This window comes from Ahaetulla prasina, chromosome 4 (genome assembly GCF_028640845.1).
Source record: "Ahaetulla prasina isolate Xishuangbanna chromosome 4, ASM2864084v1, whole genome shotgun sequence".
Classification (NCBI taxonomy): domain Eukaryota; kingdom Metazoa; phylum Chordata; class Lepidosauria; order Squamata; family Colubridae; genus Ahaetulla; species Ahaetulla prasina.
The window spans coordinates 58835656-59109008 of NC_080542.1; the positions used below are offsets into that span (position 1 = coordinate 58835656).

The 273353-nt window shown below is 38.9% G+C and overlaps 4 protein-coding genes and 1 long non-coding RNA gene across 9 annotated transcripts in view; 3 read left to right on the top strand and 2 right to left on the bottom strand.

The window, feature by feature from the left end:
• Nucleotides 1-43786, top strand: part of TRIP13 (thyroid hormone receptor interactor 13) — a 44178-nt gene extending 392 nt beyond the window's left edge. The window contains exons 3-15 of the mRNA XM_058180353.1: nucleotides 2556-2658; nucleotides 3598-3763; nucleotides 6945-7074; nucleotides 16526-16581; nucleotides 19887-19977; nucleotides 20327-20399; nucleotides 20906-20969; nucleotides 23711-23797; nucleotides 29720-29826; nucleotides 31542-31695; nucleotides 31961-32073; nucleotides 39780-39849; nucleotides 41216-43786. Of these exons, the coding sequence (XP_058036336.1) occupies nucleotides 2567-2658; nucleotides 3598-3763; nucleotides 6945-7074; nucleotides 16526-16581; nucleotides 19887-19977; nucleotides 20327-20399; nucleotides 20906-20969; nucleotides 23711-23797; nucleotides 29720-29826; nucleotides 31542-31695; nucleotides 31961-32073; nucleotides 39780-39849; nucleotides 41216-41311 (1299 nt within the window). The 5' untranslated portion in view covers nucleotides 2556-2566 and the 3' untranslated portion in view covers nucleotides 41312-43786. The remainder of the gene's footprint in view (nucleotides 1-2555; nucleotides 2659-3597; nucleotides 3764-6944; nucleotides 7075-16525; nucleotides 16582-19886; nucleotides 19978-20326; nucleotides 20400-20905; nucleotides 20970-23710; nucleotides 23798-29719; nucleotides 29827-31541; nucleotides 31696-31960; nucleotides 32074-39779; nucleotides 39850-41215) is intronic.
• A 2921-nt stretch (nucleotides 43787-46707) lies between these two features.
• On the bottom strand, nucleotides 46708-67289 carry TGFBR1 (transforming growth factor beta receptor 1). Its single transcript, XM_058180352.1, has 9 exons — nucleotides 67019-67289; nucleotides 62587-62838; nucleotides 62168-62410; nucleotides 59913-60143; nucleotides 58252-58419; nucleotides 51908-52064; nucleotides 48186-48310; nucleotides 47970-48100; nucleotides 46708-47736 (listed from the first exon to the last, which is right to left on the bottom strand). The coding sequence occupies exons 1-9, from the start codon at nucleotides 67146-67148 to the stop codon at nucleotides 47611-47613; spliced, it is 1563 nt and encodes a 520-aa protein (XP_058036335.1). The 5' UTR covers nucleotides 67149-67289; the 3' UTR covers nucleotides 46708-47610.
• A 19454-nt stretch (nucleotides 67290-86743) lies between these two features.
• RECK (reversion inducing cysteine rich protein with kazal motifs) lies at nucleotides 86744-200741 on the top strand. Of its 5 annotated transcripts, XM_058181138.1 has the most exons (21): nucleotides 86744-86868; nucleotides 94732-94790; nucleotides 99669-99743; nucleotides 102411-102447; nucleotides 109238-109323; nucleotides 114666-114713; nucleotides 124740-124773; nucleotides 125109-125306; nucleotides 132687-132954; nucleotides 135833-136012; nucleotides 148611-148823; nucleotides 150445-150581; nucleotides 158081-158221; nucleotides 160411-160599; nucleotides 162531-162653; nucleotides 164935-165106; nucleotides 183457-183652; nucleotides 187973-188183; nucleotides 189406-189479; nucleotides 197656-197811; nucleotides 198278-200741. In XM_058181138.1, the coding sequence occupies exons 1-21, from the start codon at nucleotides 86769-86771 to the stop codon at nucleotides 198491-198493; spliced, it is 2913 nt and encodes a 970-aa protein (XP_058037121.1). In that variant the 5' UTR covers nucleotides 86744-86768; the 3' UTR covers nucleotides 198494-200741. The 5 variants fall into 5 exon arrangements, with proteins under 5 accessions (XP_058037121.1, XP_058037122.1, XP_058037125.1 ...); XM_058181139.1 differs by lacking the exon at nucleotides 148611-148823 and having other exon boundaries at nucleotides 198278-200740; XM_058181142.1 differs by lacking the exons at nucleotides 86744-86868; nucleotides 102411-102447 and adding an exon at nucleotides 123400-123437 and having other exon boundaries at nucleotides 94731-94790; nucleotides 198278-200734.
• Nucleotides 200742-201560: 819 nt separating this feature from the next.
• LOC131198208 (zona pellucida-binding protein 1-like) lies at nucleotides 201561-241689 on the bottom strand. Its single transcript, XM_058182705.1, has 8 exons — nucleotides 241629-241689; nucleotides 232708-232851; nucleotides 222367-222585; nucleotides 218433-218509; nucleotides 217731-217905; nucleotides 215437-215598; nucleotides 206289-206361; nucleotides 201561-201951 (listed from the first exon to the last, which is right to left on the bottom strand). Exons 1-8 carry the CDS (start codon nucleotides 241687-241689, stop codon nucleotides 201561-201563), a joined length of 1302 nt encoding a protein of 433 aa, XP_058038688.1.
• An 18272-nt stretch (nucleotides 241690-259961) lies between these two features.
• Nucleotides 259962-265401, top strand: LOC131197128 (uncharacterized). The gene is made up of 5 exons (XR_009154878.1): nucleotides 259962-259976; nucleotides 260361-260475; nucleotides 261016-261182; nucleotides 261952-262045; nucleotides 262785-265401. It is a non-coding gene; the product is annotated as an uncharacterized LOC131197128 (long non-coding RNA).
• The last annotated feature ends 7952 nt before the right edge of the window (nucleotides 265402-273353 follow it).

Genomic DNA, 273353 nt, shown 5'->3' on the forward strand with positions numbered 1-273353 from the left:
CTTCCGTTTTCTTGCGTTAAGTGAACCAAGAGATTGTTGGCGAAAATAGTGCTGCGTACAATACATGGAAATGATTTTGTACTTGGAAAACTGGGAAGTGGGCGGGTGAAATCGGCCGTCCATTGGGCTTTTTAAAAAAGGTTTAGTAAAAGTCTTTTTGGCAGAAAGACTTTAGACCTGGAGAAAAAATTAAATTGATACAAAAAGTCAAGTATTCGTTTTGCAATTTTGTCTTAAATTAAGATGCAAGAAATCCTTACAGTTATTTAACATTCATTGATCTAAGATGGGGGAGTTAAGCTCTTCAGTTGCGTGATTGCTAAATGCATACGGAAATAATATTTACTTAAGTCGAATTTGTTTCTGAATATTTGCCACAAAATTGCAGACTCATTTTGAGTGAGTTAGGGGTGAGCAGCTTTGGAGAGCTTGAGGAGTTATTTAGAACTTCTGGGATGAAGGGGAACACTGTTATACAGTGGCTGCTGTGCAGACTTGGCTAATCACAAAATGACAGGCATAAAAGGTAGTTACATCTAGTATTACCAGTAGCCTGAACAGGCAAAGGAGACAACAAAGAATTGGAAAGGAGGTCAAAGGAAGGCAGGAAGGACACAGTAATTGTTTAATTTTCTTGGCATCTGAAACAAAAATTGCAATAAAAACAACAAAATAATGTTCTTAACCAAACATTATTTGGTAATGTAACATTATTATTAACATTATTTGGTTAACATGTAATTAACCAAATTACTGTCAACATTAAATAGCCAAACCACTTTAAATACATTAAATAAATGCATTACCTCCTGCTGTACATAGATGAACTGCAAAATTCCCAGCAATCATTAGATGGAGCAAAGAGATAAGGATTAAAATGAACTCTTTGGTGCCATTTAGTGGTTTCTCGGATTATTGCAGCTCAAATCTTGCCTAATGGGAGATTTAGATGTGTAAAATAAGTAAATTAACTAACTAGCTTTCTTTTCAAGAACATCTTCTATTAATGATTTTCAAAACTGCCCAGTAAGCTTGCCAACAAGACGCTGAAACTGCTCCCTGTGTTGAATATGTCCTGGAAAAGAAAGAATTGAGATTTGCCTACTATTGATTCTTCCATAATTTCCCATGTTTTAATAATGGCAAAAGACAAAGAAGGGAAATCATCTGAATAAATCTGGAGCACAGGTAGTTTTTTACCGATCTAGGAAATGATTTTATCCTAATACCTGTAGTCTTCAACTTATAACAGTTCATTCAGTGACTGTTTGAAGTTACAACAACACTGAAAAAAATGACTCGGGAACTTTTTTCATGTTTACGACCATTACAGCATTCCCATGGTGATGTGATCAAAATTCAGACACTTGGCAACTGATTCAGTTCTCATAATTGCAGTGTCCCAAAGTCATGTAATCATCTTCTGACAATGGCAAGCTTAACAATCATGTTAATTTAATTTAGCGATTGCAATGATTCACATAATTTTGGCAAGCAAGGTTGTAAAGTGAGGCAAAATCCACTTAAATGTCTCACTTAGCAACAGAAATTTTGGGCTCAATTGTGGTTTTGAGTCGAGGACTACTTGTATGTATATGTACAGTAACAGTCACATGGAAACCTGACAGCACAATAATGCAATTGAACTGCATGACTAGAAGCTATCTATACCACTAATTCTAAGAATAGAATAGAATAGAATAGAATTTATTGGCCAAGTGTGATTGGACACACAAGGAATTTGTTTTGGTGCATATGCTCTCAGTGTACATAAAAGAAAAAGCCTTCATCAAAGGTACAACATTTACAACACAAATGATGGTCATAGGTTGCAATTTAACCCTTAACGATAGCAACAAAAAGTTACAGTCATAAGTGGAAAGAGATTGGTGATAGGAACAATGAGAAGCTTAATAGTAGTGCAGATTCAGTAAATAGTTTGACAGTGTTGAGGAATTATTTGTTTAGCAGAGTGATGGCCTTCGGGAAAAAACTGTTCTTGTGTCTAGTTGTTCTGGTGTACAGTGCTCTATAGCGTCATTTTGAGGGTAGGAGTTGAAACAGTTTATGTCCAGGATGTGAGGGATAAAGTGGTATAAATACTATATAAAGTGGTATAAAGTATATAAAGTGGTATAAATATTATATATAGTGGTATAAAGTGGATGTGAGGGATAAAGAGGTATAAATATTATATAAAGTGGTATAAAGAAGGATAAGTGGTATAAAGGCAGTGTTCATACTGCCTTTATATGTTTTTTTTATTCCAGGGCCATTAAAATGCAAACAGACATGGTTTAAATTCGTTTTGAGATCATTATTCAGAAAATTTAATCTCTTTCAGCCAATGACCAGATTGGAGATTCTGGAAAATGACAAGGTTGTGTCCATAAAATAGTTGTCAGAACCATTTTTATTTTAACGTGTCTGATAAACAAATCAGAAATGAAAACACAATAAAAACAAATTGGCTAATAAAAATTTAGAAGATAGGCTTTGAGTGATAAAATAAGTTATTTTTGGCCTTTTTAGATGTATAACTATTTTCTAATTAGGTTTTTATAAAATGGATGAAGCAACAGGTGATTTAAAACTGCCTCTTCAAAATGACTGTGAATCCCTGCAGATACATGTGGAAGTTCATCAGAAATCAAACAGGTTGGTTTTATATTGCAGCTTTTGTTCTCTATTGCAGAAAGTCTCCTACCATTTTTATCAAATGAATAATATGCTGTAGATGGACATTTTACTTATATTTAGAGAAGTAATACCTACAAATCAGGATATAATAGGTACATTAAGCATATGAAACCATCCTCTACAAGGATAAAGGTTATAAGAGTTGAAGATTGTTTTAAGTGTTTGCCAGCCCTTTCTCCGTTTTTTTCACACTATGTTCTATGAACTTTCTGGCTCCATACCTCATGAATGAATGGATTCTGTGTGTACAGACAGTATCTGTCATGATATTGTTGTTCAAAAGTACCATAGAAAGCTTTTTCTCTTGTGAAAAAAATACTAAATAATAAAACCACTATTTTTCAGATTGTTCTGGGATTTTTTAAAATTAATAATTCCATGACCTAAAAAAAGTTTAAATCCGATAAGGGAAATTACAGAGTTTTAGCCTGCAGGGTAATTTTCATTTAGAAGTTTGCCTATGGGCTCTCTGAGCATTCTTTAAAAACTGTTGGATATCAACCAAAAAAAAATAATACAAAAATGATAAACATCCTGAAAAGTTGGGAGATGGAGCAGAGAGTAATGCTGCTTTTTATTTTGGTAATTAGGTACATGAGTACTGACAGAAGATTCTTTGTGCTGTAAGATTTAGTAGTTCAATCATAATTATTTAGATATTTTTTTTGAAGTTCCTTTTAGTATTGGTATTGTTAGAATATTGTCTTCAATTGTTTGAGAGTATTATAATCAGAAGAATGTCATTTATCATTGAAGTATGCTTTGCATACCTTTCTCTGATAACATGAAAGATTATATTTTGTGTCTCAGCTGGTTGAAATAAGTGGCATTCTATCATTTCCTGACTGTAACTGATTATGGGTGAAGCTGATTATTTTTTTCTCTTATTTTAACCAGTACTGCAAAAAAAGAAGATATCAAACTAAGTGTCTTAAAGCTACTAAACCGGCACAATGTTATTTTTGGTGATTACAAATGGATTGAGTTTGATGATTGCTTCCTAACAAATAACGTACAATCAATTGCAGTTGTGGATACAGAGCTAAAGCTGAAAGAAAGACAGGTAATTAATGTTTCTTTCTTTGCTTATTTGCTTCTCTATAATTAGCTGCTATCAAAATGCTGCATATTTTATTTATTATTAAAATTACTGAAAAGTTTTTAAAATATGAATAAAATAGTTACATAGTGTCATGAGTATTCACGAGAGCATGCATCCATATAGCATTATATTATTTGTATTTAACATTGGCTCCATATAAGCTTCCAATTACAATTTAAGTTGCTAAGAGATGACACCAACTTGATGACACATAATCAGTATCAACCTCTTAGTGGCATAGGATGAAGTTATTTGAGGAATCATCTCCAATTATCTGCTTGGCCCTTGAGATCCAACAAAGTGATTATGCTTCAGCTTCTTTCTATGAAATAGTGTCAGGTGATGGACCCAAAAACCTATCTTATCTCTATTTTAATGCCTGGTCTGTGGAACTACATGGTCCTGGTCTTTTTGTTATTCCGTAAGTTCCTGAAAACCTGATTCTTCCCCTGGGCATTGGATCAGAATACACAATGGCCCTATTTAGAAGAGGATGTTGCACAAGATACGCTTAGTTAGTTTCAATGAATTCTTTTATTTTTGTTGTCCTGTTGCTCTTATTCTATTTTAGAAGTTTACTTGTAAGTCACCCCGGAGTTATTTTTGTAATTGGGCATCCAATTACAAAAATCAACACAATATATATTGTTAAAGATTTAATTTCAAATTAAATTCAACCATTAAATTGTTATTTTAATAAATATGATTTTTAACACATTTATGTACAACTAAAATGCTGTTGTAGGAAGAGAGCCATGTAAGTTTGTGGTGGCAAAAATAATTTTTGATAGCACCTTTTCTGACTAACAAAGAACAAGAAATCTTTTAATAAAATTCTTAGAAAAAGGGCTGCAAGACTTTCAATAAAATGTTAACAATTTCTTCCATAGTACAAGTTTGTTGAAGTGAAAATAAAGTCTTAACATAATTATTTTTGCATTAATTATAAAAAAAAGTGATCAAAAGTTTTTTCCTTCTCCCCAATATTTTAGAAGTGCATTACATATGATAATTCCTAGCTGTGACAAATCTATAATTTATGGGCCATGATTTAATGATCATAAAAATGCAAAACTATGATTCTAGAAATGAACAATGCCACTATCTATAATAGATCACAAGTTGAAGTACATCTTAGATGGAAAACTCATTGCAGATTGAGAACAAGTATAACAGGGAATGTGTATGTTGATGTTTCTTCTTAAAACTATGCTAGCTTTATCTGATATTTTTTCTATTTGGAAAATATTTAAACATATTATTTCCTAACTAATTTTTAGATAAATGCATCCTTGTCTTGTGTTCAATAAGACCCATTTAGATTAATTTTTGAAAACCATATTAAATGTTTTTATGAACTGTCAGTATTTTTTCTAACATCTAATCATGAATTTAAGAGATTTCTAAAATAATTGATAAAGGTGATTGTGATTTTCTATAGATAACTATCAAGAAGTACTTGACTATACATTACTGTTATGACCCAGATGGTCAAGGCAAGGCATGCCTCTAGAAAGTCCTTTATTGCTCTCAATAAAGGTTCAAACAAATGGCATTCCAACAACCTGTAAGGCTGCACCCCACACTACCCTGAGGACAGCCATTTTCCTGCAAATAACAGCCCGTATATTACAAAGAAAATCCACAGAATAGGAGCATGCTCACAGGGCAAGGTTCAGGATTCCAAGTCCAGTCCACCCGGCAAGTGAGTCCATGCAATAAACTAGTCCACAAGACAAAATTCAGGCATGAGACAAATGGCAGTTCTCAGGGCAAATACAAGACACAAGGCAAAAGGAAGTTCAAAAGGCAAAGCAAAGCAAAGTGCAAACAGCAGTCCACAAGGAAACGACAAAGTCCAATGCAGAGGGCAGTTCTCATGGCTAGGCAAAGAAAAGGCAAAAAGCAGTCTCATGGCAAAAGGTAGGAGTAAAAGATGGGGGAGTGTAAGACAAAACAATTGTTCCTGGCAAAGACTAACTCCATAGCTTCTCCTTAAATCATTCCGCTCCAGGTGTTCCTTGTGAGGAGGGATGGAGCGACTTTCTCCCAAATAGCTTTGTAGTCCTCAGAGCTTGCCTACACTTAATTCCATACCCTTGAATTAATAGAATAGAATAGAATAGAATAGAATTTTTTATTGGCCAAGTGTGATTGGACACACAAGGAATTTGTCTTGGTGCAGATACTCTTAGTGTATATAAAAGAAAAGATATGTTGATCAAGAATTCTAAAGTATAAAACTTACTGATAGTTATAGGATATGAATAAGCAATCAGGAACCAATCAATATCAATATAAATCATAAGGATACAAGCAACAAAGTTACAGTCATACAGTCATAAGTGGAAGGAAATGGGTGATGGGAATGATGAGAAGATTAATAGTACAGACTTAGTGAATAGTTTGACAGTGTTGAGGGAATTATTTGTTTAGCAGAGTGATAGCGTTCGGGAAGAAACTGTTCTTGTGTCTAGTTGTTCTGGTGTGCAGTGCTCTGTAGCATCATTTTGAGGGTAGGAGTTGAAACAGTTTATGTCCAGGATGTGAGGGGTCTATAAATATTTTCACAGCCCTCTGACTCGTGCAGTATACAGGTCCTCAATGGAAGGCAGGTTAGTAGCAATTGTTTTTTCTGTTCTAATTATCCTCTGAAGTCTGTGTCTGTTTTGTTGGGTTGCAGAACCAAACCAGACAGTTATAGAGATGCAGATGACAGACTCAATAATTCCTCTATAGAACTATATCAGCAGCTCCTTGGGCAGTTTGAGCTTTCTGAGTTGGCACAGAAAGAACATTCTTTGTTGATGACGTTTTTGAAGTTAACTGTCCATTTTAGATCTTGCAATATGGTAGAACCTAGAAATTTGAAGGTCTCTATTGTTGATACTGTGTTGTCTAGTATTGTAAGAGGTGAAAGCATGGAAGTGTTTCTCCTAAAGTCTACCACCATTTCTATGGGATCTGCTGCCTATCAGTTCCACTGCCTGTCAACAGCTGATCCTCCACTCTGTGAAGACTGGCCTCTCCCTGTTGGACCGTCCCAGTTCCAATCCTCCAAACTGGGCTATGATTGGGCCATGACAGTTACACATATTTTATGGATTAATTGCACCTAATTTGTTCTCTTCTTCTTCTTCAGCCTATCAGCTTGAATAAATGCAAACTTTTTATCCATATTTTTCATCTCAATGAGGAAGGGTCTACTACAGAAAATCTGGATGCAGAAGATGAGCATATTGTTGCAGCTAATCATTGGTTATTACCTACAGGTATTTCAAAAGAACCTAAGAATACAATTAGGTTATTTAAATGGAAAAGACTTTGTTTAAATGAGGATTTTAAAAACACTCAAACTGGACATCATTTTCAAATGAAGTATACAACTTCCTGAAATTGGAAAATATTTCTGAGTCAACAAAATGTATTCTAATAGACATAATGATCTTAAAATTTTCAAATTCCAGTGGGAAAATGAAACATGAACTGAAGACTGTTCATGCTAAATTTCGAACCTGAGAAGTTGTTTTTAACAATTGCCTTATACCAGAGTTCCCCAACCTTTTCAGTTTTGCGGACTGGCAGGCGAAAGGGATGGTTCTGCATGTGTGGTGGACAAGCATGTGCACAGCTTCATTTGTGTGTGAATGGTAGGCACATGCCTGCCACTCACAAATGGAGTACATACCCACTGCTTGCATGAATAGGATGCATGTGTAAGTTTGTGAAAGGCTCAAAGCCGGTAGTGGGCCATGGCTCAGTGGTTGGGAATCTTGGCTTATACCTCATGAATGAATGGATTCTGTGTGTACAGACAGTATCTGTCATGATATTGTTGTTCAAAAGTACCATAGAAAGCTTTTTCTCTTGTGAAAAAAATACTAAATAATAAAACCACTATTTTTCAGATCGTTCTGGGATTTTTTAAAATTAATAATTCCATGGCCTAAAAAAAGTTTAAATCCGATAAGGGAAATTACAGAGTTTTAGCCTCCAGGGTAATTTTCATTTAGAAGTTTGCCTATGGGCTCTCTGAGCATTCTTTAAAAACTGTTGGATATCAACCAAAAAAAAATATACAAAAATGATAAACATCCTGAAAAGTTGGGAGATGGAGCAGAGAGTAATGCTGCTTTTTATTTTGGTAAATAGGTACATGAGTACTGACAGAAGATTCTTTGTGCTGTAAGATTTAGTAGTTCAATCATAATTATTTAGATATTTTTTTTGAAGTTCCTTTTAGTATTGGTATTGTTAGAATATTGTCTTCAATTGTTTGAGAGTATTATAATCAGAAGAATGTCATTTATCATTGAAGTATGCTTTGCATACCTTTCTCTGATAACATGAAAGATTATATTTTGTGTCTCAGCTGGTTGAAATAAGTGGCATTCTATCATTTCCTGACTGTAACTGATTATGGGTGAAGCTGATTATTTTTTTCTCTTATTTTAACCAGTACTGCAAAAAAAGAAGATATCAAACTAAGTGTCTTAAAGCTACTAAACCGGCACAATGTTATTTTGGTGATTACAAATGGATTGAGTTTGATGATTGCTTCCTAACAAATAACGTACAATCAATTGCAGTTGTGGATACAGAGCTAAAGCTGAAAGAAAGACAGGTAATTAATGTTTCTTTCTTTGCTTATTTGCTTCTCTATAATTAGCTGCTATCAAAATGCTGCATATTTTATTTATAGACCACCCTTCTCCCGAAGGACTCAGGGCGGTTTACAGGCATTAAAAACACATAGATACATAAATACACTATAAAACAATTAAAAACTTATTCTATAAGCCCGTATTTTAAAATATAAAAATAAAACCCAGTTAAAACCCATAAATTTAAAATCTAGCTCAGTCCTGCACAATTAAATAGGTATGTTTTGAGCCCAGCGGAAGGTCGAAGGTCCAGCTGGCGAAGGCCGGGGTAGTTCGTTCCAGAGGTGGGAGCCCCACAGAGAAGGCCCTTCCTGGGCGTCGCCAGGCGACATTGCCTCGCTGGCGGCACCCTGAGGAGACCCTCTCTGTGAGGCGCGGGTCGGTGAGAGGCATTCGGTAGCAGTAGGCGGTCCCGTAAATAACCCGCCCAATGCCATGGGCGCTTTAAAGGTGGTCACCAAAACCTTGAAGCGCACCGGAAGACAACAGGCAGCCAGTGCAGTCTGCGCAGGATAGGTGTCATCACGGGAGCCACGAGGGCTCCATCTATCACCAGCGCAGCCGCATTCTGGACTAACTGCAGCCTCGGATGCCCTTCAAGGGAGCCCCATGTAGAGCATTGCAGTAATCCAGGCGAGGCGTCACGAGTGCGTGGGTGACCGTGCATAGGGCATCCCGGTCCAGAAAGGCGCAACTGGCGTACCAGGCGAACCTGGTGACGCTCTCCTGGAGCGGCCGTCAAATGATCTTCTAAAGACAGCCGTTCATCCAGGAGGGCGCCTAAGTTGCGAACCCTCTCCATCGGGGCCACTGACTCGCCACCGATGGTCAGCGCGATTCAGCTGACTGTACCGGGATGCGGCATCCACAGCCACTCTGTCTTGGCGGGATTGAGCTTGAGCCTGTTTCTCCCCATCCAGACCCGTCGGCCTCCAGACACCGGGACAGCACTTGATAACCGTTGGGGTGGCCTGGGGTGGAAAAGTACAGCTGGGTGTCATCCGCATACAGCTGGTACTTCACACGAAACCACTGATGATCTCACCCAGCGGCTTCATGTAGATGTTAAACAGTAGGCGAGAGGATCGACCCTGCGGCACCCACAAGTGAGGCGCCTCGGGGCCGACCTCTGCCCCCTGTCAACACCGACTGCGACCGGTCGGAGAGATAGGAGGAGAACCACCGATAAACGGTGCCTCCACTCCCAATCCTCCAACCGGCGCAGCAGGATACCATGGTCGATGGTATCGAAAGCCGCTGAGAGGTCTAATAGGACCAGGGCAGAGGAACAACCCCTATCCCTGGCCCTCAGAGATCATCCTGCGACCAAAGCCGTCTCCGTGCTGTAACCGGGCGGAAACCGGACTGGAGCAGGTCTAGATAGACAGTTTCATCCAGGTGTAAGGAAACTGATATGCCACCATACTCTCTACAACCTTCGCGCAGCGGGTTGGAGACCGGACGATAATTACCTAAAACAGCGGGTCAGGAAGGCTTCTTGAGAGGGCCTCACCACCGCCTCTTTCAAGGCGGCGGAAGGCGCCCTCCACCAAAGAAGCAATCGTAATCGCCTGGAGCCAGCCTCGTGTCACCTCCAGTGGCCAGCACCAGCCAGGAGGCACGGGTCCAGTAAACACGTGGTGGCATTCAGCCTACCCAACAACCTGTCCATGTCCTCGGAGCCACAGGGTCAAACTCATCCCAAACAATATCGCCAAGACCACCCTCGAGCATCTCACCCGTGTCACCGCAATCTTGGTCCAGACCATCCCGAAGCTGAGCGATTTTATCGTATAGATAACCGTTAAACTCCTCAGCACGTCCCTGCAGCGGGTCATCCCGCTCCCCTGGTGTAGGAGGCGGGTCACCGGAACAGGGCGGCTGGGCGGTTATCTGCCGATGCAATGAGGGAGGAGGCAGCTCGCCTCGCTTCCCTCAATGCCACTAGGTAAGTCCTAGTATAGGACTTCACTAGTGTCGATCAGCTTCGAGCAGCTAGACCTCCAGGAACTCTCTAGGCGTCTTCTCCGGCGCTTCATCCTCTCAGCTCCTCGGAGAACCAAGGGCGGTTGGGACCTGCGCCGGGTCAGAGGCCGCAAAGGCACGACACGGTCTAAGGCCCCGCGCGCCCGTTCCCAGGCGCAACAAGTTCCTCAGCCGAGCCGTGAGCCAGACCCTCAGGAAATGGCCCAAGCTCCGTCCGGAACCCATCCGGGTCCATCAGGCGCCTGGGGCGGAACCAGCGTGTCGGCTCCGTCTCCCTGCGGTGGTGAATGGCGGTCAGAAAGTCCAGGCGAAGAAGAGAATGATCTGACCATGACAAAGGTTCAGTGACTATTTCCAATATGGTAGAACCTAGAAATTTGAAGGTCTATTGTTGATACTGTGTTGTCTAGTATTGTAAGAGGTGAAAGCATGGAAGTGTTTCTCCTAAAGTCTACCACCATTTCTATGGGATCTGCCTATCAGTTCCACTGCCTGTCAACAGCTGATCCTCCACTCTGTGAAGACTGGCCTCTCCCTGTTGGACCGTCCCACTCCCAATCCTCCAACCGGCGCAGCAGGATACCATGGTCGATGGTATCGAAAGCCGCTGAGAGGTCTAATAGGACCAGGGCAGAGGAACAACCCCTATCCTGGCCCTCCAGAGATCATCCACCAACGCGACCAAAGCCGTCTCCGTGCTGTAACCGGGCGGAAACCGGACTGGAGCAGGTCTAGATAGACAGTTTCATCCAGGTGTAAGGAAACTGATATGCCACCATACTCTCTACAACCTTCGCCAGCGGGTTGGAGACCGGACGATAATTACCTAAAACAGCGGGTCAGGAAGGCTTCTTGAGGAGGGCCTCACCACCGCCTCTTACAAGGCGGCGGAAGACGCCCTCCACCAAAGAAGCAATCGTAATCGCCTGGAGCCAGCCTCGTGTCACCTCCCGAGTGGCCAGCACCAGCCAGGAGGGGCACGGGTCCAGTAAACACGTGGTGGCATTCAGCCTACCCAACAACCTGTCCATGTCCTCGGGAGCCACAGGGTCAAACTCATCCCAAACAATATCGCCAAGACCACCCTCGAGCATCTCACCCGTGTCACGCAATCTTGGTCCAGACCATCCCGAAGCTGACCGATTTTATCGTATAGATAACGGTTAAACTCCTCAGCACGTCCCTCCAACGGGTCATCCCGCTCCCCCTGGTGTAGGAGGGAGCGAGTCACCCGGAACAGGGCAGCTGGGCGGTTATCTGCCGATGCAATGAGGAGGCGTAGCTCGCCTCGCTTCCCTCAATGCCACTAGGTAAGTCCTAGTATAGGACTTCACTAGTGTCGATCAGCTTCGAGCAGCTAGACCTCCAGGAACTCTCTAGGCGTCTTCTCCGGCGCTTCATCCCTCTCAGCTCCTCGGAGAACCAAGGGGCCGGTTGGGACCTGCGCCGGGTCAGAGGCCGCAAAGGCACGACACGGTCTAAGGCCCCCGCCGCGGCCCGTTCCCAGGCCGCAACAAGTTCCTCAGCCGAGCCGTGAGCCAGACCCTCAGGAAATGGCCCAAGCTCCGTCCGGAACCCATCCGGGTCCATCAGGCGCCTGGGACGGAACCAACGTATCGGCTCCGTCTCCCTGCGGTGGTGAATGGCGGTCAGAAAGTCCAGGCGAAGAAGAGAATGATCTGACCATGACAAAGGTTCAGTGACTATTTCCAATATGGTAGAACCTAGAAATTTGAAGGTCTATTGTTGATACTGTGTTGTCTAGTATTGTAAGAGGTGAAAGCATGGAAGTGTTTCTCCTAAAGTCTACCACCATTTCTATGGGATCTGCTGCCTATCAGTTCCACTGCCTGTCAACAGCTGATCCTCCACTCTGTGAAGACTGGCCTCTCCCTGTTGGACCGTCCCAGTTCCAATCCTCCAAACTGGGCTATGATTGGGCCATGACAGTTACACATATTTTATGGATTAATTGCACCCAATTTGTTCTCTTCTTCTTCTTCAGCCTATCAGCTTGAATAAATGCAAACTTTTTATCCATATTTTTCATCTCAATGAGGAAGGGTCTACTACAGAAAATCTGGATGCAGAAGATGAGCATATTGTTGCAGCTAATCATTGGTTATTACCTACAGGTATTTCAAAAGAACCTAAGAATACAATTAGGTTATTTAAATGGAAAAGACTTTGTTTAAATGAGGATTTTAAAAAAACACTCAAACTGGACATCATTTTCAAATGAAGTATACAACTTCCTGAAATTGGAAATATTTCTGAGTCAACAAAATGTATTCTAATAGACATAATGATCTTAAAAATTTTCAAATTCCAGTGGGAAAATGAAACATGAACTGAAGACTGTTCATGCTAAATTTCTCGGAACCTGAGAAGTTGTTTTTTAACAATTGCCTTATACCAGAGTTCCCCAACCTTTTCAGTTTTGCGGACTGGCAGGCGGGGAAAGGGGATGGTTCTGCATGTGTGGTGGACAAGCATGTGCACAGCTTCATTTGTGTGAATGGTAGGCACATGCACCTGCCACTCACACAAATGGAGTACATGTACCCACTGCTTGCATGAATAGGATGCATGTGTAAGTTTTGTGAAAGGCTCAAAGCCCGGTAGTGGGCCATGGCCTAGTGGTTCGGGAATCTTGGCTTATACCTCATGATTTGTGTAGACTAAGATAATCCTATCAAAAGGATGTTATTTGTTCAAAAATACATGTTCTTAGCTTTAGATTTTAAAGAATAGAATAGAATAGAATAGAATAGAATAGAATAGAATAGAATAGAATAGAATAGAATAGAATAGAATATTTTTATTTATAGACCGCCCTTCTCCCGAAGGACTCAGGGCGGTGTACAGCCAAGAATAAAATACAGGAAAAACAACAATACAAAACTAAGAACAACCCTTAAAAAAACCTATTTGATATGGCTACTTATAGATAAAATATTACCCTCTAAAATTTACAAAAAATTTAAAACCCATAAAATCAATTTGATAATTTAAAATTTAAGCGAGTCCAGCAAGACGAAATAAGTAGGTTTTAAGTTCGCGGCGGAAGGTCCTAAGGTCAGGTATTTGTCGGAGTCCAGGGGGAAGCTCGTTCCATAGGGTAGGAGCCCCCACAGAGAAGGCCCTCCCCCTGGGGGCCGCCAGCCGACATTGCTTGGCTGCCGGCATCCTGAGGAGCCCCTCTCTGTGAGAGTGCACTGATCGTTGGGAGATAGACGTTGGCAGTAGACGGTCCCGTAGGTATTCCAGTCCTAAGCCATGAAGCGCTTTAAAGGTAGTAACTAACACTTTGAAGCGCACCCGGAAGACAACAGGCAGCCAGTGCAGTCTGCGCAGGATAGGTGTTACATGGGAGCTCCGAACCGCTCCCTCAATAACCCACGCAGCCGCATTCTGGACTACCTGGAGTCTCCGGGTGCTCCTCAAAGGGAGCCCTATGTAGAGAGCATTGCAATAGTCCAGGCGAGAGGTAACGAGAGCATGAGTGACCGTGCATAGGGCATCCCGGTCCAGGAATGATCCGCCTGGCGGATCAGGCGAACCTGATAAAAAGCTCTCCTGGAGACAGCTGTCAAATGGTCTTCGAAAGACAACCGCCCATCCAGGAGCACGCCCAAATTGCGCACCTTTTCCATCGGGGCCAATGACTCACCCCCAACAGACAGCCACGGCTGCAGCTGACTGTACCGGGGTGCCGGCATCCACAGCCACTCCGTCTTGGAGGGATTAAGTTTGAGCCTGTTCCTCCCGATCCAGACCCGTACGGCTTCCAGACACCGGGACAGTACTTCGATAGCTTCGTTGGGGTGGCCTGGGGTGGAAAAGTACAGCTGCGTGTCATCAGCGTACAGTTGGTATCTCACTCCAAAACCACTGATGATCTCACCCAGTGGCTTCATGTAGATGTTGAACAGGAGAGGCGAGAGAATCGATCCCTGCAGCACCCCACACATGAGGCGCCTCGGAGTCGATCTCTGCCCCCCTGTCAACACCGTCTGCGTCCGGTCAGAGAGGTAGGAGGAGAACCACCGATAAACGGTGCCTCCCACTCCCAACCCCTCCAACCGGCGCAGCAGGATACCATGGTCGATGGTATCAAAAGCTGCTGAGAGGTCTAATAGGACCAGGGCAGAGGAGTAACCCTTATCCCTGGCCCTCCAGAGATCATCCACCAAAGCCGTCTTCGTACTGTACCCGGGCCGAAAGCCGGACTGGAACGGGTCCAGATAGACAGTTTCATCCAGGTACTGGGGTAGCTGACATGCCACCACAGTCTCTACAACCTTCCCTGTAAAGTGAAGGTTGGAGACCAGACGATAATTTCCTAAAACAGCCAGGTCCAGGGAAGGCTTCTTGAGGAGAGGTCTCACCACCGCCTCTTTTAAGACAGCGGGAAAGACCCCCTCCCGCAAAGAAGCATTTATAATCCCCTGGAGCCAGCCTCGTGTCACCTCCTGCGTGGCCAGAACCAACCAGGAGGGGCACGGGTCCAGTAAACATGTGGTGGCATTTAGTCTTCCCAGCAACCTGTCCATGTCCTCAGGAGTCACAGGGTCAAAACCATCCCAAACACTCTCAACAAGACGAGTCTCAAAACTCTCGTCCGGATCTACCCAATTTTGATCCAATCCGTCCCGAAACTGAACGATTTTATTGTATAGATAACCGTTAAACTCCTCGGCACGCCCTTGTAATGGGTTCCCCCGCCCCTCCTGTTGAAGGAGAGAGCGGGTCACCCGAAATAGGGCGGCCGGGCAGTTATCTGCCGACGCAATGAGGGAGGAAACGTAAGAACGTTTCGCATCCCTCAATGCCACTAGGTAGGTCCTGATAAAGGACCTAACTAGTGTCCGGTCAGACTCAGAACGGCTGGATCTCCAGGCACTCTCTAGGCGTCTTCTCCGGCGTTTCATCTCCCTCAGCTCCTCAGAAAACCAAGGAGCTGGTTGAGACCAACGCTGGGTCAGAGGCCGCAAAGGCTTTGTTCCCAGGCCACAACTAGTTCTTCAGTCGTGCCGTGGGCCAGGTTCTTGGGAAACGGCCCAAGTTCCGTCAGGAACCTCTCAGGGTCCATCAAGCGCCTTGGACGGATCCAACGTATTGGTTCCGTCTCCCTGCGGCAGTGGGTAGCGGTCTGAAAGTCCAGACGAAGGAGAAAATGATCTGACTATGACAAAGGTTCAATAACTAAATCATTTAAAATCAGATCATTCAGCCATTGGCCAGAGATAAAAACCAAGTCTAGGGTGCCACCCCCAATGTGAGTAGGGCCATCAATTAATTGAGTCAGGTCCATGGCTGTCATGGAAGCCATGAACTCCCGAGCGATCGAGGATGCCGTGCCAGTTGATGGCAAGTTGAAATCCCCCATGACCAACAGTCTAGGGGTTTCAACTGCCAACCCAGCCAGCAACTCCAACAGCTCGGGCAGGGCTGTTGTCACGCAGCAAGGAGCCAGGTACGTGATCAACAAGCCCACCTGAGTCCTACGACCCCACTTCACATAGAGGGTTTCACACCCAGCTATCTGAGGCACAGTGGTCTCCCTCAGTTCCAGACTTTCCCTAATAATAACCGCCACCCCTACCTTGGGCCCTCAGCTGATGGAATGCTCGGAAACCTGGTGGGCACATCTCTACTAGGGGAACCCCCCCTTCACTGCCCAACCAGGTTTCCGTAATGCCCATAACGTCCATGGTCCTTTCCTGAATTAGATCTGAAATCAGGGGGGCTTTATCTTGCATTACAAAGGAAGATAATGAATACTCGATAAAGATACATACAATCTCTATTTTTGGTTTTATTTTTACTTTGAAGCCATGTGGTTTTGATTTTTCATTTTCTCAATGGGAATTGAGAAAAGCTAATTGGGAATTTTCAGGTAATTGGGAATTTTCTGACTGGCTAGTATAGCAATATGGGCAAAATACTCCATCTCTCATTATTATAGTCACTACTTCAAAAATTCCAAGATTTCTATTGCCAACTATACTGTTTTTAATAGTTTGCCTTTTTTTCCTTTAAAATAATACACAGTTTTTGTCTTTAACAGTTGAGTTTCATCGTCTATGGGAAAGCCTAATTTATGATGCTGAAATAAAATCAGATGTAAGTTACATTTTTATCAAGTTTCTAAATGGTTGAATATGTTTGAAACAATCTAATTTATAATTTATCAGATTGACAAAGTCAATATGGTTAGGTCTATGGAGAGTTTCAACCATCATTCAGGTCATGGTTGTCCCAAAGATGCTTTTACCAAAAGGCAACGGGACTTTCTTGGGTTTGTTTCTCTTTGAAAATATTTTGATTCTCCTCCAAGAAGCTTCTTCAGTTCTAAGTTCAATTGATCCAGACTGGGTTAATATGTCTATGTCAGATTTTCTTCATTCAAAAAGATGCTTTTTTTGCAATGATTTTATAGGATCAGAATTACATTAATACGGTAATTACAGGAATTTCCCATCCCATGATTGATAACAAGTATTGTTTTAATAACTCTTTACTTAAACTACTTCACTGTGTTTCCTGGCATTTATTTGTGTCATTGAAGAAGTTGGTGCTTCCTGATCTTGGCAAAATCAAATTGGTATTACAGGAGTACTAAAAATAGAATGGAAGTCATGGTAAGGATCAGATAGCTGAAAATAAGGCTCCATGCATTCTGTGAAGTGCAGTCTAGTTTACAAATATATATATATATATATATTACTATACTTAGGTGTCAAAAGCTATTTCCCTTTTATAGGCTAGTCATATTTGAAAGAAGACAGTTTGGAAAACATTTCCTTTTAATTAGGATCTACAACAAGTGAGTGAAAGTGTGAAGTTGAGATTAATTATATATAGTTTTAATATTGTTTTAAAATCACCTTCATTCAGATGTATTGTATGTTCCCCTTCTCTTAACTTCACAGCACAACATTCCTATTTTCAATAAATTTTCCATTCACAATTCATTAAAACCTTAATTAATTTAATAGAATAACAGAGTTGGAAGGGATCTTGGAGGTCTTCTAGTCCAACCACTCAACAGGCAGGAAACCCTATACCATTTCAGACAAATGGCTATCCAATCTCTTCTTAAAAACTTCCAGTATTGGAGCATTTACAACTTCTGGAGGCAAGTTGTTCCACTGATTAATTGTTCTAACTGTCAAGAAATTTCTCCTTAGTTCTAGGTTGCTTCTCTCCTTCATTAGTTTCCACCCATTGCTTCTTATTTATTTATTATTTATTTATTATTTACATTTCTATACCGCCCTTTCTCCAAAGACTCAGGGTGGTTTACAGCCAAGTTAAAAAGACATATACAAAAATTAAAACACAATATTTGAAATTTAAAAATCTTAAACCATAAGGCCGAATATTAAAATAACAAGTAATAAAACCACTCAATTAAAAATTACTCTTAGACCAACCCTGAAGCAAAAAAGTCTTGAGCTCGCGCTTAAAGGCCCGGAGGTCAGGAAGGAGGCGTAGCCCTAGAGGCAGTTCGTTCCATAGGGTAGGTGCCCCCACAGAGAAGGCTCTTCCCCTGGGGGCAGCCAGCCGACATTGTTTAGCTGACGGCACCCCGAGGAGACCCTCCCTGTGGGAGCGCACAGGTCGATGGGAGGCTATTGGCGGCAGTAGGCGGTCCCGTAAGTAACCTGGTCCTATGCCATGGAGCGCTTTAAAGGTGATCACTAACACTTTGAATTGCACGCGGAAGACCACCGGCAACCAGTGCAGCTTGCGTAGGAGAGGTTTTATATGGAAGCTCCGAGACGTTCCCTCTATCCCCCACACAGCATTCTGTACCAGTTGAAGTCTTCCGGTGCTCTTCAAGGGGAGCCCCATGTAGAGAGCATTGCAGTAATCCAGGCGGGAGGTAACGAGGGCATGAGTGACTGTGCATAACGAATCCCAGTCCAGGAAGGGATGCAGTTGGCGGATCAGGCGAACCTGATAAAAAGCTCCCCTGGCAACGGCCGTCAAGTGTTCTTCCAACGACAGCCGTGCATCCAGGAGAACGCCTAAGCTGCGAACCAACTCCCTGGGGGCCAGCGACCCCCCCCCCAGTCAGCGACGGAACTAGCTGACTGTACCGGGACGCCGGCATCCACAGCCACTCTGTCTTGGAGGGGTTGAGTCGAAGTCTGTTCGTCCCATCCAGACCCGAATGGCTTCAAGGCACCGGGACATCACATCGACAGCTTCGTTGGGGTGATCCGGGGGGGAAATGTACAGCTGAGTGTCATCAGCGTACAGCTGGCAACTCACCCCAAAACCACGGATGATCTCCCCCAACGGTTTCAAATAGATGATGAACAGGAGGGGCGAGAGAACCGACCCCTGTGGCACCCCACATGTTTTCTTGTCCTGCCCTCAGGTGCTTTGGAGAATAGCTTGACTCTCTTCTTTGTGGCAGCTCCTAAGATATTGGAACACTGCTAACATGTCATCCCTAGTCCTTCTTTTCATCAGACTTAATACAGAAAGAGAGAGATAGAGAAAAAAAGAATTCTTGGTTGAATTTGTGATATGGCATTAGGGAAAATATTTTTTTCTTTTATTAGCTCATTTCATATATTTTGGGAACGTTTGTACATATATTACTTTCTAATGAGTGAAAAAGATGTTTCTTTTCTGAAGGGAATCCCATGTAACATTTGTACAAATACAGTATTCAGTTTTAAAAAGCTAAATTATCTAATTTAGGATAATGTATTATAAATTCTCCATTCTTGAATTCTGAAGATACAGGCATTTAAAAATGAGGATATTGAGAAATTCTAGGTATTTACAAGAAAGATATAGTTCATAAATGGGAACGTTATTTTATTTCCAAATTCCATCTGCTTTGATATAATTTGATTTATCCCCCAAATCTTAATTTATATGTGTGTAAAATACCATACTTCCATTGCACAAAATGGGAAAGGGGTTTTGGAAAAATAATTATTTACTAAGAAAAGAATCTAATTTCCTATTCTTATTTTTACTTATTCATTGCTTTTAAAATAATACCAGAAAAAGAAAAGGAAAAATCACATAGATAATTATAATATGTGCATACATTCTCAAAGAAAAGACATTGCATAAAAACTGCTTTTAAAAAGTTAAGGTAACTAGAAAAAGGAAAAATAAACAATGAAGTATAATATCAGCAGCTACAATTTTGCCAAAGGCTTTTTCATCATTTGATGATAAAATTATAAGTTGATCTTGTTTTTATTCAAGTCTATTAAATCTACAACAAACTTAATGTATAATAACAATAATAATAACAAACCTAATTATAATGTCATAATAATTCTCTTATGCTTTTATATCATTTGGATTGATTTGCTCTTCACATTGATGGAAAAAATTAACAAAATGTTCAGTTTTGTTCTGATATGCTATTCTTTACTTTACTCTTTAATTAGTTATTAAATTATGTGACCACAACATTACTATTCTCTGACCGAAGTGTTGATAACAACTTGATATCATGGAACAGAGTTATTCTACTACATGGTAACTATCATCTTTTTAATTAAAAAGTATGTAGCTAGAATACTTCAGTGTAATGCTTAACTGGTAGCATTTTGTAAGACTGTAAGACTGAGGAGAAAGTTTCTCCTCAGTGGCTTAAATAATTTGTAGAATAATCCTGTAAGAAAATCTGTATTATTTCTCCTGTACTGTACTACAATGGAAGGTGAAAGATGAAGCAAAATTGCACTGTGTTTTCATATACTTAACTACTTTGTGTGACAGTCACTACTGTGAGACTGCCATAATTCAGAAGCAAATGCTGTCAGCTGATGTGGCAGGAAACATGCTAAATTAAGTTATTTAATAGTATTCTATATTTTGATTGTAGGTCCTCCTGGAACTGGTAAAACTTCCCTTTGTCGAGCAATGGCACAGAAGTTGACTATTAGACTCTCACATAGGTAATAAGTAATGTTTTCTATATTTAAAGTCAAAATAGCTCTAATTTACAAGCTAGTATGTCAACATTAATTTGCAAAGGTTGAATATTATTATATATACAAAGTTCTTCTTTTAATCTGGAGTTTTCTCATTTGGACATCATACTATCCATGTTCTGGAACAGTGTAAATATATTAATGAAAACAAAAGTATTTGTGCATTTCAGACCAATATAAATGAAATATCATGACCCGTAATAACTCTGAAATTGTTAATTCCTTTGAGACTGGTTATTTTTCCTTATTTAATAATAGTTATTTCAAGTTGACAAAGTTGACCCTGTTTTGGCTTCATTTGTTTTAGTTAATTCTCACAATAAAATGATAAATGGTCAGCTTTGCTTTAATCATTACTCTCTACATAACTCTAAGACTCTTGGGAAAAGAATTATCTGGTCTAATGCTTTATAAAGACATGACAGGAATAATAACTTTGTTTTAAGAGTTAATTTTAATTAAACTTTTAGGTACTGCTATGGACAGTTGGTAGAGATAAATAGTCACAGCCTTTTTTCTAAGTGGTTCTCAGAGGTATGTATTTATATATATCTATATATCTATATTGCAGATGTTGAAATCCCATTTGTGATTTTTGTGGTAAGTTCAATTGCTAGGGAATTTATACCCTTATCTTGCTAGATGTTGGTGTAAAAATAAAGTATCATGTCTCATAATGAACCTGTGTAATGAATGGACAAGCCCTATTCATTCCAGAATCTGTCACACATTGGAAAAGTAGGCAAGCTGAATCAGTCCAGAAGGCTACTTAACACTTAATCAAACAAGATTTTCATACTTTTCCTCTCCAAATAGGATATGCCTAATAATAAAAGGAAGGGGCAGGGGGATAATTCATGCCCTTTCTTTGTGCTAAAGAGAACAAAAGCTTAGTTATTTTGGAATCCTAATTTCAAGAGAAGAGGAGCAAGAAAAGTTGTTGTTTTTTTGCTGGAGCAAAACCAAAAAAGCCCCCTGCAGAAATAAAGGAGAAAGAGATTGGGGAGGGGGAGCTGATAAGAGAGAGAAAATGGATTTGAGGGAGATTCTGAGGCAAGAGCTCTCTAAGTGAAACAAATGAAAATTGTTGCGTGATAAATCTTGATGGAAGAGTGGGGAAAGGCTGGAATGGAATTTGATGTAAATTACTCTTTAATTGCAGAAATCTATTTGCTCCAATATGCAGGTTCAACATAAGATTTTAACTTATATTTTATGGGACCTGTGTCTCCTTAATTATTTCTTGTAACTTTTGTAATTAAATGTTATTGTTCTTAAACAAAGCAAAATCATTCTTATCTTTTTCCAACACTTTAATCTTTGATCTCAGGTCCCAGCCACTGAATCTGTAAAATTTATTACAATTTGTAGTACATCAAGTCTTGAATTTTTGTGCCATTTTACATTTTTTAAACCTTAGATCATATCCACACAAATTTACCTGTGTTTTCCCAAAAATAAGACCCTGTCTTATATTTTTTTTGAACCCTGAAATAAGCACTTGGCCTTATTGCCATGTGCTCAAAAGCCCAATTGGGCTTATTATCAGGGGATGTCTTATTTTGGGGGAAATAGGGTATTAGGAAGTGATGCTACAGGGTTTTTTTCCATTTTCCCCTATTCCATTCCATTCCATATATTTGCATGTCATTGCGATGAAAAGCAACTCTTGGCAATCACATAAAAATGTTACATAAAACAACCCCAATATAAAAATTTAAAAATAAAACAACACAGCAAAAATAAAGGATAATAGGAGCAAAATTAACAAACTAAAGGAAAATGTCCTCAATAATACCATAGTCAGCATTCATAGTAATATGCCAGTTTAATTCAAACCTGTTACCACAATTTAGATGGTAAAGTAGGAAAATATTATGAAACCTTTCCCATAGCAGGAGGTGGAGCCAACAATCTCTGGGGAGAAGAAAGCAGACCTGAGACTTCCCATCTTTCACAGTAATCTTAATATATCTGCATAATACAAATGGCCTGTAGAATAGTGAAAAATTAAGTATTTTTCCAAATGGTGGCAAAGTTCATATAAGTAGAATATCTTGTTTTATTTAAATTTTATTCAAATAGTCTTTTTGTTATATTTTATTGTTCTCCCATTTCATACTTGGTTGGATTTGTTCTTTATTGTTCCTCTGAAAACTGAGGCCTTCCAGCATCCATGGAGTTCATAAAAGTGTACTTCAAGGATGTTATCACTAACTTATTACAGGCTGTGACTAAGCCTTGGCCAGACTATTCAATAGAGTTTTAAAAACAACTCCAAGTTTTCTCCAGAATATAAAAGCTTGAGCTGACCAATCAAACATACCCGTCTTCCTTGCAGGGGAATTACTTATGTGTACACAGTAATAATCTTTTTCAATGAATTCCCTTAAAGGGAAACAGGAATTCTAATTAGAGAATTAAAAGGGATTTAGAGTAAAATATTTTTATTTTATGTATTTTTTGCTTCAAAGGGTTTTGGCTATGGGCTAGTAAAAAAAAAGTACTATATGACGAGCCTGAGTAGCTGTTTTGAATATCCTTTCTCATAAATTTCCCAGGGTTTATAACTGATTTCATATATAACACATAGATTCTTATGTGTATTTTGTTTCTTGTTATCTACCATAAAATGAGTAATATTAATCTCAATGCTGGCATTACAAAAAAGCAGACTATTTCCCAAAAAAGAATAAACCAGCAGAACAACACAATTCAGTCTTATTACTTTTTTCTGAAATCAGGGTAAGGTGAAGTAAATATACAATATTTAGAATTGTAATCACAATGCTGTTTATGTGTCAAGAAATAGTAATCGAGGGTGTTGGGAGTAGGCAGGCTCCATTTGTGTCTAGTCCTATGCTGTTCTACAGTTTTGTTTCTCCTTTTGCATGCTATAATTTTGTGATTGATGAAATACAGTATCCTGCATGTTACTTCTACTTTTGAGAGGATTTCTACTTGTCTGTTCTTTGGGGGAACAGTCATAGTTAAGACTGTATATATGAAATCTATTGTTTCAGCCATGCAGAATATGTGTCAGCAAAAAGTATGCAACAATGTTGCATTGGGAAGTAACAATAATCAGTTGAATAATAAGTTAAATTGTAATCCTTAATACCCTATTAGCAGGAGTGTCGAACTTGATCGCATTGAGGGCTGGATTGTGACGTATTGTGACATTTTTTGCCTTTGCGGAGCCAGGGTGGGCACCTGGCCTGCCCTATAGGGATAAAAACTATTTTATCAATTTATATATTATGTTTTTTTTTTAGAGTGGCAAACTTGTTACAAAAATGTTTCAGAAGATTCAAGAATTAATTGATGACAAAGATGCCCTTGTATTTGTACTTATTGATGAGGTATGATTATAGTAGCACTTATTATTACCAGTATGCATATTACAAAATTCTATGTCTTTTTTCTATCGAAATCCAAATAAGGCTGTATGAAGGAAAAGAAATCAGATTTTAATTCGTGCAGGGGCTGTGGGTAATTCAAAATCCACCTGTGCTTTTTATGGGTTACATCTCAGGTTAAAATCTGAATATGCTCATGATTCTGCCTGTGTTTGTTTGCAAATTTAAATATATATACACCTATTCATAAAGATACCACATCAGCTATATTTGCATAATATATATTTTAATCTGAGTTCTAATTTATATTTATAACACAGATTCATAAGCCACCAAACTCAGAATGACTTATGGCAGCTTGCAAGTAAAAATAAATTCAGTTCAATTTAGGCACTGACAGACTGCAAACTAATTTTGAGTGGCTTACAATAGTATAGTATAGCCTTTATTGTCATTGTACATCATGTATAAAATGAAATTAGTTTTAGCCTCACTGGTGTAATCCATGACAAAAAATACAAACAACACAAATAGTATAAAGAATAATCTCTATGCAATTGAGGGTGGGGGGGAGAAAGAAAAAGAAATACATTTCCGCATTTGCGTAGAGTGATTGTGGTTGTGTTTAAGAGTCTGACAACCCAAGGATAGAAACTATTTTTAAATCTTATTTGTTCAGCTGGCTATGCTTCAGTGTCTTTTGCCCGATGATAGACATGGAAAAGACCAGGTTGTGAATCATCTCTGAGTATCTTCCTTAATCTGCTAAAGCAGCGAGACCTGGCGATGTCAGCCAGTGGTGTTAGAGGGCAACCAATGGTATCTTGTGCCGAATTGATCACTAGTCTAGTGCCTTCCTGTACGCAGCAATTAAACCAGCATACTTTACTGTAATGCACTATGTGAGAATATTATTTCTATTGTGGACCGATAGAATAAAATAGAATAAAAAATAAATACAATAAAATACAATAAAAAGACCCACAATTATGATAAAAAAAGATGTCAACTGTGGTCAACAACATCCATGCATACAAATATATTCAATATCCCCTCTACAACCTCTCTAGCCCAAGGCCTGGGAGAAGAGCCAGGTTTTTAAAGCTTTTCAGAAAGCCAACACGATGAATCACACAGGTCCCTCCATCCCACAAAGAAGGGGCCTAGGGAGTAAAATCTATCCCATAGCCCAACAATGATTGTGTTCCAAAAGAAAAGAAGAGACTCCCTGGAGCCAATTCAAAAGAATATTGTATAGCAAAAGCCACAGAGAGATCAAGGGACACAAGAATTGATTCACTAGCTCCTGCCTATCTCCACATGTCTCCCCTTTTTGCTGCCCTGTGCAACATGGCCAAGATGGTTACTGAATTCTGTTGTTGCTCCCATCACTAACTTCAGTGATTTTCACCTCCCTCCCTCCCCTTGTCTGCCCAGGCCAACCCTAGCCCAGTCTGGAGACACAATTTCTCCTATGGCCAAGCCATCATTGCCTCTCCCGCTTTACCATGGAGACTATGAGTAGTAGTGGTGCTTTCCCCTGGGCAGATCCAGATTATATAGTGCTTTCATAGGCAGGAATTCCACAAACAGAACACATACACCTTCCAGGACCAGAGCAGAGAGCAGCATATTACAAAGATGGAACTGTAGCTAAGGCTACCCTAAAGGTATCTATGTGCCTGAAGCTAGCTTTTTATTGCTTGCTCACATCTTGTCACTGCAGCAACAGTCAAAAGTGTTGTAAGGACCAATTGTAAGTCCATTCTTTCAGCATCATCCTAATTTTGAACTGACCCTGAACAAGAGCTTCCATTCATCACCATCCACTCAGAGCTGAAGAAGCTTCTTGGATGAGAAGCAAAGAAAAATAAGAAACTCCAGTTGCCTCTTGAAAAAGCACCTTTGGGACAACCCTGACCTGAATGACTGAGAATCCCCATATACATCTGACACTGAACAAATAAACACTGTAGAAATGTAAGTCCATAGTCTGAGGGTTGGCTTCCAAAAGAAAAGAGCTAAAGGCTGTTCTCAGATAACCCTGCGCAACTTGGGCGTCCTCCTGGATGGACAGCTGTCTTTCGAAGACCATTTGACGGCCGTCTCCAGGAGAGCTTTTCACCAGGTTCGCCAGTTGCGCCCCTTTCTAGACCGGGATGCCCTATGCACAGTCACATGCTCTCGTGACATCTCGTCTGGATTACTGCAATGCTCTCTACATGGGGCTCCCCTTGAGGAGCACCCGGAGACTCCAGGTAGTTCAGAATGCGGCTGCGCGGGTGATAGAGGGAGCCCCTCTCGTGGCTCCCACGTAACACCTCTCCTGCGCAGACTGCACTGGCTGCCTGTGGCCTTCCGGGTGCGCTTCAAGGTTTTGGTAATGATCTTCAAAGCGCTCCATGGCATAGGGCCGGGCTACTTACGGGACCGTCTGCTGCCACCGAATGCCTCTCACTGACCCGTGCGCTCTCACAGAGAGGGACTCCTCAGGGTGCCGTTGGACAGGCAGTGCCGACTGGCGACACCCAGGGGAAGGGCCTTTTCTGTGGGGGGCCCCACCCTCTGGAACGAGCTTCCCCCAGGTCTTCACCAACTTCCTGACCTTCGAACCTCCCGCTGCGAGCTTAAGACACATCTATTTATCTGCGCAGGACTGGACTAGAATTTTAAATTTTTAAATGTTTAAATTTTAAATCTGGTTTTAAATGGGTTTTATTATTTATATCTCTATTTTAAATATTCGGCCTATGTAATAAGTTTTTTAAATTAATGTTTACCCTGTATATATATATATGTTTTTATATGGCTGTAAACCGCCCTGAGTCCCTAGGGAGATAGGGCGGTATAAAAGTGTGAATAATAAATAAATAAATAAATAAACCCCAGTTGCTGATGTAGGTTAATTAGGTGTGTGGCTGTTGTCTCCTCTGGAGAATACATGCTGGTCACATTTGTTTAATCTGACAAACTGGTAGTTAGCTACAAATGATTCTAGCACTAGGCAGCCTGCCAGAATCTGCTCCCACATTTGAATCCAGACTCATATTTTCAAACTTGGAAGTTGCCACAAATGCCTGATTGTTCTGCTGGCTGTTCAGGCTAATTACGTCCTCAGCCACTGGCTCAGAGAATTCACTAAGATCATAATATCAGAATTCTTTGACTACTGCTAGTTTTTGGGTGAGCTATGTAATTAACCTAAATGGTATACCATCCTGTCAACCTACTTACACTTAATTATCTTTTTTAATCAAAAAGTCATGGGGTACTTTGTTGAATGCTTGGCTGACATAAAAATCAAGAAAAATTATCCATGTAGCATTCTTAGAATCTGAAGAAATTGTCTTATCAATAACTACTGTAAGGTTGACTTGGCAAGATTTATTCTTGAATGACTTTAATCTGGTGATTTAAATTCGAAGTAAAATGTCACTTTAGTCTCTACTTTTAGTACTGCCTTTTGTCAGTCCTGCCAAATATAAGTTAAGTACTTCCTTCCTTGGTAAATCATCTTTATAATCTTCTGAGGAGATCATATTATTTTTTCATTCTCTGAAGATACATATATAACTATTAACTTGATAATTATTTTTATTATAGTTTTTATACAAAAATATTGCAAATATATTATCTAATTTTCAACTTTTGTTCAGATTCTGTGGTTTCAATTACAATTCTAATAAAACCTGCGCTAGACATTGTTAGAGGCTATAGAATTAGAATAGACTAGAGCTGAAGGGACCTTCTAGTCTAGCCCCCTGCTCAAGCAGGAGAACCTATAGCCGTGATGGCAAACCTATGGAACACGTGCCACAGGTGGCACACGTAGCCATATCATTGGGCACGCTGGCTCAGCTCCAGCACACATACGCACGCCAGCCAGCTGATTTTCAGACCTTCTGGGCCCACCAGAAGTAGAGAAACAAGCTGTTTCTTGCCTCCGCAGGACCTGAGGAAGGCCCGTTTTTCTTTCTCACCTGGCTCCAGATCCTCTCTATGCATCTAGGGAGGGCAAAAGCAGCCTTCCCGAGGCCCACTGGAGGCCCAAAACAGCCCGTTTCCCAATTTCCCAGAGACTCCTAGAGTGGCTCTGGAGGCTGGGGACAGCAAAAAACATCACTTCCTGTCCAACCGGAAGTTGGCAAACGGGCCGTTTCAGGCCTATGGAGGGCCTTCGAAGGGGTGGGGAAGGCTGTTTTCGCCCTCCCCAGATGCATAGAGAGGACCTGGAGCCAGGTGAGAAAGAAAAATGGACCTACTGGGCCATCACGTGCTAGAAGCAGGGGGAGGGGGGTTGCGTGTGCAGGGCAGGGTGCATAGAATTATGGGTGTGGGCATGCACATGTGCGAATCTTCCACACACACACACACCCTTTTTGCCTGGCACGTGATGGCAAAAAGGTTAGCCATCACTGATCTATACCATTTCAGACAAGTGACTGTCCAGTTTCTTCTTAAAAACCTCCAAGGACTGCCCAGAAATCATGGGCAGTCCATCCCTCCAATTGTGGGATGGACTGCCCACGATTTCTGAAGGCAAGCTGTTCCACTGGTTAATTGTCCTTACTGTTAGGAAGTTTGTCCTTAATTCCAGGTTGCTTCTCTCTTTGATCAGTTTCCAACCATTATTTCTTGTCCTGCCCTCTGGTGGACTGGAGAATAATTTGACCCCCCTCTTCTTTGTGGCAGCCTCTCAAATATTGGAATACTGCTATCATGTCACCCCTAATTCTTCTTTTCTTTAGACTAGCCATATACTATACTTTTCTTATATCTAGAAGCTTAGAAAATATAATCATGCTCTTATATTTTATATCCCTACATATTGAGTCTTGCCACCTTAGTACTAATGAAAATTTACTCTTCACACTCCAAATGCTTTCTAAACTAATTTGTTTTTACTAATTTCTAGAAGGTCAGTAATTGAGGGAGATATCCTGCACTTAGCTACAGCTATTTGTAAGCCTTTATCTTTCATGAAATTGTATTGTAACAAAAAATTTTGTTAAAAGAATGTACACTCCAGAAAGATCCTATAAGTCACTCAACACAGAGAAAGTAATCTGAAGTGCCTTGGACGCAAGCCATATATTGTGGAATTTTATAAGTTAGAGACCTATTTCCAAAGGCCTATTGGCAATCTGTGCTGTTCATGGATACACACTGCTAGTCTTCTGTCTGTCTTACATAATGGCTGTTAAAGTCCTTACATTGTATGAGTTCTGAAGCACCTACATATGAGTCTCCACTAGACTGATTCTTCTACTAATAACTGAAATTTCCCACTTACAAATTCCTAAAACACAAAGCTTCCACTCTCAGTGTCAGCTGGTGCTCCAGGAGGATATCATGGTTAAGGCTATCATGCTATGGGATGTGACAGGATTAGAAGGAATGTACTCTCTCCATCCAGTTCCTGTTTAAGAACATGTCAAGAATGTTGTCAATTGACAATACTCTTTTCATCCCATGCATAGATTTGAGTCTAGACTAAAAGGAGTCTAGATAATATCACTGCATCTTTAAGGCACTCTGTTGCTGACTTAGAAAGAAAAGTTAGTTGTCTAAAATTTGAATTTTCAGGCAGCAAAGGTTTTTTTTTTTAAAAAAAAGCTCTGTTTTAGATGTTCACTGTCTTTTTAACTATAGTAATATATAATATTGCTAATGTTTTTTCTTATTCTGAGGCAGAAAGAATAGAAATGGCACATTTGACAGGGCTGTCAAGCTCCAGGCCCATGGGCTGGATGCATCATGCGCTGGCCATGCCCACAGCGGGTTTAGCAAGGGGGGAAAATCCCGATACATTATGTAATGCTGTCCTGACAACATGAATTTGACACCTCTGATTTAAAAGTTTAGGCAGAACTCTTTTTATAAAATTACTATCCTAAAAAGATAGCAATTTTTTTTCTTTTGCAGGTGGAAAGTCTCACTGCTGCTCGTAATGCTTTTCAAGCAGGTACTGAGCCTTCTGATGCCATCCGTGTTGTAAATGCAGTACTTACACAAATTGATCAGATCAAAAGGTAATCATTAATCATTACCATTTATTACAAAAGATTAAAACTAAAATAGGACTATCTGGAGGCAAGAAAATATTCCTTCTTTCAGAGAAACTTTTGGGGGAAAAAATCAATTAAGTATATTTTAGAGAATATATATAATTATTACTTAACTCTGAAAATTAGTATATTTTCAGTATATTTGATAATTATATCAAAGAAAAGTATATTTTCTTTGATATAATTATCCTATCCATTATGTTTAATTCTAATTAGTATCAAACAAAATAATTAGTATTCTAATTCTAAGAATTAGTATTCTAATTAGTATCAAACAAAAGCACTAATTTTCAGAGTTGATTTAAAGTTGTCAAACTTCATTTGCTCCATAACTGAGCAGTAATTTATTGTGTAGAAATAGTGAGAAGCCTCATATACTCAAAAAATACTTTCTTGAGGAATGAAAATTTGTCTCGTGTTAAAAAATTCTGTCTTCAGAATGGCTGCAAAAGTTGGTAAGAGTTAGCAGAGATGGCAAAATTGGCTGCTCAAATCCACCCTGCTTTTATATAATAATATATACTAGCCATTTCTATAACAACAAATCTATCTAATTAGCAAAACCCAAAATCAGAGTTTTATTCAAAGTCCAAAAGCAGTGTCCATGTAGAAACAAAATTGTATTCCCTTCTTTAAGTAGAGCAGTCAATTTAAATCATGATTTAAATCACTAGTAAAAAGGCTTGATTTAAATCATAATTTTAAAAGAGCAACTGTCATCTTTGTCCCGCAGCGGCTCCTCTCACCCTCTGTTGACTCACCAAGAGTCCCATTTACTCTAATGGGATGGCTGGTGATGCGGCAGTGACACAACAAGGTGAGGGATGTGGCAGGCAACAGGTGAGTTGATGCATTAACAGACACTGCCATGATGGATCTGAAATGACAGGTGCTCTTTAATATTATATTTATAAGCTGCTTAGAAGGCTTCACTTTATTTTTACTACTTGCCCTTCCTCCTCACACTTAAGAGCCTGGTGGTACAGATGCATTTCTCTTCAAACAATCATAAAGTTTATAGTGTACATAGATACAATGGGATAAAGGATTATTCCTGAACTTTGTTTTATGATTTATCTCATAGTTACTGTGAAATTGTGTGAATGCATCAATGCAGTACATGGTATCTCAGCTTGCAGAGCTTGGATTCATTACATTAGATTACCAAAAATGTAAATATTGCAGAATATACAGCCTCATGCTACATAACTAAGCTCCATCTCATGCTGAATAAACTAAATTATTGTATCTTAAATAGAAGATTATCTTCAGATAGATTTTTACTCCAAAAGAATTTTATTAAAATATATTTGATAAAAATAAAAAAAAATCTGATTTTTAAAAAATCCAATTTATTTTTTTTAATCTGATTTTTTAGGTTTTTTTTAAAAAAATCAATTTTTATCCACCCTGTATAAAAGTAAAAAGTTGAGGTTTTATGTTAGTCCCTTATTCTACTGCATCAAAAGGACTCAGAAATCAGTATGTTTCTTTTTCTTTTCCCTCTTACCCTACACTTTTTTCTTGTCCCCTTTTCCTCCCTTATTTTCCCCTTATTTTTATTTTTCTTTGTACTTCTGTATTTTATATTTTGATAAACTAATAAAATATTTGAATCAGAAAAATTTCTGTATTCCTTAAGTATATGAAGTTACATTCTTTCAATTTTGATTTTAAAGGTATCCTAATGTGGTTTTACTGACGACTTCAAATATCACAGAGAAAATTGATATTGCTTTTGTAGATAGAGCTGATATTAAGCAATATATTGGGCCACCTTCTCCTGCAGCTATATTCAAAATCTATCATTCTTGCATAGAAGAACTAATGAAGGTAATTTAAGTATTCTTAAAATTCTTAAGGTATAATTTTTATCCTTAAAGAGATTGTATTTAAATAAATTTTATTTTTATTCTTGCTTATGTATTTTTTCTGTGTATTTAATTTGCACAAGTAAGCAATGCCTATTCCTTTTTAATAACTACTTTGCTTTGAATATTGTCTTTATATTTATTAAATTGGTGGTTAGCACTTTTTAAATAACTGATTTTTAGCTTTATATGCATTTTTTGTAAATAAAAAACTTTTTTTCCCAAAGTGCCAAATAATATATCCCCGTCAGCAACTGTTAACACTCCATGAGTTAGAGGTGATTGGTTACTTAGAAAACGACGTGTCAAAATTAAGTCTCCTGTTAAAAGATATTTCAAGGTATATATCAGTGCTTAGTTTTGCTGACTTTTTGTTTTGTTTTATGCTTCTTTGTGATTGTTGTTTCATAAGTTCAAACACTCTTTTCAGAATCAAACAGCCAAGACCTCACATTCTAGATAATGGCAACTATGTCTTTGCTACATAGATAGAGGGAGTTGGTAAATGTAAGTCAGAGAAGCCCAAGTCAGAGGGTGTACCAGCATCTGATACTGGCAGGGAATTGTCTGAAACATAACACCTCTGTTTGGCTAGATTGAGCTTCATTTCATTCAGACCATAAGAGCTCCCAAGCACTGGATCAACTCTTCCACTGTGTCTCCAGCATGATTGGAGTAGAGATGGAAAGCTGTATTTCAGCGTCTACCTATAGGTCTGGAGCCAGAGAGTACCTGGGAAGAATGTTTTTCAAAAACTGAGAACACTCAGGAGAGTTTTTCCTCTGTGCTAAACAAATGGGTCTTTGTTTGTGATAATGTCAGTAAAAGTACCCTTCCTACAGGTATTAATAACAAATTCATGAGACAGACGATCTTCCCTCAGCGATTAAAAAAACAATTTAAAAACTGACACATTTTGCAATATTTAGCCATTTATATTCTAGGGGAGAGGGATGCCTTTGAATCTGTCTGTGATTCCTGGCAACTGTCTGGACTGGTTTCTGCGGGGTGGTGGTTATGACATTTTTCAGAAGTGGTTTGATATTGCCACCTTCTTAGGGCTGAGAGAGAGTGACTGACCCATAGTCACCTAGCTGGCTTTGTGCCTAAGGTAGGGCTAGGACTCATAGTCTCCTGATTTCTAGCCTGATACTTTAACATTATACTGACTTCTGATAATTCTTTCTTTCTTATAATTCTTTCTCATTAAATAATTAAAGTACAGCATAGTATCAATGAATCCTAGTTAACACACCTGATTTTTCAGAATATAACTTTTCTAGACCAGGTTGAATGAGCAATACAACAGCACATTCAGATTTTCAGGATTTATCTCAGGTTGCCCATCTCATCTAGATTATAATCAAATTTGGACAAGATTCTTAGGCATCAATGTTTTCATTTGTCTTAATGAGAAGGAGCAATAGAATTGAATGTTTGTAGTACTGTACTTAATTTTAATACTTTAAATGAACATTTTCATAAATTTCATGTAGATATTAAATAACAAAATGAGATGGAACCTTAGGTTTTGCTAAGACGCAAAGGCTTTGCTAACAAGCAATCTTCATCAGATACTACCTCCCAAAGAAAATCTACTAGTACCCCAAAGTACAGTGCCCTCTACACCCAATCCCACAAAGTCTCAAGAAGTCTGTTTTGGAACGAAACTACAAATAGTTTCAATTTTTTACTTTAGGGGATAAAATTTAATGCTTTATACCTTTTTTCTCTAGTTATATAAAATTATTTGAGGGATACTCTGTTCCGGCTGCCTTTTTCCATTCTGTAAAGAATGCTTTGATTGTTGTTATTAACAGCAGAAAAATACTGTTATCATCTCTGGCTGTTGCTTGAAACCTCTTCCTAATGTACATTGCATAAGTGTACTTCTGCATTTTCCAGTCAATTTCCCAGCAAAATTTAGAAAGAATACCCAAAAGTAATACATTTAGGTATATTCAGTACTCTGAAAGCAAAAAATTGAATGCATGCTGACAGTTCATTTTTGTTCAAAAAGAAAAAGCAATATTTCTGCAACAGGAAGAAACATCAAGTATTTCTGAAGGAAATACTGAAACATAAAGTATTTCTGAAGGACAGATTTAATTCCTGGAGCATATATTTACAACCTCCACTGGTTTGAACTCCTACTTAAATTTTAGGAGTTTACAACCTAGAACTATTTATTTTAAAAGCTACGAAATTGAAGAAGATATTTAAAATAAGTTATTTTAAAAGGTGAGAAGTTGAAGAGCTAGTTTATAAGTGATTATACTGGAACTATTGCTTGACATAGTGTAAGCCGCCCTGAGTCTTCGGAGAAGGGCGGGATATAAATGCAAATAAAAAAAAATTGAAACAGGATATTTCAAAATTAAGAATGCTTTGGAAAGGTCTGAAATATTTTGTATATCCTTAACAGAACAAAGCTAGATTACATGTTAGGAAAGCAAAATCATTACTATTGTATAGTTTAAACAGTATTTTTGCTGGCCCTAATAGGTTTCTTGCTATTTTTTGTTTTGGCCTGCAACTTACTTGATGAATTTTTAAAGAATTTTTTTTAAAAAAACAAGGAAGTGCAAGTTAAAGAAACAATAATCCAAACCTGGGGCACTTAAAATAATACAAAGAAAACAGAAAACATTTCTATAAATCACAAAATATATCAACTTTTCTTTTGAATTTGGAACCTTTATTCCTAGCTCAAGAAGTGAGATTAATTAATTTCCACAACTTTTAATTATTTGTCTTGAGTAATATTATGAAGGTATATACTTAAATAATGTGTAATCTGATAGAAAGTGAATTCAGTCAGATGAGATCCCACTTCCAATATATAATATCTTTTAATATCTATATCTTTTAAACGCGAACTCAAGACCTTTTTATTTCACCGTGCGGGGCTAGCCTGACGAAATTTTTAAGTGGGGGATTTTATGATGGTTTTGTCTTAGTTTTATTTTATTTATTTATTTATTTATTTATTTTATTTTATTTTTATACCGCCCTTCTCCCGAAGGACTCAGGGCGGTGTACAGGCATAATAAAACCGACAATACAATATACAAGTTTAAAATACGATTTAAAAAACTTATTTTAAATTAGCCCAATAATTAAAATTTACCATACTAAGAAAACCCCGTTTAAAATTAATAAATTTAAACATTAAAATCCCAATTTAAGCCAGCCCTGCGCGGATAAAAAGATGAGTCTTGAGTTCGTGACGAAATGTCCGAAGGTCGGGTATTTGGCGTAAACCCGGGGGAAGTTCGTTCCAGAGTGTGGGAGCCCCCACAGAGAAGGCCCTTCCCCTGGGGGCCGCCAGCCGACATTGTTTGGCGGACGGCACCCTGAGAAGTCCCTCTCTATGGGAGCGTACGGGTCGGTGGGAGGCGTGTGGTAACAGCAGGCGGTCCCGTAAGTACCCAGGTCCTAAGCCATGGAGCGATTTAAAGGTCATAACCAACACCTTAAAGTGCACCCAGAAGGCCACAGGCAGCCAGTGCAGTCTGCGCAGGAGCGGTGTTACATGGGAGCTACGCGTAGCTCCCTCTATAACCCGCGCAGCTGCATTCTGGACTAACTGAAGCCTCCGAGCGCACTTCAAGGGGAGCCCCATGTAGAGAGCATTACAGTAATCCAAGCGAGAGGTAACGAGCGCATGAGTGACTGTGCATAAGGCATCCCGATCAAGGAAGGGGCGCAACTGCCGAACCAGGCGAACCTGGTGGAAGGCCCTCCTGGAGACGGCCGTCAAATGGTCTTCAAACGACAGCCGATCATCCAGGAGGACACCCAAGTTGCGCACCCTATCCTTTGGGGCCAGTAACTCGCCTCCAACAGCCAGCCGCGGCTGCAGCTGACTGAATCGGGGTGCCGGCATCCACAGCCACTCCGTCTTGGAGGGATTAAGCTTGAGCCTGTTTCTCCCCATCCAGACCCGTACAGCTTCCAAACACCGGGACAGCACTTCGACAACTTCATTGGGGTGGTCTGGGGTGGAAAAGTACAGCTGAGTGTCGTCAGCGTACTGCTGGTATCTCACCCCGAAACCACTGATGATCTCACCCAACGGCTTCATGTAGATGTTGAACAGCAGGGGCGAGAGAATCGACCCCTGTGGGACCCCACAAGTGAGGCCCCTCGCGGTCGACCTCTGCCCCCCTGTCAACACCGTCTGCGACCGGTCAGAGAGATAGGAGGAGAACCACCGATATACGGTGCCTCCCACTCCCAATCTCCAACCGCGCAGCAGGATACCATGATCGATGGTATCGAACGCCGCTGAGAGGTCTAATAGGACCAGGGCAGAGGAATATCCCCTGTCCCTGGCCCTCCAGAGATCATCCACCAATGCGACCAAAGCTGTCTCCGTGCTGTATCCGGGTCGGAAGCCGGACTGGACCGGGTCTAGATAGACATCTCCATCCAGGTGTTGGGGCAGCTGTCGCGCCACGGCACTCTCTACAACCTTCGCAACAAAGCGAAGGTTGGAGACTGGACGATAATTACCCAAAATAGCTGGGTCCAAAGAGGGCTTCTTAAGGAGGGTCTCACCACCGCCTCTTTCAAGGCGGCAGGAAAACCCCATCCAACAAAGCGTTGATAATCCTCTGGAGCCAGCCTCGTGTCACCGCCTGAGTGGCCAGTACCAGCCAGGAAGGACACGGGTCCAGTAAACATGTCGTGCCGTGAAGCCTCCCCAACAGCCTGTCCACGTCCTCGGAGCCACAGGGTCAAACTCATCCCAAATGTGCTCAACAAGGCGTGCCTCCTCTCCCTCGCTTGGATCATCCCAAATTCGGTCCAGACCGTCCCTCAGCTGAGCGATTTTATCGTATAGATAACCACTAAACTCCTCGGCTCGTCCTGCAAGGGTCATCCCGCACCTCCTGATGTAGGAGAGAGCGGGTCACCCAAACAGGGCGGCCGGGCGGTTATCTGCCGACGCAATGAGGGTGGGCGTGGGCGCCTCGCTTCCCTCATTGCCACTAGGTAGGTCCTAGAATAGGTCCTAACTAGTGTCCGATCAACCGGGCGACTGGACCTCCAGGTGCTCTCTAGGCGTCTTCTCCGGCGTTTCATCTCCCTCAGCCCCTCGGAGAACCAAGGGCCGGACGAGATCTACGCCGGGTCAGAGGCCGCAAAGGCGCGACACGGTCCAGGGCCCCGGCCCGCTCCCAGGCCACGACCAGTTCCTCAGTCGTGCCGTGGGCCAGATCCTCAGGGAATGGCCCAAGCTCCGTCTGGAACCTCTCAGGGTCCATCAGGCGCCTGGGACGGAACCACCGTATAGGTTCCGTCTCCCTGCGGTGGTGAATGGCGGTTCGGAAGTCTAGGCGAAGGAAAATGATCCGACCATGACATTGGTTCTGTTACTAAATCGTCTAATACCAGATCATTTAACCACTGTCCAGAGATATAAATCAGATCCAGCATGCCTCCCCCCATGTGCGTTTACCCGAATCAGGTCCAAGGCCGTCATGGAAGCCTGGAACTCCCGAGCTGCCGTCGATGCCAAGCCAACTGATGGCAAGTTGAAATCCCCCATGACTATAAGTCTGGGGGTCTCAACCGCCACAGCAGCCAGTACCTCCAACAGCTCGGGCAGGGCTGTGGTCACGCAGCAAGGAGCCAGGTACGCGATCAACAAGCCCAACTGATTCCTATGGCCCCACCTCACATAGAGGGATTCACAGCCGGCAATCTGAGGAACAGTGGCCTCCTCGGCTCTAGATCTTCCTTAATAACAACCGCCACCCCCCCACCCCTACCTTGGGCCCTCGGCTGATGAAATGCTCGGAAACCTGGAGGGCACAACTCAACAAGGGGCACCCCCCCCTCCGGGCCCAACCAGGTCTCCGTAATGCCCATAAGGTCCGCGGACTCCCCCTGAATAAGATCACAGATCAGGGGAGCTTTATTAGCCACGGACCGGGCATTACATAACATCAGCCGAAGATCCAAGCTCTGAGGATCATGGCCTCCTGAGGAACGGGTAGGAACTGAGGGGCCGGAGCACGTGATCGCCTTCAGACATCGAACACGTGCTCCCAGGTCTCGATACGGCCCCCCCCCTCCGCCATATCTGCCTCTCCCACTAACCACACAGATGGAACCACAATTGTCACCTGGAACATCACCCTCCCCCGGAACCTTCGGACCTATTAACACTCCGCCGCAAACATGCGCAGTGACTGGCCCCACCTCGACGGGCTACCCCAACTCCCGCCTTTCCCTCCCCTTAAAATTTCCCTTAAAATCCCCAATAAAAAGCGACTAAAGAGTTCATTAAAATCCCTAAGCCTCCTAGATTTGCATGCCATCTCTCGGGGTTCCAAAACCCGTCCTCAAGATGTGCCCTCGATAATGTGGAGGCCAGACCTCGAGAGGGAGTCTCGAGGGCAAGAAGGTCCGCGTTGAAAATCTTCGCATAGGTAAATAAAAATACAAATACAAAGCGGTCAGCAGTCCATCCAGGCGGTGAAAATGTCAAGGTGTTATTGTAGCGGTTATTATAGCAAGGTTAGGCTCCTGGCTGGCGAGATGAACCGTGGACTTCCAGGGCTCCATGGGGCCGTTATTCTGTCCCCAAACCCAAACGGTCTCACTTGCCCCAGGTACAGATGACTAGCCATCCTCCATCAAGTCAATCAATTGGTGTTAAAGTCAATATAGGCCTTGATGTCAGGGACTCCATACCCAGTTGCTCCGACACTCCAGGCCAGATTGAACAGTCCTAGGCCGAGCTGCCGAGGGTCTAAAGAGGCCAGCCACACCTCCGAGTCCTCCTCCGAGGGGCGAAACCTCCAGATGGCTACATCTGACCCTCCGCCACTACCACTCAGCGATCGATCTTCTCGCCTCCTCCTTCCTGGCATTGATGGAAAGACCGTTCTCAGGCATTGATCGAAAACCCTCAGTCCCCGGGAGTGGGGGGGCCACCTGCCGCCGCTGCCATAGCCGCCGATACCCGGAAGCCAAGCGCGGTCGCCGTGGCCATCACCCCAGCCAGAGGCCCAGCAGGCCCCGACAGAGGTCCAAGGATAAGCCGAGGAAAACGCCAGGCTCCAAGGGAGAAAAGTCCGCCAAGTCCCATCCAGCACTGTTGGAAAACCCTAGCCCTGGGGCCGCCGCCACCGCCGCCAGACCCAAAGGCCCGCAGCGCCCGCCATGGCCACGGCCACCACCCCAAGGAAGGTGGGGAGACGCCGAGGGAGCTGCCGGGCCGCCGAGGGGGCCACTGAGCCACCGCAAGGCCGCCGGACCGCAGAGCCGCAGAGCCGCCATTGGGCCGTCACTGGGCCGCCGATCTTCCCGCAGGCCCAGGCAGACCGTAGCCAACACCGGGGTTGAACCGCCATAGAGCCGGGGCAGAGCCGCCGAGTCAGGGCAGGGCAGGGGCAGGGCAGGGCAAAGCCGCCACCGAGAAACGTCCAAAGAGCCACCAGGGGAGCCGCCAAGCCGCCGGGCCTACCGCCAAACAGCCACCGCCCCGGGGAGACGCTGAGGAAAACCGCCGAGCCCGCCGCCGCGCCTATCAGCTGTTCTGAGGCTCGCGGCTCGGCGGGCCTCAGCCCAACGCCTCTGTTGTGACTCTGATGTTCCGCCGGAAGGGTCTGGGACCGGAGGGCTAAAAAAGACCCCCTCTCGGTCCCAGACCCCCTGGAAAAGCCGCGGACCGCACCGCGAAGATCGTCACCGCGCCATCTTGACGCATGCGCAGGAAGGTTTTAACTTTATTAGGCCATTTTATAATCAGTTTTTTAATATGTTTTTAATTTTTGTGTATGTTTATGTTGTTTTATTTGGCTGTAAACCGCCCTGAGTCCTTCGGGAGAAGGGCGGTATAAAAATCGAATAAATAATAATAAATAATAATAATAATATAATACAATCCAAAAATATTACCATTGAGCAAACAAGGTTCAATAGCAGGTTGGTTCAATATGTATTATGTTGTGAAATTTATTCTAATTTTTTAATATGTTCATACTGACAAAAAATTAAACCTAATGCATAACATATTTCTGCTTATAGGAAAAGCGAAGGACTTAGCGGCCGTATCCTAAGAAAGCTTCCTTTTCTAGCCCATGCACTGTATATTCAGGTAAGATGATGTTCTTTTATAAAGATCATAAAATACATAAATAGCCCTATATGTGAGCTTGATTTTTACTCAGTGATAACTATAATTTTTCCCATTTTTAATTTTGGGACATTACAAAGAATAAGCATAAACAAAGCATTTGTGTGCAATAGCAAATAAAAAAATTAATTCAGTTAGATTAATAACAGAATCATAGGGCTGGAAGAGACTTTGGAGTCTAATATAATCCCCTGCCCTGGGCAGAAGTCCTTATTCTATCATCGACAAATGGTTGCCCTATCTTTTCTTGAGAATCTCCAACAATAGACATCCACAATTCTGGGAGGTAAACTGTTCCCAATTAATTGTTCTTGTTGTCAGAAAATTTCTTCTTAATTCCAATAGGATTTCTCTGTAACAAGTTTCCACCAATTGGTTCTTTCCTGCCTTCAAGTGCTTTGAAGACTAAATCAACCCCCCTCTTCTTTGTGACACTCTTCAAGTATTGGAAGACAGCTATCATGTCACTCTTAAGCCTTCTCTTTGTTAGGCTAAACCAGCAGTCCCCAACCTTTTGAGCTTGGTGGTGGCCCAGGGGATGGGGAGATGGGATGGTTCTGTGTGAGTGGCAGGCATGTGAACACGCCCAACTCCATTTGCATATGTGGCAGGCACATACATCCATTGCTTGCACAAGTGGAGCTTTCTGAGCACAAGTGCCTACCATGAGTACAAGTGGATTGACATGGGTGCATTTGTCCACTTCTTGCACGGCCCAGTTCCAAGCAGACCGCAGCCTAGTAATGGGCCAGGGATTGGAACTCCTGGGCTAAATATATCTAGTTTCCTTAGCCATTATTGAAGAGCACTGGGCCCAAGGCAGAACTCTGAAGTACCCGACTGCTTGCTTCATTATGCTGCAGAAATGCCATTGGAAGTTTCTATTTCCATGGAATTTGTACATTTATGTAATGCTTGTAATATTATATATAGTGCCATGATGGTGACTCTATGGCACGTATGCCAGACGTTGCATGCAGAGCCCTCTCTGGGCATGCATGCTGTCGCCAGCTGCTCTTCTGGTTTCCGGCAAGTTGGTCTTCAAGGGCGCCAGAGCACCAGAAAATGGCCTGAAAACAGCCTGGAAAATGCCCCGGAAAATGGTCTCAAAATGGTCCAAAAACAGGCATGTGCGTGCCAGCCAATTGGTCTTAGGGTTTCTGGTCCTCCAGTGCACACACTTACACATACATTCTGGTTTGGGCATTCGGTCCCGAAAAGGTTCGCCATCACAAATCTAGTGTGTTAAATAACTCTTCAATTCTTTTTATATAGTGAATTTACTAGCTTTTATTCTGGCACTTAACATTTTTATCTTTCTTTCTAGTCTCCTAGTGTTATAATGACAACTTTCCTCCAAGCTTTATCACTTGCAGTGGACAAGCAATTTGAAGAACGAGCAAAGCTTTCAAACTGTGTTTGATATTCTGATTCTTATTCTATGTTTTGTGGTAATTTTTTTTAATATTTTGTTTTTTTATCTACCTACTGAGATTGCTAATTAAGAACCATATGTTTTTAACCTGAAGATCAGTCCAGACTTTCTTTTTTCAACTATTGCACATATAATAAATTACTTCTATATGTTCAAAGGCTTGGTTTTGTTTGGGTCAAGATGCCATGTACTGTTAGGAAAAGTCATTTAAAAGCAATTCCAAGAAGTTATTATTCCCAATAATTTTGACACATTCTTGGAGTTGGAATGTCTATGATTTATATCATTTTGTATTGTTTCTCTGAACTAGATGACTACCTTTTATATCTCTTGTAAAAAATGATAAATAAGAATAATTTTTGTGTGTTTGTTTTGCTTCTCATCTAAGAAGTTGAACTGTCTTGAACTGAAGAAACTTCTTGGATGAGAAATGAAAAGTTTTAAAGAAAAAAACCAAAGAAGTTCAATTGCCTTTTGAAAAAAGGATCTTTGGGATATGCTAATTAAGGTTACTGTCTGATTAAAAACATATAGAAAACTACATGTTAATAGAGTAAGTGGAAGATATGTTTTTGGTATAATATATGTATGGGTCCAAGCCAGACCAATCCTAAAAAGAAACAATCTCACAGAATACCTGTTTGCCTTTTTCAACCTACAATTTAATATGTATTTATTTAATTCAGTTCTAATAAGCAAAAACAGTTTAATCTAATACATTAAACGAGTATCACTGGCAATGCCTTAAAATCGAACAAATTAATACGAATTAGAGGCTGAAGCACTTCTGAGCTGACGTTTCAAGTAGATTGTATGAATGATAAAGCTTTAAAGATATGTATTAGCAACTACAATTAAAAATGCTATTGGGGTTCTTTGCTTTTTATTTTAGGAGGATTGAAGAGTTTTTAGTTCAGGATAGAACACTGAAGGAACAATACATCATAGAATACCTCTACCTTTATACCTCTAATACCGTTGCTATTTCCCTACAATATCTCAAATGTTGTTTCTATTATGTTTCTCTTGATTCATATTTATGTTTTAGCATCTTGGACTTCTGTTTCTTTAGTTTTTTATAAAATTTCTGAAAGCACATTTCTACACCTTTTAATATTATAGCCCAGCCTGAATTCTGATTGTAAAAGGGAAGATTGGAGATTGAACAGAAATTATCTAAAACTACTGTGTCCAAGAATGGCCTCTTGAAGATAGAGCATACCATGGCCTCTTTCAAGGCAAGCAGAGCTATCTTCTCCCACTAAGGGGCATTAATTAGAACTTGGACTCAGCTGCATTTATCTTCCTAAGAGGCTTTGACCAGTCACAGCAATACGGACATTGTCCAAATTCAAGCAACTTTGTCCAAGTATGCCTAAAATGATTCCCACAATAATCTTGCAAAGGCTCACCTTGAAACAGAACTGTTAACCAGATACCTACAGACTCAGTAAGAGTAGAGAAGTAAACACATTGTGCAACTCTTATTTACCACAAAAGCCTAATAAACACTCTTACCTATGCCAAGTCAGTTTCATCCTTTGATCCTGTCTTTCTTCAATAGTACTCTGAGCCTCTCTTATATTTCTGCATCTCATGGAGCTCCTCTGTGAACCAGGAGGTTCTATTCATGACTACATAGACACAAACCCACCTGTCATATGTTCATTTCAACCCATGACTAAGTTTTGTCTAAGCCATGTGCTGGAAACTCAGGAATAACCCTAAGCTCCCTTTGAAATCTACTGGGTCCATCAATCTCTTCTGGAGGATTGACTGAATAGGCCCAGCTTCTCTGCAGTTCAGAGGATATTGATGTTCGTTGACTTCAGAAAATTAACTGAAAACCTTAAAAAAGGCACTAGAGATTTTGTTTTCTCAATTCAAATGATTCCTGAGAAGTTAAACAGACAAGATATTCTACACCTAGAACTTTCTAAAATAGAATTTAAATAGAAATAGCAATGTGTACATAACTGTTACAGCATTTTTCATATTTCTGAACCACCCAGTTTATATTTACAGTAGTTTGTATTTAGTAATACAGAAAAAGTGTTTTGTAAACCATTTTAAAAAGCCAAATGCCACTACTGTTGGAAGAGAAAGTTGAAGAAAAGATTGATACAGAATTAGCTACAGACCAGCAGAAATGAAACTAACTGATGTCTCTAGGTTTGATATGCTTAATACCCTTTCCCAAAAAAAGTTGTAGTTGCATTGTCATTCATCAAATCTTATAAATCTACAAGAAATCCCTGTGATAAGATCAATGATTATCTCCAAATATGTATATATAGGATTACCATATTAAATTCTGGAAGGAATTTAAGAGATTGCTTGAAGTTTATACAAAAGGATAGGAAAGAAACTGTATTTTTGGTGAGAAAACAATGGAAAAACACTAGCAAAAGGACAAATAGAGAAGATAGATGGCAATTTATACTGTGAGCTTAATCTAAAGAACCTAAAGAGGTCTAATCCTCTTTTATGTTTCAAGCTTTCTTTTGCTTTTCCTAAAATGGAAGCTTTTTGCAAAAGTTAAGAAAAATTCTGCATGAAATAGAATAATTAAATCTTACATAAATGAGAGAAATTGTCATCAGAATTGATTGATATCTAAATTTATTTCAAAATATTTCAGCATTGGTTACACTGAAAATTCATATAATAGAGTGTTTTATAAGTCTTAAAAGTAATACCAAGATGCAAAAAATGCTGCAGACGTGCAAAGCTGACTGATCAAGAAAGAACAGGATTGTGCTCAAAATATTTTCTTTCCACATAAATCTATTAAATTTAAACTTGAATCTAGATTTTGCAGAAAAATTCATGTAAAATATAACTGAAATTGGAATGACATCTAGTTCAGCTATACTTTATTTTATAGTGTAAAAGCAAGTGGTGTCCTTGGTACATTATGTCCATTGCAAGTTTCCTTTTAAAAAAGCACAACGTAATATTTAAAATACTTTAAACCATAAAATTGCTTCGAAAACTTTAGGTAATTGCAAAATTCTTCAACTAACTATTCAATATTTTGTCCTCATTTTTCAGAACCAGAAAATGTAATGGGACAATGTACAATATTAATTCATTTACTAATATTTAAACAATAGTTTTTTCAAACAAAACTGTCTAAAATGAAGGACGGAAAAAGAAAAATGTCACTGCTTTGTTATTTTCTACTTAATGTTAGCACTTAATAATCAACAATTTACTGTACATTTCCCAATTGTATACTCTTTAAATACATAATCAAGAATATATAGAGAAATGAAGACTTAAAATTGACATTTATACAGATTCTCAAAATGCATCAATCTGTTAAGAATGTCTTTACCTTGAAATGTTCTTGAAAGGTAAAACAAATATATTTATCAAAACTATCAAAAAATAAAAAATGAGCAATTTGGACAAAAAAAGCCATCAAACAGCTAATCTATTGTCTGCTTAATTATGCAGATGCTACTCTCTGCGTATGCCCATTAAAATTTGCATTAGGCCATTATGTGGATCCTTCTATCCAGAATATATTAGGTGGCCTTCCAATAGGAAACTCAACAAAAAAACCTATTTTAGCAAGAATTCCAAGTAGCAAAGTGATCTGAATTTAGCTAAATATCAGCAATGTTGCAGATTGATCAGAATACCATATTTTAAGATGCATTAAGAGAAACAAAATACTCAAGCTTCATATTTTGAGAAACATTAAATATATTTAGAGGTAAATGTATATTTTGTCATGAGGTAATTTAAGATTAAAGCAGTATTTTAAAAATATAAAGATATTTCTGAATCTGTTTTAATAGTACAATACAAATAGGCTAAATGTGAATTCATGGAGCTTGGTTTGCAATTCATTTTTTAGAACAACCATTTTTATATAGGTTTGTAAAAAATTAAAAGATGGGCAGCAATTTAAGTGTTTAGTAAAATTCTTAATTTTTAAATATTTGATTATTCCTCCACATCATGTAAATAAAAATTCAATCATCCAGGCCAAAAGTATCTTAAACACTGGATCAACGCTTGAGATGTTTGTTACTATCCATGTAACTTTAGTGAAAATGAGAATTTGGATAGGCAGAGTGTTAGGGAGTCGTTGGAAAGAAATTGAATAAATTAAAGAATAAGGAGTTGAACTTAATCCAAGTGAGCCTAAACCTAACGTTAAGGTTTTTTTTGAATTATGCGGTTTTTGTTTCTTAAAATCATTTTATAGGTAATCTGATATGATCAATATCTCTATAATTTTAAATATTACTCAACAGCAAAATTACAACCTTAACTAATATCTACTGTGTAAACCATTTAGGCTAGCAATGCAACAACAGTAGGAGTCAAAGGAGTATTTTATATCTCTGAGTATATAAATGAAATAAATGATAAAGATCCAATACTTGTGGTGTATTACTAGGGGTATGGGATCCTTAAAATCTCTTTGAAATTAACTATTTTGTAAATTTTCCACTATTTTTAACTTAATTAATCAGGAGAATTTGAAAAGATGACCAAATCTGCATATTATCCTCCAATTACTATGATGAGAAAACTATTTCAGTATTATCTTTCCTATATAAAATAGTTGAATGCTGGATTACCTTGGTCTATTAAACAAGAGTACCATCTTTGAAAAGAATCTTATCAAGCTAATTGTTTAGAGAATTTTATTAGAAAAGATGTTTCTCTAAACTGAAGTTAAACAGCTTCTAGGACTCTTAAAATATTGATGAAAAGGAGCACACTTTTAAGAACTTTCACTGCTGCCATCTGCTTTTTAATTTTGATCAGGGTGGGGACAGAAAAGGTTCTTCCATCTTCTGTTCAACCCAGAGTATTATGTATTTCTTTTCCAATAAACAGACTTCCTTAGGGTAGATATTTTCTCCTTGCCAAGGTGGAGTAGCCATCTCCAATGTGGTACTCCCCCATTGGGTCCTCAGGCCAACTTTTAGACCCAGGTCTTAACACTCTTATGGAATAATAGGAGGCTGAGGGCAGATCTTACCCCAAGAGGCAGAATGTTCCAAAGGGATATAATAGAGTCAGCTGGAGTTCTTTGACCAATGGGATATGCAGTAGGCCTCTGCTGGCATGAGTGGGGTAGGCATGGTAGGAAGAGAATACTCAGCTTCTTCATTTCTCCAAAGTTCATTATCAGTCAATGAAAGTCAACATTAAGAATTATGTAGTGACCAAATCTACACAAACAACTCTAGATACTAGGAAATTCCTATTTGGCGCATGCAGAATGAATCAAGTAAGACTATTAACAGACCACATTTTTTCTATATGGATCACCCTCAGAAAAGCATTTAGCAATGATTAAATTTTAGCAAAGCAGTTTTCATTGCACAGAAAGAACAATGATTTTTTTTCTGACAGAATATTTAAGATGGTTTATTTTAAGAGTTCATACTGAATGTAAAAAAAACATCGAAGTATTTCTTACAGGTAAAGCTCTTTTTCAGAATTCTATATTCAATACCTCTGTTCACTGTAATATATAAAGCATAGGAATAGCACAGAATTAATCTGCATACTTCCAATTCCTATGCTCTAGAGAAAAAACATTCCATAAAAGGAAATTCATTCATGTGTGAGAAATCATCCTGTAGCCAATCAATCTGGTACCATCCTGTAAGTAAGGATTCCCAATTAGCAGGAACTTGGCAAGGCTGCCTTGGAAATCCAAAAATTTGGTAATATCAAAGTATGTAGAAGCCAGCAGATTAAACACAGATTTACTGTCATTTCACAAGGACCAAGACTTTGTATATCCTAATGAACTGCATCAAGATAATTTAAAAATGGCACTTATACACTACAATGGTTTAAAAGGCAAGTTATGATATGATGTAAACGATAGACATAATACAAAGTATTGCATAAATTGCATGTGTTTTCCAGATGAAATAAGGTCATGTGAGTAAGTTTCAATGAAAGGCATTCAATAATAGCATCTTAAAACAAATAGAACAAAACAATATGACAATATACAGCGTACCATCATGATTATATCTTTCCTACTGTCCTTGAGCACCATACATGTTCCACTCTCAAGCTTATTTTTTGTGTTTTAAACATAAGATACCAATGTGACTTTCAAAAAAATAATTAAGATTCTATACAACAGTTTACTGCATCTAGAGAAATCCTGGACTAATAACTGATTATCTTAGTGTATAAAAGGCAGCAATAATCTTCTGTTCCCTCAGTGAGGTAGAACAATGTTTAATGTACAAGCCAGGTGCACATATTGGTTTCTTGAACACTTATTTCCTAAATCACATTTTTATTCCTTCTTGCTGACTGAGTTGTGACAGAGTTTTCTTTATGCGTAAAGCTGTTAGTCTAGCTGCACCATTGGCATACCAGCATTCTCGCATAATCTTGGCCATTACTCGTAATGCCTGCAAATAAATAAAACAAAATATTTTGTGAGCCATTTGATAACACAGCAAAAATATTTTAAGTACATTTATCCATAAATACAAATACAAAATGAGTCCATAATCTTAAACACAATTGTCCTGACATTCATATTTCTTTTAATTCAAATTCTAACATCAAAATATTGATTTTTTTAAAAAATATTGGTTTATTTTAAAAGTATTCTAAAATTTATCTAAAGAAAAGAATCTACCTCACAACTTTGCCATCTATTTGGAGTATTGGGTCGTAGCTTCTGTTCACAAACAATTCTCCTCATTTCCTCAACCGAAGGATCAGAAGGGACAAGGTCGTAATATGGTAACTGATAATCTTCATGGATTCCTGAGATATATAAATCAATATATAATTTAAGGTTCATTTCTGATACTGATTGAAGTTAATTTGTTGGGTTTTTTTTTTAACCTACCACCAATTGAACATCGACGAGCTATTTCCCAAAACACTAGTCCCATTGCATAAATATCTGCTCTTTTGAAAGATTCAAAATGCTTCATGTTTATCGAATCATCAAGTACCTCAGGAGCCATGTACCTATGAATATAAAGATCAATATATATTACTTATAAAGCAATGTTGCTTGAACATTATTTAATTTTATTTTTTAAAGCCATTATAAGCAGCTGTAAGCACTTTTTCAATTCTACAAAGTAACTTGATACTGTATATTATTGATTACTGGCTATTCTAATGAAACAGGGACACGGTGGCTCAGGGGCTAGGACATTGAGCTTGTCAATTAAAAGGTCGGCAGCTCAGCAGTTCGAATCCCTAGTGCTGCCGTGTAACGGGGTGAGCTCCCGTTACTTGTCCCAGCTTCTGCCAACCTAGCAGTTTTGAAAGCATGTAAAAATGCAAGTAGAAAAAATAGAGACCACCTTTGGTGGGAAGATAACAGCGTTCTGTGCGCCTTTGGCGTTGAGTCATGCCGGCCACATGACCACGGAGACGTCTTCGGACAGCGCTGGCTCTTCGGCTTTGAAACGGAGATGAGCACCGCCCCCTAGAGTCGGCAACGACTAGCACGTATGTGTGAGGGGAACCTTTACCTTTACCTTATTCTAATGAAATCCACAGTTTTCCTTTTAAAAAAAACTTTAAATTGGAAAACTAAACCAGTTACTGCAAGGTAAGTTAAGCACAAAAGTTCACAATAATATATCACTGATTTTGAAGTCATAATTACTACTAAGTCCACATCACAACTTTTGAAAACTTTGATTTATAAAATCTACTGACTAAATAGTATATGGCTATTCCCAAATAGCTAAGAAATCACAAACAAAGCAGCATTTCTGGTTTGGGGATGTACATTCACTGCTGGTTTGGGATCTGGGATCAAACATTCACTTTCCTTTCTTATAGAGAGAGAAATGTACTTTGGCTATGAAAGGATTATAATCTGCCTTTCTCTAGCTGGGCTAAAAGTTTCAAACTGCCTCTTTCCTGTTCAACTCAAGAATGACCCTAATATTTTATAGCTCCACCTCAGGTGACCCAAGTGATACTGCAGCTGCCCACTTGCAGTGCCTGGAGACTGTGGGGGTTTGGATGGGGGATCACAGGCTTCAGTTGAAAGGAGCCAAGATGGGTTCAAAGGGCCTTGGGACCTGGGAGTTTATCATCTTTAATTATGAATTGGGTTTTGCTAACTCAGATAGATTTTAGGCACAATCTCTGGGTTCTTCTCGACTTACATCTCCTGTTCAAAGAGTAGATGGCAATGAAGTCTGGAATTGCCTTTGTTCAACTTCATGTTGTGCCCTAATTGCACCCTTTCCTGGATCATGAGATCCTGTGCAGAGTCACTTATGCTCTGGTCATTTCTCAGTTGGATTACCTAATGCAACGTAGCGATATTCCTGAAGAGTATTTAGAAGCTACTAGTATAGAATGCAACAGCGCGAATATTTCTAGAGGCCCCTTGGGTGGCATATATAACAATGCTATTGTGTGAGCTGCACTCGATAACAGTCTGTTTCTGAGTCCAATTTGAGTTGTTTAATACCTCTAAAGCCCTTTAGGCAATGAATCCAAGGTTACCTGAGGAGATGCATTGGCCTGTCCCACTTGCTATAGTGGAAGATGTCTACTTCAGATTCCATCTACCAAAGAATTTTGGCTGGCGGGGTCCAAGAAAAGTGGCCTGTTATCTTGGTTTTTAGTCTTTATTTAATCTTTCATAATTTTGTTTTATATTATAATCATTCTGTAGGCTACTCAGTCACTGTGACAATGAGATGGGCAGCACATTAATTAATTAATTAAATATTAGCTTAGAATTGTTGGCTATTTATAAGATATTGCAATTAATTCCTACCCCATCCATGAAGGGGACAGATGCCTCTACATCATTTTGAACAATAGCTATTTGAGTTGAGAAAAGCTAAAGACCAGTCAGGTTTGGCTATCTGCTGCCACCTAGCAGGGCTTCTTCATATATAATATTATGTTTTAATTATTTCTGTGACTGAATAGAATCTGCTGTAAGATTTCTAGAAAAATAAAGCACTGAGCGAGATAAATAACTAATAGATTAGAGAAAATAATTGATTTTCACACTATCAGGCTGCAGATGAAGGTCTTTTTCTGACATAAAACTCTTCCATACAGAAAATTCATTTGTCAGAGAAAACTACACTGGAATTGTATTATTGCACATACGACTTCATCTGGAAACTAAAGTAATACAGTATATTTCAGATAAAAGTTTATCCGTCATTGGTTAAAACAAGGCTCATACATTTAAATAGAAACTTGATTCCTCATTAATATTTACACAAATTTCCAAAATTAAAAGATTACATATTAATAGGTTACCAAGAATGATAGAAAAATAATAGTCCAAAGATATATCTTTCTTCTCCATTTTATTTATTGCTCTGTGGAGAAGAGGGTCACCTTTAATCACTTATACCTTCACTCTTAGAGAGAAGGCACTACACTCAGCAGTTCTGGGACACTTGCTGGAGAAGAATAAAGGAAAGAATAAGGCAAAGTATATTATTTCCTCTCATTTGTAAGCATGCAGCAATGTGTTTATCTTTTTAATGACTTATATTCAATAAGTTAGGATGTTAAGCAGTAAATTCAAATGAGTTCATACTTATTTGTGTGAAATTCCAAATCCACGTTTAATATGAGGACAATTTATTATACTGGTTTTCATAATGTAGTAGTAAGAGAAAGTTTGTGAAATATACAACCGGAATCTTTTTATCTTCTAAAAGGTCAGAAGTTCTGATCATACTATAGGTCAGGGGTCACCAATCTTTCGGACCTCAGGGACCACTAAATTCATAATTTTAAATTCACGGACCACTAATATGAGCTGCCTAATGACCGGCTGGCTGGGCGTGGCTAGATGGTTATGTGACTGGGTGGGCGTGGTAAACTCAATGTCACTCATGTCGAGGGATGCCTCGCCAGCCTCTACTCACCCCTCCCCTCCCAGCCCCTCCTCGCCTGCCCGCCCAGGCTCCTTAAGGCCCCAACAGGAAGCAGCTGTTGGAGCTAAGCAGCCGCCACAAGAAAGAGTTGGCAAAACAGCTCAGTTCAAATTGGATCTGAAGGAGAAGGAAGCTCAGCAGAAACACCTCACTGAGGTCTAGGAGCATAGGCTTTCCAAGCAGAGAGCAGACCTGCAGGAGTGCAAGGCCAGGTACCGGCGCCTGGAGACTCAGCAGGCTGAGACGGTCAGCCAGTTCCAGGCCATGATGCAGCCCCACTGCAATGAGGCCCTCCAGCTCTTCACCTCCAGCCACTGCCCAAAGCCCCGCACCATGAGACTGAAGCAGACCCAAGCTGGAATTTTTTTCTCCCTCCGACCCACACAAAAAGGCCCCAAAGGGGGAGACTCTCTGCAGCAACACAATCTGTCCCAGGGGCCGTAGTTTGAGAACCCGTGATTTAGTGCAATATAGAAAACTCAAATAATTTTTCTGCAGACCACCAAAATTTTCTCACGGACCACCAGTTGGTGACCGCTGCTATAGGTCACATTACTGCAAGATTCTAATAAGTTCAACAGACTTTCTTCTATTGCTATACAAATAACTGTCTAACATCTACTGTTTAGCTTATCTTCAGTTTGGATTATGAAAAAAAACAATAAAAAAAACACCAGTTTACCTCTTTGTTCCCACTCTGTGATTTGGTGCAATATCTATTGTATCTGTAGCTGAATCGTGTCTTACTGCCAGACCTAAATCTGCAATGCAACAGGTTCCATTTTTCTTTACTAATATGTTTTTTGATTTCAAGTCTCTATGAGCTATAGCTGGTTTACCTGAAATTAAAACACACAGAACCACTATTAATATCATCAACTAAATAAACCTGAATTATAACTCAAGGCACAAAAGATGACGTTCATAGAGTAACAGGGCTAGAAGGGACCCTAGAGATCTTCTGCCTGTGGTCCTTACTCCATCCCAGATAAATGATTGTCCAATCTTTTCTTGATAATCTTCAGCAACAAATTATTATTTCTATTGATGGAGCTCAAATTATTCCACTCTGAACACACACTACATAAAAACCTAATTATCCACATAAAACTCTAATGCTGGGAAAGACTGAAGGAAAAGAGAAGAGGACAATCAAAAATAAGATAGAAGAACATTATGGTGCCCCACTGGTAGGCCTAAAAGACCATGCTAGAGACAGATTACAATGGAGAAAAATCTATCTAAATCTTCAATAAAAGTTGATAAAGACTTGATGGCAATTAAACTAAAATAAATTCCTAATTATATATTAAAATTCAAATTTGTTAAATTCTGACAAAATTACTAAATAAAGATGAACAAGCTTTAAAACAAGGTTTCCAAACTATAATGTGTACCTCCCTTGAGATGCAGATGGAGTCCAGGAGAGATATAAGAATATTTTAATTACATTGTTAGAATAAATCTATGTTCTCCAAAGTTTCATTAATATTTCATTGTTCATTTTGGTGTTTGGGTTTTTAGGCAAGATTACATTGAAAGAAGGTTGATTACAGGAATTTAGGAAATCCTGCTTTAAAAGAATTACAATTTAATCAGAATGTTAGTATCTTAAAAAAGATAGAGCTTCTGCATATTTAAGCACTACAAAAAAGAAGAAATTTATTTAGGCAATAAATTCATTACCCAGTGGTTCTAACAAAATTACCCAGTGGTTCTAACAAAAAGTCTAAATTTTATGGGATAAAATATAGATGGTCACCTGAAATGAACAACTATTTTTTAATCTAATTCAAATAAAACAGTATTTTATAACATAAAATTCACAAATAATGGTTCCTACACGTAGCTATAATTTCTTAAAATACAGTATATCGCTACATAAAAGTGACCTGAGTGATACTGTGGCTGCTCTCTTGCGATGCCTGAAGGTAGTAGGGCTCTGGATGGAGGAGCAACAAATTTGAATAATAAATAAATAATAAATAATTCCAAAATGCCGTCTTACATTTAGAAACATGTAAGACAACAAGCATGGTCTTGTTGTATGCTAGAGCATGGTTTCTTTTAATTACCGTATATACTCGAGTATAAGCCGAGTTTTTCAGCACGTTTTTTGTGCTGAAAAGCGCCCCCTCGGCTTATACTCGAGTCTACGTCTTGATGTACTTCGGGAACCCCGCACAGGAGACGCCAAAGAGGCGGCGAGATCGTCCGGCGGGATTTGCCCAAGGCTGAGCAGTTCGCCGCGCGGACCTGAGCCAAGCGGTCGCAGTCAGCGAGCGGTGAAAGCGACATGCGGCGCGCTCGCTTTCACCGTTCGGCTGGACTGGGACCGCTTGGCTCGGGTCCGCAGTAACTCCGCCAGGCTGTGCGCGAAGAAACCATTTAAAAGCCCGCCAGGGCTTTCTCTTCTCCTCCGTGCTTCAGAAGTTGGGCTTTTAAATGGTTTCTTCGGCACAGCCTGGCGGGAGTTACTGCGGACCCGAGCCAAGCGGTCGCAGTCCAGCGAGCGGTGGCGACATGCCGGCGCCGCTCCGCTTTCACCGTTCGGCTGGACTGCGACCGCTTGGCTCGGGTCCGCAGTAACTCCGCCAGGCTGTGCGCGAAGAAACCATTTAAAAGCCCCGCCAGGGCTTTCTCTTCTCCTCCGTGCTTCAGAAGTTGGGCTTTTAAATGGTTTCTTGGCGGCACAGCCTGGCGGGAGTTACTGCGGACCCGAGCCAAGCCGGTCGCAGTCCAGCCGAACGGTGAAAGCGGAGTGGCGCCGGCATGTCGCTTTCACCGTTCGGCTGGACTGCGACCGCTTGGCTCGGGTCCGCAGTAACTCCGCCAGGCTGTGCCGAAGAAACCATTTAAAAGCCCCGCCAGGGCTTTCTCTTCTCCTCCGTGCTTCAGAAGTTGGGCTTTTAAATGGTTTCTTCGCGGCACAGCCTGGCGGGAGTTACTGCGGACCCGAGCCAAGCCGGTCGCAGTCAGCGAGCGGTGAAAGCGGAGTGGCGCCGGCATGTCGCTTTCACCGTTCGGCTGGACTGCGACCGCTTGGCTCGGGTCCGCAGTAACTCCGCCAGGCTGTGCGCGAAGAAACCATTTAAAAGCCCAACTTCTGAAGCACGGAGGGAGAAGAAAGAAAGCCCTGGCGGGCTTTTAAATGGTTTCTTGGCGGCACAGCCTGGCGGAGTTACTGCGGACCCGAGCCAAGCGGTCGCAGTCCAGCCGAACGGTGAAAGCGGAGTGGCGCCGGCATGTCGCTTTCACCGCTCGGCTGGACTGCGACCGCTTGGCTCGGGTCCCGCGGCGGGCGGGGAGCCGACTTTGGCCCTTTAGCAAGGAGGAAGGTGGGAGGAAGCGGAGCTGCCGGCTGTGGCGCTCCGCTCGGAGCCGCCGCCGCCGCCGCCTGGAAGAGGAGGAGGTGACCTTCACGCGGAGAGGGTGGGGATGGGGGTTGAGGCGTGCAAGAGGAGGCGGCGTGGAGGAAGAGGAGGCGGCGGCCCGCGGGACAGCGCTTCTAAGATCAGCCCACGCTCCGAAGAGGAAAGGGAGCGAGTGGGTGGGTGGCTGGGACGAGACCCCCACCACAAACACACACAGCCGGTCGGACGGCGCGGTTCCTTTCTCTACTCTCTCTCACTCTGCGTCAAGGCGCTGGAAGGGGGCGGAGAGCGCGAAACAGCAGCAGGAGCAGCCGGCGCTCGCCTTCCTCCTCCTCCTCCTCCTTTCGTGGCGGGCTGCTTCCAAGTCTGGAAATCTGTTTTGGGAAGTGGTGGTGCAGCGCGGCAGTTCAGCCCTGTCGGCCGGGGGAAGGAGGCGGTGGATCGGATTCTCGCGCCACACCGAAGTCGGCTGGGAAGCTTGCTGCTTCTTCTTTTTTGCTTCTCTCCCCCACCCCTCTTTCCGCCTCTCTTGCAACGTTGCTGCAGCCCCTCGGCTCCTTTTCCCGGCGCCCCAGAAGGCTCGAGCCTCTGCTGCCGATTGAATACTAAAATAAAATAAAAGCGGAGAAGAACGGGGCGCCGCTTTTGGTGTCCGCGTCCCTGTCGCCGCCCGGCAGGACGCGTTTAAAAAAAAGGGGCGGGGGAGTTGAAAAGAGGCTGCCTCTTCGGGTTACCTCAACATCCATTCCAGAGCCGCTAAAAGAGCGGCTGCTTGGCCCGCCCTGGTTGGGGAACGGGCACAAAAAAAGGGTCCCTGGTGACCCAGAATTCATCCTAGCCCCATTGACTGGCCCCTTTGACTCGATAGGATTTAGCTGACGGATTGTTAAACAGCGCCGACCTTTCTTCTGGGGAGAGAAGTCACTCTAATAAATATTGGGAGGTGTTTTCAAGGAAACATAGGGGTCCACCTTCTGCCCACAAGAAATGTAGGAAATGCCACCATTCCCAGCCTTCTGAGCACATCAGCTTATCCTGGCAGAGGATGAGGAAAGTCGCATTTCAAAGCCTTTGGAAATCACCAGCTTGGGAAAAGCTAAATTATGTAGGGCTATTCAGCTACAACTTCGTGTTTAGGTTTTGTCTTTTGAGCGAGATAATGATAGCTAGCTAGCTAGCTAATTAGATAGATAGATAGATAGATAGATAGATAGATAGATAGATAGATAGATAGATAGATAGATAGATAGATAGATAGATAGATTAGAAAGAAAACAGAACAAAAAAACAGAATAATAGAGTTGGAAGGGACCTTGGAGGTCTTCTAGTCTAACCCCTGCTTACGCAGGAAACCTTATACCACTTCAAATGCTTATCCAATATCTTCTTAAAATCTTCCAGTGTTAGAGCATTCACAACTTCTGGAGGCAAGTTGTTCCACTGGTTAATTGTTCTAACTGTCAGGAAATTTCTCCTTAGTTCTAGGTTGCTTCTCTCCTTGATTAGTTTCCACCCATGCTTCTTGTCCTGCCCTCAGGTGCTTTGGAGAATAGTTTGATTCCCCCTTCTTTGTGGCAGCCCCTGAGATATTGGAATGTTCCTATCATGTCACCCCTAAACTAGACATACCCAGTTCACATGCCCCGTGAGGCGTCTTGCTTGCATGTCACACACACGCACCGCTCGCTGGGAAAAAAAAAAAGGATGGAAGGAAGGAAGGAAGGAAGGATGGATTGATGGATGGAGGCGACCGCTTTGAAGCGCAACCCTTCTCCCGCAACTAAGGGGGGGGGGTCAATGTTTTCCCCAATCCTAGGGTGTGGGGAAACAGTCATTCTTTCTTCCCCCCTAGTCTCTCCCGAGATCGCACTGCAGCGCCCATCATCCCCAGCCGGCAATCTGAGCTCGTGCCATCGATGTGGTCCTTGAACTTCCCCCTCCTTGTTTCTAACCCAGCCTAGGATGGCCGGCGTGGAGGGTATGGTGGTGGTAAAACGACCAGGAGAAAGCTTTCGCTCTTTTCGAGAGGTCCTCTTGGAAGGCTGCCTTGGAAAGGGAAAGTGGGGAGGGGGCAGAGATTTCTCCCTCAAAGGTCCCCTTGGAAGGCTGGGTTGGAAAGGGAAAGTGGGAGGGGGCAGAGATTTCTTCCTCTCGGGTCCCCTTGGAAGGCTGGGTTGGAAAGGGAAAGTGGGGAGGGGGCAGAGATTTCTTCCTCGGGTCCTTCTAGAGTCCTTGAGAAACTGATATCATACAAGGTTAATAAATTATACTCCTCCTCCTCATTGATGAGTTTTTCATCCTGAAATTGATTGAAACATTGTACCATCATATGCTGCCATAGTATAGTGTTAACAACATCTGTAAAGATGATATATGAGCATGACACTAAGTTTTTTCTATATTTCCCCCTTTATTGAAAAACTTCCATCATGCTTCTTTCTGAAAACAAAGGTCATTATAATATACCTCATTATATATTTGATTTGATGATATTTCAGTTAATAAATACCATTTAAGGTGTTAAGCTTCCTTTCTTTTTCAGCAGCAAAGTGAATTACAACTTTAAAGAACTTTATTACTTTATATTCATTTATTTTAAGTATAGATTTTAGATTTTTAAACAAATATGTTTAGAGCTTTTATATCTTTCAAGTTATTCAAATTATCCCCTCAGCAGGTATATAATGGCATCCAATTCCAATATCATGTTGGGGCTTTTGAGCAAGGGAGGAGGAACGCGAGCACCACCTTTCGCGCTGGCATTCCGGGATTTCCCTTTGTTTAGAGCTGGGAATCCTCCTTCCCCCTTTTGCACTTTTATTGTTTTTCGTTCAAATAAATATTCATGTTATTTTACTTGGCTCTATCTTTATTTTTTACATTGACCAGTAGCTGCCTCATTTCCCACCCTCGGCTTATACTCGAGTCAATAGTTTTTCCCAGTTTTTTGTGGTAAAATTAGGTGCCTCGGCTTATATTCGGGTCGGCTTATACTCGAGTATATACGGTATCTTTTGACTCGTGTTAATTCTATTTCCTATAGGTTTGGCCCATTAGTATGTCCCAAATTAATGGTTCCAAAAATGTTAAATTTTTTAAAAAAGAGTAAATTTATTTAGCAGCCATAAGGAATCTGAGAGATTACCTTAGTTTGGAAAATCTTAATTTTAGCTAAAATAAATATACTAGACTACAGTAGATTTACTATTCTTTTACTAGATTTATTAGATTTTTAAAAAAATCTGATTTGCCTCTAACTATTTTTACTAAGTGTCTCCAGTAAAACATGATAGCTCACCTGGTAAAAGTATATAGAAAAACTTATTTTAGAATAGATGATTAAAAGAAAAATTAGAAAAAAGAATAAGAACTTTAAGGAGGAATATTCATTAAAGCGGTGCTCCTATGGGTTCAGGAAGAAAAACTATAGTAAGAGGGAAATAGTGGAGGGGTGTTTCCCACTAAAAACTTTAATTAGTAGATATTCCAAAAGTACGATTCATGCAATCATTTTTTAAAATCTAAACATAAATCAAATAAATTTAATGTTAAACCAAATTAAACTGTAATGGAGATGATTAAAATGATTTCAAAATGTATACTGAGAGAAAATGTACATTAACAACTGAAACAAACAATGGAATTAAGTTACCTTGTGTGCCAACAATCTCCATGTGAAGATGTGCAAGTCCACTGGCAGTTGACAATGCTAGCTTTATCATTCCCTCTACAGTAACAGTGTACCTGTTCAAATAATCAAAAAGAGAACCATGCTCATGATAATCTGACACTAGCCAGAGTTGTGTCCATGTACCATTATCTGCAAATCAAAACAGAAAAGGAACAATTAAAATTAAGGGACAAAATAAACAAAACATTGGAAAAATGACTATGTATCTAGAGATCTCTCTGTTAAAAGTATTAAAGTTTGCAAATGATAAAACAGTCATTGGTCTCATAAAAGTTGGTGATGAGTCTGCCAAAAGACAGGAGGTTAAAAAAACTGGCCCTGTGGTGCATCTGTAACAATCTAGAGCTGAACACACTTAAAACTGTAGAGATGAGAGTGGATTTTAGGAGGAGCCCTTCTACTCTACCATCTCTTACTATATTTGATAGCACAGTATCAAAAGTAGATCCTTCAAGTTTTTAAGATGATGAAGTCATGGAAATTTAAGTAACCCACATCTCACTGTATTGAATTTGTAATAAATATGCTTTTTAAAAAATCCAAGATGAAAAACACATCTACAATCCAGATTAAAATATTTGTTAAATCATTGCAATATAAACCAAAGTCCTCACTGCAAACAATTTGTTTTAGTTCTTTTAATATCAATCTATAAAATTATTCACACTTGAAAGGTAAAGTTTCTTCAAATTAAGGTTAGCTTCTTGTAACTTGATGGACATAGCCTTTGGAAACAATCTGGAAATAACTTGCTATGCCTTCCAGGACTTTTTTTTAAATTTCCCTGTCTAGTTTATATTCTCAGTATCTCCTTGTGGTCATTAGTACTCAGATACTTGATTAGCAAGTGCTATTATTCTGTTGGCCTTGCAAATAAATCTAGGACAATTTATTCCAGATAAAGATTTCTCAGCCTTGGCAATTGTCATTGACCATGGGTTTCTTAAAATCTTCTACAATGGCCTTGCTTGGCTGAGGAATTCTGAGTGTTAAATTTGACATAAAAGGAGAACACCCAATTTGGCAGAGTAAGAGATACTTAATATAAGCATTTAAGACAGATTTGAACAAACACAAAGCCATTACAATTTTGTTTTTCAATTAAAAACTTTTTTCAAAAAATATAATTTTCCTGATTTTTTGAGTACGTTTAGGTATTATGTCATTAATATTTCTCATTGAGAAATGAGAAATCCTCAGCTTATAACTTTATTTAGTGAACGTTCAGTTATAATGGCAGCAAAAAAATGATTTATGTCCCACTCTTCACTTATGACCAATGCAGTATTCTCATGGTCACATGATCAAAATTAAGGTGCTTGGCAAATGGCATGTATTTATCATCCTGAGGGTATGTGTCACCTTTTAGGACCCTCCCACCTGGCTTCTGACATGAAAAGTCAATGAGGAAACCAGATTCGCTTAACGAATACAATTTAACAACTGAAATTATTTGCTTAACAACTACGGCAAAAAGATCATAAAAATGGGGCACAGCTCACTTAACAACTGACTTGCTTAGGAACCAAAATGTTGGGCTCAATTGTGGTTGTAATTTGAGGACTACCTGTATATAACAAGTTACTGTATATAATAAGCAAAATATTCTGGATTGTGACAACCTTTATTGTCTGCAGCTATAAATCCTAGAATATTCTCATGACGGAGCATAACTGTTTGATAGATTTCAGCTTCACGAAACCATGAGCGTTCTTCTCTTGAAGAGAATATTTTTACTGCAACTTCTTCTCCTCTCCATTTTCCTCGCCAGACCTCTCCAAAGCGACCTTTTCCAATACTTTCTTGTAGTACAATTGTTCTTGCAATTGTTCTCTGAACAAGTAATGGCAAACCTAAAAAAAAGTTTTCTGATCAGTTGATAAAGGGCCAATTAATCAATCCAGGTTTTGATCTTTTCCTCCTATCAAAAGAATATCAAAGCCTCTGGCTATTACTAATTTTAATTGGCCATGCTTTTCCTTTGGTAATAAATAAAGGAGACCAATCGTGCTTTGTTAAAAAAAAGGCAACTTCAAATAATAGTTTAATTTCCAGGAACAATAATAAATTCTTTTGGGCAGCTCTTTGGCTGCATTAATCTCCAATATTATGCTATTGCATTTGCTATAAATACACAAATACTTCCACCATTTTTTAATCACTGCAACTTTCTACTCCCATATCTAAGAAGACATTATCTCTAAAAAATCTTACCACATTTCCACTAATATTGGTAATCTAAATCAATTAAGTGGGTCACGAAATCTGTTTAAAGCTGAAATAATTTTCCAATTGGGCTCTAACCAAATCTGGTTTGTACATACCTGTTTGTCCTTTGAAATAGACCAGGCCAGGAAATATGTTCCACAAGTCTGGGTAGAACTACATTTTATTGATATTATAGTTTGATGGTTAAGGGTTGATGGTTTTTTTCACTCCTCTCCTCCTGTATTCTATAGATTCTCAGATTTCAACAGCTGTTGGTACTGGGAATGCTGTCACATGTATTTGTAGAGTGAAATGTGGAATCACTTACTAACAGCAATTCTGACAGTCGTGATTACTATCATAATTCTAGGACCACACAGATCATTAAGCAGGGAGAGATGAGAGTCCCAGGGAAGGAGTGTGGAGAGGATGCAGGAAGGGGACTGTGCTTGGCTCAATGAGGGCCACAGGTGGATGCTATAGATACAGGTGGGACAGCAGAAGCTATGGGTAAGTGCTATGGATGAAGATAGGCTGGTGGAAGCCATGGAAAGGCCAGCGGAGGCCACAAGTGAGGAAATGTGTTGCTGCTGGCAGGCTATATGACAGAATCAGGGTGAGCTACAGAGTACAGTATCTTGTATTCCACAGCAAGCTCCTAGGAAGGCAAAATGGTGGGAGAAACTTGTGACCTTTTCTAACAGTTTCTCCAGTGATTTTTCTTGTGGGAAGCTGCAAATGACAATCTTGTGACTGGTTAGTTGCAACATGGCAATCGCAAGATAGACACCCTCACCATGATAATTGTAGGGATGTAATGATGACTGGATTTTCTAGGTCCAGTTATAAATCCATTGTAAGTGCCACTGTAACATTGAATGGTTGCTGAATGGGTGGATAGAAAACCAGGGAACACATGTAGTGAATTATGTCAGCTTAGCTCTTTTGTATGCTTTCACTGTCTCTTTTGAGTATGTTTTTGCAACTATTATCTACATCCTGACTCACCCAATAGCAGCCACCTTTAGATCAAATAAGCTTGCGCACTCTACTGCAGACATGTATACTCTCCCTCATCTGGAAGCAACCATTTACCTTTCTGCTGGCCTGCTTATGAGCTACCTGGGACTTCCTGCCATCTTCTCAAATGAAATCAGCAGCAAATTGGTCCTTGTAAATGATCCATGCTTTCTGCTGAATGACAGCAATGACAGGGACTGCCTGTATTGTGGTAAGTAGTGTGATCACATAACTTTGTGCTTTACAACCACACTGCTTAGCAACAGAATTGCAGTCCCAATTATTGTTGTTAAGTGGGGATTACCCATGTTTTATCAATCTGAAGGATAAAATATATTAGGTTAGAGTTTTATCTACAACAGGGCATTAAACTTGGAAATACCATAAAACTTAAGCTTCAAATATTTTTTTTATTCTGATATGAAAGTTAATTAAGAAAGGGATTTTCTTTTCCATTTGACAATATAAAATGCAGAAGTCTCTATGAACAAAATAAAATTTTCTTATTGGCATAACAAATGAAAATCTCAACCCCCCAAAAAAGTCTACAGCTAAATTTTTAAATATTTCCGCTCATAATATGTGTCCAAAGCACTATTAACAGTATAAGTTTTTAAAAATCATTTACTAAAATATGAGAACCAATTACCTGATCCTGATCCCGAAGTGGTCATATCATAAATTAAATCTTTTAAAGTAGTTCCCTCAGATATAAATGGTCGCTCCATTGAAGGATCTTCTTCACTTGGAACTCGATGGTGTATGAATGTACGATTATGGCAGACATAAAGAATCAACATAAGTGAAATACAAAGAAAACAAACTGGCCCAGCAATAGCAGCAGCTAATTCCACTGGTCCTAGGGTAGAAGAAAACTTCCCTGTTACAGGACCTAAGAATGTAAAAAGGGAGCACAAAAGATAAAACAAGGAACTCATTAGTTAAATAGTATATTGATAACGTGGTACTGTGTGAAATAAAAGACAATAAAATTGTGCTTTATAGATAAGTTTGATTATAGCAAATTCTCTCAACTATCCATTTTCTACTAATAAGACAAATGTTTACCTGGTGTTGGAATTGGGAGATCTATTTTATTGCAGAAGTCTTTATCACAGCAATGAGGCACTGTAATTCCTCCTTCACTTGTTGAAATAGCACAAACAAATGGCCTGTCTCTGGGAAATAAATCATATTCTGCAAGACACATACTATTGCGTTGAATTTTGTTTCTATTCCGTGTCACTGAAGTAAGACACAGCCCATCTGTTGTACATGTGAAGTTCTCTTTTGTACAGTGAAGACAAAAACATTGCAAGGCTGTTTAAAAGAAAAATGTTTAATATTAGTGATATTTTAAATAGTTAAATAGTATCAAATTAAATAATGGCATTAAACTCCAAAAAGGCACTAAACACAAATTTACTTTGTAAATAGCTGTATTCTATTCAAAGTCTCTGGACTCAGAGACAAAATGTCTCAAGGTGTTTTCACATGAAAACTCTTTCTATCACAGTTCTGCTCATTTAATAGGAAAAAAATTAATTTAATAGGGAAAAAAAACATTCCACACCCGTGATGAAATCTGAACTGGTTTTCTACCGGTTCGCTGGCCGTGCGTGCACATGCACTGCATACGCAGTACACACCAAAAGGATACTTGGGAAGGTAAGTGGGGGAGAAGGTAAGTGGGGGAGAAATCAGCTGCGGCATGCAAAGCTAAAATGCGCTGCACAGTTGATCCCTCTCCTTGCTGTTCTACTTACCTTCCCAAGCCTCCTTTTAGTGCATGCTGTGTGCACGCACATGCACAGTACGCGCCAAAAGGAGGCTTAGGAAGGTAATTAGAACATTGGGGGGGGAATCAGCTGTGCCGCGCAATTTAGCTTTGCTAGAAAGCAGGATTTCCTGCTTTCTAACAAAGCTAAACCCCACTGCACAGCTGATCATCAGAAATATCAGTTCTTTTTTTAACTACCGGTTCACCTGAACCAGTAGCTTATTTTTACTACCAGTTTGCCTGAACCAGTAGTTTTTATCACTACCAGTTCGCCCGAACCAGAGCGAACCAGTAGCATTTTACCAATGTTCCACACAGTTTTCTTTAGTATAAATTACATTACTATTCACATTCAAAGAATGGTAAATTGAGATCTATAGATTTGGGAATAGATTCCTATACCTATATGTGTACATATACATGTGTCTCTTTGTATGTGTGTGTGTGAGAGAGAGAGAGTGTGAGAGTGAGTAAACAATCTTATCCAAGCATTTTCCTTATTTTGGTGTTTATTAATAGCTTTACAAACTTCTGCTGAAGTGTAATTCTCAAAAAGCTAATTTTCTAATAGCACATGCAGAATTTGAATTTGTGGGGAACAAAATCAAATCAAATCAAATCTTTATTACAGTCAAAGACTATATTAAATGAACTATATTTTTTATTTATCAAACTGGGGGTATCCACGTAGATTTATGATGTTAATTGTAAAAGTTAGTTTTCATACTATAGACTACTGAAATTGATTTGATGATGCATTATATATATGTATAGGAACAGTGATTTTATATTAGGTTTGTGTAGTTATTGTGTAGTCACGGTAGTGCAGTGGTTAGAGTGCAGCACTGCAGGCTACTTCTGTTGCCTGCCAGCTGCCTGCAATTTGGCAATTCAAATCTCAACAGGCTCAAGGTTGACTCAGCCTTCCATCCTTCCGAAGTAGGTAAAATGAAGACCCAAATTGTTGGGGGCAATATGCTAACTCTGTAAATCACTTAAAGAGGGCTGTAAAGCACTGTAAAGTGGCATATAAGTCTAAGTGCTATCATAAAAGACAAAAACTGAACACCAGTATCAGCAAATCCAATATTTAGACAAGTACTCATCCTCCTTCAAATAATGTATAAAAAGATTGAAAAAGAACTATCTTTAGTAATGATGCTTAGTATTCTTTTAGAAAATTCCATATAATTAGAATGCAGAATAATTAGAATAATTAGTCTTAATATCAGGATAATGACAATAGCTGCAGATGGACATGAAATCAACAAGGAGGAAATTGAATTAATTCGAGAATTTATCTTCGTTGGATCCAAAATTGTTCACAATCGCAGTTCTATTCCTGAAATCAAATGCAGCATAATTTTAGGTCACACTACAATGGTTAACATGAATAAAATCTGGAAAAACAGAGATATTGATATAAACACAAAAAATCATGCTAATTACAGGATTAGTCTTCCCTATAATGATGTATGGGTATGAGAACTGGAGACTAATAAAGGGCTGATCAAAAAATAAGTGACACTTTTGAACTGTGGTGGTGATCATAAATTATCATGCCTACCATAGAAAGCCCAAATAATCACTAGAAGTGTAAATTGTAAGACTACATCATTTACTTTGGCCACGTCATGCCTGCAAATTCATTGGAGAAGGCAATGATGCTAGGAATGATTAGTGGAACAAGTGGAAAATCTGATTCAAAGTTGACCATCCAACAATTGAAAGAAACTGTTTGACAAGATAGCATGGAAAGCACGTGCCTATAAAGTCACCAAGAGTCAGACCTGACTGAATGGTTAAAACAACATTCATTTAGACAAGGGATAGATGGGGAACTCATCAAATTTGCAGATGATACCAAGCTGGCAGGAATAGCCAACACTCCAGAAGATAGGCTTAAGATACAAAAGGATTTTGACAGACTTGAACATTGGGTTTCATCTAACAAAATGAAACTCAATGTTGAAAAAGTAAGGTTCTATATTTAAGCAAGAAAAACAAAATGCACAGTACAGTATATGTGGTACCTTGCTCAATAGTAGTAACTGTGAGAGGGATCTTGGAGTCCTGGTGGACCACCATTTAAATATGAACCAGCAGTATAAAGCAGCTGCTAAAAAAGCCAAAACAGTTCAAGGCTGCATAAACAGAGGGATAGAATCAAGATCACGTGAAGTGTTAATACCACTTTATAATGCCTTGGTAAGGCCACACTTGGAATACTGCATTCAGTTTTGGTCACCACAATGTAAAAAAGATTTTGAGACTCTAGAAAGACTGCAGAGAAGAACAACAAAGATGATTAGGGGACTGGAAGCTAAAACATATAAAGAACTGTTGCATGAACTAGGTATGTCTAGCTTAATGAAAAGAAGTGGTAGGGGAGACATGATAGCAGTGTTCCAGTATCTCAGGGGTGCCACAAAGAAGAGGGAGTCAAGCCATTTCCAAAGCATCTGATGTTTGGACAAGAAGCAATGGGCAGAAACTAATCAAGAAGAGAAGCAACTTAGAACTAAGGAAAAATTTCCTGACAGAACAATTAATCAGTGGAACAACTTGCCTCCAGAAGTTGTGAATCTCCAACACTGGAAGTTTTTAAGAAGATGTTGGATAACCATTTGTCTGAAGTGGTGTAGGGTTTCCTGACTAAGCAGGGGGTTGGACTAGAAGACCTCCAAAGTCCCTTCCAACTCTGTTATTCTATGCTATGCTTATGCTAGGCTATTTAATCTAAAAACTAAACTTAACTAAACTATAAATTTACCAATGTCTAATAAAATAACATACTAAGTGTTATCTTGAAAGCTTTCTGCATTAACAACAATATATGAACAAGTTGTAAATTGTTAAAACTGCCAAATATCAAAACTTTGGGGGAATTAATATAAATATTGAAATCAGTCTTAGCAGTGAGGTGGGTGGTGTATGAATTCAATAAACAATTAAAATGACATACAGATTATAAGCACCACTAATGTTTGTAATACTTTGAGGAAACGTTGTAAGGAGAAGCTGAAGGCAACGTTTGACGCCAGATATCTAACAACTTGGACAGTGAATTGATAAGGAAATCAAACTCAGACTCTGTAATTCTCACGGTCGATCCTTAGATAAGAAGTACCTCTATATTAATAAACAAATACCATCTGTCCTATCCTGCAAGACTAAGAGAAGAAGATGATACAGGGAGGAATTCGGGGCTCTCCTTCCCTACGCAAGATTTATTCCAGATGGTACCGTTTCTACGAATATAACAGCAATGTTCCGTGCTGAATTGCGCAAACACGAAACATTGATATGATGCACTGCGTCCATACTCTAGAAAAGGAGCATTCTAAATTTTCATTTTATGGGATTCATTTTCTAAGAAAACGGAGAGGCGAGTTCTTGTCGATGACCTTTTGTTTGCCCGCCTGCTTCGGGCAGAGAATGGGATGATAGAACGAAAAGACTGTATAACTCCATCCGCTACTATTACGCTTAAAGAAAGCCGTTAAATTGCTTTGAGCAGCTATTGTCCAGTCTGCCGCCGTAGCGATTCCTTGTCGATGAAACGCGCACTCCCCCTCCATCGACCATCTCCTAACACTCTGTTCCCCGACGCTCTTAGTTCTGGGCGGCTGCAGAAGCGCCATGTTCCTTAAAGGGAACAGACTGGACCGGCCCAATTGCTCCCAATCTGGCTCATTTTAACTATCATATGCGACTCACCCGTTGCTGCTTCAGGGAGAAGGAAAAGAAGCAATCCAGTTGCAGTTGTCATCGTCAAAACAACTGAACAGCAAAAACTTGCAAGGAAGGCCTGCAACAACCTCCGAAAAGAGACTGCTAGCGCCGCCATTGTCCCGTCCAAATACCACAACCTTCTCTTCCTCTCGCAAGCAGCTCGTAGAAACAAATGCAACCCTCTGGCGCCGCATCCAAAACCCTCCCACTTTTTCAGAACCTCCCTCCTGCGCGACAGACAGGATAGCAACCCTTCTTTCTTGCCAGACACTGACTAATACAAAATAATTTAGCTAGAAAGCAAGGTCATTTCATGATTGGGCAATTCCGTCACGAGGCTCCGACCGCATTCCTCCCACCTTCTCCTTTTCTTGCTTGTAGCAGAAAAAAAGTACAGAACAAACAGCGAGTTCGACGTCAGAAAAGAAAGCCTAAATGAAATACTTAATTGAAGTGTGGGCGTTCTTGCCTGGAAAAGAGAACATTGCATTAAGGAAAGTTTGTGAAGTGCTCTATAGTAGCTCTCTTCTCCTGGTTTTCGTTATTCCATTAAAGTCATAAGCAATTTACAACAATAACAATTTTATTACGTGATCAGAGACCCATTGAAATACGAGGCCAAATACCTCCTGGTTTTCAACAAAAATATTCAACAAAAACAAAAAAATATTGTTAAAGCTATACAAAAATTATAGGATTAGTATAAAGGTAATTAAATAAAAATATCCAAAACGTATAATCTAGGGAATAAACAGGAAAAGAATCTAGTGTAACAATTTTTGTATTCTAAGCTGCCAAGAGTCATTGATTGAGATGGGTGGCTATAGAAATTAAATAAAATCAACTTAAGGAAAACAGGAATAAAAGAGCAACGCTGTATAAAACAGCAATAAAAGTTAAGAATGTAGGTATTGTATATCTAAAGCAAGTTAACCGAATCACCAGTTTATAAATCCATATAAATGCCATAAACAATTTAGTGACTGTTTAGTGGTTAAGGTATCAGTGTAGAAACTGAAAATTCTTGCCAAAAGGAGGCAATAGGACTTGATTGTATGGAACAAGAAAAAGGTTTTATATCCTGTTTATGTGTTCCAATCATGGGTTCTATCCCATCAAGGTTCAAAATAGCTACAATATCATACTTTCCCTCAGGTATTAAGATTTCAAGCTCTCCCTGTTTGTTCCCCCATGCTATGAGCATTGTTGTATAGACAATTATGATTGACTCGTTTTGCTTTCCTTATCTCCTGATTTGTAATTGCACCTTCTTCACCACTCCCTTTCTCATTATGATTTGTTGTGCTGAGCTTTATGCTTTGTGATTAGTCCTATAAATTGGTATCTTCCCTCCTCCAGTTTTAGTTTAAATCCTTTCAGATAAGCTAAGTGAGTTGTTTCCCAAACACAATCTTGCCAGTCTTCACGAGGTTTTAGTAACCTTTCATGTGCGTAGTGTAATCCATGATCCTTGTGGTACCCCACTGCTTATTTCTCTCTATATAGATATAGTACCATTAAGGACTATCGCTGACTTTGGTTTTTCAGCCAGTTAAAATCCATCTGGTGGTGATGCTGTCTATCCTACATTATTTTAGCTTACAAAGAAGTAAGTTCTGGTCTGCTTTGTCAAATACCTTACAGAGGTCTAACTATACTATGTCAATAATATTTTGCTGATCTATTAATTTAGGCACTTTGTCAAAGAATGAAATAAGATTGATTGGCATGATCTGTTTTTAACAAACTAATGCTGGCTTTTAGTTATAACTTTATTTGTTTCTAGATGTTCACAAATCTGTTTTTTGACTATCTTTTCCAGTATTGAAATTAGGCTGATTGGTTTGTAATGGGTCTGATTCAGGGGTGAAATCTAAACATTTTCCCTACCGGTTCTGTGTGCGTGGCTTAATTGGTGTGCGTGGCTTGGTAGTCAGGTGACTGAATGGGCATGGCCAATAATAATAAATAATAAAAATAATAAAGTATACAAAACTTGGGAGGCACCGGTCTACCTTCTTTAAAAAAAGAGGCACTGGTCTACTAGCTGCCTACAGTGCTGATCAGCTGTAGTGCGGCCCTTTGAAGTGCTGCAGCAGTCATTTAAGACCGTTTGCAGCTATATCACCACCGAGAGCTTCAGGGACAGAGAAGAGGAACAACGAGGCGTGGGCAGTGGTGGGGGCAGGGATTTTTGCTACCGATTCTCCAAACTACCTGCCCCCATCGCTACCGGATCGCCCGATGGCAATTGATCTCCAGGCAATTGATCTTCAATTGAGCAACTTTGGGATAGGGGTTTTCTAGTCTTCCGAGATACTCTCTTCTCACTTGGACAAAGAGGAAAAATTGGTGATTTTGGTGGTCCAAACCGGGAGCATTTCACCCCTGGTCTGATTGGTTTTCCTTGGTCTGTTTTTCTTTTTTCGAAGATGGGAACCACATTGGCTCTTTTCTAATCCTCAGGTAATGCCCCAGTATTCCAGGATTTTTTAAAGATATGATACAATGGTTCTGAGACAACCTCTGCCAGCTCCTTCAGAACTCTGGGATGTAATCCATCAAAGAATGCAAAGAATGATTTTCCTATATTTTCCTGTGGGTATGGCTATGTGGGGGAGGTCATGTGACTGAGTGGGCGTGGGTATGAGTGACATCAAGTTGGCCAGGCCCACTCAGCCACATGCCCCCCCATCTAGCTATGCCCACCGAACTGGTAGCAAAAAATTTTTAAACCCACCACTGACTGGGTTCTTATTGTCCAAGTTTCCCTGAAATGGTTTGATGAGTAGTGAGTCACCAGTCACCAAACCATGCCTTTTTTTCTTTGAGAAATTTGAGCTTCTTTATTTCTTACCATTGGAACACTTAATAAAGTCTTTTGTTCAGATGTCTGCATGTTTCCTTCCTGTGTGAGGATATTAAATCAATAGATTAGTTCTGGAAAAGTCAGGGTTGCCTTTTTGCTCCTTGTTAGACATGCTGCCATTCGTCCTGTCCTTCCTCTTCATTTTCCTTGTGCTTTATTTGGATAGAGATTTCTGATTTTAGTCCTTTTGCTCTGTTATCCTGTCTAAGATCTCTATTTAACAGTTCCAACACTAGAATAAATAATAAAAGAGATAAAGGACCCTCCCCTCTTCTTCCCTTGGAAGAAGGGAACCCTCCCCGTGGATTTCACATGGGTTTGTAAAGTCTCCATTCACCATGGAGCTTTCTGGAGATGGACTTCAGGCCCTGTATAAAGCCCAATCCAAAATCCATCTTTTCCACTACTTTAAACATAAAGGCCCAGTTCAAGTTGTCAAAAGCCTTTTCTGCATCCAGAAAGATTAATGCAGCCTGTTTGTTGCTACACTTTTGTAAATATTCAGTTGTATTCTTACACTGTCTTTTAGTTGTCTTTTAGATAAGAAACTATACTGGCCTTCATATATATAATCCTGTAAATTTTTTAAAGTATTTTAGCTAAAATAGATGTAAAGAGTTTGTAGTCATTATTAAGGAGAGAAATTGGCCTGTAGTTCTTCACAGATTAAATCCAGTCCATCTTTGGGTATTAAAGAAATGTAGGTATCTTTCCAAGAATCTGGTATAGGATTCCCTTGTAAAATAGAATTCATTAAATCCTTTATTGGAAGAAGTAGTTGATCTTATTCTTGTCTTGAAACTTGATTATCATCTTCTTTTCTGTCTGTTTTCTTAGTTTGTGTGCCAACCTGCTCTCTGGTTTATTTGCATGTTCCAAAAAGTGTTGTTTCATACATTTAATTTTCTTTTCAATATCTGGAACAGTCAACAAAGAAATTTGCTGCAATAAGTTTAGTTGATTGTATGTTAGACTCTTCTAATGAATTCTGGAATTCCCGGTCCTTCAGGTTAATTTCTTGTAACATGTTTTGGATTTTTTTAATCTATCTTCCTCTTAATTGCTATATTGTATTGTATTGTATAAAATGTTCTCATATCACAGCCTTACAAGCATCCCAAATTATTGTCAAATTGGTTCCCTTACCTAAATTATTAAAATAGTCTTGAAGTACCTATTTATATTCCTTAACAATCTGTGGTCTCATTTAATCTCCATTTAAAAAACTGGGGACCAAAGTTAAGGTGTAAGGACACTGGATAATGGTCAGAATTTTTTTTGAAAGAAAAAAAGTTGCTTTGTGAAGCAGATTTTTTGTAATCCAAATCATATCAATTCTAGAAAAGGATTTGTGTCTCTTTGCAAAGAAGCTAAAGTCTTTTGTTAGTCCATTTTTACACCTCCAAACATTGATCCAATCTAAAGTATCAGTCAGACAAAAAATGGCTTGGGGCATTTCCCTTAAGTTTCTTTAATTCCTTTATCAGCTGATAAATTAAAGTGCATAATTACAAAATTATGTGCATTTACCGATATTTGGTATTGATTATGGAAGACCTGCTAGAGAACATTGAACAATTATGAGGAAGATTAAAATGTTTGGGGGAAAGGCAAGTTTAAGAATAAATAAATCAAAGACGACCATCCTGACTAAGAACATAAACATAAGAAAAAATTGGAATTTAAAACTGGTTTTAAAGTTGTGAAAAAGTACAATTCTTGGGGGTGACTCGTACTGAGGAAAATTCTAAGCTTTACAAAAACAATTATGGTAAAATATGGAATGAAATATAATTGGATTTAAATAGATGGCAAAAATAGGATTTGCATTAATGAGAAGAACTTCAGTAATTAAAATGAATGTACTACCTAGATTGTTATTTTTATTTCAGATTATACAGAGTTTGCCAGATCTTAAATTATATTATGATGCTTGTTGTTTGGTATGGTGAAAAAGATTGGATAACTTTAAAAAATTCAAGAGTGTTAGACCTCAAAGGTTTTGATTTGAGATTTGGGTGGCATGCCTATCAGTGGCATGACAAAATAAAAATTAAACCTGGTTTTAAGACTCATGCTATTAGGCAATCAATTGCATGTGTATGGTGAGTGTATAAATGAAGATTAGCTGATAAAGTGCCACTTTGGCTATCACCTCATGAAGTACTACATAGAACAGATATGATTTTGGAATGTAAATGGATGACAGATTAAGACTTACTGATGTTTGTGCTGCATCCAGACTACACTCCGGTCTGACACTGATGCAGAAGCCGCTGAGCCCTTATTGGCTCAGCCGAAGCTGACATGAATATGTAATGAGCTAACCGAGCAGCCTCGCTAGCTGCCAAAACTAGCGATCGTGTTAAGCATTTACTGTTTAACAATAAACCCTTGTTAGCCTTGTTAAAACATCTCGCCTCACTCTGTAAGCCCTTGCCAAGGCCATAACAGCTGGTGATGAAGGTAGGATAATCATTCTGACCTGAGGCAGAGACCCAGCTGACAACAAGTCACCGAGCTGAGCACAACTACGACAGCTAAAGTGCTATCAGTGACAAAAAGTTGCCCAACAATTCTTAAACAAAGCACTGAGTCCCCCATCTGTAGAGAATGACAGCCTTGCTCGTTTTTGCCGCTTTTGATCCTGCAGAATCATGGGATACCTATCTAGAAAAATTCATATATTTTCTAATGGCAAATGAATACGTCAACATTTCAAATGATAGGAAAAAAGCCTATTTCCTATCTTATTGCAGAAATGAGGTGTTCAAGACAGCAAATAATTTCCTGGTCCCTCAGAAACTGCACACTGCACACTGTGCCTTGTGCCTTATTTTAGAAAGCCTAAGAAACTACTATTCTCCAGCTCCATCTATGATAGCCAGAAGGCATGCATTCTATCATAGAGATCAAAGAGAGGGAGAAAATATTAATCAGTACATTTCTGCCCTCAGGTCTGCTGCTCTTTATTATGAATTCGAACACCTGGAAAATGCTTGGAGGAATAGGCTGGTATGTGGCATAAGAGACTTAAGGTTGCAATGCCATTTACTGACTAAAACTGTATTTTCCCTCCAATTGGCTCTTGATGAAGCTAGACCAGCTGAATTATCAAATAAATCCTCCTCAGAAATACAAATGACCAATACCTCAAAATTTTCCGCCAAAATAGAGGCTGTTTATTTGGAAACAGCAGACATATTGGGGACCCAGCAGAAGAAAAAGGAGATGAGGTACACCGTCTCAAGATACCCAATAGCAGGAGAGACAATAAAGAGAAGCCGACAACCCAGAATACGTGCCTGATCTGTGGAGGACAGCACCTGAGATCTGCCTGCAATTTCTGAAATGCTGACTGCTTAAGGTGTGGGCAAAGGGGCCATCTGTCTAGAGTGTGCAGGGCCCCTCAGCCAAATTCAAAGCCCATAGATAAAACAACAAATTTTTAAAAATTTCAGTTCAAAAATTCAAACAGGGGAGAAGATTGCTACACAACAACGATAGCTATTCCCGCGAAACAGTAATTGGCAATGCAATTAGTGATAGGAAAAATAAAATGTTTGTTACTATCCAATTAGAAGGGTCTCCATAGAAAATGGAGGTGGACACAGAGTCTTCCATGTCCCTGATGTCCTGACACACCATTAAAAAATTAGTTCCTCAATTTTCAAAAAACAAAATTCAACCTCACTAAATTGAGAGATTACCAAGGCAGGATCATCCCCATTTTGGGTACCTGCTCCTTCCATATTCGGTATGGAAATTTTTCAGGACATCTTCCAGTCATTATAGTGGAAGACTACATCCCAGTCTGCTAGGCTTGGAATGGTTCCATTCACTGACCTTTCCATTTAAGAAATTCATCACATCCAGGAACCCCTTCTAGCTGATCTCATCAAGGAGTTCGACATTGCCTTCACCTCAGACCTGGCTAAGTACAAAGGAAAACCCCTTTCCTTTAACTTAGATCCCCAGGTAGCAGATTAGAATTAAGCCTAGGTGAGTTCCTTTTGCCCTTAGAACAAAAGTAGATGCTGCCTTAGATAAACCAATATCACAAGGCATCCTCGAGGCAATTGATCATTTCAAATGGGAAACACCCATAGTCACCTTTGTAAAGCCAGACAGGTCCATAAGGATATGTGCAGATTACAAACGCATGCTGAATAAGGGCCTCCAAAATTCTGCCTACCCTGTACTGGTAGTATAGCATTTACTTCGTTCCCTAGGCGAAGGCAACATTTTTGCCAAGCTAGACCATACCCAAGGTTATCAGCAAATCCCTATGGACAGTGCCACTACAGAGGCCCAAATGATAGTCACCTACAGAGGTGCTTTTAGATGCCACAGGCTTCAATTTGGAGTCACCGTGGCCCCTGGGATCTTCCAATGTTTAATGGAGAGGCTACTCCAAGGAATCCTAGGGGTTGTACCATACTTTGATGACATCCTTATCTCTGCAGAGAATACCCCCCAATTATGTGAACGCCTGCAAGCAGATTTACTGCAGTTTAAAAAGGCGGGCCTCACTTTAAAACAGGATAAGTGTAAATTGGCTGTTAAAGGAGTCAAATTCCTAGGAGATAAAATTGACTCCTCAGGCCTTAATCCAACCACTGCGAAGGTTAAGGTCATTCAGGAGGCTCCAGCTCCAAAAAACAAAACAAAGTGGCAAGCTTTTTTGGGCCTAATCAACTTTTATAGTTTATTTTTGCCTCACAAGGCATCAGTGGCAGAGCCTTTACATAGGCTTCTCGATTCCAAGAGACCACGGCTGTGGGGATCCCGAGAAGCTGCTGCCTTCAAAGCAGTTAAACAACTTCTCACCTCAGACAGTTTTCTCCTACAATACAATGACTAACTGCCCTTAGTCCTAACCTGTAATGCCTCACCTTATGGTGTAGAGGCAGTCCTAAACCACAAATTACCTAAGGGGTTAGAGGCACCTATAGCTTATTTCTCACATACGATGTCACAAACTGAAAGAAACTATGGACAGATCAATAAGGAAGCATTGACTATAGTAACAGGTGTGAAACGGTTCCACACATACCTATATGGTTGCCATTTCACTTTGGTTACTGACCATAAGCCATTGCTAGGAATCCTTGCAGCAGACAGGTAAACACCTCAAATACTTTCACCAAGAATGACCAGATGGGCAGTATTCCTGTCAGCCTATAATTATCAATTAAAACACAGGCCAGGGAAACACCTGGCCCATGCAGATGCTCTAAGCAGATGCCCCTTACCCATTGTAGTAGAAGACCCAGCACCTGCAATACAGGGTTGCTGATAGAAGATTTGCAAACTCCCTTAACAGCTGCAGATGTGGCCAAACACTCTGCTAAAGACAAAGACATATCAAGGGTTTTGGACTGGGTCAAAAGAGACTGGCCCTCTAGGTCACTGGGACTACAATTTAAACAATATAAGCCAAATGAATTGTCAATTATGAAAAGCTATTTGCTGTGGGGACATAGGGTGATCATCCCTATAACTTTACGAAAGCACATTGTTACAAGCACATCCCTGGGTGGATTGTTCGTATGAAGGCCCTAGCAAGGAGTTACGTTTGGTGGCCAAATTTAGATCAAGATATTGCAGAACAGGTCTTGGGGTGTCAACAATGTCAAGAATCAAGAGCAAATCTATCAAAGGCTTCCCCTATGGAATGAGAGAAACCAAGAGCCCCATGGTCTAGAATACACATACAAGGGCAAATGGTTTTTAATTGGAGTGCATGCGTATTCTAAATGGGTAGAGATAAAATTGATGTCCTCCACCAATACTCATGCCCTCATCAGAGCCCTCCAAGCAATATTTGCAACCCATGGCATACCAGATACAGTGGTATTTGATAATGGTCCCCAGTTAACATCTGGCCCCTTTGAAGTGTACATGGCTGGGCATAAAACACATTCTATCAGCCCCATTTCATCCTGCATCAAATGGCCATGCTGAAAGAGCTGTAAGATCTGTCAAAGAAACTATACAAACTGGGACCAGGGGACTGGCATACTAAGATAGCAAAGTATCTATTAATGCAATATGCCACCCCATGCCCTGACACAAATCAAAGTCCGGCTGAGCTACTGATGGGGAGGAAAATTAAAACCAGTTTGGATAGACTACATCTTTTGTATTCTTCAGATGCTCCAAGGTATTCTAATTCAAAAGTTAGAGTATTTTACCAAAGGGACTCAGTCTATGCCAAGAATTATTCTGGCCACCCCTTATGGCTAGCTGGGACAATAAAAGAAGTTACAGATCCCAGATTATATATAGTAGAGATGGAGGATGTGGCGATATTGATCAATTAAGGTGCCGATGGATACCTAAGAAACATTTAGAATCAACAGAAACAAAAATAGACAATCCAGGAAAAAGTTGTATTACAGGTGGGCCGATCGCAGCAGAACCAGGAGACGAGATGAGTGGTGCAGAAAGAAGCAAAAAAGACTAACCGCAGGAATTGGACTTTGTTCCCGCTTTGCCTGAGGTCACCGGCATTGGAGAGCCACCTGCTATGTTTCCGGAGGCGGCTGCAGTGAATCCCACTCCTCCATTATCTACAAACAGCCTGAGATGATCCGGGAGAACCAGGAGATGGCCTGCATACCTGAAGGACTTTGAATGCACCATCTAGTGATGGAGGAGTGCTGTGTCCAGGCTACACTCCGGTCGAATACTGACGCAAAAGCTGCTGAGCCCTGATTGGCTCAGCCGAAGCTGGCGTGAATATATAAGGAACTGTCAAACATTCTGACAGCTGCTGCTCCTGTTAGCCGAGGAGCCTTGCTAGCTTCCAAAACTAGCGATCATGTTAAGCGTTTACTGTTTAACAATAAATCCTTGTTAGCCTTGTTAAAACATCTTGCCTCACTCTGTAAATCCCTGCCAGTGACATAACAGCTTGAAAAAAGAGGGATTTAAGATAAAGAGAAGAGAACAACTAGGAAGTGAAGGATTCGCTTGTGATTGGTTTAATTATTATATTTTTTTATTAAATTTGATTTTGAAAAGTTATGTTTTCACAGGAACTAAATTGGACGGTAATTTATGTTCTGGAGATGACCACTTGATTTCTAAAGTATATAAAATGTTACTCAAGATGAATCTAGAAGATTACAACCTAGATTATGTATCTGAATGGCCAAACAATTGGCAACTTCAAATCTCTGCTAACAAATGCTCAGTCCTGCACATTGGCAATATAAATCAGAACATCAAATATAAGCTGAGTGGGAATGGTTTAAAAGATGACCCCACTCTGTCAAAGACCTAGGAATACTCATTTCAAAACTTCTAAGCCCCAGAGCTCATTGTAACAACATTGCTAAAAAGGCATTAAGAATTGTCAACCTTATTTTATGAAGTTTTCTCCCTTGTAACATTGTATTTCTAACTAGGGCATACAAAACCTTTGCCAGACCTATCCTTGAATACTGCTCACCTGCCTGGAACCACACTGTATTTCAGACATTAATCCATTAGAGAGGGTCTAGAGGTATTTTACAAGAAGAGTACTCAACTCCTCTGCTCGCAATAAAATTCCTTATACCACCAGGCTTGAAATTTTAGGACTGGATAACCTTGAGCTATGTGTTCTATGTTCCGACCTAAGCTTAGTACACAAGATTATCTAGCATAATGTCCTACCCGGTGGTGAAATCTAAATTTCTTTCCTACCGGTTCTGTGGGCATGGCTTGGTTGGGGGGGGGTGTCATGTGACTGGGTGGGCATGGCTATGTAACCATGTGACTGGGGGATGAAAAGACAGAAACTCACTTACAATGTCCTGCTGGAGCAAGGTTTGACTAGATGACCTCCAGGTCCCTTCCAGACCTGGATTATCCTCTGAAGCTGCGTCTAGTTCCAGGTTTGTAGTCCTTCCTTCCTCTCCTTTTTCCTCCCTCCCTCCCTCTTTCTTTCTTTCTTTCTTTCTTTCTTTCTTTCTTTCTTTCTTTTTCTTTTTCTTTCTTTCTTTCTTTTTTTCTTTCTTTCTTTCTTCTCTCTCTCTCTCTCTCTCTCTTTCTCTCTCAAACGAACCCCCCAACCCCCCATTTTTTGCCTTGCAGGCTTCAGCTTTTTTACCTTTAAAAAATGCTTTTAAAAGTAAAAAAAAAAAAAAAAGCTCTGATGATCGCGTGGCTCAGCTGAGCATGGGTGGGAGCAGGGATTTTTGCCACCAGTTCTCTGAACCACACACTGTCATTGCTACTGGATTGGCCGAACCGGGAGCATTTCACCCCTGGTCCTACCTGTTAAAGATTATTTTAACTCCAACTGCAATAACACAAGGGCTATCAATAGATACAAACTAAATGTAATCCACTCTAATCTTGATTGCAGAAAATACGGCTTCAGCAATAGAGTAGTAAATATCTGGAACACTCTACTTGATCCTGTTGTTAGTTTCTCTAACTCCTATACCTTTCACCTAAAACTGTCTACCGTGGACCTTACACGTTTCTTAAAAGGTCCCTAAAAGGGCGTGCATAAGCGCACCAGCGTGCCTACCATCCCTGTCCTACTGTCCTCATTTATATGTACTTATTGTATGTGTTTATGGCTATGGTTTGCTTATTTATATCCATTTATTTGTGCCATTTTTTCATGTATCTATATTGATACTGTTTCCTTGTACTTGTTGACAAAATAAATAAATAAATAAAGATGAATACTTCAGAATGTATGGTAAAATGTGCAAGAAAATGCACTAACACTAGATAAATGGGAAAATGTATGGATAAATGGACTAAATTTATATTATATAGTTTGAAATATTTTTTAAATAAAATGATACTGTATATTATTGGTACTTGATCCCAGATAGCCTAACAAAAATGTAAAAAGGGGTTTCTAATGTGCTGGAAATGTAGTCAAAATCCAGGATCATTTTATCATATATCATGAAAACATACTGTAAAAACATAATTGACAATGCAAAAAATATTTAAGATACAAATATTAAAGAAACCTGAAGTTTTCTTTTAGGTAAGATGGACAAGCCAATTGAAAAACAATTTAGGATGCTCTTCCTTGCACATGGAGACAGTTTCAAGAACTGTATTTCCCAAACACTGGAAAAAAATAAAAGAAGCCAACTGTTGAATGGATTTTGAAATTGGCTGAATTAGCAGAGATGGTAAAATTAATTGCTGTGATTAGAGATAATGGACTAGACAGCTTTATGAGAGACTAGAATCCATTTGTGAATTTTCTACATGCTAAATATAATAACAGATGGCTAAAAGGGATTTTAGGTAATGTTTATTTCAACCTGTTGACTGCTTTTTCTTCTTTCTTCTTTTATATATAAAAGGGCAGGAGAATTAACTGCTTTTTCTTTTCTTTCAGCACCCAGCCAGGGTGGATCCAATATGTTAAATATTAAATTTAATTAACAATTTTTTTCATTTTTTTCATACAATATTCTTTTCTTTTTCATTGTTGTTACGGTTGAATGTATGTTTTTGTTTTGTTTCATTTTGTTTTTTTGTTTTACTGTTTTGTATTTTATCTGTATTTTATTTTCTATGATAAAACAATAAGAAATAATTAAAAATAATTTTTGGATTTTAATAGGAGTTTATCATATTCATCAAGTTTATGTTCTCAGTCAGATCTTGGCACTTTTTTCCAATGTGGTGCAAAATTTGTCCTCACAGCCATGAGCTTATATCTTAATAAATGATATTTTATTGATACGTTCTAAAAGAATACATAGTAAAAATAATTGTGGTTTTATTTCAAATTTGATTTTTAAGATTCTCAAAGCAGGAGAACCTATACCATTTCAGATAAGTGGCTGTGTTAACACTTCTTAAAAACAACCCGTGATGGAGTCCCACAATTTCTGGAGGCAAGCTGTTTCACTGGTTAATTGTCCTCACTGTTAGGAAGGTTCTCCTTAATTTCAGGTTGCTTCTCTCTTTGATTAATTTCCAGCCATTGTTTCTTGTCCTGCCCTCTGATGCTTTGGAGAATAATTTGACCCTCTCTTCTTTGTGGCAGCCCCTCAAATACTGGAATACTGCTATCATGTCACTCCTAATTCTTTTTTTCTTTAGACTAGCCAAACCCGAATCTTGCAGCCGTTCTTCATATGTTTTAGTCTCCTGGTCTTTGATAATCTTCTCTGAACTTTTTCCGAAGTCTTAACATCTTTTCTGTAATATGGTAACCAAAATTGGTTGAAGGATTTCAGGTGTGGTCTTACTAGGATTTATAAAGTGGTACTAATACTTCACATGATCTTGATTCTATATCTCTGTTTATTCAACCCAAGATTGTATTAGCCTTTTGTCTGGTGCTGCACAATGCTGGCTCATATATAAGTGATCATCCACTAGGACTCCAAAGTTTAATGAATACTTGTTGCCATACTACAACACACAGTAGAAAATACTGTACTATATAATTATGATAATAATATGATATGCATTAAGATGGGAAACTAGAGGAAACTGCATTTCTAATTTCATATAAATTTGGTAATTTCTTGTATGGTGGTATACTTAGAGACTTCGTGATTTATTGATTGATTGACTTATATTTGATGATACCCTAATTTATTAATCCATTCTCCAAGGAACTGAAAAGCATGAAACAGCAGTGCCCCAACTGTTGCAGAAAGAATGATATAACAAATTAGAACAGTGTGTATTTGATTTGTGCCAAATTGGGGGGGAAATCTTATCAAGCTGATGTAGTGCAATTATGGCGTTTGCAGCAATATTTTGGGGGATTGTTGTGACTCTAAGTAGCATAATGTAGCATAAATGAACTAAGCCCATAAATGGAAGGTGGAAGGATCTTAAATTTCCTCTTCCAGAAGCCATCTGTTTCTACACTTAACACCATCTATTTTCCAAATGAGCATTTCTACTTGATCCATGTAGATTTGAAAGATACGGCTCTCTCAGAATTTGTCCTACATTTATGACACTTAAAAGTAAAATAGTAAAACATGGGAAACAGGCCCAGTACTCTTCCATATGTTCATCAATGATTTAGATGAGGGATAGATGGGGAACTCATCAAATTTGCAGATGACAACAAGCTGGCAGGAATAGCCAACACTCCAGAAGATAGGCTTAAAATACAGAAAGATCTTCAACACAGGGCCCTATCTAACAAAATGAAATTCAATGGTGAAAAAAGTAAGGTTCTGCATTTAGATAAGAAAAACCAAATGTGCATGTATGCTATAGGTGGTACCTAGCTCAATAGTAGTACCTGCAAGAGGGACCTTGGAGTCCTAGTGTACAATCATTTAGAATAGAATAGAATAGAATAGAATAGAATAGAATAGAATAGAATAGAATAGAATTTTTATTGGCCAAGTGTGATTGGACACACAAGGAATTTGTCTTGGTGCAGATGTTCTCACTGTACATAAAAGAAGAGAAAAGATACCTTCATCAAGGTACTTAAATATTTAAATCTTAATAAATAAATAAATAAATAATTATTTAATTAATTTAATTAAATAAATTAATTTATTAATTAATAATTAATTTAATATTAATATTAAATATTTAAATATGAGCTAGCAGTGTGCTGCAGCTACCAAAAGAGCAAATACAGTCCTAGGCTGCATTAACAGAGGAACAAAATCAAGATCATGTGATGTGTTAATACTACTTTATAATGCCTTGGTAAGACTACCCTTGGAATAGAATAGAATAGAAATCTTTTTTGGCCAAGAATGATTGGACACACAAGGAATTTGTTTTGATGCATATGCTTTCAGTGTACATAAAAGAAAAGATACATTCATCAAGAATCATAAGGTACAACACTTAATGATAGTCATAGGGTACAAATAAGCAATCAGTTCATATTAGGAAACAATCAATATAAATCGTAAGGATTCAAGCAACAAGGTTACAGTCATAGAGTCATAAGTGGGAGGAGATGGGTGATAGGAATGATGAGAGGATTAATAGTAGTGCAGACTTAGTAAGAAGTTTGACAGTGTTGAGGGACTGCATCCAGTGTTGAAGGATACTGCATCCAGTTTTGATTGCCACAATATAAAAGAGATATTGAGACTTCTGAAAGAGTTCAGAGAAGAACAACAAAGATGATTAGGAAGCTGGCGGGGGGGAAATATACGAAGAATGATTGCAGGAATTGGGTATGTTTAGTTTAACGAAAAGAAGGACTTAGGTTGACATGATAGCAGTGTTCCAATATCTAAGGGATTGCCATAAAGAAGAGGAGGTAAACCTATGTTCCAAAGCACCTGAAGACAAGTCAAGAACAATGGATGGAAACTAATCAAGGAGAGAAGCAACCAAGAATTAAGGAGAAATTTCCTGGCAGCTAGAACAATTACAGGAAGCTGTCGACTTACAACTGTTTATTTAGTGATCATTCAACGTTACACAACACTGAAAAAGTGACTTACGAACAGCTTTCAAATTCAAATGCTTGGTAACCGATCCATATTTATCATGGCTGCAGTGTCCCAGTGTCATGTGGGTCACTTTTGTGACTCTCTGACAAGCAAGTCAATGACAACTGCTGTGATTCGCTTAACAACTGTGGCAAGAAACTCACTTAACAAATATCTCATTTAGCAACAAGAAATTTGGGGCCCAATTATGGTAGTAAGTCAAGGACTGCCTGTTATTACTGAAATGACTTGCCTCCAGAAGTTGTGGGTGCTCCAACACTGGAGTTTTTAAATAAATGTTTAAATTTGTTTGAAATGGTGGGGTTTCCTGCCTGACCAGGGGGTTGGACTTGAAGACCTCGAAGATTCCTTCCAACTCTGTTATTCTGTTATTCCTATAACTATTTTAGTGCTGCATGGTCAGTTCTGTATTCAATTTAATTGCCCCTACGGATACTAATTCCTCAGTCCTGCTTTTTGAGGCATAAATAATGAATATGAATCATTTGTGAAACTCTGAAGCTTGTAGCACAAAAGAATTATTGTGAATGGTTTCAGTTTCTCAAGCTCATCCTAGCATTCCTCAGAACAATCAGTTTGTTCTAACTCTAGCAGCGGTCCTGAAATTTGGCTGTACTTGGACACAAATCTTTGACAGTAACCAGCAAGCACCAGGAATGAATGCTCATATCTTTATTTTGTAAGACAGGACAATTTCTGGACAGACTGCATATTTTTCTCCAGCTTTGATGTAGCTCTGCTGTTTACCGAAATGTACGGCCTGACTTAGATCAATTTTTTTATCTCCTCCAAATTGAATTGCTTGGGATATTAGATCCAAACTGCATCTCTTTTTCATAGGTATATGTTGAGTGTCCAAGCCCATCTGACAAGCAATCTGGAATATCATAAGTGTCACAATGTTTTATATCCACAATAATTATCCAGATTGCCTCAGCTTTAATTCATTTACTGTAAATCAAGTTAATGTCCTATTAGAATAAGTAGGCTCAACATCACTTTAAATAACTCAAGCATCTATTTATGATTTGCTCAATAGTGGAATATCCACAACTTTTTACCTCCTTTTTTAAGATGGATGCCTCTGATGTAGCTATAGGAATGATCTTTTATAACCCTTATATTCCTATGTATATAATTTCCGAAATTAAAATACTGAACGACACGTGCCAATGGATTCTTGAATTATTTTAATAGAGAATCACCCAGGGGATAATAATAATTCCATTGTTCCCTCACTGATTCATTAATAATTAGGGAACTAGTTTATTGTTTTAGATTCTTCACTATAAAAAAGATATGAAGAAGTAGGAGATGATTCAGAAGAATTAGTGAGCTAATAAAGAATATGGGAACAAAGCCTGTCAAAAGCATATGTTTAGAATCATTCAGACAGACATACTTTTTTCTATGTTTGATTTCAGTATAGAAATGCTTTTGCTGGAAGAAAAAATCTCTAGTTCGTTCATTCCATCTAGGACGATAACGATTGGTGCTGATGAACGAAATAAGATTGCTGGAAAGGAGGATTTTATTTTGGAAGTCAGAAAACTGCAGTGACAACAGCGGTGGGTTCCAGGTCAGCTGGCAGACTGGAAAGGTGAGTAGGATGATTTTTATACCCTTCTGAACCTTTATGATAGAGATGCCTGATGGGGCATTTGATTAGTAGTGTAACAATATGTCTTTTGGTATTTTGATTGCCCCTATCTGGCTTTCTGAGATGTGGAAGGGTTTGAGTCCAGCCTTGGGAAAGGGAGGAGAATGTAAATCTAGTGGGGTTTTGTATTTACCTAGCTTAATTCTATCAATTCGCCTTGCCTCAATCTGAAATTCAGAAGACACTTCTTGTTACATTCTTGCAGTTACAGTGTATCCATTTGGCTGAAGCTATTCTGCTTGGCTGAGAGGCAGAGTTCTTTCTTTCTCCCAGCCTTAGCAAATGGCGTTTTTTTTCTCTCTTTTTCCTTTTCCTGGGGTCATGGAATGAGGGGTGGGGGGTTTCTGATGATTCTTTCTACACTTTGGAAGCTGCTCTGGCTATTTCAGCGGTTCTCAACCTGTGGGTTGGGACCCCATTGGGGGTCGAATGAAGATTTGCCGGGAGTCGCCTAAGACCATCGGAAATATGGGAAGTATACTTGCGAGTCGAAGAATTGCGCTCCAATGGTTGACTCCACAAGCCAGCTGCAGGCTCTTCAAATCACTAGCCGAATTCGGCTTCAGGCGTGATGAATTAAAAAAGAGAGAAATCTTTGCTCTGATGTCTCCCTCTCAAGCCAACTGCAATCACTCCCAATCACTAGCCTAATCTGGCTTCAGGCGCGATAAACTTAATAGGGGAGGAGTCTCCGCTTTAATGCCTCCGTCCTCAAGGCAATCGCAAGAAGTTCAGATCGCTAGCCAATACGGCTTCAGCTGCGATAAATTCAAAACGAAAATAATTTTATGGTTGGGGTCGCCACATCATGGGGAATTGTATTAAAGGGGTCGCCACATCATGGGGAATTGTATTAAAGGGGTCGCAGCACTATAAAGGTTGAGAACCACTGGGCTACTTCCTCATGCAAATGCATACATACATGCAGTACTTTGTAAAGCAAAGAATGAAAACACACTGTTTATTGCCACAGGTTGGAATCCATAAACAGAAAAAAATATAAGTTAAAACAGAAAATGAATACAGATAGTCCTTGACTTACCACCACCATTGAGCCTAACGTTTCTGTTAAGTGAAACATTTGTTAAGTGGATTTTGCCCCATTTTACAACGTTTCTTGCTACAGTTGTTAAGTGAATCATTGCAGTTGATAAATTAGTAACATGGTTGTTAAAAGAACGTAGCTTCTCCATTGATTTTGCTTGTCAGAAGGTTGCAGAAAGGAATCACATGACCTTGGGACACAGCAACGGTCATAAGTATGAACCAGTTGCCAAGCATCTGAACTTTGATCACATGATCATGGGATGCTACAAAGGCCGTAAGTGTGAAAAATGGTCATAAGTCACTTTTTCCAGTGCTGTTGTAACTTTGAATGGTCACTAAGTGAACTGTTGTAAATTAAGGTCTACCTGTACTTGCACATTTGTTATATTGTTTCACCAGATTAAAAATTAAAGTAAATGGACAAACAAAGCAATATTGATATTGCTCTCTACTGTCACCTACACCTATAGCAATGGAGAAAACTTGGATAATGTCTTCCAAGAGTCAACAATATATTGTGCTATTTGAAGGTGTACTGATGGAAGGTTTTAATTATCCTAATATTTGTAAGGAGATAAATGCTGTTTTTTTTAAAAAAAAATTAAATGATAGTAAAACTGACCTTAGTTAACCATCTGTTTTGGGCTTCAAAAAAGTAAATTGTAATAAGGACTGAGGAATAATAAGTAGGATCCCATCAAATGGGGGAAAGACACTGTCTAAAGGAGAGGATGTGAAAGCTTGAAACTGAAAAGCTTTTTTCAGAAAAGAAAAAACTTAGAATAAACCAGAGTTAGCAAACATTAAGAAAAACCTTTAGATTTGTTCTATTTAAAAAAGATTGAATTTGTCTTGTTCAAATTAAAAGAGAAAAATAATAGCAATCAGTACACTAGCTGCTCAAGAAAGAAAGCAAATTGCTAACAGGGAGCAAAGAAGGGGTAGAACCATAAAAAGTCTATTTTAGGTTAGTTATTTCCCACAAAAAATTATATCCTCCATCACAAAAGTGTGAAAGGAAGGTTGAAAAAATAGATTTGCAGCCTGAAAAACATGATAAGAGAATACTCAGTTGTACCTTTTGGTTCAAAAGGGGCTAGCTACTAATTGGCTAAAATATAAACAATGCAGAACAATAAACAGAACAATGAAGCTTTGGGGATTTTGAGAAGAGACCACAGAGTCAGGTAGTGTGTTCCAAGCACTAACAACTCTGTTACAGAAGTCATATTTTCTGCAATCAAGACTGAAGCGGTTAACATTAAGTTTTAATCTATTGTTTGCTCTTGTATTGTTGTGATTGAAGCTGAAGTAGTCTTTAACAGGAAGGACATTGCAATAGATGATTCTATGAGTTAAACACAGATCCTGTCGAAGGCGGCGGAGTTCTAAGTTTTCTAAACCCAAGATGGGAATTATAATTTCCTTTCCGGGACAAATAGACAGGAAAAGAAATTATACTCTACTATGCGAATTAATTAAATATATGATATAAAAGACTTTGCAACTTTTATATAAAACTCGCAAAAAAGGAGCCTCGCTAAGAATTTCGCGAAACAGTAAAGAAGGTTCCCCACCCCACCCCCAGATTCTTAAGGGGTCCCTCCCTCATAGACTTCGATCCTCTCTCAGACTGAACAATTGGCCGGGACTAGAGGGGTCCGTCAGCCAATGAAAAGGCTCTCGGGGTGGCTGGCGGATGGGGCGGGAGGGAGAGAACGAGCTATGGCGACTCGAGACTTTCGTCCACAGCGGGAGAATGGACGAAGTCAGACAGTCCTGTTAATCATCCCCGTGTTACTCTTGTTCCTTCCAGGCATGACGGGTAAGTAATGGCTCCGGGAACAATTAAATGGTAGGCTGGGCAGCTATGCATTCAGAACCATCCCAACCAACCCGCTAATTAACCAGGGTGGGGGGTTGCAGAGGGTGGGGGTGGGGGGATTGGCTGAAGTTTGGAGGAATTTGCTAATAATGGCTTTTAAATGATTTTTTAAAAAAAAATCAAGGATGTCGGTCGAATTATATGTGCTACCTCAGATGTCCATTAAAACGGAGTTTTGCATAAAATATTTTTACTTTGGTTTTTTCCCCCCTCGAAGTGCTGTCTATCCATTTATGGTGCATATCGTCGGTGAAATTCTTAAACTAAAAGGACACGGATTGGAGCTGGATTGGAGCTATCTGAAGGCCTACATCAGGGAAAGGGAAATCAGAAATGCTATTAATATAACTGTACTGTACAAATCAAAACAAGCTGCAAATACACACACACACAAAAGAAAACCAAACAGTGGATCCTCCAATAGGAACGGAGTAGGAATATTTTGTTATGCTTTCTCTTATTATTTTAAAACTTAATGTATACCATGGATAATGGTATTCAGATTTTTTTCAGTTTCTTGTTTTGGCTTAATTTAAATATGTTTGTTTTAATATAATTAGAATGTATTCTGTTTATTTTCCTTGGATTAAAAAACAGTCCTGGGCATAGACCACTAAGTAGAAAAGAGAGTACTGGATAGATTAGAATAAAGGCCCAGCTCCAGAGAATAGAATTATTGTCCCTCGGATTAGGATGGCAGGTCTAGAACAAGAGACTTGCATTTTAGAACTGCCCGATATATCACTCATGCTTTGGGGGATCCTAATCACTATTATCATCCTGCGATGGACAAAATTAAATTTGATGTGGAGTGCTATAATTATTTCTAGACTTCTTTTATAATTTCTGCTCCAACAACTTTTCAAAAACCAAGGCAGGGGATTATGTTGGTTCTGTTTTGACGTTTAACCCTATAATATGATGGCAGCAGCTACTGTGGATATGGGATGGTATTGGTGGGTAATAATTTATAGTTTACATTTTATGGCCCAAATATCCATATAAGAAAACTGACAGACTAGGTAAAGACGATCCTCATAAAACTGCCATAATTCAGTGAGAAATTTCAAAAGACTATTTAAATCATTAAATCCAACCTCTTGGAGTCTCCTGTGGTTCCTCTGTAAAACTGTTCTTACTCTTAGGAATTAAAAGATTCAGTCACTATAACTTAAATATGTTCTGCAAAGACATTCATATGGTGCTCTTTCAAGCATTTGAAAAGTGTTATTGTATGCTCTCCCAAGTCTTTTCTTTTCAACGCTAAATTTTCCCAGATACATCAGTATATATAAAACACTATTTCTAGCACCTTGCTCAACTTCTATCTTCTCTGAATTAAAGCCTCAAGGGCAATTTGTATCATGGTTTTTTGTTCTTTTTTTTATCATTAGTAGGGTTGTGCCTTTGAGTCAATTTTGACTCCTGGTGACTGCCTATAGCCTCTGTTAACATTCTGAAATAATACTGTTCTTACTGGATTAGGGCAATCCATGACTTTTCATTTACCTTTGCTGATACTGAATAAAAGAATAACTGAATAACAAGTGTTAGAATGTACCCTGGAGATCTTCTAGTCCAACTCCTGTTCAAGCAGAAGACCCTATACCATTTCAGATAAATGGCTATCCAGTTTCTTTAAAAGCCTCCAGTGATTGATCTTCTGAAGGCAAGCCATTCCACAGGTTTATTGTTTTCAACATCAATAAATTTCTTTTTATTTTTAGGTTGCTTCCCTCCTTGGTTAGTTTCCAACCATTGCTTCCTGCCAGTTACTGCTATTGACCCAATATTCAAATAAACTGTATTTGGTTAGTTTTTCTTGCCTAAGTGTAAAAACCTTCCTTTTTTTCTACATTGAATTTTATTTTTTTAGATAAGGCCCAGTGTTCAAGTCTGTCGAGATCCATCTGGATCTTGCTTCTAGGTGTTTGCAAATCTGTTGTTTGATGATCTTTTCCAGGATCTTCCCAGGTATTTATGTCAAGCTGATTGGTTTGTAGTTTCCTGGATTTGCTATTCCTCCCATTTTTGAAGACGGGAACCACATCAGCTTTTTTCCACTCCTTTGATAGTTCTCTGGTGCTCCAGGATCTTTGAAAGATATGGTTCTGAGATCACATCTGCCAGTTTCTTCAGAATCCTGTCATGTAATCAGAATAGTTAACAGAATAACAGAGGTGGAAGGGACCTTGGAGGTCTTTTTGTCTAACTGCCTGCTCAGGAAGGAAACCCTATACCAGTGATGGTGAACCTTTTTGGCACCAAGTGCCCAAAAGGGAGCATGCGCATGTGCATGCGCTCGTCTGGGCCGCAAGAAGAAATGCTGAAGAGGAGCTGCCCAGGGTGCATGCATACGCCCAAAAATGAACTTTTGGTTTCAGCTAATCAACTTCCAGTTTCATCCAGCTAGTTTTCCGGGTTTCTGGCATGCATGCGTGTGTGAGATCAGCTGGATGGTTTGCATGATAATGCAGGAAAACGGAAGACCAGCTCTTCCAATTTCCGGCACTGCCACATGCACGAAGACCAGCTGATTGTCATGTGCACATGCGCGCCAGAAACCCGGAAGAGGAATGGGCAATGTCGTGCGTGCCAGGCGACATGGCTCCGTATACTACTTTGGGCATGCATGCCATAGGTTCGCCATCATGGCCCTATACCATTTCAGACAAATGGTAATCCAATCTCTTCTTAAAAACTTTCACTTTTGGAAGTTTTGGAGCGTTCACAACTTCTGGAGGCAAATTGTTCCACCGATTAATTATTCTACCTGTCAGGAAATTTCTCCTTAGTTCTAGGTTTTTTCTCTCCTTGATTAGTTTCCATCCATTGCTTCTTGTTCTGCCCTCAGGTGCTTTGCAGAATAGCTTGACTCCTTCTTCGTTGTGGCAACTCTTGAGATATTGGAACATTGCTATGTCACCCCTAGTCCTTCTTTTCATTAAACTAGATATAACCAATTCCAGAAATCATTCTTTATGTGTTTTAGCCTCTTATTCCCTCATCACCTTTGCTGCTCTTCTCTGCACTCTTTCTAGAACGATTCTTCACCAAATCCAATCATATCAGAGGAGCCACTTGACAGGAAAAACTTCATTCCGCCTAGCCTCAACAACGAATTTCTCCTGCTTTCTGTGGGAAAAACATTAAAACAGAGGAAGAAGCTGAAGGGAGGATGCCGTTACTCGGCCCTGTTTGGCCTTCCCCATGGCTAGAGACACACCTTTTCCATTCCATTCAGTGCCAAAACGTAAGATGGAAAGTTCCTCGTCAGGAAACGGCAGTGAAAATATGGCGGACAAGCCCTATCCATCTGGTCCTGATGATTTGAACTCATCTAGAGTGGACAGCATTTTCTTGTCTATTTTAATTGTATTCCTAGTCTGTTTTTTACAGTTCTCTTTTTTGTAGGTTGAACTATTTTTTCTTTTTGCATGAAAACAGATGCAAAGAAAGAATTAGGGAGGTCTTCTTTCTCCCTGCTGCCTTCCTTGCCATCTTCTTCTCATTAGTGGACCGATGGTTTCTTTGACTTTTTTCTTATTTTTTATATGTTGAAATAATTTTTTAAAATTATTTTTGACATTTGTTGCAAGTCTTAGTTCATTCTGAACCTTAGCTTTCCTAACTCCAACTTTGCAGATTTGGGCTATTATGCTGATATTCTGCCTTAGTTAGGTGTCCCTCTTTCCATTTTTTATACTTATTCTTTTTCTCTGTCAATTTATCAGAGAGTTCTTTGTGTAACCATGCTGGGTTTTTCTTGGATTTTTTCTTTTTCAATGGTATTGGGCTGGACTGGGCTTTTGTCATCATATTTTTCAGAGTTTTCTAAGCTTCTTGTGTCATTTTCCCCGTTAAGATTTTCATCCATGGAATGGAAAAAAATCCATGAAATCCATGGAATGGAACAAACTCTTCTTTTTTATACTTGGTACTATACTGTTTTTATTTGAATAAATCTTCCTTTTGCTTACTTTGTAAAGGGAACTTCTTAAAACAATTTTAAAAAATCACAAAAATAGCAGGCAGCAGCACATGAACATGTGAAATGTTTGATTGAATCAAGTGCATATTGAAATAGCAGCATCTAACAGTAACTTGATAATCTCAACTGCATATGAACTAACTTCAGATTAACTGAATTTTGGTTTGCTGTAAATGCAACCTTAGATCACTGTACAATTTATACTAAATTGACTATTACATTATTCCAACTTATATTAATCACAACCTTGCTGTATTTAAAATTATTCAAGAGTAAAATACATTTTGTTCTTTAATGTCCCATGATGAATAATAGTATTAAGTTGCAAAAAGGCAGATTTCAATTAAACAATTAGAAACAAAGAATATGATAAATTGCGGAAAGTGGTTGAATATCTCACTAAATATTTTAAAGTCAAATTTGAGCAGCCATTTGTTAAGAATACTTTAATGTGAATTCTTGTTTTGCTTGGATTTGATGGTTTAAATATCAATTTCAACTTCAAAGCATTATGCAAATTTTTTTTAAAAAAAAATAAAGTAATAATCAAAGCTGATTTTAATATTTTCTGTGGCATAATTTTAACTATTGTAATTTGTTTTCGGTTCATTGTTTGCTGTTTTTGATGCTTATTATCATTGTGTCTGTTTATGAAGACTGGGTACATCTGGTATAATAAATATTCAATTAAATTTTTCATTGCAATTCTCTATTGCCTGAACATTGCCAATTGGTAATATTTTGAGTACAGCATACACATCAGTTGTTCCTGCAAACCACAGAAATAAATTTTTAAAAAGGAAAAAGAGAGAAAGAATTGTAAGATACTTTGCAAATATATTGGTAAGAAATGGAGAATAGGTTAGAAGTATATTTCTTATCCAATATAATGAGTGGATTGTTGGTATTGTCTGAAGTGGGTCATGGGAAATTAGACTTGAATATCATGCTCTGAATCCTTTCCAATTGTTCATGAAATCTGAATGGAAGCTTAAAGGATAAATAACTCTATTACCAGCAGCAAGTTTCTTTTTCTTTTTATTGTTAAAAAAAATTCATCACACAGAAGCTAAGGCTACCTCTTGTCTCTTCCCATATTCTTTCTCTAGGGGGGTGTTTATGCATTGTAAAGCTAATGTTAACAAAACTGCTGTTTAACAATTCTTATTCATACAAATTAACATGGAAGATAATCTGGGCTCTATGGTACCTGAATAAGATTCCATAGAATTTATAATGCTATTAATATTTACTAACTTTATTTTAGTAATCATCATAAAATGGATTAGTTGGGTCCAAATGATTAACATGGGACTTAGAGCAATTTACCACCAACGAACAATAAATTCATGCTCCTTCTGGCATTTCAATGAGGAAGCTGTTGAGTTCCTAATGCAGTTTAATTAAGAAAAGTGTTTGTTCACAATTTATGAACTTCTGTATCATAGAAATATTATAAATATGAAATATTATCAATCAATTTGCCTAGCATCTGTCTACTGTATTAAAGAACAGGTAATCCAAACATCAAAACTAAACTTCAAAACTCTTTGTTAATAATCTATTATTTTTGTTTAACTCATAGAAAGTAGAATTGGAAGGGACCTTAGGGGTCTTCTAGTCTAGCCTCCTGCTCAAGGAGGAGACCCTATACCATTTTAGACAAGTAGCTGTCCACTCTCTTCTTAAAAACCACCAGTGATGAAGCACCCACAACTTCTATGGGGAAGCTATTCCACTGGTTAATTGTTCTTACTGCCAGGAAGTTTCTTCTTAATACCAGCTTGCTTTTCTCCTTCATTAGTTTTCATCCATTGTTTCTTGTCCTGTTATCAGGTGCTTTGAAAAATAATTTAATCCTCTCTTCTTTGTAGCAGCCCCTCAGATACTGGAATAGTGCTACCATGCCATCCCTAGTCCTTTCCTCTACCCTAACCAAAACTAAAGCCTGCAACCGTTCTTCATATGTTTTAGTCTCCACTACTGAACACTCTTGGCTCATATTTAAGTGATCATCCATTAGGACTCCAAGGTCATCCTAAAGGTGCTTTTTCAAGAGGCAACTGGACTTTCTTGTTTTTCGTTGAAGATCTTTTGCTTCTCATCCAAGAAGCTTCTTCAGCTCTGAGTGGATGGTGATGAATGGAAGGATTTATATTCTTTGTAGACAGCTGGCCATTTGCATTCTTCTGAAGAATCGTTGAGGCATCTGGAGGTTTGTCTATTTTCCTCAGAGTCACCTGAGTAGTGCAAATGGATGTGGATTTTGGAACCTTCTTGGAACTGTTAAAAGGACTGCATTGTGGAGCTATGCTTTCTGCAGGATGTTTTCTGCCCCATGTTCCTTCACTGTTGAACACAGGTGTAGGCTGTTGGGAATGAGTATGTTTTGTCTGCATCTCATACTGAATGCAAATGTTTTTTGGAAATCCATTTGTACTTCCACACCATTCAAAGCGTCTTGATCCCAAAGTGCATAGCTAAAATGTCTATCAAGATTCTCAGTCATCCAAACATCCCTCTCACAGTTACGGTTTTTGAGCCAGGTTTTGCCTAAACTGTACTTAGGTTGGCTATTCCTGCCAGTGTAGTGTCATCTGCAAATTTGATGAGTTCCCCTTCTATTCCCTCATCTACATCATTTATGAAGACATTGAAGAGTACTGGGCTTAAGACAGAATCTTGTGGTACCCCAATGCTTATTTCCCTCCAGATGTAGTACCATTAAGGACTACTCATTGAGTACAGTTTGCCAGCCAGTTACAAATCCGTCTGGCGGTGATGGTCTAGCTCACATTTTTCTAGTTTACCAAGAAGTAGATTGTGGTCTACTTTGTCTACAAATGACTTGTAATCTACCAATAACCCACTGCAATCATTGTCTCTGATCTGTCCAGGATCAAATATTGAATGATTATTGATAATAAAACTTTCCCTTATATCTCCACAGCACTTGTAGCTTTCCTACAAATTGAAGCATATCATTTCTTAACAGTTATCCAGTTGCATATAATAAGTCTATTCTGCAATCTACATCATAGGACCTTTCTTATGAAGGTCCATCACATACCACAATATAAAATAGATTTTGAGACTCTGAAACGAGTGCAGAGAACAGAAGCAAATTTGATTAGGGGGCTAGAGGTTAAAACAATGAAGAATGGTTGCGGGAATTGGGTATGTCTAGTCTAGTAAAAAGAAGGACTAGGAATGACATGATAGCAGTGTTCCAGTATTTGAAAGTCTGCCACAAAGAAGAGGGTGGTCAACCTATTTTCTAGCACCAGAAGGCAAGACAAGAAGCAATGGGTGGAAACTAATCAAAGAGAGAAGAAACCTAGAACTAAAGAGAAATTTTCCGACAGTGAGACAGAAACAGATTGTAGTGAGATTGAAATATACTAGAAGATTATGCTAGGTATACACAACCAATAGATAGGAGAGGAGTTCATTAGTAGTTTACCTCATAAAAGACAAGTCAGCCTGGCTGAAAAAAACTTGGGAAGAAAAAAATGAAAATGTTGGAAGAATTTCTAGCTTAATGAATTCAGTAATAAGTAAAGGATGGAAGTCTGTTGTAGGGTTCAATATTTTGTCTTTTACCCCTAATCTTTGAATTAAACATCTGACTGAGTTTATATAATTTTTACTGCTTTGATCATGTGCTGTTGTAAAAGCTTGACTGACTATCATTTCAGTGTTCAGTTTTAAAGTAGAACTTTAGAAAAACAGCAAACATAAAAAAAAAAAGTTCCATTAGCATTACAAAATATAAATATTTTATTGAGGTTAAAAAGTATGTTTTCCTACAGGTGCATCATGCTGTTATCTTGCGAAGAATAACTTAATGTGTCATGATGTTTGTGAACTGGTAAGTTGGTTCTCAATTTATGCTGAATTTTACATTTGAACTGGCATTGTTATATATTGCCATGTGTTTATCACCTTTAATGGTGAAGTTTTAAGCTTGAGATCTTTAGTATCACTCATATATTTTCATGAACATATTTTAATTATGAGTGTATTTTAATATGTAATCATAGTCTTGAGTCTTTCATTCTATGTGGTGGCATAATTTATAAACTGGTTTATATTTTTAATTCTGTTTTGTATTTTTTAATTCTTTGTATATTACCTTCCTCCTTGCTTGTACCCAGAATGGTATACCTGGTTCTCAGTTTCACCAGATTTTTGTAAGTTGAATCGCAGCTGAAAATTTTAAACAGATAACAGTTTATATCTATTGTTACATATAATATGTAAAAATCTTTAGAAACATATTGTTAATAAGAAGCTTGAAACTAATGCATTTGGCAGTTAGACCAATAGGTGACAATGGAATTAAATTAATATGAACAATGGATAAAACAGTTGTAAAAAAATTAAATGAATTCACTGTGTTTATCTTCATAGTTGAATATTGGGGAGATAACAGGCTGATACTTCAGGAAAAAAGGTGTATTAAGGTTATATTTAGCTTCTAATATTGGGCAACCGCTTTCCACCACTTTCAAAATGGTGAACTAAATTTACTGCTTCCTCTTTATCTCCTTCTAACAATTTAACTAGATGGTACATAATAGCTTCAATCTTTGCATCAGCAGAAAGGCATGCGGTTTGCAGCCTTTATACCTGTCATGCTTTCTGTGTGCTTAAGCATTTATATAGCCATCCATCTTATATAGAATGCCAGGCAGCTCCTAATCAACAATTAAAATAACATCCATTAAAAAGTATAATACATGCATCTATAAAAGCCATAATAAGCATTAAAAACCTGGCACCAAAATTAAGCTTCCAATATCCTTCTTAAATCATCCACCTCACCCAATCCCAGCACTTGGGACAAAAGCAGTGTTTTGCTTTTTGGAAGGCTAGTAGGGTAGAGGCTTGCCAATCTTCAAAAGAAAGCATTTTTCACAGGGCAGGAGCTGCCACAGAAAAGGCATACTTCCTAAATCCCATAAAAGGGCAATGTTTAAGGGAAAGAACTGAAAGTGTGTCTAGTTTCCTAGGTATGAAGGATAGCTGTCCTTAGTGAATCTTGCAGATAATCTGGCCCCCGTATTATTCTTTAAAGATAATAACTAGCATCTTGAATTACACATAGAGGGATATTGGGAACCAGCGCAGCCTGTTCAACAGAGGTCATATAGGCAAACTTAGGGGGGACCCATCACTGCATGTGCTGCCACATGCTGGGCTAGTTTTTAGCTTCCAAGTCATCTTCAAGGGTTGCCCATGTAAAGCACATTGCAGTAGTCCAAACTGCAGTGCTAGTTAGATGATGCTCATGACCTCATCTGTGATAGAATTCTCAACAAGCAGTGTCCTCTGCCCCCTAATATGAATATAGTAGGAGAGGATATGTAGGATTTAATTTCTCCTATAGGAATATCTCTTTTATCCTCAAAAATCATAGCACTCTTCTTTACTTATTTCTTATTTTCTTTAAGAGCAAGGAAATTGTTATCTTGGGAGTGGGGTAAAGTTATGGTATCTTGAAAAGTGTAGTTTACATAACTCTTTTCCAAATATCTTCAGTTCAGTCATCTTGTTCTCGAGAAAAAAGATTTCTTCCCTGAGAATCAACAGCATACAGGTAGTCCTTGACTTACGACTTAGTTTTGGAAGATAAAAAATAATCCATCATGACTGAAGTGATATATAAGCCCATTTTCCCCCTTCTATTAATTTGTGTCTAATTCTGAGCGCCTGCTTGGACAAGTATCTGCAGTTTTCTCAGCAAGACTTTTCAGAAGTAATTTACAATTGCCTCATTCCTAGGACTGACATACAGTGGGATGAAAACTTAAGGGATTTAACAGCTGAAGACTTAGAGAAGGCCAGCCATCTGCAAAATCCCCTTTACAAAGAAATTTGAAGATGATTAAAGATGGGGAACTGCCTACTAATTGTGCTAGCTATACATTATCTCAGATAACAAAGTATTCTTTTTTCCATTGCTCAGGAACAGATTCCACTTCTGTCTTCATTGGGATCTAGGACAGTTGATTGCAGCTGCATCACCCCGTACACTTCACAGACCCCCAGTCGATCCACCACATCCCCCATTACTCCTCAGCACCATCATGGCTGCCCATCCACTGCTGTACCATAACAGCCTTCACACCCTGGGCATCACTTCTCCTGTTATGAGGGAGTAAATGGAAGTCCACACTCCCTTCAAGAGCTGACATGAAACACTCCCTTTAGTGTTGAGGTGCAAAACTGAATAGATTTCCCTCCCTCCCATGGCTGACAGAGGGGAAAAAAGTGTTTTTTTCCTCTCGGAGTCAGTCTTGGGAGTGACTAGAAGAAGCAGAAGAACCAATGATAATTCTCTCTTCTGCAGCTCTTCAGTCTCTGGGCAGTCTCTCTTGATTCATCCACTGGAGGAGATAGTTCAGCACAGAGAAAGAAGTGGAGAAAGTGGGAGGAAAATCCATTCAGTCTTGGGAAGTCTGCAGCTCAAAGGAGTGTTTCATATCAGCTCCAGAGGGAAGTGTGGAATTCCATTTGCCCCCGTCATGGTTCTCAGCCATAGTTTCCTTTTCTCTATGTGTGTGTGGTGGTAGACTTGATGCCCTTTTAATTCCCTCAGTGCCCCAGAAGAAGTGCAGGCTGCTGAGACTCTGACAGGGCACTTTGGGAGAAGGAAGGAGGAAACCCCCAGCAGAGCCTGGACCATGTGCAGAATGGTGGGGGTGGGGGAGATGCATTGGAAGTGGCAGCTCCATAGCCAATGCTTGCTGTCTGGGAAATGCTTGGATGCCTACATACACACACACACACACACACACACACACACACACACTTTGGTTTAAGAATAACTGTTGATCGCAATGGCGGAAAATCGGGGGGGAGAATGGCCTCCCTCCTCCCTTTCTTTCTGCATCCTTGTGAAAATCAATTGTTTTATATGTAAAAGTAAAGTTCCTTTCCACCAATTTAAGCCTTTCAAATAATTGGGCATGCATAAACCATTGACAAATAAATGCCTCTTTCTCCAAGTCTTCACATGGTTTTAGTGGATTTTCTTTTAGCAAATGTTTATAGTTTGTAAGTCAGTCAAGTGCCTTTAACTCTCATTTCTCTTCTGAAAAAGGCTTCCCATGGTGACAATCACAGAGAAACTTCCAGAGACAATCTTGCTTTATAGCTCTCTCAAACTCTCAATATTGCAAATCTAACAAAAAGATTCTTAAACTCTGTTAAGCTCCAATAGTCTCTTGTTTTGTAGAATTATCTACTTTTTCATACCCAGCACTATGTCCCAGATTTTACATTGGAATACTAACCTTCCTGAGGGGCGTATGAGTTTTAAAAGAATTGAGTGTTTATTTCAGATATTAGATTCCCATATTGTACGTTCCGTAAAAACAGAGGATCCATTTAATGGTCAGCAAATTTTTTATAGACCTCTATAATTTATAATAAAAAATGGTAAACATATCAACTTTGGAGATTAACGAAAGTTAAATTTTAGATCCTAGTAATTATATCAAGTTATTTTATTAATATATATTGTTTCTGAAACAAATTGCAATCTTTGGACTTCTAGGCCATAACTTTGGGCTGTAGTTATCAAGAACAATTCTTTAAACAATGTGCTGCTTTGTTTCATTGGGGAACAAACCCTATCTTGATTTATTTATTTAGCATAAGACATATCATACATGGACTAGCAATATACATTAACATTTCACCTACATTAGTAAAACAATAAAATGTAAATGTTTTATAAAATATACAATATATGTTAAAAAGATTTGTATTCAGATACAAATATTAAGACCATTTAACCATTGAAACGCAGCATCATTTATATGAAAAAAACCAGGTACTGGGCTGGTATATGCCTTCAGCTCACATCTGGTCACAGTGTAGTTTACAGTTTGATATGGGACCCTGCAGTCGTATTGAGGGGAGGATACTATTCCCCATTCATATAGTGAGTCCCAGCTGATGCCATGTGTGGTGCAAATCCTATTCAGGAGTGTTCATTGCTGGTGTGGTAGTTCAAAGTCTAGCATCTTTTTTGTGGAGTCATTTATATGTCTTCCTATATCTGGGTGTTTAGCATCCTATTTGGCGGTCCATTGGAGATCTGTGTTAAAGTTGTTAGGCAGATGTTGTGCAAATACCAGTGGGGGTTTCCTGGAATTGAGTGTTCTGGCTGATAAATAAGAAAGGTCAGCATGCACCGCTTGGAATGAGTTGTTCATAACTTTTCTGTATTCTGTCACTGGTGCATCTTGCCTTTGTAAAGCTAGTAGTGCTATGCAGTTCAGAACAGGAAGCCAGCAAGCTAGAATGGTTTTGTGTTGATATTAGAGTATCAATGCAATATAACTAAACTACATAAACTACGTAAACTAAACTACATATAACATTGTATAACTAAAACACTATAAAATATGTCTACATATACTTTTGTTTGCATGCAGATTTTATTGAAATTAAGTTGAGGTTCAGCCCTGGTGGGTCAGTGGTTAAAGTGCAGTATTGCTGGCAAACTGCCCACAGCCTGGAGTTCGATCCTTTGGGGCTCAGGATTGACTCAGACATCCATCTTCCCAAAGTCAGTAAATGAGGAGCCAGATTATTGGAGGCAATATGCAAATAATGTTTCTACATTGTAAACCACCCAGAGTGCTGTAAAGCGTTGTAAAGTTGTATATAAGCCTAAAATGCTAAGCTGTGCTATTTTTACCATGCAATATTTTCTTAACTATTCTTTTAATAGATTTTGGCATCTAAAAGCGATTCTCATTTGAAACACCTGTTGCAACGTGCTCCTGAATATTGTCCAGAATCAATGGTAGGTATAATTGTTCTTGGTTAGTATATAATAAAACTTGTACTTGTATATTGTACTTTATTTTAACATACGTGGAATTGAGGTAATGTTGAAATAGAAGATAAGAAGAGTCATTGTTAGTATCATTGCTGCTGGTGTTTTAATATCACATAGAGCTTGTGGTTGTCTCAGCTCTTGGCCCAGATGACTGAACTATTGGGTGCCTTGGGTCCCAGATTACAAAAATTGAAAGCCCATTTTGGATATCAGCTTCCAGTGTTGCACGGTCAACAAATGCAGCTGGTGTGAAATAAGACCACTTGTGTCTAAAACATAGTAAAGGATGAATATATAAAACTGATGTGTATTACTGAAGCCTGGTTTGGAATTAACGAGATGTAGCTCTTTTTTTGAAATCTGCTATTTTAGATCCTGGAGCAGTCTCGGCACTGGGAAGTAAGGTTAGCTATGATAGTATGTGAACGTCTCACACTGACTGGGAGAACTGTCCTGGAAATGGCCTGTGTGGAAATGGGCCAGAGGGGTAAATGGTGTAATAGTTAAACAACTGTTTGCCAGTGGACCTCTGTAAGTTTCTATATTACATCTCAAGGGTAGTTTTGGAGTCCCTAATGCTTATTCTCTGCAGCCGGGGGGGGTGGTAGTTTGTTGCACTTTGCTGATGCTTTTGCTTCGTAGCCTCCATGGCCACCATGGCCTTGTCACAGTTAGGGCCTTGGTTCATATAGATAGGAATATGCTAAATCTAATCTTCACTTACCGTATCTAATGTGGTCTAAGGTTAAGGCAAACTTTATTACAGATTGGCCTTGTATCAGGCAGCAACTGCTGCAAATGGGAGAGGGGACATTGATATTATGAAGATCAGATCTTGAGTACAGGGGATGGAATGCAGGATTGGCAATAAACAGTAAGGTCACCTTCTGGAAGACTGGTTTATCTCTTGTTTTTTTCTCATAAGATCTTTTGTCTATCATTACCCTGACTTATTGCCTTCTCTTTCCCCCACTAGAATATTGCAAAACCCCAGCACATGTCTTCCCTTCTCCAAGTTAAGAAATACTACTTATGCAATCCAATAACTCATTCTTCCAAATAACTAGTAGGTCTGAATCTTCTGCTAGTTCTGCTCAGCATTCAGTACCCTAAGTGCAGTTGAACTAAATAAATTGGCTATTCAGATGATAGACGGATGGGACGGAACTGGACGGAACTGGACGGCAGACAGGCAGGCAGAGAGACAAACAGATGAATAGAATAGAATAGAATAGAATAGAATAGAATAGAATAGAATAGAATAGAATAGAATAGAATTTTTATTGGCCAAGTGTGATTGGACACACAAGGAATTTGTCTTGGTGCATATGCTCTCAGTGTACATAAAAGAAAAGATACGTTCATCAAGATGATAGATAGAACCAGTCTAGCTGCTTCCATCCTATGCATATATTCCTACTCAACCTCTTGCTATTACCCAGCAGAGAAAAGAAATACAAATTGGGACAAAAACCCAGTGCAGCTGCCCCCCTCCCTGATCTCTATTCTGGAGAGGAGTAGGTAGTCTCTACCTTACATCAAACCATCCAAATTATTGACACCTGTGGTTCCCAAATTGTGTGCAGTGGCATCCCAGTGAAATCACAAGTGCTTTGAGGATATTTTAAATTTCCAAAGGAAACACAACTGTTAGATACTTTTTTTCAGCCTACGGGCACTGTGAAAAAATTATAAAAACATTAAGAGTGCTATGAATTGAGAGAATTTGGGAAGTATTGATCTACAGCAGAGCAAGAAAGATGATAAGGGGTCTGGAGGCTAAACTGTGTGATGAATTGTTGCAGGAACTAAGTATGTCTAGTCTAATGAAGAAAAGAAATTTAGGAGTGATATTATAGCTGTCTTCCAGTACTTGAGGGGCTTTTACAGAGAAAGTGGGTTTGGCTGATCTTCAAAACACCTGAGGTCAAGACAAGAGTAATGAGTGGAATTTTAATAAAAAGAGATCCAAGCCAGAATTAAGAAGAAATTTCCTGACAGAGAGAACAGTTAATCAGTGGAATCCAGAAATTGTGGGTGCTCCTTCATTGGACGTTTTCAAGACAAGGTTGTGCAATCATACATGTGGTATAGTATAAGGTATCCTGCTTGACAGCGGGTTGCACCTACAAAGTTGCTTCCAACTCTGTCATTCTGTGTTCTATATTCTATGTATGTACAACCTTCTTAATTAGGTCTCGGCAGTGGTGGAATTTTTTTTACTACCGATTCTGTGGGCGTGGCTTGGTGGGCATGGCTTAGTAGCAGGGGAAGGATACTGCAAAATCTCCATTCCCACCCCACTTGCCAGTTCTCTGAACTACTCAAAATTTCCGCTGCTAGTTCTCCAGAACCTGTCAGAACCTGCTGAATAGCACCCCGTCTCAGGGAGGTTGTAATCAATTCACCCTCTAATTTCTGACATGCTGTATATGGAAAAAAAATTGTACAGCTTTGCCCAAACTAAGTATAAATTTGTGGGACTAACTCATGGTCTCCAAGTTTCTAGCCTGATTCTTTAATCATTACTTTTAAATATATTAATGTTTCCAATACAAATAATTATCTTGTTTCAATATTTCTTTAAATTTCTGCTTTGTTTCTTAGTAATGATAAAATTGTTCTTTACAGAGAGAGGTTTGGGGCTGTATAAATTCCTCTTTGCCAGGTAAGATTATTATTATGTATAAACTTAATAGGGTGCTGAATTCCTCATGTTTTAGTTATCAGGTTTGTACTTTATTGGATTTCTTTTTTTTTTTTACATGAGCAACTTAATTGTGCAGTAGATACTAAGTAATTTTTTTGCATAGAATTTAGGATGTAGATCTCTTGCATGGTACCAATAATCACGACTGTGGCTACAGATATATGCATAGGTAGCCATTAGCCTCTCTTTCATTGCACATATTTTGCCTATGTATATTTCCTTTCTGTTCCATGGAAAAGGTATAAGTAGTTCTTAACTTATGAACATTCATTCAGTGACTGTTTAAAATTACAGCAGTACTAAAAAAGTGGACTTATGATCCGTAGCCAAAGTTACAGCAATTGTAGCACCACCATCGTTACATGATCAACAGTATTTTGATAATCTACCCACATTTACAACTGCAGGGGACTACTACCTCTAACTCCCACCCACTCTATGCTCTTTTGGCTGCCTTGCACAGTGACAACTGGTAACAGTACTAGGGCTGAGGCTAATATAGAGGTCTAGGCCCTATGGCCTAAATGACAGTACTGGGGCTGGGGCTGGGGCTGATTAGAGGTCTAGGGCCTAAGGCCCCCAAATCACTACTGAAGCTTCAGTACTGCTGCTGCCACAAAGAAATGCCCTCTCAAGCCTGTACCACAGCCAGTCATGCCAGCACCATTGCGCAAAGCTCCAATTGCTCCCCCTTAGATTCTGCCACATTTCATGGACCTTTGTTTCTTCACACCATTCTCCAAGATATAGTCTTCATTCTTTCTCCAAGTCGCAAGTCTCATTTCTTTTTTAAGCTATGGATTGTATTCCTTCTGCAACCTGTATGCCCCATTCTTTCTGTAAGAAGAAATTAGTTTAAATAATAATAATTTGCTATTTGGAGAAGGAATGGTAACTTTAGCGAATTAGGCATTATGAGAACAAGGCTCCTGAGAGGGGTGGAGCTTCGCAGCGTTACCAGTCACAGAGAACGGAATTTTCCATTCCTGTGCTGGCTTCTCCCTGTTTGTGGGCTCTGAAAGGAGCCAAAGCCACCTTGTAGGGGTGGTGAAGCTAAGAAGGGGCGCTCTGAGAGATCACAATTCTCCTGCTGAACCGTGGAGCTTTTTTCCCTCTATGCCATGATGAGGAGAAGATGGCTGCCACAAGGCTGGGACAGCTGATGACCATCTAAGCACGTGCAGGAACGGACTTTGGTGAACAGTGTGTGAACTGGGGGAGAAGAATTCTTTTTATTCAAACTGTAGAATATCCAGGAAAAGAGAGGCTCACAACTATTTTTAAAAGTAGCAGCAACCTAGCACTTTGAGAAAACTTTAAGATTGAAATTGAAGGAATAGGAATTAAAGGGAAAAAGACAGAAAAATTGTTAAAATGCAGAAAATTGGATAGGGCACAGACACTTTCAAATTGGATAGGCACTGCTTTGGATAGGCATTTTGAAATGCTGGAATTATCTACTTAAAAAGCAACGCTATTTTTACATTGTGGGAAAATGGAAAAATTGGTTAATATTGAAATCCAATTTAAGCATGCCACCTGCTGATGAAAGGAAGAATAACATAGTCCCAAAATCTTGGAAATATTTGATTACTGGCAATTTAAATGTGACAACAAGAAAGACATTATCATTAAAATGACCCCTGAAGATTACAATGCAAGACTGAATTTATAGAGGGACCTTAGGAGGTTCTGGAAAACTTATGGGACTATCCAGAGGAACAGGTTGATCAACTTTGGGATACAAAGAACTAAGAATATTGATTTTTTTGAGAAGTGACTATAGGTTTGAATATATGGTCTTTGGATTATTGGACAAAAGAGGGATAAAATTTAACAAGATGTTTCATCAAGGAGAAAGTAATGGAATTTGGGAAGATATGGCATTGGCAATTCAAAGTACAAGGGAGACTCTGATAAGACATTTTAAGGGAACTATGAACCGAAGAGAGAGCATGGATGGAATGCCAGGAAATATAACACAAAGGACAATGAGTGATCAAGATGCACAGGAAGAGGAGGAGCCAACTGAAAGAGTAGATGAAAAAGTGGAATAGACAAAACAAATGAAACGATGATAAATCAAAGTGATTAAAAAAGGAACCGGGAAGATTCTTATGGGAGAGAGAGAGGGGCAAGAGTAGATATTTTGGAAACTGGACAACAGAGAAGAGCAGAGAAGGAAGAAATGTTTAAAATGAGTAGCCATGATGTGGAAGCAGACAGAAATAAAGATCCAAGAGAGGAATTCAGGAGGCAAACTAAGAAATGAACAATTAAAGCTTTAAAGCGGGTAAGAGATGATGGTTAGGAAGGGAATATATTTAAATACAGTAATGGCATAATCAAATTTACAATAGGGATGGAAACTAGAGAGAGGGGGGTTAATAGAATACATATTCTTATATAATAAGGAGAAGTAATAATAAGAGGGGAAATTAGAATTTGAATGACGGTATTACTAAGTATACTTAAATAATATGGCGACTGGCATAAAAATAATATATTGAACTATTGATTAAATAAATAATGAAAGATAATTCAATATGAATATGTGTATATTTGCTAAAGGTAACGAATACAATTAAAAATATTTGTATTAAAATGTATGACATGCAGAATATGGTGATTGACATAAAAATAACATATTTGAAATATTGAATAACTAATGAAGGATTATAAATTGAACAAGCTAATAATGGAAGATTTTAATTTAACATAAATGTTTGTATTATTAGAATTATATAAACTTGCTAAAAGTAATAAATATGATTAATAATATTCTATTTGTATTAAAAGGTATGACTTAGAATAGGGTGATTGAAATATCGAATAAATAAATAATGAAAGATTATAATTTAATAAAAATATGTATATTATTACTAGAATTATATAAGCTTATTAAATGAAACAAATATGATTAATACTATTATATTTGTATCAAAATGTATGACACTCAGGTGCCACATTGTTCACGCATTGATATGTTTGTAAAAAACATGATAATGTTTGTAAAAAAAAAAACTTGGGGGGAAAAAAAGAGAATAAGGCTCCTGCCATTTGCAAATAGTGTGCCTGTTCCACATGACCTGGAGAAGATCAGAGGGTTTCTGAAAGTTAGAAGTGAGTGCATACATTAGAGAAGAAATGGGATGCGCTGCTCATAAAAGGAATAAAACAATCTGCTTTCTTCTTTCATTCATATTTCCCTGCTGATTTCTTCCTCCATTAAAAAAATATTTTTGTTAATGCTCTTAACAACAAACAAAATAAACTTTATTACAGTCAGTGTCCAGTGCAAGGAAAAAAATACTGCAAAATATCTATTTCAAAGACATTTTAGGTAAACTTAAGATGGCATAAAAATATAGATACAATCCCTATAAAACCTGTTGAGCTGATCTCATTAATTAAATTTATTAAGTCTACTATATATAGAATAGAATAGAATTCTTTATTGGCCAAGTGTGATTAGACACAAAAGGAATTTGTTTCCGGTGCATAAGCTCTCAATGTACATATAACAATAGTGATAAGCAAAGATGTTATAGTCATAAGAATATAAGGAGATAGGTAATAGGGAAGAAGAAAATAATGATGGTAATTCTGCCTTTTTAGATAGTTTGACAGTGTTGAGGGAATTAGTTATTTAATATAAAACTAATAAACTGTATACAACTAATCTAGTTTACTTGCTAGTTTATTATAATCCTTTGTTGAGTGCATATCAGAATAAGTAAGAAAAATAAGTGATAGCTTTATCGCATACAGTATTAAAGTAGAGAAAACATAGTCCAAGCTGACTTGCTTATTGGAATAGCAAATCCTTCCTGTTTTTCAGTCGTTAACTTTTTATCTTTAATGTCCCGATGTCCTACTGAACTTTTAAACCCACATCTCTCAAAAGTTGTGTTCTCTCCAAAACCAACACTATCTGTGTTTCCCTGAAAATAAGACTGGGTCTTATTCTCTTTTGGGTCCCAAAATAAGCAATAGGGCTTATTTTGGTTTTTTTTTATTTTTTTCCCCATGTAAGTGGGAGGCCCACTTCTTCTACTTGCTTGGGGTGGGCAGGGGGCTGTGCGGCTGCTGCCACGAGGCAGAGGGGGTAGAGCTGCCCCAAGCACCTTGCACTAACTTACCTTAGGCCCCCCGCAACCAGGCTATCCATGCCCTAACACCTGCCTCATAGTGGCAGCATCAGCAGCCATGTGCAGTAGGAACCCATGTGGCTGTTGGCCCATTTCTTCTGCTTACTCGCAGTCGCAATGGAGCAGGGGGCTGAGCAATACGCTGGTCCAGAGGCCACAAGGTGAGGCAGGGGGTGGAGTTGATACACGTATCCCACACCAGTTTACCTCAGAGTCTCCCACAATCCGCACCTCAACACCTGCCTTATCTTGCGGCTGCGGCACCAACATACCATTCAGCCTCCTGCTCTGGTGCAGCTGCAAGCAAGCAGAAGTGGGCTGACAGCCACGTGGGCTCCTACTGCATATGGATGCCGGTGCTGTTGCTGTGAGGCAGGGTGTGGATGGCCTGGTTGGTGGCCCCTGAGGTAAGCTACTACAATCAGCATGATATGCTCATGGCTGTGGCACTGTGAGCAACCACATAGAATGGGTAGCCGGCCAGCTGCGCAGGCTCTTTAAGTGGGGCTTATTTTGGGGGAAGGGCTTATATTAGAGGCACGCTTGAAACAGGCTAGGTCTTATTTTGGGGATAGGTCTTATTTTCAGGGAAACAGGGTATCTCCATTAGTTTCTTACAATCATATACCAGTTGGCATAGATATCTAAGTGAGAAGCCATAGGGAATGTACTTTTGTTCAATTGGCAACGAATTGCCAATTTTTCTTTCTAAGTATAGGAATTAATATTTTTCTCTATCTCATTCTGAAGTTTTTGGAATCTTTTCTTTCTCTTCTAAAATGCCAGCAACTCATAATTTTGTTTCAGTCTCAAATTTGGTAATCATTTTCTTAGTGCCTTTATTTGGCTCATTAAAAATATGCTGAACAAAAAGGGCTTAGAACAGAGCTGTTGTGTCTGGGTCTTTGAGTACTCTTCAATCTGACCTAGAGCTATTTATGGTATTTTCTGGGTGTGGTCATACAGCCAGTTATATTTAGTTCAAATATTAAACTAACAGATCTATATTTTCCAGGTTCCTCCTCCTTCTCTTTTTTAAAGGGGAGGGGTGCGTTTCTTCCAGTCTCATGATATGTAATCGATTTTGTCTTAAAAGATGTTAGTATAAAAAGTATAAACTGTTATAAAATCAATTCTATAAAAAGTAATAGGGTTAACGAAAAATTAAAATATTTCATTAAATTTCAAGCGTTAAACAAAATACTACGAAGGTAACGTACTATGTTAAAAAAATTAAGTTTAGCTACTTAGAGAAGCATTTTGTTCCAGTGGTTAAGAAATCAAAAATTTTCTGTTCTTCCTTTGGCATGAAAGCCGGCTGGGTGACTTTGGATCACTCATTCTTTCTCAGCCCAACAGAGTTGTTGTTGTGAGGAAAATAGGAGTAGGAAGGAGTATGATCACCGTCTTGAGTTACTTATAAAAATAATAATGGTAGGATTAAAAAATGTCTAAAAACATTTAAATCTAAAAATCAAACTGAATAATTGGAAATTACATATCCTAATCCAGCATGAGCCATGTGAAACAGGATTATCTCTACAATATCGTATAAAATGTGTGCGGCTGCATGTTGTATTTATCATAATAAGGTTAGGGTGACAAAATTATAGAAATACAGAATTGTTTTATACAATCCAGTAAATATTGTGAAAATAAAGAATTGCAAATTTCTCTGTACAATGAGGAGAGGAAGCTAGGCTTACAGTTTCAACTTGTGTGGCATTGTACAGCCAAAATTTTTCCTGGAAAGGGATCTGTTTAGTGATTAGTCTATAGTTAGAGGCAGGTGTTAAAAGTGAGTGTTCCCAAGGTAGATTGAGAAATTAGGCACTTCCAAACCCATATACCCATGATGGCGAACCTATGGTACATATGTCACAGGTGGCATGCATAGCCATATCGGTGGGCATGCGAGCTCAGCTCCGGGGTACAAGTGCGCGCCAGCCAGCTGATTTTCGGGCTTTCTGGGCCCAGCAGAAGTAGGGAAACAGGCTGTTTTGTGCCTCCGGAGGGCCTTGGGGGTGGTGGGGAAGGCCTGTTTTTCTCTCTCCCCAGCCTCCAGAGCCTTTCTAGGAGACTGGGGAGGGCAAAAACGGCCTTTCCCACCCACCCCCAGAGGACTGGAAGTTGGCAAACGGGCCATTTTAGGCTTCCAGAGGGCCTCCAGGGGGGTGGGGAAGGCCTTTTCACCCTCTCCAGACTCCTAGAAAGGCTCTGGAGGCTGGGGAGAGCAAAAGCGGGCCTACCATGCCATCACGTGCCAGGAGCGGTGTGTGTGTGTGTGTGTGTGTGTGTGTGTGTGTCGCACACACAAATGCGAGGGCAGGGCTCATAGAATTATGGGTATGGACACATGCGTGCAAGACCCCCCCCCGCTCCTGGCACTTGATGGCAAATAGGTTAGCCATCACTGCCATATACAAAGAATGCCTCCCTGAATTTCGTGCGGTTTGTTTTAGCAGCAATATATTAGATTTCTGGTGCAATAATTTGCAAAGCGTTGTCTTTTCGTTGATTGATAATTATAGGATATACTTTTAAAATATACAATATATAAGAACAATTTCATAATGTATTTTTTTTTTCCTTCAAAGGTGTTTTGAAAAAATCTGATGGCTGGGTTGGCTTAGGGTGCTGTGAATTAGCCATTGCTGTAGAATGTCGACAAGCATGTAAACAGGTAAGTGTTTGTTGGATTCTCTCTTTTGGGGGATGTATATGTGGTGCTAATATAAGAAAAAAAAATAGCAAAATTTAACAGCACAGACCTGCCTTCTGAAACATTTCTATTCTTTGAAGTCTTTTCTCCATGTTTTCTGCTACAAATTCTTTTGAGCATTACAATATGTAAGTGCCTTTCACAAGAAGGCTTTTTCAGTGGATGTGTTCTTACAAAAGCAATAATCTATAAAAAGGGGTTAAGAGGAAGGTGTGTTCCTCCACCTTACGGAATAATATATTATTTATTAATCAGAACTAGAGAATTATCTATGGCTTAACACAGACATGGGGATTGGAGTGGAGGGCCTCCGATGTCTCTTTCAACTCCCAATTCTATTTTGTTGTTCTGTTATTCTTTCTATGATCGGGTGTATCCATCCTATCAAGCCCAAGGAAAGTCTGGAATGATATAGGGTCTCCTACCAGGCAGGGGATTGGTCTAGAACACCTCCAAGGTACCTTCCAACTCTGTCATTCTATGTTCTATGTTCTACGTAATCTGAACTCTGAGTGAGTGATTTCTATGCAAATTTGAAGTGAAACCTACAAAAATATTGTTTTCAGATTCTGCTGCTGAAGATAAAAAACAGCAATTGTTCTGAAGTTCCACAACTCTTTAGCTTTTTCATTTTCAGTTATTTTAATTTGTGGTGCCATTAATTCTTGCTTGCAGGTGAGTGGTTTTTCTTGAAGATATTCCAGAGCACCATTATTACCATTTTATTTGTAATCAGTCTGTGCAATCTTCTTGCAGGTTATAAACAATGATACATATATATACTACTTGGATACATTACAACATCCTATGTTCTTGGAAAGAATTCGATGTGTATGAAGGCCAACAGTAGCTAAAGATTTGGCAGCTGTGACTCCCTATTGTGATGGTAGTGGTGGTGGTGATGATGATGATATCTATTGACTCATGTCTGATTCTTGGTGATTCTTATGGTCCAAGTTTTTTCATATCTACAATCTTGCACTGCTTCTTTGTGTTTTTCTATGCTCTGGGTGATGTCTCAGCTTTGATAGTGTTCATCCATCATGTTCTTTAGCAGCTTGGTTTCCTTTTATCACTAATTCTTCCCAACATAATTGCTTTCTCCAGTGAATTCCCCCACATGATGACCCAAATAAATGGGACACAATTTTGTGATTTTTCATTCCAGAGACATGTCTGGTGTTATGCATTCCAATACTTGCTTGTTGATCACCTTTGCTGTCCAAGGAATATGGAGGAGTCTTCTCCAGCACCCCAGTTCAAACAAATCAGTGTTCTTTCTGTCTTGCTTTTTTAAAGTCTAACGTTCACAACCCTATGGGGAATGGTGGGTAGTATGGAGAATACAATAAAGTGGACTAACCCAACAGCCCTCTTTTGGGCACCAAGGACCGGTTCCATGGAGGGAAGTTTTTCCGCAGACTGAAGGCCTCTCATACTGACTGCATCCCACGGATGGGGTTTTGCTTATTGGCATGGCCCGGTTTCTGGCATGCCACGGCCCGGTGCCGGTCATAGACAGGGGTTTGGGAACCCCTGAACTAACCTCCCTTTGCTTGTCAAACTGATGTGAATTCTGCTCAAAATTTTCGCAGGTTTGTCATTGCTGTGCGACCCAGTGCAATCCGACATTTTATTTTTGTGCTGCATTTACTACTTTGAGTGATCTGCTCAAAACAGTAAATGCAGCACAGAAATAAGGAAATGTATCAAAGTATATCAAAGATAGTTGATGTTTCTTCCTCCAATCTTTACTCTGAATTTTGATTTTTCAAGATCTTGTTTCCTCATGATTCATTTTCATACAGATTGAATAAGAAAGAGGAGAGCATGCAAATTCCTCTATCTTAAGCCAATCAGTGTCTCCATATGGTATTCGCACAGTGGCTTTCTGATTTGTGTACATTGATTTCACCAGTTGAGCAAATGTACTGGTATTCTCAAGTCTTGTAGGACTCTGCATAATTTTTCATGATTCACACATGGAAAGTCTTGTAGTTGATGAAACATTTAAATGATCTGTTGATATTCACAAGATGTTTCCATAATCCAGTGCAGATTTATAATTTGGTCGTGGGTGCCATGATCCCTTTGGAAGCTGGTAATCTGGTAATTCCCTTTCAGTGGTTGGTGCTGTTGTTGTATAATTTTAACATCATGTGATGTAAGGAATGAGCAATTGTGTGATAATGGGAGCAATCTATAGAGTCTTCCTTTTTCAGCAGTGGAATGAACTGAGTATTTCCAATCCTTTGATCACATGTCTCTTATGACACTGGTGATACAGGTCTCAGTAATTCTGCAGGGATCACATCAACACCTGGAGCCTTGTTGCTTGGCAATTAGTTCATCACCCATTTTTTAAATTTTTATTTATTTATTTATTTTAATTTGCATTTTATATCCCGCCCTTCTCCGAAGACTCAGGGCGGCTTACACTATGTTAAGCAATAGTCTCCATCCATTTGTATATTATATACAAAGTCAACTTACTGCCCCCAACAATCTGGGTCCTCACCCATATGATCTCCTCTTCAAGGATGACCATTTCTATTTCTCTTTTCTTGCCATCCTTAGGCTGGGGCCCTTTGCTACCTGCATATAGTTTGTCTGTATATTCTCTCCTTCTGTTCTTGATGTCTTGTCGGTCGGACAGTTCTTTCTCTTGCTTGTTTTTAATTATGCCTTTATGAGCAATAAATGGTGTTTATATCTTTTTGATTTGCATAAATGTATTCTTCATATAACGCTTCATATGGTCTACTTCAAGTTGTTACATCCCTTGTCCCAGTAAATTTCATTGTCCTTCCTTTGCTGTCCTCTGGAAAGCTACATTCAGCCTTCTTGCTTCTTACTTTTTCCTTGCTGCCTTGGTTGCTTTTCTATGCTCAGCTATGTTGATGATTTCTTCTGAGAGCGACTTGCACTTTTTCTCTGCTTCTTATATATACTGCTCACAAAAATAAAGGGAACACCTAACCAACACAATGTACTGTATTTAATAAGAATATTTCATTCCATCAGATCTAGGATGTCTTGCAGTTTTTTTTGTGTTCCCTTTATTTTTTTGAGCAGTGTAGTATGTATTCTTTTGCAATTTTAATAATGGTCGATTGAATTTCCTACTACAGTTCATCAGGCGTCTTAGCAGTGAATTCAAATCTATTTTTTTTCTCAGATGTATATGTAGTATCATTTTGTTGACATCAAACTTCATTGATGCCTTTTTGATTTAGTTTGACTTTAATCTTTGCCAGCAACAATGAATGATTTGAGTCTCAGTTAGCACTTGGATATATCAAGTGCAAGGACTGTACTGACCATCTATAACTGGATAGAACATAGTCAATATGATTATGGTGAAATTCATTTGGTGAGGTCCAACTGTATGAGCGCTGGTTGTGCTGTTGAATCATGTACTCATGGTCCTAAATCGATTTTATTGGCAAAATTGTACCAAACAATCACCTACATCGTTCCTCTCACCTAGTCCAAAATGACCAGTGATGCCTGTCTCTGCTTGTTTGCCAACTTTTGCATTGAAGTCACCCAAAATGTAAACAATGTCTTTTTTTGGGTACTTGTTTCAGAATTTCTTGGACTATGGCAAAAAAGCACTTTATTTCAAGCTCTGTTGCAGTAGTCATTGGGACATAGATTTGGATAACATGTTGACGGGCTTGGCATGAATTTTGATGGTCATAATTTGATCATCAAAAGTTGAGAAGCTTTCCACTGCTCTAGCAAGTTTCTTGCTTACAATGAACATCACTCTATTCGTTTTCCTGGTATCGTGTCCTGAATGATACACAATGAAATCCTCAGACTGGAAAAAGTCACTGTCTGACTAGTGTAGCTTACTGACTCGAGATCAGTTTCCAACCTGATCATCTCTCATTTGACAATATCTAATTTATCCTGATTCATTACTCTGACATTCCAGGTGGCCATCTGATATATCTCTGTACAACACAGACAATTGCTTACACCACTGGCTCCCTCAACAACTAAGATTCCTTTTGTCCTATCGTTGGGAACCCTATCTGATATGTTTGAGAACCTTTCCATAGAAATTTCTTGGCAAGTTTTTTGCGAAGTAGATCACCAGGTCTTTCTTCAGCCCTGTAACTCACTTTTTGACAGCTGCTGCCGTGGTTCATGTTAACCTGAGTGATGACCAATCCGGTATGGAACTCCTTTTCTGTTGTCTTATCATGATTAATGGGTTGTGGATACTCTTAATCTGGCTCCTTAGTTGAGACCTATCTGGCTTGTGTAACTCTGGTGGCATACCTAAAACATAGATCTCAACCTTAATAGAACACATAAGCCTTTCTCCCACAGCAAAGGGGTATTTACATGGAGGGGATGTTGTGAACAGACAATAATAATTTTATATAAATTTTTAAATTGTAACTGACATCGGAGAACCTATTAAATATTGCTTCATATTTGCAATAGTGATGAATATCTGTAGCTTGGGTGTAGGATGAGGGTGAGGGTTCATTTTCCAAGCTTATGGATTGGTTTCGAATGTTTCATTACCAGGCTAGGTAACATCTTCAGTGAAGTTTAACTCTGCTGAAGATGTTACCTAGCCTTATACTGAAACAGTTGGAAACTACCCCACAAGCTCGGAGAATGAACCCTCACCCTCACTGCCTCATATTTTCCCCAACAACTCTGTGAAGTGGGTTGGGCTTAGAGTGAGTGACTGGCCAAAAATCAGTCAACCAGCTTTCATACTTAAGGGAGGCCAGACTCCAGATTTCTAGATTAGCACCTTAACCATTGCACTGAAGTGGTTTTCAGACTCTTAATCTGTCTTGTGCTTTAATTTATAACTGAAAACCTAAGATCAACGGTGAGGAAACTGCAACTCTCTGTATTTTCCTGGACTACATTCACCATCATTCCTCTATGGCTAGAATGATAGAAGATATGTTACAGCAGCATATGGCGGGGGCCGGGGGAGGGGGCAGAAATCTTAGGTATTGCATATGTGTTCATTTTGTGTTGATTAGGCACCCTCTCAAATCTCTTCCCTATTTTTATAAGCATCTGCATTCCTAAATTAATTAGCATTTCCCAGCTATTCATTAGCATCTCCCATCTATTGTCACCTGAACTAGAAGGATTGATTAAATTCCAAAATTTAGAATCATGTAAATAATTCAGATTTATTGCTATGGTAGAAATATAATGGGTGACAGTTTAAAGTGATCATAGTTTTTATATATATACTTTCTAAATTCTGTTTTTGAATAGTCTGAAAAACATATTGATAATAAAATTTATTTTAGGCATCTTCAAAAAACGATATTTTGAAAATTTGCAGGAAAGAATATGAGGTAAGCATTTTGCAGATATTATTTTTTTCATAAGTAACCTTATTTGATATAGATAGATTATAAAATCTGTCTACAGTTTGTAGAAGAAAATCATTCCATGTTTAACGTTGTTAGGTTGGTTTTTGGCAATCTGATTTGCAAATAAGTGCAGCAAAGTGAACCTGCATTTTTTCCTGCTCCTTCCTCTTTTCTCTGTAATGATTTGTTTTCTTTTTAATGTCATAATTACATATAAGCTATATAGCAACACAAACACAACACAAAACAAACATATTAATGAATCATATGTTCTTGTAATCTGGAAAATTGTAACCATAAATACTTGTGTGATGTGTATAAGCCAGTGGTTTTCAATCTATGGTCTATGACCCCTGGCAAATTGCTATATCATCATAGGTAGTCTGCAAAGGCTTGAAGAAATGTTGACTTAGGTCTTGGTGGGGGGGGGTGTCCCGTGGCCATGGTCCATGGACATAAAAGATATTTAAAATGAATCTATAGTAAAGAAAAGATTGAGAACCACTGATAATAAGCATGTATTTGATGTTTTGAATAAGAAGGCATATTGTAATTTAAACATCTTGCTCAAACCTTGAATGGGCTGCTTATTGGCCCTGTTCCTTCTTATTATTGTCAGCCATGCTAATCTTGCTCCTTCTACTACTTTGCCCAACCTAAAAATGATTTTTCTATGTACACTTTTCCAGGTTTTTCCCTACAATTGAAGGGAACATTATGTTTCAATCAAGGTTTTGTTAGACTTTTGGAATAAAACTACTATATAGACTTTTATTATAGTCTGTTTGTGGACTAGATCCTGTGTCACTGGATTTGTAGTCTGTTTTCTTAAAATAAAGTTATAAATGGCCATGGAATGAGAAATAAAATAAATTAAATTGAAGAACAACGTGAGTGATAATTACCTTGTAAGGATGTTTTCTTAGGTCTGAATTAGCAAAAATGATTATGGAGCAACCTGACAGAAGGCACTCTTAGTAGAGTTCTGCCAATCATGGAATTCCACCTGTGTTCATTTGTAGTTGGCTCTAGGTCTTGTAACTATTTAGTGTCAACTGAAAATTATTTCTTCATCAGGCCTTTACAGGCAGTTCTTGATTTATGACCATAATGGATCCTGGAATTTTGGTCATAAGTAATTGCACTCATTAAGCAAGGTGTCCATGTGACCATCTCACTTAACAATTGCAATTCAAGTACTGTCTGTTGTGATTGTTAAGCACACAACAGTCCCTGGGGTGAGGGAGGCCAGGGGCATGTGAAAACCTGGTATAGGCTAGAGGTATCTGCCATCTAGGCCCACTGGTACATGGACCCTCTGTTCATCCCACCATGCTCTAGTCCATTTATTTTTCTGTTGCCTAACTTGCCTATCTTGTATGTGAGTTCCATTCTGACAATGGTTTGGAAGGCTCCATCATGAGATTTCTAGATCATCATGAAAATAAGGCATTCACTAGTGTTTCTCCTCTGAAGAAAATGCTAGGTAAACTGGCATTTTGTAAGACTTTGGGCCTCAACATTTCAGAACGCTGAAATGTTAGCATTTAAAAGGCTCTGAACCAGTGGTGGGTTACTCCCGGTTCGCTCCGGTTCTGTAGAGCCGGTAGTTTTTTTTACTTTTAAAAGCATCTTTTCTTCAGCCAAAAAAGGGCTTTTAAAAGTAAAAAAAAACCCTCTGATGATTGTGTGGTGGAGCAGGGATCATCAGAACTCTTTAAAAGTTTCTTTTAACAATCTCTTCAGCCGAAGAGGTTGTTAAAACAAAAGGTTTTAAAAGGTTCATCTGGCGATCCCAGCTCAGTTAAGAGCTTCTGGGCTGCTATTAGGCAACTTCAGCTGGACTGTCAGAGGAGCCTTTTAAAAAAAAATTTTCCTCTGGCCCACCTAATCCCCCCTCCTCGCTTATCTCATTAAGTTTCTTTTGGGCTGACAAAGCCATGCTTTACATCAGTTGCATCAGCTAGCAACTGAATATGCCTGCCTGCAATCCATCATCCTAAATCAGCAACTGCTTTGCTGGCTGAGGAACTCTAGGAATTGAAGTCCACAAATCTTAGTTATTAAGGTTGGAGAGTCCTGTTCTAAAAAATATAAATAAAATAAAATATTTGTGCAGCTTTCTGAGATTTGGTGTGTTTCTATAGTGTTTCACTCTAACTACACAAACACACAAAATCTCACAAAGCTATATGTAGCATTTTGTGTCTGTGTGAGAGAGAGTCAGTTGTGTTGTGTTGTTTGTGTGTAAAGTGTGAAAGTTGGTTTTTGAGATTTTTGTGGCTGTGTGAGGTTCCTGCTTGTTGCAGGAGCCATTTTGGGTGAAGTGCAGCTGATTTTACGTTGTGTGAGTCTGTTGTGTTATGTTGTGTGTGTGTGTGTGTGTGTCCCTTTGCAATGACTTGGAGGCAGTTCTTCTGAGGAAAAGAGGAGGCGGTGAAGCTCGGGCTGTCCCCCGGGAGAAATTGCCCTGTCTCTGCAGCATTGGTCATGTGACTGAGTGGGCATGGCCAACTTGATGTCACTCACAGCAAGGTGCCGCCCCTGAGTGACTTCAAGTTGGCCATGCCCACCCAGTCACATGACCACCAAGCCATGCCTACCAAGTAAGCCACGCCCACAGAACCGGTAGTAAAAAAATTTGGAATCCATCCCTGCTCTGAACCTCAGCTTTCTTTTCTGGAATCCACTTCTTTTGCTATCATACTTCTCTCAGAGAAGTATGTCAATCTGAAAGTCTGTCAATCTGAAAAGGTCTTAGCATTTCATCAGATTTTAGTCCTGTTCCTCCGGTCCGCAAGAGGATTTCCCTTCCCTTCTTGGAGGAAGGGAAATCCTTGATAAGATGTGAGAACGGACCTCATAATCACGAGCACTTGACAATTGGTTGCAAATATGAACAGGTTACCAAGTGCCTGAAATATGATGATGTGATCAAGAATAGTATAATGTTTTATGATGCCCAGAAGTGCTTTATGGGCCACAAAGCACCTGTTCTGTGGTTCTGTGAATTTTGTGAAATGATCTTTTAGAATTTCAGAACTAGTTGTACTTATTTTATTAAATTTATACGCTGGTGATTTCACAATTGAGTGACTCTGGGTGGCTTACAACATCATAAAAAACAAGAATAAATATTAAAACATTAAAAACACTAAAATGTTTAAATTAACAGGAAATTAGGTAAACTTAGGACCCAATATGAATGAGATAGGGGTATTTTTAATCCACTAGCTAACTCCAGTATGGAATTCCCTCATTGGGGCCCCGAGCCATTTGGTAGAGCCATGTTTTGAAGCCCTTCCAGAAGGCCAAGGGGTGCAGTAGATCTCATTTCTAATGATGTTCCAGAGGGCAGAAGCCATGACAAAAAAGGCTCTTATACCCAATGTATTTCTTTCCTGTTCTGGTTTTAAGATATTAGGATTATTCCATTTTGATGATGATGAATATTTTGATTTTAATATTATTGTATTTGTCTGATTTGATATTAACTGATAGCTATAAACGAACAAATGTTAACAATTATTATTAATAACATTTATTAGTAGCTTCTTATTTATAAAATATTGTTGAAAGTGGCACAGAGGTTTTTGTACTTGTGAATTGGTGAATATATGTATGTTATTATTTTGTCTCTGCCATATAGGACTAGCTCTATACACTCCTGGCTTTTATAAAGAGTTGATGGTATGTAGTTAATGGATCTTGGAAACAATCAGTTCCTCACTTTAGGAGGGGGTGTCTTTGAAAGATATTCTAATGTTTCGTCCAGAAGCCCTCCTTAGATTCAGCTGTAATCTTCCCTTTTGTTAAGGAAACATTTTTTTAAAGAAACACTTTAGGGAAAATATATGGACCATTTTTCAAACAGGAGTTCATGACAAATTCTTTAGCTGAAGATGAGATGAAAGCAAAAAGAAATTTACCAGGAATGGTATGAGTTAGGCTGAAAGTTGGTAAAAGAGAAAAGAAAATTGTTGATGGAAATTCCCGAACTTTTCTTGGAAGCCATAATTCCTAGACTATTGCAATAAAGGCCAGTATTTTTTACACATGCTTTTAGAGATTTAGTTAATTGGTAACATTTTTAATGTTCTTTTCTCTCCCTAGCAATTACTTTCTAGTTAAAAATCTTCTTTACTAATATGCATAAAAAGTATGATTGATTTTTTTCAATAGCATCTTTTTTTTTAGTCTGATCAGAATCAAAACTGAATGTGGTGAAGTAAGAAAAAATATTTGAAAAGAATCTTTTGACTTCTATGCTAGGTATAGTACAAAAAACATCCAAGGATTGTCAATGCTTCTGCATTTTTTTCTCAGATGGATTAATGGTTACTTAACTATATACCAGACATTAACCCAGTTTGATATTTCAATAGAATCTAGGATTGGACTAGATTAGGCAAAAGATTTACCTTTTTAATCACAGCCTTATTATTTTGCAGGGCTTTGGTTTAAACCAAAAGAATATGTTCCTAGAATCCTGATTTAGAAAATTTGCTTTTAATTTGAAGAAATACTACCAAACCTTTTGATAAATTGTAATTTAAATATTTGCAATGAAATAGACTTTTGCTGTTACAGGTAGTCCACGATTTATATCTGATTGCTTAATAAACCATTGGAAGTTAAAATACAAATATAACCTGACCTATAACCATTCCCTTAGTGACTGTTTGGAATAGAAAGCAGGGGTGTCAAACTCATGTTGTCATGGCAGCGTCACATGACTTTTTTTTTCCTTTGCTAAACTGGGTGTGGCCAGCACGTGATACATCTGGCCCCGGGGGCCAAGAATTTCAGGCACTGAAAAAAGTGACTTATGACCATTTTTTCAGACTTACAATTGCTGTAGCATCCCTGTGGTCACATGATCAAAATTCAGCTACTTGGCAACTAGCATGTATTTATGACAATTGCAGTGGCCTGGAGTTATGTGATCACTTTTTGCAACCTTCTGACAAGTAAAGTCAATGGGGAGCCAGATTCAGTTAATCATATTACTAACTTAACAACTGTAGTAATTCATTTAACAACTGTGGCAAGAAAGGTAATAAAGTAGGCTAAAATTCACCTAACAACAGTCTTGCTTAGCAACTGAAAATGTTGGGCTCAATTGTGGTCATACATTGAGGTCAACCTGTACTATACTTGAATTTTCGCAAGGCATTTGACAAATTAGACCACAACCTACTTTTGGATAAGACAGATACAATGTGGGATAGATAATACCACCACCATGTGGATGCACAATTGGCTTTCTAACTGCATTCTATCCTGAATGGAGCTTCATTTACATGGTGAGGAGCATGCAGTGGGGTACCTTAAAATTCTGTCTTGGCCCAGTATTTTTTTAATGTCTTCATAAACGACAAAGAGGACAGAAGGGGAACTTAACCTGGACCTGGAAATTTCCAATAACTTGGAAATGAGCAATTTCCTGATGGTGAAAACAGTTAATCAGTGGAATAAATTGCCTCCTGGAGCTGTGGTTTTGAGTTTTTCAAAAATATACTGGCTAACCATTGATTAGGCTGGTATAAGTCTTTTGCCTTGAGCATAGCATTGGACAGGAAGACCTTTTAGATCCCTTCTAGCCTTATGTTCTCTGGCTTAGTGTGCGGTTTCCTCCACACATGGAGAGGAAGGGAAGGCCTGCAAAAGGCGGTGAATCAAAAATCAGATCTTTGATGAAGGCCTGCAGTAGGTGGTAAAAGAAAAACAAATCTTCCTTTCTTTGGTCCAGTGTAAGAGGTCCCTAATGCACACAGAGGAAAGCTGCCTGCACTCTTTCACTCCATCTTCTTAACCAACCACACTGTCACCTAATGACCACAACTTTGTAAGCCTCCCAGAATGACTGGTTTAGTTGAGCAACTACAGAAATTAAATAAAGGAAGAACTGGGATTGCAGTTGTTGAAAGAAGTATCATTTGGGCATCTTGCTTTGTAACGGCAAAGACTCAAAAATTCTGAGTCCAACTGTAGTTGTACATCGAGGACTGCCTGTATTTTGGTCAAGAAGTGCCTTTTTTGATTAAGTATTAGGGAAATTGATGTCTCTCAGTTGTGCGGAGGGTGGAATGTTTTCATATTTATGTCATACAAGTAGTCCTCAACCTATGACTACAATTAGGACCAGAATTTTGATTGGTAAAACATGATGTCACCTAATCGTATCACTTAGCAACTACAATTCTTATTGGCATTATTAAACAAATTTTCCAGTTTTAGCCAAAGATTCACCCTAATACAGGCTATTCTGGGTTTGGTTCCTCCCACTCTTGAACCTCAGTAAATTAAAGGGTTTCCCATATTCATCTCTCTCTCTCTCTCTCTCCATCTACCTTTTGACATGTATTCTGTCTTGCTAGCAGCTTCAGAATCACATGACTCTGGAGTTGCTCGCCATACCCTGGGAATCCACATATGCGCTAAACCACTCTGAGTCACCCTCACCACCCCATATTTCTAGGCCCATGCTTTCCTGCAGTTTGCTGCCCCAGTTGACTTTCTTCACCATCTTCTTGCTCTCATTGCTTCTAAGGCATGCTTGGCCTAGCTGCTGGATCTTACGGGGATGGCTTCACATGGCAAAAAAGAAAGCTCAAAGCAATTTACAAGAGCTAAAATACACCTAAAATATCCTTTGCATCGTCCCCTGGGCCATATTGGAGCTGATTTTGTATTGTGAAAAGGCAAAAGGAAAAATAAAACAGTTCCTCTTAAGCTGGAACATGCTAAAACACTTCTTTTTGCTGTGTTCCTAGGCCATATGGGGCCTGTAAATAATGGAGCGGGAAGCCAAAAGCCTGCCCCCCACTTTTCATACTGCAGTGTCAGTTTCAGCCCTTTGAAAAAAATGCCCCTTGTAATGTTTTATATCACTATGATCATCTGACTATGAGCTCTAGATTTTGTTTATTGGATTCACTCTTGTCTTTCTGTTACATGTTCCAGGCATAGATCAGATATCTAAACAGACAAAGGAATTCATGGATAGTTGAAAAAAAAAAGGACAAATAGGGAGGGGGAGGAGGACACACTAACAGTTTAAAATTTGTATTTACATTCATTGGAAAGGAAGGGACTATAAATGATTAAACAGGCGTACAGATAGCTCTCAAATTATGACTGTACTTTCAATGACAATATGGAGCAAGGGATTTACAATTTCTGCCCAAAGTTCTGTCTGTTGCAGCTTCCTGATGATTACATTATCAAAATTTGGGTACTTGGTGGTGCACCTATCTTATGACTGTTGCAATTTCCTCTTCCCTCTTTCAGAAGGCCTTGGCCAGCTAGACCCTCTCCCCTCTTCCAAGAAACCTTAGTTTTTTCCTCTTACTCCATTCCCAGAAGACCTCAACTGGCTAGGGTTATAGGGCTGAGAAAACCTGCTGCATATCAAAAGGCCTCAGCCAGCTAGGCCCAGCAGCAAACAGAACTGGTGCTTGGCCTCCCAAGATCCCCTCCATCCCCTGAGCTCCCCTCACAGTTTCTTAATGAGGCCCAAAAGTGGAGAGCTGGAATTGTGGTCTGAGCTCGGCAAGTCTTGCTTAACTATCACAACAATTTACGATCAAAATTCCAGGTTCAATTGCAGTCATAAATTGAGGATTATCTGTACAATAATATACACACTGAAGGAACATTCTAGTGCCAATTTTTTGAAACTTTGAGAGGCTGACATAAACAGTATCCTAGATATAGTGTACACAGATGCATTGCAGCCTTCTCCTATTCATAAACCAGAACTGTTCATTGCACCAATCTCTGCTTCATAAGTCAACATAAAGATTCATCTGACCCTCAGCACTATCTTACTTGGATTCAGTTACTCATTAAATTCAACTGTTCTACGTTAAATAGAACCAATTAAAAAAGAAAAGTTAAGAAATATAACAATGAATATGGAATTTCATGGGGCTACAGCCTCTTAAAATTTAGAGATTTCTATAAAGAGTCTTATAAAGATCAGCAAGTTTATTGCTAAAATTGTTACTATATCAAGAAATATGTATAATAACTCCAGTGACAAATATATAATTTTGGAAGCTACAATAAGAACTGCTGGAAGAAGTTCTTACTTTAGGATTCCAAGATATTTCATTCTATATGTCATCTTAATTTTCTTCTATAAGAGTCAATTTGACCTAGTGGTTGAAGTACTAGACTAGAAAGCAGAAGACTTAGTTCTAGTCTTTTTCTCAGCCCAACTCATCTCTTAGGTTTGTTGTTCAGGAGAAAATAGAATGAAGGAGGTGCATTAGATATATTCAATAATTTGAATTATTTATAAAAATAATAAAAGAAAGATGCAAGCAAATAAATGTTTTTTTGACTACTCAGGGTATTGTTTTTGACCCTAAAATATATTTTTGCCTCAAGTTTTTTTGTCCTGCAAAAGTGGACTAAAGTGTACAAGATACATTCTAGCTTAGTTCAATAAATTGAACTTAGAATGCTGATAATAGCTCAATTTTTGCTGATAATACATACTTGAAAAGATAGGGCTTTTCTATTACCGAGGAGGTCATAATTTTGAATACTTCTGAACCATAGCCTTCAACTTAAGCTTTATCTTTTCTAATTCTGTATTATACTATTCCTCTATTATCCTGTGTTTCCTTCTCTTTTCTGAATTTCTGCATTACTGTAGGAGATTCACCAATTTTTGTTGGAGAACAGAAAGGAAAGGTAAGAAAGTTTTCAAAAATAGGAGTGAAGTGATTGTTTCTCATGATAATTTCTTTTCTTAATTCTACTTCTCTGTGTTTGCTTTTATTTTTCTTATATGTCATTTCATTATTTTTCTCTTACCTTAATTAGAATTATTTCAAAAATGTTTACAAATGTAAAAAGCAATCAATTTAATTATCTGGTAATTTTTTTCCATATTTGTCATGATATACTTATTCTTACATGTTTATATACTTCTATGTACCATAGCTATTTTTACATCTTAGGTCTGTTTATAAGTTCTTGATAAAATCATTTGAGGGCAAACTACCAGTACAGTTTTCTAGATTTGGGGATAAATCATAGAAATCTCTAACAGTATCTGTTCCTGTTGCTAGATAATCTTCAAAAGAAAATATTTTAAAATAAAATACTATAAAATGGAGTAAAATTTAGTCTGATGTGAAAGAGATATGAAAGAGTTTTTAAAATTTATTTTCTTTTGACTAGTGTGTGGAATATTGTGATTATGATTGAGTTAATTAATAATTTCTTCTTATAATAGAAAAATTAGTGATTTAAGAGCCACTATACTTTTAAATATAGTTATGTTATGAATATGAAGACAGGTGTTTATTTTTGGTAGTATCCATGGAGTGGTATAGAAATAAATGGGAAAGCAGCCCTTAGGTCCTTCATAGAAAAAGCCTCTTATAATCAAATTAAAACATCTTCCACAACTTTAGAACGCATTATAAATAAAGCACATCTAATTAATACCAGGAAATAGTTGGATAAAACAAGAAAAAGGAAATTAATAGACTTCAAAACAGTACTTCAACTAATAACTAGAACTAAAGAAAAAAGTATTATTATTGTTAATTAAACCAGTGAATTTGTGAAATGTTTATTTTTAATCCATTGTATTTACAACATTTCTTATAGTTTATATATTACAAAAAAACCCTCTTGAAAAAAATTATTTCTGTGTATTTAAAATAGTTTTTTGGAATAAAGATCTTTCAGCTGTCATTCTGGTTTTTTTTCTAGTATTATTAATTTATGATTAATTCATGAATTTAAGGTATTGAATTAATATTTTACAATATTTTATTAGCTTTGGGAAATGAAATTTTGAATGGATTTCCAATGCTCATCATGAATACTATATGTATATGTATACGTATACATATACGTATATGTATATACACACATACAATTTATTTGGATTCTGTTGCCTATCAGGTACATATTCATGCATATGTACCATTAATTTTTTCACTATTAGCTGTTAATTATACTTTTTGTTTTTACTTTTAGAACACTCTTTTTAGTTGTATTAACAAAAATGAAAGTAAGTATCTTATTTTTTAAAAAACAGAATTTTGACTTTTTATTCTCTCCTTGATTTCATTTTACCTTAAAAATAATTTTTCAAGAGGATATAGCTGCTTTACATGTGTAAAACTGACTCAAACAGAACAGATTGCATTTCTTCTAAATTTTAGTAGTCTTTTTATGTATTTCGGTATGTTTCAAAATATGGAACCTTTTGGCCAAATATTTCTATATAATAGTAAGAGCAATGTTAGTTAGTTCCTGAGATTCTAAACAAAATAGTATATTCAAATTTATCAGCAAAGGATTACTATACTTTTTAATAATAATAAAATCTCTTTTTTTCCTTAGTGGGATCAGTTTGTTGTAATTATGCTGGCCATCAAACAAATTGCTGGGAATACTGTCAAGCAATCTTTCGAACAGATACTTCTCCGGGACCTTCCCAGATAAGGACACTTGAAAATTACTGTGTTTCAGTGAGCCCAATGTTACTGAATTGTGTGAATAACTATACACAGTCATATCCAATGAGAAATTCAACAGATAGTAAGTATATGACAAAGAAACTTTGACATATAATATTCTGGTCAACTAATGCATGGAAACAACACAATAAGACTTCTATTAAACGTTAATTCATTTATTATTTGCTTTTTTAAAATCCATACAATTCTGTACTCTAAAATTAATGATAACCAAATGTTCTGGTTATTCTACAGAGAAAAGCCACAAATCTCTTAATAAAGGACATGCTATGCAGTGGTGGGATTCTGCCGGTTCTAGGCGGTTCGGCCAAACCGTTTGTTAAATTGCCGGTTCGCCCCGCCCCTTGCCCCTCCCCTCCCCACCATTACTTACCGGTGTCTGTCGGCGGCTGTGTGGTGCTTGGATCGGGTGGGCAGCGAGGTGCATGGATCGGGTGGGCAGCGGCCACAAGCTGCTGCCCATTCGATCCACGCACCTCGTTTCCCACCCAATCCAAGCGCCACGCGGCCACCGACCAAAGCCTGCTGCATCCAAGCGTTTCTCTAGCCAGCGATTAAAGCGCAGCCAGCGAGGAGCTTGGATCGGGTGGGCAGCGAAGCGTGTGTCAATCGCCTCAGCCTGCTGCCCACCCAGCAGGACTGTCCTGCGGCTGCCTCCCACCCACGCAGCACCAGCTTACCCTACCCCATCTGGAGAAAGAGTGATGGAGAAAAAGAGGGAGCAGAAAATGATGAAGGAGAGAAAGAGAGATGAAGGATAGAAGAGGGAGAAAGATGAAGAAGAGAAAGGGGGAGAAAGATGGAGAGAAAGAGAAGGAGGGAGAAAGAGATTAAGGAGAGAAAGATTGAGAGAAAGAGATGGAAGAAAAATGAAGGAGAGAAAGGGGGCGAGAAAGAGGGAGAGAAAGAGGGAGGGAGAAGGAGAGATTAAGGAGAGAAAGATTGAGAGAAAGGGGAGAAAGATGGAGAAAAGAGGGGAGAAAGATGGAGAAAGAGAGGAGGGAGAAGGAGATTAAGGAGAGAAAGATTGAGAGAAAGGGGAGAAAGATGAAGGAGAGAAAGAGGGGAGAAAGATGGAGAGAAAGAGAGGAGGAGAAGGAGAGATTAAGGAGAAAGATGGAGAGAAAGGGGAGAAAGATGGAGAGAGAAAGAGGAGGGAGAAGGAGAGATTAGGAGAGAAAGATTGAGAGAAAGGGGGGGGAGAAAGATGAAGGAGAGAAAGACAGGGAGGGAGAAGGAGAGATTAAGGAGAGAAAGGTGGAGAGAAAGAGAGATGAAGGATAGAAGGGAAGAAAGATAAAGAAGAGAAAAAGGGGGAGAAAGATGGAGAGAAAGGGAGGGAGAAAGAGAGATTAAGGAGAGAAAGATTGAGAGAAAGAGGGGGAGAAAGATGAAGGAGAGAAAGAGATTAAGGAGAGAAAGAGAGAAAGAGGGAGAAAGAGATGGAAAGAAAGAGGGAGGGAGAATGGATTTGTTCTGGTAATTGGTTTAACAAGCATGGCACTGAAAAAGTGACTTATGATCGTTTTTTCACACTTAAGAACATTGCAGCAAACAGTCATTAGGGCAAAGAAGCTATGTCACATGACCACCTGGACATGCCCACCCGATCACATGAAGCACCGCAGTTGTGACATGAGTGACATGGTTATTAAAAATGCTGCAACAGGCATAAATAATGACCGGTCATAAGTGTGAGGACTGGTCAAAAGTGCGAGAACCTGTCAGAAATCACTTTTTTAAGTCTGACAGGTTCTCGCACTTTTGACCAGTCCTCACACTTATGACCGGTCATCATTTATGCCTGTTGCAGCATTTTGTGCATAGGGACTACTCAGAGGGCTGAAAAGTTATTTTTGACCTCACACCTACACACCTACAACTGTCCTCACATTTTACATTTTGTGCCCTATCTTGTAACCGTGGTGAAGAGAAGCAGTTGTGAAATGAGTGACATGGTTGTTAAAAATGCTGCAATGGGCATAAATGTGAAGATGGTCATAAGTGCGAGTACCAATCAGAAACGACTTTTTTTAGCCCTCTGAGTAGTTTCTATGCCCATAGCCATGCCCACCCAGTCACATGACCACCAAGCCATACCCCAAAATAAGCCACACCCACAGAACCGGTTGTTAAAAAATTTGAATCCCACCACTGATGCTGTGGATATGTATCTCGTAAGTTATCTTCAGCATTAGGAAATTCCTGCCTAATATCTGAGGAACTATTGTTAATCCAGTTCAACTTTGTTATAGCTGTTGTAGCCAGATAAAAACAAAATATTGAATAAAATAAGTATGTATATCAAAAAATAATTAAGCAACTAAGAATTATTATGTAATAGTACAGCGTGCCTTAAAAATGCTAACACAGAACTGGATCTAGAGTCCTTTTCTGGGATTAGTTGTATGAAATAGAAATTGCATTCCCTACCTGGAAATTTCTTCAAGAGATGCTATATAAGAGTCAGTCTAGAGTTCTTATATAGAGTACAGATTAAAAGAGCTAGAAATGACTTTTAAAGTCTTCTACAACACCCAGCCCAGAGTCCCTATACTATTTCAGACAATGGCTGTCCAATCTCTTTAAAAATCTCAAGGGATGGAGCCCCACAACTTCTGGAGGCAAGCTGTTCCACTGATAAATTGTTTTCACCATTAGGAAATTTCTCCTTTCGCTTGAAAATTTCGCTTGCACCTCTTCTTGAAATGTTTTCATCCATTACTTCTTGCCCTCAGGTGTTTTGCAGAATAAGTCTACCCCTCTTTTCTCTTCAATTGCATGTCAGATATTGAAGGACTGCTATCATGTCACCCCTATTTTTCTTCGTTAGACTACACATGCATAGTTCCTGCAACCATTTGTCATGTGTTTTAGCTCCCAGTCCTATAATCAATTTTGTGGCTCTTTTCTGGACTCTTTCTAGAATCTCAACATATTTTTGTATAGTGGTGACCGCAATTGGGTGCAGTATTCCAAGTGTGATCTTAATCAAGGCAGGATAATGCAGCACTAATATAGCATATGATTTTGGTATGTGAAGGTTGTTGATGCAACCTAGGACTGCACTGGTATTTTTTTGGCAGTTGCAGCACATTGCTGGCTTGTATTTGAGGGGTTGTCCACCAGGACTCCTAGGTTCCTCTCACAGTTGCTACTATTGAACCAGGTACCAACTATTCTATGCCTGTGCAGAGGGAACAATATAATAGCATACGGCCTAGAGATTCTGTTGAACCATCAACACAAGGACATTACCAAAAATGAATAGGAGAACCCTTAAAATGTCCAAGAAGCATTTGGTGAGAGCATAATTTCTAGCCTGGTTAAAACGAAGGCCTTACAAAATTTTAAAATTGGAATTGATGATTAGTATGTGGCTGGAGGAGACTGTTTTGGGAGCAGTGATAAACAATGGAATGTGACACATTACTTAGATTTGTTTGGAAATCTATGTACCAATTATTGCTTAAGGCAGTTCTAGCATTATTGGAGCCTAATGTGCATACATCTTCCATAGAGAAGCCCAGCAACTGAATTTTATTTAGACTTTTTAAAGCGATCACTAAATACTAATGGGGCCAAACTTATAAGGAATAGAATTAACTTTAGCCAGAAGGTAAGAAAAATATACCATGTTCTGGCACTTATTGGAACTATGCCTATTTCTAATCATAATGTCATATTTTATTATATAGGATTATTGAAATTATTCTAATAAACTTATTTTGTATGGTTTGGATGATACTGAGCTTTGTAAAGGAGTAAATTTGAAGCTATAGAAAAGTTGTGGGATTACTTAGCTTGGTAGACATCGTGAGGTGCAGAAACATAATGGTTTCCTTTTGAATGGTAAAATTTTACACTAGCTATAATCCTTGCCCAGTAAGAAAAATGATAATTCCAGGTTAAGGGAGGGATGAAATTGCAATCCAGGATATTTATAGGTGCATACCTGTTTGATAGGAGTTCCATTTAATTGCCATTTGTGAATTTTATGATGTCAGGCAAAAACTGACATCTTGGTTTTCTGATAATTAATTTTTTCTGTAGAATAAAGCTAATGCCCTAAATAAATGCTTTTCCTATTGTCACCTGTGAAATAGACATAATAACATCATCGATATAAGTAGTGCCTAGATTGCATGATTAGCCAGTGGGTAGATGATGGGTTGAAACAATGAGAGATTGAATTATTGGATTTAAATAGAAATTGAATAGTAATGGGGATAATACACAATCTTGTTTTACACTCTTGTATGTTGGAACTGGTTTAGATAGCTATATCTACAGAGGACGTCTAAATTCCTGCGAGACGTTAGAATAAAGTGACTGAATAGCATGAACAGCCTTTTGTCAATATGGAATGTCTCAGGCTACACTGTATTAAATGAAAAGCTAATTTAAAAGTAACAAAAGTTGCAAAAAAGAGTACTTTTCTGCCAGGCAGTAATGCCCATTCCTTTCTAAATCTAGCCTATTCTTCAGCGATAATATTTTCATATCATACATAATCTACTTATAGACATTTAGTTTTAGCCATCGAAATTGGCATAAAAATAATTTATTTTGTTTAATAAAGTAATAGACCTAATTTGTAGGGTCATGTCTACTTCATATATTTCGGTATATTTGTACCATAGTGGCCTGTTCCAGTCAGATGGGAACTTTCTAGTGTTTTAATATGTGTAAATAAGGTGGCCCATATTAGAGCCACTAATCTTTATTTGTCTTTATTTTTGGCAGGATAAAAATTATCACTAGATGTTTCTCCTTGTTTTGTTGGGCAATAAGATCTTTAATATCAGTTATGGACACTGGTGGCCATTTCAGAAGGTCATTGCAAGAGGGAATCACATCTGAGATTATAGAGGGCTCCATTTTGAAGATGTAGTAAAAATCTCCCATTTATCCACAGGTTCTTGTGCAATAATACCAATATGTTTATCTCTAAAGGATTGATTTATTCATTACCAAAATCAGCTGGAGTTCTTAAATTTTGCTGCTAGTATTATTCCTCCAATTATCTCTTGTATCCTATCTTTTCTTTATTTTCAGAATGTCTTTGTAATTCTTTTTTTGAATCTTAACTAATATAAAAACATTCAAAAGAATTTTCCTGGCAAAGGGAGAATATTTAGGATAGCCTTTTTGTTCATCTGAATAGTTTTGGATATATATTTGAAGGAGGGACTCAGAGGCCAAAAGTCCAGATATAACTTTAGCCAGATTTGAGACCATTTATTTTGTACTTGTTTTAATGCCAGTGGAGCAGTGAGCTTCTTCTAATAGTTCAAGGTTTGTTCTAGGGTAAAAAAATACCTAGCGCCCCCAAAATTGAAACTATCTATTGGAAAAGGAGCAGAGCAATTAATTTATTTAGTACTACTTGGAATGCACTCAGATATAGCAAATACTTTTGTTACATTTTTGAACGAGACAGCTGTGCGAGAGAGTTGCATTACATTAAAAAAAATGACCATTCCAAAAGAATTTGATTCCAGAAGATTAAAAACATCGCAGATGAGCCTCTAGTTGACCTGACAAAGATATTTTTGCCCTGGCTTCACATTAAACTTGAATTGATGAAAAATTTGTGAAAGTGATAAAACGAGGAAGATTAAGATTTTTGTTATTTGAGACAGATGTTTCCAAGAATAACTGATGCCAAGGCTAAGGAAGGTCATCAATGACAAGCAGTTTGAAGTTCGATTAATGGGGCAAAAGAAAATTGCCTGGAAAGCATTCAAGAATGTCATTGAGAATTTTCTTGGCAACTACAAAGCACCAAACTACATTCAGCTGGTTGACAAACCTGTTAAGGAATACAAAACCATAGGGTCCTATATGTCACTGGAGATTTCCTTTTCTGCATTCACATTTGGACTTCTTTCCTGAAAATTTAGATGCAGTCAATGACATACATGGTGAAAGTTTTCAGGAGGACATTACCATAATGGAAAAATGGTATCAGGGCAAGTGGAATCTATCAGTGCTGGTGACTATTGGACACTGTAGTGAGATGCATTGGACATTGAGTACAAATGAAAATCAGCAATGAAATACCTTTAACACTGTTGAAGTCATGCAACAGATCAGAAACAAGGCGATTAAATAGTAATAGTAATTAAAATTAATTTCATATTTCTCAAGATGACCTGATATAATCATTCTGAAATTATATTTGTGTTCAGTTTGAAGGGGTATATCATAATTATCTAAAGTTCTCAAGAAGCAGAACTTGAAAAATTTGTTGTCCTGTATTTATAAATAGAGCACAGGGAGCTTACTTCTTTATCTAGATTTGACTTTTCATGCATTAAGAATATATTTTAAAATAATATGGGCATCTGAGAATATTAAGTTTAACAAATTAATATATGAATTAACTTCCTTTTTGTAAGAAACATTATACTTACATGATAAAATCATATTGAAATAAAGCATTAATTTCAGAACATGTGATTTACAATATAAGCATGATGGAATCCAAATCTAAAATATTATTTTTTGTTGAATAAGTTAATACAAAATCTATTGAAGTTTTGAATATTGATGTTAATAACTTTCCATTCTCTAGGCAAAATATAAACCTCTAATTCTTAATTCTAATCTGCAGATTCTAAAATTTGCACATCAACTTGATTCATCCTAACATATTTTTAAAAAAGTAATTCTAAACTTTTTGAATAATTACTTGTAGTAGAGTAGATATTTCTGAGTCTGAAATGCATGCCAAATTGGGATCTTAGTAGATGTAATTGAAAATACTGCCAGTTAGCCATGCAAATCGGTAAAGGAGAGTTTCCACTAAGGGGACCCATCCAAAAATTGATGCTAGATAATAGAAGTACAGAATTTGGAAACAGTATCTCCTAAAACTTCATTCTTTAAAATACTCCTCAGAATCAAAGATTCAGTAAGTCTGAATAGCTGACAAACTCAAGAAACCTGTGGATTTCAGGTAGGCATTATCTGGGGAAAAAACAAACCTTTATATTAAATTCAGAGCAGTGATTCAAGACCAAAGAATTTTGTATTTTGCCAGCATTGTAGTTTCTAATGCCTGCACTCATCTTGAAGTATGTTGACTTCATTTCCCCTTCATTGCAACAACTGACTGAAGACATGAAATAGATTTCCGAGAATGCTTCAGTCTACTTGAGGGGGAAAAAAATTAGTAAAGAAATTAGTTTTGCTCAGAAGGAAAAAGCTGGTGTGTTCTTGCTTGCGGTACACACACACACACACACACACACACACACACACACACACACACATACACTACCAAGTCACAAACAGTTCGTAATAAATTAATGAAGTATTGTACAAGAATTTAATGTAGATTAAAAAGATAAACAGTAGATACCTTTAGTAGAAGGTATAAGTACTTATGCATATGCACAGAGGTGACAACAATATTTGTTTTTCTTCCTTATAGGTTTATACTGTTGTGATAGAGCCGAAGATTATGTTTGCCAAACAGCTTGTAAAAAGATACTGATGTCAATGAAAACAGAACATGAAATTGTGGATGGGCTTATTGAAAGCTGTAAAACAATGCCTCTTCCACAGGATCCACTTTGGCAATGTTTCTTGGAGAGCTCAAGATCTGTTCATCCTGGAGTGACACTCCATCCACCACCCTCAACGGTTCTGGATAGTGCTAAGTTGCACTGTTGTTCCAAAGCAAATACTTCTTTGTGCAGGTTAATGTATCTTTTTCTCTGTTTTAATTCCTACAAGCTTTTGTTAAAAACAAATTTTCATTTAGCCATTAATTTGCTTATATTTAAACAATGTACATTTTTTAAATGAAGAGAACCAATTTGAGAAAGCTTTGGAACGTCTATCAATAGTTTAATAAAAGAGGCTTTCTTATTTACAAAATGAAAGGAACAACGTAACAAAATGGCACCACTTTCGTAAGATGGTTTGCTAATGTCAAAAGAAAATGTGTTCAAAATTCTGTATAAAAGTCAGAGAACTATATACTACTAAAATTCTCATTGTTATCCTTAACTGTGTCATCTATCTCACTTGAATTGATTAGCAAGGATATCTGGCTCATTGTTTTTCCAAGATTATACTTTACTGAGAACAAAAGCGAATTTAGAAGTAGCAAGGCAGAATCTGTTGGCTTGGCATGAAGAAAATGCAGTTAATTTCCCCTTTTCCCCATAGCTACCCCATTATCAGTCAAAGCCCAATTAGAAGTTCTCAGATTGTTTAGAAGTCAGACCCTGTGTTCGGAACTTCTGCATCTCCACATTTTTTTGGTTGACCTTATGCTGGATTGGTGTAACTCACTTTCAGGGCTGACACCGTTTCACTCCCAATCCCCTATCTATCTTGTCCAACCACATTCCAATCTCTCTCTCCCCCATTGCTAATATCAGGCTGGCAAGATGCCATGTAGAGCCAGAAGGAGAATGACATGCCCCTCTAAAAATGGATATGCCTACAAAAGAAAAAATAGGAAGCACATTAGTTACAGCATAAATCAGCAGATCTCTTTTTGGCTTATTGGGATATTTATTATGAAACTGGTGGGTTAAACAAGGCGGGCAGAAAAACAAACATCGCTGGTCTCAATTTACTCAGTCTCTGTGGGAGAGAAATACATCCACAGAATAAGGTACTGTAACCTCCCCATATGGAGTCTAGAATTCAGAATTTATTTAATCTCAAAATGTTGTTCCCCTTCTATCATAATTGGAGGGAGAGGTGGTTTTGTGTCAAGCCACAAGAGCGAACTAGAGACAAGCTTCAGTAGACTACAATAAAAAACAGGATGAATGTGCTTAAGTCTTTTTGGCAGTTTTAATTTAACTGTCACTGGATTTATGAACCTGGTAATGGGGAAAGGCCCTACATATTTTGGTCCTAGTTTTCTGCAGGGTTGTCATGACTGCAGGAATTTAGCGGAGGGGTAAATCTTATCTCCTACTTTAAAAGTGCCCCAGTTCAGCCACATCATCATTATAGAGGGCTACCAGCTACTACACTGTGTCTCCATCTAGTGTCACAGGCACAGTAGGGACTGTGGCAGGCGCGGATGTAGAACCTGGTGGTATTGTGGCAGCTCCCTGCATTGGAGGGTTCAACACTTCCAGCACCTAGATTTTTTTCCTTTAGCTATTTCACTGCTAGGCTGGAAATGGGATTTGGGGACAACATTTCTTGAGGAAGTGTTATTAGCCTGGCATGTCAGGCATTTTTTGCTACTCATGCATATCCCTGGTACATACCACCTTCTCCTGCTTGAGCGGGGGGTTGGACTAGATGACCCATAAGGTCCCTTCCAACTCTGTTAATCTATTAATCTGTCCACCATTGTCTAGATTTCACAGTTTCCAGGCAATTTGAATGTAGTTGTTGGCAACTGATGTGCAGGAGATGCTAGAAGACAATGGGTGAACCATCTGGAACTCATTAGAAGCCTTCTTCAAAAACTCATATTTCTCCTTCCAGTGCTCCACTTCTCCTTTTTCTAAGAAATTCCCATAAGAGATTTTTGCCTGTACTTGCAGGACTAGACCGACCATAGGTAGAGTTGAGTAGCATTAGCAGTAGCATTAGTAGCCATTTTGTGGTTGGATCTGCATCTTGGTTCTCTTTCGTGATTATCTTTGGTGTGCACTGCAATGAAGGATGGAGAGACTTCACTCACACACTCAACATATAGTCCTTAATGGAGCTACATTTATATGGAGGGATGTAAGCAGTAGGGTACCCCAAGGTTCTGTTTTAGGCTCAGTACTCTTCAACATTTTCATAAACTATTTAGATTAAGGAATAGAAAGGGAACTGATTACATTTGCAGATGTTAATAAACTTTTTATTTTGAAAATAAAAAATAAATATTAAAAACATCAACTGTATTTAGTATTTTAGGAAGAAACAGAAACAGTGTCTTCTTAAAGACACAAGAAGAAAATAGTGTGGTTCTAAGCGATGTCCTAGACATTCACAGATAAGACTTGGTAGGCTTAGTAGAATTTAATTTCAGTAATTATTCAAAAGGTTATTAGCAACTCTTTTTAGTTATTATATATATATATATATTATATAATATAGTTATTATAAATAAAAATATGAATAAATAAAAAATATGAATAAATAAATATCAATAATAGCTTGGGCATAATTAAAACTCTACAGCTTTTCGTGCAGCCCTAATATGCTTTCCTTTCTATGTTTGGGACAAAAAGTCTTATGAACTATACGCTAAAGAACATTTAAACTTATAAAACATTTATATAATATTATAGGGGCCGTGATAGCTCAGGCTGTAAGAAGCCTGTTATTAGAACACAGCAGCCTGCAATTACTGCAGGTTCAAGCCCGGCCCGAGGTTGACTCAGCCTTCCATCCTTTATAAGGTAGGTAAAATGAGGACCCAGATTGTTGGGGGTGCAATAAGTTGACTTTGTAAATGTACAAATAGAATGAGACTATTGCCTTATACACTGTAAGCCGCCCTGAGTCTTCGGAGAAGGGCGGGATATAAATGTAAATAAATTTTTTAAAAAAATTCATTTTTCTTGTCTTTTATTTCATATACATTTTCTCTTCTCTTTTTAGAGATGTATGCACTAAACTTTATACAAGCAGCTGGGGCAATACACAAAGCTGGCAAGAATTTGATCGTTTTTGTGAATATAATCCTGTTGAAGTTTCCATGTTGACTTGCCTAGCAGATGTACGTGAACCTTGTCAGCTGGGCTGTAGAAATCTTACTTTCTGCACTAATTTTAATAACAGGTAAGAAAGGTTTTTTCAATATTTTTAAACTATTGTTTTGAAATGTGTAAGTATGTTGGATCCTAATGGTTGCTAATTCTGGAACTGTGTAATTTGAAAAATATTTTCTTAGATGTTGCAGAGAGATAATTGTCTTCCTACAATTTCTAACTCTTCTATATATATATATTTTAATTCAGAAGTCCATATACAGTATGCATTAAAATCATAAAGAAATGAAATGAGTTTATTTCTATCTTCTATTTTGATTTATTGGAGAAGAAGATACCTGCCCCAAGTATGTGCATTGCAGCAATAATAGCCTGACAAGCTTGCTGACCAGTTTGTGGATAAGATCACTTGGGCAAATGCCAGATTTATGATGCTTTCAGGTGCAGTGTCCAGAATCTATCCAATTTTGTAAGACAGTTAGGTTATTGCTAGAAGGTAACCTGTTGTAGTTATAATGCTTATTATCTCTTTTGATTTCTGTTTATTATGATAGCTGGGCATAAAATTGATTGCATGAGCCTAAAATACATTGAACTCATGATAAAATGATGCCATTGTCTTAAAACATGCTGTTATAGTGCTCTACTGGAAAAATCTGCTCTGGAGCCACTTGCATGGACAGTTAACTGCCTATATACTTACCGTATTTTTCTGCGTATAAGACGCACCAGAGTATAAGGTGCACAGCAGCACCTTTAGCTGCGCTCGCTTGTAAGTGTCCAAATAAGAGGGGGTCAATTTATTTTCCAAAACACCAGAAGGCAAGACAGAAAAACAGTGGATGGAAACTAATAAGGAGAGAAGCAGCCTAGAATTAAAGAGAAACTTCCTAACAGTGAGAACAGTTAACCAGTGGAACAGATTTCCTTCAGAAGTTGTAGGTGTTTTTAAGATAAGATTGGACAGCCACCTACCTGGTATAGGTCTCCTGCTTGAGGAGAGAGTTGGATTAGAAGACCTCCAATGTCCCTTCCAGCTCTAGTCTGATTGATTGACAGTGGCATTTTAGATCTCACAAAGGGAATAACAGCTAAGGCTAGCATATAGCATCTAAGAACTGGGGCTAAGAAAGCAAATATACCTCGACACTCAGTTGCTTCAAAACCCAAAAATTTGATTTTCAACAGATTTTGAAGCAGAAATCTTGTCCTGGTGCTCATCTTTCTCGTGGTTGTTGCTATTAGTTGCGAAGTCGTGTCCGACCCATCGTGATCCCATGGACAACGTTCCTCCAGGCCTTCCTGTCCTCTACCATCCTTTGGAGTCCATTTAAGCTCACGCCTACTGCTTCAGTGACTCCATCCAGCCACCTCGTTCTCTGTCATCCCCTTCTTCTTTTGCCTTCAATCTTTCCCAGCATTAGGCTCTTCTCCAGTGAGTCCTTCTTTCTCATTTGGTGGCCAAAGTATTTCAGTTTCATCTTCAGGATCTGGCCTTCTAAAGAGCAGTCAGGGTTGATCTCCTCTAGGACTGACTTATTTGTTCGCCTTGCAGTGCAAGGGACTCGCAGGAGTCTTCTCCAGCACCAGAGTTCAAAGGCCTCAATTCTTTGGCACTCAGCCTTTCTTCACAGCCATACATTGCAACTGGGAAAACCATAGCCTTGACTATATGCGCTTTTGTTGGCAGGGTGATGTCTCTGTTTTTTAGTATGCTGTCTAGATTTGCCATAGGTTTCCTCCCCAGAAGCAAGCGTCTTTTAATTTCTTGGCTGCAGTCCCCATCTGTGGTGATCTTGGAGCCCAGGAAAATAAAATCTGTCACTGCCTCCATTTCTTCCCCATCTACGTGCCAGGAATTGAGAAGGCTGGATGCCATGATTTTAGTTTTCTTAATGTTTCAAGGCAACTTTTGCACTCTCCTCCTTCATCTGCATCAAGAGGCTTTTTAGTTCCTCTTCGCTTTCTGCCATTAGAGTGGTATCATCTGCATATCTGAGGTTGTTAATATTTCTCCCTGCAATCTTAATTCCAATTTTTGATTCCTCTAGACCCGCATTTCTCATGATGTGCTCTGCATATAAGTTAAATAGACAGGGTGATAGTATACAGCCTTGCCAGATTCCTTTCCCAATTTTGAATCAATCAGTGGTTTTGTGTCCAGTTCTCACTGTTGCTTCTTGACCTGCAAACAGGTTTCTCAAGAGACAAATAAGATGGTCTGGTACTCCCATCTCTTTAAGAACTTGTCACAATTTGTTGTGATCCACACAATCAAAGGATTTAGCATAGTCAATGAAGCAGAAGTAGATGTTTTTCTGGAACTCCCTAGCTTTGTCCATGATCATCTCTTGTTTGACCACATCCAGCTTGCCTTGATTCATGGATCTTACATTCCAGGTTCCTATGGAGAAAAAATCTTTACAGCATCAGATTTTCCTTTCACCACCAGATACATCCACAGCTGAGCGTCCTTTCGGCTTTGGCCCAGTCGCTTCATTCTTTCTGGCGCTACTAGTACTAGCCCTCCGCTCTTTCCCAGTAGCATATTGGACACCTTCCGACCTGAGGGGCTCATCTTCCGGCGTCATATCTTTTTTCCTTTTTATACTGTCCATGGGGTTTTCATGGCAAAGATACTGGAGTGGGTTGCCATTTCCTTCTCCAGTGGATCACATTTTGTCAGAACTCTCCGCTATGACCTGTCCGTCCTGGGTGTCCCTGCACGGCATAGCTCATAGCTTCATTGAGCTACGCAAGCCCCTTCGCCACGACAAGGAAGTAATCCATGGAGGGGTAGTCTCCTGGTAGTCGACATAAAAGAAAGAAATTGCTAATGTCATCTACCTCTCTATTCACTATTTCTTCCAACCAAAATAGCAAGTCACATGGCAAGTCACATGGTTTTCTTGGAACCTATCAGTTTTAGTATTTGGTGTGTCTACTGGAATGGATTATTGATGAGGACTGAGGTACCACTATATACAGATTTTTGGTGGAATGGAAATTTAAGTGATTGCCTGTTTGATTTTCTACTCTCTCTTTTAAAAAATATTTTAATTAGAGCAAAATTGGGTGAGCCATTTTCACAGATCTGTTTCATTTGTTTTTACTTTGTTAAAGGGTTCATTTGAACTGTATTAGAAGAGTCAATGTTACCTTGAAAAATGAAGGCAAAAAACAAAAGAGCATTTTAGTCTGTCCTCCGTAGAGCAAATAGTCTTCAAAATAAAGCTGTTTCTGCTATTGGATTTCCTGGAACTGAAATTGAATTGTGTCCTGTATCTTAAAGTTTACTTCAGTTGGAGGTTGAGAGTCTTTTTCAAGATAAATTTCCTGGAACTGAAATTGAATTGTGTCCTGTATCTTAAAGTTTACTTCAGTTGGAGGTTGAGAGTCTTTTTCAAGATAAATTTCCTGGAACTGAAATTGAATTGTGTCCTGTATCTCAAAATTTACTTCAGTTGTAGACTGAGAGTCTTCTTCAGGATAAATAATTTGTAGACAATGTGTATTAGTCCAAAGTTGGATGTAGGAGGGGGGAAGAGGTTTAAAGCAATTAAAAAATTAAACTTGATTGGACCTTGCTGGGCTTGCATCTTTGGGTTTGGGCCTGAAAAAAACCTCACCAAAAATTGTAACTCTTTATTATAATAAATCCTTATTTATATGCCAAAAGTAATAATATATATATTACAAACTAGACCATTAAACCCAGTCCATCAAAGTATCTATTGAACAGCACCAGAAATACCAACCTTTAATTGAACCACAGCTCAAACAAACCGGATCTGCCCTTTCTTCTTCCTCCAAAAAATCTTTAAGTCCCATATATCAAATTGTAACAAAATTTAGGATTCTTACCTGGCCCTAAAATCAATCTCACATATAGTTCATAGAATGATGATGGTAGTTTATCATCCTGAAAAGAATTCATTATATACTTCCAAAAGTATAAGTACTATCAGACTTCTAAATGCTTTGTACTATTCCACTGGGCCATTTTGCTATGACTGAATAAAACCTAATAGTTCCTGGAATAGCAAATGTACTTTCAGTGTATTATCTAACGAAAACAATTTAAGGTCTTCCTGACTCAGCATTAGATCAATCTCATTATGGCCCCTCTTACTATCTAAACTATAAACAGAGTTATAAACAAGAAAAAGCTAATTCAAAAACAGTCTGGCTTCTTAGTAACCACAGATAGTCCTGTGATTTGTGTTTACTTAACAACTGTGTTACTAATTTAACAATTGCAATAATTCAATTAACAACAATAGTAAGAAAAGTGAAAAAATGCAGCAAAACTCACTTAACAAACGTTTCACTTACCAACATAGATTTTGGACTCAATTGTATTCATAAGTCAAGGACTAGCTGTATTTCAGAAATTAAGCTCTACTGATTTGCTGCTTTAAATGATGAGTTAACAATTTACCAAATCTAATTTTAATCTACTCAATGAAAATTATATTTTCTCAGCAGGGGTGAAATCTACTTACCTTCCTTACTGGTTTAGGAGTGCACACCCTGTGTGCACACATGTGCTTCGTTTGTGCGCATGTGTCACATGCGTCACATGCGCATTCAGACCTGTGCATGTGCAGAAGGTAAAAAACAGATTACTTCCTGGTTAAAACCAGGAAGTAATGACGCGCTGGGCAGGTGGGTGGAGCTTTGCTCCGCCCTCACTACTGGATCGCCGAACTACTAATCACGATCGCTACCGGATCATGCGAATCTGGTCCGATCTGGGAGCATTTCATCCCTGCTTCTCAGCATAGAAAGATTAAGTGAAAAAAAAAAATAAAAAGCAGAATATAAAATGAGAATGGGCTGGGAAGTGTGGTTTTGGATAATTGGTAATACTCAAAACCTTAAACGTTACTACATCGAAGCAAAGAGTATAGGTAGGCCTTGACTTACAGGCCATTCATTTTGTGACCGTTAGAAGTTACAGTGACCCTGAAAAAAGCGATTTACAACTGGTCCTTGCATTTACAATCAACTGCAGTATCCCCATGGTCACATGATTAAAATTCAGACACTTTGCAACCAGCATGTATTTATGATGGTTGCAGGTACCATCAGGTGATTGCCATTTGTAGCTGGCTTCTGACAATCAAAGTCAATGGGAAATCAGATTCATTTTATGACATGATTAATTGCTGTGATTTGCTTACTTTTTTGGCAGGGTAAAAAAGTCATGATCACTTACAACTACTAACAATTACCTTGCTTAGCAATGGAATTATGGCTGCAATTTAGGAATTAGTTAAGTCAGAAAGTCATATACAGAAAGTCATATACAGTTCTCAATTTTGAACCACAGTTGGGAGCAGAATTCTTGTTGTTGTAGTAATAATGAGATTGATGAGATGATTCTTGTGATCAGCACAGAATACTGCAATGAGAGTAAGGGAGTGATTTCTCCTTTATATAGAGCAGTGGTTCCCAACCTTTTCTTGTTTGAGGCACAACCTTTTCTTGTTTGAGGCACCCTTGGAAAGCCTTTCAAAAGTTCCCGGCACCCTTATAAGGAAATAGATATTTAAAATCTCCGTAGCTCAAAAGTTCCCGGCACCCTCAAAAGATCTCACGGCACCCCTTAGTGCCACGGCACACTGGTTGGGAACCACTGATATAGAGGAAAAAATATTCTTGCAAAGGAATTCAGACCATGCAAATCCTATTGAAATTATTTGGGTAAGAATATAAGGTCTGTCTGGGGAATATATTGTAGACCTAGATTAGTCTGGAGATATTGGTGAGGTCTTTCTGCATCACTTCAAAGTGGCATGGATATTAATAGAAATAGTCCTCAAGGATAGACTTTGATCAAACAAATCCATAAACCCTAAAAGATTTCAGATTTTGTATAAGCTTATATCTGAATTAACTTGAAGATCTGTTATAACATTGTATGAGTTTTTTATATTTATGAATGCTTTCCTGAATGCTTTCCTGATTAGAATGCTTTCTAATTCCTTGATATTCACCTTCACCTTGCAGCACAGACTACTATATAAATACTAGTACAGGTAGTCCTTGTAGTGGACTATTAAGGATTTAGTGATTGTTTGAAGTTGTAGAGGCACTGAAAAAAGTGACTTATGACCTTTTTTTCACACTTATTACTGTTGCAGCATCCCCATGATCACATAATTTACAATTGGATGCTTGACAACTGGTTCATATTTATGCCAGTTGCAATGTTCCAGGGTCATTGTGACCTTCTGACAAGCAAAGTCAATGAGGAAGCCAGATATACTTAACAACTGGGTTACTAATATATCAGCTGCAGTGATTCACTTAACAACTGAGGCAAGAAAGATTGTAAAATGGGGCAAAATTAATTTAACAAATGTTTCACTTAGCAGCAGAAATTTTGGGGTCAGTTGTGGTTGTAAGTCGAGAACCACTTGTATTTGATGAGAATTATCAAAAAATGAACAGAATGTGATGATCCAGGTCATCTAGGCAGAGGTAGGCATCACTAGAGTCCTTTATTGCTCTGATTAAAAGCCACAACAAACAGCCCTACAATGGCCCAGTCAGGCTCCATCCCACACTACCCTGACGGCAGTCGCCCTCAGTCCTCAAAAGTGAGTAAACAACAAAGGAAGTCCAAAGAGAGGGTGCAAGCTCAAGAACAAGGTCCAGAGTCCAGTACAAAGGCCAAAGGCAAGTCTCTAAGGCAAAAGGCAAATCCACAAGATAAAGGCAAGGCACAGACAAAGAACATGAGTCAAAGCACTGGCAGTGTAAGCCAAAACAAACAATTGTTTCTGGCAAAGACAAATCCCCCCCTAGCTTCTCCTTAAGTTAACCCATAACAGCTTGTGAGAAGGGGAGGAGCGATCTCCTGAGTAACCCCCAGCTTTCCTTTGAGCTTGCCTCTGCTCTACTCTACATGCCCTTGGATCGAGTGGGGAAGACTGCTGTTCCTCATCAGAGGGAATCTGCTGCCTGAGAGCATCCCGTGCTATTTGCAGCCAATTCTCCCTTGTGTCTTTGAGGGAAGGCAAATCTCCAACCAGTCTCCCCCACTGATTGAGGGGCCTTAGACAGCATTTTTATTTATTTATTTATTTATTTTGTCACACAGTATATATAAACATAAGCATGAAATAATTGTACAATATATAAGCATATATATGAGTATGAGTATGTAATGACTATATTAATTGGATATAACGAAAGGAAACAATAGGACAGGAACGTTAGGCACGCTTGTGCTCTTATGCACGCCCCTTACGGACCTCTTAGGAATGGGGTGAGGTCAATAGTAGACGGTTTTTGGTCAAAGCTTTGGGGATTTTGAGAAGAGACCACAGAGTCAGGTAGTGTGTTCCAAGCATTAATAACTCTGTTACTGAAGTCATATTTTCTGCAATCAAGATTGGAGCGGTTAAATCTATTGTGCGCTCTTGTATTGTTGCAATTGAAGCTGAAGTAGTCTTCGACAGGAAGGACATTGTAATAGATGATTCTATGAGTTAAACTCAGGTCATGTCGAAAGCGGCGTAGTTCTAAGTTTTCTAAACCCAGGATTTCAAGTCTGGTGGCATAGGGTATTTTGTTGTATTCAGAGGAGTGGAAAACTCTTCTTGTAAAATATTTCTGGACACATTCAATTGTATTGATGTCAGAAATGTGGTATGGGTTCCAAACAATCGAGCTGTATTCAAGAATTAGTCTGCTATCCCCATCAGACAATCCAGATTCCAATTTCTCCTCCTAACTGGTCTCCGATGGGACCATTACATAAGAGCTACCACTTGTGACTAAAAGCCAACTTACAGCTATTATAAAAGAATAGTCATTATTTAGCAATTGGAATTATGGTGGATCCTCCCATAATTGAAGGTCTCCTTATGACCCGGTCCTGAAGTTATAGCACCTGCAGTGCCTCAGTGGTTGTTTACCTTTATGATTGACTGCAAGAATGCTGCAGCACTCTCCTGCCTATCTCTTGCTCCCATCCCCAAAATGATGTTATCCTGGAAGTAATTGCTATTTTTTGAGTGTGCCACATTGAATTGTGGTTGCTCTGAAAATGGCATCTGCATCCGGGATCAGGCTACACAGTTCATCAGCAAAAGCGGCTTGCTTTGCTTTGCTTATGCAAGTTCTGCAATATTCTGTAATGTTCCAGTAGAACACTGGGTTCCTGGTAGCTTCACATTCAGTTCTTCTAAAATCTTTGGCAATTAATGTGCATATTTTTTTCTCAGCATGTTTCTTGAGATCGTTGTCTGTTGATTGTTTGCAGCAAAACATTTGATGGTTCTGTGCTCATACCACAATATCTTAGGAATTTCAAGAGTGCTTCATCCTTCTGAAAGACTTTTAGACTTTTCATAGTCAGTTAAATCTCTCTTTTTTGGCCCATTTTGCCTGAGGAAAAGAACAATTATGCACACCTTGATATAGGGTGTTGATCTCTTAGGCCACACCTCTCTCATTCACAAATACACATCACTTGATGTGCTTATATCCACTAAGCATTCAAGTTTATACAGCTTGGAGGTGGAAAATATGCATAAAAATGATGATATGGTCAAAATATTCACTCGCCTAATAATTGTGCACACAGTGTATGTAGGAAACAAACCCCAGTAGTAATGGAGAACTTCAACTGTCCTGAGATCAACTGGGGGAAAGACTCTGCATCAATTGACTAAATTAGTGGATCAGCAAAATGCAACGGACATGGTGTGCTTGGATTTCAGTTAAGGCATTTGACAAAGTTGACAACAACCTATTTGAACAACTTACCTCCAGAGGTTGTGAATGCTCCAACACTGGAAGTTTTTAAGAAGAGATTGGATAACCATTTGTCTGAAGTGGTGTAGACTTTCCTGCCTAAGCAGAGGGTTGGACTAGAAGACCTTCAAGGTCCTTTCCAACTCTGTTATTCTATTCTATTCTATTCTATTCTATTCTATTCTATTCTATGCTATGCTATGCTATTCTATGCTATGCTATGCCATGCCATGCCATGCCATGCCATACCATACTTTGGTAAGCCAAAAAAAATGCGGGATAGAGAGCATCACCACCAGATGGATTTGTAATTGGCTGACAAACCATACTTAGTGTGTAGTTTTAATGGAACTATATCTACATGGAGGGAAGTAAGCAGTTGGGTACCCCAAAGTTCTGTTTTAGGCCCAGTACACTTCAACATCTTCAAAAATGCTTCAGTTTTAGATTTAGAAGGGGAACTCATCAAAATTGCGAATGAACTAAAGTGGCAAAAGTAGCCAACATTCCAGGAGATTGGCTTAAGATCCAGATGGATCTTGACTGACTTGAACACTGGGCCCTATTTAACAAAATGAAATTCAGTGTAGAGAAAAGTAAGTACACTTAGGCAAGAAATATCAAATATATGTGTACAGATTAGGTGAAACCTGGTTCAATAACAGTGACTCTGAGAGGTATCTTGGAATCCTTGTAGACAATAGGGCCCAGTATTAAACAGGGCCCAGTGTTCAAGTCAGTCAAGATCCATTTAAATAGTGTGTGGCATCAGCCAGAAATCTAGTAGAATCCTAGGTTGCCTTGACAGAGGAATACAATCACAATTATGTGAATAGAACTGCTTTATAAAGCCTTAGTAGGACCACACTGAGAATACTAAATAAGTTTTAGTCACCATGTTATAAAAGAGACTCTGGAAAGAGCAGAAAAGAGCCACAAAGATGATTAGGGGTCTGGAGGATAAAACTTATGAAGAATGGTTCCAGGAATTGTGTTTTTCTATTCCAGTGAAAGGAAGGACTAGGGGTGGCATGATAGCAGTGTTCCAATATTTGGGCTGTCACACAAAAGAGGGAGTCAACATATTTTCCAAAGCACCAGAAGGCAAGACAAGAAACAATGGGTGGAAACTAATCAAGGAGAGAAGCAGCCTAGAACTAAGGATAAATTTCCTAACAATAGAAAAATTAAACCAGTGAAACAGCTTGCCTTCAGAAGTTTTGGGTGCTCCATTACTGAAAGCTTTTAAGAAGAAAGCTTTTAAGAAGAGACTCCTACTTATCTGGAATGGTATAGAGCCAGTGATTCCCAGTTTGTGGTCCATGAACCCCCAGGCAGGTCGGAGTGTTGTCACAGGAGGTCAATGAAGACTTGAAGAAATGTTATGCTTTAAATCCTGAGTTCAGTCTTATTGGTCCGTGGCCACAAAACACAGTGAAGAAAAGATTGAGAACCACTGGATAGGGTTTCCTGCTTGAGCAGGGGATTAGACTAGAAGATCTCCAAGGTCCCTTCCAATTCTGTTATTATTTTATTCTGACTGCTCCCACTAATACTGACAGGGCAAGCTACTAGAGTATAAAAACAGAGCAAACTCCATTGCCTATTAGCACTTATGATATTATTTAGTTGGGTAATGAAACATATGCAAGAAAACAATCAAGCACCAAGGACCAGTGTTCCATATTATTATTATTATTATTGTTTTGATTTCTATACCGCCCTTCTCCCAAAGGACTCAGGGCGGTTTACAGTCAAAAGTAAAATCAATTAATACAAAGGAAAATTTAGAGTTGATTGAAGAACTTAAAACCAATAAAAACCCTTATTAAAACCCCACTAAGCCAGTCCTGCATGGTGAAACAGAAATGTTTTCAGCTCGCGTCGAAAGGTCCGAAGATCAGGGAGTTGACGGATACCTGGTGGTAGCATGTTCCAGAGGGTTGGTGCCCCCACAGAGAAGGCCCTCCCCCTGGGTGTCGCCAGCCAACATTGACTGGCCGACGGCACCCCAAGGAGAACCTCCCTATGGGAGCGCACTGGTCGATGGGAGATCGCCGGTAGCAGCAGGCGGTCCCGTAAGTAACCCGGTCCTATGCCATGGAGCGCTTTAAAGGTGGTAACTAACACCTTGAATTGCACCTGAAAGACCACCGGAAGCCAGTGCAGCCTGCACAGGAGAGGTGTTATATGGGAGCAATGAGTCGCTCCCTCTATCACCCGCGCGGCCGCATTCTGAACTAATTGAAGTTTTCGGGTGCTCTTCAAGGGAAGCCCCATGTAGAGAGCATTGCAGTAGTCCAGACGGGAAGTGACGAGGGCGTGAGTGACTGTGCACAAGGAATCCCGGTGTAAGAAGGGACGCAACTGGCGTATCAGGCGGACCTGATAAAAAGCTCCCCTGGCGACAGCCGTCAAATGCTCTTCTAACGACAGTCGTGCATCCAGAAGGACGCCCAGATTGCGGACCTTTTCTGTGGGGGCCAATGACTCATCCCTCACAGACAACGATGGCCTCAGCTGATTATACCGGGACGCCGGCATCCACAGCCACTCAGTCTTGACGGGGTTGAGTCGGAGCCTGTTTTTCCCCATCCAGACCCGCACGGCCTCCAGACAACGGGACATCACCTCAACGGCTTCACTGGGGTGGTTAGGGGTGGAAATGTACAACTGCGTATCATCAGTGTACAGATGACACCCCAAAACCACGGATGATCTCGCCCAGCGGCTTCATATAGATATTGAACAGGAGAAGCGAGAGAACCTACCCTTGGGGCACCCCACATAAGAGGCGCCTCGCCTATATGCCTATATGCCTTGTCAATTTTCTCTACTAGATTGGAGCACATCTAGGCAGATTTGTATTTGTATGTCTACATGCGCATGTACAGAGAGAAGAAAGGAAAATCCAACTTTCACATAACTTTCATTCAAATAACTTGAGACACAACAACTTGAATCTTGTCCTATAGCAAGATTTGAAATAGGCTGTTCTGGTTAGGAGCATGTATTTCAGAATATATAAACACAAAATCAGCTTTCTAAAGAGATGTGTATTTTCATACACATCTCTTATTGCCTCTAATATAAGACTATACCTAATAGTTTTCATTTTGGGATTGTGCTATTAAAATCTTATTCCCAATAATTGTATTATTAAACTTTTAAAATTACATTTATAATACCAAAATATAGGTGTTTTATTATCCTCTCTATTAATTTATTCTCTGTTCAATATTTATAATAATGTAAAACCATCTATAATATAGTTGAAGTTCCCGTCTAAGAATCTTATTTTTAATGTGGATTGTATCACAATTGTACAATTGTACTTCTGTAATTGAATATACATTTAGCTAGCTGATTTTCTTGACATTTCTGATACTAATTAAATTCCTTGTGTTTTTAGCTTCTCTGCTTTTTTTTAATTAACATAGTCAAAATAACAGTATCTTTAGGTACTGCTTTCCTTTCCTGCTTTAATATATACGTTCTTTCTGAAATTCTTTTCGAAGTAAAATCTAGCTTTTCTTCAAATATCTTTAATGTGGTTTTCAGCTCTAAGGAGCCGAGGTGGTGCAGTGGTTAGAGTGCAGCACTGCGGGCAACTTCAGCTGACTGCTAGCTGAAGTTTGGCAGTTCAAATCTCACCGACTCAAGGTTGACTCAGCCTTCCATCCTTCCGAGGTTGGTAAAATGAGGATCCAGATTGTTTGGCACAATATGCTGACTCTGTAAACCACTTAGAGAGAGCTGTAAAGCACTGTGAAGTGCTATATAAGTCTAAGTGCTATTCCTATTGCTATATATTTTGTAAATAAGGCAAATTCATTAAAATGCAAGTGCAGTACACAAACATATATTAATATGTTTGCATGACTTTTTCCTTGAAGGCCTACTGAACTCTTCAGGAGCTGCAATGCCCAGTCAGATCAAGGAGCTATGAATGATATGAAACTTTGGGAAAAAGGAAGCATTAAGATGCCTTTTATAAATATCCCTGTACTTGATATTAAAAAATGCCAACCAGAAATGTGGAAGGCAGTTGCTTGTTCACTGCAAATTAAACCTTGTCATAGTAAATCTAGAGGAAGTATTATTTGCAAGTAAGTAGATTTTTAGCATTTTATAGCTGCCCTTGGGCATTTTTCTTAATGTTAAAACTAGATAGCAAAAGAGGTTCCATGTACAACCATATCATCAGCTGAAAAATGTAGAGGCAAGTATGTTAATGTGCCATATCACATGGAAGTCTGTGTTCATCTTCAGGCTAATATAAGGGCAGCTGTCATTCAGAATTTTCAGCTGTCTATGTGAAGATCTTGAGAGAGTGTTGAGGAAAGTTGTGTGGTTGTTGTTGATTCACTTTTTTCTTTAAACATTCAGATGATGAATGTTTGAAGAGGGTTAACTTTAATAGGTTTTCAGTTGTATATGCATGTAGAAAAAGGAAAATTAAATTACAGTAATACTATAAAAATGTATTTTCAGTAACAAAATGAAGAAAGCATAAAGCAAAACTGAGATTAGAACTAATTTCTACATTTCCAACAAACTCAGCATTTTGTTCTAGAACTGATCCAAAATTATTCTTAATCATTAAAGTATGTTTTTAACCATCAGTTAAAAAGAAAACATAAACAACTTTGAAAATTGTTTGCAAATATAGGAAAGTTGAGCAAGTAGAAGAAAACACAAAAGCAACAACCGGTATGTGATACGTTTGGAAATTCAAACAACGATTGGTTTCAAACATTTGTGCAAATCAGAGTTATCAATCCAAGTTCAGGTTTGATTTGACTTTCAGATAACATGGCTACAAAATTCCTTTTTTACAGATTTTTTTTACTAAACTGTGTAAACCTAATGTATTTTGTAATTGAATAAGCTCTAGTCAGGTTCTGCTGGGCAGATCCAAAATCCATTAAATTGTGGAGAGGAATAAGCCAGTAGACAATCGTCATAATGTTCTGTGCAATGTACATGAAGCTCTTTGGCTGAAGTTCTATTCAGTTTAATGGTGAATTCCTCTGAGCATAATTTTTGGACAAATTGAAGAACTATAAAAAAACTATAATCTGAGAGTTCATCCAAAATGTTTTTCATTGGAAAAATATCAGTACATTAAGAACAGGCAGAATTTATACATATTTGTATGCAGAATGAAGTTATTGGATACCCCTGCCTCTATAATTTTCACAACGAGGCAAGATGGGTGGCAAATAAATCTAATAAGTAAAATAATTTTAATGAAGTCCTGCATGCAATGTGATAATGCAGAGTTCACTACTTATGTAAGAGTTCAAGATTCATGCTATATAGGAATTTATTGGAGAATAAATAATTTAAGCTACTAAATGCAATAATAGTTTTTTTAGGCAAACATAATTACACACCATATTATATAGGGCTGTGAAAATCTCCAGAAAGAGGTGCCTTGGAACACATGGAAAGGCTACAAATTTGTTTTCTAACATATAATTTGTTGTGTCTTTTTTCAGACTTGCATGGCAGCTATGGAAGGATTTTTAAAAGTCGTGTGTAGTTCCATACATTCCAAAACACCTCTTTCATATGATTTACAGAGTCCTAATGTTACATATATAAGTATATTAATATTTGTGTGTAAAATTGTATGTTATTTTTATATGTGCACCTGTATGCTTTTCTTTTTAGTTTCAAATACTGTGCACATATATAATGTGCAAACATTTTGTTTTCTTGAAGGTCAGATTGTGTAGAAATTCTCAAAAAATGTGGAGACTTAAGCAAATTTCCTGAGGGACATATGGCTGAAAGCATCTGTGAACTTTTATCTCCAGCTGATGATTTGGAGACTTGCATACCTTTAGATACCTACCTTCGTAAGTACTGAAGAACAGGCCTAGTGAAAACTTTAGAATTCAAAACAGTTTATTTCTAGGCTTGACCAAAAAAACGATAGCAGCAAAAGCCTTGGGATAATTATAATTTATAATTATTTTATTGTCATTCAGTTTAATTGTCTCTGTAATAGTGCCATTTTTGTGATCCCAGAATTTCTGGTCCGTCACAGTGGTCATATATAGTTTTTTAGCCCTTGCAGAGCTCTGTTCTAAACATGTCAGAAGTGGTTTCTAATTGACAGTCTTTCACCTTGTCTATATTGTACTGCCTTTTAGGAACCAAATATAAGTGGTTCCTATTTCTTTGCAACAGTGATACTATGATTCGTTCTTTTTTTCTGGAGCTTTTTTATGTTCCTTTTAGGAAGGAACATAATGTTCCTTTTAGGAAGGAACAATGTTCCTTTTAGGAAGGAACAATGTTCCTTTTAGGAAGGAACAATGTTCCTTTTAGGAAGGAACATAATGTTCCTTTTAGGAAGGAACATAATGTTTTTTTTAGGAAGGAACTTTTAGATTTTCCAGACTATTGTATAGTTTATTTTATTTGGCAGACTCTTCCAAATTTCTGCCCCAAATTTTGATTTCCCAAACATTCAGCACACACCATTATTCCAATCTATTTTATCTTCTGCCTCTTACATTTTATGACACCCATTACCACAGATAATGGTGAAGGAGTGAAGGATAATGGTGCAGGAGTGAAGTCTAGATTCAGATGGGATGAATCTAGACTTCACTACTGCAGGAAATTTCTGATTCTTAGGAATGTAACTGACAATATGATCCAAGATTTGGCTCAGAGATCATCTATAATACTAAGATAAATGTCATCCTCCCTTCTATTACAGTGATCATATTTATTTTTCAAGTGCACAGCAATAAGGTCAAATTCATAGTGGTCTTGGAAGTGGAAATTGTCACCTTCTAACAGGTGATATATATACAAAAACAGAGTTGGAAGGGATCTTTGAGATCTTTTGGTCAAACCTTTGCCCAAGCAGGAGACCTTATACTCAGTACCAGAGCTGAGGAACGATGGTCCTTTTATGACTTGTAGGCTTCAATTCCCACAATTCCTGAGCCAGCCATGCTGGTTCAGGAATTCTGGGAATTGAGGCCCACAAGCCATAAAGGGACAATCGTTCCCACTTCTGCCCTATATCATTCCAGACAATGGCTGTCTAATCTCTTCTTTCAAACCTCCAGTGATGAAGTACAAGTAGGTCTTGACTTACAACAGTTCATTTATTGACCCTTCAAAGTTACAATGGTACTGAAAAAAGTGACTTATGACCTTTTTTTTCACACTTAAGACCATTGCAGCATCTCCATGATCATGTGATCAAAATGTGGATGTTTGGCAACTGTTTCATATTTATGATGATTGCAGTATCCTGGGATCATGTGAATACCTTTTGTAACCTGACAAGAACCGTCAAGGGGAAAGTAAGATTCACTTAATAACCATGTTATTAACTTAACAACTGCAGTAATTCACTTAACAATTGTGCCAAGTAACATCATAAAATGGGGCAAAGTTCACTTAACAAATGTCTCACTCTTCAACAGAAATATTAGGCTCAATTATGGTCGTAAGTTGAGGATTACCTGCACCCACAACTTCTGGAGGAAAGTTGTTCCACTGATTAATGATTCTCACTATCAGGAAATTTCTCATTTATTCTAGGTTGAATCTCTCTTTGATAAGTTTCCATCCATTATTTTTTGTCTTGCCCTTCTCTTGCCACATCAGTTCTTTTCCAGTCCTCTGGAAAAGTTCCCTGTTGTTCCAGGATCTTTGAAAGATAAGGTTCAGTAGTTCCAAGATCACATCTGCCAGCCAGCAACTCTATAGCTAAACATCATGGTCATTAAGCAAAACATCACATAACCACAACAGGCTTATAACCTTACTTTTTCTTCAGTTATTAAGCAAAGGGCCATGGTCACTAAGCAAACTACTTTTGTAGTATTTTCCTTTTGCCATTTAGTGAAACAAAGAAATCACTAAGTAAAAAAGTCACATACTGTCCTTCTTAAGATTTCAAACTCACATGCATGATAGGTGAGAAAAGAAATTTACTGAAGGCTGAATATATAACTGGCAGACAAGAATAGGAACATAAATGAAAGCAGAGTTTCTGGGAAGCAAAACTTGCCTGGGTAGTTGAACTTTCCGCAGTATAAGAGAAGAAAAATCAAAATTCAGTTCAAAATGCCAAGTCAGGTTTGTCAGCCAGCCCAGATCAGAGTTTTAGAATTTTTACAGAAGCAGGATTCATAGGAACAACATGTGGAGCAGTAAATCAGTTGTTTCCTTGAGAAATATGAGTGATTCCTGGCTTGTTGTTTCCTTAGGCTGACATTCTACAGATGCAATTGGAGCAGCTTCTTTGATATCTGAATCATATTCTGAGTCTAGGCCATGATGTGTACAATACTATATCTCGGAGCACTTTTTTAATGGCTGGGGCGTCAAGCTCATGGTCATTGCTGTCATCTTGACAGTCTACTGCAGAGAGATGCCTTTGCATATCTATAGGAGTATATATAGATAGTCCTCAACTTATTATCATAATTGAGACCAAAATTTATGTTGTTAAGTAGGGGTTTATTAAGTGTGTCATGTCCAATTTTACAACCTTTTTGATACAGTTGACAAATCATTGCAGAGGTTGTGAATCATGTGGTCATTAAACAAATCTGGATTTCTCCATTGACTTTACTTGCCAAAAGGTTGCAAATGGCAATCACATGCCCCAGGATGCTGCAATTGCTGTAAATACATTTCAGTTACCAAGCAGCCAAATTTTGATCATGTATTCATGGAAATGCTGTTTCGGTTGTAAGTGCGAGGACTGGCTGTTAATCACTTTTTTCAGTTCTGTTGTAACTTTGAATGGTCACTAAATGAATGGTTGCAAGTCAAGAACTATTTTGACTTACAGCTTCTTCTAATCAGATGCCCTTCAACTATGTTGGGAATAAAAGTTCAGTGTTAAAATTCATATTGGTTAAAAAATCTAGGACTTGAAGACTTCTGTAGGGGGTACCAGGATGGGGAAGGTCGATTTGAACAGTTACTAACTCATTCCCCACTTTCTCTGGCAATTCTATCTCTCATACACCAGTAACTTTTTAATATTTTCAATGAGCAGTACACCAAAACAATGTTAATAGGGCCTCTGGTGGCTCAGGCTGGTAAGACAGTCTGTTATAAACACAGCTGCCTGCAATTACTGCAGGTTCTAGTCCCACCAGGCCCAAGGTTGACTCAGCCTTCCATCCTTTATAAGGTAGGTAAAATGAGGACCCAGATTGTTGGGGGCAATAAGTTGACTTTGTATATAAATATGCAAATAGAATGAAGACTATTGCTAACATAGTGTAAGCCGCCCTGAGTCTTCGGAGAAGGGCGGGATATAAATGCAAATAAAAAAAAAATTGTTTGTATAAAGGAAACCCTATTAACCATAACTCTACGTTTAGTACTTCAGTGTTTTTGTTTTTGTTTTATAAGTGATGGAAGTTTTTTTTACAATGTATCTATCTGGTCAGTACCCATAAATGAAAATCGAATATTGGACTTGCCTTCTTTATTGTGACATCACCAGAACCTCATGTAGCATTTTAACTAAACCTGTAGTGATAACTCCATGCAGCTGTGATAGGACTAGAAGGCAAATTTAGAGTTAATGAGAAAATTTTCAAAGTCACTTTTGTGTATAACCAAATAACTTTCAATGCAATACCCAACAGGCTTTATCAAATGATTGCACATCCAATTCTGATCAGGCTCTGTGCTATATTGTATTGAAAATAAGATCAGAAGATAAAGAATTTGAGACTGGTAATTGGAACTGGAATTGGAAGTTATGAAAGTAAAATATTAAAAAACTAAATAGGAAAGATAGAAAGTTTTGAGGATTGTATTTTAGATTGTTTGTGTCTTTGGTGTATGGTAGTTATAATGGCTTATGTTGTATAATTTTAGTGTTTATTTAAGTGTTTCAAATTACTATAGTTGGTAGCACAGTCAGCTAGATATTTAGATTGGATTTGACATTTTTATTAATTTATCAAGGATTTTGTCTACTTAACAAATCCTTCCATCCTATCTAGCTACCTTTTGCAATTGACTGCGATTTGTCAACACTGAAGGTGTTCAAGTGGTGCTTCAGTTGTTTGGGATTGGACACAAGGAACCTGCACTATTTTGAAAGCTTTGCTTTCTTTTGGCACATTCTATTTCTGTTTGCAAGTCTTTCTATTTTGTGTTTGCCTCTACTCTTCTCTTCTTTAGAGTAAAATTGCTCACTCATAGAGTTTCTTCCAGGTCCCTTATTCTAGATCAGGGGTGTCAAACTCAAGGTCTGCGGGCTGAGTCAGCCACTGGGGTGCTTAAATCTAGCTCACAGTGCCGGCCTGGAAATAACAAAGGACTGGCCTGCAGTGCCTCTAGCAGCCAAAATGCAGCGGGGGGGGGGGGCTGCGTGAAGCCCTCTGTGCCCCGTTTTAGGCCTGGACGGCCTCTTGCAGGACTTTGCTGGGCAAAACAGGGCATGGTGGGGCCTCATGGGGGCCCCTGTGGCCCATTTTGGCTGGCAGGGTGCTGTGGGAGGCATCCATCCTGCCTCCTCCCCTCCCCTTGGCCGGCCTGCCGAGGAAAACTACAATGCTGATCTGGCCCTTGAAGAAATCCAGTTTGACACTCCTGTTCTAGATTGATTATTTTTGAACATCCTCCAGATTAAGGCATCCATGCTGAGATATAATATCTCTGCAAATTGATATTAAATTTAAAAAGCAAGTACAAAATTAAATAATATACTCAAGGGAAACAACTGAGACAGAACTAAATCTATATTAGGAACTGAAGTTTGACAATGGTTACAAATGGACACTAGAGGGAACTAAAGAACTAGGACAAAAAAGTTAACATGGCTAAGCTGGCTATAATTTATTTCTTACCTTAAAGAGTTTTTGGATAATTGTGTTATTAACAACTAATATTTTAGAAATCTACAGATTTCAATGACTAAATCTTTAGAAAGTTTTGAGATAATCTTTTGCCTAAACAAAGACATTTTAGAGTCTTTGATAACAAAATTGAGATTATCACAATAAAAATACAAAAAACAAGGATTTCCACATGGAACAGCCATGACAAGAAATTCTGGACAATGCCTTTTTATGGAAGTTACAAAATATTAGAAAATAGGCATAGAATAAAGTAGAAAACTTTGAAAATTCCTCTTGAATGATTAAAATTAATGAAAGTTCAAATCCTGTAATGCGATTAGAAGGATTTAAAGGTAAAACTTGTGCACTGGAAAAAAAAGTTGGATTGTTTTATTAGCTATAAATTATTTGTGTAAGATTTCTTATAACTTCAATAGACTTTTGACTGAACCCAGGACTGAAAAGTTTGTAATTTCTGGATTGTGTTTGGATAAAGTTAGACTTTTTATTTGTGACTTTAAAAGAGAATGAAAAATTATTATATTAGCTAATGCTCAGTATGGTGAAGCTTGGAAGTCACTTCTTTATTATTGACTTTGTTGCCTTTTTCTTTTCTACTTTTTCTTTTTTTCTTTTTTCTGCATCTTCTGAACTTTTTTTCTTCTTGTTTTATTCTATTAGTTTTAACCTTATTTATGAAAAACCAAAATAAAATTAAAAGAAAAACATTAACAAACTAAGAATTTAGGAAGAGTCTAACAAGCTAAGAGTCTTTAGGAAATTGTAAAGGGGAAAACAACTGAAGATACTTGGGAAAATCTGAAAAAAGGAATTATAAAGCCCAATCTAACATAGTACCACAATGAAAAAAAACAGGAGATGCCAGACAAAACCATCAAGAGAGCATAAAGAGTCTCTGACAAACTGAGAGAAAAAGAGGACAAGTATTAAAAAAATGGAAAGAGGGACAGAAAGAGGGACAGAAAAATGGAAAGAGGGACAGAAATCAGCAGTGATAAAGGCAGGAATGCTAAGGCTTAAAGTGAACTAAGATTTGTAACAAATGCTAAAAATAATTTTTATTTTTTAAATAAACTTTTAATTTTTAAAAGTTTAAACATGTAAACATGCAAAAAACCAACATGTAAACATGTAAACATGAAACATGAAAAACCTTGATTTCATAAAAGAGGGGGAAATGACATTGCCATGAGTATGTCCTATAGGACACCCAACCATGCAGGACCTAGGACACAGGTCCTGCATGTAAGAAACAAGAAAAAACTCAAGAAATGGGAGAATATAGCAAGGGAGAATATAGCAAGGAGATGATACACCAAGGAGAAAGCAGAATTTTTTTGATATATCAGTGCATTATAGTTCTGCTTTTAATAGAGACCTGAATATCATTTTCCTGATGATGCCAATCATATTAACAGTTGATGCCACTATCATAGTTGGGAAATGTTCAGGAAATAAGATTCTCATGGATAATTGTTCAACATAAACACAAAGCTGTCCAATTATATTTAGAAGTTATCAAACCATGTATTAAAATTCACCACCTAGATAAAACATTTCTATTTGCTCTACAATGGCTTGTCCTTGAGGTGTATTCAGAAGGTTTAGTTGATACAAAATACAGTGCCATAGCCAGTTATCTGTGCTCCTGGAATAGCATAAGTTTCATTTCTGCTCTGAAAAGTGCATTGCTTGCTAGCTTGCTTCCAAGTCCAAAGGTACTAGTATTGATCTTTAAAAGTTTTCATGGTATGGGACTAGTTTATTTGTGAGACCATCTCTTCTTGATTACATTTGCCCATCATATCAGCACTGTCAGAAAAGATATGCTGCAGGTCCATTAAGGAGTTGCATCTGGCAAGAAAAATGCATAAAACCGAAATGCATAAAACCAAGGATGAAAACCTTGATTTCATAAAAGAGGGGAGGGGAATGACATTGCCATGGGTATGTACTACAGGCCACCCAACCATGCAGGACCTAGGACACAGGTCTTTTCTGCTATGTGAAACATCATTCCCTTGAGATGAGGCTATCCCCATCCTTGGCAACCTTCCAAATATTGCTCAAAACTGACTGTATCAACAGGCTTGAGGATCTCAGGGAAATGATGAATCAATGAGACAGCTATATTGTCTGTTATACTGAAGATGCTGTTTTGTTGTATTTTAATAATACTGGTTTTTAAAAAAAATACGGAATATTTTTAATGTTTCTTTTTCATGATTTGTTTTTAATATATCCTTCCCAGAATGGGATGAGCAGTCATAAAAATATGAGTAATTAATTAATGATAAATATAGCCCCCTTTGATAAGCACTTCAGAACATGAAGTTTAGACTGAAATGTTGTTTCTTTGAAAAAATGTTGATTTTTTTTTTAATAATATGCACGTTTTCACTTACTGAATAAAAATGACAACATTGACTTAAAAAAATAGTCTGATTCTACACAGTATTAATGTTCCCTATTTTTTGTTTTTGTTTTTTCAGATCCAAGTACAGTGGATAATATTGTAGAAGATGTTACACATCCCTGTAACCCAAATCCCTGTGCTGCAAATCAATTGTGTGAAGTAAACAGAAAGGGATGCCAGCCTCTTGAACCTTGTCTTCCCTATTTTTGTATTCAGGGTAAGCCTTTTAAAAGGCTAAACAAATGCCATAGGATTCCTAATAATTTAACACTTGCCTTTCTTGCCATTGAAAATATTCTTCCTTCAAGGGAATTGCTATTTCAAAATATAATTTCACTTTACACTAAAACTGTAAGGGGAGGGTGACCAATCTTTAGGAACTTTAGAACCTAATTCTAAGCATGAACCCCAAGATAACCAATCAAATGAAATAGGGAATGCTGAGAAGTAAGTCAGATATAAAATAGCAGATGGAAGAAGTAAATGCAGGGTGAACCATAAAGGACTTGGATGTCTACAAACTAATGCTCAATGTATGAGGAATAAACAGGGTGAACTTGAAGTTCTAGATATGAGGGCAAGTACAATATTGTTGCTATTACTGAAACTTGGTGGGATAAAATTAATGGTTGCAATGTCTTGCTGGAAAGATATAAATTATTCAAAAGAAACAGACCTAACAAAAGAGGAAGAGTTATTGCATTATATGTTGGAAATCACTACACCTCTAGAGAAATGCATAAAACCAAGGATGAAACTTTGATTTCATAAAAGGGGAGAAAATGACATTGCCATGGGTGTGTACTACAGGTCACCCAACCATGCAGAGGAAATAGATGAATGTTTTGCTAATCAGATAGCTAGAATGTGCAGGAAACACACCACAGTAGTAATGGGGACTTTAATTATCCTGACATCAACTGGGAACCAAGCTGTTCATCAAGTGGGAGATCAAATGTCCTCAGTGGAATTATATCAACATGGAATGAAGCTTGCAGTGGGGTAGCTCAAGGTTTTGTTTTAGGCCTAGTACTCTTCAACATCTTCATAAATAATCTAGATGACGAAATACAAGACAAACTCATCAAATTTTCAAAAAACACCAAGTTGGGGGAAATTGCTAACATTTAAAGGATAGACTCAAGACAGAGCACCTTGACAGACTTGAACAATAGGCCCTATCCAACAAAATGCAATTCAGTGATGAGAAAAATAAGGTCCTATACATAGGCAAGAAAAACCATATGTAAAGTTATAGAATAGTTGATATCTGGCTCAACAGTAGCAATTATGAGAGGAATCTAGGTGTCCTAGTAGACCACTACTTAAGAATGAGCAAGGAGTGTGCTGCAATTGCCAGAAAGCCAATGCATTGCTAGGCTGCATCAATAGAGGAATAGCCTCAAGATCATATGAAATGATAGTATCACTTTATATTGCACTGGTGAAACTATATTTGGAATACGGTATCCAGTTCTGGTCATCATGATACAAAAAAGATATTGAGACCTTAAGAAAAGTGCAGAGAACAATAAAAATGATAAACGGTCTAGAAGTTAAACAATGAATAATTGTATAACTAGATATGTCTAGTCTAATGAAGAGAAGGACTAGAGATGATGTGATAGTAGTCTTCCAGTACTTGAAAGGCTGTCACAGAGAAGAGGGGATCGACCTACGCTCCAAAGCACCTAAGGGTAGGACAAGAAGTAACAGGTAGAAGATCATTAAAGAGAGATGCTACCTAGAACTAAGGAGAAATTTTCTAACAGTTAACCAATGGAACAGTTTGCCTTACCTGTGGGTGGTCCATTGCTGGAGGCTATTAAATGACTGTACATCCATTTGTCTGAAATGGTATAAGATGTCCTGCTTGAGAAGGGGGTTGGACTAGAAGACCTCCAAGAATACTGATACTATGTTCTAAAATTGAAGGTCGCTACAATAAATAAATGGTATAATCTAGATAGTAAATGCCAAATAGAGTATGCTGTCTTTTCCTATAAAGAGGGAATCTTACAATGGGCTTGTTCCTTTCACTTGCAGTAAGTAGTATCAGAACTCATATAAGGAAGAACTGACCTGTTTATTTCTCCTTCGTCTCCTCTCCTCTCCTCCCCTCCCCTCTCCTCCCCTTTCCTCCAATGTTATTTGATGCTGCCCCATATTTATCAGTAATTTTATTATCTCTGCCTTGTATTTGTCTTTCATCTCCATTTTCATTTTTAAGATCAGCTGACCTTATTATGAATATGCCTCTGTTTAAGTGTAATGCTCCATGTCTCTGAGTAAACTGTAATCAATGAAAATTTAAACTGTTTCTTAATCTCTTAAGAGGTTACAACCACTTATTCCTTGTAGAATTCATAATTCACTAACATTTGTCTTTTCTGCATATTAACATAGGCTGCAAATTGGGTGAAGCCTCTGATTTTATTGTCCGTCAAGGTACACTCATCCAAGTACCATCTTCTGTCGGAGATGTTGGTTGCTATAAAATTTGCACATGTGGGCAGAATGGTCTGTTAGAAAACTGCATGGAAATGCATTGCATTGATCTCCAAAAGTCATGCATTGTTGGAGGGCAAAGAAAAAGTAAGTTACTAGTACATGGGGTTGTTTTTATAACAAGGTTTTAAAATTCTGCAGATTACAAAAGTAATTCTAATTGAAGGCCTCCTAGCAATGATCTCCTGGCTATTTTTCACAAATTTTCCATGTAAACAAATATTTGTTGCATGTATCATTCAGTTTTGCTGAATTTGAGATTATTTTGTACCAATTTGTTTATTTTTTGCAGAATTCTCTAATAGAGCTAGTCCTCAACAATTCTTCTAGAGACCATTAGGTGTTACAATGGCACTGAAAAAAGTGACTTTTGACCATTTTTCACACATCATTGTTGCCGTATCCCCATGGTCACTTAATTTACAATTGGATGCTTGATAACTGGTTCATATTCATACCAATTGCAGTGTCCCGGAGTCATGTGACCATCTTTTGCGACTTGACAAGCAAAGACATTGGGAAAGCCAGATTCACTTAACAACTGTGTTATTAATTTAACAACTGCAGTGATTCACTTAACAAATGTAGCAAGAAAAGTTGTAAAATGGGACAAAACTCACTTAACAAATTTCTCACTTAAGCAACATAAATTCTGGGCTCAATTGTGGTCTTAAGTCAATGACTGCCTGTATTTCAACAGCATGTAAATGATGTGTAGACTGATTTCATTTAAGCAAATGAAAGGTGATACAGTTAATCTAAAATAAGAGAGTACAGTAAAATAAATGTTACCAAATATGTAGAATTTCAATCAAAATGATAATCAGTTAAATCTAAGTAAAGCATGAGATATTTCTTTTTAAATTTTAGTTGCTAATCTGGAAACCCAATTATAATTCCATCCTAAATCATTTAAGCTCTTTGGTTAGTCTGGTCACATCCTGTCGGCATGGTAGAGTTACTGTGAAAAAAATGGAGGAAATAATGCTATCCACACTACTGTGAACTCCTAGAGAAAAGATAGGATATACATTGAATAAATTTTTTTGGCTGCAAGGGCAGTATTTCATAGTAATGATGCATATCCAACGGAAAGGGTGCGCAACTTGGGCGTTCTCCTGGATGGACGGCTGTCGTTTGAAGAACATTTGGCAGCCGTCTCCAGGAGAGCTTTTTACCAGGTTCGCCTGGTCCGCCAGTTACGCCCCTTTCTTGACCGGGATGCCTTATGCACGGTCACTCATGCTCTCGTCACTTCTCGCCTGGATTATTGCAATGCTCTCTACATGGGGCTACCCCTGAAGTGCACTCGGAGACTTCAGCTAGTCCAGAATGCAGCTCCGCGGGTGATTGAGGGAGCACCACGTTGCTCCCGGGTAACACCACTCCTGCGCAGTCTGCACTGGCTACCTGTGGTCTTCCGGGTGCGCTTCAAGGTTTTGATTACCACCTTCAAAGCGCTCCATGGCTTAGGGCCCGGGTACTTACGGGACCGCCTGCTGTTACCACATGCCTCCCACCGACCCGTGCGCTCTCACAGAGAGGGTCTTCTCAGGGTGCCGTCCGCCAAGCAGTGTCGGCTGGCGGCCCCCAGGGGAAGGGCCTTCTCTGTGGGAGCACCTACTTTCTGGAACGAACTTCCCCCCAGTTTACGCCAATTGCCTGACCTTCGGACCTTTCGCCGGGAACTGAAAACTTATTTATTTATCCAAGCAGGACTGGCCTGATTTTTAAATGCTAAATTTTTTAAATTCTTAAATTTTAAATTTTAATTGTATTTTATTGGGTATTTTATACGGTCAATTGGACGGTTTTAATTTCGGCCTTTTTGGAATAAGTTTTTTAACTGTTATTTTAGTGTGTATATAAATTGTTTTAATGCAGGCTGTACACCGCCCTGAGTCCTTCGGGAGAAGGGCGGTATAAAAGTTTAATTAAATAAATAAATAAATAATAAATATATTTAAATAGTTACATTTTAAATCCAGTATTTAGTAATATATTTCTTTTATTTTAAGACCATGGAACATCTTTTAATATAGACTGCAATGTCTGTTCATGCTTTTCTGGAAATTTGATATGCTCCACTCGTCAGTGTCTCAATGAATTAAGTTCAGATGATGAACGTCACCTATTTACAGGTAGTGTTTTTAAATTTTAAGAAACTTTGAAACTTATCAGAAGCAATGTAATGCTGAATTTTGGTTTTCTGTGATAATACTTTGCCTAGCTATTTCATGTGACAACTTTTTGTAGTCTGTTTGCCTTTGGATTTATTCAGATTACCAATACTGAAGCAAATGGTCTGCATGATATTGCAGATTGAATACAACATGAAGGAATGAATGAATGAATGAATGAATAAATGAAATTCAAAACACAGTTTTGGGAGAAATAAGAATGTTAGGAAGCTATTATAATGTATTTTTTTTAAATTGGTTTAAAAAGATTAAAACCACTTGATATTACTGTATTTTCTCAAAAGAAAAACAATGCTGTATATAAAAGCAGTTGTTAATACAAATTAAAATTCTGAACACTGTTTAGCTTCCTCATATTTAAAAAGTAGTGTTTCCACTGATTTCAGTCTTACAGATTTTCTTCCGATTAATAAATATAACATGTGCCACATATGTTTATGTACATTTGTATATTTATACATGCTGACCAGAGGTTTCACTTCAGAAAAGAGAGGAGAATGAAAATTAATATTACTTGATTAAAATTCATTTCCTGCTAAATATACTTTGTGTAAATTAAATGATCCTCACTTACAGTTGTAAATCAAAATAATTCTCTCTCCTCACAAACTATTGTTTTGTGTGCTCACACACATAAACACAGAGAAGAATAAAGCTGATTTGCCTGCAACAGAATTGGTAGAATTACAGAATTATTTGTAACAGAATTACAAATCTATCTGTGTTTACTCTTTGGCAGATTTCCTTAAGTTCAATATGCACAGATTGATTTTGTTTCAGGGATGGATCCAGTGGTGGGATTCAAGTAATTTAACAACTGGTTCTCTGCCCTAATGATTTCTTCCAACAACCAGTTTACCAACTGCTCAGAAAGTTAACAACCGGTTCCCCTGAAGTGGTGCGAACTGGCTGAATCCCACCACTGGATGGATCTATTTAATTGATATACCCTCCATAAGTAATGATAGACTGAAAACCTTGAGAAACTGACTTGTTTTTTCCTTCTGTTAGGTTGAATTGAATGGTTCAAAATTGAATGGTTCAATGCAGACTATTGTGCTAGGCTACAAATGTAAGAAATCTATTTGTTCTTACTCTGTAGTAGGTTTAATAGAATCTAGTAGCTGTTGCTCCCAGATATGTATGATTGGGATTTCTAGACTTCATCAATTGAGTATTTTCATTCCCAGAGTACTCAATCCATAGATAAAGGTGTCTCCCATTGTAGCTATGTACTCTTTATATGAAAGATAAGTAGAGGCAGGGCTAATATGCTCATCCCATCCTACTTAAAACTATGTGTTTCAGTCATGTGCTCCTTTATATTCATAGAGGAGTCCTCGACTTACAACAGGCTGCTTAGCGATCATTTGATGTTATAAAAATTACTTGTGACTTGGTTTCAAATAGCAGCTGCAGCATCTCCACAACCATTCATTCTTACAACCAATGCTGCAGCACTCATCCACTCACTTGTCCCATCCCACTGGGTCCCTGTAACCACCCATCCACCCAGTGGAGATCAGGTGGCTATAACGGGTATAAATCTTGCAAGCCTCCAGCTTCCTTCCCACCCAGCAAGCAAGTGGAGATCAGGATAGATGAAGTTTCTAAACTCCAACAAGGAAGGGGAGGTGAGAGCAAATGGAATTTATAAACTCTGACAAGGAAGGGGATATCAGGGCAAATGGAATTTGTAAGCCTCGGGCAAATAAGAAGGCAACCCACCCATGGACTTGCAGGACTCAAGCCTGCTCCAGGAAATCCCCATCATACCTTTCTGTTTTTTCGGCTTCTGAGAAAAGCAGCTGACCAAATACAGGATCAATTTCTTACAGACTCATGTCAAACTCCTGCTATTTAGCAACAGGTTCTATTCTCATGATACTATAGAGGTGTTTTTTTTTAAAAAAAGGACCATAAACTGCACAAACCTTTTTAAAAAGTGGAGCATCTTAAAGATTGCTTTGCTTAATGAATGTCATGCATGCGACTATAATGGATAGGCTCCATTACAGTTGTATCATGAGGACTACCTGTATATTCATTCAACAATGTCTACTTCTGTTACCATATTTTTACTCAATGTATGATAATCCTTCCTTCAGATAATTATTTAAAGGGCAAAACACCTCATCCTCCTTCAGAGAAAAATAATGAATGGATTTCAATAGCTGATGTAGATATAGACAACATCCTAACCAAGGTTTAAATTTTTCAGGTCTGCCATGTAACTGCGCTGATCAGTTTGTCCCAGTATGTGGGCAGAATGGACGTACTTATCCAAGTGCATGTATAGCACGTTGTGTTGGGCTACATGACAATCAATTTGAATTTGGGTCATGCATTTCTAAGGATCCTTGCAACTCTAATCCCTGCCCCAAAAATCAGAGGTAAATGTTTAAGAAAATCTACAGAAATTATTTTACTAGACCAGTTAACTTTTATGAAAAATAAGTTTTATCTTAATTTCTGTTAACAGAAACACATGAATAGTAGTTTATATAATAGATATCAATGTTATATAAACTATTAGAAATATTTTATATCATGAATATGTATTATTAAAATTTCAATTTTGAAAGAAAGATGTCATGAAAATTTTATATTTAAATCCATGCTTTAATTAAAATTTTAAAAAAACTTTTAAAAGTTCTTAAATATTACATATGCTTTGCTTTCATGAGTTTAAAAACTTGGAAATCAAGGTTGAAAAATTTCTTGTAGAATAAATCTCTTGTCAATGACCCAATTGTCTTCTTCAGTTTATCAGGTAGACAGCTTTTCTGTAGAAACTTTATTAAAAAGAAAGGAACAGCATATTGAGGAACCAATCTAAGTGATAATCTATTTCAACTCTCCATTATCTAATCACTACACCAACTGGATGAAAGATTTTATTAAAGTTCAGTTATCTAGATAGTACATATTCAGCAACTCCCACCAACCTCCCCTGACAACTTGAGAATCACTTTATGTTCCAGTTTGGATATCCCAATCAGTTACAGCAGAAAATCCAGATAAAATTAGGGAGCAATCAAGAGTAGAATATTTTACCCCTGAGCAAAGTGCTAAGAGGCTAGGAAAAGTTTAAAGGGAGCTTATGTTACAGGACTGTAGTATTTATATATGTATACTCAATAATCCTATTTGTTCCTTTGTAACTCCCCATATTTATGTATAGGCATATACATTTTCCTGATCAGTATGAAATGGAAAAATAAACAAATCTTCTCATTAATTTATGGGTTATGAGAGCCAGTTTGGTCTAGTGATTAAGACATTGGGCTTGAAATTGGGAGACCATGAGTTTTAATCCTGTCTTAGCCCTGAAAGCCAGCTGGGTGTTCTTGGGCCAGTCACTGTCTCTCAGCTCAGCCCACCTCACGCGGCTGAATCTTACTCCCCTATCCTATCCCACCCATCCTCAGCCATATTGAGCCACAAAACTGTTTCCCTTCTTTTATATTCTTCTGATGCATTTCCTTATCACAAGTGGGCCTGAGAGTTTTCTGACCTGTAACAACAGAAAGAAGCAATTTGTCATCAGTTACAATAAAATTAAAGAAATTGCTTCCTTCGTTGTTCCAATCATAAGTCTTGGAAAATTAATGGCTTTGGTGTTGATCAAGTTATAATTAAATTACTTACTGTCTCCTTTCAAACTTCAGCAACCTCAGATGATATAGTACAACAACATGGTTCACCATTGAGTGCCTGGCTTGAAACCTACCTGTTCTTTTCTGAATAGGCCTTTGGTTTCAATTCATTCAGAAAATTTTGGATTTAGGGGTTTTGCATACAATTTGCTTCTCATCATCAAAAGGCTGATTGTCTATAATCAACTAGATTCCTTCTTATAAATAGGAACTGTAATCATCAGTCACCAATCTTTAGGGTTTGTTCCATTAAATCAATATGTGTGAAGTGCAAGGTAAGAAAATCTGCCTAAAAGTAAAGATAAAGGTTCCCCTCGCACATACGTGCTAGTCGTTGCCGATTCTAGGGGGCGGTGGTCATCTCCGTTTCAAAGCCAAAGAGCCAGTACTGTCCGAAGACGTCTCCATGATCATGTGGCCGGCATGACTCAACGCCAAAGGCGCACAGAACGCTGTTACCTTCCCACCAAAGGTGGTCCCTATTTTTTCTACTTGCATTTTTACGTGCTTTTGAAACTGCTAGCTTTGCAGAAGCTGGGACAAATAACGGGAGCTCACCCCGTTACATGGCAGCACTAGGGATTTGAACCGCTGAGCTGCCGACCTTTTGATCGACAAGCTCAGTGTCCTAGCCCCTGAGCCACCGCATCCCTAAGAAAATCTGCCTATTTTGTGCAATTCTATTTGAGTGTTTCAGAGAAAACGCAATTTCAACCACTTTAAGGGATTCAGTCAGTATGGCAACTTTAGAGAGGTGGCCAAGCTTGTAGTGTAGTAAACCTCAAGGGTTAGTAATATTTGCTTGATATTGCTAGTGCTTCTCCAATGTTTTTATAGGACTTAGTAGGGTTTCCAGAAGATTTCCCAAGACCCCTGTCTGTAAGTTGCCAAAGATAACTTTGTGCCTTAACTGAAATATGTAAGCATTGACAGCAGTCTCTGATGGCTTTATTTTATGTTATTATTTTATTTTCTCTTCAAGGGGACCTTATATTATTATTTAAGATTGCTTAAAAATGGAGACTGTTCTAATGTGTGTGATTGTTTAATTTGTAAACTTTCCTAAAACCTCTTTTAAATGGTTTTTGCATTTCCAGTCAAACCATAATTGGTATTTGTTGGGATTAGTCAGTAACAATGTGAACTTACATTTGAACTGATTTATGGAATACCATATTTTTTCGGAGTATAAGATGCACTTCCCCCCCCAAAAGAGGCTGAAAATTTGGGTGTGTCTTATACTCCAAATGTAGTTTTTTCAAAGCTTTTTTTCAGCCCTAACGAGGCGCTAGCGAGTGAAGCAATCTTCCACGCTTTGCCTGCTTTTCTCATTGCTGCTCCCTCGCAGCTGAGCTTTAGAAGCTGTTTTTCAGCCCTAATAAGGCGCTAGCGAGTGACGTGATCTTCTGAGCTTTGCCTGCTTTTCTCATTGCTTTTCTCTTCAAAGATCAGCTGTGCTTTAGAAGCTGTTTTTTATCGGCAAGCAGAGGATTAAAAAGTGTGTGCGCACTCTCAAAATCAGCAAACTAATGTGCTGAAACTGACCAGACTAAGGACACTAGCCAGATGAATACCTGTTGGGCAGATTTTTTTTTCTTATTTTCCTTCCCAAAAACTATGCTGCGTCTTAAACTCCGGTGCAGTTTATACTCCAAATGTAGTTTTTTCAAAGCTTTTTTTCAGCCCTAACGAGGCGCTAGCGAGTGAAGCAATCTTCCACGCTTTGCCTGCTTTTCTCATTGCTGCTCCCTCGCAGCTGAGCTTTAGAAGCTGTTTTTCAGCCCTAATAAGGCGCTAGCGAGTGACGTGATCTTCTGAGCTTTGCCTGCTTTTCTCATTGCTTTTCTCTTCAAAGATCAGCTGTGCTTTAGAAGCTGTTTTTTATCGGCAAGCAGGGGATTAAAAAGTGTGTGCGCATTCTCAAAATCAGTAAACTAATGTGCTGAAACTGACCAGACTAAGGACACTAGCCAGATGAATACCTGTTGGGCAGATTTTTTTTTCTTATTTTCCTTCCCAAAAACTATGCTGCATCTTAAACTCCGGTGCAGTTTATACTCCGAAAAATATGGTAATTGAAAATTACTAGTGAGCTCTTCATACAATACCACTTAATGGCCTCCATTCATGCTTTTCTAAAGTGGTGTGGGATTAAAGCCATTCAGCTACTATATATTTTATTCCATCTGACTTTCATGGTAGCGTTTGTAATCTCCAAGATTAGAGGTCATCTCCCACTGTTTTCTAATCTCACAGTTACGCCTAATTTTAGTAGGATAGGATGATGGGAAGCCATTTGTTTCAAACAGAGTCCAGCAAAAATGTATGTTTTGTATTTTTCTTTTAGTACCCTGTGTGCAAGTTGTATTTTGGAGGATTAATTTTATTATTGAACAGCTGTAGTACTCTCAGTCAATCCAAATGTTAAAAATCTCAAACCTGAATATTTAAGAAAGTAAAAGTGAGATTTTGGCTTTCTTAGGGGAATATCTACGTATGCACAATTATTTGGCAACTATTAATGTGCAGACTAAATGAAAAATGAAAATTTGCCCATCTCACTCATTTATTTGCATCTATTAAAGTGAGAATAATAAACAAACAACTCAAAATGTACAAATAAATATTTCTGACATTTTCAAAAAACCCAGTGACCAATGGAGTCTGTCCATTTCTTGATCTGTTGATGATCAACTTTTGCAGCAAACATTTTGTAGCAACCACAATCTCCCAGACACCAGGAGAGGTGTACTGTTTTCCTTCACCATAAATCTCTGGTTTAAGAAGGGCCCACAAATTCTCAAAAGGGTTTAAGTCAGATGAGGAAGGGGGCCATGTCATTAAGCTTTCATCTTTAAAGCCTTTACTGGCTAGCAACACAGTGGAGTATTTTGATGCACGCGAAAGGGCATTATCCTGCATAAAAATCATGGTCTTCTTGAAAGATGCAGACTTTTTCCTGTACCATTGCTTGAAGAAAGTGTCTTCTAAAAACTCGCAGTAGGTTTGGGAGTTGAATTTGAGTCCATCTTCAACCCAAAAAGGTCCAATTAGCTCATTTAATAATATCATCATTTAATATTAATAAGATCCAGCCAGAGGCCCATCCATCTTCCGTCAAGAGTCACTCTCATCTCATCAGTCCATAAAATCTTTGAAAAAAATTGTCTTCAGATATTTCTTGGCCCAGTCTTGCTGTTTCAACTTATGTGTCTTGTTCAGTGGTGGTCGGGTTTTAGGCTTCCTTATTTTGGCCATGTCTCTGAGCATTGAACACCTTGTATTTCTGGGCACTCCAGGTAGGTTGTAGTTCTGGAATATGACAGCACTGGAGGATAATGGGTTCCTGGTATAGCTTCACATTTGATTCTTCTCAAATCTTTGGCAGTTAATGTGCATCTTCTTTTAAAAACATGTTTCTTGCAACCGTGTTGACTATTCGCAACAAAACATTTGATGGTTCTGTGATCACGCCCCAATATCTTAGCAATTTACCAAATTAAGACTGAAAGCATCAATTACCATACCAAACAAGAAAAGAACCTCTTACGCACAAAATCCAATTGCGCCTTCTATAATTTTGTAAACAAAAAACTTAAAGACTCAAGATCCATCCCACCCCTAAAAGGACCTAATGGTAAAGAATGCAATGATGAAGTAGTTAAAGCAAACCATTTCAACACATTTTTTGGTTCAGTCTTTGTAAACAGCAATGGCTCATGAGCAACATTCCCTACTTGTACCACAAATAACTACAATGATCTAACACAAATAGATTTCACAGAAGATAACGTTAAAAAGGCACTACACAGACTAAAACCATCTCTATCTATCGGACCTGATCAACTAGGTACATACTTCTTAAAAAAGCTGTAACCTGCAAAGTAATGGAAACAATCATTAACCATTCCATTACCCTCCACCTAGAAACAAACAACCTACTCTCTAATAGACAATTTGGTTTCAGAAAAAAAATATCCTGTAATCTACAACTTCTACACTGCAAGAACATATGGAGTACAAATCTTGAGCAAGGCAAAGCAATAGACACAATTTACATAGTCTTCTGTAAAGCTTTTGATTCAGTGGTACATGACAAATTACTTCTAAAACAAAAATCCATAGAATCTCCAGACTCCTACATAATTGGATAGCCGTGTTTCTGTCAAACAGACAACAAACGATCAAAATAGGGAGCCTATTAATAGCGCTGTTAATAGCGGTGTCCTCCAAGGCAATGTTCTAGGACTAACACTCTTCATACTATAGAATAGAATAGAATTTTTATTGGCCAAGTGTGATTGGACACACAAGGAATTTGCCTTGGTGCAGATGCTCTCAATGTACATAAAAGAAAAGATACCTTCATCAAGTACAACATTTACCACACAAATGATGGTCATAGGGTACAAATTTAACACTTAATGATACAACACTTAATGATAATCATAGGGTAGAAATAAGCAATCAGGAACAATCAATATCAATATAAATCATAAGGATTACCAGTAACAAAGTTACAGTCACAGTCATAAGTGGAAAGAGATTGGTGATGTGAACGATGAGAAGATTAATAGTAGTGCAGATTTAGTAAATAATTTGACAGTGTTGAGGGAATTATTTGTTTAGCAGTGTGATGGCCTTCGGGAAAACACTGTTCTTGTGTCTAGTTGTTCTGGTGTGCAGTGCTCTATAGCGTCGTTTTGAGGGTAGGAGTTGAAACAGTTTATGTCCAGGATGTGAGGGATCTGTAAATATTTTCACGGCCCTCTTCTTGATTCGTGCAGTATACAGGTCCTCAATGGAAGGCAGGTTGGTAGCAATTATTTTTTCTGCAGTTCTAATTATCCTCTGAAGTCTGTGTCTTTCTTGTTGGGTTGCAGAACCAAACCAGACAGTTATAGAGATGCAAAAGACAGACTTAATAATTCCTTTGTAGAACTGGATCATCAGCTCCTTGGGCAGTTTGAGCTTTCTGAGTTGGCACAGAAAGAACATTCTTTGTTGTCCTTTTTTGATGATGTTTTTGATGTTAGCTGTCCATTTTAGATCTTGCAATATGATAGAACCTAGAAATTTAAAGGTTTCTACTGTTGATACTGTTGATATTGTGTTGTCTAGTATTGTGAGAGGTGGAAGTATGGAAAGTCTACCATCATTTCTATGGTTTTGAGTGTGTTCAGTTCCAGATTGTTTCGGTCGCACCACAAGGCTAGTTGTTCGACCTCCTGTCTATATGCGGATTCGTCATTGTCTCGAATGAGACCAGTCACTGTTGTGTCATTTGTGAACTTCAGTAGTTTAACAAATAGATTGTTGGAGATGCAGTCATTGGTATACAGAGAGAAGAGAAGTGGGGAGAGCGCACAGCCTTAGGGGGCTCCTGTGCTAATTGTACAGGTATCTGATGTGATCCTGCTTAGCTTCATCTGCTGCTTCCTGTTTGTTAGGAAGCTTGTGATCCATTTACAAGTCTGCTCTGGTACCTGTAGCTGGTTTAGCTTAGTTAGAAGAGTTCTGGAATGATGGTATTGAATACTGAACTAAAGTCTACAAAGAGGACCCTTGCGTAGGTCTTTGGAGATTCAAGATGTTGTAGGATGTAGTGCAGAGCCATATTAACAGCATCATCTGTTAATTGATAGTTGATGTATTTGCTCAGTATGCAAATTGCAAGGGATCGAACAGCGGATCCATTATGGTTTTCAAGTAGGAAAGTACTAGCCTTTCAAAGGTTTTCATGACTACAGAAGTTAAAGGAACTGGTCTGTAGTCATTCAGTTCCTTTATGGGGGGCTTTTCGGCACTGGGATGATGGTAGAGCATTTGAAGCAAGAAGGAACATACATAAATGACCTTTGTGATCATATTATAAGCAACTGCATTCTCTTCGCTGATGATGTAAAACTATTTAACACCACTGACAATGCTGCTACCCTTCAAAAAAAACCTTGATGTTGTGTCGGAATGGTCAAACAATTGGCCACTCCAAACCTCAACCAATAAATGCTCTGTCTTACATATTGGCAAAAAGAACTAGAACATAAAATACATGCTGAATGGACACAACCTTGTAGATGACCCTCACTCTGTCAAGGATCTTGGAGTACTCATATCTAATTATCTAAGTGCCCACTGTAACAACATCACCAAAAAAGCATTAAGAGTTGTAAATATAATCTTGCATAGCTTCTTCTCCGGTAATATCACACTTCCGGTCCGGTCACAGCACGGAGACAGCTTTGGTCGCGTTGGTGGATGACCTCTGGAGGGCCAGGGACAGGGGGTGTTCCTCTGCCTTGGTCCTATTAGATCTCTCAGCGGCTTTCGATACCATCAATCATGGTATCCTGCTGCGCCGGTTGGAGGGATTGGGAGTGGGAGGCACCGTTTATCGGTGGTTCTCCTCCTATCTCACCGACCGGTCGCAGACGGTGTTGACAGGGGCAGAGGTCGCGAGGCGCCTCACTTGTGGGTGCCTCAGGGTCGATTCTATCGCCTCCTGTTCAACATCTATATGAAGCCGCTGGGCGAGGTCATCAGTGGTTTTGGGGTGAGTTATCATCTGTACGCTGACGATACGCAGCTGTATTTTTCCACCCCGGACCACCCCAACGAAGCTGTCAAGTGCTGTCCCGTGTTTGGAAGCCGTGCGGGTCTGGATGGGGAGAAACAGACTCAAGCTCAATCCTCCAAGACGGAGTGGCTGTGGATGCCGGCACCCGGTTCAGTCAGCTGCAGCTGCAGCTGGCTGTGGGGCGAGTTATTGGCCCCAACGGAGAGGGTGCGCAACTTGGGAGTCCTCTTGATGGGCGGCTGTCGTTTGACGATCATTTGGCGGCCGCTCCAAGAGGGCCTTCCACTGTTCGCTTGGTGCGCCAGTTGCGCCTTCCTTGACCGGGATGCCTTATGCACGGTCACTCATGCCCTCGTAACTTCCCGCCTGGATTATTGCAATGCTCTCTACATGGGGCTGCCTTGAAGTGCACCCGGAGGCTGCAGTTAGTCCAGAATGCAGCTGCGCTGGTAATAGTGGGAGCAACTCGTTGCTCCCATGTAACACCACTCCTGCGCAGTCTGCACTGGCTTCCTGTGGTCTTCCGGTGCCCCTCAAGGGGAGCCCCATGTAGAGAGCATTGCAGTAATCCAGGCGAGACGTCACGAGGGCCTTCCCATCATCCTATCCTACTAAAATTAGGTGTAACTGTGAGATTAGAAAACAGTGGGAGATGACCTCTAACTTGGAGAAACGCTACCATGAAAGTCAGATGGAATAAAATATATAGTAGCTGAATGGCTTTAATCCCACACCACTTTAGAAAAGCATGAATGGAGGCCATTGTGTTCAGCTCCAGATTGTTTCGGTCGCACCACAAGGCTAGTTGTTTGACCTCCTGTCTATATGCGGATTCGTCATTGTCTCGAATGAGACCAGTCACTGTTGTGTCATTTGTGAACTTCAGTAGTTTAACAAATGGATCGTTGGAGATGTAATCATTGGTATACAGAGAGAAGAGAAGTGGGGAGAGCACACAGCCTTGGGGGGCTCCTGTGCTAATTGTACAGGTATCAGATGTGATCCTGCTTAGCTTCACCTGCTGCTTCCTGTTTGTTAGGAAGCTTGTGATCCATTTACAAGTCTGCTCAGGTACCTGTAGCTGGTTTAGCTTAGTTAGAAGAGTTCTGGAATGATGATATTGAATGCTGAACTAAAGTCTACAAAGAGGACCCTTGCGTAGGTCTTTGGAGATTCAAGATGTTGTAGGATGTAGTGCAGAGCCATATTAACAGCATCATCTGTTGATCTATTTGCTCAGCATGCAAATTGCAAGGGATCTAACAGCGGATCCGTGATGGTTTTCAAGTAGGAAAGTACTAGCCTTTCAAAGGTTTTCATGACTACAGATGTTAAAGGAACTGGTCTGTAGTCATTCAATTCCTTGATGGGGGGCTTTTTCGGCACTGGGATGATGGTAGAGCATTTGAAGCAAGAAGGAACATACATAAATGACCTTTGTGATCATATTATAAGCAACTGCATTCTCTTCGCTGATGATGTAAAACTATTTAACACCACTGACAATGCTGCTACCCTTCAAAAAAAACCTTGACGTTGTGTCGGAATGGTCAAACAATTGGCAACTCCAAACCTCAACCAACAAATGCTCTGTCTTACATATTGGCAAAAAGAACCAGAACATAAAATACATGCTCAATGGACACGACCTTGTAGATGACCCTCACTCTGTCAAGGACCTTGGAGTACTCATATCTAATTATCTAAGTGCCCATTGTAACAACATCACCAAAAAGGCATTAAGAGTTGTAAATATAATCTTGCATAGCTTCTTCTCCGGTAATATCACACTACTAACCAGAGCATACAAAACATTTGCTAACCCAATTCTCAAATTCAGCTCATTTGTCTGAACCAGCACTGCATATTGGACATTAATACAATTGAACTTGTCCAAAAATATTTCACAAAAAGAATCCTCCACTCCTCTGCTCACAACAAAATACCTTATGCCACCAGATTTGAAATTCTGGGCTTAGAAAACTTAGAATTATGCCGCCTTCAGTATGACCTAAGCATAGCTCATAAAATTATCTGCTACAATGTCCTTCCTGTCAATGACTACTTCAGCTTCAACCACAACAATACATGAGCACAGAATAGATACAAATTTAAGGTAAACTGCACCAAACTCAGTTGCAGAAAATATGACTTCAGCAACATAGTTGCCTGGAATGCAGTACCTGACTCTATGGTTTCATCTCAAAACCCCAAAAATTTTAACCTAAGTCTGTCTACTATTGACCTCATCCCATTCCTACGAGGTCTATAAGGGGTGTGCATAAGAGCACCAGTGTGCCTACCATCCTTTTCCTAATGTTTCTTCTATTTGTATCTATTTTATGTATCCAAACCATGCTTATACTTATTACCTAATATGTTCTTGACAAATAAATAAATAAATAAAAATAAATGAATAAATAAAAATTTCAAGAGTTTTGCATCCCTCTGAAAGCATTTTTACAATTTTTAACTTTTTAGAGTCAGTTAAATCTCTTTTCTGGCCCATTTTGCCTGAGGAAAAGAAGTTGCCTAATAATTATGAACATTTTGATACAGAATGTTGATCTCCTTAAGCCACACCCTACCTCATTACACAAATACACATTGCCTGATACTTATATCCACTAAGCATTAAGGTTTACACAACTTGGAGATAGAAAATATGCATAAAAATAATGATATGGTTAAAATATTCACTTGCCTAATAAATGTGCACACAGTGTAGATATGAATTCTCTGTTTCCTTCAAGCATTTAAAGTATTGGCAAAGGATTTGGTCTGGGCTTACTTAAATGGACATTTAAATTCCCTATCACCACCAGCGTTGTATCAGCAGTACAGCTTCATATATAACTTTCTTTATGATCCAAGTAGGATTTATTTTGAGCGTAGCTTCTGAAAGAAGTAATATACTAAATTATATTACTAGTAATAATATTAGTATATTAAAAATTATTATTTTGGTCATTAGAATTTCAGTAATACTATCAGGAGGAGGGAGTATGGGTATGGTAAAGCTACATTGGAGACTGCCAATATCAATGAGGGTTTGAGGCTGTAATAACAGAATTGAGTAGAGCATTCCAGTCATTCCAGAGTGGGCCACTCTGTTGCTGAAATCATATTTCCTGCAATCGAGTTTGAAGCGATTTACCTTGAATTTGTATTGATTGTTTGCCTGTGTACTATTGTGATTAAAACTGAAGAAGTTGTTGACAGGCAAGACATTGTAGTAGACAATTTTGTGTACTATGCTTAAATCGGACTGCAGGTGGTGCAATTCCAGATTGTCCAAGCCCAAAATTTTAAGCCTGGTGGCATAGGGAATTCTATTGTTAGTAGAGGAGTGGAGAATTCTTCTCGTGAAATACCTCTGAACCTGCTCAATCATGTTAATGTCCGAAATATAGTGTGGGTTCCAGGTGGATGAGCTGTATTCAAGAATTGGTCTGGCAAAGGTTTTGTATGCCTTAGTTACAATACAATATTACCAATATTGTTTAAAGAGCCAAGGATTGTATTAGCTTTTTTTGACAGCGGCTGCACACTGCTATCTCATGTTTAAGTGGTCATCCACTTAGGACTTTAAGCCCTCTCACAGTTATTGTTTTTGAGCCAGGTTTCACCTAATCTGTAGTTATACATTTGGTTTTTCCTGCCCAGGTGTAGAACCTTGCTTTTCTCCACATTAAATTTCTTTCTTTAAATTTGTCAAGATCTTTTTGGATCCTGAGCTTGTTTTCTGGAGTGTTGGCTATTTCTGCCAGCATAGTGTCATTTGCAAATTTGATGAGTTCCTTTTCTATTCTCTCATTTAAGTCATTTTTAAAGATATTGAAGAATACCAGGCTTAAGACAGAATCTTGCGGTACCCCACTGCTTACTTCCCTCCATGAAGATGTAGTACCGTTAAGGGCTACTCATTGAGTATGGTTGGTCAGCCAATTACAAATCCATGTGATGAGGATGCTGTCTATCCCACATTTTTCTAGTTTATCAAGAAGTAGGTTATGTTTTACTTTGTCAAGTGCCTTGCTGAAATCTAAGTATACTATGCACACAGTATTTCACAGAAATTTAATCAGTTTGTCAAAGAATGAAATAAGAATGGTTTGGCGTGATCTGTTTTTAACAATCTCATACTGGCTTATAATTTTATTTGTTTCTAGATGTTCACAGATCTGTTTTTTTATTATCTTTTCCAGTATATTCCCAGGTATTGATGTTAGGTTATAGTTTCCTGTGTCTGTTTTTTTTCTTTTCTTTTTTTTCTTTTGAAGATGGGAACCACATAACATTTTTCCCAATCCTCTGATAGTTCCCCGGTGCTCCAGAATTTTTGAAAGATATAGTACAATGACTCTGAGATAACAACTGGTAGCTCCTTCAGAATTTCAGGGTTGTAATCCATCAGGTCCCAGTGATTTATATTCATCAAGATCAGACAGCTGTTCTCTTACTATTTTCTTGCTTATTTTAATTTCTAGTTTTATCCTTTATAGTTTTTTGGGGGGGTAGGTTGGGCTATACAGGTAGTCCTTGACTTACAGCAGTTCTTTAATGACCGTTCGAAGTTACAGTAGCACTGAAAAATGTGATTTATGACTATTTTTCACACTTAGGACCATTGCAGCATCCCATTGGTCACATGATTTATAGTCAGATGCTTGACGACTGACTCATATTTATGACTGTTGTAGATCCTGAGGTCTTGTGATCCTCTTTTGCAACCTTCTGATATGCAAAGTCAACAGGGAACCCAGATTCATTTAACAATCATGTTATTAATTTAACGACTGCAGTGATTCATTTAACAAATGTGACAAGAAAAGTGGTAAAATGGAGCAAAAGTCAATTAACAAATTGAGCAACATAAATTTTGGGCTCAATTGTAGTCGTAAGAATAGAATAGAATAGAATAGAATAGAATAGAATAGAATAGAATAGAATAGAATAGAATAGAATTTTATTGGCCAAGTGTGATTGGACACACAAGGAATAAGTTAAGGATTACCTGTCATTTCGTAAGGCTATACAAGGGAAACCTGTCCCTGTTCTTACATACAGTTGCTTAAATCCAGTTGCAATGGAGGTTATCTAGGTTGGGCTTATTTATAGCCCGTGATTTTGCAAAAGTAAGATGTATCCCAATAAATAAATGTGGAAATCACAATCTTTGACAATAGCTCTCCATTCAGCTATGTTCCATGTAAACAGGGCTTCTGCTTTATAATATTCAGCTAGAGCTTGCAGTGTTATTTTTAAGCTGAGAAAGCAGTACAGGTAGTCTCATTTAGCAACTGCTTATACAGCTCCTGTTCACATATGATAATGATGAAAAAGTAATTTTGTGATAAATCCTTGCATTTATAAACCTCACAGGTCTGGAAAGCAAAGGAAAACTGAAATAAGATTACAACTTATTTGCCATTCAGTCCTAGTTGCTAAAAGAAGACTACCTGTATTACATTGTCTATGTGTAAGAATCCTTAGATATTTCTTTGCCAACTGATATTCTCATCTGCAGTTAAAACAGTTGAGATGAATATGTTTTTCACTTTATTTATTCAGTTATTTTTATCCCACCTTTATTATTTTCAAAAATTAACTCAATATGGGGAACATATCTAACACACCTTCCTCCTACACAAGAACTCTCTGAGGTGGATTGGACTGAGAGAGAGTGACTGGCCCAGGTTCACCTAGTTAGCTTTCATGGCTAAGGCAGGACTTGAATTGGCAATCTTTTGCCTTCTAGCCTGATACCTCAACCACTAGATGGCTCTCTCTAGTGGCTCATAGGCTTTCAACTGGGGCTAAAATCAGTCATCATTCAGCCACTTCATCAACTTCTGCAGCAAAACTGACCACAATTCAGCATTCCTGAAAAATGCCTTTGCACAAGAAAAAAAAATCAAATTTCTACCATTTTCTTAATTATAAAATATCTACATAAGCATCAAACATATCATTTGTTTCTTTATAATGTCCTAGGTTACTGTTAATTTGAGTTACTTTAAAGTTTCCATATGCAGAATGTGTTCTCTGAATGAGAGGCAGCTGCATCATTCATAATATGTGATCTTTGGTCTCATACCTCCAATCTGATAAGACAGGGGTTCCCAGCCCCCAGTCTATAGCCCAGTACCAGTCTGCAGTCTGTTGGGAACCGGGTCATGCAAGCAGCAGGTGAGCATATGAAGCTCTATTAGTGTATCCGAAACTATCCCTTCCCCCCTGTCATCACTATTGCCACCCATCGTCACTGGCCCAGGGAGCTGGAAAGGTTGGGGACCATTGTTTTAAGAGAACTTGCACAAGTATTAAGAGTTTACATATAGCTTTTTATAAGAGAGTCTAAGAAGAAGTCTAATTTCCAGTTTTTCTGTCTATACTTGATCCAATCTGGCTAATTCTCCATTATTTTTTTTCAATTTCTTCAGGTTAACTGGATTTTCAGGTTAAAAGACCATTCACTTAAACTTTATCTAATGATGCATGATTTTACCAAAAACCATTCCATTTTAATTCATCTGCTTACAAAGGGCTTTCCAACATTTATCTACCTGGAGTTTCGTCTATTAAGTATTTCAAATTCATCTGACAAACTGCTTGATTAAATTTTTAGTTCTATACCTTGAAATTTGTATTTGTTGGGACAATAAGCTGTGTATGCCGTATGTGGAAACTTTGTGCCTTTTCAGTAAATCCTCCTTTCTTGCAATAAAACTGTTTTAAAACCAAATGCTACATTTTCCCCAAAAACTGTTGTATAAACATCCTGCTGATGTTTGTCACTTCTCATTTACAAAGTATATCCAATTCATTGCAACATTCTCAGTTTTTGAATGCTCTCAGCAAGTTACCTTACTTGTCACTGTTTATTATATAGATCTGAAGAACTTACTGGATTGATTGAGGTATTTTGCTCAATGTATGATGGTGCAATATTAATCTATACTAGGGATCATCAACCTTTCAGACCTCAGGGACCACTAAATTCATAATTTTAAATCCCAAGGACCACTAATATGAATTTTTAAAAAGATAAATAGTATTTAGTACAATATAAAAAATGCAAATAATTTTTCTGTGGACCACCAAAATTTTCTCGTGGACCACCAGTGGTCCACGGACCACTGGTTGGTGACCACTGATCTATACCACTGATTATTTATAGCAGGGGTCCCCAACCTCTGGGCTGTGGTCCACTACCAGGTTTGGAACCGGGCTGCGCAAGTGGTAGGTGGGCGCACATGTGTGTGCAACCTCACTCACGTTAGTGGTGTGCATTTGCATGCAAAGCTCCACTCACACAAATGGAGCTGTATGCATATACACACTTGCCATTCTCATGGAACTATCCCCTCTCTCCCCCACCAAGCTGGAAAGGTTGGGGACTGCTGTTTTATAGTAATCTTTACTAATCTTTTCCATGAACATTTCAAGAAAGAAATTTCCACATCTGCATCGATGTTGCAACCTGTCTTATTATTTGATCTTTGCAGAGTAAACATATTTGAGTAACACAAAAATGAATGTTCTGCCCTGAAGTTGATATCTCTTGCAGAACTGATTTGCTCCTCGTGGCTTAACCTAGGCACCTACTCAACTTTCACCTTGCTAGTATGAGTGAAGGAACATAATGAGGAATGGGTTATTTACCTATAATTGGTTCTTAACGACTATCTTTGAAATTGCACAACTGGTCTACCTTCTCTAGAGACCAATAGTAGACAGCTCTGGTTCTGAGAAAATTTTATTATTTGTAAAAAAAAACCTGAAGTGAGAGTCCTGCCTCTGAACTTAGATGTTGGAAGTGGATTTCCTTCCAAAATTCTCTGTAGGTATTAAAAGTTCCCAGAGAGATTTCCATGCAGGCCTAGATCCAATATGTGCTATCATATGTATGACACGGGTAGTTCTTGATAGCAGTGAAAAAAGTGACATCATTATTTTTCACACTTATTGACCGCTGCAGCATCCCCACAGTTATGTGATCAACATTGGGACATTTGGCAACTGGATTACATTTATGATGATTGCAATGTCCCAGGGTCACCTTTTTCAATCTTCTGACAAGCAAAGTCAGTGGGGCAGCCAGATTCACTTAACAAACTAAATTAACTAAATTAACAGTACCAATAGGAATATTGGGAGTGCAATCCCAAAACAAATAGACCATAACCTGAACACTATCAGCATTGACAAAATCAGTCAATTGCAAGCCGTTTTACATGAACATCTTACACCCTTCAATATACTTTAACATCATCAAATAATATCTGCCTATCCCAGGTGCTTGGGAAGGACTCAATTGGTGGATAAAAATGTCAAATTCAGTTTAAACGTCTTGCTGAATATGCAATCAACCATAATAATAGCTATAGACAATACCAATAGTAATAGGCATCTTGAGTGCAATTCAAAAACCACTGGAGCACCACTTGAACATGATTATCACTGACAAAAACAATACCATCAGTCAATTGCAAAAAGCAACTGTATTTGGAACATCTTATATCCTGTATCTTTAACACTATCAAATCATATCTGCCTATCACAGGCCCTTGGAAGAACTGTATAGGTAGATAAAAATGCAAAATCCAGTCAAAACATCTGGCTGACCATGCAATCAATCATAATAATTATATGCACAAAGATGTGCATATAACAGCTATTAGTTCTTTGGCTGATATTAACCTTCATATGTATGTGTTCTTCCCAAAACTCAAGATGTAATGTATCAAGGTGGTATAATTATGGAACCAAAACAGTGTGACCTTTTATAATTTACACATGGAATTGTGGTCAATGTGAAGATTCAAGATCTAAGTGCCATCCAAGATTTTTGGCACGTATGACCACCACAGTGGGTTTATAGTACAATCTTTAAACTTCAATTTTCAGATCTTGATACTTCCTGATGTTCTCTATTCTACTATCTCCTGATATTGCTACATCAGTTATCCACACTTTCTTATCACTTTGTATTGAGAAATCCCACAATATTTTAATATGCTCATTTTTGACTACTATCTCAGTTCTATGGTCCAACCAATTTTTCATTATTGGCACATGATAATTTTTATAGATGTTCCAGTGATAATTTTGGCAACTATATTATGATTTATAATCAGTTTATGTGATCTTCTTGCATGAGCTCAATATATGACCTACTATTTCTTCTGCCTCTGCATAATCTGCACTTTTTAAATTCTGTCCTTGATTACATTAGTTCAAATTATATTGGATTAGTTCAAATTATATTGGAACTTGAAGATATGTTTTCCCCCCTCTGTGAATACAGCTGCCTTGAGGAATAGCTAAAGCCCCTAAAGTCCACATGGCTTTCACCTTACTTTTGTTTGGAGAAGCTCTTTCAGCAGGTCATGGGATAGCGTGCTTTTTTATTCCATCCTCATGCTGGGATTTTACTCCTCAATCTTCCCTGGAAGGAAGCATTGTAAACTAGGGATGTATTTCATGTCTTGTGTTGTGTTTGTGTTGTCGTGTTGTAGTATGGTATGGTATGATATGGTACGGTGTGTATGGTATGGTATATGTATATTGTTTATTACTATTTTCAATTTCATTTTAAAAAATAGGTTCTAAATTGCCTAAGTTGTTTGGATGAGTGAGGCTGCTCATAAATTAAATAAATATTGCCAAAACAGTTGGTATTTCAAAACCCCACTTTTCCCAGTAAAATAACTAAGGGCAATGGGAAATTTAGCTAATGATTAAGGGGAATGAATCAGGTTTTTTGGTCTGCTGGTGTCAAATCAGTATTGCTTTCTTTATTTTGGAATCCATGCTACTCCCTCTGATTACAGAAAGGTAGGAATGGAAATATATTAGAATCATAGAAACAGAAGATCCCATTTGGGCTGGTGGATCCAATATCTTACTTGGAACAATAATCCAAATTAAAGTATTCCAGGGAGATGGCTGATAGCCTCTGATTGAATGCTTACAGTGAAGTGGGTCTCTCTGTATGAGTAGATCCATTGCTGAAAGGCTCTTTCTGTTGGGCAGATTTTTCTAGTGTTCAATAAGAATCTACTTTGTATGGGCTAGCAGTAGTAAATTTAAGTTGCCTAACTGGGAGCTAAGTTGCCTAGCTGGGAGCTTCTTGAGAAGACTTCCCCTTTGACAGAAGATTCCAGGAAGAGTAGAAGAAGGCTGTCACCTGATGTAGCGGTGATGTAGGGTTATTAAAATACTATACAACTGAACTAATTGAGATGTAGGTTTCCTCACAATATCTCCTGTCCTTTGTGAGGATTGCAGATTTCATAAGATAGCCCTTTTATAACACATTTGTATTCATTCTGTATTTGATGCTTCTGACCAAAAATGTTTATTGTATTTATTAACATATAATTGTTTACAACTTTTTAAAGAACAGAACAGACTATACAGTAGATTAGTTCCTTTGTTATAATATTTCTATTGCTTTTGTTTTTCTTTTGGAATAAATAATTGAAAATATTTTCTCCAGATGTTTACCAAAGCCACAGGTTTGTTTAACAAGTTTTGAGAACTTTGGATGTAACCAGTATGAATGTGTGCCAAGACAATTCAGTTGTGGCGACCAGTTGCGAGATCCTGTTTGTGACACAGACAATATAGAATATAATAATCTCTGTGCTCTGCATCAAAAAGGAAAAATTATATCATACAAAGGTCCATGTCAGGTATGAAGCTACTTTTTTGTTGAATTCTGTAGTTATACCTAATGCTGATTTTTCTCTTAATGCTATTTAAACAAGATAAGAGAGTATAAACTTCTAAAAAAGCATATTGATTTGGCTATTGATTACTTGGGCTAATTCTGGAAATCCCTGTGAATAATTCTGTACTGTCTATAAGAAGATTTTCTTTACTATTTTGTTTTGCTTGTTAGAAATTTAAAAGCGCAGCCAAGAAAAAGAAAATGAAGAAATAAAAAAGGGATCCCCTAGCTTTATAAAATTAAATAAGAATTTTAGTACTATTTAAAAAGTTGGTCATATCAATTTAGCAGTTTAAAACTATAGTTAAAATCAAAATGATAGTCAATAATTAGAAAAGACAATATGATTAGAATCACTAATTAGAATAAATAATAAATAAATAATAAGAGTTTCTGTCTAAACTGAGTCTAATACTTTAAAGTCTTCGAATGTGGTAAAAGTCCATAAGCATAATTACAATACATATTTTCCAGATTACATGAAATTCAATATCTAATGTAATTTTAATGTTATATTTATTATCGTAGTATTTTAATCTTTGTAATTTTGTTTTATCAGATTGTAAACTGCCCAGAGTTGTGTTAGAGCAAAATAGGTGGCATATAATTTTAATAAAACAAATAAATGTCCTTTTTTTTTAAAAAAAAGTTATTTTTAACTTTGATACATATTCCCATTCCTTAGTCTGGTATGTCTCCAAATTATTATTATATATAACTTAATATAAGCATACAATCCTAACAGCTGTTATAATGAATCAGCAGTAAATCTGATATTTATCTTCCATTAGTATACATATTGTTCCATTTTAATTTTCTGTTTAAATACTGTATCAATATAATCATACAATCTTTTATTTGTTCAGTTTCTGAATCATTTTTCAATAAAAAACTATAAATAAGCCTTAGCAGATTTTCTGAATTTTATTTTATAGACTTTTCAAATTTGGCTAGGTTTCTGAGAAGTTCATCTTATTTTATATTGTATTTTATATTGGAATTATATAACTTATTTGAAAATACTAGAACCATTGAAGTATTTCTAAACATTTCAAGAAGAAAATCTTCACCTCTGCTTTATCAAAGAAATCTTACTATCTGTATCAATTATTCTTTCCACTGATCAAAAGTTTTTGTACATTCATCTTCATAAAAAGCTTTTATTGAAGCAGGGGCTGATATTAATTTGATTTGTGCTATCAACTGGGTGTCTTTTCATAGCATCCATAGAGATTGGCTTTCTTAAAGATCACCTATTCCTTAAGTCAGGGCTGTCAAACTCAATTTCATTGAGGGCTGCACCTCAGGGGAGCGCGGGAAAGGCATGGCCAAGGTGGCATGGCCAGCTTGACATCACTTGTGTTGGGCACCCATGACCCGAGCGCTCTGCCAGCAAAAACAGGCTCCCGAGCTCCATTTTCAGCTGGAATGGCCTCCTGCTATCCTCTGCCAGTGAAGCTTCTGTCGTGCTCTATTTTCACTGGCAGAGGCACCGCAGGCCGGTCCTTCATTGTTTCCAGGACGGCCCCACAAGCGAGATCTAAGCAGCCTGTGGGCCAGATCCGGCCTGCGGGCCTTGAGTTTGACACCCCTGTGTTAAATCTTTCAAAGATGTGCCCACTCCTAGTCCAGCCACCTTGCTGCTGATTGTCCTGTTTTTTTTCTTTCCTTCCATCTCTCACAGCATTGTAGACTTCTAGAGAATAGAAGTCTACAGTATTTTCTTATAATGTGTCCAAAATATGATAGTTTGATCTTGATCATTTGTGCTTGAGAGAACTCTGGATTGATTTGTTCTTTGATACTTTTGCATGTTTTCTTGATTATCCATGAGTCTTCTCCAACACAAATGTTCAAAATTGCCAATTATTTATAACCTGTTTGTTTAAAATCCAACTTTCATTTACACAATACCGCAGGAAAATCCATTGCTGGATGATTCTGATATTGGTAGGGATAACATCTGAATATTTTCCCAAAACCTTTCACTGCTAGTCTATCAAGTGCTAGTCTCTGATATATTTTATAACTAAATCTCCAAGCTTTAAAAGAATGCCTTCTAATTGAAATATTGCATCATTTGTCCTTGTATATATTTAATATGTTAGATTTGTCTCTAAAGGAGTGATAGAGTAACAAGGGAATTACTTTTTGTTGATTGTTGCTAGTCTTCCCCTATTATTATCAAGTCTTCTTTACTCTGCCACGTCTTACTTTGTTTTAACAAATGACATATAGTTTTATCTTTTAAGATGATTTTATATTAAACAAATTCAGAACATATATATACAATGTTGAGGTTAGATATTAATTCATAAAATACTTAAATGTCGTATGCAATGAAGTGTAAATAAAAAACTGAAAATATTGCAAGACCTATCATTTTATTAGTAATAGTAATAATTAGTTTTAAAAATAAGTCCAAATATATAAAGTAAAATTTAATTTGTCTACATAGAACCCTCAAAAGATCTCTTAATTTCTCTGTGAAATAATACTTAACAATTTAAGTAAAGATCCCTAATTCTTTACCAGAAGCTTCTCTTGATAACAAATATAATAAAACCACATAACCACACATAATTAGAAATGGTAAAATAAAATTTGCACTCTAAAATTCCATTTGCTGGAAAAATAGAATTAGATACAAAATAATTTATATATTTTCCAAGTACATTGAAGATACAATAAATTAAACTCAGATAAAACAAGTAGAATTAATCAAAGCACAATCACCATCAAGCCATTTATTTAAAATCTGGCAAAAAGAGATTGATACCTAATTGATCTAATCTTTTTGAATCAATATTGAGTTATTTAAATTTCTCAAGTAAATGCAAAAATTGCAAGCTCTCAAACTATATAGAATGTTTTCAAAATATCCTTTGACATTTACAAACAGTTTTGAGTTGCAAAAAACGAAAGAGAGTAGCTAAAGATAAAGAAGTTAGAGCCTATAAAACTGTTGTATATGATAATTCATAAATCTTAAACCTGAATACTTAAATCTCAAAGTTGTGAAAAGGGCATGCCATATAGTAGGTAAAATGTAACAAAAGATATAATAAATAACAATAGCAGCAGCAGCAACAACCATAATCCTCATCATCAACAATATCATCATCATATGTTTTAAGAAGATACTTGGTTGATACCTAGGATGCTGGCAACAACCCATATCAACCATCAATGCCAGTCAAAGATATTTGTGATACATTTTTGAATGTCCAGTTGACTGAGTTTCATTTTTAATGAATGAAAGATAATAATAATAATAGGGTTGGAAGGATAACATGCCTTTCACTCTCTAAATAATCTTAATATTTTGTAGAAGTATCTAAAACTCAGAATATAACATTTATGGCCAAACATAATGTTATGCTTTGCAAAATTGAGGAATTGGTCAAGCAGTAATTTAAAAGTAACCTTTTTAAAAAAAAACACACACATCAATTTGGTATAGCAGTTAAGATATTGGCTTCGAAACCAGGAGACTATGAGTTTCCCCAGTGGTGAAATCTAATTTTTGGGGGGCGTGGTGTGGCTTGGTGGGCATGGCAGGAGAAGAATACTGTAAAATCTTCATTCCTTCCCCATTCCTGGGAGAAGGATATTGTAAACTCTCCATTTCCACATCACTTTGGGGCCAGCAAGAAGTGGTATTTGTCAATTCTCCAAATTACTCAAAATTTCCGCTAACAGTTCTCCAAACTACTCAAAATTTCCGCTAACAGTTCTCCAAACTGCTCAAAATTTCTGCTACTGGTTTTCCAGAATCTGTCAGAACCTGCTGGATTTCACCCCTGAATTTTCCCCTTCTCTTTTATTTTATAGTTTAAAATTGTATGTTTATCTCTGTTTTATAGGATAGTGGATAATGTAAACACTGAAAAATTATTACTTTCTTTGCATATAATTTGGGAAATTATATTCTCTTCTGATTTTGGAAATAATTCTAAATTTCTTCCCTCAACACTATCAAATTATTTATTAAGTCTGCACTACTATTAATATTCTCATTGTTCCTATCACCCATCTCCTTCCACTTATGACTGTATGACTGTAACCTTATTGCTTGTATTCTTATGATTTATATTGACTGTTTCCTAATATGATTTTATTGCGTATTTGTACCCTATGACTATCATTAAATGTTATACCTTATGATTCTTGACGAATGTATCTTTTCTTTTATGTACACTGACAGCATATGCACCAAGACAAATTCCTTGTGTGTCCAATCATACTTGGCCAATAAATAATTCTATTCTATTTATTTCAGTCCTTTTGCAAATCAGTAGATTTGGTATGTGGCCATAATGGGGAAACGTATAGCAACATCTGTGCTGCTTTTTCTGATCGTGTGGCTGTTGATTACAATGGACTTTGTCAAGCTGTAGGAGTCCTTTCTGACTACAGTTATCAAGGAGAATGTGTATCTGTTACATGTCCCCGTCTTTCTGCAACAGGATACAAGCCAGTTATCCCACCAGGTGAAAATTCTGACATTAATGTTTGATTGACGTTTGAATTATGCACAGAAAATATTGCTTGGGATCAATTTTGGATTTTTGCATACATAAAATGAACTGATTCTTCATTATGGTCTCTAGATTCACACTGAGGGTATTTTGGATTTTTGCAGTAGCTTTGTTGTAATTCCTGAACTGAGCTTTCTCTCATTTCGCCTTAAAGCCTACCAGCCAGTTGGAAATGATATATATTCTGGATTTTGGAGATTTCTATCAGTGATAGATATTTTGTCCAAACAAGGATAAACTGCTCTTTGCTCAATATTCCTCAGTCAGTTGCAGTGGTAGGATTCAAGTAATTTAACAACCGGTTCTCTGCCCTAATGATTTCTTCTAACAACCAGTTTGCCAAACTGTTCAGAAAGTTAATGACCGGTTCTCCCGAAGTGGTGCGAACCGGCTGAATCCCACCACTGGTCAGTTGTTTCAGTCATATATTTGTGCTACCAATTGAATACCAGCTGTCTCCATCTTTCTCCTTCTATTTGAGCAATGGCAACTTCAGTAGTATATTGTATTAAGTCTCCCTCCCAATCATAAGCAAATCTGCAATGAATTGGTTCATTAATTCAGTCTTCATTAAATAATACGTTGTTCCATGTCAAAAGGATACTCCTCAAATGATGTCCTTCTTTGGTTTTGGTTTCCTATTAATACTATCTCTTTCCCAGACGTTTAGCTGATTACTTTATTATCATTGTGAATTACAAAGGCCACAGTCAAGAATAAGTTATTTGTTTATAACTAGTAGTGCATACGTCAACTGTAAATTTATTCTTGGACAATTTTCACTGTCAACCCTCCCTCTATTTGGGACTTTAATTTTCTCTTGATGATGATACATGATTATCAGTGATAAATAGGATTCCATGATGCTAATGTTCTATATTGGTAGATCTTCCTAAAGAAAGGTGTACTAAAAACTAATTGTAAACAAGTTAATTGTGTAGGAAAAGTATATGAGATTGTAGATAATGAATCAGGAATGTGAAAGCTTGAATAAAGCTGAGGTTAATAATTCTAATATTAATAAAAAGGGCTTATTTAAATACTGTGTGTTGCTCAGTGAAGATGAAACATGTTATATTCCTCTAGGATTTTTAACTTCATACATTATTAGAAGATTTTTTTAAAAATACATTTCAATCTGTCTTTGTGTGTTTGCTGTCTTTTTATTGTGCAGGAGCTTGTTGTCCTTTGTATGCAGGAATATTGAGGGTCTTATATGACAAGGAAAAATTGGATACTTTTTCCAGGGTAAGTACACTCTCTTCTTTATTACAGTGTTGAAGTATTGGGAATGGCCACCTGTTCTGGACTTGCAGATATTCAATAGAATTTATAACTGCAAATGGGAAAATAGGAATGGAAAACAAACAATCATTTACTGGATAGTAAATGATCTTCCTTGTAGTGATCTAAGACTAGCTCATTTGGCATATATTGTGGTATTTTTTTCTGGGCTGTAGTTAGTAGCTGGGATCTAAAATAAATATAGATTTTATTGAACAAGTGACTACATACATACATCTAGGAGACCACCTCTCCCCATGTATATCAGCTTTCCCATCAGATCTCACAGAGAAGGCATGCTGCAAGACTTAAATCTGGTGAATCCCAAACATGTGCCTTTGCTACGGCTACCTACCATCCTTCCGCCTGAATTTAGATTGGCGTCAATCCTTTTGATTTTTCAAAAGGCTCTCAATAGATAGTTTTGCTGCCAGATCTAGGGCTCCTGTGGAACTGGACGGGTTCTCTCTATCATTCCATTGCTGAGGCAGACATTTTTATCCCCAATTTGCCCATGGTTAGTATTTTTGTTTTTATATTATTTGTTACTGTAGGTTTTTAAAGATTTTTATTGGTATTATATTGAGTGTTATATTTAAGATTATGCACTACACTACGAGCGCAGTATAAAATTGATTAATAAAATAAGTAAATACATAAACATCTAACTAACTGTTATATTTAATCAGAGATGTGGGTTTCAGAAGTATCAGGCAAAAAAATTTAAAAAGGAGATAAAATAAAAAAAGAGCTAAATAGTCTAGTACCAACACTTCTCCATTTTATTCTAGATTAGCAAACCATCCATCCTGTGAGAGATTATGGGGAAGCTAAGGAAACTAATACAAGGAAAATTAGACATAGACAACATGAAATAGAGGAGTCCAGCTTATTTAATTAATGGCAACTCATAGGTGGCAAGAAACATTCGAAGAAATTATTCAAAAGCAGTCTGAGAAACTTCATCATACAAACTCACTAATAAATAAGGGTTGAAAATATATGTTTAGATTTCCCTTCCCAACACTAACAGTATAGATAATTGAAGTTTTGTAATTCTTCATCCTGGCCAGTTATGTGGAACTGGACATTTTCTTACACTATATTCATATGTCATCTTTAACATTACCTTTTGTTCTTTAAACTTTTCATCTCTGTTTTTCAAGATCTTATTAATTCCATCCAACATTCTGACTCTTCTACTTGCCCTTTAAGTTGTTATTATTTTTTCATATATTTATTTGGAATAGAAACTGAAAGACATTATTGCAGTCATTAAATGACATAAAGGAAATCAATATGAAAAATTTCCAAAGATGAATTGAGAATATTAGAATAGTTAGGAGAAATACATAGGAAGAACTTTAGATTGAAAACAGAAAATACTGAGATTCTTACTCAGGCTACATATCTGCTACAAGGAAGAAAAAGAATTTTAAATATCAATCAGAGTAGCATAACTTTTAAAATGGTAACAAAATACAAATAAATATTAATAAATAAGCAATAAAATAATACAAAAAGGGTGGGGGAGGTTATAAACTTGATTTAAAAGCCCTGTCAAACCTGAGAAAAATGTATAGGAGCCCTTGCTTAACAATCCTAACTGGGACAGGAATTTCTGTCACTAAACAGTGATAGAAACATCATGGCACTGCATCATTATATAATAGTCCTGGTTGCAGTTGTTAGGCCAGGACTGCCTCACCATTAGGCAAATATCTCACACTTCTCCTACCCTGCCACCCTCACCTCCACTTGGCTGCACCCCTGTCATCCAGAACTCTGCCTTTCATCCCAACTGCCCTGCATTCTTCCACCTCTGTTGATCCCAGTTGACCTTTGACATCTTCTGCCTGATGTTGAAAAGGCCCATTCAGATAACTCTTTATGAGCCAAGGGCAGTGGAGTGTGCATGGTAGCAAAAAAGCAAAGCTGGGGAGGAGATAGCTGAGTAGGGGGAATTGAAGCACACCTTGCAGTTATAACAGAATGACAGAGTTGGAAGGGACCTTGGAGGTCTTCTAGTCCAATCCTCTGTTCAGTCAAGAGTCCCTACACCATTTCAGACAAATGGCTGTCCAGTCTCTTCTTAAAAGCCACCAGTGTTGGAGCACCCACAACTTCTGAAGGCAGTCTGCTAAGTATTCAGATCTTGATCATATGTCCCTGGGAGTGCTGTAACAACTGTAACTTTATATATAAGTAACATTCAAGTGTAAGTAGCATTCAAGTGTAAATAGCATTCGTTCAACACTATTGCAACTTTGTTTGGTTGCTGAATGAATGGTTGTTAAGCAAGGACTTCCTTTGTTACAATAACTGGCAGAGTTATTTGTGGCTATCCAAATTCAGGCAGCTTTAGTTGCTCTTTATTATCCTTTATCTGATTTTACAATTAAAATGATACCAAGAGACTGTGAATTCTAAGTCTCCTTTTGGCAAAATCAGCTGAGTGACTTTGGCTGATCACTCTCTCTCTCAGTCCAACCCCCCGCACAAGTTTGTTGCTGTATTGCTATGACAAAAATAGATGGCAGGAATATTTGATGTTTGTCACCTTGAATTGACCTCTTTCTTGATACACAAACACAAAAACACATTCAGTTGCTATGGAGAAAATAAATAACAGGAATTGGGGTGGCGGTGATAGTGTGGAAAGTCTGAAGGGTATTCACACTTGGCAAGAGAGAAGTATAAAATATTGCTTCTTTGCTAAGGGTTTCAGGTTTAAAGTCTTTTTTTTCTGCGCCAACTCAGTAAGCTCAAACTGCCCAAGGAGCTGCTGATTCAGTTCTATAGAGGAATTATTGAGTCTGTCATTTGCACCTCTATAACTGTCTGGTTCGGTTCTGCAACCCAACAAGAAAAACACAGACTTCAGAGGATAATTAGAACTGCAGAAAAAATAATTGCTACCAACCTGCCTTCCATTGAGGACCTGTATACTGCACAAATCAAGAAGAGGGCCGTGAAAATATTTACAGACCCCTCGCATCCTGGACATAAACTGTTTCAACTCCTACCCTCAAAACGACGCTATAGAGCACTGCATACCAGAACAACTAGACACAAGAACAGTTTTTCCCCGAAGGCCATCACTCTGCTAAACAAATAATTCCATCAACACTGTCAAACTATTTACTGAATCTGCACTACTATTAATCTTCTCATAGTTCCCATCACCAATCTCTTTCCATTTATGACTGTATGACTATAACTTGTTGCTGGCAATCCTTATGATTTATATTGATATATTGACCATCAATATATAGGGAAAGTCTAGAGCCGAGGGAGTCCATTGTACCTCAGATAGCCGGTTATGAATCCCTCTTTGTGAGGTGGGGCCATAGGAATCAGATGGGCCTGTTGATCACGTACCTGGCTCCTTGCTGCATGACCACAGCCCCACCCGAGCTGTTGGAGGTGCTTGCCGGAGTGGCGGTTGAGACCTCCAGACTTATGGTCATGGGGGATTTCAACTTGCCATCGACCGGCTTGTCATCGACGGCAGCTCGGGAGTTCCAGGCCTCCATGACGGCCTTGGACCTGATTCAAGTAATTGATGGCCTTACGCACATTGGGGAGGCACACTGGACCTGATTTATATCTCTGGACAGTGGTTAAATGATCTGGAATTAGGAGATTTAGTAACAGAACCTGTGTCATGGTCAGATCATTTTTTCCTTCGCCTGGACTTCGGACCGCCACCCACCACCGCAGGGAGACGGAACCAATGCGTTGGTTCCATCCCAGGCGCCTGATGGACCCTGAGAGGTTCCTGACGGAGCTTGGGCCGTTCCCTGAGGATCTGGCCCACGGCACGGCTGAAGAACTAGTTGTGGCCTGGGAACAGGCCGCGGCTGGGGCCTTGGACTGTGTTGTGCCTTTGCGGCCTCTGACCCGACGTAGATCTCAACCGGCCCCTTGGTTTTCTGAGGGGCTGAGGGAGATGAAACGCTGGAGAAGATGCCTAGAGAGTACCTGGAGGTCCAGCCGTTCCGAAGCTGACTGGACACTAGTTAGGTCTTACTCTAAGACCTACCTAGTGGCATTGAGGGAGGCGAAGCGTTCCTACGTTTCCACCCTCATTGCGTCGGCAGATAACCACCCGGCCGCCCTGTTTCGGGTGACCCGCTCTCTCCTTCATCAGGAGGTGTGGGATGACCCCTTACAGGGATGTGCTGAGGAGTTTAGTGGTTATCTATATGATAAAATCGTTCAGCTCCGGGATGGTTTGGACCAAAATTGGGATGATCCAAGTGAGAGGGCGGAGGTCTTGTCGAGATTGTTTGGGATGAGTTTGACCCTGTGGCTCTCGAGGATGTGGACAGGTTGTTGGGGAGGTTGCACGCCACCACATGTTTACTGGACCCATGCCCCTCTTGGTTGGTGCGGGCCACACAGGAGGTGACACGAGGCTGGCTCTGGGGGATTATTAATGCTTTCTTGTTGGAAGGGGTTTTCCCTGCCGCCTTGAAAGAGGTGGTGGTGAGACCCCTCCTCAAGAAGCCTTCCCTGGACCCAGCTATTTTGGGAAATTATCGTCCGGTCTCCAACCTTCGCTTTGTTGCGAAGGTTGTAGAGAGTGTGGTGGCATGGCAGCTACCCCAATACCTGGATGAAGCTGTCTATCTAGACCTGTTCCAGTCCGGCTTCCGGCCTGGATATAGTACGGAGACAGCTTTGGTCGTGTTGGTGGATGATCTCTAGAGGGCCAGAGACAGGGGTTGTTCTTCTGCCCTGGTCCTATTAGATCTCTCAGCAGCTTTTGATACCATCGACCATGGTATCTTGCTGCACCGGTTGGAGAGTTTGGGAGTGGGAGGCACTGTTTACCGGTGGTTCTCCTCCTATCTCTCTGACCAGTCCCAGATGGTGTTGACAGTGGGGCAGAGATCGACCACGAGGCGCCTTACTTGTGGGGTGCCACAGGGGTCGATTCTCTCGCCTCTCCTGTTCAACATCTATATGAAGCCGCTGGGCAAGATCATCAGTGGCTTTGGGGTGAGATACCAACTGTACGCTGATGACAAGCAGCTGTACTTCTCCACCCCGGGCCACCCCAACGAAGCTGTCGAAGTGCTGTCCCAGTGCTTGGAAGCCGTACGGGTCTGGATGGGGAGAAACAGGCTCAAACTCAATCCCTCCAAGACGGAGTGGCTGTGGATGCCGGCAACTCGGTACAGTCAGCTGCAGCCACAGCTGACTGTTGGGGGCGAGTCACTGGCCCCAATGGAAAGGGTGCGCAACTTGGGTGTTCTCCTGGATGGACGGCTGTCGTTTGAAGACCATTTGACGGCCGTCTCCAGGAGAGCTTTTTACCAGGTTCGCCTGGTTCGCCAGTTGCGCCCCTTCCTTGACCGGGATGCCTTATGCACGGTCACTCATGCTCTTGTTACCTCTCGCTTGAATTATTGCAATGCTCTCTACATAGGGCTCCCCATGAAGTGCACTCGGAGGCTTCAGTTAGTTCAGAATGCAGCTGCGCGGATGATAGAGGGAGCCGCACGCGGCTCCCATGTAACACCACTCCTGTGCAGGCTGCACTGGCTGCCTGTGGTCTTTTGGGTGCATTTTAAGGTTTTGGTTACTACCTTTAAAGCGCTCCATGGCTTAGGGCCTGGGTACTTATGGGACCGCCTACCATTACCTCATGCCTCCCACCGACCCGTACGCTCACACAGAGAGGGACTTCTCAGGGTGCCATCCGCCAAGCAATGTCGGCTGGCGGCCCCCAGGGGAAGATCCTTCTCGGTGGGGGCTCCTACCCTCTGGAACGAACTGCCCCCTAGCTTGCGCCAATTGCCTGACCTTCGGACCTTTCGCCGCGAGCTGAAGACATATTTATTTATTCGCACGGGGCTGGCTTAAATTTTAAATTTTAAATATTAGTTTTAATTGGGGTTGAATTAATTTATATGAATTTTAAGGGTTTTTAGGTTAAACGTTTTAAATTTCTGCCAATTATATAATAAGTTTTTTAACTTTGTTTTAGTTGTACATTACTATTGTTTTTTATATTGGCTGTAAACCGCCCTGAGTCCTTCGGGAGAAGGGCGGTATAAAAATCTAATAAATAATAATAATAATAATAATCAATTGTGTTGTAAATGTTGTACCTTGATGAACGTATCTTTTCTTTTATGTACACTGAGAGCATATGCACCAAGACAAATTCCTTTTGTGTCCAATCACACTTGGCCAATAAAAAAATTCTATTCTATTCTATGTCCCCAACTTTGTCTCTTTTGCGGTGTCCATGTTTCCTTTCTCAACTGGCTGAGCAGGATGTGCGATGGCAAAATATCTCCTGAATCCATGGAAAATTAACACAGCTGGAAAAAATTACAAATCGTCAAATGTTTCAAGGAAGAAAAATAGCTCAGACTTCCCAAAGGAAAAAAAAGCATGTATTGTTGATTGACAACTCATTTCTCAGAGGAAGAGAATTAGCAATTTGTTGACCTGATAATTTATCAAAGGAAGTATGTTGTCCCCCAGATGCAAGGATCAAAGATATGACAGAGAGATTTACCAAAATAATCAAGCCAACCAATTATTATCACTTTCCCATGTTTCATGTTGAGGTGAATGATGTAACACAGAGCCAAGACAATATCAAGAGACTATGAGCAAACAGGAAAAATCACATGAAATGTTAGTACCTCTTTATACTGCACTGGTGAGACCACACTTGGAATACTGCATCCAGTTTTGGTCACCACACTACAAAAAGATGTTGGGATTCTAGAAAGTGCAGAAGAGAACAACAAAAATAATTAGGGGATTGGAAGCTAAAACATACGATGAATGATTGTGGAATTTGAGTATGTCTAGTTTAGTGAAGTGGAGTATTGAGGGTGATATGAAAGCAGTCTTCCTTATTTGAAGGGCTGTCACAGAGAAGAGGGGATCGATCTATTCTCCAAAACACTTGAGGGCAGAACAAGAAGTAATGGTTGGAAACTTATCAAAGAGATATCCAACCTAGAATTAAGGAGAAATTTCCTGTCAATGAGAAGAATGGCTTGCCTCTTGAGGTTGTGGGTGCTCCATCACTGGATGTTTTTAAGAAGAAGGGCTAGAAGACTGACAGGTCCCTTTCAACTATGTTATTCTGTTATAGAGAAAAAGGGAATCATATTTCTATAGGTATGTACCAGATACTAAGTAGAGAAAATAAATGAATTATTTGCTAATCAGCTGAGGAGTGCAGGAAACACACCACTCTAGTAATGGGGGACTTTAGCTACCCTGACATCAACTTTGTAACAAACTTTGCAGCAAATAAATAGGTTCCTGATATTCTTAGCTGACAACTAGTACCTGGATAAAGTGGGATCTCCCTATGAAAAGGGAGAACCTTGAGGTACAACTTACATTCCCTTTTATAGGGAAAACAAAGAAAATGCAAGAGGAAAGTTGATTGGACAGAATAAAAGTAATCTCCTTTGCACAGTAAATCCACTACAAAGATTGTTTGAATTTCATGAAAAGACATACCAGATGCCAGCTTTGCACTAACAAACTTTTTCTTATCAGGAAATAGTATCCAACTATTCTTTTATACTTTATTTTTTCAGTTGAAGAATTAGAAGCTATCACTCAATCCATACAGTGACAGGGCAAATAGTTTTCCTACATTCCACTCTACAATAGTTTGATAAATCCTCATAAAAGACAGAAGTAAATTAAACTAAAATACAGTAAATAAAGTAATAAAATAAATAAAATAAAGTAACTAATTTAATTAACAAGTTACAAAATCCATGTTATGTGTCTCTCATACATGAATCACTGTTGCCTTCTGATGGGATTATGAATGTCACCATGGCTTTGACCAAGTGAGGCTTTTCATATAAATAAGAAAGAGATTGGCTCTGAACTTACATGATATGTAACATTCTCTGCTAATGGAAAGGACAATTCTAGTCATATTTTACACTATTGATCAAGTATACCAAAAGCACAGCCAAAGTTCAAATATGCTCATGTTATTTTATGAGGATATCTATTTTACAGAAAGTAATTCACCTGCTATAAAATATGTGTACTGTACTGTTATATTAGGGATACTGGGGAAAAAACAATTTTGTAAAACGTTATAAAACGTGTGGGTTTTTGTTTTTTTTGGTAGATAACCAACCAAAAGCCAATCACAGTCCTTGAAATACTTCAAAAGATCCGCCTTCATGTTTCTGTACCACAGTGTGATGTATTTGGATACTTCAGCATAGAATCTGAACTTATAATTCTTATCATTCCCGTTGATCAGAATCCTAAGCCTCTTCAGGTAATATTTTAATTTTTTTGCATTTAATTTTACTAAACTACTAATTTTACTAAAGTAGATGTGGCAGGATTTTCAGCTTGGCAGGGGGCCCGCGGCGTTTATGCTGTCTTCTCAGCTCAGCTGTGCAGCTTGCGGGCGTTTAGCGGGCGTTTGGCGGTATGGTCTTTGGCAAGTGTGGACGCATATCCCAGCTGGCAGCTCTCCTTCCCCACCTGAATGGCAGCCCCAGTGCGGCTGGCAGCCCAGGGGCTGACAAGCTGATCTGGTCAAGAAGGCTTGCAAACAGAGCCACTAAAAGGCAGAGGGAAACCTTTCTTATTGATTTTATAAAAAGATAATTTTGATCTTATTTTTTGTTACATGAAAGAAGCACTCTGAAAGATTAGACAATAAAGCCGAAAGTTGCATATTTTCCATAATGCCGTCCTTTTTACTATTCACTAAATTCAGTATTATGTTTTCCTAGATTGAAGCATGCAATAAAGAAGCAGAAAAGATAGAATCACTGATCAACTCTGACAGTCCTGCTTTAGCATCCCATGTACCTCTCTCAGCGCTTATTGCAGCCCAGGTGGAAGTTTCATTCAAGATGTCTTCTTCCCATAGTCAAGTTATATCAGCAGACTATTTGGTCTTTTGGAATCTTGTGCTAATTTTTTTAGCTGTCAAGTGTAATACATAGTAAAAAAAATATTCAAGTAGACTTTAATATTTATTTTGCGAAAGACATTCAAATCTAGTGAAGTAACAATTTCATAGTTTGTGGACCGACTTGTAGGTCCACAAGGATTGCTTTACAGAATTCCAGCGGTGACATTTTAATTACAAAATTGGATTATTATTTGGCATTAACTTAATTTTTAATATACTGTAAAATAGCAAGTAAACAGTGTTGTACAATAAAACCAAGTCCTGAATTTTTCAAAATTTTTCAGTGAAGAAAATAGCATAAAAGACCACTGTGGTGCTTCTGTATACACACTCATTTCTTTTGGCCTTGTTCAGTCAGCCTTGTTTGGAAATATCTATTGTAAGGTTTTGAATGTCCTGGCAAGGGAAGTTAAACTAGCTTCAGGCCTCTGTAAATGGAAAATAATTTTTAGTCAGATAGCTTGCTGTTATTGTGGGTCTTGTAATTTCATATGTGTGTGTTCCATTATTTTTTAAAATTATAGTTTTAATGTTTTAACCATGTTTGATTATTAGATGCCTTAATGCATATAATTTTACTGGCAAAGCAAGATATAAATTAAATCAATAAATTATTTAATGCTGTTGGATATTTTAAACTCACAGTATTAAACAGGACATATTAAATGAGTGTATATTTACATTCATTAACAGATATAAATCTAGCATATATTTTTCAGTTTTCTTCTGTCACAAGACGTAAACCACCTCAGCACCCAAATATCAGTATAAGACAGGTAATTTTTTGAGAAGCATTACTTTTTTATTAAGCACATGCTCAGTTACATTTTTACCATCCCCCCTCCCGCCTTATATAATAATTCTAAACCTAGCTTATCCAAAGAAAATTACTAAGCAGAATTAGAACTGCGACGGAAAAATTAAAAACATAGATGCCAAATAACATATGCTTTCCTCATATTTTGAAAGTATATGTTTTTCTTTTTGCTATGCAAGGATACCATAGTGTATATGTCTATGCCAATTTCTATTTTTTACCCATGCATAGGTCAAATGATCTATATATAAAAAAGATTAGTCCAGGCCATAGTTTTGTGTGTGTGAACCATCCACTTTGCATAAACCAACAGCTTATTGTAGAAGCAAGGTTGGATTAAAATAATCGTTTTCATTTTCTTTGAAGATGAAACAGGTGTTTGCATACGTATGTATTTTGTGTACAATTTTCACAGTTGAAACATATTTTATAAGGTTTAAAAATTATTTTTATATTGCTTTGGAGAAGGGGTGCAAAAGGTACAGCTGGATGTCACATGCACCCCTCAGTGCAATGGAAATAACACTGCCCTGGTTTAGAGGTATATTATTCAGAATATCCATTTTAAAAATTAATTTTTGATGAATATTGCTGCTGCTTCTACTAAATAAATGTACCAAAAATGAATACATTTTCATGTAGAATCCTAGAATCATATTTCTGGAAGTAAATACATAATGAAGAATATAGCCATGAGCCTTGTTCGGCAAAGAATGTGAAGTAAAATTATTCGTGCACAGAAGGATTTGCCGAATACTGTTGTCCCACTATCAGTCATGTTTTAAACTAGTTTTCTTTGTGTTTAAAATATATAAAAGCTGCAGGTTGAATAACAAATATTGTTTACACCGAGTTTCTTTGAAAATGACAGAGATTAAAATATTTCTGAATGTCACTCAAAATAATGCAATATTTGTATATTATATTAGATACTTAGGTAAAGATTTTATACTATTACACTTCTATTTTATGCAAAGTGTGTATTTCAAATCAGAGGACAAAATCCAAGAGGAAAGTTTTTGTACAAATCATAAACAGAAGCTCTTCAGGTGCTAAATAGAGATTTACTACATTATAATCTACTGGATTATACTCTTACACTTTTTGTGCACCTGATCTTTTCTAATATTTTGTTATCAGTATTATTAGAAGTCATTTGAAGTATGTATGGATAGCACCATTTGTGCCAAATTGTTAAATATTAAAAAAAAAAAGAAAACTATTTTAGCATTTCTGTTAGCAATAATTTGTGGCTATTATCTTTTGAGTCTTATAAATAAATCCATGCAATGTAATATCAAAGCTTTTATTTTAATAAAATATTTTTATATCTTATGCCTCATTTACAAATTTATAATTTCATAAAAGTAGTACACATTTATATTGATGGTTTTGTTTTATACTGAATAATAATCATATGCATCTTTCCCAACATTGCCACACATTCTCAGAGTGCACAGAGCTGCAATATAACCATGTTTTGTTACAGTTTTGTTTCTGAAATGTCTGGATTTTGGGCAGCTGCAGTGAAGAAAATTCACTGCATGAGGTCCCATCAGGATTGAAAATTCTATATATGAAACATGCTGCATTTGTAAGAACAATATAACTCATTAAATTAGAAAAACAGTGGGATAATTTGAAAATAAATGTTTAAAATTGACAAAATATTCTAACAGCAACCTTTTTCTTAAAAAGCCTTTAATGGATTCTGTTCTAAGCGTTTGTCTTTACTTACTTTACATATTAACAGTAAATGATAGATAAGCAAGGTTGTCAGGTTACAAAACCAGAAATGTGTTTTTTAAATTCTTAGTTCTGTGGGCCCACCATCTGGTTCTGTAACTTGACAAACCTGTTTAAATTTGACCCCCTCTTGGTTACTGATACAGTTGAATGAGTCCATGCACTTACATTTTTCAGTATTACATGCTGCAAAACACATTGCTTCTACTTAATATTTAGAAAGAATAAACTTGGATATTTTTCAGTTACTCATCAGATTTAATTCACAGTACATCGTAAGACATCACAAATTATAATTTCATTTGTATGCCATTTCTTTTTTCCATAGGGCTTAAAGAAAATCTGAGTACAGATTTTGATTGGATAATTTCTTTTCAAAAAAGATCTAAGTTCCATAACAATTTCATATTTAATCTGGTTAATTTGCCATTTTTAAATATATCTTCAAGGTTTTAATTTAACACTTTTTAAGTAACATAATTCATTTCCAAGTATTTTTTAAAATAAAATCCTACCAATGGCTGATATCACACAGCTAGGATTGCTTATGCTTCATTATATTTATTAAGCTCTGCTGGGTGTGTTCCGGAACATTTGTAAAGAAATTACTGTTGTTTTCCAAAGCCATTGACTTCTCTCCAAAATTAATTTCAAATTCCCCTGGTCCCATTTGATCAGGAGATAAACTTGTACCATCTGTGGATCCTTCTGTTATTTCACCACTGCTTAGTAATCCTATAGATTCTTCTTCTAAAAAGCTAATCTTATTTCTTTGTAGTTTGATTGGACTTAATTTATTTCTTTGTTCTTGAATTTCTGTATCACTTGCAATGTTTGCAAATGTTTGCAATCTCCTCTTAAGCTGAGATTCTGCTTCTTTTATGTATTGAACTGCTATTGTTTTTTTGCAGCAATTGATTATGATCCTGTAAGAATTATATAGAAAAAAGTTAGAATTATAAATGAAAATTGATGAATTATTCATATAAAGCCAGGCCATATAATTTGATTTGAAATTAGATAGAAAGATAAAAACAATGTACTGAAATATAGGATGGAACCTGATACCACTTAATATTTGCAAAATTGTAGTTTGGCATTGATTGTGTGAACCCTGTTCTATTTATTTATTGGATGGATTGATTGATTACTGTGCCAACCATCTTGTCTGGAGGCAACTCTGGGCAGCCTAAGAACATTAAGATCAGAAGAATTAAGAAGATAAAATAGAAATAATAATAATCATATGCTTAAAGTGTCATATGCCATACTTTCCCCCCTACTGCTTAATTCCAATTTTATGGAAAACCAACAGCCATTGTTACTGGGGGCGGGACTGGGGCTTTAGGAATAATAGAGTTGGAAGGGACCTTGGAAATCTCTTAGTTCAAACCCCTGCTCAAACAGGAGACACTATACCAGACAAGTGGCTGTCCAGTCTCTTTTTAAAAGTCTCCAGTGATGAAGCACCCACAACTACTGAAGAGAAGCTAGTTAATTATTCTCCCTTAACAATGAACAGAGAATAGAATAGAATAGAATAGAATAGAATAGAATAGAATAGAATAGAATAGAATAGAATAGAATAGAATAGAATCAGAGTTGGAAGGGACCTTGGAGATCTTTTCATCCAGACACTTGCTCATGCAGGTGACCCTATACCATTTCAGGCAGGTGGCTGTCCAGTCTCCTTTTAAAAGCTTCCAGTGATGGAGCACCCACAACTTCTGAAGGACAGCCATTTCACTGGTTGATTTCTCCTTAGTTCTAGATTGCTTCTTTCCTTAATTAGTTTCCATCCATTTTTTTTGCTCCAATCCTTCTTTGCACTAGAACAGATATATCCAATTCCTGCAACTGTTCTTCATATGTCTGAGCCTCCAGCCCTCTAATCATCTTTGTTGTCCTTTTCTGCACTCTTTCCAGAGACTTAACATTTTTTTATAATATGTTGAACAAAACTGGATACAGTACTCTAAGTATGGTCTTACTAAGACTTTATAAAGCAATACTGGTACTTCATATGGTCTTGATTCTATCCCTCTGTTAATGCAACTATACCATATAGTTGTTACCACACACTACCGGCTCATATTTAACTTCCATTAGGACGCCAAGATCCCTCTCACAGTTACTGCTTTTGAGCCAGGTTTCACCTAGCCTGTACCTGTACATTTGGTTTTCTTGCCTAAGTGTAAAACTTTTCTCTATGTTGAATTTCATTTTGGGCCCAGTGTTCAAGTCTGTCAAGATCCATCTGGATTTTGAGCCTATCTTCTGGGGTGTTGGCGATTCCTGGCAGCTTAGTGTAATCTATAGATTTTATGAGTTCCCCTCTTATTACTTCATCTAAATCATTTATGAAAATATTGACGAACACTGGGCCTAAAATGGAACCTTGGGGTACCCCACTTTTTACTTCCCTTTTTGTAGATGTAGTTCCATTAAGGACCACATGTTGAGTGTCGTTTGTCAACAAGTACAAATCCATCTGGTGATGATGCTGTCTATCCCACATTTTTTAGCTTACAATATAAGTGATATTTTGCCTATATGACATTGATTTTTTTTAGTCTGGTCTGCTTTGTGTTGGGGATACTATTTCTATGGACTTTGTGACAGTGCACATAAATATATCTGGTCTTATATAAATAGAAATAAACAATTTATAAGAGACCATGCAATAATAATACAGCATCCAGATTTTATTATAAAACATTCACTTTTATAAGGAGGAAAACACAAATTTGCTGAGAAGAGAGTTAATTAACAAGATGTAAGAGCTTATTATTAATAAGACAAAGATAAAACATTTTGCAATTCTTACTTAAATGTCTAATTCACCGATTTCACCATTTTCAAATAAGTAGCATACTATTAAAAGAATTGCAGAGTCAAGGAGACACTTGATTAAATTGCAGATGACAACTTCTATTGATGAAGTATAATTTAAAAAACCCAAAATTAAAAAAAAGTATGAAATGAATGCAGGATTTAGATACAGTAGAGATATGCAACAATCATCTCAATGACAGAAATTAATTGCACTTAGAAAAATGTTTTTTTTTTGTTACATTACTCTGCTACATTACATTTTAATGATAAAATAGGCAATACATATTCTAAAAACTAGAAATGTAATGAGCAGGTCAGATCATTCACATTGGTGGTAGTATTGTAAAATTCAACTGTTCTGGATAATGATTCATTACAGCATGAAGCAATTTCTGAGTTGGATTTGGAACCATATATTCCCTCACAAAGATTAAGTTTTGTGAATACTATATCATTTTTTTTTACTAAAGAAGCATTTGATTGGCATTCTTCCTACATTGGAGGAACAGCTAACCAAATTGTGCGAGTATGCTTCAATACTTAGAATAAATTTGCATCTCATAAGTAAATCTGATACAGGATTTGCAAAGTTTAACACAGGGACCTGTATCACATCCAAAATGTTGGCAATATTTCAATTTGTAGGATTTTCAAGCCCTAATAGACGAAGTAATATGGGCATCATTATTGTAGTATATACATTTAGTGATTTATATTATTTTAATCATACCTTGTTTCCCTCAAAATAAGACATCCCTTGATGATAAGCCCAATCGGGCTTTTGAACGCATGGCAATAAGGCCAAGCGCTTATATCAGGGTTCAAAAAAATATAATACAGGGTCTTATTTTCGAAGAAACACTGTAGTTACTGGTATTTATGCTTTGTTTAGAGCTTAACAGTGATTTTTAAACACTTGAAATCATATAACCAGTTATGCATAAGGAATTAATGATACATTGGAAAACTAACAAGAGATTTGTAAAATGTTTTCTTATTTCTTTGTATATTGTTCTTTACCTCCCTTTTCTGTTTCTTGTTTGTTAATATATTCACTTTAAATGTTTTTTACTTTAAATATTTAATTTAAAAAAGGGCAGGGGCCAGAATACAGAATAACAGAATTGGAAGGGACCTTGACGATCTTCTAGTTTAACCCTCGGCTTAAGCAAGAGACCCTATACCACTTCTTCTCTTTAAAACCTCCAGTGATGGAGCACTTAACGACTTCTGAAAGGCAAGCCATTCCACTGATTTATTGTTCTAACTGTCAGGAAATTTATCCTTATTTCTAGATTGGATAAAGAAGTTACATCTTATTGTTAAGAAAAAACTGACAAAGTCTGTATGAATAAAAAAGATGCCTATCCCTTGTATCTCTGGACATATCCCCCAGAATCATTCTAGCTGTTGATTAAAATGACAAATAAAGGTCAGGAATACCAGATATAATGGTGGGCTTTTCTGTTTTTATTTGTATTTATACAGCATGGCAAAACTCATGGGTAAAACACAGACATATAGTCATAGAGGTAATGATCAGTATTAAGCTGGATACCTATTTTTATTATTAATTATCAGATTCATCAGGATTACAAGCTTCCATTTGTACTCCTTATATGAAGAGGCGTTAGAATTATTATTGTGTATCACATTTGCGTCCCAAAATACTTCCAGAATGCAGAGCAGGTATATATGTTTTTAATATTGAAACTCTTGGCTTGATAAAATATGATGGAATTAATGCGGCAATTTGCACCGTGAAGATGACACTGCTTACCTCAACTAATCCTATCAATTCAAGCCAAAAAGCACTGCAGCAACTACATGGCAACTAGGAAAAAAGTGACTTACAGCAATTCTTCACACTTGCTATTGTTGCAACATCCCCATGGTCACGAGATCAACATTCAGATGCTTGGCAACTGACTCGTATTTATGACAGTTGCATTTTCCCTGAATCATGTGATCACATTTTGCAACTTCTAACAAGCAGTCAATGGGAAAGCCAAATTCACTTAACAACCATGTTATCAATTGAGCAACTGGAATGACTCACTTAACAACTATTGCAAGAAAGGTCGGAAAATGAGACAAAATTTCACTTAACAAATGTCTTGCTTAACAACAGAAACTTTGGTTGTTAGGTAAGGACTATTGTAATAGCAAACTTTGTATCATTCAGCTTGCTACGTAAATGTTCTTAAATTATGGATGATGAAATGGCATAAAATTCTAGACGTGGGAATTAAATAGAAATTATTATCTGCAATTTCATGGATTGCATTTACTGAATTCTATTTACCAAATTCAATTCAACAAAACTGGCTTTCTTCAGCTGCTGAAATGAGGGGATAGAGGTTATACTCTATCTGATAGATAATATTTAAGATGTTTATCAATATTCAAAATAGAATAAGTTTCTTACATCCATATTGTCCCAAGAAAAATACTAGTTGCTGTGGAAGATATTAAAAAGGCCATCCACATTGGTACAATTTCTGAAAAACAGAAACAAAAAACATTATAAGTCCTATTTTACTCATGCAAATTCAAACTTGCCAAAGGAATCCAGACATGACTTAAATTATGTGAAAACATTCAGTGATCACCAAGAGAAATGCTACTCAGCTAAACTGCAGAATTCTCTGAAGCAGTAATTAAAGGAGGTAGGTGTTGATCTTAAATATTATTATTAGATAATGAACTGGAGAGCCAGTTTCGTCTAATGATTAAAGGCACCAGGCTAGCAAGCAGGAAACTATAAGTTCAAGTCCACCTTAGCCATAAAACCTATCTGGATAACTTTAGGCTAGTCACACTCTTAGCCAAAGCCACCTCACAGGGTTGTTGATGCAGGGAAACTGGTGTGTTGAATATGTTAGCTGCCTTGAATTATTTATAAAAATAATAAAGGTAGGATACAAATAAATTATTAAGTCATCAGCACTCCTAGAGTGCTCTGCAAATGATCTGGACAGTAAATAAAACAAAGCAAAAACTTGTCAACATAATTTGGAAGATAATACAAAAAAAGCAGATGTACAGAAATTCCAGTTCATGGAAGAACTTTCTGCATCTACATTATTTTAATTATCTTTAAAATACTGTACTTCTGTACCAGTTGTAAGATCTGCTTATGCCATTTTAACATTATTTATACATCTTTAGTATCCTGACTGAGATATCAAAATGCCCAATGACTAAGAAAAAAATAATTAAAATTATACATACCTGTCTTTTTGTCTAAACTTACTGGGTTGCATATTGTAAATGACTAATTTGTAAATAAACAAATACTATAAATATCTATGAAATTTTAATCTCATATTGCAAGGGATTATTTAAAAAGTCAAAACAATTGTAAAGGACTAGAAAAGGGAAAGAGATGCTACTTTTTAATGTACCGGTAAGAGAAATTCGGAGATTATGAGAAGAGATCAACAGTTAAAAGTTTTAAGAAATACACAGTACCTCAGTCCCACACACACAGTTCCTTTCTTTAAGGTGGAAACCATTTTATAACAAATTGCAGATTGCTGCAAAGAAGAAAGCTTTCACCTAAAGCAAGTTTATGCTTATGGCAGAGATTTGGAGAATTAAAAGAATGCTAGATATAAACTGGCACAAGATTAAAATAGCAACAAGTTTTACCCAAATATTGTAATTGGGATGATTGTAATACGTAAATAAAGGTTAAATATATGCGTTCAAATTAAAAAATATTGAAAACTTAAAAAACTTGAAGATTTGCTACAAATTATCTTAATGTCTGTTCTTTAAATAGTCAACAAAAAAGGAATGCTTTCTGACTAGAAACTTCAATGCATTATACATGAAGAACAACTGCATTACCAATAGCATGAAGAATTCAAAATGCTAGGATGAGATGGTCTTTTATTGAATGGCAATTTTAAAATTTTTATTGGTATATTTATAATCTGAAACCTTTACAGCTTTTCTTAAATAAGCTTTACATTATATTTATAATACTTTATTGTTAAGAGGTCTGTAAGGGGCTTGCAAGCATGCCTACCATTCCTATCTTATTGTTTCCTTTCGTTATATCCAATTAATATAGTTATTACATTCTCATACTTATATATATGCTTATATATTGTACAGTTATTTCATGCTTATGCTTATATATACTGTGTGACAAAATAAAATAAATAAATAATAAATAAATAAAATAAATAAACCAGATAATGTTGTTATAATTGTGCTAATCATAGAATCAGGCAGCTGGAAGGGATCATGGAGCTCTTCTAATATAAACCCCTTTTATGAAAAATCCCATTAATAGAGTACCCACAAGCCCAGGAGGCAAGCAGTTGTACTGGTTAATAGTTCTGTCATAAAATTCTTTCTTATTTCCAAGTTATATCTTTCTCTGGCCAGCTTCTACCCATTGCTCCTCAGGTACTGTGGAGACAACCTCTTCCCTAAGGCAGCCCTTCAGGTTTTGATGAGTGCTATCATGTCCCCATTCAGTATTTTCTTCCTTAAGCTAAACATAATTCCTTTAGCTGTTTTTCATTATATCCAATTAATATAGTTATTACATACTCATACTTATATATATGCTTATATATTGTACAGTTATTTCATGCTTATGCTTATATATTGTACAGTTATTTCATGCTTATGCTTATATATTGTACAGTTATTTCATGCTTATGCTTATATATTGTACAGTTATTTCATGCTTATGCTTATATATTGTACAGTTATTTCATGCTTATGCTTATATATTGTACAGTTATTTCATGCTTATGCTTATATATTGTACAGTTATTTCATGCTTATGCTTATATATACTGTGTGACAAAATAAAATAAATAAACCAGATAATGTTGTTATAATCGTGCTAATCATAGAATCAGGCAGCTGGAAGGGATCATGGAGCTCTTCTAATATAAACCCCTTTTATGAAAAATCCCATTAATAGAGTACCCACAAGCCCAGGAGGCAAGCAGTTCTACTGGTTAATAGTTCTGTCATAAAATTCTTTCTTATTTCCAAGTTATATCTTTCTCTGGCCAGCTTCTACCCATTGCTCCTCAGGTACTGTGGAGACAACCTCTTCCCTAAGGCAGCCCTTCAGGTTTTGATGAGTGCTATCATGTCCCCATTCAGTATTTTCTTCCTTAAGCTAAACATAATTCCTTTAGCTGTTTTTCATTGGATTTAACTTCCAGAACTTGATGTAGTATTTCAAGTGTATTAGTGCAGTACAGAGTGGTAGTATCACTTCTCATGTTCTTGATGCTATCTATTGATGCAACCCGTTACTGCGTTGTGTGCTGGCAACTGCAGCACACTCATCTCTGTGAGAAGGATCTAGATGTTCTGGTGGACCACCACTTCAATCACTTTATCAAAGAAGGCAGTAAAATGTGTTCGGCGTGATCCATGTTGACATCTATTAATCATCTTGTTCATTTCTAAGTACTCACAAATAATCTGCTTGATTATTTTTTTCAGAATTTTCAGTACACAAGCTGCTTTGAAGCACAGCTCCTGAAGCTACTTGCAGAACTTTTGCTGTATTGGAGGATTTTGTGGGATGATTGTAATACGTAAATAAAGGTTAAATATATGCTCAAATTAAAAATATTGAAAACTTAAAAACTTGAAGATTTGCTACAAATTATCTTAATGTCTGTTCTTTAAATAGTCAACAAAAAGGAATGCTTTCTGACTAGAAACTTCAATGCATTATACATGAAGAACAACTGCATTACCAATAGCATGAAGAATTCAAACTTGCCAAAGGAATCCAGACATGACTTAAATTATGTGAAAACATTCAGTGATCACCAAGAGAAATGCTACTCAGCTAAACTGCAGAATTCTCTGAAGCAGTAATTAAAGGAGGTAGGTGTTGATCTTAAATATTATTATTAGATAATGAACTGGAGAGCCAGTTTGGTCTAATGATTAAAGGCACCAGGCTAGCAAGCAGGAAACTATAAGTTCAAGTCCACCTTAGCCATAAAACCTATCTGGATAACTTTAGGCTAGTCACACTCTTAGCCAAAGCCACCTCACAGGGTTGTTGATGCAGGGAAACTGGTGTGTTGAATATGTTAGCTGCCTTGAATTATTTATAAAAATAATAAAGGTAGGATACAAATAAATTATTGTCATCAGCACTCCTAGAGTGCTCTGCAAATGATCTGGACAGTAAATAAAACAAAGCAAAAACTTGTCAACATAATTTGGAAGATAATACAAAAAAAGCAGATGTACAGAAATTCCAGTTCATGGAAGAACTTTCTGCATCTACATTATTTTAATTATCTTTAAAATACTGTACTTCTGTACCAGTTGTAAGATATCTGCTTATGCCATTTTAACATTATTTATACATCTTTAGTATCCTGACTGAGATATCAAAATGCCCAATGACTAAGTTAAAAAAATAATTAAAATTATACATACCTGTCTTTTTGTCTAAACATACTGGATTGCATATTGTAAATGACTAATTTGTAAATAAACAAATACTATAAATATCTATGAAATTTTAATCTCATATTGCAAGGGATTATTTTAAAAAGTCAAAACAATTGTAAAGGACTAGAAAAGGGAAAGAGATGCTACTTTTTAATGTACCGGTAAGAGAAATTCGGAGATTACGAGAAGAGATCAACAGTTAAAAGTTTTAAGAAATACACAGTACCTCAGTCCCTCACACACAGTTCCATTCTTTAAGGTGGAAACCAAAGAAGAAAGCTTTCACCTAAAGCAAGTTTATGCTTATGGCTGAGATTTGGAGAATTAAAAGAATGCTAGATATAAACTGGCACAAGATTAAAACAGCAACAAGTTTTATCCAAATATTGTAATTGGGATGTTTGTAATACGTAAATAAAGGTTAAATATATGCGTTCAAATTAAAAAATATTGAAAACTTTAAAAACTTGAAGATTTGCTACAAATTATCTTAATGTCTGTTCTTTAAATAGTCAACAAAAAGGGATGCACAGAAAATTGCAGTGGGTATGTAAGAGTTGCAGACAGTGTAGGCAAGGTGTGGAGACTACAAGGGAAGGTACACAAGGATGCATGAGAGGTGCCTCTTAGAGTGGAATAGGTGCGTGATGTTGCAAAAAGATGCAAGGGGGTACACAAGAGTTATTGTGCAGATTGTGGAGATTAGGATAAGTGCACAAGGAGGTGAAGGGGGTGCAAGAGGTGTGAATAGAGAAGGACTGGAGGAGGCTGCATAGGATGGAAAGATTACCACAGAAGAGGCGCGGCCAATGGGAGCGGGCGAGCTCGGCCGCGTCACGGGCCGGCACACGGGCCCGCGGCTGAGGTAAAGCGGAGCGTGTGGCGGGGCGCCGCGGCGGCTGCTTCGGCGGCGCATGGGGGCGGTGCCTTGCTGCGTCTGGCGCGTGGGGGGTCCGGGGGGGGCAGAGGCCGGGATGCCGACGAGCGGTGAGGGCGGGCCTCGGCAGCTGCGCTTCGCCGACCCCGGCCTGGGCAGCGGTGACAGCCTGAGCCCGGACAGCAGCAGCAGCAGCGCCGACGGCAGCCGATGCTGCTGCGCTGGCAGGAACGGCTGCTGTGCGGGCGACGGGGGCGCTGAGGAGGCCACGGCCACGTCGGCGACGGCGACGCGTCACGACTGGCCGGGATCGGCGGCCCAGCTCAAACTCCTGCCCATGAACGACCAGATCCGGGAGCTGCAGACCATCATCCGCGACAAGTAAGCGCCCCCTGAGCGCATGCAGAGCGCCGCGCCCAGAGAGGATCCCGCGCGGGGCTGGGAAGCAGAGCGCCTCGCCCACCTGGCTTCCGGGGCTGCAGACCATCATCCGCGACAAGTAAGCGCCCCTGAGCGCATGCAGAGCGCCGCCCGCCCGCCTCTTCCTCTGTCTGGTGGGCCGGGCTGGAACCATGGGCGTCCTGGGCGCCCCCTACAGCCCAGTGGCGGAATGGCCGGCCCGCAGCCCCGGGTGGGCGGGGATCGCCTCAGCGGAGCCACTCCACATCTGCAACCGGGCGAGCGGCGGCTTCCTTGGGGGCCAGGACGGGGGCCGCACCCCACTGTCCACCGAGAATTTGCTGCGGGCAGACAGTGTAGACAAGGTGTGGAGACTACAAGGGAAGGTACACAAGGATGCATGAGAGGTGCCTCTTAGAGTGGAATGGGTGTGTGATGTTGCAAAAAGATGCAAGGGGGTACACAAGAGTTATTGTGCAGATTGTGGAGATTAGGATAAGTGCACAAGGAGGTGAAGGGGGTGCAAGAGGTGTGAATAGAGAAGGACTGGAGGAGGCTGCATAGGATGGAAAGATTACCACAGAAGAGTGGAACCTTCAAATCAACACTCAGCTGTACTTTTCCACCCCGGGCCACCCCAATGAAGCTGTTGAAGTGCTGTCCCAGTGTTTGGAAGCCATACGGGTCTGGATGGGGAGAAACAGGCTCAAGCTTAATCCCTCCAAGACGGAGTGGCTGTGGATACCAGCACCCCGATTCAGTCAGCTGCAGCCGCAGCTGACTGTTGGAGGCGAGTTATTGGCCCCAAAGGATAGGGTGCGCAACTTAGGTGTCCTCCTGGATGAACGGCTGTCGTTTGAAGATCATTTGATGGCCGTCTCCAGGAGGGCCTTCCACCAGGTTCGCCTGGTTCGGCAGTTGCGCCCCTTCCTTGATCGGGTTGCCCTGTGCACAGTCACTCATGCGCTCGTTACCTCTTGCTTGGATTATTGTATTGCTCTCTACATGGGGCTCCCCTTGAGGTGCACTCGGAGGCTTCAGTTAGTCCAGAATGCAGCTGCGCGGGTGATAGAGGGAGCTTCGCGTAGCTCCCGCGTAACACCACTCCTGCGCAGACTGCACTGGCTACCTGTAGCCTTTCGGGTGCACTTTAAGGTTTTGGTTACTACCTTTAAAGCGCTCCATGGCTTAGGGCCTGGGTACTTACGGGACCACCTGCTGTTACCGCATGCCTCCCATCGACCCGTACGCTCTCACAGAGAGGGACTTCTCAGGGTGCCGTCCGCCAAGCAATGCCGGCTGGCGGCCCCCAGGGGAAGGTCCTTCTCTGTGGGGGCTCCCACACTCTGGAACGAACTTCCCCCGGGTTTATGCCAAATACCTGACCTTCGGACCTTCCGCCGCAAACTGAAGACACATCTTTTTATGCGCGCGGGGCTGGCTTAAATTTTATTGATTTTTAAATTTCTATTATTAATTTTAAGGGTTTTTAGTTTTATATATTTTAAAGTTTTTTAGGCCAATTATAAAATAAGTTTTTTAATTTGTATTTTAAATTGTATATTGTGTTGTCTGTTTTTATTTTGGCTGTAAACCGCCCTGAGTCCTTCGGGAGAAGGGCGGTATAAAAATCGAATTAATAATAATAATAATAATAATAATAATAATAATAATAATAATAATAATAATAATAATAATAATAATAAAAAATAAATAAATAAATAAAAATGGTGATTAAATTACAAATGATGATCATGTAATTGCTGGAAGCTTGGCAATCAGTAATAAATTGGGTTGCCAAGTACTTAGATCACAATCACGGGATGCTGGATAACAAGAATTCTGAGGACTGTTCATAATCTCTCTTTATTTGTCACTATTGTAACTTGGAATGGTCACTATCCAAATAATCATAGCCTGAGGGCTGTAAACTATGCTTGTGACATGATCATAGATCAGTGGTGGGTTGCTCCTGGTTCTGTCCGGTTCTTGAAAACCGGTAGTAAAATCAGCAGGAGGCTCTGCCTACCCACCCTGACATCATGTTTGATGATCTGCGCATGTGCAAAAGCATGCACGCACGCGTGAGCAAAGCAAGCCAGTAGTAAAGGTAAGTAGAATCCATCCCTGCCACAAATCCTTGATGCTTGTCAGATGACCTCACATGGCATGACTAGTCAGTCCTGTGACCAGCCAGGATGATGTCGCTACCAGATGACCTTCACATGCTGTGGCCAGTCAGTCACGTGGCCAACTGACTGCATAAGAACTATAAAAGCAGAAGAGAACTGAAACAAGGCACTTCAACCTAACTTCCGCTGATGATGTTACCTAGCCTGGTGATGAAACATTTGGAAACTAAACAACAAGCTTCAAGAAAAAACTACTACCAACATCTAGAATAGAATAGAATAGAATTTTATTGGCCAAGTGTGATTTGACACACAAGGAATTTGTCTTGGTGCATATGCTCTCAGTGTACATAAAAGAAAAGATACCACCCAAGCTACAAATATTTTCCACCATTTCTTATATTTTATGTTTCTAGTCCGCTTATCTCCCTCAAGGAAAATTAGCAAATGCCTGGAAAGATTTGATGTTATGCTAGTGATGATGCATTAAAAAGTAAGAAAAACAACTTCTATAAAAATCAATTAATAATAATAATAATAATAATAATAATAATAATAATAATAATAATAATAATAATAATAATAATAATAATAATAATAATAATAATAATAATAATAATAAATGGTGATTAAATTACAAATGATGATCATATAATTGCTGGAAGCTTGGCAATCAGTAATAAATTGGGTTGCCAAGTACTTAGATCACAATCACGGGATGCTGGATAACAAGAATTCTGAGGATTGTTCATAATCTCTCTTTATTTGTCACTATTGTAACTTGGAATGGTCACTATCCAAATAATCATAGCCTGAGGGCTGTAAACTATGCTTGTGACATGATCATAGATCAGTGGTGGGTTGCTCCTGGTTCTGTCCGGTTCTTGAAAACCGGTAGTAAAATCAGCAGGAGGCTCTGCCTACCCACCCTGACATCATGTTTGATGATCTGCGCATGTGCAAAAGCATGCACGCACGCGTGAGCAAAGCAAGCCAGTAGTAAAGGTAAGTAGAATCCACCCCTGCCACAAATCCTTGATGCTTGTCAGATGACCTCACATGGCATGACTAGTCAGTCCTGTGACCAGCCAGGATGATGTTGCTACCAGATGACCTTCACATGCTGTGGCCAGTCAGTCACGTGGCCAACTGACTGCATAAGAATTATAAAAGCAGAAGAGAACTGAAACAAGGCACTTCAACCTAACTTCCGCTGATGATGTTACCTAGCCTGGTGATGAAACATTTGGAAACTAAACAACAAGCTTCGAGAAAAAACTACTACCAACATCTAGAATAGAATAGAATAGAATTTTATTGGCCAAGTGTGATTTGACACACAAGGAATTTGTCTTGGTGCATATGCTCTCAGTGTACATAAAAGAAAAGATACCACCCAAGCTACAAATATTTTCCACCATTTCTTATATTTTATGTTTCTAGTCCGCTTATCTCCCTCAAGGAAAATTAGCAAATGCCTGGAAAGATTTGATGTTATGTTAGTGATGATGCATTAAAAAGTAAGAAAAACAACTTCTATAAAAATCAAAGCTGAATTAAGTATTTGGTTAAAAAAATCTGTTATGAGTTCCAATATACTGCACAGGTGCTTAAACATTTCCAGTTAACTTGTTGTGGCCTATTTGTGAATATAATTCACCAACAAAGAGAAGTTGAATCCATATACATTGTATTCGGTAACTTACTATGACATTTTTTTTCTGTGACTGCACCTTTTCCATCACTGCTTTGGTGTTTTGGACAATTTTCACAAGCCACCTGGCCATATTTTCCATTATAGGATCCAGCAGGACACAAAATACAGTTTGTTCCATATTTTGCACTGAATCTACCTGGTGGACATGTCACTATTCCATTAAAAACAAAAGCAAAATTATGTAACACATAGCAAATTATATACAATATAGCAATTTATATACCTGCCTTCCATTGATGACATGTATACTACATGAGCCAGACCCCTACAGACCCCTCACGTTCTGGATATAAACTGTTTCAACTTCTTCCCTCAAGATGAAGTTATAGGACATTGCACACCGAAACAACTAAACACAAAGACAGTCCCCCCCACATGCCATTACTCTGCTAAACAACTAATTCAAAAAAAATGTTTTATGTCCTAGGATATCAAACTGTAGCAGGACTGCAGGACTACTACCATTATTATTAGCCTTATAATCATTCCTATTACCTATTCCTTTAGCATCTTATGATTCTATTTAGTATCTTATGACTATCACTGAGTTGTATCTTATGATTTTTGTAGTTGTATTAGAATAGAATAGAATAGAATAGAATAGAATAGAATAGAATAGAATAGAATAGAATAGAATAGAATAGAATATTGGCCAAGTGTGATTGGACAGAAGGAATTTGTCTTCTGTCTCTCTCGGTGAGAGGATACTCTCGGTGAACTGTACATAAAAGAAAATATACATTCGTCAAGAATCATAAGGTACAGATAATCATAGGGTACAAATAAGCAATCAAATCATATTAGGAAATGATCAATTGAATACCAGCAACGAGGTTACAGTCATAAGTGGGAGGAGATTAGTGAGAGGAACAATGACAAGATAAATAGTAGTGCAGACTTAGTAAATAGTATGACAGGGTTGAGGGAATTATTTGTTTAGCAGAGTGATGGCGTTCGGGGAAAACTGTTTAACTGTTCCCTGAACGCCATCACTCTGTTAAACAAATAATTCCCTTAACCCTGTCCATTCTATTTACTAAGTCTGCACTACACTTAATCTTGTCATCGTTCCTATCACTCATCTCCTTCCACTTATGACTGTATGACTGCAACCTTGTTGCTGGTATCCTTACGATTTATTGACTGACTGTTTCCTAATAGGATTTGATTGCTTATTTGTACCCTATGACTACCATTAAGAGTTTTACCTTATGATTCTTGACAAATGTATATATTTTTTATGTACACCGAGAGCAAATGCACCAAGATAAATTCCTTCTGTCCAATCACACCTGGTCAATAAAGAATTCTATTCTATTCTATTCTATTCTATTCTATTCTATTCTATTCTATTCTATCCATCAAATGGCCATAAATGTGGACCGGCTGTTAAGCATCCAAAATGTGGTCATAAGGCTGGTGGGAGGTGACGTCAAAACATTGAAACCAAGTTGTTAATTGCTTTTGAGTGTCTGTTGTAACTTTGAACAGTGGCTAAGTTGGTTATTAGTCAAGGACTAATTGTATCAATCTCATTATATTGGAAATGTAAAATAGGTAAGGGGATATATACCCATATGATATAGGCTCGTCTCAATATCACTATAATTTTGGTTTAATATTCATAACCTGTTAATATAGCACATCAATCAAAGATGTGAATGTATTTTGAATTATATACCAAAATATGCTTCCTTTCTGCTCATAAACTAGCTTTAATGAAAGGATTCATAAAAACTGTTTGTAAACACATCATTAATTTATTGTCAAGTTAATGATGTGTTTACAAATGAAGTTGAATTATTTTCTCTATATACAATATGTTTTTGTTGTTTTTTGTTGCTTTTTTATATATTAAAGAAATGTTTTTTAAAAGATAGCAGGCATAGGGATCTGCAAAACAAAGCAAACAGCAACAACAAACAAATCAGGCAAATGATAAGACATGACAGGGGACATAAGGAGGAACCCTCTGAAGTGCATTGGGGTGCAATTTCAAAGGCTAAAGATTACACTGAGATGCTGTAACACAACTTGTCACTCCTTGTAAATTGCATTAGCACTGTGCAGCTAGATTTTCTTGCCAAACCCTTTGTTCTCTTCCTAGCCTTTGTTCAAACAAATAGTGTATTTGAAGTCACAGATGCAACATGCAACTACCAGATATTAACTACAGATGTGAGGCTAGTTGTTAATTTGCCATTAACAAGGTATCTTTTTCCTTCCCTATCCTTCTTTTATACTTCTCTCTCTATAATTCTACTCCAAACCCTGGAAACTCACCACAGCATCCTGGACAAATTGTATTGTTGTTCATGGTACTTGTGTTTTTTCCAAATCCTGGTTTGCAATGATCTATTTTAACACCAGACAGAGTACCAGGAACATAACTTAAAAGATCACCAGGAAAAGAATCTGTGTTTAGCATTTCAAAGAATTGCTTGATTTTGACATATGCCTACAATTTAAAAAGGGGATAGTATTAATATTTGATTGTGAATTGGCTCCCAAGATGGATTATATATAGAACATAATGCCAGATACTCCTTTCTGCTAGCTAACATCATAAATCGTAGTTTCCATACAAACAAAAATTAGTCATGTGCAAACTGCATTCTGGGCATGAACTGGTTGCAACATCCTCAGAATGTATTAGGTTTTCTTGGGGTGTGTGTGTGTGTGTGTGTGTGTGTGTGTAGGAGACAGGCTTATCCAGCCATTCTAGAAAATTAAGAACCATCAATGAAACAAAAGTTATAGTATAGAAAGTGGTTAACAAATTCGTAAACAATGTTGCACTACAAGTTGATGAGATCTGTAGGTAACAAAGTCTGATAGGTGTAGCATATTTTAATATTAAGAAAAATGTATTGATGTTGTGGATTTACATGATTATTTTTTTTTATTTTTGACAAAGACATGTCTTGAAGCATACTATTTTCAAATATGATTGTTTTTAAATCTTTTAGAATAATTCTACATTACCTTTCTGATGCTGCTTTTGGAATGTTCACAATGAGAATTTTGACAAAAATCTCCTGTACCTAATACAAGAGGAAACACTGCAAAAAATGAAAAAGAGAGAATGTTTTATGTTTTAATTACCGTATTTTTCAGATAATAAGATGCTCTGGACTATAAGACGTGACTATTTTTTTTGGTGAGGAAAACAAGAAAAAGAAATCTGCCTCTGCCTCCCAGCAATTTTGCCTTGTTGCAGCAAATAGCAAATAGCCTGCTTTATTTTCATCTTTGTTTTCAGCATAGCTTGATTAGCACAAGGAAAAAAAAAAATCTGCTCCCAGCAATTTACCCCCTTGCAGCAAGCAGCAGAGGCCTGTGCAGCAATAGGCAATGGCAATCCCTGCAGCCTGAAACAGCTGAGAGTCAGGAACCCAATCCAGGGGTGAAATGCTCCAGGTTTGAACCAGCTCAGGTGAATAGGTAGCAGAGATTGGGGCTGGTTCGCTGAACTGGGAGCAATGACTGGCTGGTCCATGGCCCGCAGTCCAGCTATGCTTGCCTGCCTTCCATGCTGCGTTCCACCCTGCCCTTACCGGTTTTCCAGTGTTCAGCTTGTGAAGGCAGGCAAGTGGAAGCCCACATGGAAAGCAGACAAGCATGGCAGGGCTGCAGGGAAGGAGCTAGCAGCTTACTCGCCCCCACCCCCACCCCATTCAAGAAGCGGCTTCCTTGCTCAGCCCTGACAAGCTATGCATCTATAGCAATGAGATTGTTTTGTTCACTGTGGTGGTGCTTCGGGAGGGCAGGTGGACATATTCATTATAGTTGTCAGCTGCAGACATCTGCCTGCCCTCCCAAAGCACCACTGCGGTGAACAAAATAATCCCATTGTGCCACGCCTCTTCCTTCAGCCAAACGCACCCAGCCATGCGTGCCCTTTCCTCAAATGGGCTGTGCATGGGGTGCTTGGAGAGCAAGCGAGCAAGAGAGCTCTCCAACCTCTGTTTTTGTGCGTGTGTGTGAGGGAGGGTGGGAGGGAGAGATCTGAAGCCAAGGCACCCAAAGCTTTGGCAGCGGTGGGGGTGGCTTCTGAGCAGCCCTGAATCATCCAGCTCTACCTGACCTACTCCCTGAGTCTCTCCATTCTCCTCGCCCTCCCCTCACTCAAGAAGCGGCATTTCTTCTCTGCTTCTCTCGGGATGCTGGTGCAGGCACCATGGATGCATAGCTTGTTGGGGCTGAGCAGGGAAACACCCCATGCACAGCCCATTTGAGGAAAGAGCACACACGACTGGGCACGTTTGGTTGCAGGAGGAGGCCCGGGTGGAAGGCAGCTTTTTCTGCAGCATCTCCCTCCCCTCTTTGGATCACCCTGTAAGGGGGAGGCTGTGCCTTTGCAGAAACGGGGTGGGCAGTTTGTATGGAGGATTGGCAGGGGGGATGCGCGGCTTCCGGGATAAAGAACAGGACAAGAGAAGGCTCCAAGGTTCGATTGGGCAGTCAAGCCAGAGGAAAACTCAAAGCATTGGGGGCTTCAGAAAGGCAGAATGTGCTTTTATGTAGCTCCTGGCTTCTGTTACATTCTGTAAAAGACAGAATTTGCTTCTGTGTCAGAATGTGGAGCTCCTGGCTCTAACAGTGAGTGATGTCAAGTTGGCCACACCCACCAAGCCACACCCACCACACCCACCACATGACCACCAAGCTACTTCCACCAAGCCACGCCCAAAGAATCGTTAGCAAAAAAAATTAGATTTCACCCCTGGGCCAATCCAAGGACAATTAACTTGTGCTAATTAGGCTGTGCTGAAGCTGAAATGGGCTGTTTCTTCTTGCTGCTTGCTGCAAGGAGGTAAATTGCTGGGAGGCAGAGGCCAAAGGGTGAGGGCCAGTGGGTGGATGGGTGTACATTGGGCGTATAAGATGCACCTAAATTTTCACCCCCTTTTGGGGTGGGGAAAGGTGCGTCTTATACTCCAAAAATACAGTACATTTTTGCAGATGATTTTAGATCATTTCTTAATATAATAATGTAATGTATCAGAATATGGTAATGTTACCACAGATAAAATCATCCTGCAATACCAGGGCATTATCAGGTGGCAATGGTGATACACTTAAAAGTTAGTTACCCGGATATTGTTTTTTTTAAATTACTGATCAACAACAAAAAGCAGAACACAATTTAAATCTATTATGGATTTAGTTCTATATCTATTTTAGAGAGAAGACTTTAAAAAACCTATCTCTTCCTTGTGTATAAAAATAAGTTAGGATTTAATCAACGTTCTCCTTCTAGCCAACACAGCTGTGCAATTGGGGAACCTAATGCAATAGCAGTTTTTGGGAGGGCTATGAGGAATAGAGAAATGGGGAGTTACGAAGGAGAAAGAGAATTTTGGTAGTGTCAAAAGCTCAGTTTTGTACTCTCAGGATACAGTATGCTCCCTGAACTATAAAAAAGGTGATAGGTTAACTGAAAAAACAATCTATTTTAAGATGCAGTTATTTGTTGACTTATGATGGCAACTGGGACCAGAATTTCCATCACTAAGTAATGTGGTTGCACGGCGTGACAGCATCACTTAAGGATGACAAATCCTGTTGCTGTTGTTAATCAAATCTCACAACTGTTAGGTGAGGCAACTTCTTTCCAGCTTATCACAAAAGGTTGTGTGAGGGTGCAAGGGAGGATCAGGGTGTTGTGGCATGCCAGTGGCCAGCGGAGCTGGCAGAAGATTTGGACAGTGAGGAGGTTGTGGAGGAATATGGGCCAGTCCTGGAGTCTGGGGAAGGCTCTGATGAGTGTTCTGCATCGGAGGCAGAGGGGAGCCAGGGCCATATGACAGGTATCAGCTGCCTTTGGAGTCAGACATCAGGGTATGTGTGAGAGGCATGGCACAGGACAGGTATACAAGGGTGCATCAAGATACCAGAGTTGTGACACAGATCAGGAAAGGTACCTGAGGATGCAAGGGGGCATGAAAGATGCAACATGGGTTGAAGAAGGTGCAAATGAGTGTGAGGGGATGTGTGAGAAGTATGGCATGGGTAAGAAAAGTTGTGCAAGGCCATGGTGTAAGTTGGGGACATTGTGCAAGGATATGAGTGAGGCACAGCTAGGGTTGGGGAAGTTATGCAAGATATATGAGTGGTTGGTGCAGCCCAAGTCCAGATGGACAAAGAGTGTTTCCTGATTGGGGGGAGGATATTTAATCCAATGATTTGTGATCTTTGCTATCAGCTTCCCTATTGACTTCCTGGGGAAAACAGCAGAGAAAATTGCAAATGGCTATAACATGATCTCAGAGCACTGCAACGAGTTGTAAGTGTGAAGTGGTTGCCAAGATTGCAATCACATGACATGTTGTGATGCTGGAACAGTGAGAATTTTGTGGAGTAATCATAACCACCATTTGTTTGCTCATTACCATTATAACATCTAGCAGTCACTGAATGAATGGTGCTAGGTCAAGGACTACCTATATGATGATTTCATAGTTGCATTGAGAGGCGTGGTGGTTAATGGCTTAGTCATTGGAGATGGTCTTTGTTTCAGCGGTTTGAGTCCTAGCATTAAGTGACAGAATAAACTTTGGTCATTTGTCTTGGCTTTTGTCCAGTTTGAAAGCATGCTATATGTGAGTAGACAAATATCACTTTATTGGGAAATATAGCAGGATTTTGTGCACATGGTTGGACCATTGCTAGTACTGGATCTGCCTGGGCTGATTTGGAGAATAGTTGTTCATGTATTTTTGATACTTTTTTAATGGTCATATATACTGAAATAGTCTGATTATTACATTTATATTAACCATGATATTACTATTATGTATAATATAAATGTATTACAGAAATAATATCTGCAATATTTTCATATTTGTGGTATTATAGGATATTGTATAATACACACACACAAACACAGAAGTAGTGAGCAAAAGTTTCACCTTACCTATGAACTGAAAGGTAAATTCATGTGTTATTTTTTTCAGTGTATCTGTAGCAGTATGACACTGGGTGTTCCATTGCTTGATTTCACAGTTAAGCTTGTAAATTAAGCTCTCTAACTTCTCTAAGAGATATTTTATATATGAAGCCACTGTGCTGGTTTCACAGGTTCCACTTGTGAATTCTGATGTCATGTATATACTCCTTTCTGGCACATGATATACTGTTAAAAATTAAAACAAATTATTTCTCTAACAGCTCACAATATGCAAGTTACCAAAAGGTAACACCAATGCATTATTGGTTCTGTTGAAGAATTTATTCTCTCCTTTTGATAGTAACATGAAACAATAGGAAACATTGAAATTTGACTACAGGGTTTCAAATTGGTTACCACTGGTAGAATCTTATTTGAAACATAGACATATAGACTACCACTTGGTCTTCCACTTTTTCTTAATCTAGTGACCTTGACAAAATGTACTACAAAATAACCAAGTTCAATATCTTCTGTAGAACATGTCTCCTGTAATAGAATGATGTTATATTTACAAATATAATCCCAAAATTAATTATATTTACACTTAGAATGCCAACTTACAATATTTCATAAAAGGATATTCAGCTCCTGTGAATGCCTCAGTTATCAATTATTAGGCATTAGTGAAGAATTTCTTGGATAGCACTTCTTGTGTAATTCTTCCAAATCTGGTAATGGTCCATCACAATCCCCTGGGTCTGCGGCAATTACCCTTCAGAAGGGCTTCGGTAGGAAGGGGGTTCTTTTTCTGAAGTATGTTATTACATTCTTGGAGGTTGTCTGTATTAATTTTCATCTTCCCGACATTCCTGAGTTGTGTGTAGCACAGATGTTATCACCAAAGGGATTGAAGTGTGTTTTCTTGGATATACTAATGCAATTAGTGGGAATCTCACTGTAGCTTCTTCCATTTCTCTTTCTTCCAAATGCTTTATAATTTTCCTTTCCTTACTGTCTTTGGGTTCCATCAGGATCTCTTTTTGATGTTTCTCACTTGGTGATTGTGGCTTTCCTCCATGCTGTCTTGCTTTTGTCCTTGCTGTTATTGGAAGGCTCTTTAAGTGTATAAGTGTTCTAATAATTAATTGGTAGTAGCTTGTGAATTAGTTATTTCTGTGACAAGCAATTATACAAAGGTTCGGCTGTCTTTTGAATTAAATACATAGCTTATCTGAACGCTTCAATTTTTGCTACAATATTTATTTGTTTTTCCTATGGCATCTACCACAAGAATTAAACAGATTATATACAAATGTATCCAAGCAAGACTCTCTTCAATTGCTAGAAAGACCATTGCTCCAACAAGGCCATAGATGAAGTAGGGGAAACTGAATAGCTTTCAGTATCTATTATTCCAAACTGATGTGAGTGATTATGGCTAGTAGTCAAAGCAGATACTTGGACTTTAACTTGGCATAATGACTTAAGATTTTCTTATTTAAATGTGCGTGTATGGCAAATATCAAAGGTTGCCAGAAAAGCCCTCATTTTATGCAACATGGATGGAATTGTATTTTTAAGTATTAACAGAACCCTTTGTTTGCTTTCCCAGGTAGTAAACCACTTTCCTTCAATGCAGGGATTGCCTTAAGAAGTATACAACAGATCAGGTATTGTTAGATACAAAATTCTTCCACTTTTCTTCAGGAATATGTTGATTTCTAATCATAGTATTTAAGGCTTGGGGATTTTTTAAACAGTTTTTGGATTTTTATCTTTTGGGGGAGTGTTTCAATGTTTAGTATAGGACTACCTAAAGCTGTTAAATATTATATTTCATCTCAACCACTTTCTTGCTGATCATTGCCATCTGTTCAAATATTACTATTACAATTCCATCAGTCAAAGACTTTGTTTAGCAAGATTGTCTTTAACAGAATTCTTACATAATAAGTCATTTTGTCTGTTTTGGAATATTTCATTTAAATCTGTAATCTCCCAAGAATACAGAATCTAGAGGGGTCATGTCACTGAACCATGAGTCATTATCTCAAAAATATTCTTGGTTCCGGGGGTGGTCGTGGAGGAGAAAAGGCTACAGATCATCATGTAAACTTGAGTGGGAGACAGATCATTGCTGAAATATTCTTATCAGACTTCCAAGAATTTGAGTCATTTATTTTATTTGGATTACTCATTGTTCCTATGCCAACAGCAGCTTGTCTATTTTAAAATCTTGGTACCTTCAGACATTATGGAGACCAGGGGCTATTCCTGGTTCACTTTTTTTGTTCTCATAAGATTGATTATTAGAGGCTGTTAATATTCCAGAGAGCATAAAGAAACTACTTTTTAGAGAATGTAAGTTTTGCTCTCTGTTTTAATGTTACTTTCTTAATAAATGAAGAATGGCTCAAAGAGAGAGGGAGCAAACTGTTGCTGTTAGCTTCAAAATAGACTGTAAGAATAGGTCTGCTAAATTAGCCCCAAAACTAGCATGCTGGTTCTGCTTCAATAGTACACTTAAGTAGATCATTGATGGATATAACGTGCTAGGGAACACCCAAACAGGCTCAATTAACCAAATTAAGTAGCTAAACCGTGTGGATTAAATTTAATCCCAAATAGTTCCAAAGTTTCAGATTTTCTGGATGTGCATGGTTCTTTTCTTTTTTACTTTTGCTTTTTTTTTAATATTGTAGACTGACTGTTCTCTTGTGAAATTGGAGTCTTCTAAATCCAGTAAACAAACAAATCCTATTAAAAACCTAAGGTTATCAAAGACAATTCTAGCAATAGCCCATAGCTTATACACCTCATATATTTTACCGTGTTATCATACTTTTCGGACTATAAGACATGTTGGGTTTGCGAAATGAGGAGGCAGGAGACAAGTCATTGGTGATAACAGCTCTTAATTTTATTGTGAGAACCCAGCAAAGTATACTGTTTAGAGATGAGGCAGCAGCCAATTAGTAACATGCGTTTTACTGCCCAAATTTCCCTCCAAGAATTTAAATACATAATACCGCTCCCTTCCCAGAACACATTTAGCTAAAATTTACAACTATTTACATAGGTAGTCATGCAGGTAGCCAGGGCGTTCCCTATGCCTGGCTGACCCGTGCAACTCAGTCCTGGGCAAGGAGTTGAGCGGGTCAGAGGGACTCTCCGTTCCTCCCAGCTCCTCCAATTGGCCTTCCTGGCCAGGATTAGAGGCGGATTCTTCCTCACTGACTTCAGGTTGGACTGTGGGGTGGCGCTGGACTTCGCAACTCTCAGATAAGTCCCCCGGCCAATTCGGGCTTGAGTTAGCTGTTGGTGTAAACAGCGGGTAGTCAGGGCCTGATTGTTTTGGTTATTGCGTTTCTGCTTTGGCTTGCAACCGGTTTCGAATTTGGTCGACATGCCTTTTCCAGACCCTCCCATCGCCTATAACAACTAAGTATGATTTTGGGCCCGTGATTTCTAGAATTGTCCCTGCCAACCATAGTGGGCCTCCTCCATAATTCCTGGTGAACACTGGAGCGCCTATTGAGAATTCCCTGGTCCTATTTCCCCTTGTTTGAAATCCATCGGGGGAATAGTTGGGATTTAGCCGGTCTAGTGGGCATTGTAGCCTCCTCCCATCAATAGCTCTGCTGGGCTGCGATCGGTGGCTGCACAGGGGGTCCCATGCTGGACTGCCAAGAATGTGTCAATCTTGGCTTGCCAGTCCCCCAGGCTTATTCAGGATAGTGCCTCCTTGGCACTCCTAACAAAACTTTCTGCAAGGCCATTGGTGGCAGGATGGAATGGCGCCGAGAGGGCATGTCGGATGCCCAGCTCGGCCAGGTAACTTTCGAGCTGGGTGGCTGTAAACTGTGGGCCATTGTCCGAGATAAGGGTGTCTGGCAATCCGTGAGTCACAAATAGCCACCTTAACACCCTGATCACCACTTCAGCAGTCGTGGAATGCATTAGAATGATTTCTAACCATTTGGAAAAGGCATCCACTACGATTAAAAATGTTTGCCCGTGAAATGGACAAGCAAAATCTATGTGGAGCCTAGACCAAGGTTCTTGGGGCTTCTCCCACTCTCTTACAGGGGCTGTTGGAGGTAGCTGTCTAGAGTCCTGGCACGGTTGGCATCGACCCACCCAATTGCTAATGTCGTTGTCCATCTGGGGCCACCACACATAACTACATGCTAAACCCTTCATACGCACGATACTGGGGTGCCCCACATGCAACAATTTCAATACATTTTCCCGCAGACTTAAAGGAATAACCACCCTATCTCCCCACAACAAACATCCCTCTTGCACAGATAATTCAAAACGTTTAGTCGTGAATTGTTTGAATTCTTCGCCAGTCGAACTGGGCCACCCCCTCTGCATCCAGCCAATTACAGTTCGGATACAGTCCGGATAATAATGTCTTTAGCTGATGCTCTGGCAACCTCAGGTGAGGTGATTGGGCCAGTGTCCAAAGAGTCAATCAGGAGTACCGGGTCCCTGGGGTCGGGTCTTGGACGATCTCCGGCAAAGGGCACCTGCTTAAAGCGTCCGCATTCCTAAGTCTGTGCCTGGCCGGTGGGTCAAAGGGTAGGAATAGGCAGCCAAAAAAATGGCCCAATGAGTCAATCTGGGGGATAGGGCAACAGGTGTTGGATGATCCCCCGCCAATAATCCCAAAAGGGGGTGATGGTCAGTAACAATGTCAAAATGTCAGCCGAACAAATATTCATGAATTTTTTTTGAACCCCTGAGACGATGGCAAGGGCTTCTCTATCTAATTGACTATAGTTCCGTTCGGCTCCAGATAAAGTGCGGGAAAAGTAAGCAATGGTAGCTTTAGGCAGTTTGTGGCTCAGCACAGCCCGCACTCCAAAAGGGGAGGCATCGCACACAAGAACGAGAGGCAAGGTTCCGTTATACTGGATCAGGAGACTGTCCCCAGAGAACAATTGTTTGACAGCATTGAAAGCTGTGGTCTCTGCTCTGTCCCAAGTCCAAGGGGTCTTTTTTGCAAGCAGCCTGTGCAAAGGTTTGGCCACAGTTGCCTTGTCTTTTAAGAATACTGAATAAAAGTTCAAAAGCCCTAAAAAGGCTTGTAGTTCTGTTTTGTTTTGGGGAGGGGGAGCTTTTTGGATTGCTCGAACCTTGCTCTCTGTGAGATATATCCCTGCTGCATTGATGCGATATCCCAAAAATTCAACTGAGGGCACCCCAATTTGACACTTGTTGAGCTTAACTTTAAGCCTGGCAGCCCTGAAAATAGTCAGCACCTTTCACAGTTTGTCTCTGATGGTTGCCCCCGCAACTTGCACAACCATCTTTGTCATTTCGTTCTGTTTTTTCTTTCCGGAAGACTTCTTCCTTGACTTTGCCGTCACTTTTGGGCTGAACTTCCTCACTGTGGACTGGCGTTGTTCTAGATGGGTTGTTGGTTGAATTTGGCCTCTGTAGTGTCTCAGCAGCTTTGGTGGACAATTCGTGAGCCCGGGCTTCATCCAGAGCAACATGGAGTGTTAGATTTGCTTTAGCGAGAAGTCGCCTCTGTAAACGAATGTCTCTCACTCCACAAATTAGTTGCTCTAGGAGCATGTTATCGAGGTCTCGGTACTCGCAATGTGTGGCTGATTTCCGCAGGGCAGCCATGTAAACGCTGATCGGCTCGCCTTCGCGTTGGATTCTTTGGCAAAACTCATATCTCTGCACAAACTTCGATAGCACAGGAGCATTGTGTGCTTGGAGAGTTGCTTGCAGAACTTGCCAGGTTACGGACTGGATGTGTGTTGGCTCCAACAGCAACTCAGCAGTGTCAAAAACCTCTGGCCCGCAGTGGCTCAGAAAGTATGCCCGTTTAAGATTATCCAAGAGACCTTGGCAATCACTGGCCTCAAGGAAACACTCGAATCGAGCCATGTACGACCCCCATTTCTCTCTGGCTGGGTCAAATGGCACTGGCGGCATGTAGTCTGCACTGGCTGCCTGTGGCCTTCCGGGTGCGCTTCAAGGTTGTTGGTGACCACCTTTAAAGCGCTCCATGGCATAGGGCCGGGTTATCTACGGGACCGCCTGCTGCTACCGAATACCTCTCACTGACCCGTGCGCTCTCACAGAGAGGGACTCCTCAGGGTGCCGTCAGCGAGGCAATGTCGTCTGGCGACGCCCAGGGGAAGGGCCTTCTCTGTGGGGGCTCCCACCCTCTGGAATGAACTGCCCCCAGGACTTCGTCAGCTTCCGGACCTTCGGACCTTCCGCCGCGAGCTTAAAACATATCTATTTAACTGCGCAGGACTGAGTTAGATTTTAGTTTGTGGGTTTTATCTTGGGTTTTAATTTTTATATTTTTAATTAAGGCTTTTGAATAAGTTTTTTAATTGTTTTTAGAATTGTATTTATTGTATTTTTTGTTTTTAAATGCCTGTAAACCGCCCTGAGTTCTTTGGGAGATAGGGCGATATATAAATATAAACAATAAATAAATAAATAAATAAATAAATAGTTAGATATTTTCGGCTTTTTCTATTGTAGCCGCCGTAAAACTGGCTGAGTTCAAAAGCTAATTCCTAATCAGCTCTTTGTCTGGTCTCTCTGCCAGCCTCAATCCCAACTTCGTTGCCAATGTTGGGTTTGCGAAATGAGGAGGCAGGAGACAAGTCATTGGTGACAACAGCTCTTAATTTTATTGTGAGAACCCAGCAAAGGAATCAGGAGAATAGTCCTCCTTATATACTGTTTAGGCTGAGGCACCAGCCAATTAGCAACGTGCGTTTTCCCGCCCAAATTTCCCTCCAAGAATTCAAATACATAACAAGACACACTTCCCTTTCCCCTAAAAGAGGGTGGAAATATTGGTGCATCTTATACAGCCATTTTTGGGCTCCCGAAACCCCACCCTGTGCGTCCCATTTTTGCCAAAAATGGGCCCGTTTTTCACAAAAATGGGATGCGCAGAGGGTTTGGGAGGCCTGTAGAGTTCCCCAGGGGGCTGGGGAGGTAAAAAACATGATGTGTGTGAAGTTTGGGAGACCAAAAACGGGCCGCATGGGCTGGAAGATAATGCTGACAGCGGGGAAGCAAGATCCGCTCTGGGAGGTAGGAGTAGGGACACAGCAAGGCTCGGCTGCCTTTCAGGCTCAGCTTTAGCTTCAGCAGATTCTTCAGGGTGGGAGACCTGAAAGAAAATGCCTCCCCTGAGGGCCACCCACTCGCCCATCCACTGGCTGGGCTGGCCTGGAAGTGGCATGCTGGATGTGGGACCCGAGACGGAACAGAGATTGAGCAAGTGGCAGCCCAGAGGAGGACCTGAAAGGCGGCCGAGCCTCGCTGTGTCCCTCCCACCAATAAGCCTTCAGCCACCACCTCTTTGCCAGCACAATAAGCCTCCAGCCGCCAGACTTTGTCGACACGAGAAGCCTTCAGCCACCACTCTTTTTCAGCTCGAGAAGTCTCCAGTCACCACTCTTTGCCAGTGTGAGAAGCCTCCAGACTTTGGCAGCACGAGAAGCCTCCAGCCTGCGCTCTTTGCCAGTGTGAGAAGCCTGAAGCTGGCACCCTTTGCCGGTGGAAGAAGCTTCCAGCTGGTGCTCTTTGCCGGTGCGAAAAGCTTCCAGCTGCTGCTCTTTGCCAGTTTGAGAAGCCTCTTTGCCAGCGTAAGAGGCTTCCAGTCGTTGCTGCCAGCTCAGTTCCAACCGGCAAAGAGGAGGCAGCTGGAGGCTGCTGGGACTGCAAAGAGGCAGCGGCTGCTGCAGGCACCTTGCACTGGCAAAGAGGTGACAATTAGAGGCCCTTACACTGGCAAAGAGTGGTGGCTGCAGGCTTTTTGTGCCAAAAAAGATCAGCGGTTGGAGGCTTCTCGTGCCGACAAAGAGAGGCAGCTTTAGGCTTCTCGCGCTGGCAAAGAGGCTGCAGCTGCAGGCCAGTGTCTCAGGGCATGTGCCCAGCTGCACCAACAAAGACCAGAAGTAGCCGCCCACCGTTTCTTGCTGAAAAAAACTTTTTTAAAACTCTGACTGTAAGCAAGAGATGAGGTGTCGGAGAATCAATGTTGCTGTTGCTGCACAAAGGTAAGTCTAATGCTCCGGCCACTGCCACAACTGCTTTGGCCCGCCTGTGCCACCCCACCTTGTTGTGAGTTACATCAAGTCACATGACACCCCCAGCCATGCCCATCTGATCTTTAAAACAAACCGGTTGTTAAATTAGTTGGATCCCACCACTGGTCAAGTACCACTTGTATACCTGTACATTTGGTATTTCATACCTAAATGTAGAACCTTACTTTTCTCACCATTGAATTTCATTTTGTTGAATAGGGCCCAGTGTTTTAGTCTGTTAAGATCCATCTGGATCTTGAACCTATCTTCTGGGATATTGGCTATTTCTGCCAGTTTACTGTCATCTGCAAATCTGATGAGTTCCCCTTCTAATCCTTCATCTAAATTGGTTATAAAGACATTGAAAAGTATTGAGCCTAAAACAGGACTTTGGGGTGCCCCACTGTTTATTTCCCTCCATGTAGATGTAGTTCTATTAAGGGCTACACACTGAAAATGGTCTGTCAATGAGTTACACATCCATGCAGTGGTAATGCTGTCCAACCTACATTTTTCTATCTTCCTGATTAGTGGGTTGTGGCCTACTTTATCAAATATCTTACTGAAATTCAAGTACATTATGTCATCAGCATTTCTCTGGTCCACTAATTTAGTTATTTTGTCAAAAAACTACAGCAAACAAATGAAGAAACAAACCCACAGTGGCTTTTGGTTATCAGTTTGCTTATCTCTAGGTATTCACAAATTTGTTGCTTGATTGTCTTTAATCTTGAACTTCCAAGAATACTGTCAAGATCTTTTCTAAACCATTTTTTTAAAAAAAATTGAAGATAGGAAACACATCAGCTCTTTTCCAATCTTTGAAATATATGATTCAATGGTTCTGAGATCGTATTTGCCAGTTCCTTCAGAGCTTTGGGATATAATCCGTGGGAATTTGGTGCTTTGAACTCATTTAAAAAATAATTACTGAAATATTTAATACTTAAATATTGTTAATATTTAAGTATTCTCAGAAATTTGTTATATTGAAAAGATTAGTTTACTTAATCTGAGAGACTGATTCCTAGAGTTTATAATCCATGCGCGGAAAGTTTTATATCTAAATATATTTTATTCTTTATACTTTATACTGTTTCCATCTTCCCTTAAAATATTAACAGAATCCACAAAGATCTGAGAATCGCTAGATAATCCACTAGATAATTGACAGTCAACTAGGGCCTCTTGTGGCTCAACAGACTAATGCAGTCTGTTATTAACACAGCTGCCTGCAATTACTGCAGGTTCTAGTCCCACCAGGCCCAAGGTTGACTCAGCCTTCCATCCTTTATAAGGTAGGTAAAATGAGGACCCAGATTGTTGGGGGCAATAAATTGACATTGTATATAAATATACAAATAGGATGAAGACTATTGCTAACATAGTGTAAGCCGCCCTGAGTCTTCAGAGAAGGGCGGGGTATAAATGCGAATAAAAAAAACATAAAACAAACTAAAATTAGCAAACTTCCTCAAACCCCTGAATAAATTACCCAGACCTAATCTACATATCTAAGGATAAGGTCTGCAAACACAAGTTAATTAAATTAGATCTCCCAGAGGAACTGCATGTTCAGAAGAATAAACATACCTTCACACATACATTCCCCCTCAAATGCCACATTAGAATCAGCATATAGACACTTCCACATCCCAGATAAGCTCCCCCTATAAAGGTGACATCCGTGCCAAAGAGCTTCATGTAGTCCTTCATTCAAGTAGTTCTAATTACTGTAAGTAGCTCCTTTATTCTAGTAGCTCTAATTGACTCTAAAGAGATACCTTTCCATTCATTTTGAGCTAATATTCTTCAGATGCTATATGGGTTTATGGGGAGATAAATAATTAATATTATTTAACTGAAACATTTAAAACTCTTGTAAGTGGGATGAAAGGCCCTTTTGACAGTCCAGTCCTTCATGAATTGGTTTACCCTTTAAAGCAGGGGTCTCCAACCCTGGCGACTTTAAGCCTGGAGGACTTCAACTCCCAGAATTCTGGGAGTTGAAGTCCTCCAGGCTTAAAGTCGCCAAGGTTAGAGACCACTGCTTTAAACCATTTCAGCTGTTGACCACAACTTCTGATTGCACAACTTTTAATTATTGTGTACAGGAGCATTGTTCATAAATCTCTCTACATTTAGTTTCAATAGACCTAGGCTGTAACATTATAAAATATAATTTATTACTTCATACTAGTTTACTTTCATTTGAGTATCTGTGTAGTTTATAAGTTAATATCATAGTTATAAAAAAGATTGCTAAATCCTTACTTACCATAGAGCATAAAATGGATTTTTGTAGTCAGTTGATCATTATTGTACATATAATTTGCTTTGCAAGTGTAACTCCCAGCATCACTGCCTTTAATTTTATAAATCTCCAAGCTTCCATCACTATTTAAAACAAATCTTTGAGATTCTATAAATAAACATAATTCAAAATATAAAAATGTGTCATTAAATTATCCCAGACAATATCTAATCCTAAATTCATGAAGCCCATTATTTAGCATTAAAACAGCCTTTTTTACTCTGACTTTGTATTTGCATACAGGCCTTAATAAACCATACAGTAATGTATAAACAAGCAAAGAAGGAAATGCACAAAACCACATAAGAAAACTATCAGTAATATGTAGTTCTAATTCACCATGGCCCGAGTCACCCAATTTCCAACTTACTCCGTGGACACAATGGTAGGAAATTGTGACCTAATTGTTGATACAATTTCTATCATTTTGAAGCAGGAAGCACCTCTATATAAACCCTAACAATAGAGATAATCTCATTTTAGAGATAATATTATTTTTTTAAAAACACAGGACCACAAATTCTGCCTAGAGAAACGTGGAAAATTTTAATCTTGGGTGTTTGCTTTCTACTCAGTGTGGCCTTGAACTCTCCAAAATAAAGTATATACTGCATGGGTGCTTTTGTGATTATTGATTTAATTCTATCATTCTTCTGAGTTAGCAATTAATGTGTATTTATCACAACTGCAATCCTGTGTTTTCCTAGCAAGTAAAATGATGTTGGAGTGCCTTCTCTTAAGGAAGAAAAAAAGGATTTATGTAATTACTGATCAGTTAAATAATGTTAATATCTAAAGAATAGCTAATAAAACAGTCTGTTAAGTATATTGAAAAGAATGCTGCAGTTGTTCTATCATACCAGTCCTGTCAAAAACAAGTCATGTGAGAAAAGCATGTCTCATCTTTTGATGAGATTTAATCTGAATGGAATGCTGTAGATACAATTTGTATTAATTTGTCACAAAGCTTTGACAAGGTTCCGCATGGATGTAAAGTACAGATACCTAGATGTTGCTTAAATTTCTTAGTAGTAAAATATGCATATGGAAACTGTCTTTCTAAGCAAGCTGTATGTTTTTCATCTTTGGGGAATTTAAAGAAAATGATGGACAGCTTTCTCTTGAAATCCTGTGGACCAGGAGCTTGAGGATCCTGTGTCCCAGTCCTGTGGACTGAACAATAATAGTAAGACTTCCTACTCAATGTTTTAGGAGATTTTAACAGTGCTAAGCTAAGCCAAGAACTGCCAAGATACACTCAGCATTTCAGCTATCTCATTAGAGGCAAGAGCATGTTAGGTAACTGCTACTCAACATTAAAAGATACTTATTATCGCTCTCTACTATGAGCAACTATGTGCCTCTCTGATCATTGTATGATTCACCTTGTACCTATTTATAGACAGAGACTTAAAACTGTAAAACCTATGGTTAAAACAGTGAAGTCTTGGACTCAGGAGGCAAAGTTAAAGCTACAGGCTTGCCTCAACTGCACTGACTGGAGCATTTTCGAAGCTGCCTCAGCAAACTTGGATGAACTCACTGATACCATGACATCATAACTTAGTTTTTGTGAGGACTTATGTGGGCTGACCAAAAGCTTGCGAATATACAGTAACAATAAACCTTGGTTCACAGCTAAGCTCAACCAGCTACATTGGGCCAAAAAGAAAGCCTACAGGAAAGGATGTAAAATATTATACAATATTTTTACAATATTGTCAAGTCAGGCATGCATGTGGAAAAATCTGGAAAATATCATTGTCCAGAGCAGACCTCCCTCCCTTACTGAAAGGAATCGGCAACTGGCAGATGACCTGAATGTCTTCTATTGTAGGTTTGACAGAAGATAATTGTCATCTATTACTACCATCGTAGATAGACCAACAATAGCCAATTCTCCTATACCTGATATCCCTCTGTGTCTGCCACCCCTGGTGATCCTAGAAAAAGAGGTATGAGGTTTATTTCACAGACAAAAGACTGGAAAAGTATTGGGTCCAGACAGAGTACAGGTAATCCTCAAGTTACAAATGTAATAGAGACTTCCAATTATATTTGTAACCTGAGGATTTGTTAATTGGATCAGGTTAAATTAATGTGACCCCTCTCTGCTTTCTCCAATGCATTCATTAATCAAATGGGTAGGTCATTAAGTGCACATGAGATATCTCAGGGCGGGAAGAGCATGGGGAGGGCCTAGTGCTGGAACAGACCCCTGCTTCTGATCATCAAAGACCTCCCCCCCACTAAGATATTTCATACTATCTTGAAGTCCCCATATTTGCTTCCCCCCATACTACTCTGCAGGGTTTCCACAGGCACTGGGCTTTTGAAGTCTCACTTATCTTTCAAAGAACTCCATGGTCAAGCAAGCTGTCTCCTCTCTATCCTCTTTGCTGCACAACTTTCACGGCAGTGCAGTTTCTGTGCCGATTGTGGCACTCCAAAAGTGGAGCGGTGAGAGCACAGACAGAATGGGATGTACGGGCCCTGCTAAGCTTGCCTGATTCACGGAGGTTGCCTGCACAGACTACCTGATCAATTTTTGGAGCACTGGGCAACTTCAGTGAATCTGAAGGAGTTTGAACTCATGCTCCTTTGGGCCTCCCTCCTCCATACCAAAAGCTTTTGCAAAGGGAACAGAGGCCTGAAGGAATTTCAGAATCAGAATAGAGCTGAAAGCTACAGAAAGCAAATTTATCTCAGATTCCTAAAGACATGGAAATGATGCTGGAGGGGAACATAACAATGATGGAAGTAATGCAAGCGCTTAAAAAACAGAAAAATGGAAAAGCACCTGGCCCAGATGGATTGCCAGCTGAATACTATGTGACTTTTCAAGAACAATTGAGCCTTCTGCTACTAGAGGTCACGAATGAAGTGATGCCAAAGAAAAAAATACCTGAGACTTGGACAGAGGCTTATATTACACTTATCCCGAAAGAGGACATTGATTTAAAACAAATTAAAAACTATAGACCAATATTTCTGCTAAATTATAAAATTTCTGCGGATTATAAAATTTTTGCTTTAATATTGGCAGAAAAATGATACTTGAATGAGTTTATACATCCTGATCAAAATGGATTTCTGCCTAAAAGACATATTAAAAACAATATGAGATTAATATTGGACAGCTTAGAAAAAATAGATGGCGTTGATCTTTTTGGATGCACAAAAAGTCTTTGACAATATTAATTGGCATTTTATTCTTCTACAACTGGAACAAATGGGCTTTGGTAAAATGTTTATCAAAGCAATAGAAGCTATATACCACAAACAATCGGCTAAGGTTATGATAAATGGCGAATTACTGAAGCGATACAAATTCAAAAAGGGGCTAGAGAAGGTTGCCCACTGTCACTGCTGCTGTTTGTGTTGACATTGGAAGTATTTAAGAAGGGCCTCTGTGGCTCAGACTGGTAAGACAGTCTGTTATTAACAGCAGCTGCTTGCAATTACTGCAGGTTCAAGCCCCACCAGGCCCAAGGTTGACTCAGCCTTCCATCCTTTATAAGGTAGGTAAAATGAGGACCCAGATTGTTGGGGGCAATAAGTTGACTTTGTATATAATATACAAATGGATGAAGACTATTGCTTGACATAGTGTAAGCAGCCCTGAGTCTTCAGAGAAGGGCGGGATATAAATGCAAATAAAAAAAATAGAAGTGTTAGAGAGGAAAGAGAGATAAAAGGTATGAAAATTCAAAAGGAAGAATATAAATTTCAAGCTTTTGCTGATGATTTGGTTTTTATTATTGAGGATCCATTAGAATCTATAATTTGTTTGATAGATAAAATAGGAGAATTTGGAAAAGTTGCAGGCTTGAAAATTAATAAAGATAAAATGAAGATTTTGACAAAAAATATTTTAATGAAGCAAAAAATTGAATTAGTAGAATGCTCAGAAATGCAGATTACAAATAAAGTTAAGTATTTGGGGATATATTTGACTGCAAGGTGTAGCACATTGAAAGAGAACAATTATAGTAGACCCAAACAGCAGATTGTGACAGATCTGGCAAAATGGGAACATTTGCAATTACCACTGCTTGGAAGAAGATGAATATATTATCTAGAATTTTGTATTTGTTCCAGACAATTCCAATTAAATTGGGGAGAGGATACTTTGAGGAACTGAATAAAATGATATTGAAATATATTTGGTAAGGTAAAAAAGTGAGGATAAAATTAAAATTATTACACGATGTGAGAACAAGAGGAGGCTTTGGGCTACCCAACTGGGAGTTGTACTATCAAGCAGCAAACTTAATGTGGATTAAAGAATGGATAACTCTAAGAAATAATAGAATATTGACTCTGGAAGGACATGATTTGCTTTTGGGATGGCATGCCTTTTGATGGTATGGGCAAGCTAAAACACAAGGATATTTTAGAAGACACCTTGTAAGAGAGGTATTGTTATCAAACTGGGAGAAGATAAAGAAAAGCCATTTCTTAAAAATTCCAATTTGGGTATCATCTACTGAGGCATTTTCATATTCAATAATATTTAGAAAGGAACAAATTGTTAGATATAATGAATTGTTGAATGAAAAGGTTGAGTTAAAAACTAAGCTAGAATTAGAAGTAGAAGGTATAAATATGAATTGGTTTTCTTATTTGCAAATACACTCCAGATATGATAAAGTTTCTAAAACAGAAGGCTTCTATAATAACATAACGAGTTTTGATAAGATTTTAACAGGTACAGATGATAACTTAATTAGGAAATTGTATGGATATTTATTAGAGGTCAAACTGGAGGAAGAACAAGTAAAAGAGACAATGCTTGCCTGGGGGAAGAATTTTGGTTATGGGATAGATTTAGAGCGTGACAGAAATTATGGATGTATAATATAAAATATAGACATTGTCATAATTATAAAATGACAATGTCTACAGCATATAAGAAGAATTTGTATAAGATGTTTTACAGGTGGCATCTACCCCTGACAAGAATTGCCAGAATGTTTAAGGACAAATCCGAAAAATATTGGAAGTGTCATCAGATACTGGATCATATTACCATATGTGGTGGACATGCGTTGAAGCGAAAAGATATTGGACTAAAATACACACATGGTTGGAGAAAATGATTAAAAAACATATAGACTTTAAGCCAGAAGTTTTTCTGTTGGAAAAACCTGAAATATATAGTAGAGACTTAAAATATTTGATTGTGAATATTATTACAGCAGCTAGGATTGTGTTTGCTAAAGATTGAAAAAATGAAAAATTACCTTTGCAAGACGAAATTATTAGGAAGATGATGGAATGTGCAGAAATGAGCAAATTGATATTTGAAAATAGAGAACAAGAAGATAAGCAATATTATAAAATATGGGATTTATTTTATCAATGGTTAGAAGGAAAGATATGTTAGAAAAGAGTTTAAAAGGTTGAGGTTAAGAGAAGTAATTTGAATTAAACTAATTTAGGAGAATGGAATGAATAATGTTATTGGATAAAACCCCATTGTTTAATTAAAAATAGATTGAGTAAGAGATTTGGACAATGTAAGACAGATGAATGAGAGAGATGTTTATTTTGAAGTTGCACAAGAAGATATGTAAACACCCCACCAACACATTGTAATTGGATCGATGAGATTTTTATATTTGTTTCTTGTAAAAAAATAAAAACTTTTTATAAAAAAAAAGAATCAGAATAGAGCTGGAAGGGACCTTGGAGGTCTTCTAGTCCCCGCCCTGCTCAAACAGGAGATCCTATACCATTTCAGACAAGTGACTGTCTGAAAAAACTTCCAGTGATGAGGCATCCACAACTTCTGAAGCAAGCTAGTTAATTGTCCCCCCTGTTAATTGTTCTCCCTGTTAGGAAGTTTCTCCTTAATTCCAGGTTGATTAGTTTTTATCCATCGTTTCTTGTCCTGCCACTGATGTTTTGGAAAATAATTGACCCCCTCCTCTTTGTGGCAGCTTCTCAAATAGTGGAATACCGTTATCATGTCCTCCCCTAGTCTCTCTTTTCTCTAAAATAGCCAAACCCAAACCCTGCATATGCTCTTCATGTTTTAGTTTCCAGGCCTTTAATCATCTTAGTTGCTCTTCTTTGCACTATTTCCAAAGTCTCAACATCTTTTTTGTAATGTGGTGACCAAAGCCGGATGCAATATTCCAGGTGTGGTCATGCTAAAGCTTTATAAAGTGGTACTAATGCTTTGTGTGATTTTGATTCTATGCCTGTGTTTATACAATCAAGGATACTATTAGCTTTTTTGGCTGCTGCTGCACACTGCTGACTCATATTTAAATGATCGTCCACTAGGACAATAAGGTCCCTCTCATAGTTACTATTTTTGAGCCAGGTTTCATCTAATCTTTACTTGTACCTTTGGTTTTTCCTGTCTAAACTGTAAAATCTTGCTTTTCTCCACATTAAATTTTATTTTGTTGAATAGGGTCCATTATTCAAGTCTGTCAAGATTTTTTTGGATGTTGAGCTTGTCTTCTAGGGTATTGGCTATTCCTGCCAGCTTAGTGTCATCTGCAAATTTGACACTAAGCTGCAAATTCACCTTATATGCCCTCATCTTATGAAGATATTGAAGAGTACCGGGCCTAAGACAGAACCTTGTAGTACCCACTGCTTATTTTCCTCCATATACTGTAGATGTAGTACCATTAAGACTACTCATTAGTACAGTTTGTCAGCCAGTTAGAAATCCATATGGTGGTGATGCTGTCTATCCCACATTTTTCTAGCTTACCAATAAGTAGTTTGTGGTCTGCTTTGTCAAATGCCTTGCTGAAGTCTAAATATTCCAAATCCATAACATTTCACTTGTCTACTAATTTAGTCACTTTGTCAAGGAATGAAATAAGATTAGTTGGCATTATCTGTTTTTTAACAAATCCGTGCTGGCTACTAGTCATAACTTTATTTCTTTCTAGATGTTTACAGATTTTTTTTCAACCCCTCCCCCTGCCAGTATTTTACCAGGTATTGATTTTAGGCTGATTAATCTCTAGTTTCCTGGATCTTTTTTCTTCTTCTTCCTTTTTTGAAGAACCACATCATCTCTTTTCCAATTCTCTGGTAGTTCCCCGGTGCTCCAACATTTTTAAAGACATGATAGGATGGTTCTGAGATAACATCTGCCAGCTCCTTCAGAACTCAGGTATGTAATCCATGAGGTCCCGGTGATTTATATTCATCAAGGTTAGACAGATGTTCTCTTACCATTTTCTTGCTTATTTTAATTTTTATTTCTAGTTTGTCTTTTATAGGTTTTTTTTTTTTGGAAGGTTGGGTTAGTGTTTCTTTTTGTGTGAAGACTGATGCAAAGAATGAGTTAAGCAGCTCCGCTTTCTCTCTACTGTCTGTTACCTCATTTTTTGGAGTATAAGACGCATCGGAGCAGAAAAAAGCTGATTGACAGGTGGATCGGCCTCCCGGAATATCTCCAATCAACTGTTCCAGAGGTGAATTTTAGCAACAGATTCCTTGGTTGTGAGCTTTGTACCTTGCTTTTTTTTTTTTTTTTGCTTTTTTTTCTGCCTCTGAAACTTCTGAAACTCTGTTTCAGGAAAAACTTTTTTTATGCCTCTGAAAGCTTCTGAAACAGCTTCAGAAAAAAAGCCTCTGAAGCTTTGTTTGGGGGCTTCTTTTCTGAAGTTCTGTTTGGAGGCTTTTTTTCTGAAGCTTTGTTTCTGATGCTTTTTTTAGCCTCTGAAACCTCCATTTGAGAAGCTGGATGGGGCTACATTTGGAGTATAAGACACCCAGATTTTCACCCTCTTTTCTGGGGGAAAAAGGTGCATCTTGTACTCTGAAAAATACGGTACTTCCTTGCCATCTTCTCTCTTTAGTGAATCGACTGTTTCCTTGGCCCTTGTTATTTATATGTTGAAAGAAATTTTTAAAAAATTATCTTGGACTTTTATTGCTGGACTTAGTTTATTCTGAGTCATTGTTTTCCTGACTTCATCTTTGCAGATTTGGGCTAGCTGTTCTGCCTTAGTTATGTGTCCCTCTTTCCATTTTTTTGTACTTATTCTTTTTGTCTTTCAGTTCATCAGAGAGATCTTTTGCAACCATGCTGGTTTCTCTTGGATTTCTAGTTTTACTTTTTCAATGGTATTGTGTTTATTTTATTATTTTTCAATGTTTCGCACGCTTCTTGAGTTGTTTTCCCCTTTAAGATTTTTATTCATGAACTTTTGCTTAGGCTCTCTCTGCGTTTGTTAAAATCAACTCTTTTAAATTTTAAAACACTGATTGGATTATATTCTATTGCTTGCGCTTGTATTAAATTTCAGTATGATGTGGTACGGAACCCGGAAGAGCAGCTGGCGAAAACGAGCGTGCTATAGGTTCGCCATCACGGGCCTAGCATAGTACTACTTTTATAGAAACATGCAGCAGAACCAGTATTATGGAAACAGAGATATAATATCAATTTTTTTGAAGATTCCATAAAATTATATAAGCCTACCATATTTGCAAAAAAAGGCATATCTGACATAATTTTATTTACGACAGTGCTATATACAAGCAACTACCTGGTTCAGTATGGATTATTTTATAGCAGGGGCAAGCAATCATTGTGTGTCAAGAAATTCTACTTATCCACCTGCAAGAATCACAGAGCTTTTGTCATTAATGCAATTATGTTCTGAAAGTGGAGAAAATATTTTTTTTCTTTTACTATTTCAGGCTCTGAAATTTGCCCCTTCTTTTATTCCCCAAAAGGGGAAAATACACCAAAAACCAATTCTCTGCTGCCAATTTTAATGGCATAATATTAAGATGTTGGAACTGGAATTGCCCCAAAAGATCTGGTTTCTCACCCCAACACAAACAAATTATAATAAACCAGCATTTCTAATTTTGTTTACAAATAAATAAATAATTACCTTTAGTTATTTGTCCTCTGGGACCAGACCATTGATATTTTGGATCAATGATTCTCTGCATTAATAGTTTTTCAGTTAAACAGTTTAGAATTATTTTTTTGGAATCAATAACAACATATATTGGAACTAAAGTAGGAAAAAATCACAGGAGATACAAGATTATATACAATTTTAACAAAAATAGTGCAAATAAATAATAATAAAGGTTTATTTCTGTACGGTGAATAAAAAGAATGAAGAGGTTTGGTGAATATTATCATATTATATTATATATCATATATATAATATGATATGTTATGATATGATAATGTTCACCACACCTCTTCTCCAGTTAAAATTTTGTTTTTTCCATTAAAATAAATTATTGGAAAAATATTAATATATTTTTGTTGCATGAAACAGGTTTAGAATTTAGAGGTTTAAAATTTAGAAATTTTCTTTCCATGAACGATCTATGTATTAAATGCATTGGCATTTGACTACTTTCTATGACTAGAGAAGGAAGTAGAGAACATAATGTTTTTCTGAATTTCTGTTTTCTCAATCAAATGCATATTTTCCACTCAAAGGTTTTTTTAAATATGCAAAAAATTACACTTAAGAAACTAGGCTTAGAATGTGAGAAGAGGATAATTCTGGAATTAGAAATTGGAAGAAAGAAGATAGTCTTCAATCAAATATGGAACCACTGCTGTGGCTACTATAAAAATGGGTCTAGGGGCTTAGTGCTCTAAACTAGAGAGAAAAATTATAAATTCTGAGAAAAATGGCCTCATGTATTTTTTTCATATAATAGGCCAGAAAGAGAAGAACGGGAAAAAAAACCACATGGCCAATTCTGAGCAATAAAAAAGGAAAATGAACATCTGTAAAGTTTTACATTTGACATTAATTTAACTCTTCAGAGAAACACTGTAGTTAATGTGTGATGATAAAAACATTTACTTTGAGCAAATATTCAATCATTATTAATAAGTATTATTATTGTTTAATAAAGCAATAAATATCTATTTATTGTGAGCACTGATAATTAATATCCCCTACAAAGATGAAATGTTTAAGCCTGCTTTATTTTAATCCTACTTCTCCCTCAAAGAATTAATGTAATTATAAATTAATTGCATTAGGGACATGAATGTGGACTTGCTTGACCATGGAGCTTTTCGAGTAACTTGGACTTGTCATTATTTGTCATCCTGGGATATTTAATTCCGAAGGGCCAAGAAAATCTAAAAGGAATTCTGCCATTTTTTATTCCTAACCATGAGGAAAATGAACACCTTCAATATTTGACAATTTGAGCAGAAATAAATGTCTATTTGTGGGGATGTAGTAGGATGAGCTGCCATGGCAGTGACTCTGTGATTATTTCTTCTCTTACAGCTTTAATATTTTGTCTGCCTGCCTGCCAGATGCATAAGGGAAATTATGCAGGCAGCTAGAAAGTTCTTGTTTTCACCAAGAACAATTGTGAGCATATACATCTACTTTTTGGGTAAGATTTGTAAGATTACAAAAAAGGAGAAGTTGTGAATAACGAAAGCAAAACTAAAAATTAGGCCTTAGTTATCGCCCCATACAAAGTTAAAACAGTTGAAGACATAATATATTTGTTTTAGAGGTACTCCTCGCTTAATAGCAATAGCACTTAGACTTATATACTGCTTCACAGTGCTTGCTGGTAATTGAGACTGGAATTTTCATTGCAAAGTGATATCATTACAAAGTGTAATGTCACATAGATGCCGTCACTCTTTGCACTGCACAGAATAAAAAGGTTGCAATTTCTCACCATATGTGACAATTATCTATTGTCAAGAGCAGGAAATCAGAGGTTCTAGCAGTTCAAATGAATATTCAGGTTTATTTCAAGCTTATGCTCTTTAGAAAAATCTGAATGACTAATGGTCAAAGCAAATTGGTAGTCAATGGAATTTAAGGTGGGCTGAATTTAAATCTCTTATGGCTGCCAAGGGACTGAATGATGATGCATTAGACCCGTCCCTCAGGCTAAGCCTGATAATCTCTTACATATATTTTGTAGCAGAGAAAAACAAATCCAACATTTGATTCAATTCAAGGTTTGGCCTTCAATGATTTTATGGACCCCAGTCATAAGAGCAATAAAATGACAGCTTTTAAACAGCTGTCTAAAATCAACAAATAAAAAAACCTGTGTTACCAATTCTTTTTTCTGTTCCAACTATTTGAATAGAAGTTTGCTGAGTTCCTGTGGCAGAAATAATGGATTTGTATAGAGTTTCTGTTTTTTGTGATATGCTTCTAGTTTCTCTCTTCAAATATATAGCTTTTTTCCTTAAATGGCACATTTTATTCATAAAACATGGACTTCCAACTACTGCAATAAGAAATAACAAAGAAAATAAATCAAAACACAATTCTACAAAGCATATTATGATTTTGATTAAAATAATTAGGCCACCCGCATACACATTAAGCTACTGAAGTTCGCAGATGACACAACAGTGATTGGTCTCATTCGAGGCAATGACGAATCCGCATATAGACGAGAGGTCGAACGACTAGCCTTGTGGTGCAACCAAAACAATCTGGAACTGAACACACTCAAAACCGTAGAAATGGTGGTAGACTTTAGGAGAAACCCTTCCATACTTCTAGCTCTTACAATACTAGACAACACAGTATCAACAGTAGAGACCTTCAAATTTCTAGGTTCTACCATATTGCAAGATCTAAAATGGAGAACTAACATCAAAAACATCATTAAAAAAGGACAACAAAGAATGTTCTTTCTGCGCCAACTCAGTAAGCTCAAACTGCCCAACGAGCTGCTGATTCAGTTCTATAGAGGAATTATTGAGTCTGTCATTTGCACTTCTATAACTGTCTGCAACCCAACAAGAAAAACACAGACTTCAGAGGATAATTAGAACTGCAGAAAAAATAATTGCTACCAACCTGCCTTCCATTGAGGACCTGTATACTGCACGAATCAAGAAGAGGGCCGTGAAAATATTTACAGACCCCTCACATCCTGGACATAAACTGTTTCAACTCCTACCCTCAAAACGACGCTATAGAGCACTGCACACCAGAACAACTAGACACAAGAACAGTTTTTCCCTGAAGGCCATCACTCTGCTAAACAAATAATTCCATCAACACTGTCAAACTATTTACTGAATCTGCACTACTATTAATCTTCTCATAGTTCCTATCACCAATCTCTTTCCATTTATGACTGTATGACTATAACTTGTTGCTGGCAATCCTTATGATTTATATTGATATATTGACCATCAATTGTGTTGTAAATGTTGTACCTTGATGAACGTATCTTTTCTTTTATGTACACTGAGAGCATATGCACCAAGACAAATTCCTTGTATGTCCAATCACACTTGGCCAATAAAAATTCTATTCTATTCTATTCTATTATTAGTCTAACTGTACATCGCTTATCTAACAAAACAATATAGACTTCTGAAATAATATGCTCACTTTGGCCAGTGAAAGACACATTTTCTTAGTTACATTTCCATCAACTTATGTTTAGAAAATGAACAAAACTAACAAACATAATTTTACTTCTCTTTCCACTAAACACTAAGAAATAAAAGGCAACTTAAAGAAATCAAACAACTCACTGAGGATAAAAATGCTACTATCTTTTGCTATGAAGAAAATAATTGGAACACAATAAGAAGAAAAGGAGTGAAGTAATTCAAGAAAAGGCACAAATGTTTGAAATATTGAATAACAGTATAAATGTCAAATGCCAAGGAAATCAGAAAATCCAGGAAGTTCAAATGAATATAAACATTTATTGCAAGCTCTCTGTAAGAATCTGAACTACTAATGGTCAAAGCAAATTGGCAGTAGAGGAGAGTCAGTGGAATTCAAAGTGGCCTGGACTTAGATCTCTTCTGGGTATGAAGGGACTTAAGATTGATGAAGCATTTGGCCCATCCCTTGGGCTCAGCTTGGTCATTTCCTATAGCAGAGTATAAATTGTCCTACAGTAGAATATAAATTGTTGTATTGTGGGTTCAGGGGCCGGCAAGGTGTAGGCAGGACTCCGGATAGCAGGTAAATTACTTTATTAACCTTTAACTGCTAACAGCAGTTACAAATACAAACGAACAAAAAACTCTCGTTCTCCACTAGGGAACGGACACGGGGGTGTGTGTAAGAACTACAGTCAGCATAAACCAACTGCCAATCAAACAGTAGGAGGGAGGAGGGTTATTGTTCTATAAGCACAAGCCTCATGAAGAAAGGATAAAACTAAAGCATAATTAGCTCTACTAAGAAACTGTTTGTTCCAGGGGTGGGATTCAAATAATTTAACAACAGGTTCTCTGCTCTATTGACCAGCTGGGTGGATGTGGCCAGGGTGGGCATGGCCAGGGGTGGGACAGCACTCAGTCTCCTGCAGCACTGTGCCAGTCAAAACAAGGCGCAGAAGTTAATTACAAAATGTGGGCTTTGCTTTGTGACATCCAGACCCAGTGAGCAAGGGGTGTGAACTGTACAGAAAATACACTTTTGTTTTGTTATGAACAAATATCCACGAAGTCTATGTACATTAAATGTAAATTGACTTTTAGCTACACATTTCGCCGCACACACTTGCTCCGCTTTCACACGCCGTTGTCTGCACGCATGCACAGAGGTTTATAATATTGCAAAAAAGCAATGTCATAATGTCTGCGTGGGTGGGTGGAGCCTCTCATAGCCGCTGTTACCGGTTCGCCCGAGCCAGATAGAACTGGAAGGATTTCACACATGTTCCCCAGCAAACAGCAAAATTTGAAGCTTCAGGTAAAGAGGATTCATTTTAGGATGGGTAAACACAGTTTGCATGTTTGAGGTTCCTAAAGGAATGCTGGGAAACTGTATTTTAAAGAACATTTGAGGGAAGGGTGCAGAATAGCCCTTCTCTGTCTGAGGCTGTAGAGATCTGGCACCAATCAAAACACTTTTTATGAAGCAACTGATCAACATTGACAGGGGAAGTCACTAGTATATAAAAATAAGAGCAAACTCCACTCCCTTCTAGTACTGATGATGTTACCTAGTTTGGTAATGAAACATCTGCAAGAAACCTATGAAGCTCAGAAACCACCAAGGAACCCACAGTTCAACTCTAAGCTACAAATATTCTCTTCTATCAATAAACACGTTTTGGTTAGAGGGACTCAGAGCCTGCATTATATGAGATGGCTCCCAGTAGATTTCATTCTAAATTTTGATACGATTTCTGTAAATAAGGAATGTAGAATTATAATGGCTGCGTATTTGATCCTTCATACATCAAAAACAAAGGCATAAACAAATAAAAAACTGATTTGAAAAAGAAAAGTTCAGGAAAGAAAAAGAGTGTAAGAAAGAAAGAGGAAAAGAAGGAAAACTGAAAAATAATGACTTTCTTTGGTACAACTCAAACTCTTACTTTTTTATTATTATTATTATTATTTATTAAATTTGTATACCGCCCTTCTCCCGAAGGACTCAGGGCGGTTCACAGCCAAGTAAAATAGACAATATATAAATACAATTTAAAATACACTTAAAAAACTTATTAAAATTGGCCACAATTAAAATTTAAAACTAAAACCCATTTAAAAACCCATAAATTTAAAAACTAACCCAGGCCAGCGCAGATAAATAGGTAAGTTTTAAGCTCATGGCGAAAGGTTCGGAGGTCCGGAAGTTGGCGAAGTCCTGGGGAGGTCGTTCCAGAGGCGGAGCCCCACAGAAGGCCCTTCCTGGGCGTCGCCAGGCGACACTGTCGCCGACGGCACCCTGAGGAGTCCCTCTCTGTGAGAGCGCACGGGTCGGTGAGAGGTATTCGGTAGCAGCAGGCGGTCCCGTAAGTAGCCCGGCCCTATGCCATGGGCGCTTTAAAGGCGTTCACCAACACCTTGAAGCGCACCCGAAAGCCACAGGCAGCCAGTGCAGCCTGCGCAGGATAGGTGTCATTCGGGAGCCCGAGGGCTCCTCTATCACCAGCGCAGCTGCATTCTGGACTAACTGTAGCCTCCGGATGCCCCTCAAGGGAGCCCCATGTAGAGAGCATTGCAGTAATCCAGGCGAGGCGTCACAAGGCGTGAGTGACCGTGCATAGGGCATCCCGGTCTAGAAAGGCGCAACTGGCGCACCAGGCGAACCTGGTGGAAAGCTCTCCTGGAGGCGGCCGTCAGGTGTTCATCAAAGACAGCCGTTCATCCAGGAGAACGCCCAAATTGCGCACCCTCTCCATCGGGGCCAATGACTCGCTCCCGACAGTCAGCCGTGGACTCAGCTGACTGTACCGGGATGCCGGCATCCACAGCCACTCTGTCTTGGAGGATTGAGCTTGAGCCTGTTTCTCCCCATCCAGACCCGTCGGCTTCCAAACACCGGGACAGCACTTGATAGCTTCATTGGGGTGGCCCGGTGTGGAAAAGTACAGCTGAGTGTCATCAGCGTACAGCTGGTACCTCACACGAAACCACTGATGATCTCACCCAGCGGCTTCATATAGATGTTGAACAGAAGGCGAGAGGATCGACCCTGCGGCACCCACAAGTGAGGCGCCGCGGGCGACCTCTGCCCCCGTCAACACCGTCTGCGACGGTCGGAGAGATAGGAGGAGAACCACCGATAAACGGTGCCTCCCACTCCCAATCCCCCCAACCGGCGCAGCAGGATACCATGGTCGATGGTATCAAAAGCCGCTGAGAGGTCTAATAGGACCAGGGCAGAGGAACAACCCCTATCCCTGGCCCTCCAGAGATCATCCACCAACGCGACCAAAGCCGTCTCAGTGCTGTAACCGGGCCGGAAACCGGACTGGACCGGGTCTAGATAGACAGTTTCCTCCAGGTGCAGGGGAAACTGATATGCCACCATACTCTCTACAACCTTCGCCGCGAAGCGAAGGTTGGAGACCGGACGATAATTACCTAAAACAGCCGGTCAGGAAGGCTTCTTGAGGAGGGCCTCACCACCGCCTCTTTCAAGGCGGCCGGAAAGACTCCCTCCAACAAGGAAGCACTCGTAATCCCCTGGAGCCAGCCTCGTGTCACCTCCCGAGTGGCCAGCACCAGCCAGGAGGGGCACGGGTCCAGTAAACACGTGGTGGCATTCAGTCTACCCAGCAACCTGTCCATGTCCTCGGGAGTCACAGGGTCAAACTCATCCCAGACAACATCACCAAGACCGCCCTCGGACGCCCCATCCGAATCGCCACAATTTTGGTCCAGACCGTCCTTAAGCTGAACGATTTTATCGTATAGATAACCGTTAAACTCCTCAGCACGTCCCTGCAACGGGTCATCCCGCTCCCCCTGGTGGAGGAGGGCGGGTCACCAAACAGGGCAGCTGGGCGGTTATCTGCCGGCGCAATGAGGGAGGAGGCGTAGCGCCTCGCTTCCCTCAGTGCCACTAGGTAGGTCCTAGTATAGGATCTAACTAGTGTCCGATCAACCTCTGAGCGGCTGGACCTCCAGGAACTCTCTAGGCGTCTTCTCCGGCGTTTCATCCCCTCAGCTCCTCGGAGAACCAAGGGCGGTTGGGATCTGCGCCGGGTCAGAGGCCGCAAAGGCACGACACGGTCTAAGGCCCCAGCCGCAGCCCGTTCCCAGGCTGCAGCTAGTTCCTCTGCCGTGCCGTGAGCCAGACCCTCAGGAAGTGGCCCAAGCTCCGTCTGAAACCTCTCTGGGTCCATTAGGCGCCTGGGACGGTACCAACGTAATGGTTCCGTCTCCCTGCGGTGTTGGGTAGCGGTCAGAAAGTCCAGGCGAAGGAGAGAGTGATCTGACCATGACAAAGGTTCAATGACTATTTCCTTTAAGTCCAGATCTCTCAACCACTGACCAGAGACAAAATGCAGGTCCAGTGTGCCTCCCCCGATGTGAGTGGGGCCATCCACTACTTGAGTCAGGTCCAAGGCCGTCATGGAAGCCAAGAACTCCCGAGCTACCGTCGATGACGAGCCAGCAGATGGCAGATTAAAGTCCCCCATGACTAAAAGTCTGGGGGTCTCCACTGCCACCCCGGCAAGCACCTCTAGAAGCTCGGGCAGGGCAGCTGTCACGCAGCAAGGAGCCAGGTACGCGACCAGCAAGCCCAACTGACATCTACGACCCCACCTCACAAGAGGATTCACACCCGGCAATCTGAGGTACAGTGGTCTCCCTCGGCTCTAGACTCTCTTTAATAACAACCGCCACCCCTCCACCCCTACCCTGGGCCCTCGGCTGATGGAATGCACGGAAACCCGGTGGGCACATCTCGACCAGGGGCACGCCCCCTTCAGTACCCAACCAGGTCTCCGTGCGCCTATAATATCCGTGGCACCCCTGAATCAGATCATATATTAGGGGCCTTATTGGCCACGGACCGTGCGTTGCATAACATCAGGCGAAGGCCCAGGCTCTGAGAGTCTTGACCATCCGGAAGCGGGTGAAGTCAGATCGGGCACGCGATCGCCTGCATACATCGAACGCGTGACCCCTTGCATCGATACGATCCCCCCCTTCCGCCATATCTGCCCCTCCCACTTACCGTGCAAATAGACTCACCCTCACACAAAGGAACACACTCCCCCCCCATAACCTCCGAACCCATTTGACAGTCGCCACGAGCATGCGCTGGAACTGGTTTCCCTCCCGACGGGCTACCCCCATCACCCGCCCTACCCCTCCCACCCCTTAAAATTGCCCTGTCTAAAAACCCCCAAAGGCTCTTTCTTCTCGCATGCCACCTCTGTGGGTCCCAAGACCCGTCATTGAGGCCGGCCCTTGGTAGCGATATGGGCCATTCCTGCGAGGCGGGGGCACCTCGCAGGCGCAAGAGTTCATGTACAGTGTAGCGCATAGAAAAAGTGCAAATCGACGAGGGATGCTAAGATGGTAAAATCCCAAAGAGATAAAATGGTGAATCTTCCAGCGGGAGTCCAGTTGGTAAAAGGACAAATGGAGCAGGAACCGGATAGCGATGACAGAGCAGGAACAGACAGGCCGGCAATCTCCATAGTGTGCCTATGGGGAATAGTTCTACAAGGTCTTAGTCAAGTAGAAATGGCTATCGGTCTGTCCGGGTCCATAGACCAGTCCAAGCTATTCCAATCCAGTCCAATCCTCTCCATAACCCGCAGATGGACATGCATGACCGACCAGTTTAGGTGATCCAAAGTCCGGTATGGGAGGGAAGGAGGTAGAAATACGATGGAGCAAGCCAGGCCTCCAAGGGCCATTTGATGACACGCAAAACAGGCCACAAGAGGGGACAAACTTCAGCCATGAATCCGGCCTCCTCTCCCACCGAGGCCTCACCACACCCATCCATTGGTGGGACTGCCAAACACAGGGCGCCGTTGGGCAGGCGCCTCGCAGTCCACAAGGCCTCGCCGGGCCCAACCAGCACCGAAGAAACTGGCGCCGATGGAGCTGGCGCCAACGGAGCTGGCAGGCCCACTGACAGCCAAAAAACGGGTCGGGATTCGAATCCACAACCCGAAGCTGTCGGAGCCAGGCCGGGACCGCCGCCGACGATCTCCCGCCGCTGGAACTTGGCCAGGATCGCCGGGGTCGCCGCTGGAATCGCCGCTGGGATCGCCGCTGGGGCAGGGCTGAAATCACCGCTGGGGCAGGGCCGGAGCCAAGGCCGGAGCCCGCAACAAGCCGCAGGCCTCCCTCGCCTCTCTCGCCTCCTCGCCGCCTCCAAAATGGCCGCCCCTTCCGGACCGCCTCTCCGTCCCTCGGCCCGTTCTCGGCTGCCGTATGTCCCGAGAGGCCACAAACCTCTCCAGCGGCAGCCAGATAGATCATACCCCACACCGAGGGACCGGAGAAGCCTGGTGAGTCAGCCGAAGTCTCCATTTCCTGGGAAAGCCACCATCGCCGAATTCGGACTCTTCTAAACCGCCACCATTCTCGCGCATGCGCAGAGCCAATAATACTCTAAGATTAATATTTGTCTCCATTATTTCCATAATCCCTTATTTAATCATCAAAGCCCAGATCAACTTTTAATTTTAGTTTCTCACAAAAAATCCAGTAATGGTTCATACCACATTAATCACTATTTGTTAACAAAACCTCAACTGATTTATTTAGTTGCACCAAACTCTAAATTAAACAGGAATGGAAAATCCAAAACTCTAGTGTAGACCTATGTTTCTCAACTTTGGCAACTTTAAGATGCATGGACTTCAATTCCCAGATTTCCCCAGGCAGCATGAAACTTACAACTCCGTTGACTTCGACATGACCTGTGTTTAACACACAAAATCATCTATTGCAATATCCTTCCTGTAAAAGACTACTTCAGCTTCAATCACAATATTACAAGAGCAAAAAATAGATTCAAGCTTTGACATTATCAACCGCTTCAAACTTGATTGCAGAAAATATGACTTCTGTAACAGAGTTGTTAATGCTTGGAACTCATTACCTGACTCCATAGTCTCTATTCAAAATCCCAAAATCTTCAACCAAAAACTGTCTACTATTGACCTCACCCCATTCCTAAGAGGACTATAAGGGGTGTGCATAAGAGCACAAAAGTGCCTACCGTTCCTGTCCTATTGTTCCCTTCATTATATCAAATTAATATAGCTGATGCATATTCTTTACTTATATATATATATATTTTCTTCATGATATGTTTTTTAATTTATGACAATGTTTGTGTATACTGTTGTGACAAAATGAAATTAAAAAAAAAAAGTTCGCCCATATTAAACTTGCCAAGACTGAAAAATGCTGATCTACACATAGGGATTTTCCCATTCCTCTTTTACCGGTTCGTACTTACTTATGAGCAATCATAACGCAAAATCCCCATTCCCAACAAACCCTAGAGCAGGGCTTTTGGGCTTGGAAGGCCTTCTGCACCACCCTGGAAGCCAAAATGGGGTGTAGCGGGCCTTCATGACACCCCCTGCCAACCTGTTTTCAGCCTGGAAAGCCTCGTGCACCACCCTGGAAGCCAAACCAGGCCATGGAGGGACTCCTGGGAGGGGCGGGGAAGGGCCCTCTGGTGTGTTCCTTCCTTTAGACCTTACATAAAGTATAAGTTCTTCATACTGTTTCTCTCAGATAGAACATTTAATAATAGAGTTGGAAAGGGACCTTGGAGGTCTTCTAGTCCAACCTCCTGCTTGAGTAGGAGATCCTATACCAGTAATGGCTAACCTTTTCAGAACCTAGTGCCGAAACTGGAGCGTGCCATTCCTTGGTTAATTGTTCTCATTGTTAGGAAATTTCTCCTTAGTTTTGGTTTCTTCTCTCCCTGTTTAGTTTCTCATCTTGCCTTCTGATGCTTTAAAAAATAGGTTGACCCCCCTCTTCTTTGTGGCAACCCATGAAATATTGAAACACTGTTATTATGTCTTCCCTAGTCCTTTTTTACACTAGATTAGACATATCTAATTCCTGAAAAATCTTCCAAATCTTCCAAAGCAACGATTTGGAAAAGAGAATAATCAGAAAGTCCAGCCAGGAACAAGAAAACAAAAAAGTCAGAGAAAAGATAAATGCTGACAGAATAGACTAAAAAACAGAAATGAAAAAATGATCAAAGTTCAAAGCCTATTTAAAAAAAGCTTATTTATGTAATACATTTCTGTTAACTGCTTTCACTCTTGATTGAATTATGGTGATATTTAATGAATTAAACATATAAGATTGAAGAAAAATAGGATTTGATGCAAACATGGCAAGCTTTAAATTCTGGTTGAAAATTAGGTCCACAAATTAGGACCAAGACGTTGCCCAAAGGAAGTGAAAAATATTGAGGTCCATTAAGGTATTAAACTGAAATTCAGGAAGAACATTGGCTTAAAAAATTCACTGTTGAATTTACAATTTATATGTCAATATACAGAGTATAATAGAGTGTAATTAAAATTGCAGTATGTTAAAAGTATTCTCATTTGTTCAGAAATCTATAAAAATGAACTTGATGGTGCAGTGGAGAGCACTGGATTAAAATAAGTGGAAGAATTAAATAAGAAATAAAACCAATAGTGTTGATGGTTCTGTTATCAAACCATCCCAAAAACAAATTGCAGAAATGTTGGAACCATGAAGTTGTTGTTGTTAGTTGAAAGTCGTGTCCGACCCATCGCTATCTCATGAACAACATTTCTCCAGGCCTTCCTATCCTCTACCATCCTCTGGAGTCCATTTAAGCTCACGCCTACTGCTTCAGTGACTCCATCCAGCCACCTCATTCTCTGTCGTCCCCGTCTTCTTTTGCCCTCAATCTTTCCCAGCATAAGGCTCCTCTCCAGTGAGTCCTTCCTTCTCATTAGGTAGCCAAAGTATTTCTCTGTCTCTCCAATCTTCTGATTCACACCAATCAGCTGTTGGTAATAAACCTCCTCAGGCTCACCTGCTGTGGAGGAGGGGAGGGGTCTAGCTCTCCGTTTGCCTGGGCATGGAGTCAGGCTGGGCAGGAGATTCTCCTTCTGCAGTTTGTGTGGGCATGGAGCCAGGACTGGGACCGGGAGGCATACATTCCTCAGTGTGCGGGAGCAGGTAAGAAGGCCCCGGCTGCTCTGAGGGCGGGCAAGACACAACAGTTGATCTCCTCTAGGACTGACTTGTTTGTTCGCTTTGCAGTCCAAGGGACTCGCAGGAGTCTTCTCCAGCACCAGAGCTCAAAGGCCTCAATTCTTTGGCATTCAGCCTTTCTTATGGTCCAACCTTCACAGCCATACATTGCAACTGGGAAAACCATAGCTTTGACTATACGCACTTTGGTTGGCAGGGTGATGTCTCTGCTTTTTAATACGCTGTCTAGATTTGCCATAGCTTTCTTCCCCAGGAGCAAGCATATTTTAATTTCTTGGCTGCAGTCCCCATCTGCGGTAATCTTGGAGCCCAGGAAAATAAAATCTGTCACTACCTCCATTTCTTCCCCATCTATCAGCCCAGGAATTCAGAGGGCCAGATGCCATTTTCTTAGTTTTCTTAATGTTGAGTTTCAAGCCAACTTTTGCACTCTCCTCCTTCATCTGCATCAAGAGGCTTTTTAGTTCCTCTTCGCTTTCTGCCATTAGAGTGGTATCACCTGCATATCTGAGGTTGTTGACATTTCTCCCGCCAATCTTAATTCCAACTTTTGATTCCTCCAGCCCCGCCTTTCTCATGATGTGCTCTGCATATAAGTTATAATAGGCAGGGCAATAGTACACATTCTTACCGGACTCCTTTCCTAATTTTAAACCAATCAGTAGTTCCGTGTCCAGTTGTCACTGTTGCTTCCTGACTCGCATACAGGTTTCTCAAGAGAAAAAATAAGATGGTCTGGTACGCCCATCTCTTTAAGAACTTGCCACAATTTGTTGCGATCCACACAATCAAAGGTTTTAGCATAGTCAATGAAGCAGCTTTCTCCATGATCCAGCGTATGTTGGCAATTTGATCTCTAGTTCCTCTGCCTCTTCAAAATCTTGCCTGTACTTCTGGTAGTTCTCAATCCACATACTGCTGGAGCCTAGCTTGTAGGATTTTAAGCATAACCGTACTAGCATGTGAAATGAGTGCAATGTTGAGATAGTTTGAATATTTTTTGGCATTGCCTTTCTTTGGAATTGGAATGTAAACTGACCTTTTCCAATCCTGTGGCCACTGCTGAGTTTTCCAAATTTGCTGACGAATTGAGTATAGCACTTTTACTGCATTGTCTTTTAAGATTTTGAATAGCTCAGCTGGAATACTGTCTCCTCCACTAGCTTTGTTGTTGTTCAGATTTCCTAAGGCCCATTTGACTTCACATTCTAGGATGTCTGGCTCAAGGTCAGTGACCAACCCATCGTGGTTATCAGGGATGTTAAGCTCGTTCTTGTATAGTTCTTCTGTATAATTTTGCCACCCCTTCTTAATCTCTTCTGCCTCTGTTTAGTCCTTGCCACTTTGGTCCTTTATCATGCCCATCATTGCATGAAATGTTCCCTTCATATCTCCAATTTTTTTGAAGAGATTTCTGGTCCTCCCTATTCTATTATTTTCTTCTATTTCTTTGCACTGTTCATTTAAGAATGTATTCTTATCGCTTCTAGCTATTCTCTGGAATTCTATATTCAGCTGGGTGTATCTTTCTCTTTCTCCCTTGCCTTTCGCTTCCATTTTTTCCTCAGGCATTTGCAAAGCTTCCTCAGACAGCCATTTTTCTTTCTTGCCTTTCTTTTTCTTTGGGATGGTTTTAGTTGCTACCTCTTGTAAAATGTTGCGAACCTCCATCCATAGTTCTTCAGGCACTTTGTCTATCAGATCTAATTCCTTAAATCTATTTATCACCTCTACTGTATATTCATCAGGGATATGATTTTGTTCATACCTGAGTGGCCTGGGGCTTTTCCCTACTTTCTTCAATTTAAGCCTAAATTTTGCAAGAAGAAGCTCATGAGCTGAGACATAGTCAGCTGCTGGTCTTGTTTTTACTGACTGTACAGAGCTTCTCCATCTTTGGCTGCAATCTGATTTCTGTGTTGACCGTCTGGTGATGTCCATGTGTCTCTTGGAGTGTTGGAAAAGAGTGTTTGCTATGACCATCATATTACCTTGACAGAATTTGATCAGCCTGTGCCCTGCTTCATTTTGTACTCCAAGGCCAAACTTGCCTGTTATTCCAGTTATCTTTTGGCTTACTACTTTAGCATTCCAATCCCCAAGATGATAAGGACATCATTTTTTGGTGTTAATTTTATAAGGTGCTATAGGGCTTCATAGAACTGGTCAATGAAATTTCATCCTCTTCAGCACCAGCGGTTGGAGCATAGACTTGGACTACTGTGATATTGAATGGTTTGCCTTGGATTCGAACTGAGATCATTCTGTCATTTTGGGAATTGTATCCCAGTATTGCTTTTTCTATTCTTTTATTGATTATGAAGGCTACTTCATTTCTTCTGAGGGATTCTTGCCCGCAGTAGTATACCTGATGGTCATCTGAATTAAGTTCACCCATTCCTGTCCATTTTAGTTCACTGATTCCTAAGATGTCGATGTTCAGTCTTGTCATCTCTCGTTTGACCATGTCCAGCTTGCCTTGATTCATGGATCTTACATTCTAGGTTCCTATGGAGAAAAATCTTTACAACATCGGACTTTCCTTTCACCACCAGATACATCCACAGCTGAGCGTCCTTTCGGCTTTGGCCTAGTTGCTTCATTCTTTCTGGTGCTGCTAGTACTAGCCCTCCACTCTTCCCCAGTAGCATATTGGAGACCTTCCGACTTGAGGGGTTCATCTTCTGGCGTCATATCATTTTTCCTTTTTGTACTGTCCATGGGGTTTTCATGGCAAAGATACTGGAGTGGGTTGCCATTTCCTTCTCCAGTGGATTACGTTTTGTCAGAACTCTCTGCTATGACCTGTCCGTCTTGGGTGTCCCTGCACGGCATAGCTCATAGCTTCATTGAGCTATGCAAACCCCTTCGCCATGACAGGCAGTAATCCATGAAGGGGAACCATGAAGTAGTAATAGGAAATTTAATTTAATTACAAATTCTGTCAAACATACTTCTTTCAAAAACATTTACTTTTGCTGACAACTTACTTGACAACCCCTTTTTTTCAAAGGGTGAAACATTATATATGGAATTTGGCCATCTTTGATAATTTTAATCAATAGGAAACATTTAATAGCTAAAAGGAAATAGTTTGAAATAGCAGTCTTCAAATTAATAAATTAAAATCAGTACAAAACATATATTGTGGACATCAAATCTTAATAAATTCAGAGAAGTAGGGTTTATTGACATGGAAGCTAAAATGAAAAGGATACAAGGTGTCTCACTCCCTAAAAGAAGGGAGCTACTAAAAATACAGTTGCAAACAATTCCAATGATGGAAAAATGGAAGTTAGCAGAAGGAAATGTCATTGAAATAGTGGTGAAATGGAGCCGGTTCTAACAGGCTCAGATGAACAGGTAGTGCTGGCAGCAGGAGGTTCCCCCCACCCACGTGGATGTTATCATATCCCATTTTTAACACTCTGCACATGTGCAGAAAGTCCTGTGCATGCGCAAAGGGATCACAAATGAGTGAAGTGAGCGTGCAAGCGTGCACGCTCCCTTTTGTGAACCAGTAGTGAAGGTAAGTGGATTTCACCCTGGGACTGAATACCTTACTGATCGTTGAATATTAAAGTCACATATATAAATTAGACAAACAGTAAAGACAAAAAGTCATCCAGAAAGAATGCACAGTAGTGTTTATTTATAAAGATAGTGACATGAAAGTTTGGAATGAACAGAGGTTAATAAAGTATAACAAGATGAAAAAGACTTTCTAATGTTCAAATAAAGAATATTATTAATTATCTTTCTGATTCCTTTTTGATCACATGGCTGAAAATAAAGCTGTTAGGATTTTGGAAGAAATTCAAAACTATGCATGCATTCCGGCCTTGTTTAAAAATTACCATACTGAACATAATACTGAAGATGCAACCAAGGGGTGAAATGCTCCCTGATCGAACCGGATCATGTGATCTAATAGTGATGGCAGTTGGTGGTTCGGAGGACCGATAGCAAAAATCCCTGGCCCCGCCCCCTGCCTCTGCTGAGCTGCACCATCTGCAGAGGTTTTTGTTTTTTTCACTTTTAAAAGTCAGTTTTGCTTCAGGATCCTGCCCCTCAGCTGAGATTGGCAGAGATTTTAAAATTAAAAAAAAAATTAAAGTCTCCTCTGGCGATCTCACTTGAGTTTTTCATCAGCAGAACCTTACTTGTACTCTTACTTGTAGAAAACATGTTTTCTACAAGTAAGAGTAGAGATTCTAAGGCACTTACCTGATTACTGAGGAATGCATGGCCACAGCCCGAAAGCAGTTTCAGTTTCAGCCAGACAGAATCAATCGCTTAGCTAATCTATTTCCTCGGTGATCAACTGGCTGGCTTTGCTGGCTGAGGAACTCTGGGATTTGAAGTCCACAATAAAATAAAATAAAATAAAATAATAAAATAAAATATTTGTGCAGCTTTCTGAGATTTGGTGTGTTTCTGTAGTGTTTCACTCTAACTACACAAACACACAAAATCTCAGAATGCTGTATGTGGCATATTGTGTGTGTGTGTGTGTGTTAGTTGTGCGCGTGTAAAGTGTGAAAGTTGGTTTTTGAGCTTTCTGTGGCTGTGTGAAGTGTGAAGTGCAGCTGCTTTTAGATTATGTGTGAGTCAATTGTGTTGTGTTGTGTGTGTGTGTAAAGTGTGAAAGTTGGTTTTTGAGCATTTTGTGGCTATGTGAAGTGTGAAATGCAGCTGCTTTTACATTGTGTGTGAGTCAGTTGTGAAAGTGTGTAAAGTGTGAAAGTTGGTTTTTGGTACCTCTTATTGTTTTTTTATACTTTATTATTTTTATTATTTATTGTTATTGGCCATGCCCATCCAGCCATCTGACCACCAAGCCACGCCCACCAATTAAGTCACGCCCACAGAACCAGTAGGGAAAATTTTTAGATTTCACCCCTGGTGCAACCTGAGATCATCTTTCCTAAAGCCTTGGGTACACAGAGTTCCCCCCATCCCCGGGCTAAAGGCTGCTACTAATTTGTACTTATATAGGGAGCAATCATTCTAAAGACACTTAAGCCAATTTTAGTTATAGTTCAATTAAGTTACATTAAATGAAATTTAATTTTGGTCCTGATTCATTCTGCCTAATTCTCCGTTTCTGGCTTCAACTCATCACTCAAAGTCAAAGTGGAGTCCTCAGCCTGAAAATGATTGGATCCCCTTTCTATAATATCACGAAGTATTCATTTCTAGATACCTGGTCCTAAATTCCTCTCCTTTCCTCAAGTGAATCAAAATGTATAGGAAGTTAAAGGAAAGAGTAAGATCGAATAATTGAATTTTCTACCCTGTGGTAATATATGCCACCTCAAGATAAATAAAGGCTCCCTTTGAATATTATGGAGACGTTTTGTGACTAAGGAGACAGGAAATACTGGTTCGCTTCGGGATTATTTGTCTCTTCCCTATTTGGATTACTTACCAGTGGTTGGAGAGAAAGGGAGAAACGCTAATGATGAGAGTATGCAAAGAATCCGTATTAGAGAAACATGATGTTGTAAAGGAATTATTCCTAGCACCAAGGTCCTCATTCTTCTCCCTTTTACCTGTGTGACTGCCTCCCACTTGCAAGCATTTCAGAAAAGGTGAAAGAAATGAGAGAAGCATAGGCATGAATGCTGACATTCCTGACTTGGAATGTAAACTGAGAAAAGTAGGCGGGGCTTGGAATAGAGGGAGGGAAAGAAGGGGATTGTTAGTTTTTAAAATAAAACTGTTGCTGCTGAAATGTGGAAGGAAGGAAGGAAGAGGCAGAAAAAGAAGAATCAAGAAATTAGAGTAACCCAATGTAGGAAAATGTTAATATTACGATAAAAGTCAGCAACAACATAATATTAATGGATGACTTTGAGAGAAGTGTCACTTCTCTCTCCCACACACACAAAAACCGTGTGTTAGATTTTAGTTATTCTTACTTTAAATGCAAATCTAAAATATATTTCTGTAAATGTACATTAATTCAGTTAATTTCTGGATGACTGCAAAAAAATCTACCCCGGTTTCTGCTGCACCATTTGCTGCCTATGTTGTGCTGTAGCCACTTTTTCTTTAAGGGAGCTTTTTCTTCAGTGCAAAAAAGCTGCAGAAAGCTTTTCTTTTCTTTTTTCTACCACTCAGCCTGGCAGGCACTTAGCAAAGTAAGTAACCTACAGATTCTGTCCCTTTTTTCTAGGCATGCAGTAAATTTAGGAAATGCAGGGGTTAAAAGGGATGGAGATTGGCGGTCAGAGGTTAAGAGAGTTTAACTCCAGCAACTAATTGGGGGCTGGAGCTCAAGATGGCGATGGGTGAGTAGCTCTGAGTTTATGCTCTCCATTTTTAACTTTTTCTTTGGTATGTTTATTCTCCATTTCTAATTTTTAAACTATTTAAATTGTATCACCTAAGAGGCCCCCTATCTCCCCCAGCTATACTTTCAAATCAATCACCTTTATTATAATCATTAACTAGCAAAAAGAAACAAAGAGGAGAAAATAGGGTTTGAATATCCCGAACTTTCAATAACTAATAAAGAGGAGTGATACATAAAAGAGAAATGCTAAAACACATCGTTCTTATTAGTTAAAACTAACCTAGAATTACAGAGCCCTTCTCAAATTTGAAGAAGATACCATACAATAGCTGACATAAAAAAAAAAAAAAGCAACCAGACATAATGTAATAATCCTAACTCTGGGATTTAAGAATAAGGAAAAGGAAGAAGACACAGCATATCCACTCTGCAATACAGATTTCAATCAAGCCTCTGAAGCCACAGAAAATGGATGAATACACAATAATTAAGTGGACAACTTTAGTAAGTAACTTAGAATCTACTCTCTCATTAGGGAGATATAATTCCGTGGAGTGGCGTCTCCAGGTGGAAATAAGAAGCCAAGAGTTTACAGAATTTTCTTCTTCCCTGATAGAGAACGCCTGCCTCCCACTGTCTGTGCAGCAGCTGTTATGATTAAGCAGCATTGGCTTCCGACTCCTTTTGGTGCAGTAGAATAAGGTATCGAGATAAAACTTCAACTTTTTACTTTTATATCATATATGCTGGCCGTTTCAATAACCACAAACTTATCTGTTCAGCAAAACCCCAAATCTATCTCCAGCGCAAAGTTCAAAAGCAGTTTCCCAGCAGAAACAAATCACTGAGATCTCCAGAGTGAATTGAGGGTGATGGGCCTTTAAAATGCAGTTGTGCTGACTTTGAGCCAGCTGCTTCACTGCAAACGCTCTGGTAGAGATTACTACTTGGAATGGCTGCCAAATAGAAGGAACGCATGTGAGTTTTGCTAACCTTTAGGCAATCTAATGTCCTAGCGTCCTTCTTAAAATGAAGCCTTTTTTTTGAGCTTCTTCTCAATATTCCCAGTACATGTCTTCTGTTTGGAGAAAGCTAGCCTACTTTTGAATCAATTTTCCGAAGAGGGTATTACCATTTTAAAACCTAAATATGGTGTTGGTAAGACGGAAAACCCTGGGGTTGCTTTAGAAAAACACACATTGCTGATAAAGCACGGAATTGCATCCACACGGGGAAAAAATGAATGAAGGAAAGATAGGATTTGGAGAGATGAGAGAACTTGGATATCAAACATTTATTTGGATGTAAAGTTTATTCTGGTGAGTTCTGCTTTGTAGTGTGGGCTGTCTGCAGCTTCCTTTGTTAACTTTTGTTATGATGGAGAGACGGGCATGGCACAGCACCTCAGCATTTTTCTCTTTTTCCCTCTTCATATTTATAACTTTTGTAAACTGTTCTTTTGTCTTCACAGCTATCCTATTGCTTCCTTGCTGTGCTGCCCCAAGAGGGATTTGTACATCATCTGCCTGACACAGAAGCATTCCAGGATTGTTAGCATAATGCTGGTCAGTGAAACCTATATGTTTTACTACTAAAATCTTAGTGTGGGTTGTGATAACAAGTTTACTGGGTGTCATCTCTGTCCCTTAAAATGGCATCTAATAGGGTGAAATAGGGGAGGAAGAGTAAACTTTGCAATATTTGATAGAGCGTCCATGGACAAGTATAGTCTATCTGACACAGGGGGGAAAAAATCAACCTTTCTTCTGGAACCAATCCAGGAAATAAAAAATACATATATTCTCGGATAGCATCCCAGCTTTCCAAGATCTTATTCTGTGAATTATTAGGAAAATGGAAAGTATTTACATTTCAAGCAATGGCCAAGTCTTGCCTTAGATTATAGGTGGATGCAAATAGTCCTATGAGGATGTGAGGGCCTGCTTTGCAGTTATACTGTCATGCTAATCTCTCTTGATTTATCTTCCCTAGAGGAGGAAAGTGGGGGAAAAACTGCCTAAGCGCTTTATCTTACATTGCCTGATTATGTAATTAAGCGTAACAAGATTTGAGGGCCAACAATAGCCAATTAGGTTCAACTAAACTTGGAATCTTTTCCATACTTTGCTTGGTAAATTCACCTGTTTTTTATAGAATGTGTTTGGACTTTAGAATTGAATCATTTACAGGTTTTTTACCAACACGGAAAAATATGTGGAATTATGGCAAAAAGAAAGTGTGCAGTTTGGGTTCTGGTGAACTGTGGCACATACTTTCATCACTTTCTGTGATTTTTTTTTTAAGGGACCTATCGCAAGAGGTTGATATCCAGGTGACTTACCAGATTCGGAAACTGGGAACAACCCAACTCAACAGCCATTTTTAAGTCTCCTTTTAAAAGCTGGTTTATCTCCTTTCTGGCTATGGGAAGCAGCTCATCTCATCTAATCTATGCAATGGAAATGCCTAGGAGAGGAGGTTCCTTACATACCCCATGTGTGGAAAGAAAAACCAGCTTTCCTGCTGATAGGCACAACTAAGTTTATAGCAACAGACCTGGAAAATGCCCAAAGAAGCCTGAATGGGCACTCCATAACAATAGATATATGGTTAGCCCCACAATGATTATCTTTTAATGCAGTAGACTTCAATAGGAACCTAGAAGGAGAAACTTCCACTTTGGGAATTGTTGGCCATAAAACTAGATGGAAATGGACTTGGGTAGCCTTCATCAACCATGATGCCTGCTTTTTTTCTCATGCCTTTCGTGTGGACCACTGCAGATGCTGACAAGACCAATCAGCATTTCAACTACAAGCGCACCATATATTGTATTCCACCTCCAGTGAATACAGTCAACTTATCTATGCAGTGGACTGGGCGTAGCACTTGTGAGGTTTGGATAATGGGGATGAATGTAATCCTTATTTACATTTACATTTTTTTCTGAAAGAGTTTCCCGCTCCATAGAACAGAGGGACCAGACATAGAACATGGTAAACGTGACATAGAACATGTTAAACTAAATAGTCGATGTTACACCACGATCACCTATTGAGTTAGAAGGATACACAACCAATGGAGTGAATCCCTTTGTTGAGAGTTCCTGAATATATCACGACCCTGTCTTGCTTGATGCATCTTATTGCTCACTCACAAGAATGATTCATGAAGATGTAAATGTCTGGATGTTTACTCTTTTTTTTCCTGATATGGGTGACACTTATTATGTGTATCGCAAGTCTCCCCACATCACAAGCAATTGGGTTGATTTTAAAGTCTGCTCTGATACAAGGCAGACAAACTCTGAAGGATAGTTCATCTTAGATGTGTGGGCCTGCAGTTTATAAAGTGTTACTTCATACATGGTATGGTGTGTGTACTCTGGGGACTTTTATTTCCAGGATTACGGGTATATGCATATACATATGCATATGCTCAGCTTTTAGGATGACATCCCAACTTCCATTATTGCATTAAGGGAAATACCTCTTCCATTCTGTGTTGTGTTGGTATTTGCCTAGTTTAGGGTTGCTGAATTAGCACTTGTCCTTCTCCATATTTCTGCATCATTTCAAATCTATCACCATGTTATAGCCAGTGCCACTAGGATTCAATTGCATTCAATGCATTAGGATTTAATGCACTAGGATTTAAATGCATTTAATTGCATTAAATGGAAATACCCCTTTCATTCTGTGTTGTGTTGGTATTTGCCTAGTTTAGGGTTGCTGAATTAGCACTTGTCCTTCTCGATATTTCTGCATCATTTCAAATCTATTCCCATGTTATAGCCAGTGCCACTAGGATTTCATTGCATTAAATGCTTAAGGATTTAATGCACTAGGATTTAAATGCATTTAATTGCATTAAATGGAAACACCCCTTCCATTCTGTGTTGTGTTGGTATTTGCCTAGTTTAGGGTTGCTGAATTAGCACTTGTCCTTCTCCATATTTCTGCATCATTCCAAATCTATCCCCATGTTATAGCCAGTGCCACTAGAAGACTACAAACTGAAGTTTAGTTCCATACCCCATGTGTGGAAAGAAAACCCAGTTGGGCGGATAGGCACAACTAAGTGTTATAGGAACAGACCTGGAAAATGTCCAAAGAATGGGCACTCCATAACAATAGATATATGGTTAGCCCCACAATGATTATCTTTTAATCCAGTAAACTTCAATGGGAACCTATATGGAGAAATTTCCCCTTTGGGAATAGTTGGCCATAACACTGAAAAGTATATGGAAATGGACTAGTAGCCTTCATCAACCACAACGCCTACTTTTTTTTCCTCATGCCTTTCTTGTGGATCACCACGGATGCTGAAAAGACCGATCAGCATTTTAACTACATGTTTACCATCGCCGCACTGCCATGTATGTATTCAACCTCCAGTGAATACTTGCAGAAAACTGAGGGTGAGTTGCATGGCCAGAAAAATGGCTGTGGGTGCCACTTCTGGAACACATGCCATAGGTTCGCATCACGGACCTATTGAGTTAGAAGGATACACATCCTATGGAGTGCCTCCCTTTTTTGAGAGTTCCTTAATATTTAACGACCCTGCCTTTCTTCATGCATCTTATTGCTCACTCACTGGAATGACTTACGAAGATGTAAATGTCTGGATGTTTACTCTTTTTTTCTTGATATGGGTGACACTTACTATGTGTACTGCAAGTCTCCCCAGATCACAAGCAATTGGGTTGATTTTTAAAGTCTGCTACGCTGCAAGGCAGACAAACTCTGAAGGATAGTTCATCTTAGATGTGTGGGCCTGCTGTTTATAAAGTGTTACTTCATACATGGTATGGTATCTGTACTCTCGAGTTTTTCCCCTTGTATTTTCATTGATGTGTTAACTGTAAGAGGGACTGAAAGTCGATGATCTGGGTTCCCACTTTGAATGAGAGAAATTCTTTTTAATCAGGACATTCTAAATAAATCATAATTAAATGATGTTACTGTCTCAGTCTGTTTCATTGCAAAGATTGAGGTACAAGTCTAGGAATCCATCTTTGGCAATTACTCTCTTATCTGTTTTTCTTTTCTTTAATTTTTAAAGTTTACTTAACTTTATTGTATCCATCTTCTTTTCCTTCTGCTCTTTCTTTCACCTCTGGCGCACAATGCTCCTCATGCCCCATTTTGGGCCTGGAAGGCTCCCTGCACCAACCTGGATGCCAAAATGGGCCACGGTTCACCACGTGACACCCTTGTGCTCCATTTTGGGCTTGGAAGGCCTCCTGTACCACCCTGGAAGCCAAAACAGATTCCGGGGGATTTCTGGTAGGCGGGCGGTGGGGCCAGCCAGAGGTGGGATTAGCTGGTTCTCCAAACTGGGCAAAAAGTTAACAACCAGTTCGCCTTCTGGTATGTTCCTTCTTTTAGACCTCACATAAACTATAAATTCTGCATAATGTTTCTCTCAGATAGAGCATAGAACATAGAATAACAGAGTTGGAAGGGACCTCAGAGGTCTTCTAGTCCAACCTCCCACTTGAAAAGATCCTGCACATGCGCAGAGGTGTTGCACACGAATGAAGCGAGCGCGCAAGCGTGCACGCTCCCATTTGTGTACCAGTAGTGAAGGTAAGTGGAGCTCACCCTAAACTGAATGCCTTACTGATCATTGAATATTAAAGTCACATATATAGATTAGACAGATAGTAAAGACAACAAGTCATCCAGAAAGATTGCACAGTAGTGTTTATTTATAAAGACAGTGCCAGGAAAGATCGGAATGAACAGAGATTCAGAAGAAAAAGAAGAAAATGATTGGATCTCCTTTCTGTAATATCACAAAGTATTCATTTCTAGACACCTGGTCCTAGATTCTTCTCCTCTTGTCAAGTAAATTTTTATTATTATTATTATTATTATTTATTCGATTTTTATACCGCCCTTCTCCCGAAGGACTCAGGGCGGTGTACAGCCAAGGTAAAACAAACAGTGCAATATACAATTAAAATACGAATTAAAAAACTTATTACATAATTGGCCTAAAACTTTGGAACATATAAAACTAAAACCCATTAAAAATTCATTATAAAATTTAAAACCAATAAAATTTAACCCAGCGCGAATAAATAAATGTGTTTTCAATTCGCGGCGGAAGGTCCGAAGGTCAGGTATTTGGCGTAAACCCGGGGGAAGTTCGTTCCAGAGGGTAGGAGCCCCCACAGAGAAGGATCTTCCCCTGGGGGCCGCCAGCCGACATTGCTTGGCGGACGGCACCCTGAGAAGTCCCTCTCTGTGTGAGCGTATGGGTCGGTGGGAGACATGAGGTAAAAGCAGGCGGTCCCGTAAGTACCCAGGCCCTAAGCCATGGAGCGCTTTAAAGGTAGTAACCAACACCTTAAAGTGCACCCGAAAGACCACAGGTAGCCAGTGCAGTCTGCGTAGGAGTGTTGTTACGTGGGAGCTACGTGAAGCTCCCTCTATCACCCGCGCAGCTGCGTTCTGGACTAACTGAAGCCTCCGGGTGCACCTCAAGGGGAGCCCCATGTAGAGAGCATTACAATAATCCAAGCGGGAGGTAACGAGCGCATGAGTGACTGTGCACAAGGCATCCCAATCAAGGAAGGGGCGCAACTGACGAACCAGGCGAACCTGGTGGAAGGCCCTCCTGGAGACGGCCATCAAATGATCTTCAAACGACAGCCGTTCATCCAGGAGAACACCCAAGTTGCGCACCCTATCCTTTGGGGCCAATAACTCGCCTCCAACAGTCAGCTGCAGCTGACTGAATCGGGGTGCCGGCATCCATAGCCATCCGTCTTGGAGGGATTGAGCTTGAGCCTGTTCCTCCACATCCAGACCCGTACGGCTTCCAAACACCGGGACAGCACTTCAACAGCTTCGTTGGGGTGGCATGGGGTGGAAAAGTACAGCTGAGTATCATCAGCGTACAGCTGGTATCTCACCCCAAAGCCACTGATGATCTCACCCAGCGGCTTCATATAGATGTTGAACAGAAGGGGCGAGAGAATCGACCCCTGTGGCACCCCACAAGTGAGGCACCTCGCGGCCGACCTCTGCCCCCCTGTCAACACCGTCTGCGACCGGTCGGAGAGATAGGAGGAGAACCACCGATAAACGGTGCCTCCCACTCCCAATCCCCCCAACCGGCGCAGCAAGATACCATGGTCGATGGTATCAAAAGCCGCTGAGAGGTCTAATAGGACCAGGGCAGAGGAATAACCCCTGTCCCTGGCCCTCCAGAGATCATCCACCAACGCGACCAAAGCTGTCTCCGTGCTGTATCCGGGTCGGAAGCCGGACTGGAATGGGTCTAGATAGACAGCTTAATCCAGGTATTGGGGTAGCTGCTGCGCCACAGCACTCTCTACAACCTTCGCAACAAAGCGAAGGTTGGAGACCGGACGATAATTACCCAAAATAGCTGGGTCCAGGGAGGGCTTCTTGAGGAGGGGGTCTCACCACCGCCTCTTTCAAGGTGGCAGAGAAAACCCCTTTCAACCAAGAAGTGTTGATAATCCCCTGGAGCCAGCCTCGTGTCACCTCCTGAGTGGCCAGCACCAGCCAGGAAGGACACGGGTCCAGTAAACATGTGGTGGCGTGGAGCCTCCCCAACAACCTGTCCACGTCATCGGGAGTCACAAGATCAAACTCATCCCAAACAGACTCAACAAGACGTGACTCCTCCCTCTCGCTTGGATCATCCCAATTTTGGTCCAGACCATCCCGGAGCTGAGCGATTTTATCGTATAGATAACCACTAAACTCCTCAGCACATCCCTGCAAAGGGTCATCCCGCACCTCCTGATGAAGGAGAGAGCGGGTTACCCGAAACAGGGTGGCCGGGCGGTTATCTGCCGACGCAATGAGGGTGGAAGCGTAGGAACGCCTCGCCTCCCTCATTGCCACTAGGTAGGTCCTAGAATAGGACCTAACTACTGTCCGATCAGCTTCGGAACGACTGGACCTCCAAGTACTCTCTAGGCGTCTTCTCCGGCGTTTCATCTCCCTCAGCCCCTCGGAGAACCAAGGGGCCGGACGAGATCTGCGCCGGGTCAGAAGCTGCAAAGGCACGACACGGTCCAAGGCCCCAGCCGCGGCCTGTTCCCAGGCCACAACTAGTTCCTCAGCAGAGCCGTGGGCCAGATCCTCAGGAAATGGCCCAAGCTCCGTCAGGAACCTCTCAGGGTCCATCAGGCGCCTGGGACGGAACCAACATATAGGTTCCGTTTCCCTGCGATGGTGGGTGGCGGTTCGGAAATCTAGGCGAAGGAGAAAATGATCTGACCATGACATCGGTTCTGTTACTAAATCATCTAATTCCAGATCATTTAGCCACTGTCCAGAGATATAAATTAGATCCAGCGTGCCTCCTCCCATGTGCGTAGGGCCATCATTTACTCGAATCAGGTCCAAGGCCGTCATGGAAGCCTGGAACTCCCGAGCTGCAGTCGATGACAAGCCAGTCGATGGCAGGTTGAAATCCCCCATGACTATAAGTCTGGGGGTCTCAACCGCCACCCCTGCAAGTACCTCCAACAGCTCGGGCAGGGCTGTGGTCACGCAGCAAGGAGCCAGGTACGCGATCAACAAACCCAACTGATTCCTATGGCCCCACCTCACATAGAGGGATTCACAGCCGGCAATCTGAGGAACAGTGGCCTCCCTTGGCTCTAGATCGTCCTTAATGACAACCGCCACCCCCCCACCCCTCAATCAAAATGTATAGGAAGTTAAAATAAAGAGGATGATCGAATAAATGAGTTTTCTAACTGTGTTAATATATGCCACCTCATGATAGATAAAAGCTCCATTTAAATATTATGGAGAAGTTTTGTGACTAAGGCACCATGGGTGACGACTTCTCCCTTTTACCTGTGTGATTGCCTCCCACTTGCAAGCATTTCAGAAAAGGTGAAAGAAATGAGAGAAGCATAGGCATGAATGCTGACATTCCTGACTTGGAATATAAAAAGAGAAAAGTAGGCAGGGCTTGGAATAGAGGGAGGGAAAGAAGGGGATTGTTAGTTTTTAAAATAAAACTGTTGCTGCTGAAATGTGTAAGGAAGGAAGGAAGCGGCAGAAAAAGAAGAATCAAGAAATTAGAGTAACCCAATGTAGGAAAATGTTAATATTACGATAAAAGTTAGCAACAACATAATATTAATGGATGACTTTGAGAGAAGTGTAACCTAGAATTACAGAGCCCTTCTCAAATTTGAAGAAGATACCATACAATAAGCTGACATAAAAAAAAAAAAGCAACCAGACATAATGTAATAATCCTTACTCTGGGATTTAAGAATAAGAAAAAGGAAGAAGACACAGCATATCCACTCTGCAATCCAGATTTCAATCAAGCCTCTGAAGCCACAGAAAATGGATGAATACACAATAATTAAGTGGACAACTTTAGTAATTAACTTAGAATCTATTCTCTCATTAGGGAGATATAATTCCGTGGAGTGGCGTCTCCAGGTGGAAGCAAAAAGCCAAGAGTTTACAGAATTTTCTTCTTCCCTGATAGAGAACGCCTGCCTCCCACTGTCTGTGCAGCAGCTGTTATGATTAAGCAGCATTGGCTTCCGACTCCTTTTGGTGCAGTAGAATAAGGTATCGACATAAAACTTCAACTTTTTACTTTTATATCATATATGCTGGCCGTTTCAATAACCACAAACTTATCTAATCAGCAAAACCCCAAATCTATCTCCAGCGCAAAGTTCAAAAGCAGTTTCCCAGCAGAAACAAATCACTGAGATCTCCAGAGTGAATTGAGGGTGATGGGCCTTTAAAATGCAGTTGTGCTGACTTTGAGCCAGCTGCTTCACTGCAAACGCTCCGGTAGAGATTACTACTTGCGGAATGGCTGCCAAATAGAAGGAACGCATGTGAGTTTTGCTAACCTTTAGGCAATCTAATGTCCCTAGCGTCCTTCTTAAAATGAAGCCCTTTTTTTGAGCTTCTTCTCAATATTCCCAGTACATGTCTTCTGTTTGGAGAAAGCTAGCCTACTTTTGAATCAATTTTCTGAAGAGGGTATTACCATTTTAAAACCTAAATATGGTGTTGGTAAGACGGAAAAACCTGGGGTTGCTATAGAAAAACACACATTGCTGATAAAGAGACAATGACTAATCCGCATATAGACGACAGGTCGAACGACTAGCCTTGTGGTGCAACCAAAACAATCTGGAACTGAACACACTCAAAACCGTAGAAATGGTGGTAGATTTTAGGAAAAACCCTTCCATACTTCCACCTCTCACAATACTTGACAACACAGTATCAACAGTAGAAACCTTCAAATTTCTGGGTTCTATCATATCGCAAGATCTCAAATGGACAGCTAACATCAAAAACATCATTAAAAAAGGACAACAAAGAATGTTCTTTCTGCCAACTCAGTGCTCAAACTGCCCAAGGAGCTGCTGATCCAATTCTACAGAGGAATTATTGAGTCTGTCATTTGCACCTCTATAACTGTCTGGTTCGGTTCTGCAACCCAACAAGAAAAACACAGACTTCAGAGGATAATTAGAACTGCAGAAAAAATAATTGCTACCAACTTGCCTTCCATTGAGGACCTGTATACTGCACGAATCAAGAAGAGGGCCGTGAAAATATTTGCAGATCCCTCGCATCCTGGACATAAACTGTTTCAACTCCTACCCTCAAAACGACGCTATAGAGCACTGCACACCAGAACAACTAGACACAAGAACAGTTTTTTCCCGAAGGCCATCACTCTGCTAAACAAATAATTCCCTCAACACTGTCAGACTATTTACTGAATCTGCACTACTATTAATCGTTTCATAGTTCCCATCACCAATCTCTTTCCACTTATGACTGTATGACTATAACTTGTTCCTGGCAATCCTTATGATTTATTTATTTATTTTCCCCAGTTTTTTATTCCTTTTCTAATATTTCTTGGCATATTTCATTAGATCGCTTCTATTTTCGCCCTTCGTTTTCTAATTTCTTTTTTCTTTTTTTTCTTTTTTTGCAAAATTTTTATTTTTCCATAATAATTCCCACAATTTGACCAGTGTACAATACAATCACTTATCCAACAACCAGTCCTATACTCAAATTATACTCAATCAGGGCTGCTCGACTGCCACTCCCCCCTTTAATCCTTTCTTCCCTTCTCATCCTTCTTAAACTTCCCCCACCACCTTCTCCTCGCTTTCCTACTTCCCCTCCTCTTTCCACTTCTCACTACCATCCTTTCTAACCTCTATCTTCTCCTTCTCCTCCTCCTCCTATCTTTCTTCTCCTCCTTCTTTCCTCCCTACCCACCTGCCTACCTACTTTCTTCCTTCTTTCTCCTCTTTCTTACCCTTTCCTTCGGGAGTGTTTGCGAGCAGTCCCGACATTACACCATTCAACTTGTTTAATTCTACCATTATTCCTGTACAATGGCAACCAATCAATTTATAGTCTTCCCTTCCCGCCTCATTCCCCTAGAGACTTCCCAGAACAGAATACAGGGTATTGTAACTAACAAACATAATCTAAAATATAACATAAAACATATTCCATTTCACACCATCACACTATCAATTCCTTCTTTCTTAAACTAATACATAGTAATTCTAACTTCACTCAAAAACTAATTGATATTTTTAATCTGATACTTATTTTGAATATAATCAATCCACTTCCTCCATTCCAAAATATATTTTCTTGTGTACAGTCTTTCAAGTAGGCAGAAATTTTGCCATTTCTACTAAATTTGATACTTTACTAATCCATTCTCCAATTGTAGGTAAGTCTTCTTTCTTCCAATATTGTGCAATCAATAATCTTGCAGCAGTTATTAAATTCAGAATCAGTTTTGTCTCTATAACAGTGCAATCTGAAATTATTCCTAATAAAAAGAACTGTGAACAAACTTGATCTTCTTTTCAAAATGTTCTGCATAATCCACCATATTTTAATCCAAAAGGCTTTAACTTTTTGCAAGTCCACCATATATGATAATAGGTAGCATCCTCACAATCACATCTCAACATTTGCTTTCACATTTGGATACATACATGACAGTTTTTGGATCTAAATGCCATCTATAAAACATTTTATAAAAATTTTCTCTTAAATTTTGTGCTTGCGTGAATTTAACATTCCTCACCCAAATTTTTTCCCATGTTTCTAACATTATAGGTTGTTGAAAATTTTGTGCCCATTTTACCATACAATCTTTAACCAACTCCATTTCTGAATCAATTTCAACCAATACATTATATAATCTCTTTATATGCTGTTGACCTTGATCTTTTATTTGTTTTACCAATTTATCATCACTTTGCCTTATACCAATTTTCTGATCTATTTTCCATCTAGATTGCAATTGTCCATACTGGAACCATGTATAATTTCTTCCTTCATCCCTCAATTTCTCCCTAGATTTTAACTGTAATTCCCCTTTTTCCATAGTCAAAAGCTCTTTGTAAGTGATAACCTCCATTTTTTGTAATATATTTATATTCTCTATCATATGTCTGGGGTTGGTCCATATTGGTATCTTTCCATCTAACTTATATTGATATTTTTTCCAAATCCTCAACAACGCACTTCTGACCATATTATTCTTAAATGTCTTATCAATTTTCTTGTCATATATTACATAGCGTGATCCATATAACAAACCATAACCTTCTATATTCAAAATCCTTTCCTCTGTTAAATTAATCCAATCAGAAATTAAAGTTAAAACAACTGCATCATAGTACAATTTCAAGTTAGGCATTTTTAAACCCCCTCTTTCCCTAACGTCTTGCATTATTTTTAACTTTATCCTCGGTTTTTTACCCTTCCATACAAAATTATTAATCCCTTTTTGCCATTCTTGTAAATTTGCATCTTTCTTCAATATTGG

Bases quoted from the DNA above. Each gene is read 5' to 3' on its own strand.
- TGFBR1 (XM_058180352.1), bottom strand. From the start codon at position 67,148: ATGGCGGCGCTAGCAGTCTCTTTTCGGAGGTTGTTGCAGGCCTTCCTT. The intron at 52,065-58,251 runs GTAACTTAATTC...TTTTAATTTCAG, and splicing joins GGAGATTGTTGGCACACAAG to GTAAACCAGCTATAGCTCAT. The intron at 48,311-51,907 runs GTAAACTGGTGT...TTATATTCATAG, and splicing joins CACAGAGTGGGAACAAAGAG to GTACATGGCTCCTGAGGTAC.
- LOC131198208 (XM_058182705.1), bottom strand. From the start codon at position 241,689: ATGCAGAGAATCATTGATCCAAAATATCAATGGTCTGGTCCCAGAGGA. The intron at 217,906-218,432 runs GTAATGTAGAAT...TTTAAATTGTAG, and splicing joins CCAAAAGCAGCATCAGAAAG to GCATATGTCAAAATCAAGCA. The intron at 201,952-206,288 runs GTAAGAAACTTA...TAATTCTTACAG, and splicing joins TTTCTTGGGACAATATGGAT to GATCATAATCAATTGCTGCA.
- RECK (XM_058181138.1), top strand. From the start codon at position 86,769: ATGGCGACTCGAGACTTTCGTCCACAGCGGGAGAATGGACGAAGTCAG. The intron at 109,324-114,665 runs GTAAGTGTTTGT...AATTTATTTTAG, and splicing joins GTCGACAAGCATGTAAACAG to GCATCTTCAAAAAACGATAT. The intron at 165,107-183,456 runs GTAAATGTTTAA...TATTTTCTCCAG, and splicing joins CCCTGCCCCAAAAATCAGAG to ATGTTTACCAAAGCCACAGG.